The sequence below is a fragment of the Manacus candei genome, unplaced genomic scaffold (assembly GCF_025592945.1).
Source record: "Manacus candei isolate 608988 ecotype Guabito, Panama unplaced genomic scaffold, ASM2559294v1 h1tg000018l, whole genome shotgun sequence".
NCBI classification, from domain to species: domain Eukaryota; kingdom Metazoa; phylum Chordata; class Aves; order Passeriformes; family Pipridae; genus Manacus; species Manacus candei.
Genome location: NW_026138066.1, coordinates 5,225,509 through 5,503,096, shown reverse-complemented (window position 1 = coordinate 5,503,096; position 277,588 = coordinate 5,225,509). Strand labels below are relative to the sequence as shown.

At 46.5% G+C, this 277,588-nt stretch overlaps 12 protein-coding genes across 27 annotated transcripts; 5 read left to right on the top strand and 7 right to left on the bottom strand.

The window, feature by feature from the left end:
• Positions 1-4,921: 4,921 nt before the first annotated feature.
• On the bottom strand, positions 4,922-10,792 carry LOC127469839 (tumor necrosis factor receptor superfamily member 13C-like). The gene is made up of 4 exons (XM_051784653.1): positions 10,733-10,792; positions 7,535-7,673; positions 6,873-7,034; positions 4,922-5,235 (listed from the first exon to the last, which is right to left on the bottom strand). The coding sequence occupies exons 1-4, from the start codon at positions 10,790-10,792 to the stop codon at positions 4,922-4,924; spliced, it is 675 nt and encodes a 224-aa protein (XP_051640613.1).
• A 10,164-nt stretch (positions 10,793-20,956) lies between these two features.
• CENPM (centromere protein M) lies at positions 20,957-28,529 on the bottom strand. Its single transcript, XM_051784358.1, has 6 exons — positions 27,936-28,529; positions 27,610-27,689; positions 24,928-25,026; positions 23,810-23,889; positions 22,672-22,763; positions 20,957-21,949 (listed from the first exon to the last, which is right to left on the bottom strand). Exons 1-6 carry the CDS (start codon positions 27,990-27,992, stop codon positions 21,824-21,826), a joined length of 534 nt encoding a protein of 177 aa, XP_051640318.1. The 5' UTR covers positions 27,993-28,529; the 3' UTR covers positions 20,957-21,823.
• Positions 28,530-38,047: 9,518 nt separating this feature from the next.
• On the top strand, positions 38,048-39,846 carry SMIM45 (small integral membrane protein 45). Its single transcript, XM_051784647.1, has 2 exons — positions 38,048-38,396; positions 38,927-39,846. Exon 2 carries the CDS (start codon positions 38,929-38,931, stop codon positions 39,133-39,135), a length of 207 nt encoding a protein of 68 aa, XP_051640607.1. The 5' UTR covers positions 38,048-38,396; positions 38,927-38,928; the 3' UTR covers positions 39,136-39,846.
• A 3,099-nt stretch (positions 39,847-42,945) lies between these two features.
• On the top strand, positions 42,946-58,853 carry SEPTIN3 (septin 3). Of its 5 annotated transcripts, none has more exons than XM_051784153.1 (10): positions 42,946-43,504; positions 50,362-50,553; positions 50,803-50,931; positions 51,667-51,748; positions 52,116-52,253; positions 52,617-52,734; positions 53,154-53,249; positions 54,101-54,197; positions 54,688-54,739; positions 55,963-58,853. In XM_051784153.1, exons 1-10 carry the CDS (start codon positions 43,024-43,026, stop codon positions 56,096-56,098), a joined length of 1,521 nt encoding a protein of 506 aa, XP_051640113.1. In that variant the 5' UTR covers positions 42,946-43,023; the 3' UTR covers positions 56,099-58,853. The 5 variants fall into 5 exon arrangements, with proteins under 5 accessions (XP_051640113.1, XP_051640112.1, XP_051640117.1 ...); XM_051784152.1 differs by having other exon boundaries at positions 54,098-54,197; XM_051784157.1 differs by lacking the exon at positions 42,946-43,504 and adding an exon at positions 44,719-44,751 and having other exon boundaries at positions 54,098-54,197.
• Positions 58,854-59,430: 577 nt separating this feature from the next.
• On the top strand, positions 59,431-69,316 carry WBP2NL (WBP2 N-terminal like). Its single transcript, XM_051784168.1, has 8 exons — positions 59,431-59,574; positions 62,594-62,702; positions 63,241-63,376; positions 64,915-65,007; positions 65,755-65,964; positions 66,362-66,490; positions 66,816-66,892; positions 67,767-69,316. The coding sequence occupies exons 1-8, from the start codon at positions 59,516-59,518 to the stop codon at positions 67,812-67,814; spliced, it is 861 nt and encodes a 286-aa protein (XP_051640128.1). The 5' UTR covers positions 59,431-59,515; the 3' UTR covers positions 67,815-69,316.
• Positions 69,317-69,980: 664 nt separating this feature from the next.
• On the bottom strand, positions 69,981-75,124 carry NAGA (alpha-N-acetylgalactosaminidase). The gene is made up of 8 exons (XM_051784160.1): positions 74,958-75,124; positions 74,413-74,587; positions 74,092-74,269; positions 73,717-73,811; positions 72,894-73,055; positions 72,240-72,437; positions 71,879-72,022; positions 69,981-71,630 (listed from the first exon to the last, which is right to left on the bottom strand). Exons 1-8 carry the CDS (start codon positions 75,122-75,124, stop codon positions 71,448-71,450), a joined length of 1,302 nt encoding a protein of 433 aa, XP_051640120.1. The 3' UTR covers positions 69,981-71,447.
• A 63-nt stretch (positions 75,125-75,187) lies between these two features.
• PHETA2 (PH domain containing endocytic trafficking adaptor 2) lies at positions 75,188-82,302 on the top strand. 2 transcript variants are annotated; one of them, XM_051784159.1, is made up of 3 exons: positions 75,188-75,418; positions 76,753-76,849; positions 77,374-82,302. In XM_051784159.1, exons 1-3 carry the CDS (start codon positions 75,188-75,190, stop codon positions 78,192-78,194), a joined length of 1,149 nt encoding a protein of 382 aa, XP_051640119.1. In that variant the 3' UTR covers positions 78,195-82,302. The 2 variants fall into 2 exon arrangements, with proteins under 2 accessions (XP_051640119.1, XP_051640118.1); XM_051784158.1 differs by having other exon boundaries at positions 75,188-75,754.
• Positions 82,303-82,507: 205 nt separating this feature from the next.
• Positions 82,508-85,202, top strand: SMDT1 (single-pass membrane protein with aspartate rich tail 1). The gene is made up of 3 exons (XM_051784179.1): positions 82,508-82,718; positions 83,436-83,576; positions 84,929-85,202. The coding sequence occupies exons 1-2, from the start codon at positions 82,563-82,565 to the stop codon at positions 83,571-83,573; spliced, it is 294 nt and encodes a 97-aa protein (XP_051640139.1). The 5' UTR covers positions 82,508-82,562; the 3' UTR covers positions 83,574-83,576; positions 84,929-85,202.
• Positions 85,203-87,186: 1,984 nt separating this feature from the next.
• On the bottom strand, positions 87,187-88,718 carry NDUFA6 (NADH:ubiquinone oxidoreductase subunit A6). The gene is made up of 3 exons (XM_051784177.1): positions 88,545-88,718; positions 88,241-88,356; positions 87,187-87,380 (listed from the first exon to the last, which is right to left on the bottom strand). Exons 1-3 carry the CDS (start codon positions 88,669-88,671, stop codon positions 87,249-87,251), a joined length of 375 nt encoding a protein of 124 aa, XP_051640137.1. The 5' UTR covers positions 88,672-88,718; the 3' UTR covers positions 87,187-87,248.
• Positions 88,719-89,301: 583 nt separating this feature from the next.
• LOC127469591 (cytochrome P450 2D17) lies at positions 89,302-99,161 on the bottom strand. The gene is made up of 9 exons (XM_051784151.1): positions 98,861-99,161; positions 96,907-97,078; positions 96,008-96,160; positions 95,225-95,385; positions 94,925-95,098; positions 92,926-93,067; positions 92,107-92,294; positions 91,031-91,172; positions 89,302-90,902 (listed from the first exon to the last, which is right to left on the bottom strand). The coding sequence occupies exons 1-9, from the start codon at positions 99,071-99,073 to the stop codon at positions 90,724-90,726; spliced, it is 1,524 nt and encodes a 507-aa protein (XP_051640111.1). The 5' UTR covers positions 99,074-99,161; the 3' UTR covers positions 89,302-90,723.
• An 18,590-nt stretch (positions 99,162-117,751) lies between these two features.
• Positions 117,752-248,348, bottom strand: TCF20 (transcription factor 20). Of its 9 annotated transcripts, XR_007904020.1 has the most exons (8): positions 248,052-248,348; positions 235,997-236,107; positions 159,087-164,711; positions 133,295-133,388; positions 126,655-126,704; positions 123,576-123,703; positions 119,600-119,835; positions 117,752-118,535 (listed from the first exon to the last, which is right to left on the bottom strand). XR_007904020.1 is itself a non-coding variant. In XM_051784117.1 (7 exons), exons 3-6 carry the CDS (start codon positions 164,673-164,675, stop codon positions 123,620-123,622), a joined length of 5,817 nt encoding a protein of 1,938 aa, XP_051640077.1. In that variant the 5' UTR covers positions 164,676-164,711; positions 235,997-236,107; positions 248,052-248,348; the 3' UTR covers positions 117,752-119,835; positions 123,576-123,619. The 9 variants fall into 9 exon arrangements, 8 of the variants coding, with proteins under 8 accessions (XP_051640077.1, XP_051640082.1, XP_051640084.1 ...); XM_051784117.1 differs by having other exon boundaries at positions 117,752-119,835; XM_051784122.1 differs by lacking the exons at positions 235,997-236,107; positions 248,052-248,348 and adding exons at positions 180,431-181,061; positions 193,918-194,424 and having other exon boundaries at positions 117,752-119,835.
• A 9,549-nt stretch (positions 248,349-257,897) lies between these two features.
• NFAM1 (NFAT activating protein with ITAM motif 1) lies at positions 257,898-277,255 on the bottom strand. Of its 3 annotated transcripts, none has more exons than XM_051784169.1 (7): positions 276,945-277,253; positions 273,258-275,254; positions 270,827-271,165; positions 269,678-269,787; positions 267,035-267,133; positions 262,404-262,490; positions 257,898-259,838 (listed from the first exon to the last, which is right to left on the bottom strand). In XM_051784169.1, exons 2-7 carry the CDS (start codon positions 273,394-273,396, stop codon positions 259,779-259,781), a joined length of 834 nt encoding a protein of 277 aa, XP_051640129.1. In that variant the 5' UTR covers positions 273,397-275,254; positions 276,945-277,253; the 3' UTR covers positions 257,898-259,778. The 3 variants fall into 3 exon arrangements, with proteins under 3 accessions (XP_051640129.1, XP_051640130.1, XP_051640131.1); XM_051784170.1 differs by lacking the exon at positions 276,945-277,253 and adding an exon at positions 276,813-276,868 and having other exon boundaries at positions 273,258-275,258; XM_051784171.1 differs by lacking the exon at positions 273,258-275,254 and having other exon boundaries at positions 276,813-277,255.
• Positions 277,256-277,588: the final 333 nt, after the last annotated feature.

The following is a 277,588-nucleotide window of genomic DNA, read 5'->3' as shown; positions in this document are numbered from 1 at the left end:
ACGGCCAGCAAAGCGGGGAGCAGCGGGGGAGGCCCCAGGGGAGAGCATCAGCCCACAAAGGCAGTGAGGAAACCCCCTCTGTGACAGGCACCCAGGCAGGCACTGTGCCCCTTCCCACAGCTCCCTTGGCACCCTAAAATACCGGACATGGGGGGGAGCAGATGTTGTGTTTGAAAGTGACCAATGCCACATTTCAGCATCTCCCTGGCATGCCTGTGGACCAAAGCGATCCTGACATTAAGCAAAGGAAAGAGAGGCTGATAGAAGCTGAGGGGTATTTTTTCTCTTTTTTTTTGTTTTAATCTTTCCTTAAGTGCGAACACCATCTGTCTCCCCCAACTCTGTCAGCTCTTCCAGTCCCCAGGCAGCTTCGGTCTTCTTAATTACTGTCATTAGGCAGTGGGTAGCAATTAGGGAGGGATGCTGATGAGCAGCATCAGGAAGGCTGTGGTCCCCCGACAGCATCGTGCAGGGAGCTGGACGTCCCCTTTTCCCCAGTCCTGGGCTATTTCCAGCTGGGGAGCTTGCTGGGTGGCACAGTAGTTTCTTTTTTGGTACAGACTGACAGGGAGGGCATGGGGAAATGGGATGCTGGCTGGCAGGTTCATGTCCCATAGAATGCCCAGGGAGGCCTGACACCCTGGGAATGGGCTGCTCGAGGGAGCAGGGCGATGGTAAAGGTGCTCAGTGCTGTTTGGGAAAGGAGCAGCAGCTCTCTGTGCCTCTGGTTGCTCCACCACTCCATGCCTGCTCTGTCCACAGGTGTCCAGTCACCATTGACCATTTCTCCTGGGCAGCCCAGAGGCCATGGTGACCAGCTGCGTGGTTGGATAGTCAGACCCAGCTGTCACCCTTCTTTCTGGCCAATGTGGGGCTGGTCACTAGCCCGCTTGGCTCTCCCCGCTTCCCCTTGCTGCATTTGGGCGTTCGCCCTCCCACGCAGATCCCCTGTGGCACTGCAGCCGTGCAGGCCGGTGTGTGGTGTCAGTGCCACCTCGTGGCAGGCGGCCTGGGCCTGCTGACCTCTCTTCTTCACCCACAGCCTCCCACAGGTGTCCCCCGAGGATTGCAGGGGCACCCATATGTCCCTATGCCATGACTGGCACTTGGAAGTGAGTGATGGGAAAGGTTCCTGCGGGATAGGATGTCCTTCAAGCAGGTGATGGGGTGGCCACATAGCCCCAGTCTTCTCGCAGCCAGCTGGGGGATCGGAGGCTGCAGCCAGAGACAGATGGTCCCTGTTGGACGTTGGTCATCAGGGTATATTACTTCATGCATGGGATGAAATGGTGACCACCTTATCCTACCTGCCCTGCCTGCTGTCAAGGTCCACCACCCACAGAAACCCCATGGAGGGGCAAGTTGGGTCTGCGGAGCTCTGTGTGGGGTACTTTAAGCTGGAGTAGCTGGGCCTACAATCGGGAGGCTAAACTTGTTGGTGAAATGGTAATGGGAGTGGAGAGGAGAAAGTGAGGGAAGAAGGACCAGGTGATGAGGCTGGTGGAGAAAAGACGAGCACTTTGGAGACTGGGGAGCCTGTAGGCTTGAGGAGGGTTTGGCAGACAGGACTGGTGGCTGCAGAAGAAGACCCTTAGCCAAATGCCTCTCCTCTCCATGCCACCATGCACTGTTGGTCAGCTGGATCCTGCCCCTAGGGCCAGGGATGAAAACAAACCCCCATCCCTAGGGACACCAAGGCTTCTTTCTTTTACCACCAGCATCATTGTTGGGACCTGCAGGAACTCAAATATGTTTGTGACCTCTGCCATAGTGAGGTTAGTGGAGTTGAAATGTCTAGGGAGATAGCTGAGGTGATTTTGCAGTGAGGAGGGTTTTAGCCTCGACTCCTTCCTCCTGCCCAGGGATTTCTTCAGACTTTCCCCTGTCTCTCTGTGAAACCCCATGCCCCTGTGGCCAGGTAAAGCCTGGCTTCACCAGCCTTTCTAGGCAGTTGTGCAGGCAGTGGAGCGGGTGCCGGGCTGGGGAGGAAGCACAGTTCCTGCCTCACAGGGGGAAGTGAGAAACTGCTGTGGAAAGTCAAAGAAAGAAAGGTAACACCTCCCCTCTCCAAAAAAAAAAAAAAAAAAAAAAGACTTTCCCCATTCCTTGTTCTATCAGCCAGCTCCTGGCGTGGCCATGGGGAGATGCAGGTGGCCAGGCTTGTCTGGTTCCTGGCCATGCAAATGGCTGTGCACAGGGAACAAGCTGGTGATGCCAGTGCAGGGGGGAGCCTCTCCAACTCAAAGCCCTGTTGTACCCCAAGGACCACCATGTCAGAGACCCCTAAAGCCAGGGGAATGGGGACCTCATACAGACCTCTGATTATGCATTGACAATGGGTTCACTTTATTCTTTAATTTTTACAACCATATTTTTCATCTCTATTCCCTCAGCTCTCCATGCAGCCAAGGCAAACAGACCCTTGCCCTGTACATAAGGATAGAGAGGTGCACAGAGAAGGTTGCAAGTCTGGCCCGGTCAGACTCGGCAGGAAGGGAGCCACACCACCACTACCAGATCACCACAGCTGATATTTGGGCAGGCAGGCTGTGGGAAAGACACTGCACATGCCAAGGGGCACTCACTGGCTGAGAAATCCAATGTGGATTAAATTGCTACTCTGCAAACTGCAAATGCCAGGGACTTCCTATACGGGGAGATGCCTGGCATAAGTTCCAGCAGAAATGAGAGAAGACGTCCTTACCTGAATAAAAAGAGGGGCTTTTTCAATAGGATTTGTATGGGTGTTTCTTTTTCAAATCACCGCATTTTCTGGGGTGGGCAGCATATCCGCAGGGCTGGGCTGCAGCTGTCACTGGGTGGAAAGTGGAGGGTGGTCCTGATAGTTCTACTCCATTTCCCTCTCACCCCCATCTCCCATGAAACAGGTTTCTCTGCCTCCCACAAGTAGTCCTTATTCCAGTGCCAAAACATCCTCCAACCTGTCTTGGGCTCATTTCCCCACTCCAGATGCACAAAGGTTGCTTGAATTTACTTCACAGGGTTGGGTGCAGAGCCTGAAGATGAGGAGATGTCTGACTCATGCCTCTTCTGCAATGGGCAGCATGGCTATTGTGGATAACCAGGAGCCCAGACCTGGGGTCTCCACAGCTCCTGTCAGTGAGCCACAGATGCCTGGAGCCCCAAGAGACAGCCACTGGGCACATGGAATACCTCCTCCACCATTCTCAGCCCCAAGGCCGAGACAGGACCCATCTAATCCTGGGTCATGTGGAGCCTCAGCCGGATGAAGGCTCATCTCTGCTAGTATGTTTAGCTCTGGGAGAGGAGTTATGGTGAGGAATTTCGGCCTTGGCACTTATGGCTGTGCTTGTGGCACCTATTATGTGACTGGTTCCACAAGTCTGGTTCTGGTGCCATGGACAGGGGAGAACAGGGAGGGTCACCCGTCAACAGCACCATCTGTCCTGCAACCCCAGAATAGAACTCAGGCGTGGGCAGGGAGTCACCTTCCCATCATCAGAGGGACACCTCCTCTACACAGTGCCACCAGGTGACCCTATTGGGAACTATGGCACTCGGTGGCCCATTGGTGCTTGGTGGCAGTGCCCTCACACCTTGCTTGGCTGCCTCTGCCTCAGTGTCCAAAACTCCTGGACGAGGAAGCCACCTCACCTAAGGAACAGCAGGCCCAAGCTGTCACTGAGATGGCACTTCATGCAAGTAACACTGCCAAGGCACTTTTAATTGCCTAATCACCTCCTCCAGGTTCATCAGCACTGCTCACCCAACCCATTGACCTGTCTCTGTTCAACCAAGGGGATCAGCTGTTGTAATTACTCAGAAACAGCAACCCCACACTGTTTCGTTCCTGAAACAGAGCCCTTCCTGCGCAGTAAAGCCACTTGCAGGCGGGTGAAGAAAACCATTTACAGAGAAATGCCTGGGACCAGCAACACTGGCCAGATCTGGCACACAGGCAAAGCCTTGAGGACACTCGCATAAATTAATTCATCCTGCCTACGCTCACATCACACCCTGACTGGTTTTCTGCAGCGCAGAAACATCCATCCCAAGTGACACACAGTATTTCTACAGCAACAGTGAGCTGAAGTGACGGTTGTCTGGAGCTGTAATGACAAGTTCATGGAGCTCCTCTAGACTAGCTGTCTCTGTTGCCTGCCCTGGTCCTCCCTAACTTCAGGGATTGTAGGTCAGAGCAAGGACAGAATGTTTTTCCCCTCTTCACTGCTTGGGAAGATGGACTTTTTTCCCATCTCTGGGGTACCCAGCTGTTGGGGGGGTTCCTAGGAGTGCCAGTAGATGCCTGTCCCCATGTGAGAGTGCCCAGAGGGAGAAGAGACCTGGGTATCACACAGTGCAGAAGACAGGGTGGCAGGACTGTGAATAGAGTAGATGCTGGATGTGCCTTGCTCCTTATGGCCTCGAGTCTACTTTTATTGAGGTCAGCAGCAAAAATGGAGCTACTGTGGTGTGGCATTTGGTCCTAATGTAACTCCCTGCTTCCGTCTCCATCTTCCTTTTCTCCTGATGTTTCTGCTATTCCAGCTCCATGTTCTCATAAGTTGCCCATCCAACATCAGACCTATCCTGGCACAATTGCAGCCTTGCAAATGGCACAGCAGTCCCTGCCATGCTCCATCCTCACTGGTTGTGTCTCCTCTGCCTTCTCCTAACAGTTGAGCCATGGCAGTTGTCAGTAGTTCACTGCAATTCGGTGTGGTCCACTTTGGCTTCTTCCAGAACTTACAGGTGTAACTTGGGACTCAGCACAAACGGGAAAGTGGAAAAGGACAGTCATCTTACAAGGCTGATCTTGCTCAGGGCAAAACCTGGACCTCAGAGAGCTCATGCCCACAGAAGGCTTCGCTCGTCCCAGGAACAGGCTGTGGGTCTCCACGGGGAACAGCTGGAACACTCCAGCCCCATTTCCCCTCTCTCAGACTCGCTCCTCTCTGGCGCAGTTCTGGGTGGTTTTGGTGGTGACCAGGGCTGTGGCCCCCAGCTCAGTGGCAGGTAGTGGGAAGCTGTGGTTGCATTCCTCATGCCGGGGGTACACAGTGGAGAGCAGAATGATGTCACCATCAGCATTGCCCTGGCAGCATGGCCTCCTCTTTGCCCTAGCTTTCTCGGGTGGCCCCAGCATCTTCAGGCCCCCATCAAGGTGCAAGCATAGTTCTGGGTCCAGGGCACCATCTCCCTCTGGCATGGCAGGGTCTTGGCTGGGTAGGGGGCTGGCAGTGTCCATGTTTGCTGGGAGGGGACAAGAAAAGGGGGTTACTGGGCTCACAAAGTGGGGTCAGGCAGGTCCCAGGGAGAGGACCCTGTCCCTGGGGGGAAGATGGGGCTGGAACAGGAGGAGCCTGCAAGGTCCCCACCCCACCTCTCCTGCTGCAGGGTTGATATTGCTTACAACTGATGGGCTTTTTCCCCCCTAAAAGACAACAGGGAAGGGCAGAAACTTGCACTTCCACTTCAAGCCCTCTCATTAAACCCTGCCAGCAGCAGAGCAGCCCAGCCCATGGCGGCTCGCCCTCCCTGACTGCCTCCTGCTTAAAAATAGACTTGTTTACACACTTTGAATGCAGGCGTGTGCCTCCAGCCCCAAGCCTCCTGACACTTTCCACACATCCAGTGCCGCAGCAGTGGGCTTGCTGTGGTGCAGCCTTGGGGGGCAAAGGGGGCGAGGACCAGGGCATGCAGCAGGGGATTATCCAAGCAGTGCCTCCAACACTCTCCATCATAGCCAGATCTCTCTTGCCACTGGATTTCTCCCTCCTCTTTTGTTCTCGGTATTTTTCCTAGGCATGTGCGTCACGGGCTGTCGCATGGCAGAAAAGCCCCGGGTAATGTCCCCCTGGTCTGAGTCACCAACCAGCACTGCCAGAAGTGTGCAGGCAAGCCAGGGTACAAGGACCAGCTGCCCCTAGCCCTGCTGTCCCCCCATGGACACCAATCCGGATGTTGGGGCAGTGGTGGGTGCCAGCATCTCCCAGAGGCAGCCCGGAGATCGAGGGTCCCAGGGAGCCATACTTCATGAGGGTCCCAGGTAGCCATACCCCCTGCCTGGGAATGGGGAGGAGTGAAGCCAGGAAAGATCCTTTCTGAGAAGAGTGCCCAGGGCTGAGTCGGCACCAGTGCAGAGACCCTCAAGGGAGGAAACAGCCACCCCAACAAAACGGGCCATCGTGGGGCACTGTGGATTTACTATTCTGTGAGTACCTCTGCCAGGAAATGCTCAGCCTCATCCCTGGCCCCCGATCCCTATTTTTGATGTGCTGGATGACCCTGTGCAGTGCTGCAGTGTCCTGTCAATGGAGCTGGCTCTGACACCCCATTAGTGTCTTTGAGGTGCATGTTGGAGGACACTGGCCATCCCAAGCAGGAAAAACAAGCTGGGCAGTCAACACAGGACACCCATTGCAGTGCCACAGGGAGAGGCTGCTCCTGGAGCTGTCACCAGATGTCCACCACTGCCTCCACAACCCCCGCTCCATCCATGGCCCTCTGGCTACTGGGGGAGAGGGCTCTCATCAGTGAGCTCACAGAACTCCTCACCAGTGCTCTGTACATGTCCCCTGTGGAGAAGAGATGGTGCCAGCAGATGCTCTAAGCAAGTGAAGGCACCAGGGAGACCTGGCAAAGGGAGGGATGGCTCGGCAGTGTTGCCCTGGCAGTCAGGCACATGCATAGTTTCTCAGGGAACAGAACACCGTGCCTCAGGTGGTGACTCAGCTGCCCCAAAACGTCCTGGGATGCCTGTGAAGCTGATGTCGAGGCGGAAGAGCAAGCCTCGACAGGGATGTGCCTCAGGGAAGCTGGTAGCAAGTGATCCCAAATGCTCCTGGGTCCTCAGGGTACTGGGAGAGGGAGAAAAAAAGGTCCCCTACCTTTGGCCTCTTCATCTGCCGCTTTCCTCTTCCTCCTCCACTTTCCCACCTTACAGGCCAGGAAGCCACAGAGAGCAGCCAGAATCAGGATGAACACCACTGCCACCGGGACCCCGAAGATCAGGAAAGTGCTGGTCAGGGTGGGTGCCAGGGTGGGCTCTGCTGTGGGGTGAGATGCCAGCAGTGTCAGGAGGGGGAGAGCTGGGGGTGGAAAGGAGGACAGCAGTGTTTCCCACCCGACCGGTCAACCCTGGGGCTGTGGTGGCACGGAAGGACAGTGGCACCTCACTGCTACCCACCTGCAACGAAATGTGTCCCTGCTTGACGGGACCCTTATCCCATGCCCTGCCATTCCTGGAGGGTGGAAGATGAGGGCATCCTGTCTTCCTGCCTGTGACCAGGAAGGCTGTGACCCCCACACCAGGCTGGATCATCTAGCTTCTCCCTTTCCCTCCATGTCCCTTTCCCTGGAACTGGTTGCCTTCTTCCTCTCTCCTTCTCCTCCAGGTGAAGGCAGTGCTCCATCCTCTATTGCCACCTCCATAACCATCCTCAGGAGAAGGTGCCCTCCATCTACCCACCCTTGGGGTGTCCCCAGCCTCCTTCACCCACCGCCGCCCATCCCTGGGAAGATAGAACCCCAGCTGCCCTTGTCCCCTTACTTGTGTTGTCCTTGTACAACTCGGAGCACTTGATGCATGACTTGGTCAGGGTGTCGAAGCACTCGAAGGAGAGGCAGGAGGAGGCAATGGCAGCTTTTCCTGATGAGGACATGGCCGAGTGGGAGTGAGAGCCCAGCTCCTGAATGGCGCGGCAGTGACAGGGCCGCCCGAGTGTGAAATCGCGGCGCCCCGGGCCCAGTGGCAGAGGGAGATACAGTCTGTCAAGATGCGTCGTCTCCCTTGGGGCTCACAATCGCTGTACTTGGCCTGGGGCGGATCTTCACGGGGAGGAGGAGAGCAAGCGCTCAAGCCCTACCCCTGCCTGCCTGTGCAAACGTGCCCTCAAACTACCCCTCTCCTCCAAAATATGCTTCCGAAATCCTCACAGCCCCTCATGTGCCTCAGCTACGCAGCACCTTGTACCTGGTGATATGGTGCCCCTGCCTGACCTTCTTGATCCTTACTCTTCCCCTGCCCACAGGCACAATCCCCAGCCTGCACCCTCCCTTGATGTCAGTGAAAAGCACCCTCAGCTTCCTCCAGTGTCTACAGGAGGCTTTCCTGTGCCTGGATCTTTACAAGACCCCGTCCCAGGGCCACAGACTGGCTTGAATGGAAAATGCATAAAAGGACCAGAGAAGAACTAACATCTCCCCTTTTAAAAGCTCCCACTGCCCCCAGGACATGGCCTGTCAGGGACTGCTGTGTGGACAGGCCAACTGCTGTGTGTTCTCCACCCCTACTAATGATTGTGCTCTCCCCCACCTTGCTCTCCCCATCCTCTCCATCACAGACCTAGACCCGTGGCTCCTCAGCACCATGTCTCACTCTCCAGGGCTCAGATCTGGCTCTGCTCAGTAACTGCCCAGGGCATGGGCAAAGCAGGTCACACCAAACAAGTCTGGTCCCCAAACCATTGGAAGGGACTAAAAACACCCTTAATGGTCTCAGATGTTCCTAATCAGGAGTAGGAAAATGTCCTGCTGCCAGTACCTACACATCAAACCCCGATGCTTGAGATCTGTGGATTTCAGTGCTGTGGGTGGCTCTCCTCCATTGCTACCAAACAAAAGTCACATCCTCTTTTTCTTCGCTCTGTAGGAAAGAAAGGGGCCAGCCACAGTTGCTGGCTGGGTCTCAGCTGAAGGAAGTGTTCTGTCCTAGCCAAGAGATCCCTGATAGGGTTTTATTGCTGGAGTCACATTCTTCCAGCAGCTACAGCCTTTGGGCTCTTTCTAGTGATGCCTCTGCCACTCACTGTCCAGGACCAAGGCTGGGAGAAGAGGAGGAGAAAATCCAAAGGGTGCTCTGGCTCAAGCTGACAGAGTACCAGGTATCCCCACTGGGCAACTGAGGTCCTCTGAGACAGGCCAGAAAGCTTGGTCCCTGGATGTGCCTTCCCCTCTCCAGTGACTGCTGGGCAAGCTGAGCCCACAGCCTCCACATCCCACATCCTGAAGCCCCAGATGGGATGCAGTCACCAGCTCCCTACAGTAGATCTCAGCTCAAGTGCAGTTCTTCAGTATCCCATGCCCTGCACAGCAGGAGCTGCACCACAGCACATCTCCCTCCCTGACAGCAGCATCCCCAGAGGGTGGTTTGCACCAGAGCAGTGCTGAAGTGGCCCAAGCACAGTCTCAGCCCTCCCCACAGAGCGTGGTGGGGCTCCAGACAAGCCAAAGTCCCAACCAAAATCTGGTAGCTCCCCACCAGTTCACCGTTTGCCATGATTTCACTTCCAGCCGGTGTGCCCAGAGACTTGCTCCATCACCCCTGTGCCATGCCAGCAGGGATGGCTCTGCCAAGCCCAGGGTGCTGCGAGCTCCATAGAGGAGCTGTGAGAGCCCAGCCATCATCCTTGTGCCTGTGGCTCAGTTATTTCTGCTCCATCTTAGTCAAAATACAACTCCCCAAGCAAGTGGGGACACACCAAGCACTTTCCTCTCTCAGCATGGCTCCCAGCTCTGAAGCCACGAATGTCAGCTTGGCACCCTCTGCCTTGATACTTAAAGCCCTGAACAGGCTGCACTCACCCCTGCTCATACTTGCCGGGGGGACTGGGTCAAATAGTAGGACATCTCTCCATATACCACTTCAGCTGTCTCTCTGCCTGTTGTGCATCCCAAGCAAGGAGCAAGGCTAGGGTACAGACATGGGAGTTAGAGGGACATATGTCCAGCAGCAGGGCGCTGGACCCAGGGCAGCTCCAGGGGATGGAAACCTGTGATGCAGTGCCACAACCAACAGCAGGGAGAAAAAGAAAAGCCAACGCTTGCTCCAGTCCACATCTAAACTTCACAGTGGAGAGCCCTGGCAAGGAGAAGGCACCCAGAATCCGAACTGTCCCCAGAAGGTAGTTTGCAGGAGTGTAAGGGTAGGGACTGAGGCCTAGAAAACACCTTGCCTTGTGGGCTGGTGGGGCTGGAGCCATGCGTGGAGGCGGAAGATCCCCACAAAATCTCCAGTGCTGCTCTGTCAGGATACCTGCACCAAAACCACCTCCCTGCTCCAAAGGCTTTGCTGTTTCTCTTGGTCTGGGGTGTTTCCACCTGCTAGTCTCCTTTTCCTGAAGGGGTATGCTCCTCCATCATTCCCCTCCTGCCCTCCCCCATCAAATGCCCCCACTGTGCTTCCCCCATGTCAATCATCTCTCAGTGACCCCCAGCCCCTATTCCCATCGTTGGACTGTCACCCTGCCTCTCTTCCTCCCCTTTCTCCTCCCTGCTTGGCTTAAATTGCAGGGTGGGAAATGGTTCCCAACATTTGCTGTACCACGCTTACAGATTAACTCTGTCACCCCCCCAAATACGCTCACCAGGGAAAGCCCAAATCAAGTAACCTACACATTGCTTTTGATGTGGAGGGTGAAGTTTACAATAAAGTTCATTTGGCTCCCATTTCAGTACATGGAATGAAAACTTGAAGCTGCAAAGGCATGGTGGGGAGCCCACGAATGGCAGCCGTCATGTCCTCCTGTGAATAAAGTGCTCCCAGGTCCTGCTATGTGAAAGGATGTTGCAGCCTCATTGCTGCTATTGACCTTTCCCTGTTTCCCCCATTTTCTCAGCCCTCTTTATCATGCTCTACAGGTCTTCTGTGCCCTCTTGCCAGCCTGTCCACCTCCTCTGGGGCCACATGATAACACTTACTCATGGAGAAAATCAGTGCTGACTATCCCAGCAGCACTCACGTGTGTACCTGCTCACAAGCACGGCCCAGGCTCTGGGCATCGGCCACTCCACTCTTTGCCTCCCCCATCTTTGCCTCTCCTGCTCTTTGTAACTGTGGTTGATCATCTCTGGAATAGCAAAAGTTGAAGCTTGGTGACTAGTTTGAACTGTTTGCATCTCAGAGCTGAATATGCTTGATAGTCGCACAAATGCATAATTAAAGAGCAGAAAAAATGACTCACTGGATAAGGAAATGTGCTCCTCTTATCTTCTCTGCAGAGAAATGAAAGCCCCAGGAGCCTGGGTCTCTGGTTAACTAAGTGCTTTTATTAAACAAATAAACCAGAAAAGATATCAAACAAGCGATTTAAGAATTATGTCTTAATAGCAGACTTGGAGAGCTCGATTTCCAGTGCTGTTTGCTCCCATCCCACACAAGGAGGGCTGGCTTTGGCTGCTGGGATCCCTGAAGTGGGCATGGCAGTACTGGTGATCCAGGAGTGTGGAAGGATGGCAGTGTCCTGAGAGTGCTCGTGCACACATGAGCGACTAGACTCGTGTGAGCGGTTCCTCTGGTGTCAGGGGCGGGCGAAGTGACTCACGCACGCACTTGCAAAACCGTTCGTAGCAGAAAATATCCACCGAAAGTTCACCTTGTGCTCGTGCACACCGGAAACCCAAGGGTTTGTCTATCAGAAAAGCTGTGAGGTGTTTACTGAGCAGACCCACTTACCCCAGGACAAACCTCTGACAGGATGCACCCAATGCCTCGGGAACATCTCAGCACAGCCTGACATCTGCCCCACATCCAGATGGTGCCACAAGAATGCTTTGGTTGGAGCCAACCTCCAAAGCCCATTTGGCATCTCATCCACACACCCCTTCCCAACACCTCTGTGCTGGCTGGTGGGAAACATCCCTTTCTAAAAAGTCCCACTATGGTCTTAGGAGCAGGTTTCTCAGAGCTCCAGCATAAATCTCCTCTGGGTCCGCTGGGATGCCCCAGCATGGCCCAACCCCACTTTGCTCTGCCTTCTCAAAGCCAGCTGGGAAAGTGGCTGGGAAATCCAAGCAGATTTTAGGAAGAATGTGGGAAAGCAAAGGTTTCAAGACATTCATAATCACCCTAACACCTAGACCCTTTTGTAGGTGCTCCGCTTCTTATCAAGGGGTTTTGTGACACTGCTCAACCCCCAGCATGGGGAGTTTGGTGTGGGGAAGTGTCCCACTCTGCTGAATGTCATTTGTCTCCCTCCTCCTTGTTTACATGTCCCTGGAACTGTGCTTGTCCATGAGGCTAAGGAAAAATGGCCAGGTGTTCTTGGACCTTGTCCTTGAATACTCAAATTAGGCTTCTCAGTGAGCTAGCTGCCTGTTGAAGAACCTTCTGGGGTTACAGAGTGGTGGGTCAACACTGCCTGAGCTCAAACTCCCTCTGCCCACTACCCCTTCCTACTCCACAGAGCCCAAGGGGACACAGCAATGCAGAGGACATGGGGGAAACTTCACTTCCTTGATCCAGCCCTGGGGGAGCTGAGCCCTTGATCTCCCCTTCCAGGGGTGGTGGGGAGGAGCGAGGAGTGTTTCCAGGCAATGTGTTGGCTGCTCTTGTTGTTCTGCAGAGTGTGGTGGGACTCTTAGCAAGGCTTGGGTCCCTGACACCACCCCAGCTCTAGCAAGCCCGTCCATGTCATGAGCAACACGCTGTTAGCTGAGCCTGGCTCTTCTGCCTGGATATCCCTGTGAGCAAACAGTACACAAACCCCTTCCTGTTCTGCCTGCAGCAGGGATGCTACTCCCATCTTCATCCTGAGGAGAGGTGGGATCTTGCCCTGATCCCCTTGGGTGACTGGGGGGAGGCCAAGTGCCCCCCCCAGTTTTGCCTGTGGCTGGTCATAGGGAGTGTTCACGTGCTGTGGCAGGGCCAGGCAGCACCTCCAGCACCGAAACAGAAACCAGTCAGTGGCTGAGGGCGATGTGCTGCCAGAGTTCAAACCTCTGAACAGGTGGGTTCAGCCAGATCAGGCATCCCTACACTGGGGCAGAAATCTCCCCAGCACTGACAGTGGGGAGCCCCACCACTGCACTCTAAAGGCATGAATCTCCAGCAGATGACTTCAGAGCTAAAAATCAAAGCCTGCTGAAGGTGAGGAGCCCTCACACTTTGCAGCTTGCTCCAGCAGCAAAGGACAGGACATTGCTTCGGTCAGCCTGGAGGTCAAAACTAAGCTAACCAGCCCTGATTACACTTTGCACAGTGCTTCATTGTAATGAGTTGCTTGCAGGAGAGCTGCAGCTCCAGCTCACACATGGGAATAGTTTGGTGAATACATTTGAACAAGAAGGCAACCTGAGAAAATACAGAGAGTCTTGCATGAAATTCCACCACAGAATAAATGACATTTTTCCTGATTGTAATGATCTGTTGCAACTTAATCTACTGACTGTTGTACAACCACCCCCTTCCCCATACAGAAATAACACCCCATAGATGGCAGCCCAGCCCCAGCACCGCTCTCCACAGCCATGCTGCTGAGCACTGACACAGGAGCCTTCCTAATGGAGATACTCAAAACCAGCAGCATGCCTGGATAACTAAAAGCATGGCTCAAATGGGAAACAGAGTACACCTCCTCCCCCAAAACTCCGGTGGCACCTGTAGATTGCAACAATTTAAGCAGGAGTAAGGGTACAAGAGACTGTGTGGTTTCCAGTACCAACCCCCTGTTCTACAGACAGGTCCCTGTGAGTCCCTGGGGCTGCCCTGCAGCCTCCTGCCACCCTGGGCACAGGAAGAGGCAGTAGGTTCAAGACCAGCCTCCCTCACCTCCACCACTGAGAAGCTCCAACTGCTCCATTTGTGACCACTGGACAATTCCCCATGAGCAGCTGACCCTAGGGAGCAGTGGTATTTTGACTGTAGGCTGCTTGGTCCCTCAGCTGCCAAACTCCAGCTAGTTTCAGTCCCACAGCATTGAGAGGGACTGCAGTGCTGCAGGAGGAAGGAGCGGCACATGTTTATACATGAGTGAAGCCCCAATCCAGGATGAGAAGCAAGGAAGCACATTTCCTTTGAGCCAAGGCAGGCCCCACAGCCGGTCAGGTGCCTGCAGCAGCAACCTCTTCAATGCCATGCTGCCGGCTGCAGGGCTCGGGCTGACAGCCGCTCCTCTCCTCCCTTGCCAGCCAAAGCACTCAGATGTGTTTGATTAGGCTGCAGTGGCATCACCATGCTTGTCCCAGTACCTCCACAACATTCTCCAGCTTCCCATGGATCTTTAGGTACCAGCCTGGTGTAAAAAAGCCTGAGTGATTTTATTCGCACAGGCTTGAGTGCAGAATAATGAATTTCCATGAGCACATTAAGAATGCAATGTTAGGAGAGAACTGACAGGTGTATTTGGCCCCTGCCCCTCCTCTTCTGGCTGGCATCTGGGTGCGACATCTTGGCCATCCTGCCAAAGCCCAGAGAAGCAACAGGGGTGCAACACATGGGGTTGGGAGGGACATAAAGGGGAGGATGAGGAGCTGCTGCAGCTGCAGGACTGAGGAGGTGGAGAGTGACTGCCAGCAGCCCTGTATTCATCATCCCTGCAGATGGACTCCAAGAAATCTGTGGGCAAAGTCCATTGATTCCCTTTCAAAGGGACAGCCCTCCCCACAGCTTGCAGGCACTCCTTCTGTAACAGCCACACTGACTTCTGAGCCTTTGGGGCCTCGGCTCTGGCTGGAAGGATGTGTTGCACTGGCACAGGCTGTCACAGAAAGGGAGATGCTGTGGGAAGCGAATGGTTCTGCTAAGGCAGATGGACATAATCCCTCTTCCAAGATCCTCTTCCCCATTTCCTATCTCAGTGTAAGCACCTACAGGGGAGGTCTTGCCCTCTGCCCCAGCCCACAGGGAAGCTGGCTGTCCATCCCCATGGAACATCTGGCCAGCACAGGTCCCTGGCTCATACTTTTCTTCCCCTTCCATGCTGCACCCACAGCACTGCAGAGGGCTGGACCACCAGGGGATGCCGGCAGGCTTCTGAGGGACCATACAGCAACATAGCATCTCCCATCATCCAACCTAAAAATGCACATTAGAAGCTGAGGGCAGGAACAGCTTTATACCCCCTAATAATCTTGTCTCTAAGCTAGATAACTAGGACTGTAAATCCCTAGTGATAATCACAGCCACCATGCCTGCAAGCTCTCCCCCAGACCATTCATCTGGCTTGATGATGCTTTAAAGAGACATCTAATGAGGATAATCTGATTCAAATCCCCTCCTGCTTTTGGGCAGCAGAGCAATTCAAGCCCCCTCAAACTCCTTCTTCCTCCATGACTGTCTTTATTTCCTCTTCTTATATGAATCACTGTGGGGTTTCCTTTGCTTTTTGCATTACTATTTTAAATCTTTGATATGACCACTGCAATCAAGATTCAGTCCCCAAAGAACCTAATTAACATGAAATCAGACTCACTTTTACTCATCGCCTCATAATAGAATGGTGGCTTCTGCTTCAGCTCTCAGTTTGGGTGCAGGGAACATTGCAGCCTGCTTAAAAAATTCTCTCTTTACCTGATTCAATCAGAACCACTTACAGTAAATACACACACACACTTCAAGCTTGGCAAGAGAGTCAAGCTTTGGGAAGTGGGGAAGGTCTCAATCACACTCAGCTTTCAGTGCAGAGCAGATGGTGAACATTCCGACTATATAATTTATAGGACACCATCACTACGTATTAGTCCCATTCAGTGGCTGAGCTCAGCCAAAGCACAGCTCATGCACACTCAGAGGGGACTCACACAGGTGATGCTCCACGTGCAACCTGGGTAAGAGGGGAGACCCAGGTTTTGAAGAAAGCACACGCTTCGTGTTTCATCTCCTTCCTAACAGAGAGCAGAGGATGCAGTGCAGCAGTCCTCATTCTGGAGGGTTTTTCTCTTCCCCATGGGCCAGGCAAACACTTCCCAGCCTGCAAACTTGTGCTTGAACTACATCTGTATTATGCAACATCTGCGTGCAAGCAACTCCCCTTCCCAGGGAGCAACTCATGCAGCAGTACTATGGGTGCCAGGGCCAGGCGGTGGGTTTGTTTGTACTTCTTCAGGGCCACCGTGCCATGCTGGAACAGCCTGGCATGCAGCTTGCTGAGGGTCACAAAGCCCAAGAGGGATCTGCAGCACCACCGCAGCTCTATTGTGAGAGTGCCTAAGCCTCCCTGCTCTGCCTCTCACCCAGACACATACACGGGCGATGCCAGGGAGGCATGAAGGACCTATAGGTCAGAAGGAAGAATGGCTCAGGATGGCCAAGTTGGGTTGTAATGAAGAAAAAGGTAAAAAGGGAACATCAAGTAGTAAAAACATTCCCTGAAGAGTGAGGCAAAGGCAGCTCCAGCCCTGTCTCTAAGATCGTAGAGCTTTCAGTCCCCTGCATGGCTAAAAAGGAGCCCTGAAGATAAGTGGGCAAGACTGAGCCTTTACAGATACCTGGTGTGCAGGCACAGAGTGACATTGTGCTATCCCAGGGCTTCCCCAGCTCCAACGCCTTTGATCCTCTGCTGCTCAGGATAACAGCATGAGGCACTGAGTCACCCCTTAGTCCCATGGAGGAATGAGGATTAATTAGTTGATGCTGGTGCGTTGCATTGAAGAGAGATGTTCCACTGCTGCACGAGCCACAGATTGTTACGTACTGAGCTGAGCCAAATGCAGCCCTGGCTTCACATCTGTGATCTCTGGAAGAGCAAGAAAAAGAACAGCAGTGGGGCCCAAAAATTGAATGTGGGCAATGCCAACGCTGCTGTCAAACCTAGGAGAATGGCCAGCACAGAGGTTCAAGAGAGCTTTGAGCTGACCAGTGCAGACAACAATAGCGCTTCAAGGACTGCCAACCCTCAACAAACACACAAGGTGTTTCAACAACTCCAGCACAGGGTAGGAGCAAGGCAGGCTCAGTTGCAGCATGGCACCATCACCCTGTCACTGCAGGGTGAGCACAGAGCTGGGCCAGAGAACTTCCACAGTAAGACAGAAAAGGAAAATACTCCCCAGAAAACAGGGAAAGCCTCCTTAGCATGTTTAATGGTAGCTGGGATTTTTAGGTTTTTCCGGTGTGCCTGAGCACAGGTGCTTCAGCTGGCCCTGGCACTGCTTGTTGTAGTGTCAAGAGAGTGGTAGGATCCAGAGGATAGAGAAGCCCCTGCGCACCAGGGCCGAGTTTCCCAAGGGGAGGTGTTCTCTCTCATTGTTTTTGTCCTTGCCCCACCTCGGCGCTCCTTCCCGTGACGCAGAGAGCCCACGGGGCTCTTGCACCCTGCCCACAGCTGCACCTGGGCCGCGGCGAGGAGGCAGCCTGCACGTATGTAAAACATGGGCTCTCTTTCACACACCGCTGACTTCCCTCGGCAAAGGAGGCGGCGGGGGGGTGAGTGGAGGGAGGGGGAGGATGGGCACGGTGCCTTTCCTGGCTCCTCTCAAAATGCCCCACCACATGGTAAGCTCGAGGGGATGAGGGATGTCAGCATCGTGGCACGTGTCAGCTCTCACACAAGGAGCCTGTGGCAAAGGAAACGTGGCCCAGCATGGGCCAGGAGCCCACACGACTCAGCTGCCAAGGAGTCTGAGCAAGTCACATCACTCCGAAGTCCCCTGTGCCCGACCTCTCTCGCTCACCGGTTCTTCACAGCCAAGACAGCCCCTCCTGCACAGAGCTGACCCGAGGGGATGCCATCCTGCCTGGCATCGCTGTGCTGTATTAATATTTAACAATGAGGAAGAGATCCAGAGAATTTAATTTCTCCCACTGGCCAATTCAAGGATAATTGAATTGTGCAGGGAATTTCAGCATTTCAGAGGGTGGTTTCGTTCCAGTTCACAACAAAACCCAACCATGCCGCAGTGCCTTCTGAGAAGGATCACAGCTCAGTTTCAGGCAGCCTCCCTGCAGCAGAGTCAGGCATGTAAGCAGCACAAAACACAGCCAATCTCAGGAGGTGCCCAGCAGGTAGGTCCCACCAAACTCTCCCCCACAGAACTTAGGTAAAAGTCAAACTCTGCTGAATAAGAAAAAATGGTTACTTCTGAATGTTTCCACTCAATTCCAGATTTTCAACCCCAAAGCAATGTCAATTTGCCCTCATTACACCCCCTCGGTGGAGACAGCTCCTGCTATAGAGGCAGAGCAAGTGAGGCACAGTGAATTTTTGACACAAAGCGTGCCCAGGGTCATGCTAGAAGTCAGCCACAGAGGTGAAACGAACCCAGTGTTTCTGGCTCCCAGCTCTGGGCTGTGCCAGTTATTGCTTTCTCTTGCACATAAATCACTTTTCCCCACCAGTGAAGGACAGCTGGCCACTGAATGGAAAGTGGCAGTTGTTCAGCAGCCCACAGCAACATGCTGCACACCAGCTTAGGGTGGGAAGTGGAGAACACTCAGAGTACAGATAAGACTGCCAGGGGATCTGGGCCAGCTGAATGGAAACAGAGCAGCTGGAATCCAGCCAGAGCAAAGCCCAGTGCTCCTGGAAAATCAAGACAAGTTAAAAACCCCAAAGGAGGAAGCATTTCTCTTGCCTTTGCCAGGAGAGCAGGTACGTCTGCCACAGCTCTGCAGGTCAGCTCCAGGCAGCAGAGCAGGGGTCCTCTTGTCCATCACTGATGTGGACAGTGGTCACAATGAGAGCAGCTCTTACAGCTTGACCACAGCTGCTGACCACCACTTCTGATCTAACCCAGCCACTCCCTTCAAACAAAGGTCTTGGCAAGCAAAGACATTCAGTTTTAAACAGACCCCAAAGCAAATATTAGAGGTGGCCTTGAATCTAAACCTCTACCACCAATTTCAAGGTTTGGAAGGGACAAATAAATCCCCAGGGCTGGATTTATCTCTGATCTTTGTTCCAGGACAGAGAGATCTATTACCACGGGTGCCGTATCAGTACAGACTTTCTCTCCTGCTAGCATAGACTGAGCATATCATGTCTTATGCTTAAAAGTTGGTCTAATTTAACTGCTGGTGTGGCAAAGTGAGGGAAAAAAACCCCTTCCGTTGGAAAACCTGAAGTAGTCGAGAGCTATAATCCCAACAGACAATGCCAACCAAGCTGATTTGTGCTGAAATCTCTCACAGAGCACCTCCACAAGCCATTTGCCCAGCAGGCTGAGGATACAAAATCTTCTTCAAGTGACTGGACTGAAGGTAAAATCCTGTGGGTCAACCTATCATAGCAGAAGAGACTGTACGACAACCTCATTCAGTTCCATGCAAGAAAAATCAGTCATGACCAAAGTGCAACTGGTGTGAGGTTTTCTATACTAATTAAATCACTTTTACACTAATTTTGCTGACATAACTGACAAAGAGAAACACATCCACAAACTGAAACAGTCGAACCAGCAATGCTTATAGGTACTTTTGCCACAGAGGGGGATTTCTCTTTGAAAATCTCCAGAGGGATAGGGAACTGAGGCAAAAGAGAAAAGAGAAAGCAAGTAGCTCCAAAATGTTTCTGTAAGTTTAGATTTCAGTCAGCTTGGCAAGCTCTTTCGTGATGTTTGAACACAACAGAACCTGAGTCATTAGCCTTAATTCAGCTTCAGGCCTTCCATGCCTCTGATCCCAATCCAAGTACTACTTTCACAAGACCTTTATCAAATATTAGCCCTGGCTACCCCATGAAGATGAAAGATATCCTCAGGTGCCTTGTCTTCTCTGGAAGTAAGGGCAGTGTTATGGCCTGTCTAAACTAATAGCTGACAGTTCCTAGAGGTATTTACATAGTGGAAGATGTAGCTTTAGATGTGTCCCAACTACTTTGGGTTGTAAAACATGATGGACCTGAGACACAGTGTCATATTCTTAGACACGCTCCACTTCCCCTGCCAGTTCTAGTAAATACTTTCTCCTAAGAGTAAGAAAAATATTTGCCCCAAGGTGAAGCAAGATGCTGCTCTTAAGGAACTAGATTTTATTTTGTACCAGCTGAGATTCAGCCACCTGTAGGAAGTAAAACCAGCATCTTTCTTCTTTGAAAGTAGTAGAAGGAAAGAAATACCACATCTGAAACATAACAGTGGAAAAAAAATCTGTTTGAAGGTGCAGGAATGGACAGTAGCACGTGTGGGTTGCTACGAAGCATTCTGGGTGGACCAAATAAAGTTTCATTTTCACTAGTTAAGAAAACACAGCGAAATTACTCGAGGTCAAAGGGATTTTACCACAGTCCAATAGTTATTAGTCAACTGGAGAGTGACCTAGGAGATGGAAAAGTCTCCCTGTCTTACAGCAATTGTGGAGGACATGAAAGAGTGGCTCATTTCATGCCACATTCCTTCCTTCCCTCCCCCAGAGTGCACCTGCACATCAAGAGCAAATCGAAACCAGTCTATTATAAACCATGGTCTCCTTTATTTTGAGGGATCCAAATCAAGAGCAAGGCTGAGACAGCATAACCAACACAAAAACTTGTTTCTCAGCATGATTGCCCCTCTCTGGTGGCCAAGTCCTGGTTAGTACCTTCAGAATCACAAAGCTAGCTGAAAGTAGGGCATGCCCATTAAGCTTCCAATCTTCCTTACACAGCCACGACAGTTTGCACATGTCTTTCTCCTTTGGGTTTTAGCCAGAGTCCAGCCCCTTTGGGCATCATAACACAGCTGAATGGTTTAGCTTCTTTTGTTCCAGCTGAAAAACAACCTAGCCCTCCCCCGCCAGCAACAATACAACTGGAACTGGGATTTGTGTGTCCTCTGAGCAAGGATACAGGCTTTGTGCCTTGCTGAGCTGTCTTTGCAGAGACTGCCAACACTCACAGCTGATTAAGCCTGCAGTGCTGCTTTCTGCTTTTCCTGCTCACAGACAGATGTCAGAAACAAGCTAACTGAAACAGCGCACGCAGCTAGAGCTCTCCACCTAGGAACATTAAAGCAGACTATTAGGGATTAAATAAATTTAGCCAGAGCGGAGTTTAACACATTCTCTCTAGGTTTCATTTCTACCTGGCATGCAATTCTGGGTAAGAAAAACCCAGCATCTCAAGAAACACTGTATTCTGGCAGGTAGCTCAACTTGGTGTACCGGAAGAGCTGTATTTGGAAAGCTTTTGCCACCACCACGTGGCTGAAGCCACGAGTGCAGCACAACAAACTGGGAGTTTGAGCTGCCAGCAAGGTCCAGCCTTGCTGACAGGGAAAACCAGAGCAAGTGTTCACAGCTTTCAGTGCCCGTCCCACATACATAACAAAGAGCATACAACTATTAAATATTACTCATTTTATTAAATTAGAACTCTCAAACACTAGTGACTTGCAGTAAGAATAAGGCATGACTTACTGCTGCTAAGAACCTGTTAGTAAAGAGATTATACACAGCATGTGCCAAACATACAGACGTGTTTTCTATGTGCTGCTGTGGTCCAGTCTGCTGCATCTGAACTCTGCTCAGCCCTGGGGGCTGGGTTGCTGGGGCTATCCTGGGCTTGACAGGTGGAGTCTTTTTCTTCAAAGATCTAAATGAAAGCTAAAGTGCTAGATTATCTTCTTTAGTCCACTCCTCCTCAGTTAGTATCAGACATGGAAATACTGAGCCCTTTGATGCGCAGATGCTCACACAGCTGGATTATTAACTGCCAAGTGTGGTCTATCTAGAAGCTGCAGGCCAGCCTTCCTTCCTTATTCCTCTCTTGGTGGAGAGACAAAACCTGGTAGCAAGGTTTCACATTAGTCCAAGGTGCTGTATTTCAACTGGAAGGAAGCAGGAGTCTGCTGCCTCTTCCCTAGGACTTTGGAAATAGTAGCCTATTCTTCTGATATTCTCTCAGAAAAACATGTAGCTCCTGGCCACTGGCCAAGTGGATGAAACTCAAATTTGATCATGAAATGGCGTTCAGATGTAACAAAGGATAAGAATCCCCAATTCAAACTGCCCTTCCCACAGCACCTATACGCTATCCACTGAATAGGAATCAAGCTTTTCTTGAGAGATAAGCAACTAGGAACAGTTCTGGATGAGTGGTTGTGACAAGTCAGGCAAAAAGGCTCCCCAATGTGATTCCAACTGCAGCAGCTTGAATGCCTGAAGTGAAAAAAAATCTGACAAATGTGGCTGAATTATCACAACGAGAAGCTAATCATCAGCAGAGTTCCTCATCAGCAAGCTGAAGGATAAGGCAGAAAATCCCGGTACGAGACCAGCACAGATCTGTAATATTCGGAGAAGTCGTTGAGCAGTGGCAACTCGTACGCCTTCCAGCTGGAAACAAAATGGAGAAATTATTTAATCAATAGAAAAGAAGAAAAGCAGTCATAAAAGAAAGGACCAGAGCAGGCAATAAGTGGCTAGCTACAGAAAACCCCAAACAGGCCTATTTACACCCCTAACATCAAGGAAGGTACGGCATTGCCAGCTGAAAGCCCTGAAGGGCTTGCCAAAGGCACAGGTACCACCTGCTGGTGGGGAAGCAGTCTCTGAGGATGGAATAATGAGTATACAAAAGTGAAGTGTGCTACCGTTGGATGCCAAACTCACCCTCCAGCTTTTCAGACCAAGCAGGTAACTGGATAGAGTGGCATATCAGACGGCAAAACAGTCAGCGAAGCCACAAAGTCTGGCTAACAGGAAGTATGACATGGGCAAGCAAGTCATTGGCAAATAACAGCTCAGGGGCTCCCAGGAAGAAAAAACGCGGCAAGGAACAAGCATACCAAGGGTTTGCATACCAAGGATGACTTTTTTACTTTAGGCTTGGCTTCCTGAGTCCTTGAAGTAGCACAGTAAGGAGCAGGTTACTAGAAGGCTCATTTCAAGGACAGACTCCTGTACCTCTAGTGTTTTTGTAAAAACAGTCTGGTCTCTGACGCTTACGCAAGACAGTAGAGTATGTACCTGTATTTATTACTAATGTAATGATGTTCCTAAGGATCACAGAGCAGCGGAGTTCAGAAATCCCTCCAGACATCAAATAAGCACCTTACCTCCAGCTCACAGAATAGCACAGGACTGCAGTAGGCTTCTCCCAGTTTACAGACGGCATTCGTCTCAATGCTGCAACAATTCACCCTGCCAACTACAAAGAAGTTTTTCCACATTACAAGCCCCATAATCAGCAATCAGTGAAGAAAAGTACCAGGAAATTCCACAACTAAAAAATGATCCACAGCTAATTTTGAGAGCACCGTGGAAGGTAAGGCAACAGTGAGCAATACAAACAGAATGATAAATGACTTGAACTTGAATTAGCACGAAAGTATTTCATAATACTAACATCAGGAATAGTATTGCCACATTACTGTTAATGTAACATTAACAGTTGGAATAAGGGATCAATGCATCATCAGCACGGGCAGAATCTTCCACTTACTTATCAGAAATCCTGCTGGCACATGTAATATCACAGAGTGGTCTTGTCACCAAAGAAATTCACTTCATCAGGAGAGCCACAGGACAAGACAATGCTAAGACTCCTTTACTACCCCAGAACTAGGCCTCCTGATCCCCAAACTCCAGGGATACAGCACCTCTGTTTCAACACCGAGCAGTACAGTCTGGCCACTCCAGTGCCTCAGAGCTGAAGCAGGGAGGGTACACAGGAAAGCACCCTCTTTCTTTGAGGCAGGGAGATAGAAGGATTAGAGGCACAACAGGGCCAGACAGTACACAGCAGGAATACCAGTCTTGCATTAAAACTATACTTAATAGTTTTGTAGTTCATCCATTTAGATTCACTTTATTATCACAGTATCATATGCTCCTCACTGCTCATTAAGATTATCATTAAGGCAGATCTGCAAGAGCAGATAGAACAGACTTCTGCAGGGCCACAGGAAAAAAAGAATTGATAACACAAATCATATTCAGGGATTAGGGACAGAGAAGAGAGGTCTGACTGGCAGAATCAAAAATGAGGGAGGGAGTGAGCAAGAGAGAAGAGAACAATGTTTTATCTAAGAAAACAATAAAAAAAGGCAGCTGAGTTCAGACATAATTTAAACAAAGTTATTTACAAAGCCATTGGTTTCCTTTGGTTTATTTCAAGTTAAGTCACTGCCCTGTTTTAAGAAAACTAACAGCACGTGGTGCTGCTTGGAGAGAAGGAAGAGGTGCCATACGTACCTCCAGTGACAAGAAAGTACACTTTCCCCAGGAAGAAGGTGGCATCCACATGAGCTAGGGAAGCTTCGACATTCTTCAAGCTGTCAGAAAAGTACAGACAATCCAGTTGGACAGGGAGGTTAAACCAGTGCAGCATAAGGACAACAGGAATAACTTTCAGAAGCACAATTAGAAAACCAGTGATGTTAACATCTGCTGATCTGTGAGCTCGCAGAGCTCTGCTCTATGCTAAAAGCATGACATCAGAGACCTCTGTAATACCCACAGTTGTTGAACAATCCATAACATATCCTTTCTACTCAAGACTCAACAGTTAGTCTTTGTTTGAACAGTGTCCTCCATGACTTGCAGACAGTAAGCGTCCGAATTCATTAACATCCAATGAGATTCAGCACCACTTTGGCTCTTTTAGGAAGAGCTTGCCCACACATTTCTGCAGCACCATCTGTGCTGTAAGTATGCAGCTGGGCCTGTCATTTTTGGTAAATGAGAGCCCAGGATCATCAGTCACAAGTTAAGTAAGTAATAAAATGCTGACTTCTGTGCCTTAGGGGACACAAATATCTGGCCTGGGGACACAAATATAATTTCTACAAAGATAAGTACAAGATGACAGAAAAGGGATCAATCCCTGAAGACTTTTCTTTTTTGCCTAGAGACATCAATAGTGCTGATCCCAGGGGACCAGGAGGGTCCCCCTGTGAAAAGGGGACACAGACGCAGCAACTGGCTGGTTACTAGGTAGCACTGCCCAGTGCACATCAGTCATCTGCATATTACAGAACTTCACAGCACCACCATCATTTCCATCTACTTTTACAGACAGCATCTTTCTAAGGCTCAGTTCATACCATCACATATTCAGATCCAGAAATAAATTCTGCATTCTCTGCTACGGCAACTTAGTGCACAACAGGCATGTTATTGCACAGAACAGTTCAGTCCTAAGCCACTGCTGGAGGCCAGAAAGCCACTGTATACATTACTGAGCTCCTCCACCACAGCAAGTCTTGGGTTTGAAATTCACTATTCAGCAATTCCAAAACAGTAATGTAGATTCAGCCATTAATCCAAAAAAGAATATCAGTTCCCCTCTCATATTTTTGCCCTTCTTTTACCTGTATTTGCTCTTGATGTCAATCATAAACACGATCAGATCTATCCTGGGCCGAAGGTGATCCCTCTCTGAAGGTAAGGGGAGGGATGTAGCAATGTGACTGAAAGATAATAAATTTGCCAGTTTAACCAAATAGCTTGGCAAGACAGTATCCACTTATGCATAACCACACAACCCTTGAAGTTCACCGTGTAGCAAGTTACCAGGCAGCCTGCTAATTACTAAATACGTGGTAATTGAAGAGACAGTGATTTTTAAGTGGTACTCTCATATTGTAGGCACACTCATAGTTGCTGACAGCCACAGTGGTAATCACTAGACAAGGCTCGTTATAATGGGAAGCTTATTAGAGCATAACAAGACTCACGGAAACATTTTTGCTGCACAGATCTGTATGGCAAGTCATTTTCTTTAATTGTCACGAAGAGTCCTTTCTAACAAAGTGGACCCCAATGCTTTACTGGTATATTTTGCTGCCAACTTTCATTTAAAATGCATCAGTGCTTTCCTGTCACATTCCAGAGATTCTGCTCATATGTTCACGTGGGAGAGGTTACCTTTCCAAGCACAGAAAAACCTTAAACCAGAAACTTATCACTACTACAGCTTTACAGATGAAGTTATAACTCAGAAAGAGTTGCTATTATACCATTACCCCCCTTTTTAACCCTTTTACTGTGCAGAAGCTACTAGGTTAGTTTAGGTGTCCTCTTACACAATACTACCACTGCTGATACAGCTGTTGAAAGAAATACAGGGTGGGGACTTTTTGTGTCTCTTTCCACTAAAATAACCAAACACCAAACAACCACAAACAACTAACTAACAACAACAAAAAACAAACAAGGAAACCAACCAACCAAAAACCCAACAAAAAAGGTTTCAGCAGTGCATAACTGGACCTTCCACAGGGAAGAACATTATCAGCATCTCATTTTTGGAAGATCACCTTAAAGACAAATTGGACAAACAAAAATCCCAGAAGTTCAGTCACTCTCACAATCCACTTCCTCTCTGGAAGCCAAGAGAGAAACACTGATTCTGATCTTCTTGAGGAATATTACTTCTAGAAATTCAATCTTAAGGTCTTCACAGTTTTCACAGCAGCCACAAACCACAGTACACATTCCCTTCTATTAATCTTATGTAGTTTGTAGTTTTGTCTGCCAGTCTCCAAATAAAGCTGTTTGGTTTCTTACACGTAAGGAAGGTACAATTTAACAAAACCATTCTAAAACTGTCAGAAGAGATGAGCAAAGTGAGCTTGAAAGACACACTGCAACACAAACAAGCATATTAATTTAAGGTGAAATTTAGGGAGACACTGTGGTGAAAACATCAGATCTCATTCTCTGGAGGAAAAAAAAAAAGGAAACTGAAAAAAAGCACTGCTTTTTTTTTGGAATTCTGCTATATTTAAACCAAAATGACTAGATGATGTCAGCAGCCTCCAGATATGTGCTGCAGAAACCCTTTTTTTCCCCAGCAATAAGAGACACAAAAAAACCCAGCCCTGCAATTCTTCTCCCAAAAGCTGTACCTGGCAGGCAAAGTTGCCAGACAAGATACTATATTTCTTTGTAATATGTATAATCCCAAATTAATACAGTGGGGGGGAAAAACCCCAAAGTAATATAGTGGGGGGAAAAACCCAATACTACTGTAATGGACTTCGCTTTCGTAGTGATATTAACACAGGGACTTATCTTGCTCTGTAGTACAAGCACACGATTCTGTGCCTTCGGGCAGTTACCCAGCTGTAGTACCAGCAGCCATCTAGTTATGGCATTCCACAGCTCAGCAGAGGCTGCAGGTTCCACACAGAAAATGGGGTAATTCATTTGCTATTGGCACAAACATCCAAGATGCCATAATCAGAGCAGTGCAGTCGCCCTAATTAGCCAGTGGTGTAACTCCGCTCAGGTTGTTTTTACTGCATAGCCATGGATTACAGCAGCGAAATAACACAAACACCTTCTGAAGAGCTGACTAAACTCATTTGGTCTTGGCAAGAGAGCTGTCAAGGACATTTTATCATAAAAAGTTAGTTAATCAAGCTTTTAAGACAGCACTTGTCACACAGCTAAAGCTAAAATTTCAAGTGCATCTTAGCTTGAGGAGGAAAAGCACGTGTGTGCACACAACTTAGAAAATGGTTACAATGAGCACCAAAAGCACTGGACATCTTGTTTGGTTTTAAGTACTTGCAAGCATTGTACTTGTCCCATTCTGTCACAGGATGTTCAATTTCTGTATATGCCTTTCTCTCAGGTGGGGAAAAAATAAATATCTGTGTTCCTCTCATACCCTTCCAATTTAGTAATCAAACATCTGTGCAACATCTGAAGGGCAACGGTACGCGCATGGTGAACATGAACGTGGGAAGTGCTTCCACCCCCGTTTCCAAGCATGCCCAAACTGCCTGCCCTGAGGGCAGAAGGGTTTGCCCGCTGCATATATGGCCACATCTGGGCAGCGGTGCTCTCTAGCGTTCGCAAGAGAGAAGTTGCTCTCCGAACCGAGCGCCTTGCAGTTCCGACTACCGCCACGGGGGCGGAACCTGCATTTTTAACCAGTTTCTGTGCGTGTATTCCTGAAGCAGAAGCCTTCCGTGATTTCGGGTGATCTGGGCCCCGAATGAGCCCGGGGCTGCAGGCGGCGAGTCCCTCTCCCCACCGCTCACATGCTGATTTTGAAGTCCCTCTTCTCCTGGAGGATCGCCTCTGCCAGCTTCTGCTGGAGCTCCTCGTCCGAGCCCACCAGCTGCGGGCACAGATGGAGAGCGCGGTCAGGGACGGACCCCCGGCCAGGCGCCGCGGGGGCGGGGCCACACCGGGGGACATTTGCATATCGCAGCGGGGCAGCCAATCCCCGCGGAGGGGCCAGCCTGGCGCGCTGAGGCGCGGCCCGAGCCAGTGGAGCGCATGGAACGGGTGGGCTCGGACCGCAAGGCCTGGCCCAGGGAAGGGGAAGAGGGGGCGGGCTGCGGCGCGGCGCCGCCGGACCTACCAGGAGGGCGGCGGAGTTGAGCCCCGGGAGCTTGTCGAACGGCCGCAGCACCGCCATGTCCGCCGCAGACGGCACCGCCCGCCCGCCGGAATTCAAACGGCGGCCGCGCGCCGCGTCGCCTTGACGTAGGGCGGGGGCGGGAGGGGCGGAGCTAACGACGCGCTTGCGCGCTGGTGCCGGCGGGCAGGAGGCGGCGGCAGGGGGCGCTGCGGAGCTGGCCGGGAACCCACCCAGGGAATATCCTGCTGGATAGGGAGCCAGAGGGATCAGCTAGTCCAGCTCATGGCACTGCGCGGGACGGCCCGCAGAGTCACACCATGTGCCCAACAGCATTCTCCAAACGCTTCTTGAACTCTGCCAGGCTTGGTGCTGTGACCGCCTCCCTGCAGAGTCTGTTCCTGAGGAACCTTTTTCTAATAGCCGACCTAAACGTCTGCCAGCACACCTTCAGGCCATTCCCGCGGGTCCTATCGCTGATCGTCAGAGAAGAGATCAGTACCTGCCGCTCCACTTCTCCTCACGGGGAAGTCATAGACTGCAGGCGCAGCGCAGGCCCCGCCGAGCACTCGGATACCACATGCTGGGACTGACCACCAGAGATGGCTAATCACGGTAAAACTCTGCAAAGCAGCTGTATTTCTGTGGCATCCAGGTGTCCCAAGGGTCAGTCATGCCTGAGGCACCCATGGGTGGTGCCAGGCAATGCTGGAGAAATGCTGAGGGTTAGGATGGTGGCCTCACCTCGGCTGTCCAGGGGCATCATGGACAGCCTAAGCTTCTGAGGAGCAAAGCCCTTATTTCCAGGGCTGGGCTGTCCCCTGGTCCTTGCCATGAGCAGATGTCCATTTGTTTGGTCAAGGCTGAACAATATCAAAGGCAGTAAGATTCAACTGCCTCCTTACATTACAGTGAACTAATACATAGAATCATAGAACTGTTAAATCAAAAGGACCTCTAAGATCATCGAGTCCAAACAATGAACCAGCACTGCCATGTTCAAAACTAAACTGTGTCCCCAAGTGCCACATCTACACCTTTTCAAACACTTTTGGGATGATGACTCCACCAGTTCCTTGGGCAGCCTGTTCCAATCCCAGACCACCCTTTTTAGTGAAGAACTGCTTCCTGATGTCCATTGTAAACCTCTACTCTTGCAACTTGAGGCTATTTCCTCTCATCCTGCTGCTTGTTATTTGGGAGACCACCCCTCACCTCACTACAACCTTCTTTCAGGTGGTTGTAGAGAGCAATAAGGTCTCCCCTGAGCCTCCTTTTCTCCAGGCTAAACACCCCCAGTTCTCTCAGCCTCTCCTCATAGGACTTGTACTCCAGACCCTTCATCAGGTTCGTTGCCCTTTTCTGGACATGCTCCAGCACCTCAACATCCTTCTTGTAGTGAGGGGCCTAGAACTGAACACAGGATTTGAGGTATGGCCTCACCAGTGCCAGGTATGAGGGAAGAATGTTAACAAAGTTAATACACTCATCCTATAAAGACTGCTTGAAGGAAGGGAATTTCCCTAACACTGTATGGCAGCAGCACCTGGATTTGCTCACTGAATTGTTCTGTGCAAGGTTTTCTGGCAGCTCTAGCAGCGTCAGCCTCCATCCTGCCCCTTCCTGGGCACCTTCTCCGTCTCCTCCCTGGCTGGTCGGCCTCTGCCCAGCCCCATGCTCCCCTACCAGTGATACAGGCGAAGGAGCCCTTGCAGAAGCACTGCAGTTACAGAGGCTGAGCTTTTCTCACTCCAAGGTCAGAGCAGGAGGATGATGTGCACTGATGTAAAGCCCTCAGTGGTCCAATGTACCTCGGTGGCCTGTGGTCCACCTTGCTGCATCTCCTGTTCTTTGCTTCATCCCTGTGTTTGGCTACAAATTCTCAGTGTGAGAAAGGGGGTCCAGGACCCCGTCAGCTGCCTGCTGGTGCTGGCTCTCCCTGCCCCTTACACCAGGACACCTCCAAATGGCAGGAGACATGCTGGAGAGGGAAGAAGGCTGCAGGAGAATGAAGACATATCTCCCCTTCTGCAGCAAGCTGGAGAAGGGAGATGAAGGGGAGGGGGTGGGTTAATGTAAGCTGACATCACATGACTGCCGTGGCTTTTTTGATCTTGACAAAAGCAGACGGTTTCATTCGTTGCCAGCATGAGACAAATTACAGGTGAAGCAGAAGAGATTATAGGATATTTCTGGCTGTTTTTGAGTTTGGCAGGGGGAAGGGAGGATAAATCCAGGGTAGACATGTCCTAAAGATGGGAGGCAAGCAGATGCGATAAATAACAAGAGCCAGTTCCCAGGCTGGGGGGATGTAGAGCACAAAGGGGACAATGTTCCTTTCCGGCTGCTGAGAATGTGGAAAGATCTGGCACCCACCTAAAACATGTTTGTCCTCTTTCTGCCTCCTGCTACTCCCTGTTGCCTGCTCTCTGGCCACACAGAAGGACCTGGGTGGCTTCAGTGTCTGGTTGGGGACGTGCTCACTGTCCACTGTCGCTGCAGGCTTCCTCCTTCTCACAACACCCGTGTCTGTGGAGATTTAGTGGGTCTAGATGAGCTATCACTGATCCCACAATTATTCCTTGTCCCCAGCAGGTTTCTTGGCTGCTCCTTGGCAGACTTACCTCTGCAGAGATGACATCCACTTTCCCATGGAAACACAGAGATTCATCCTGCTCACTCCTCTGTGTGCATCTTCACTGTGCCCATTTGCCAGGGGGATGCCTTCCCCCTCAGCCCCTTACCAACAAAAGATCCTTGAGTACACAGACCACCTCAGAGTGACTTGGAGCAGGGCAGTGGAAATGCTGATGGTCCCTGCCTCAAAGTCTAGGCTTTGGCAGAGCCAGTTTCCTCCTGGGATGCAAAGCCATTGCCTAACAGCTGGCACAGTGAGCTAAGCCAGGCAGATTCACTTTGCTTTCCTCTGTCTTTGAAATGCAGCCAGGGATGCTCCACAGCAAGGCCTGCAGTGCAAGCTCAGCTCAGTGGGGAACCAGAGAGGAGAACAGGAGTCATCATCCTGCACCTTTGTTGGCTATTTACACATGGGCCGAGAGGTGTAAAACAGATCTAATGTCAAAGAGTAGCATTTAAAAACTGTTTTCATGGTAGAGGATGGTGTAAGGAGGTGGAGACTCGGGGTGGCAATGTGCCTGGATGAGACACAGTTGGTGTTGGAGGCTGGAGTGTATTTACATATTACTGTGTGACTGTGTCAGGCTGTTTCACTTCTCACCACCCCATTTCCAGTTTGCAAAGTGGGACTAATGAGTCTATCTCTGCTTCTGAGTGGTGCAGGAGAGATAAGACAGAGGTGTCTGTGCACTGGCCGCCAGTGAAAGCAGAAGGACAAGACCAAGGCAGGACATGGAAATGGAGAGCTCCTGATTTTACTTTGCGGGCTGATTTTGCTTTGGTAGCACAAAACCATTCCAAAAATAGGTAGAAGTGTATTGTACATGAAGATGCTGTCTTGCTGCCAACAAAGGCAATTAACGTCAGTGAGACTTGACCTGGCCATCACCAGTGCTCCCTGGGAGCAGGTTGCTCCTGGGGCAGTTGCTCCTGCAGCAGGACAGCACCAGCCACTACATAAAATACTATACAGCACACCTTGACCTTGTGTATCCGTGACCAGTTTGCTGTATGCCTCATCCAGTGGCTGCATCTCAGGATATCTCTCTTGGTTCTCCCTGAGCAGCCAGAGGAACGAAGGAGACAGGCTTTGGAGATGGTCTAGAGAAGAGCACTGCCCCAGCATGGTCCTAGTTATCTCAGCACCTGCTCCCAGACCTCCTGACAGTGGTGGCTTCATTCCAACCCCATTCAGCACAAGTTCTTGAGATGTAGCCTGGCCATGCATCACTGGCTCCAGGCTGACCTCTCTCAGTCCTTTCTGGGAAGCCTACAGGATACAAACTCATGTGTATTTGACTGGATTTGTTCTCTCACTAATAGACAAAGATTATATCATTTGCAGCAAGTGCAAATTATTAGAGAAACTAATGGCATTTCCACATATGTTGCTGGCAACTTCAGCTTCCTTTGGCAAAGACTCTTCCCAGGTATTGTTAGACCCAAAGCAAGTAATATTTTTCCATTCTGCTCTTTAACTTAACTTGCCATACACATTTCTTTAGCTTTTTGATCAACTCAGTTAAACTTCTCTTGTGGGTTTCCTTTTTTGAAGCTGCAGTAGCACCCAGAAGGGGGATTACTCTGCTTTCCCACCAGAGTATCCTTGTCTGATGCTCTGCCATGCATCCAGTGTGCCTTCTGCATCCTGCAGCAGCTCCCTCACCTCCAGCTGCTGAGCAGGGAAGCATTTCTGTGAGTCTTGCTGGAGTTTTGTCTTCTACTGTGGACCTTGGAAGAGGCAAGTTTAATAAACTCAATCTTCTCCCTTGGGAGAAGTACCTACCTTGGGAAAGTAATATTTGGGAAATTGGTGTTACCTTAGACAGGCATCAACCTGTGTTTGATCATCTTAGAAAATGCTGATAAAAGCATAAAGGACACTAAAGAACAGTGAAGAAACTTGTTAGGAAAGACTAGAATAACACTTAACCACACTTAACACTTAAATGTGTGCCTGGAGTTGCCCAACAGTCTCCTCTTTCTCCAGGCAGGGCTTTTGTCTGAGAAGGGTTTCATGATTTCTACTCTGGCTGCGTGGCCCTCTCAACCCCAACCCCATACTCACCTTCATCATGCAGGTGAATTTGTGGCTGCCCAGAGATATGGAGGGTAGTCATAAGTTCAGTGGCAAGCAAATGTTCTGGGGCAAATGGCTTTGAGGGGCTCATGTGTCCAAAGCCACTCAGGGGCCTCCTCCAAGGCAGGCAGAGGGGACTGAAAGCTTCCCAGGCACTGGGCAGAATGATATGCACATGCTTATGCCTGGAAGATCTGAGTGGCACACAGCAGCGTTATCCAGGTGAAAGCTGAAGTGCAGCTGAAGCGTTTCCATGCAGCTTGAGCTGTACTGGCACGTCGATGACTGGAGCTGTCTCGCCACTACAGCTCCTGTTGGAAACCAAGGGATGCGACAGCACCTGAGAGCCCTGTCACAGGCGGCAAGCAGCTGTGGTGGAGGCACGGGGTCTGCAAGTGTGTCCCAGCTCTGGCAGCACAAAGCCCAGTGCTTATTTATTCCTGCCTCCAAAGGTTTTTCAGACTCATCTGGGGGGGTTTCTGCTTGAAGCAAGAGAGGCTGCCATGTCACAACTTGTGCAAGCCCACCGCTGTGGTGGTGATTGCAGAAAGAGGTGATCCCCCCTCCTTGTTGTGCTCTCTGAGTGCATTTGTGGCAGGGAAGTGAGCTAGGGGAATAAATGACCCTGTGAGTCAGAACTCTTGCTGTTCTGGCGCTTTGGCTGCATGACCAGCATGCTAGTATTAAGCCTGAGCTTAAACCCAGGGAGAAGTTGCAAACTGATGGACACACTGGCTCTGGTGTCCCCCTGGGGTGACCTAGGATAGGGAGCTGGGACAGTTGGCTGGGGATGTTGCGGGGATCTTACACATTTTGGCTCAGTGTCCATGAGGATGCCTGGCCCAGCAGGCTCTACTGGTGGCCTGTGTCTTTGGCCACTGACTGGTTACCTGGAGAAATGAATAATCTACCTTGTGCCAGCCACCTCTGATGTCCCTCTATTTCTTTGCATATGTGGAAAGGGGTTTTCTTTCTGACCTCTCAAGTGGACTGCGTGTTTGCCTACCCTTAGCATTTGCTCTGGGGGCAAAATAAACAATATCCTTTCAGTGTTATTTCTTAAAAATCTATTTCTCTAAACCACATGTTTCTCTCCCAGTACAGTCAAAACTGTGAGGCTTATGTTTTCCTCCCCCTGCAGTGGGATTAGTGAAGCAATTACTGTGCTGATGGTGAAGGTGGGTATCATGACTGAGTTTCAATGAGGTTAAAATTAAGGCACAATTGCAGGCTCCGCTTTGGAGGTACATGGCAATCATCTGGAGTGCCCACCTTGCTGGAGTGAATGAGGAAGCAGCTAGCTAAACCTAATGGATCTGATCCTCTATGCAGATATTCTGCTAGGTATGGAGGGATTGCAGACCTATACTCAATGCTTCTAACTATTATGAAGTTATGTCAGGAAGATGTGGGGCTCAGGAGGAAAAAAGGAGGATGAAGAGGAAATCATGGAGCATGCCAGCCAGCTCCCACGGCTCTCAGCACAGCCCTGTCTCTGCACTGATGGATGACCAGGAGACAGACCCTTTGGGTGCATTACTCTTGGAGCCAGCAAGTGCACATGGGCTCTGTCACCATCCATAGGTTTGCCCAGGGAGGGGATGAAGCCATTTGTGCCTGAAATACAACCTAGTGGGAAGCCAAACCTCCTATCTCACAGCTCCTGGGGTGTAGCAGTGTAGTTGGCACAAAGCTGGGGCCCAGTTTGGTGGATACTATTAACCCTTCAGGCCTTTACAACCACTCCCTGTGGCACATCTGCAGGGCTTTAGTTGTCAGAGACTAAGTGGGCAAGGCTGGAGAGCACAGACAGGACACCAGGTAACTCTCAGGGCTTGAGACAGTTAGTTTTGATTTTGTTAAGACAAATTCATTAAACAGTTTATGGGTCATGGGGAAAATTTCCATGTGTACACAAAAAATCCCCCACAACCTACCCAACCCACAAACAATATCAAAAAAACAAAGTAGTTTCCTTGTTCCTATTTCTGGGCTGCTGAAAAGCTGAAAATGTTTTAACAAAACCTTTCCTGTCAGCAACAGCAATGACAGAATGAGGTGTGGATTCAGGAAACAAGGTATTTCACTGAAAGCAAAAATAATGGTTCAGATAGCAATGTTCTTCTGGGTTTTGATGTAGGATACTTTTGGTCAAAGTGTTGATTATTTTATTTTTACATGAAACCCCTAACAGGAGTACTAACCTCCCTGCCCCTTCTACCCTCTCTCTCTGCTTTCATCCTGCTTCTGACAAACCATCAGCCCCCAGACCCTGGGCTGGACACACTGGTAAATCCGTGGAGCCTTAACATCCCATCCATCTAAATCAGCCCAAGATCACGCACGTCTGCCCAGGCATTTCTCCTCCTCCAGGGCTGCAGCCCGGGCTGCGGATGATGCGGGAGGAGGGAGAGCATCCCGCGGTCACCTCCCCCGTGGCTCTGGCCCGGGTACCATGTGCGGGTGAGCTGGGGAGGCTGGTTGCCATAGCGACCGCTGCTAAAATGCTCCCCCTCCTCGCGCCGAGATGCAGTTGGTTGCAGACGGTCCCTCCTTGTGTGTAAGAGGGAGGCCGGCGATGAAGTACCCTGGGGAGGCTGGAGCGGGGCTGCCGCTGCCGAGGAGGCGGTGGGGGAAGCCCCTGGGAGCCCCAGTGGGCAATGAGGCTGCAGTGTTGGCTCCGTGTCCTCCCCACTGCACGCCACGGCTGCTCCCGCTATCCCTCCCTCCCTGCCTGCCTCCCGCCCATCCGCGCCTGTCGCCTCCCGCTGTCGCCCAGCTCTCCCGGAGCCGGGTCCCTTCTCCCTGGTATTGCCTGGCCGGGAAAGGAGCCTGACTCATCCCGGCCGGGCCCCTGCACATGCCAGAGGGAGCAGCCCCATCCTGTTGCCCTACGCCCGTGGAAAGGAGGTAGGTGGCAGGTGGCAGGAAGTAGGTGGCAGGTGGCAGGGCAGGTAGCGGGTGGTTGTCGGGAATGTGGTGCACGGGAGCAATGTCATCTCTGGGTCCCCAGTCATCAGCAGCTCCTTGCTTCAAGTTGCAACCTGCCCAGTCCTGAGGTCGGGGTGAGCACAGGGCTGGTAACACTGCAGCCTGGGTTGTGCTCCAACCATGCAGACGGGAGGGTTTTGTACCCAAAGTCACCTGTGTCTTGGCACCCTGCTCCCAGCCTCTCCCAAGTTTCTGCCCTGCCATTTGCAGTGTGCCCCCCAGGGCTCCCATCACAAGTGTACCCACGGCACCTTGGGGGGAGCGGAGGCGGCGTGGGGGATCCAGGGGTGACATTGAAGGCGAGCAGTGGAGTGTAACGTGGATTTATAAAGGGTCAGTCATCTTACTGACATGAGACACTCTTTCAGATGAAAGACCAAAGACTCTTTTGTGACTTTCAGGGGATGTGGATGCCCTACTGCAAAATGGGATGGTGAGATCAGCATCAGGATGCTGAGGTCCAGCAAGGGTTAAGGCACATTTAGTATCTGCAGAACTGCTCCAAAAAGCTGATGTCTTTGAATGGAACTCTCTCTTTTTAGCGTTTGCTGGCAAAATCTGCTCACCTACCTGACAAAAGCAAGTTGCTTCACCAGGCCAGCCCCGCAGAGGCTGGGGGGGTGCTCTGACACCTTGTCCAGCACTCAGCTTGGCCATGGCGAGGACCCTTTTTTGCAGGAGCAGGGATGGGTGAGCAGTGTGAGGCTGCAGCACGAGGTGAGGGCTGCATAGCAAGTAGACTGAAGAATAGGTTGCTGGCGAGGAGCTGGGAAATGCTGGCTCTGCTAGTAATGGAGGGAGGATGAATTGGGAAGTCTGTAGGGCTGCTTTTTATTCTGGTGTTTTTTTGGATGGCAGCTTCGCTCCCATGTTTTGAAAGCAGACGATCAGGGAAGGAAATGAGGCTATTGGCTTTCCAACCGACATCCCAGGGCTTCCAGCTGGAGATGGGTATCAACAGCTGAGGCACCTCTGGAGAAGGGGTTTGCAGCAGCCTTGGCCCCCTGGGCTGTTTGCAGCAGCAGCTGGGGATGCAGAGGGTGTGAGGGAGCTACTTCTGCAGAGCACTTAGGAAAGCCATGCTGAGGGGCTTCTGGCCAAACACGGAGCTCAGACCTGGCTCCTTTTGAGGAATTCCCTCCCTCATCCCTTAGGATGAGTTGAGTGAGGGAAGTCCCACAGCTCCCCACAACATGTCTGTGATGTTATTGCAAGCTGTGGTGGGAGCTTTCCTCACTGGTTACTTACCTGAGGAAGGCAGAGGCAGCCATGAAGAAGCAGGAGCAGCACTCACACTGCCTCTTTGCTCTGGTCAAATGGTGGCCAGTGCTGAGCCTTCTACTCCTGTTGCACTTGATCAGGTGGAGCAAGGGCCTGTAAAAAGGGAAATGTGAATCACTGAGAGGGAGATAGAAGAAGTCTTCCAGAACTTTAGTTCTGGATAGTTCTGTTAATGGCAGCACCACGTGTAGCAAAACTGAGGACTGCTGAAAATCAAAGAACAGAGGAGGAGGCAAAATCCATTGAGGTCCTCCCTGTCATGCAAGGAGAACAGAAAAATATCAACATCCATGCCAATCAGTGGGAGTAAATCAGGCATTTTCTCCAGTGTTGGTAGTTTCTTGCTTATGGTAGTAAGAATTGCAGCTTGTTTCAGATCTAATCCTGTGACAAAAAAGGTGTCACTCAGAGGGTAGAGATGAACCTCATGTTTCCTGTTACAGGCCTTCCTGTTGCAAGAGATGTCCAGCAAATAAATGCTGCTGGGCATATTGGAAACAACTGATGGCTGTGGCGTTAAAAAGGAAAAAAAAAGAAAAAAGCCCAGCCTTCATTGTGGGAGAAGGCAGCAGCATTACGGGGCAGGAGCAGAGAAGAGTATGAAGATACTCAGGGCTCTCCCCAGCCTCCACTTAACTGCCCCCATGCTAGGGAGGTGGGGATACATGGTTATTGACAGAGGGATGACTTGGGAGACAGTTGCAGGTGACAGCTTTCAGCTGTCTGGAAAAGCAAGAGTTTGACATGGGTGCAGCTCTGCCCTTACTCTGTCCCAGCTGAATTCAAGGGGCACTTCATCACCCCCACTGAGGGGTGAGGGTACAGAAAGCCTCCCTTCAGGACAGCATTTTTATGCCTGAGTCCACCGCTATGATTTCCAAAGCCTGAGGGTCCCTGGTTTAATCCACCAAAGCCTGGGACAAGCAGCACATTCACAGTACAAACCCCAGCAGCCCTGGTGCCCAGGGAGGCCATAGTTGTGCTTTTAGGGGGGTAAGCTTCTCAATCCCCCTTTCTGTCCCTGCACAAGCCACAGCTTGGCAGGTGTTTTGGTAGGGGCAAGCAGTGGAGAGTTGGAGAAACTGGGCACCTCTAGGGTTGCAATGTGGGTTGCTCCCTCCCTCCCTCAGGACAGGAATAAAGGATGGGCACAAACGTGATGTTATTTTAAATGGCCCCAAGTCAGGGTGTATGCCCTGAGCACAGCAGCAGCAGGGCCATAATGGTGGGGAGAGTGTACCAGAGCACTAGCAGGGTGTGGGGCTGGGACTCCATCTGTCCATCCTTCCAGAAATCTTCAGCCGTGACAGCTGGACAAGGAAATGTTTTGCTCCTTCCTGCTTGCTCATTTTTTGCACTGGGTCAACAGTAATCATGCGGTGTGTTGTTTTGTGTTCCCCAGGGCAACGCTGCTCCAGACTCACCTTGCTCCTGGGTGGTGAGGACCTCTTGGTAAGGCAGATCGGCCGTTCTCGGTAAGTGTCTCCCACTGCCCCATGGCTGATGTGGTGGAGGGATCTGAGCTCTGCTCACAGACTGGTGCTGAACCAAGCACTGCAAGGTCCCTGAGCCCTCACAAAGCAGGACACTAAATAGGGGTGCAGCAAGGGAGGGCTCAGTCCCAAGCCAGACCAGCTCAGACTGGGAATTTAAAGGGGTCATGGAGAGTCAGGAGAAGCAGATTTTCCCTCAAGCAGGAGATGAGAAGCAGCTACCCACTTTCAATCACTGGCCGCAGGGCTGAGGGCATGCAAGCTCAACCACCTCTATGGGCAGAAGCAGGACTCCTGCTCTTTGAGGTGCTCCCAGCAATGACCTCAAAAGCATTGACCTCTCCCAATGGATGAGGTGCCTTGGTGTGCATGAACTGGGTGCAGCAGGGCTGCAAGGAGGGGTGCAGAGAGGCTGTGCATTCCTGATGAGGCAGATGTCTTGTGATGAATCTTTGTGGAGGTGTTTTTTGGGTGCTCTCACTGTATGAACTTTCTCTCCTTTTCTCTGGCAGCCATGCCCCACTTCTTGGATTGGTTTGTGCCCGTGTATCTGATGATCTCCATTCTCATCCTGGTGGGCTTTGGAGCTTGCATCTACTACTTTGAGCCAGGACTCCAGGAAGCCCATAAGTGGCGAACACAGAGGCCAATCATGGAACGAGACCTTCGGAAGACACTGATGATTCGGGACAACCTGGCCTTTGGGGTGCCTGAGGTCTGACAAGCTGCCCATCGCATCCAGAAGAGTCTCTACGGGGTGGGCAGCAGATCACAAGCCTCAGTAGGGATGACAGTCTTGCCCTGGTGTAAGCGAGGCTGGTCATCACTTTGCGCTTTGCTGATCTGGGTCGTGTACTCACCACTCACCATTCTGCCCCTTTGCTTCTTAGTCAAGGTTTGTGTGACGCTGTAGACTTGGGCTTCCCATGTGCTCACAGCTCTTCACCCAGCCAAAGACAAAGACTTCTGCTCCTCCCCATGGCCAAGACTGATGAACCACTCAAATGAAACATCTCTTGTTAATCACATGAGTTTGAGCTGTCTGGCATCTCAACACAACCTTCAGTAGGAAAGTTCTCGACAGGGTAGCAGTCTTGCAAAGGGATACAGAACCTTTTACTCCTATTCACGAACTTAAATCTAACCCATTTTGTTTAAGTCCAGGGGGTCTTTTGGGGGAAGTAAATGGGATTTCAACACATCATTGCTTCAGCTGAGCTCTTCACAGTACCCATCCTTGGTGCTGGGATGGTAAGCTTGCTGAAGCTCTGTGCAGAGGGGCCAAGGGCTCAGCGAGCCCCAGAGACTGACTGCCTTTATCCCTGCTAAAGGCACACCACTTCTGTTTCTGTTTGGGAGGTGGAGAACATTCATCCATCCATCCATCCATTCCAGATGCACCATATTCAAATTAAAGGTCTTTACTAAAGAGGTTTATTCAAGTCCTGTGTCAAGCTGAGAATATTCTGCATCTCTCCATGAAGGGGTGCTGCCAGATTTATCACGTAAGCTTCTCCTGATCTGCCTGACCTTCTGTTCCTCTGTCGTGGAGTGAGATGGGATAGTCTGGGAGTCATCTCACACTTGTTCAGTACCCTGTGCTCCAGAGCCCTATGGCGTAGATAGGCTCTCCTTTAACTGTCACCCCAACAAAGCTGTGAAGCATCCCTGTATTTCTCTGCATGTCTCTGAGAAGGGACACTGAGCCTGCCATCTACATGGGCCCGTTATACCACCTCTGCTTTCTGGACCCAAGCTGTATAATGTAGGTCTGGCACAAAATCCCGTGTTTATAGACTTCCTACACTGTTCTGGGCCTGATTGGCCACCAAAGTGCTGGATGAAGTTGTGACACTAGGGCTAAGAGGGACATGCACACCTTCTCTCTCCCTGCCAGCCCAGTGCATTGCTCAGTGTGCACAGGGAGGTTTGGGAGAGCTCTGAGCCTGTGGCAGGAGGTTGTGTTACCTCTCCTCCCACCACAACACCCACCCTTTGGATGCAGTAGGTGCAGCAGTGCTACCTGTGCACACTCTGGCAACAGAGGGGTCCTGTGTGCCCCACTCCTGTATATCTCAGGTATGTTAGCCAGTGCCACCACCCCATGTGCACGTCTGTGCATCCTGTGCCATCCCCTGGGCCAGCCAGTATCTTGACGACGCACATCTCCACTGTCCTTCCATTGTGCTGGCTCTGTTCTCCTTTTGGCAGTAGAAATTCCTCAGGCCAGCTACCCAAATCTTCTACAGCTCCTGGATGGGCTCGTGTCACTCAGCCTCACTTGTAAACCCATCAATGGAAGTTTTATCCTCCATTCCCAAAGAAAGGAGCAGAGTTCATTGGCTGGTTAGAGTGAGTGATGTGGGGAAACGCACTGAGCGGGATTACTCCTGTGCCCAGTTTCACTTACCCTGTCAAGCAAAGGCTCAAAGCACAGGTGTGTTCTGAAACTTGGTCATTCTCTAGGGATGAAAGCTAATTTTTAGCTCTAAGGAATAGGTCAGGACATTCTACAAATATCCTGGGTTTTCCTGGAATATTTCATACACCAGATTGCAAATGCATTACCATTCTCCTCCACACCAAAACCAGGCACACTGGCAGGAGTTTTCTGGTTCTGTTTCAGACAGAGGACAAATCAAGAGTCCTTTCATTCAGCCAAATAACAGTGACTATGATGCAAGTAGCCTAACTGGGGAGTCTCACTCATCAGGGAAATGCAGTGAGTGGGATTACTCCTCTGCCTGAAGTTACACTCACTCTGGCAAGCAAAGACTCAAAGAGCAAGTGCAACTTGAAACAGGTAAATTTTTGTGCCTTGTTGACTTGGGGCTGTGAAAGAGAAATGCCATGGGGCTGGGCTGCATGGTCTGACATGCCACTCATGGCTGCATGGCCCCCCTCCCCTGCCCACTGGCACATCACAGCCATATTTCTAAGCACCAGCTTGGAAACCTGTTTCCTCACCTTGACTCCGTCATAGGTAGGACTGCCCTGCAAACAGACACAGCTGAGCTGTGGGGCAGCAATTAAAACCTCTATGCTGGAACTGAGAGGCTTGGAGCAGTCAGGGACAGGGTAAACCTCCCCTGTTGGAAGGGGAGCCTGCACCCACAGGGGTCCCCTCTCCCCTCCTCCGTGTCTTCCTCTGCGTGCTGTCCTGCCTGTTTTTGCTTACACTCTGCCCACAACTCAGTATAGAAACTGAGCAAAAGAAGACAACAAACAGGCAGGGGATGGACTAGAGAGAAACTAATTATTCATCTCCTCTGGCTTGTGTTTTGCATTGTTTATGATGCATTCGGCATTAGGCCAGGTGTTTTCCATGGCTATAAAAGACTTTATGGCAAATAATATCAAGCCTTCCCCAGTGGAATAAAAGCGTGTGACAAACTGTGTGGCTGACGCTTTATTTTCCTGTTGTTCCCTCCTGGAGCTGCCTCCTTCCAGCTCTGGACAGGCAGCAAGGACCAGTCCACAGTGAGGTTTCCTTTACAGCAGAGTAGGTCTTCATCTGCCTGGTTCCTGTGCCAGCTACAGCAGAGCTGTCTGGGAACAATTAAGCCAAAGGCAAATGCTGCCTGAAAACTGAGACTGTTTCTCCTCTCTGGGATCTGTATAGGCAGAGAGACCTCAGGGGAGAGGGAAATAGTCACAGATACTAAATTAAAATGCATAAAGCATCAGAGAAGATACTTAGTGCTGGAAATACTACACAATATCAGGTTGGTCTTTTCTAACTTTTCTGTCTCTTTGCCCTTAAAGAAGCAGAGAACTCAAACTGCCCTGAGCCCTGCTTTCCACCAGCATTCCCCACGGCTTGCTGTGGGTCACTGGACAGTGATTCCCCTTTCACTTCCCTCAGTTCTGGCCACCTGAAGGCAGGCAAGCATCTCCCCTGACATGCTGTGGGTGCTATGGGTGCCCATCTCTCCTTTTCTTTGCTCCCACTTGCCCACCAAACCATGTTAGTTCTCATTCTATCCCACCAAAACACCTTTCTCCTTTCTTCCTTGTGTTGCCCTTCAATGTCTTTTATAGTAAGGAAAGTATAGAGTAGCAAGCTGATCCCTGCAATAGGTGTTCTCTTGACCATGAAAATGCCCCAAAACTGGCAAAATTAAGAAACAATCAGAATAATGAAGAAGTAAAAGAAAATCGGAATAAGGGAAAGAAGCATCAACTTGGATGAACACCCAGCAAACGACCACTGAACTCCCACAGTGGGATATAAATTGTTGCACTGGAATATGCCGTTTGAGGGTGAATAAAATAGAGAGGAAGGGAAAACATTTCAAATATTCAGAAATTTTAATTAATTTTTTTTTAAGTAATATCTGCTGTCCTTCGGAGCAGGCAGCACAGGGCTGACATGGCAGGTATGCAGTGATAGTCCACCTCCCCCCATGGGACCAGGGCAGGGGGTCATGGTGCAGGGCTGCCCAGGGTGTGGGGCTGTTGGTGGCGTAGGTCAGGAAGGTGCTGGGATAGGGGCAGGAGCAGCCAGGGAACCCAGCGTGGGAGTGTGCCATGCAGGCCACAAGGGCCCCATTGTCGCAGCTGGAGGCGGGCTGGCTGGCTGGACAGGGCTGGAGGTGGGGGCTCAAGCATGTGGATGACGGCAGCTCCGGGGAGGTCTGCACCCCGAGACACCACATCTCTGACAGCGGGGAAGGCCTGGGCCCCCCAGCCCGGTCTGGCACTACCAGCTCCCCGCTCTCACACCTCTGCTTGCAGCCTGCTGCTGACCGCCATGGAGGAGGACATCGCCCTTCATCGCAGCTGCCTGCCTGCCCCAGGCAGCCCCACCAGCCCCAGATGCATCCTGGGTTCCCCACGGCAGCGGGACAGCCCCCTTGGTGCCACTGCCTCCACGAAGCGGAGCTGCCTTTCCGTCACCCTGCGCCGGGCTGGTGGGGGTGGCGGGGGGCCCCCATGGGAGCGGCTGCGAGGCCTTGCCCCTGTCACCCCCATCGCCCCTCGCCCTCGGCCCACAGCGGCCAAGGGGCCCCAGCAACATGGCAGCTCTGGAGGGGCCGAGGCCACCCTGGTGGCGAAGACGGGGGTGTTATGTGCCCCACCACGCTCCGGTGGGTCTCCGCTGACGGGAAGGGCTGGGCATGGGGGAGGGAGGCACCAAGGGGCCCCTTGGCATGGAGCCCAGCATGAGGCAGGACCCCTAGGAGAGGTGGGATGATGTGGGGGAGGATGGGGGCTTCCTTCCCTGGAAGTGATTTCCCCTTGACCCACAGTGGGAATATGGGTGGGCAATGGCAGGTGGGAGGAGCACCCGTGAGTTTGTGAGCCTGGCACCCAGCAGGGAAACAGGCAGCTGTGGTCGCCATGTCAGGAGATGTGAGTGCCAAGATGTCTGTCTGTCTGTCCGTCTGTCTGGAGGCAGCCAGCCTGTCAATGGCTCAGCCTAGCCTGGGTAACTGCTGGTGGTGGTTTCTAAATGTTCTAAACGTTCCAATAATCTGCAGCATGTGCAGTTTCCTTTTTGCCCCAGAGCGCTGCAAAAATAGGCCCTCCAAACCCGTGCTGAGTCTGCCAGGCATCCAACAGCCTGGCCTCCACCCAGGGAGCTGCCTCATAATGGAGGGACACATGGGGAGAGCCCTGAAAGGGTGCTGCTGTCATCTTACTGAGTAGAGGGTCAGAGTATTCCCAGATGTTGGTGCCCTAGCCCAGCATGGTGGGGCCATGGTGCCTGGTGGGGCTAGGGCTCACAAATGTAGGAGAAGGAAATGCAGGGGGAAGGGCATCCCCATCCAAAGGTGCAAGCAGCCAGAGGCATCTGCACAGCTCTCCAGGCACAGGCACATCCACTGGGCAGGTGGGCATTGCCAGGCACATATGCCTGCCAGGGCACATGGGGATGTGACCTGTGTCCCCCGACATGGCCCAAGGGGGACGACCTCTCCCTGCTCCCCGCCCGCAGGCACACACATGCACACCCGCATGCACACATGCATGTACACACACGTGAACAGAGGGGCCAGTGGGGGCCAGTGCCGGCTCTGCCTCTGTGCTGTGGGCTGGCAGCCAGGAATCACGGTGCCGGAGTAGAAAAGGTTTCTCACACCTCCACAAGCAGAGCTGAAGGGCAAATCACATTTGATGAATCAAAACAGTCCTAATTTCCTCCCTCCGGGAAAGCAAAAGGAGACCTTGCAATCCTCTGAACCCAAAAACTACCTAGGGACAAAGAGTGTCCTTTCTCAGTCCTGCTGGAGCTAAGCTGTGAAGGGTTAAATATGCCCCTCCCTAAGCAAGCAGAGATGCTGCAAACGCTGAGGAATTGGGAGGGAAAGGGGCAAGAAGAGGCCTGTGTGGGGTGGGTGTGCAAGGGGGGGCCCTCTGGGACATATGGGGGGGCCATCGGCAGTGGCCCCTTGAACTCCGCGGCCATGCTCCTCCCCAGGGCAGGGAGGACGGCAGGGGCCTGGAATAGATTCGGGGGGCCTGGGATGGAGCCAGGGGAGGGTGCGCGGGGGGGGAGATTTTGCGGAGATGTTTAATATTCAGGTCACATGACGATGGCAGCAGGAGCAGCACCAGCATCCCCGCTCTGCTGAAATAGCCACTGGAGAAGGAAGGGAAGGAGAGTGGGGGAGAACAGGACACAGGGAAGAAAGAGAAAGGTAAAAGCAAGCAGAGCCTTGTAGCCCACCGTACTACTTCATCAGCATCAGGCTAGAAAAGTGGGGGGAGATCCACCCCCTTGCGAGAGGATTCGGAGACAAAGGAAGCTTCATGTTCAAAGGTAGGATGCTCCGGGCTTGGCAGAGCTGGGCAGCGCCAGAGGGATGCCGCTGGGGCTTTTTGTGCAGGCATCCTACGCCATGCCCCCTCGTTTCCCAGCTCTGGGCACGGGGGAGGGATAACCCCGAAGGGCAGCAGGGGAAATCGGTCCCGGCTTTGACTTTCCTCTGTCTTTTTCCTTTTGGTGGCAGCAGTCTCGTATGAAGGAGAAGGAGCAGGGCTGGTTGTGGTGCTGATGGGGAGTAGCTGGCGCCAGGCACTGCTCTGAAAGAAACAGATAATCCCAGTTGGTCCAGGGCTGGGGAAAGCCCACAAGCTGCTCGGCTCCTGGCTTGTCCCTTGCCAGTGACAGGCAGTCGCTGCGGAGGCAGCGGGGGTGTCCTGTGCTGCTCCCTGGGCATCTGCGCAGGAGCCGGCAGGCATGAGGGCAGGGGGAGAGGCAGCTGCGGTGGTGTGGGTACCCTGGTCCAGGGGTGCTCAGCATCCTCTCGCCTGTGCCGCCCAGGTGTGAGCTGGGCCATGGGGTAAGGATTGCAGGGCTGGAGAGCAGCACTGAGGGCTGCTCGTTGGGGCTGGGGCTGAGGCGGCTGGGCTGGGGATGTGGCCAGTCCCTTCCCCTCCAGCTTCTGCATCTCCAGAGAGGCTTCGGCACACACTGCCCTAGATTTCGCTGCAGCCGGGCTCCTGCCCAAGCCCTTTGCAAAGTGCTGAGGGTAAGAAAGGTTGCTGCCGGGAAGGCTGTGGCAGCCCAGAGGGTTGATCTTCAAGCCAGGCAAAAAGACCTGTAAGAAGAATGACTCTGTTCTATACCTGGAGGTCAGGCAGTGCATCCGGCCATCACGGCTCAGCCACTGCCCTGCACAGCTGAAAGAAGTGCCCTGGGGTCATCATGGAAACTGAAGGGGAAAGATATTTTTCCAGTGGAGAGATGCTCAGTCCAGAACCTCTGCAAATCTGAAGCAAGGAGCAGGTCCTGATCCCTGCCAGCTCCAGGGAGGCTGTGCTACTCAAACAGCTGCTTGCTTTCCTTTGTAGGGACCTGGCATCATCACCAGTTGAGGGTCTGCTCCTGCCAGACGACTTCAGGTTCTGAACCCGTTCCTCCTCCCTGTTCCATGTCTGCAGGCAGTGGAACTGTGGGTCCAGAGCCACATGGGTGGAAGGGGCTGGGGTGAGATGAGTGTGTGGATCATCGCTTCCAGCGGGAGCGAGACAACCTTGTGCTGCATGGGAGGAGAGCTGCTGCGAGGCCATCCATGTGTTACGTGGGGGTTAAATAGCTTTTCTTTGCTGGAAGCTGGCTTGTGGTGAGCACTGTTTGCAGTCCTCCCTCCCTCTTGCCACTCAGACAAAGGATGGAAAGGCAGGGGGAGGGGATGCGACTGTATCTGGGTTATCAGAACATAATAGATGTTAGTCCCCACTACCTGAGCCCCTAAGGGACCTGTAGGGCCACCTCTGCCCCCAGACAGCTGCTGAGAACCTCAGAGGTAGACATGAAGGGTGAGCTGCAGTAGTGGTGTCTGCTGCCGGCCATGTATGCTGGCCTTCCAGGGAGAGGCTTTGGGGTGGGTCATGGGTGTCAGAAGCAGGAGCTAGCTGGGACTGTGGGGACCTCTCTGGGCAATTGGTGTGCTTCTGGTCCTGCCTGTCCTGGCCCCAGATGCTGCACTGCACTTCTCCTTGCTCCAGAGCTGAGTGGAGCATCTCCTGTGAGCCAGATAATATTCCCTGACAGTCCATCCCAGCCCAGGCTACCCCCTACGGGATCTGGGCAGCAGGGGTATTGCCAGCAACCACCCTCTTAAATGAGCTTCTGTTAGCATGTAGAACAAAGCAGCAAAGAAAAAAGGGGCCCTGCGAGCAGCAGATGTAAGTGGTTAACCTTGGCTACCCCTCTGTTCATTGTCAGCTGTACTGGCTGTAGTGCCCTATCATGTATTCATTACAGGGAACAGCTGGAAGGGCTATGGGATGTGCCCAGGACACATGATGCCACCCCTTGAGCAGCCACTCAGAGCGCTCAGGAGGCTTCCTAGCAGTATTAGCTTTAATGCATATAAAACAGCCACTCCCAGGAGAGCAGGAAGGCACATTTCTTGTCTCAGGGTGCCTCTTATGGCTCTGATCCCTGTTTTGCACACCCTGACCTCCCTAGCAGGTTGTTCCTCAGTTGGCTCCTTGGATTCATCTGTGGGAATCAAGAGGTGGAAAATCATGTGCAGAAAGCTGAACCCCTAGGTAATGTCTGCAAAATGGGGGCTTCCCTGACTGAGGCTGAATGGGAAGGCACCCCACACAGAGAGGAAGGCAAGTGACTGAGAGGATAAAGGGAGGTTGCTTACCCTGCCACCTTGGATGTCCAGGTATAAAATCCAGGAAATATATTTAAGGAGACTTCTGGAGATCTTTCCTCCTCATCTCAGGGTTTTCTATAGCTGCTCAGGAACCTGACTGAAATATCTGGCTCCAGCTGCAAAGGGATGGCCACATATCGTGATGTCCACAGCAGTCAGCAACATCTGCTGGCTCTGGGCAAAGCTTCCCTTGGTGAGATTGAGGGATGAGTTATGAACCTCTTAGTGAGCCTTGAGGCTGCCAGCAACTTCCCTCCTTCCTCATCCTTCCTGTGCAAGAATGAAGGTGGAAGGAATAAAGGAGAGGGCAACAGATTCCCTGAGGACAAGCTACTACCCAGGAAGCAAAGGGGTCACAGCCCACATGGCCCAGGTCCTCACCCATCCCATGCAGCTGGTCAGCTGGGCTTTCTTCTCACCTCGACCTGTTCCTATACCTCTCCAGGGTTTATTTGGCCCCACTTATTGCAGTAGCCAAGTGCCTCACTGGGGCCACAGCCCCTTGTCCCACATGCTCTCATCATTACCTGTCTCCCTCTTGTCCCTCTCTTTGGGATAGGTGGGAACCCAGCAGGGCTGTATGGGGTGTGTGCTGGTGGATGCGGCAGCAGGATGAGGGACATGGCACAACCATTAGACCATGATACAGGTGGTGTGGGGCAGCCTGGGAGAGAATGAGTGAAGGGCAGTGTGCAGGAGAGCTGGCTGGCCTGGCCCCCTATGCTGTACGAAAAATCTGGGCTTTCCTGGCTGGCACCAGCTTTGATAAAGCTGGAAAAAGACAACAGGAGCCTCAGGGAGTGCTTCATCAGCAAGAAAGGCACAGACTAGTTGTGATGGGTGTAAGAGAGGATTGCAGCTGAGAAGTGCTCGGCTCGGCAGGCTGCCTCCTCCAGCAGCTGCCCGGCAGTGTGAGGTGCTCCAAATTGCCAGCCTGGTTCAAGCCAACGATCCATCTTGTGCTCTGGTCCCCCCAGGGTGCTGCTCACTGCTTCAGGAGAGGATGATGATAGCTCAGGGTGCCCTTGCTCAGTGGGGAAGAGCAGTAGGAGGGCCATCCTCCTGCCGACCTTTTCTGTATGGGCAAGGTGGAACAGAGCTGGTACAAGAGCCTTCAGATGTTACCCACAGTGCTGTGCAGGAGTAGCTGTGCTATCATCCTCTCACACAGAGGAAAGATCCCTTCTCCCAGTTTAAAATCAAAGACTTCCAAAGCAGTGTAGAAGGAGCTGGGTGGAGGCACCCTTCTCCCTGACAAGGGTGGCCCTTCCACAAGGTCTTTCCTTAGCACATGATAGTAGGATATTACAGCTTATATAAAATGTAAGATCTTCACCATGTAGAGCAGCCCTGTGTCTGCACAGAAGCTCTGATGTGGGAATGCCAGGCAGGGTCCCCAGCTAGCCACGGAGCGTGCTGCAGCTTAACCTGTCCTTGAACAAAATCTCTCTGACCTCTCCCCACCCTGCCTCTGCCTGGCCTGGCTGAGCTGTCACAGGGACTGTGGATTGGTGCCATCAGTGTTCAGAGCCTGATGATCTCTGAGTCATGTTCCTCACCAAGAGGGGCATGTGTCACGCACCAAATGGCAGTCGCCTGCCTGGCTGCTCATGTCCTTCTCTGCAGCCAGTGGATTCTGCTGAAAGGAGAAAAAAACTCTGCTGAAATGATAGAAAGGGATAATTTAGTGTGAGATACTTCAACTGAAGTGGCATCCAAAACAAACAGAGTACTTACCAAGCAAAACCACACGCTGTCTCTGTCCTGGAAAAATATCCACTTAATGAGACAAAGTGTGGGGGAGTCAAGTAATTAGAGTTGGAGAGGCTCTAGTTTGCAGATGGATTGTATATGCAAGGTATTTGATTCCCATCCCCTTCATCCTCCTTTCTAGATTCATCCCTCATGCCTCCCTTCCTCAACAATTACAGCTTTTCTTCAATGCCCGGTCCTCTCCCAACCTCTGGCTTCCTCCCAGTGGCATGGAGCTGCTCACTAATGAGACAAGAGATGGAGATAAATGGGCAAGGCCTGCCCTAACCAATGTGTGCCATCACCCGAAAAAGAGTCAGAGAGGCTAGAACGCCCTCAGGGCCTTTCTTTTTGCCTGTTCGTTTTACATGGAAGAAGTGAGGAGGGAGAGGTGAGGAAGGAAAGATGCAGATAATAATTTTTTTGATCGTGATGATTAGTTTCTTGAACATGACAAAAAACACTGGTTTGTGGATGGGAGGCAAGCACAGAAATTATAGCTATGCTTTCACTTCCACCACTGCCTTCCTCTGAGGAACTCAGCCTGCACAGCACCAGCATGGCCAGTAATGCAGCTGCCTCTGGCAAGGGCCAAACTTACAAGTCCCCACAGTACATCCCAAACTCTGTTTCAATGCCAGGACTTGACACACAATAGTTCTTGAAAGTCTGTTCTACCGCAAATTTTATGGTAAACTTGGAGTGGCAAAACACTGGTGATCCTGTGGAGAACTGAGAGACAAAAATGAGGAGACACATACAGAGCTTTGGGCACTTGATTAGCAGCCCAGCCAGGCTTGCTGGGTCTGTTCCTGCTGTTTGGAAGTAGCCATCAATATGTGGAAGTAGCCATCAATGCATGCTCAATGAAGCCCGCTTCACCTCCTCGTCTGGAGTCGTGCATAGAAGTAGATGTTCCTCCATGAAGAGAGCCTTACCCCTAAAATCTTGCCATTCAGTCATCCTCAGTAGGCCTTGAAATTGCTCAAAGTTGCCCTCAGCCTCTGTGACAGGTCAGAAGGGACGTTGTTTTACACCTTGTTGATGATTTTTCAATCTTTCTTCCCATGCAGGACCAGTGGAGAACAAAAACGAAGCAGCCATGTCTGAGCTGGTCCCAGAGCCACGACAAAAACCAGTTGTACCGATGAAACCCATGGGCATCAACGCCAGCTTGCTGGGCTACATCGGTATTGACACCATCATTGAGCAGATGCGCAAGAAAACCATGAAGACAGGTTTCGACTTCAACATCATGGTTGTAGGTAGGCAGGGACCAGATGAGGAACTGGGAACCATGGCCAGGGACTGTCCTCTGAGGCCAGGTGGGAGAGCGAGCCCTGCGGGGAGGGCACAAGGGAGCAGACAGCATTTGCCCTGAGGGAAAGGAGAGCCTGCACAAGGCAAGGAGACACCTACAGCCCCTTCCCCTGCCAGCCTGGCTCCATCCCCTGGGCCTGCTGCCATCACCAGCCTGTGACAAATGTCACAAGCTTCCTCTCTGCAATCCTCAGGTCAGAGCGGACTGGGAAAATCAACGTTGGTGAACACGCTCTTCAAATCCCAGGTGAGCCGCAAATCTTCAGGCTGGAACCGTGAGGAGAAGATCCCCAAGACGGTGGAGATCAAAGCCATTGGGCATGGTAAGAGCCAGGCTGGTGTGGAAGCAACACTGATGCTTCAGCGCGGTCTTGGAGAGGGTCTCAGCAGTCTACGCAAATAGTTCTTTGGTATTAGGCAGCCATTTCTCCATGGAAAGCTAAAGGACAGTTTTAGATGGCCTCAGAGCCAGACAAGGCTTTTCTTAAACAGCAATGCCACTAATGCCAGAGCCTGAAGTGAGGGGTAGAAAAATAGTTATAGATTTTTCTCCTGCTAAGACATTAGTCTGCATGTGTCAATTAAGCCTTGCTGTAAGACATTCCCACCTGCAGACACTTAATCATCTATACAAGTTGCATTCATGGGTCCCATCCCAAGCCCAGCAGAGCACATCTCCTCATGGCAAAGCATCAGTACAGCTCCTACAGTAGTACAGGGTAACGAGCATCATCTCAGATTCAGGATGATGCATTAGAGGGGAGGAGAATTTGTGTAAGTAAGGTAGGTACTACCTTTGGGCCACAAACTGAGCACAAATCCGTTTTCCTGTGTCAGAGTGTTGTAAGGTGGCTTTGGTGCAGATGTTACCAAAATTTGGGGTTAGACATGCAAGTGGGGGTCATAACTGTTGAGGTATGACCCAGCCTTGTCTGGTCATACTTGCTGGGCAGGGACAAGGCCAGAGCCCTCTTGTTCCCTTGTAGGACACAGAATCATGTTTCATGACAAAACAGGTCTCCAGGGAGAAATATGATTGTTTGCAATTTCTCCTCCAGTCATTGAAGAAGGTGGTGTCAAAATGAAGCTTACAGTTATTGACACGCCAGGATTTGGGGACCAGATCAACAATGAGAACTGGTGAGTTTTACAAGGTCAAGGCCTTATGTCTCAGGAAGGTCTGGAATTAAGATAGTATATGAAGTGAGTCTCATCTACTGGGCCCTGGAAAGCATCTGGGATCCTACTGCACTCAGCGGGCTGGTAGTGGAGCCATGAGATTGTGAACCCCATGGGTCTGTGTGCATGCTTGGGGGTATGTACCCTTTACGTGGTGAATGGTTATTTCTGTGCCCAGCTACAGAAACTCTAAACATCTCTGCTGATAGCAAGATGCTTGAGGTGGATACTTTTTATGCCTGAGCCTGCTTTGCTGCTGTCAGAGCTGGGTAGGCAGAAACATGGAGATTTGTACCTGTCTATTCATCTCTCTCTCCCACTTTAACAGCTGGGAGCCTATTGAGAAATACATCAATGAGCAATATGAAAAATTTTTGAAAGAGGAGGTGAATATTGCAAGGAAGAAACGAATTCCAGACACGCGAGTGCACTGCTGCCTCTACTTCATCTCCCCTACAGGCCACTCGTATGTACACAGTCCCTCATTCTCCCTCAAGCCCTTGGTGTCTCTGTGCCAGATATATACCCTACACTGCTCCATTTCAGACATGGATCTGGGGATCCTGCCGGCAGAGCTGGCCACTGTTTAGCTTAACTTCAGGTGCTGTGGGGCTTGAAAGGGTCTAGGATAACAAGAGTAGGAGAAATGCCACTGTGTTTTTTGGGAGAGGGCAAGATGGATGGGAAGAAGGAGATGAGAGCATGGTGGCAGCAAGCAGAGTATGTACAAGGGAGGGTTCACTGATGCCCTAATGCTGAGAAAGTCACTAGGATGAAAGGCAATGAGGGTAAAGTGACCCCTTCCATGTTGTTCCCTCTTGGGCTGCAGCTTGCGGCCTTTGGACCTGGAGTTCATGAAACATCTCAGCAAGGTAGTGAACATCATCCCAGTTATTGCCAAGGCTGACACCATGACCTTGGAGGAAAAGACTGAATTCAAACAAAGAGTGAGTATCTCCTCTCCTGCACGGGATCTTTCCCTGCCCTGGCTTGGAGGTGGGAGAAATTAGTGGTGTCCTTCCTGGGATTGCAGTGCAGTCCAGCACTGGGTGGGTGGGTAAGTCCTCAAGATGCAGCTGTTTATAGCTCTGAGGGCATCTTTAGAGAAGGAAGAAATGTGTGCATTCCCGTGATATCTTCTGATACATTCTGTTACGGGAACTGGAGAGCCAGACATGTAACTGGGGTCAGGAAGAAAGACTCATCATTGCTGATGTGTGTCCTCACTTTGCTGTGCACTTCCTTGGGGCAACCCCTCCAACCCCTGCCCACTGGAAGGATGTCCCAGATGTGTTTGCTCGGCCATCTCAACTGCCTTCCCCTCAGGTTTGTGCTGCTTTATGCTCCAAAATGTCTCTCTGCTTAGGTGCGCAAAGAACTCGAAGTAAATGGGATCGAGTTTTATCCCCAGAAAGAATTTGATGAGGACTTGGAGGATAAAACAGAGAACGACAAAATCAGGGTATGAAACATTTTATTGTGGGAGGGGAAGGGGGAATGAGGAGGGCACCACATTTCATTCTGCACTCAGCACCATTGCCCTCACACATAGTAAATAAACTGCTTTTTAATCTCCATTCCTGTGGTAACTGCAGTCTCTTCCCAGGCCCAGGGATATCCATAAAGCTGCGTAAATCTATGAACATCTGCACAACCTTATGGATAGCAGGGTCTCCTGTACCCCATGCTCTGGAAACAGACAGTTTCTCCCTGTGCTTAGAGATATCTGGGTCCCCAATAGCCTCACCTAGTGTCCCACTTCCCAGTAAAGCTGCATCCCTACTCCATTTCTGGCCTTCCTTGGTACAGCCATTTCAGCCATTAAACTTGTTGAATTTTCCTGTGTCTTACTGGGGAAGATTATTTTGAGTCCTCTCCTTTTTCTCTTGTGAAGAACTACAAACTTGGTGAGAAATACTCACCTCAAACTATCCGTATGAACAGCCCTGGTCTGACAGACCCTCCCCTGGTAATACCAAGGTACTTCTTCTCTGGTCATCTCCCTCTTCATAAATGCTGGTGATGGATGCAGAAAAGCTCTGCCTCCTGCTCCAGAACCCTTGGCACTGCTGCAAGCTACCCCCTAGGCTTGGGGTGGTGCAAGGATACCTGGAAAGCAAGGGTCCAAAATGCTAGGGATAGCACTAATGGGTGAAGAGGACAGCCAGTAAAGTTTTGCTTGGGAGAATCTATTGCCTTGGAGAAGGCCTTGTGTTTGTTGAGCTGAGAGGAGGAAAGGTGGATGGGGAACAGTCGTGGTGCTGCTCTATGGAATGGGTTCAATAGGTCTTTCCATGTGTCTCTCCCCAGCAGGAAAGCATGCCCTTTGCAGTAGTGGGCAGCGACAAGGAGTACCAAGTGAATGGCAAAAGAGTCCTGGGCAGGAAAACACCTTGGGGAATCATTGAAGGTAAAAAAACAATTGCTTCTGGGAGCTGAAAGTATGTCTGTAGGTCACAGTAATAGACAACATCCAGATAACATGTCCCATGGATACCTTCCCATCCCATTTGTGATAAACTTTTTGAAACAAAACAGGAGGAGAATTCTCAAATAGCTGTGCCAGAAGGAAACTGCCATGGCCAATGCAGTGCCACTACCACCACATGGTAGAAGCTGGAGCCGCTCTGAACACCACAGTGTGTGAAACTAAGCTCCTGAGGTTGCCTTGGTTTTCAAATATTCAGTCACAAAATTCATGTGTGACTGCCCAGCATCTCTTCATGTCTCCTCAATGCTCGACAGTGTGGTGTTCAGACAACTGTTTGTCCTTTCTGAAGTATGCAGGTTCTACCCACCTGGAACCTGCCCCATAGCAGTGACTTTCCCATGCTCTGTAACCACAAAGGGGTTGTTGAAAAAAAAATCAAATGTAATGCAACTGCTTGCTTTCTTTTCAGTGGAAAACCTCTCTCACTGTGAATTTGCTCTACTTCGAGATTTTGTCATCAGGTAAGGCCATGATCATGCACTAGTTGATTAGCCATGAGTCTTCCTGAGATCCACTCAGAGTGAAATAGCCCCTATGGAAAGGAGAATGGAGTACATTTCAGGCAGTGGAAGCTTATGTGGGGTAGGGTTGGATTGAGTTAAGGGGTAGATACTCCAGTGCCTCTCTTAGAGACATGACCACTATGTCAAGTAGGTGCTAGTTTTCATGTATGGGCTGGACACCTGGAGAAAAACAGAGTACTACTACATCACCTATATCCCATTAAGGTTGTAAAACCTTCTATTTGTTGCTGGAAAGAGGTCAGTGATCAAGAGGTCACTACCCCCTTGTAGACCACGTGTCCTTCCAGGTTGAAGGATGTGCTGAAACATATAAACTGGAAGTGAAAAGCTCCATATTTCATTCAGCTTTCATTATCCTGTCTTATTTCTACTCTGTTTCATGAAGTTGCCTCAGTATAACTGATATTTGCCCCAGATTCTGTAGGAGAGCTGCAGATCCAGGGTCACCTCTATTCCCTATAAATAAAATAAGGTTTTAAAACAACACCAAAAATAAGGAAAATAAAGGAAACAAAGTTCAAATCCAGAGGCCTGTGGCTCATTCCACCTGTGGGTATGGGGGTATCAAGACACTTGGCCAGGTACAATGCTTTGACATCACCCTACTGCCCTCTTTTTGTTCTGCGATACCTTCAGCAGCAGAGATGCATTCCTCAAGTCTTCCCGTAAAAACAGCCTACCCAAAAGATCATCACAAAGCATATAGCAATCCAAGCCCACAGGCTTTCTATGAAGGTTAGAGATGATGCTCACAGCAGTGTTCTGCAGGTTATGGTCTGCAGTGGATACACCCTCCTGATGCTTCCTTGTCTCACCACTGCTTCCGATAAGTTCCTGTCTGCTCTGACACACCAGGATGGCCAGTAGCTGTCCTGGTGGCACGGGTGTGAGAGGGGCAGGGCACTGGCAAGCATAGCCAGGAAATTCAGCCTGTATCCTGCATCCTGCATGTGTGCCCTTGAATGTTGAGGCTCCAGCTCTCAGTTATGTATGATGGTACCCGTGCCAACCATGCCGAAAGAGGGGTATGATATTAGCAAGACTGACTGAAAAAATCTCCCATTTATCTCAGGGAATAAAATTATCATCAGAAAATTAATACTGACTGTGCTGATATTGGTTATCATACCCTGTTTCCCACCTCACTTTGTCCTCTGCAGGACCCACCTTCAGGACCTAAAAGAAGTGACCCACAACATCCACTATGAGACCTATAGGGCCAAACGGCTGAATGACAATGGAGGGCTGCCCCCCATGACTGTTGAGACAGAGGAAAATCATGAAAGTAACCTGTGAATGATCCTCCTCCCCGCTATCACCCAGTGTCTCTGGATATGACATCCCACCCCTGCTATCCTTGACTCTGCCATGGACCTGTCTCTGAAGCATGTGGCACATCCTCCGTGGGCGTGAGAGGATGCAAGTGTGAGTGTGTGCAGGCGTGCATGTGCCCACCTGTGTGCCGGAGAGGGACCAAGGGCATCTCCCCCACCCTTCCCAGAGTGTCCTCATTCTGTTTGTTTTTTGCACAGTGGACTGTCCGTCATCTTCCCTTCTCTCTTTTCTGTGTCTCAGCTGTGTGTCTTGCCTGGGGCAAACAGGGTTGGGGGGGAGGATTTCTGGGTGCATGGATATTGGAGGTGGGAGGTATGGGGCATGCTGTGGTCCTGTTTTTATCACTTGGAGACATGGTAAGGAGAGACTCCAGGAGAGATGGTGAAGTCAGTGCATGCAGTGCTTCCAAGAGACGTCAGCAGAGATTTCTCTTGGATGTTCCATGGGTGTAAAGGCAGCTGGTTGCTCTGAGGGCATGGTGGCCTGGCATTTTATCCCCATTTCTTGCTGTGGCTTCCCAAGGGGAAATGGCACCTTGGAAGTGGATAGGTAAGAGAAGACTGACACGTTTTATGGTTCAGAGCAAGTGATTAGTGGGAGGAGACAAATTAGTTCTTGGGCTGTAGCATCTATTTGAGAAGTATCAAAGTACTTGGGGAAAATATATGTATTTTCGAAAAGAAGCAAAACCCAGAGGAAAAGAACATGTGCCCATTGCAGAGGGTGCATTTGCCCTGCCCAGTGCTAAAGTCAAAAGCCATGCTTGTGTCACAGGCATTTGACTGTGCAGATCAGACCAAGCTGTCCTGGGGTCACCTCACCTCCTGGGGTCACCCCATCCCATTGCTGCAATCCCCCATTGCAGTGGTCTCTCCACCAGCAGTGAGCACACCCCAGGCAACCTTACTCTGACCTTTACCCAACATGGCCCCTCTGCTGTGAGTGCAGGAAAGATAGTGACACGGGGGATCCCTGCTGGGAGCTCCCACAGGGACAGCTCCACTCGGCACAGGGCCTTGAGGATCTTGAGAGGAGTGAGAAGAGCTATGGATTGAGAAGCACTGGGCCAGGGTGTCTCCCTGGGTCTTCACTGATAGTGGAGACGCAAGAGATACCTCTTCCTCATTGACATGGCTGCACTTGTTATTGCAGCAGTCTCAGGGCTGTTCTGTCCTCCTACTGTCCCGTGTCTTCCTCAACTCCTGTGCTTTTATTCTCATTCCCTTTTAGCCCTCCATAGCTTTCTTCCTTCCTTTCTTTCCCTATCTCACTTTCTCAGCTCTTTACCCTTTCTCTCTCTCCTTCATTTCTCCAAGAACTTGAATATTCCTCTTCTCCAGGCTGTTTCCTCCCTCTCCCAAGCTCTCATATCTTCTTAATAATGTGCTTTTGTGCCCTGTTGAGGAGCTGTCATTTTACCTTCCCCAGAGTAGAAAAAGGCACAGCTTTACTGAAGACTACATGCCTGTGTCTAGCTGGTGTGAGCTGTTTTCTGGATGTCCCTGAGTGAGGTGGAAAGTTGGGTCTGTCTTGGGCAGAAAGGAGGGGGGAGGGAGATCAGAGATGTTCTGAGTTTGGCAGTGTCTGCCTGTCTCTACACGTCACATGGCTGGCAGGGGTTGTCCCCTCCAGGAGACAACTTAAAATGCAGGGGCAGAATGCCATGGTGTGGGATGGCAGCACTGTGAGTAAGGGGGAGTGCGGTCGGTTTGGGATGGAGGCTGGAATGCTTGACGAGGGAGGGAGGAAGGAAGAGGGAACAGCAAATGAGCAGTGGAGGGGGACTCAAGTCAAGCCCGAGGCTGCTTGACAGAGTGGTACAGGGGCCAGGGCTGGAAACAGGGTGCTCCAAGCCTTAGCAAAGCTGTCTAAGAGTACATATCCATCTTGTGGCTTTCTCTGGTGCTGTCACTGCAAAGCAAAGGTCTCTTCACTCTCACTCTCACTTGTCCGTGCAAATCAGCCATGCTCAGCACCACTAGGATGTGGGGGCCATACCGGCTCCCTGTAGTGCTTTCACCACCCACATTCACAGCTCCCGGTGTTCCTGTATGCAGTGTGTGCACATAGCCATGCAGCCCCCTTCCCCCTGCACCAGGCCTCCTCAGGCCTGCAAGAAACAAGAGCCTTGTCACCAGCGCCAGCAGCCGTACCATGGACCCTGCAGAAACCATCCTGCCACGCTGCTCCCCATCCTGCCACACAACGAGCCACCCTCAGCCCAAGGCCATCAAAGACATCCTCATCAAAGACATCAGGGCTGTTTCTTCACAGCACCGAAGCACGAAGCCATGTTCTGTGTTCATCGCCCTGGGCTGCACTGTGGTAATTTCTAAGACTTTTGAGCCCAAACAAGAATTATGGCAGAGAGACAATGCTGCCCTGCTTAAAGCAAGCAAAGCAGGCTCACACAACAGAAGAGAGATATTTTCCTGTAATGTAGATTGCAAGGAAAAGGCAGTGTGTTTTGCCCTGTAGGTTTAGGAATTTTTATTTGTTTGTAATAAGGTGGTTTTTATGCTCTGCTCTGTAATTTCTTGTTAGATCATGGACTACTTCTAAAGGATCCGTAAAAGCTCGCTGACAAACGCAAGCTCAGGTATTCCTCACTGCCATCTGCCCATGCCAATATCCTACTGACAACTGTGTATCTACCAGGAAGTCTACAAATGACAAATTCAAAAAAAAATCCCACGTTGCACGACAACTGGAGATACTGTGGGGAAGAAGTCTCTGTCGATGGATAAGCTGGGAAAAGCCTGAATCGTGCGCCACCAGCTGAGTTCCAGGATGACCACAGCAAGCCAGCTGTTCCCCCGAAATATCCCCTGAACAATATCACGGAGGGATAGAGTCGAAACCTTATACCACAGGTGCCCACTCAGCGCGTCCAGAGACTCACAAACTCTCCACCACACACGCCGTTCGCCGGAAAAACTTGGCCAAGCACACGGCAAATCCTGGACAACTTCCACTGAGGCCAAGGCGACGGCGGACAGGCGCGGTTACGCTGAGCAGAGCGAGCGAGCAGAGCGAGCAGGGCTGCGCCAAGGCATCAGCGCCCGCGACTCGCTACGTGCGGCCCGTCGTGGGGCGGCCGCGGCGCGCAGAGCCGGGGGCCGGCAGTGCCACCGCTCTCCCGGCGGCCACTAAACCGGCCCGGCCACTAAACCGGCCCGGCCATTAAACCGGCCCGGCCATTAAACCAGCCCGGCACCGCCTCATCCGCCTCCTCTGCCCGCCTTATTTCCGTCTCGCGCCCGCCACGCGCCCGTCGCGCCACGGGGGGCGGGGCCAGCGGGACAGCGTTTGGGGGCGGGTCAGCCGGGAGTGACGTCACAGCCGCCCCGGGCGAGGGGCGGGGCTGGCCGGGCGAAGATGGCGCTGAACAGGAACCACTCGCAGGAGGGCGGTGTCGTCATCCCCAATGCCGAGAGGTACCGCGGGGCCAGGGGGTCCTCTTCGCCCCGTGTCCTCACAGCAGGGTCGGGCGAGGCCGGACCGGCGGGGCCCGAGGGTGGGAGGCTCCTGCTGGCGCAGCCCCTGTCCCCTGCCTGCCCGCACAGGCCCGGCGCGGCCTGGGGTCTGCGTTGTTAAAGGGCTCCTGGCAGGGTGGGAGCGGGCTGGGGCGGGCAGTGCGGGGAGCACACCTGGCTGGGGTCCGCAGAGCTGCCCCGTATTCGCCGCGGGAGCTCGGTGGTCCTTAGTGCTGCTCCAGCGGGCGTCGTACGTGAAGAGTGAGCTGCCATCGCTGTAAAACTCAGGGAATTGGGGTTTTTTTTAAGGTCATGCAGTTAGTGAAGTCAGAGAGGCAGAGACTACTTAAGGTAGGAGTCTCGATCCCTTGAGTTAGAAGTAAGAAACCCTTGTTCCTTCTCTGTGCGGAGGAGCGCCTCTCCATGGAAGCACAGCCAGGTGCTCGACGCCTGCCCTCGCTCCAGGTGGGGACTGGCAGACCGGCTCAACGGGCTGGGGCTCCGGCTTGGTTGTGTTCGGGTGCTCCCAGCATCCTGGCAAGACACATCTAGAAACTGGAGGCCCAGTAAAGGATCGAAGTAAAAGATCAAAGGAGTTCTTTTGGAGCCGGTGGTCAGTAGGAAAAATACACTCCAAAAGTATGCTCCAAGTAGTGTTGAGTTTGTAGCTGCCTCCTAATACTTCAGTCAAGGAAGTCCTTTGACGTGTAGAGCTCATGCTGGTTTAAAGGAGATCTCTCTGTCCTTTGAATCATGGGCTGCATCAAAAGCAGTGTGGCTAGCAGGTCAAGGGAGGTGATTCTGCCCTTCTGCTCCACTCTGGTGTGACCCTGTGTGGAGTACTGCATCCATCTGTGGAGTCCCCAACATAAGAAGGACATGGAACTGTTGGAGCAAGTCCAAACGAGGCCACAAAGTTGATAAGAGGAATGGAGCACCTCCCCTGTGAAGACAGGCTGAGAAAGTCGGGGCTGTTCAGCCTGGAGAAGGTTTTGTGGAGACCTGGCAACAGCCTTTCATTATCTGAAGGGGCCTACAGGGAAGCTGGAGAGCAACTCTTCGTTAGGAACTGTAGTGATAGGACAAGGAGTAATGAATTCAATTTGAAAGAGGGGAAATTTAGGCTAAACAATGGGAAGAAATTGTTTTTCTGTGAGGGTGATGAGACACTGGAACAGGGAGGTTGTCGATGACCCAAGCCTGGCAGTTTTCAAAGCCAGATTGGATAAGGCCTTGAGCAACCTGGTCTAGTGGGAGGTGTCTCTGCCCATGGCAGTAGGGTTGGGACTAGGTGACCTTTAAGGTCCCTTCCAACCCTTAACATTCTGTGATTTTATGATCTCAGGCCATTCTTCAAGGTACTGCTTAGTCACAGGTGGGGGCAGTCCACAGGGTGTGCAGCCCTCCCGTGACAGCCCTGGACAGGCATGACAGTGCAAACCAGTTCAGCAGCCTAATTACTCCCAGTGGTGGTGGCTGCATGTTATTTGCTTGTGTGAATAGCTGTGAAGGAGTAAACATGACAATGACTACATAGAAATTCTTCCCAGTGAGGCAAACTGATGTGAAATGCTGCTAAGGGACATGGCTGAGGAAGTGTTCTGGTAGGATCAAAGCTGTCAAGAAGCTGGTTTTATTTAACTTAGAAGAAATGTTTCCCCCTTTGCATTTTGGAAATGGGAAGAGCTCTTCTGCCTCATCAGTCTTTCCCTTCCAGCCAATCTGAGAATCTGCATCTAGCTCAATTATGAAGTAATGTCCCAGTGGAATTTCTTGGTGAAGTTGTTTATTTCTCATTAAAGCTAGACTTTTTAATGTCTTCATTCTCAAGTAGGTGCATTTTTCAGATACATCTACAATGTATCAGATACATCTCTTCCCTAAAGAGCAAACAACCTGAAACTACAGGGCTTTTGGTTGTTCTCCTATATGGTGGCCCTGCAGACTCCTCCTTTCCCCAAATAATTGTGCAGTTTCATGACTTTATTTGAATTCTACAATATGCTGATCAGAATAAGGATTACTTCAGATGCAACCTGTTCCAGGCTTGTGCTAGTTTAGGGTTTTGTGATTTTGTTTTTTCATGCTCTTGAACCATAAAACACCTCAGCATCTTCTGCCACTGTAACATGCTGACAGTTTATCACCCCCGAGGCTCTTTGGTTTATTCTGCAAATTTTCTTACTGTGCGGTATGTTCAGGATCTGCCCCCTAGATTCAGTGACATACTTTTCCAAGATAACTCTTTAATTTTTTTTTTCTGAAAAGATACTTAATTTTCCAGGCACCTCCATACCCCCAACCCTGCAGTGTTCACAGTTCTCATCTGGCTTTGTGTCATTAGCAAACTCTGCTAATGTTCCCATAGATATCCAACAATAATATCCTTATTGCTGACATTACTGGCTCATTGTTTTGTTCCTTAGCGTGGTACTGTTTATTACAAGTACTTACTTAAGTCATGTGAAGCAGGGTCAGCAGAGGGGGTGTTAGTAAAGCCACTTCCTCAGTTTGCACAGTCGGTGCAGTGTTACAGCAGTGCTGTTTTCCAGTGCAGTGGCCTGGATTTGAGCATGGACTGCGGAGAGAGGATTGCTGTGCGATTACACCTTGGCATCAAGGGGATGGTTTCTGACAACTCAACCCTTTCTATTCCCTGATCTTTGGGCTGAGGCTTTTTATGTGCAGAGCAGAATTCCTCTGCCTGAATTTCTCAGTTTTTTTGAGACAGAAAGAGAAACTTATTTAAAGCTTCCTTTTGTGGAGGAGGAGCAGGGCTTGTCACAGGTGAGAGGATGAATTCTTCCACTCCACATAAATCATCCCTCTCTGTTCAAAGTCAAAATGACAGGGCCCACAGCAGAACTTTTGGGATAATATTTAGAGTTTTGGTGTGCTATTCCCCTCCCTGTGTGATGAGGGTGTGTGTCAGAGCTGTTGCTGAGTTTTTCTCTCCAATCTGTCTGATTTTCTCCTGTAGTGTTCTCAAACAGTGTAAAGATGTGGAGCTCTCCTTCAGTGACGTGACAGGCAAGCCTGAAGTCTTCAAGGGCACCAAGAAAGGGATGCTGTATCTCACCCCTTACAGGGTAAGTCTGATGCCACCAGGACTGTTTCTTTCTCAGGGGATCTTGTGAACTTTAGACCAGAAACCTAGTTGGTGGTAGAGGTGATTTTTGTTGTGGAAGGAACCACTGACAGCACTAGGTAGGAAAAGGGAAGGTGGAGATAGGATAGTGCATGCCTGTGTTACAATCCCAATTCCCTACAAAGGCACATGCAGTCCTGGAAATCACTGTCTAGAGAATATATTTCATATAATGTGTCATTTAGTATTACTTTTTTTGAAAACTCTCATAACTTATCCTTCAAAAGCAGAACAATAAAACTATGTAACTGTGTGTGTGTGTTTTAAGTGGTTTATTATTTTGGAACATACATGCTTCAGGCAAGTGAACAATGTGCCATCAGATCCATGGGGGTTCTGCTGTATTGAAGCTGTGAAATAACACGATGCATATTCATACTAGGACTTAAGTTACCCTCATTTTGGATGCTGATATGACTAGAACTCCACAATCATCCACTATATCAAGTAATTCAGAAGTGCTCCCTCCTGTCTTGCAGGTGATCTTTGTGTCGAAGGGCAAGGATCCTATGCAGTCTTTCATGATGCCATTTTATTTGGTGAAAGGATGCTCAATTGAGCAGCCTGTTTTCTCTGCCAATTACATCAAAGGACAGATTCAGGCCGAGGCAGGAGGTAAGTGCCCGTGCTTTGTAGACTGAACTCTTCCCAAGTGTCACAAGAACTTTTTTGCTGAACACCAGACAGATGGCTTACATGCACAGGCAACACAGGGGAGCTGTGGCAGTGTAGCTCGTGTGATATCGGCTGAGATGACTCCCGTCTCCTGAGCTTTAAGGCACTGCTATTGTGTTACTTTCTGCCCCCAAACTAGGAACTGACTTTCACAGGATGACTTTTGTTTGATTGTGTAACTTCTGTCTTGCTGTAGATACCGTGTTTACCCAGTTTCCTCCTGTGCTTGTTTTTCTCCTGTCTTTGACCTGGAAGTGTGGCTAAATGACAAAGTCATGCTATTGATAGACAGAATTAGCAACCACTTTTGTTTTCAGGAGGTCAGCAGCCACTTACCAACTTGAGCATCTGGGGAGCTGCTGTCCATCTTTGATTTAGCTTTGATCCCAATTTGAGTGCAAAACTGTGTTAAGACTTACACTGGTGTTCATGACCAAACATGTGGAATTGCAAACAATAAACAGGGATTGAAAAGAAGGCTTCTGGTTTAAATTTCTTCCCTCTCCAGCCCTGGAATTAGTTTACGTGCATTTTCATGGCATCTGGAGAGCTTATACTTTTTGCTTTCTGTTCATAACAAGGTTTTAAAGTGATTGGGTTGTCTGAGGAATGTGGATCAGACCACTTTCTTGTGCTGAAGTCATACTAAGACAGTGCTTTGAAAGAGGTGAATCTCCAAAGGGATGACTTTATCCATGATGGATTATTTTGTTATATTTCTATACTTTATTTCTGTTTTGTCCCCAAGAGACTATCTCTCTTTTTACTAACTTCATTGTTAGACAAGGAAGATAAATCTTATTTTATGAAATCTTTTATTTAAATGACATCTTTTACTTAAATGACCCCTTTTTCTTTTCTAAAAACACCAAAAAACAAAGCACCCCCTGGAAAAAAAAAACAAACAACAAACCAAAAAGCCCTGGCAAAACAAAGCAGTCTTACTTATCTTGCAATACATCACCTACTTGAATTTTTTTTCTGAAAAATTATTATACCTCAGCATTTAATAACCTGTCTGAGGTTCTATGTGTCAAAGAGTTTAAAAATGTTACATTTGATTTAAATCCTAGCTTGAGTTGCAGATCCTAGTCTGTAGTCCACTGAGGTCAGCAATAAAACTTCATCTGAGGGCTTTCGATTAAAATCCTCAGTGAAATAAATATTCTATCTTTACACTGTGTTCATTATTAGGGTCTATTAAATCTTTCAGGAAAGAACAAAACAGCCTAGTATCTAGAGTAGGCTGCTTCTACATGACTATAACTTTTAAAGGGTGAAGAAATAACTTAGGGAAGTTGAGATACTATTTTGGGGGACATCTGCTAGCAGTGCCGTGACTTTACCTGGTAATAGGATGCAAAATAGTTTTGAAATAAAAAAGAAAAAAATAATTGGAGTATTAACAATTTTGCTGTCTTGGCTGCTACTGAGGAGGTTAGTAGTCTGTTTCAGTTCTAATTCTCTCTCTCTCCTAGGTGGCTGGGAAGGGCAGGGGACATTTAAACTGACTTTCAACAGTGGAGGAGCCATTGAGTTTGGACAGCTGATGTTCAAAGCTGCTTCTAGTGGTAAGGGATTTTCAGAACCTGTTGTTCCCCCCGGTCAGCTGAGCTAGTAAACAAATAGTGCTCTTTCTGAACTTCATAGAATGAGGGGTACCCAATACCCTCTTCCACAGCAAACTATTTTTTCTCTTTTCAGGGGAACTTTTGTTTTCCCTTCCAGTCTTTTTTCTTTAGTTCATCTTAGTGCTTTGTGCAGTCAAAATATTCTGGGGTTTGTGCTTCTGGGGTAGACCACCTTTTTCTGCAGAACCTTATTCCTCCTGGAAAAAAAAGTTGAAATATGTGATGGTGAAAAATTGATTCCCTTATCCATCCTCAGCTCAGTAAGATGGGGGAAGTTAATGTGCACATTTGGAGAGGGGAAAAATAGTTTTTAGAAAAATAATTTCTATTTAAAAGTTTCAAATGGGAGGAAAAGTACCTTTTTTCTGATACAGTTTTTTTTTAAGAAATGTACATTTTTAAATGTACATTTTTTTCAGAAAGAAGGTTTAAAAAGAAGGAAAAACCACTTTACTGATGCTTACTTTAGCGTGGTCTTTTCTTCAAGCAGTGGGAGGTCTTATGGTGGGACTGGTAGCTATGAGATAATATTTTTGCAGCTGTTCCCTTTAACACCCTGTGACTAATGCTTTTCAAGCACACTACTATACCAGGACTATATAGTGAATCTAGATGAAGGGAAACCTTTTATTCTGTGCATTTAGTTGTAAGGAAAGATGTCTGGCTTACTAAACATGTGCTCCTTAGCTTCCAGTGGCGTTCCTCTCCAGAACCCCGGCTATGGCTATACACCTGTTCCTGGAGGTTATGCACCTGCCCCCGGGGGTTATTCACCTGTGCCAGGAGGCTATGCTGCCCCTCCACCACCAAACGGACCATATCCTTATGCACCACCTCCAATGAATGCCTATGGACCTGCTCCACAGCCCATGGGATATCCATATGCCCAGACTCCAGGTTTGGAAGCTGTGTAATGATGACTCTGTTTGATATTAGCTGTAAAGAAATGACAATGGTACAGTGAGGATTACTGTAGTTTTGCCTCCATCAAGGATCCTTGTCCTTGAAAAAATCTGTCTCATACTGTTGATCACACCCATGTGTTGCTATAGTTCCAGCTATATGAAAATGTGGTTCGTAAGTTGTGCTGCTGCTTGTTAGAATTATTGACTGCTGACATGACAGGCATTAGCAAATTGTAAAATCCCTGCTGTCTGCATCCCTGCTAAGCCCGCCTAGCTTCCCTCTGGACACTGCTCTTCTCCAGAGCTAATGTGCTGCCAGCCTGTGAGCTCTCTTCCCCTCTGTCCCATTGCCACAGTCCAAAGCATCAGTCTGATGTTGTCTTTTTCAGGTATTTACCCGCCACTTCCAAACATGAACCCTGCATATGTGCCACCTCCACCACCCTACTCCGGGCCATCTCCTGCGGGACCTTCAGCCCCCTCAGCTCCCCCATCCTGGGTGAGCCCTGGCATGCCAGGTAAATGGGACTGGGGGCTGACCAGGGTTTGGTTGCAAAAGGGCGCATGGGGCCTTGGGCTGAGGGTGTCATGGGCACAGCATGGGGAACCTGTTGTTGCAGGAGCTCAGAGTCATCTGTGGGGAGCTGCTCAGCCCTGCAGCTGACTACAGCTTGAGGTCAGCCCTAGCCAGCTGTCCTGAGCTGCTCTGAATTTTAACCCAGCTTGGTGCATTTCCTGTCAACTCTTTGGGCCTTTCTTGCCTCCTTGGAAGAGCTATGGCCAGGGAGGAGGCTCTGGGACCACTGCCTAAGATATTTAAGGTGGCTTTCCTTTTTTTTTCAGGAAGCAGTAAGGCCATGGAAGCTGCTTCCAGTGCATATTACAATCCTGCCAACCCACACAACGTGTACATGCCCATGGTGAGTACTGTGCCTGGTCTGTAGCTGCTCCCTCCTCTGTCAGTGGCAGAGACAGTGGTTTGCTTTCATAACAATTTGCTTTCATACCTTCATGTTGAACATGCACAGAAAGTATGCATTTTTCTGGGAGGGAGGCATGGATGTTGGTCCCACGAGGAAGGCTTGTTAAATTTTCAGTCAGGAAAGGAGGAAGGCTTTAAGATTTGTCAGTAACAGCCATTTGTTACCTGTCTTATTCCTAAAGGCATAGCAGAGAACAGAGAACATGCAGAGCTCTCTGCATCCACTGGGCGTGAAAGTGGGGAGAGTTAAAGAAAAACAGGTCACTTAAGGATGAGAGCATGTGGATTTCTCTTTCATTTTTTTTCTGGGCTGTATGGAGATGAGAAGGTCTCTTACTGTTTTGTTGGTGGAGCCAGTAGTTGGCTGTAGCCTACACCTGGTACATGACAGTCCACCGGTGCCCTTCACTGCCTTGTGTGGGTCTGGCTGGCTGGAGGGTGATGGAGCAGCAAAGCTGGCCCTCAGCCCAGGAGCTTTCTATCTGCTGGGTCAGAGCTATGAGCCTCAACAAGGACAAAGCCCTGGAAGAGGAGGGAGGATGATGGTTAAAGCAGATTAAATGGTTCATTTACAGTAGACCACTTGTTACCTGATTTTGAGGGGACCTTCCCTAGAAACATTATGAGAGACAGTGTATATCATGGAGCATAGCTGACACTAGAGAGGAATGGTGTGATGAAATGACAGCTTAAACTGTAGCACCTGGCTCTATCTGTAGCTCATTGCAGAGCAGTCATTTCTTGTGAGCCAAGCCTGGAAGAGCTTGTCATAAAACAAGCAGGGTAGTTGACTCTACTGTATCTCCTTCCAGGATCAGCCACCTCCTTATACACCTCCCGAGGATAAGAAGAACAACTAACAGAAGGAAATTGCAATCAGCCTCCCACACTCTCTCTCCCTGAAGACAACTTGGCTGTTAGTACCCCTCGAGTTAACATATCTTTGGATCTCTGTTTCTATATGATAGATGTAGTGCTGGGCAGCTGAGCACCTGCCCTCCTTAAACATTAAGTCAATGGCAATACAAGGCAGAACAACAGCACTTTCCTGCTTATTTGCTTTATCTCATGGGGTCAAAGCACTAACCTTTTGCTCTGCCATTGGCTTGAGGAGAGAGATAGACTTATTAAACCACCAGTATATCACATGACTAATCTAGGACTAAAATGTGAAGGCTCTGGGATCTTGGAGTAAAACAACTTGGAGTGCCAAACTTTTTACTTCTGAAGCACCATCCAAGAGGAAAGGTGTAGAGAGCCATGAGGTTCCTTGCATAGATTCTTGGGTGTCCCAGAAAGGTGTTAAATTTCTTAAAATTCTAGCACAATTCAGCGTGAGATGGGACTCTGGAAATCCTGTATTGTGCTGGAAGTGTACAATTCGTGTCCTGGACTAACAGTCATGAGGTGATGACCTGGGAAGTGCATTCTAAGAGACACTGAAGCATTTGGCTATGCAAGAGGGAAGGGGTTGGGCACCAACCAGCCTGCCTTTGTAGCCATTGAGTAGAAAAGCAAACAAAGGTGTGCCACAGGCCAATGAGCTGATAGACTGGCAGGCATTCGGATCAGTCTTCCCTTCCCTGTCCTAGAAGCAGGCCCCATATCTGTGCAATGATCCTGTGTCAAGCAACTGTTCTTCAAGCGTAATGGAGTCAAGTGCTGCACAGGAGGCTGCCTGCCTTGGAGCAAAATATGTTACGTTAGGAAGATGACCTGGCAGTAGCCTTGTCAGCAGACAGGTTTCTCAGCCCTGGCTCCCTCTGCTGAGCAAGCTTGCACTGTGTGCTACCTCCACAGGGGAAAACTGGCCCTCATCTTTTCCTTTAGGCCCACATCTGAGCAACGTGGGCAGGTGGGCACTGTAATCCCAGAGTGGGATTGCTTAGGAGTGCAGTGTCCTCTCAGCTGGGAACCGCTGTCTGAGGTGGGTGTTACTATCGCTCAGCTCTCTCGCAGAAACTCTGGCTGCTCAGCCACAATCTTTCCTTTTTCCTTAGGACATAGTGCCATTAAACCTGCTCTGAAGAGAGTCTCTAGTCTGGTAGAGACCCTTGTGATCCTTTACTTATGGGGTGATTGTACTCCTTCCTACAGCCCCCTACCTTCACAGTGAGGGGGAAGGAGTGTTTTGCCTCTTACTTCCCTGTGTGCCAGGGCTCTCCTGTAAGTCAGGTTTGCACAATTTCAAGCAGTTCCACATAGGGGGGAAGTAAATTTCCTTATCTATAAACACTTTTTAGGTCTGAGTTAGAGATATTCTAATAACTCTGTATTTAAAAAAAAAATCAACCATGAATGTTTGTAACTTTTTGAATTGCACTTTAATACAGGAGTGTTGATACCTTTAGTTGCCTGTTCACTGTTGTGTGTGTGTTGTGTTGACCAGAGGGCTGGAATGGGTTCGGTTGGTGGCGTTCTCTCAGGTCAGCTGTGAGCCAGTCCTTCTCTCCCCCTGGTACATGCCTACGCTGGATCTGGAATCAAGTAACTGGAGAGAGGGAAAAGGTGGGGCTTATCCCCTTGCTGCCTGGGAAGGGCGGAAAGCTGGTTGGTGCCTTTGCTCTCATCCAGGTATCCAGAACTGGCACATGTTCATGCCCTCCAGGCAGGCACAACACTGCATTTAGCAGGGCTGTGTCACCACACTGCTACTCACTACAGCTGTATTTGTTGCACCTTTTCTCTTAACATTTGCTGCCACAGGGAAGGCCTGTCTTTAAGAGGAGCTCCTCACTAGCAATCTTTTTCCAGTAAGGGAAAAATAAATATATGATAAAGGAAAATGGCACTTAGCTGTGGACTGTAAAATCTGTTTCCCCTTGTGCCAAGCAGTGCCATTGCCCTGCTGAACATGATGTTACTACTGGAAAGACATTTCCCACTCTGCATCAGTCCAATTTCTGACAGGAAAGCAGTTCTATTTCTTAGCATAGTTCCTGTTTTGAGGTAATGGCCCTGTAATCCTGCATTAACCACGCAGTTATAGCTAGCAACACTAAACAAACATGAGACAGAGTCTGTGATCTGCTTCCCTTTATTTCAATTTATTTGCCTCAATCACTTCCCATGAACAAAGCCAGCTCCTTGTTTGTTAGCAAGTCCTTCCTTAATAGCACTGCAATCACTGTGTTCAGTATCTTGATGCTGCACTCAGAGAAAGTTTCTGGAAGTGGCCAGAATCAGCCGTTTGGTCCTGCAGGAACCAGAGTGGGCAGATGATGAGGAACCCTTCGGAGAGATGAACAAAACCAGAACTTTTTTTGCCTAATCTAAAATGTGGTATTTCCCCAGTCTGAGGCTTAATCTTGTGTCAGTGCCCTGGGCTGCAATCTTCACGAATGCTGCACCCCTCTCTGTGGGAGATGGGGTAGGCCATGTCATACCTAAACTCTTCCATAGGATGTGTGCTGTATGAAGGTGAAGCAGTTTTGAGGGCTTTGGAGTCTGTCCCACCACTCACTTCCAGTTTATTAGTGCAGGCTCCTCCTCAGGATGGAGCTGTGGATGTAGCTGCCCTTGGGAGAAGGAGGAGCCTTTCCCTGAGAAACTCTGAGTGTTAAACCTACTGGAGGACCTGAGCTGCCTCCTAGCAGGAATGTCCTTCTAGAAAGAACAGGATGCAACTTGCAGCTTGGAGGCACTGGTGACCACCTCAACTTGAGTACTGGCATCTTCCCCACACCACTTCTACACAACATGCTACGGCTCTTCAGTTTTTGGTGCTGTACCACAGCATGGCTGCTGGGATCATGCATGGAAGTTTTTGCTCTTCTCTGCTGTAAACTGCTGCCAGAGAGGCTTTAATACAATGCTAGCATGGATGCTAGGCTGCAGTAGTGCTGGCCTCTAGGATCCTGGCAGCAGGATCAGGCCTGCAAGTAAAGCCTCTCTGCAGAGCACCATCTTGCCTCCAGAAGTTCTTGGTAGTGGTGGGGGTAGATGGGAGGGATGCAGCCCTATTGACAACTCCTTACTCTAAGCCAAGCTGATTATAGCAAAAGAAAGGTGACCGGGTTTGATCCTTGAGATTAACGCCATTGCACATTTGGGCCTGGGGAGGAGAGGGGTGAAGGGAGAAGGGGGTGTTGCAACCCTAGGAGATAGTAAAGCATCCAAAGCCCTTCTACAGGTACAATTCAAACAGCCTCTGCAATGGTCAGTGATACCCCGCTCAAAGCAGGGAAGTTCTCAGGTGTCAGAGCTGACAAACTCCAACAGTGGCTGGACTCTGCTTATATGGCATCTTCCACAGGAGGATCTCAAAGGGCTTTGCAGTCACTGAGGAATTATGCTCTGCACACCCTTAGGAGGCGGGTAACAAGAATTCCTGACTTACACAGACTGAGCAGACATCATCAAGCTGGTATTAAGGAATGGTGTCAGCAGTGCTGGGGACACCAGCGAAAGGCACTTGTTCAGTGAAGAGCCATGTGTCCCAGGGTCTCCCAGCTCATCCTGGCACTGGCCCACGCCCCACCCACTGCACCTCATCACAGGAGGATGGGGCGGAGACCCTCGCCACGGGCTTGCTCTCTGACCACATGCCAGGGTTGCACCGGGAGTGCCGTGGGACGGAGATACCACATCACCACCCCTGAGGGGTTAATAACAACTGAGAAGTTGTCTCCTGTCTTTAAGCCACTGATGATCTTCCCGCTGTACACGTCTTGTACCTGGAAGAGAGAGATTTCCACAGACCTTTTATCTTGGGGTTCAGCTGTGGTCACTGACATAGCATAGCAGGACAGGGCACAGTAGTGGGCAAGAGGAGGGTGACCCAGTGGGCAGCTGCCCCTTCATCCTGGATGCATAGAGTGTGAGTCCTCTCTCCCACTCCTCCCAGAATGCATAGAGAGCTGGGAAGAGGGGGATCCAGGTGCCATAGGGCTGCCCTGCTATGCAGTGTGTCAGTGGGCCTCACCTCATACACAGCATCCTCAGGGAAGTGGAGCTTGGCGAGGCTGGTGGTGTAGAGGAAGGGCATATCTGTCCTTCGGCTGAAGAAGACGAGGGCGCTGGCAGCCTGGGACAGTGGGCGCAGAAACACCTCGATGAGGGTTTTCTCCTAGGAGTGAGGATAGGTGGGTGAGGCAGAGCTGCTGGGACCAGCACTGGCCCATAACCTGTCTCACCTTGCCCTGTGGGGCTGCTACGCCAGCAGGCCCCCAGCTTTCACAGTTCTCCTGCTCTTGTTTCTCTGCATCACTTCCCTCTCCCTCCTTACTGTGATGCTCTGTGCTGCTCCTGTCTGCTCTCCCAAACGTATCTGCCTTGTTCCTAACCTTGACAATCCTGCGCCCCTGAATTCCCAGGGGGTCCTGGTTGATCTGGATCATCAGGCGGTTCTGCAGGATCTCCTTAGCACTTGGGGAGATGGTGCGGAGATCCGTGGACATGAGGAGAGGAGCTGCCATCACTGTCCACAAGGCCATTTGAGAGCGTGACTGCTCGTAGCTAAGGCCAAAATTTCCAATGATGAGCTGGAAGGGAGACAGTGAAAAGATGTGAGAGGCAGAAAAAGGTTAGAAATTTGTCTGTCACCCTTGCTGATGCTGCTTCCTCCTGGGAGGGAGCTTGCCAGGGAAACCTCACACACACTTCTGCTTCCTCTTGAGCAGTCCACCACCAGGAGATCCCACCTCTGCCAACAGCACACATTCAAATGCACTCACTAACACCCTTCATTTCACCAGTACTCCCCCTCAGTCCGTGCAGGGAAGAAAAGAACACGTGGATGACTTGTAAACTCAAACAGTGAAGGGTTCATTGCAACCATGTGGTTTTCCCAGAGCTTAGCCAAGGGCAACACCAGCTTTGCCTCTTTGCAGCAACAAGACTCCTGCTCTTGGCACTTGTCCTTTGCCCTGCCCATAGAAGAGGATCTCTGGAAATCCTCATCCCCAGACAGAGTCAGAGCACCCACCACCCAGCCGCACCATGTCCGGGTCATTCCAGTGACCGGGGCCAGCTGCTGGCTGCAGCACATCCTGGTTTGTGAAGAACCAGTCCAGGATGGAAAGTACACTGTCCCAGGAGTCCTGGATGTCATCATAGTTACGCCACAAATTGCAGACCTCTGCCAGGATGGTGTAGTTCACCTGAGGAGAAGAACGGGGTCAGGCAGCAGGGAAAAGGGAACTGGTCTGCAAGGTGAGGGAGAAGAGGCAGCCCAAACTGCTGAGAGCTGCACTGTCCAGAAAGTGTGTCAAAGACAGAGGGATCTGGAGAAGGGCAACATCATGTAGGGAGGGAGGACAAAGTCATGTCCCAGTATGACTGGGCACATGCCAGTATGATAGGATGTCTGGCAAAGCAACCACAGAGGCCTTGGGGAAATATGATCAGCTATCAGCTACAAGAGTGAGGGCAGCTTGGGATTGACTCAAAAGTGAAAGAGGAAGTACATGAATGCAACCAATTCTCAAGAAAGATATATTAGGAGGAATATCCTGTTTCAAGCACTGAAACCAGACAGGACCTGTCTCACAAGAACAGACCGTCGGGAGCAACTCCACACCAGCTGAGTAGGGTGGAGATGGCATACCCCAGGGCCTTCTTCCCACAAACTCCCCTCACCTAGCCACGCTGGGAACCCCAAACATTCCCAGATGCCTGGCAGGGAGGCTACATCCCCTCTGCAGCACCACCCAGGGGCAGAGTGATAAGCAGGGTGTAGCACCTGGCTCCTGTGGCTCCAACAAGAGCTCCCCCAGCACACAGGGGACACAGGAAACTGCCACTGGATAGGACAACCCTCACCTTGGGGGGGAGCCCTCCCTGGTATGCTGGCCAGCTGCAGGAATAGACGATGGGGCGGCCTGTGGCGTTCAAAGCCCTTGCCATTTCTGGGTAGCCTTAGGGAGAGAAGATGACAACTGATGAAGAGGGTGGCTGGCAGCAGCCTGCATCCCAACAGCAGCCTGTATTGCAGCCCACCCAGCAAGGGGAAACCCAGGCCAGCATGGCTTTCTGCCTTACACCAGCTCCAGGGCACCCAAACTCCCTCCGCTTTGCCCAGGAGTTGCAATAGGAGACAGAAGGAAAGAACCACTTGGCCAAATGTTTCTGCAGATGGCCAGCTGCCCCAACCAAAGCAGCAAGGGAAGAAGTACCAGATGGCCCATGAGCTTTTACCCTTTGCTTGCTCTTGTTCTGATGAGTAGCACCCATCCAGCTTTAGCATATCCACACCCCACTCTGCAAAGGTCTGGGCATCCTGCTTCACATCGTCCAGTGTGGTGCCCGGGTAGCCCCCACAGGTGAGGCTGCCCAGGTCGCCGTAAATGCCCAGCTTTAGGCCCTTGGCATGGACCTGTAAGGAGAGGAGAGCTGCAAGGAGTGGATGCGGGGATCCAAGGTGTCTTCCAAGTGCCAGGGTCCTCCACCCCCTCCCAGATCTCCCACCGTGGTGGCATGGAGACCCAGAAATCCCCACAAACCCCAGCAGGTACTCACATAGTCAGCCAGAGCCCTAATTCCACTAGGAAATCTCTCAGGATCGGGAACCAGCCGTCCTGCCGCGTCCCGCTGCTTGGCAGACCAGCAGTCGTCAATGTTGATGTACTGGTATCCCAGCACCCTCCATCCATCCTCTGCCAGCCGGTCTGCCATCTCAAAGAAGAGCTTCTCGCTGTGGGTTGAGGGGACATGGCAGGCTGAGACCCTGCAACCCCTGTGCCCCACTAGCTGTGGTAGGCAAAGGGATTTGGGGTTAGCTGGGGACTCTGGAGGGTTGATCGCTGCTGGGCTGGTCTAGGCCATAGGAAGGGCTCCTGTTTAAACCCCGTCAGGGTCCCGTTCGTTGACCTCACCGAGGGAAAGTGTTTCCCGACATGTCGCAAAGCCTGGCCACATCCTTCAGCTCCGGGGGCTCTCCAGCCCAGCACCGGGCGCCTGAGTCCCCGCCTCCCACGCACATACACCCGGGATCCCAGGGACACAAACGCTGCCAGAGCTGTCGCAGGTCTGATGTCCGACCCGACCCTCACCGCCCCGCTGACCTGATGCAGTTGTGGGGATCCGCCCGGCAGTCCACGTTGCAGCGGAACCTCTCCCAGGCCAGCCAGCCCATGGGGGGAGTGCGCGCCAGCCCGTTCTCCAGGGCCACGGAGGGCAGCGCCAGGGCTAGGGCCACGGCCACGGCCAGGGCCACCCCGCTCGGCACCATCGTGCCCACCGCTGCCGCCGGGGCACAGAAAGACTCTTCCGTTCCCGGCCCGGCCCCGCTCACATGATGCCGCCCACATCACCTGACTGCCTGCCCCCGCCTCCCGCCCGGCCCGGGGCCACCGGGACCCGCCGGCATGGCACAGCACCGTCCTGCGCCCCACAGCCGGGGCATCCCGTTCATATCGCCCCCCCCCCGCACTGCTGCACCCTGTCAATATCGCACCCCGTCCGTACTGCACCCCACTGCTTGCTGCAACGCGCAGCTGCTGCCCACCAGCACCGCGCCCAGCCGGTACTGCACCCCATTGCCATCGCACCCCATCGCTGGCACCCTATCACCGCCGCACCCCGCGGCTGCTGCATCCCAATAGTTACACTGGGAGTGGGAGGTTTATGTCCCCCCGAGGTTGGGACCCCGCAGGAGTGTCGGGAGGAGCGAAGGGGTGCGGGAGGACGCGGCTCCGGGCAGGCTGCGGTGCCCCCCGCCCCCCGCTCCTGCTGCCGCGGCCGCCGGTGGGGCGGTGCTGCCGGCGCGGCGGGACGGCCCCAGCGGCCGCAGGAGCCCTCCCCCGCCCGCGGCCGGGGCTGGGCTGCCCCGCACCGCACCGCCGAGCAGGAGCGGCCGGAGGTGAGCCAGCCACGGGACGGGCCGGGACCGGGAGCCGTTGTCCCGCTGTCGGGACAAGCTGGGCAAGGGACCGCTGGGCAAGGGCCAGTTGGCGGCGGGGCCGGGACCGAGCGGCGGCGGGGCGGGCGCGGGGCCGCGGGGGTGGGAGGCACACGGCGAACACACACACGGAGGGGCACACACGCACACAAAGACACGCCGCCCGATTGCACAGGCGTGCGCCCGCACACAAAGACAGAGCCCAGCACTGCACACTGCGACCCCCGCAGCCCCCTCGCATCAGGGCTGGTGAGGGCCGCCCCGGCTGCCCCGCAGCCAGAGTGTGCCGGGCTGGAGGTTCCCCAGGGTGCCGCGCCGAGGATAGAGCAACCCCGGGGAACCGCCTTTCCTTGTGTCTGATCGGGGTCTTGTGCATTTTCATACCGGGATCCGTGCCCCCAGATCCTCAGCCCTGCCCCGCAAGCCCTGATGGGGGAGAAGGGCTCCGGGAGGGATTCTGGAGGTTGCTCAGCGGTAGGGAGCTCCCCACGACCGGATCTGACCAGGGAGTGGTGGCTATGGTTTGTTTTCTGCATATTTCTGTGTGTGGAGTTTTAGCGGTCGGACATCCTTTTGCAGTTGTACAATCCACAAAGGCTGTACTGGCTCTGTCCTTTGAGGCTCTGTCCTCTTCTACATGCCGAACCGCCTGCCATAGGGCCTCTGCAAATGGGACAGTGACAGCTTCTACAAAGCCTCTTTTTTTTTTTTTAATAAAACCAAAACAAAGCCTCAGGAGCCAGAAAACAAACCCACAGGAGCACTGGCCTGAGCTGGGATGGAGTTCAGGCTTTGAAGCTAATGCATGTGCCCCCAGTTTTGCCACCATGGCTTCCAGAGCTGCCTGCCTGCGCTGAGGACTCTGGCTTTCTGGGGTGGGAGTGGTGCAGCTCTTAGCTCTTTTGGTCCAAACTGTTCTGGTTCATGACTCCCTCTCTGCCACCTTTTCTTCAACAAAGGATGGGGCTCATCACAGTGACGCTTTGGAGACCCTCAACGAGGGAGCAGCCCAACCAAGGAAGACAGCAAGGGAGTGCAGTCTGACCCACACAGCTGGTATGGCACCTTGCACCCCACTGCTGGTGAACCTGCCAGGGCTGAGCATTCTGCTGCCGGGAGGGCTGTTGGGAGTGGGTGGTCCTGCATGGAGACAGGGAGTGGGGAGAGGGTGCTGAAATGGAAGTTTCAGACCCCTTGGGTCTGAAACATTCTCCTTTTCCTGCCCTCTAATAGAGAGCAAAATGAATGCCTTGCAGACACAGAGGCCAATTTCTTTGATGTGCCCCATAAAAAAACCAGCAAAGTAGGATACTCACGGAATAAGAAATTAAACAGCGATGTTGGCATTCCCAGAGAAGGCAGGTGTCTTGGTGGTGGGGCTCTGATGATGACCTCCTCTTTGCAGCAGTGAGGAACCAGCCTGCCCTTTGTAGGGGTGCCTGCTGGATTAGATGCTGTCCTGCATTGCTGGCTGCTGGAGTCCTGCTTTTCCCTAGGGGCAGGATCAGGCCTCTTCTGGTGGGGCCAATGACATGTTCCACACACTGAGACAACTTCCCCCTCTCTTCCTCTGCTCCTAGGCAGGGTGATGAAGCTGAATGAGCGAAGCGTGGCCCACTATGCCACCTGTGACTCACCCGCTGACCATGCCGGCTTCCTGCGCAAGCGGGTGGAACGGCACCACCACCATGCCCACCACTACAGCACCTCCTACCAGCGCCGCTGGTTTGTCCTCAAGGGCAATCTCCTCTTCTACTTCGAGGAGCGGGAGAGCCGTGAGCCCATGGGGCTGGTGGTCCTGGAGGGCTGCACCGTGGAGCTGTGTGAGGCTGCTGAGGAGTTCGCCTTTGCCATCCGCTTTGACGATGCTGGCGCCAGGGCTTATGTGCTGGTGGCTGACGGGCAGGCTACCATGGAGGCCTGGGTGAAGGCACTTTCGCGGGCCAGCTTCGACTACATGCGGCTGGTGGTAAAGGAGCTGGAGAAGCAGCTGGAGGAGGCCTGCAAGAGCTTGGCCGCTTGCCGCAAGTCTCCACGGAGGTCCTCCTCCTCTGGCAGGAAGAGGCATCTCTCCAACCCGGCCTTGCTGCCTCTCCAGGAGAAGCCTTCCATCCTGGAGAACGGTTACTCCACATGGGGTAGTGGTGGTTGTATCCCCGGTGGGGCTGCCTGCCCTGACCATGATGGGGGGCAAGCAAAGCCCCCGCCCCTGCCTCCTCGCCGGCGCTCAGCCACTGGCAGCGCCACAGGGTCCCCAGCGCCCAGCCTCTCACCAGCCATGCTGGAGAGCCCAGTGTCACCAGACACGATCTGTTTCTCCAAGCTGCACAACTGGTATGGGCAGGAGATCGTGGTGCTGAGACGACAGTGGCAGGAGAGGCAGAAGAGGGGACACCTGTGACTGAGGGCGCAGGACGCAAGTCACCAGCCAGCTGATGCCTGTCAGCCTGTCTCCCACATGGGAAGAGCAGAGCAAGGGACTCAGTGGCTGAGTGTGCAGTGTGTGTATGCTTCAGAGGGTGTGTGGGAGGGATCCGAGTCTTCCCCAAACTTCGTGTTTCACTTCCATGAGGCTTTGTACAGCCGGAGTGTGTAATAGCAGGAGAGCCACCTCTGAACTCTCCTCTGCTGGTGATACGAGGTGTGGAGGGGGCCCAAATCAGCATGTATGCAACAAACCTCAGCCGAAAGGCTTGGCCCCTTGCCGTCTTGGCGGGCATGCTTCATCACCCACCTCTCATTCATCGCTTTTTTTTGGTTTTGTTTCTCAGTGTGGAAGTTTGCATGGGTCAGCGTTTATTATTATCTGTGGTCTTGCGCCAAAGTCCTTCTGCTTTTGTTCTTTTGCTGCAGATAAGGCTGGGCTCTTATAAAGTGCCTCCAATGGGCCACTGGCCCTGGTGTGTTCCTCCAGCCTTGTGCCTCTCTCACCACAGGACATGTGTGAGCCACTGCAGCTGTGGCTGGCCCAGGAGCTGGGGCTCTTGCGTTGTCTTTTCTTTTTACTTTTCTTTACTTCTTTACTGACCCTTCTTCCAGCTAAATTCTTCAGGATGTGGATATCACGGGCTTGCATCTGTCTCTTTGTGTGCTCATGCTCAGCAACAGGGCTGAAATGGAGACACAGAGAGTGGCCTGAGGCAACAGCGAGGACCAGGAGCTCCCCGGGGCTTATCTGGACTCTGTCAAATGGTAATCAAGCCTGTTACTATTTTGGGCTCCAGCTTTCCCTGTTCCAAAACAGGGATGCTAAAGCCTCTTCACCTAGCCAAGAGTAAATTTCTCAGCCTTTGTTCAGACCACAGCTCCTGCAAAGTGCCATATAGGGCTCAGTCAGCTCATTAGGCTGCTTGCCCAAGAGGGTGTCCAGAGCCACACCCTTGCTGGGCTGCTCGTTGTGGCTCTGCGCAACTCCTGGCAGTGCTGCACAGTCAGAGGAGAGGCTTTGGAGGAGCAGGGAAGAGGAGAGAGCTGGTCTCGGGAGGAAAAGTGAAGGTGTGGGAGTGATTTACAGGTAGCAGTGACTGTGTGTTAGTGGTGTCTGGGCTTGCCTCTCTAGCATCGAAGCCATATCGCTGCTTTCTACCAAGCCAGCACTTGGCCTGCCTGTACTTCCCTCTGACTTCGTCTCAGCATTGCTTGGCTGATTCCTGTAGCACATCCCATCTTCCCAGCGGGCTGGGAGGGCTGCAGGGAGGCATGCCTGTCACCTCACTGCAGAAACAGACTTGTCCATCAGTAGGTCAGAAACCTTGGCCACAAGGCAGACGGTACAAGTAGGTGGATGCCAAGTCCAGGGACTAGAACACCCTGGAGTTGGGGTTTATAAATCTGCCTTATCCTCTTGGCAAGGGCTGTTTTTCAAATTAAAAAATATATGTGAAGTAGTCATGTGCTTCCTATCTAAAAATGGAAAAACCTGGTTTTATTGCCCTGTTTTATTAAGGAGCCTTGCTGGGAAAGCAAAAGGCCATTCCAGGTCATGACTGGCTGGAACCTATTTTGCTTTTTTGGAGTTAAATGCACTCAACTTTATACTTTGCAATAGCCAGCAGAGAATGCCAGTGCAGAAATCAAATTAATTCCAGTAACTCTTGGTGCCTTTGAAAATATAAATCTCTGGTAGTTTTGGATGATGAGCTTCCAGCCTCCTGCCTAATTATGGCTCAATGGTGTATTAGAGGAAATCTTAAATCAGATCTTAGCAATATGACTTCAGGCAGTGACAGTGTAACCTCCACTTACAAGTGATGCTATCCAGTCCTCTCCAGTTTGTGCCTGTATTTCTTCACAGTAAGGATCTTCAGGTTTGGGAGGATTATTTTTGTTCTGTTTTGAAATGAAAATAGTTCAGAAAAAGCAGGGGTGGCCATGGGTCAGGCCCCAGGCTCTGTCAGCAGCCCAGCTGGTTGGACAGAGGGGTCAGTTCTGCCTCCCTACCTGCAGCTTGAAGAGTTCAGTTCTGCAGCATTCCTGGCTGTGAACCCATTCCCTTCCCCATGCCAGGGCAGCAGCATCAGGGAATCACACTACCTAGTGCCTCTTTGCTCTGAGCGTGGGTATTTTGGGGCCAAGGTCAAATTTGTCAAGCATTTTCCTGTGGTTATTTTTTTAAAATGTAATACAGAGGGAAAAATATTTCCGATGTCTCAGACTTACATAAGGCAGTTTGATGGTAAAGATTTAACTTCTGAAACCAGTCAAAATGTAGTGGCAGTTCCTACAAGAGATCCAAGAATTGGGAACGACTTAAAAAAGAAAATAAATTAACAAAGCCAGTTCTGTCAGAACTGGGACTGAAACAGTATTATTTATTTAAGGGCAGTTTCACTTTTAAGAAGCTGAGTTTGTTTTAATAAGCCAGGATTGTACTCATAACACTACTAAAGAGCTTATATTTAATGCTTTAATCTGTCCCATTCAAATGGCACAATTTCCACGCTACCTACCTTTGCGTTAGCACATATCCCAGCTAAATCCTAAATCCTGCAAATGAGGCGCTGCGCTCTGCTTTCTGTCTAATCGCATTTGGAGTGATTTTGTGTTTTATTCTGCAGCACTGACAAGAAAATGGCTGAATCCTGATCCTCATTTGTGCTCAGCCCAGCTGTCCATGGGCCTTTGCTAGGTTTCCAAAGTGCTGTGTGACTTTGGATGCACTTGATCGGGGCTTCCTCACTGTTCCGCTCTCATAGCAAGGTTGGCCCTTTTCTGAGTAAAAAGAGCCATAATTGGAGTCATGCCCAAATTTATATGGGAATATGGGGGGTTTTTAATGACTGTTGCTGCTTGCTTCATTAGGCAGGAAGCATCTGGGTGCCCCTCTGCCTCCTCAGAGATGGAGACTATCAAACCAGCCCAGCTGAGAATTGGTTGTGCTGGTAGAGTCTTTGAAGCAGCTCACAGGCTGGAGGATGGGATTTCAGGTTCCTGAAGTTGCACATGCAGCTGGCTAATGGAGCATCCTGTCTGTCTGCAGGCAGACATCATTACAGGAAAGGCAGAGAGTTTTCACTGCACATCATCCCTGGCAGCAAAATAAGACTAATTGCCACACATGGGTTTTTCTCCAGCCATTCAGGTTTGGACTGTTTCATCTCCTGCTTCCACTTTCCCTTATTAATTTTTAAAAATAGAGAATGTCTAGGCTGCACAAAACAGGTTCCTTGGCATAGGGGGAGCTGAATGCTAAAGCTGAATGGGTACTTTTCTTAAGGTACTGAATTTAAGATCCTTTTCTAAGAGTTTTCTTTAGCGTAATAATGCAAAAGCAATGAGAGAAAAATGCTAAAATTTAAAAGAAGACTGAAAGACGGAGGGCAATTCTATCATGGCCTTTGTAAGCTATGGCGAGAAGGGCTCCCAATCCTGCTAAAATACTTGACGAAATCCTTAAATTTTTTTTCTGAGGCTGGCATTTAAGATTTAAGCCTGTGATATTATTTCTGCACATCTTTTTTGTTAAACTGTGTTGATGTTTTCCACTGAATCCAGGTCCTAGCGGCAAGAGTAACCTGAAGTTTTCCCCGTGGCCACTGCTAGCCATTTGGTGGACAATCCTGACCGGGATCAGACATTTTCTGTTACAGTAGCTACTGCATTAATTGGGGGAAGGAGGGAGGAGGCGGGGAGTGACCCCTCCATCTTAACCTCTCTCGACTGCCTTTGCAGAGAAGCTTAAAGAATCCCCACTGAAATGCACGTGGAGTTCCCGTGTCCGGGGCACCTCGGCACTACCAATTGCGTCCTATCCGCACAATTACCAGGCAACACTACGAGCAACCCGCGGGGACGCTCCCGCCTTCCCAAGGGCTTCTATTTTAGGTAGGACGGCGTGTTTTATTTTTTAGGAGACGGTTTTGCATGCGCCTTTGTTTTACACGCGGAACTTGTATTATACATTTCATTACTTTGTTAGCGTTTGTTTTACACGCGAAACTTGTATTACGAATCTCATTTACGTTGTTCAGCGTTTGTATTTTATGCTAAATAAACCGGTTTGATTTGTAGCCCGTGAGCCCCTCCGGGAGTGTCTGCAGGGCCTGGGCATTCCCGCCCGGCGCGGTTTTCCCCGGTGGAGCCCTCTCGGAAGGGGTGGGAAGCTGCCCGCTTCCTTCCCTCCTCCCGGCCACCGGGGACCCCCCCGCCCGGGAAAGGGGGCGCGGCCCCGCCTCGCGCACGCGCAGCGCCTCTCTCGCCGCCTCTTCTCAAGCCTCGCGAGATCCCGGGTGACGCCCGGGCTCGGCCGCGGCTCGGGGCAGGCGGGACGATGGCGGCGGCAGCCGGCCGGCTCTTGGCGGCGACGGCGGCTCGCTCGGGGCGGGCGGGCTGGAGCGGGCCGCGCGGCGCCTCGGCCGTCTCGCTGGTGCCCTCCCGAAGCGCCACCGTCACCCGCAGCGGCGCCATTTTGCCCAAGCCGGTTAAGGTGAGTGAGGGGCGAGCGGGTGGGGGCGGCAACGGACGGCAGCGGTAGCCAATCGGTGCGGGCGCAGCTGCTGTGGGCGGGGCTGGACGGTGAGTGACAGAGCCTGGGCCAATGAGGAGAGCGACTGTAGGCGGGGCGGGCACACGGAAGCTCGGCACCGGGAGGGTGATGGGGGCGGCCCCGCGTTCCCCGAGCGGGCCGGCGCTGGCCCGGACCGTGTCCCCCCGTGTTCCCCCGAGAGGGGCGGCGCTGGCCCGGACCGTGTCCCCCCGTGTTCCCCCGAGAGGGGCGGCGCTGGCCCGGACCGTGTCCCCCCGTGTTCCCCCGAGAGGGGCGGCGCTGGCCCGGACCGTGTCCCCCCGTGTTCCCCCGAGAGGGGCGGCGCTGGCCTGGCTGTGCTCGGTGGGCAGTAAGGCGGAAATCAACACCCGCCTGCGTCCACCCTCTGCCACCGGCGACCGCTCCCCTTGCTAAGCCACGGGTGTTCCCTGCCCCGGACTCCCCGCGGGTTCCAGCTCCCCGGGGTTGGAATGTTTAAAATACTATAGTACTCTAATAAAGCGCGATGCGGTGACGGGGGTTGGCACTAAGGACGGCAGAGCGTTCCTCCCGCCGCTTCCCGGGCCCTCTGCGGGCCGGCGGAGCCGGGAGCGTGCCGGTTCAGCCGAAGTGCCACTTGCTGGTAAAGATCCACCTTTTCCAATCGACTCCTTGCAGACGCCCTTCGGCCTCCTCAGAGTGTTCAGCGTCGTGATCCCTTTCCTGTATGTTGGTACTCAGATCAGTAAGAACTTCGCAGCCTTACTTGAAGAACATGATATCTTTGTCCCAGAGGATGATGATGACGATGATTAAAGGGTATGTCACTAACTGCACCGTCAATCTAATTATTTGTGCTTCCCGTTTGGCTTGGGGCAGGGAGGAGAATCTCAGATAAGGAAATACAGACAGCAACAGCTCGAAAGGTACATCTGCAGTTAAACACACGGACACGGATTTGCCTTTGGCTATGAACTTTTTTGTTCTTTTATACCAGAGTAGGCCAGACTGGTATCTGTGAAATCTTCACACCATACATTCACTAGAAATCAGAGTAAACTGATGGAGTTTTAGATCTTGTCAGTTGAATCAGAAATAAACTGTAGTCAGTGAGGCTCTATACTGCAGACAGAACAGAGAGACTTCAGCATTACTACATTATGCATGCAAAGAAGGGCAACAGAGCTGGTGAAGCAGCTGGAGCACAAGTCTTATAAGGAGCAGCTAAGGGAGATGGGGGTGTTTAGCCTGGAGAAAAGGAGGCTCAGGGGCCACCTTATTGATCTCTACAACTACCTGACAGGAGGTTGTAAAAAGGTGGGTGTTAGTCTGTTCTCCCAAGTAACAAGTAATAGGACAAGAGGAAATGGCATTAGGTTGTGCCGGGGGAGGTTTAGATTGGATATTAGGAAACATTTCTTCACTGAAAGGTTTCTACAGCATTGGAACAGGCTGCCCAGGGAAGTGGTTGTGTCACACTCCCTCGCGGTATTTAAATGATGTGTAGATGTGGCACTTAGGGATGTGGTATAGCAGTGGACATGGCAGTGCTGGGCTAACAATTGGACTCAATGAACTTGAAGGTCTTTTCCAACCTAAATGATTCTTTGATTTTGTTCTACTTGTTTACCTGTTTAAAAGCTTTTTGCTAACTCACAGAATGACTATTTTAAAAGAGAGTCACTTATTGTCTGAAACTCTGATATAGGTGAACAATTTAAGAGAATTCCAGAACCCATCAGAACAAACTGTCTGATGGGTGTAACAACATTGATTTCTGAGTAGTTGGATCATTCAGACTCATTGGAGAAAGAAAGAGTCAAAATAATTCACCTCTGTCTGCACTATGCTACACTTTCTACCATTTTATGTTATTCTGTTTGGCTTGCCCTTTTGTAAAGATTTGACTTTGGGTGTATTTGATTCTTTATAGAACAAAGAAACTGTTTTAAAGATGTTATTGTAAACAGTGTTGCTTTGTAATCGTTTTGGTGGATGTACTCCACTTGATAAGGGTGTTTTCCAGCATGCACTGTGCAGCTAAAAACAAAGACTTAAAAGATTGTAAACACTGCAGTAGCCAGTTGGAAACCTCCTTTACCTAAACCCCACCTTGTGTGGTTTTGGGAGGAGTGTTTCTGAAGAGTAACAGCTTGTTATTCTATTTGCAGCACAGTAACAGAAGAACAGAAGGGAGAAAGCCATTGACAAAGCAATGATTCCAACGTCTGTCACCTGTTTTGTCCTTCCTAAACGGGACAGGGGGCTTTTCCCCCTTTTGCCAGTGAGCATCCTGTGCATGAGGGAAATCTGTAGATCAGGGTTGAAGGAAGAGCACTGCATCCTTGCAGCCCTTGCACACGCTCACCTCATCAAAGACTGCTTGGATGCCTTGAATTAGCAATATGGAAAACACTTAATTAAAGATCAAGAGATTGAGATGTATGACTTTGGTCTTGTGTTTTTATTCATGTGGTGGGGGAAAAAATGTGCCTGTGTACTAGCATTTGTCTTAACCTTTCTCCTCTGTCTGTCTGTTCCAGTAAGGAGGCTCTCCTGATATTTATTTCCTCTTGTGAGTCCTCTCTGTGAACCCTTTTCCCCAGGGGAAGCAGCAGCCCCACAACACAGCCCCATTAAAGAATGAAGTGCACATCAGCAATGGCACTGCAGTTCAGCAACCTGGCAGGTGATGGGACCGTGTCATTAATATCACCTCACTGAAGATTAAATACAGTATTATCATCACAGAGTTAAAAGTTTGCGTACCTTTGATAAAAGGCTAAGATCACAAATGGCAAACTAACTTGCTGATGTCTTTTATGGCATTTAATCTCTGAACACTGAAAAAAACATCTAAATACTGGCTCCATGTACCTAATATTTCCTAGGTAGTTCGGTACTTCCTTCTGAATGACCCCTAATATATTTGTTGTCTTAACTGTGTATAAACCTCAAGTCCTCTTTTCATAGAAGTGTTTACTATTGCATTTAAATCCTAGCATAATAGACTTAAAAGATCTTCTCTGCTGCTAGGGCACATGAAGAGCATCTTTAGTCACATCAGACCAGCTGTTTTCTCAAATTGAAACCTAGAAAGGTTAGTCAATTATTTATTTTTCTTAAGCCAGTGTCTCTCTTGTGGTTTCTGGTCATTAGCTCTGGCCTTGTATCTTGACTGCCCACTTTCTCCTTCTTTATTCATGTCACTGTTAAAAAGTTTCACTTAATGTCGCACACGTTGTCACAGTGTATAGTTCAAACAGCCACACTTGCTCCCTTCTTCTTTGGCACAGCTTTGGATGTTTGCTCTGTAACTCTCCAGCATAGTTACAGAGAGAAAAGGGAGCCTGCAATCTGAGTAACCCCAACAGCTGTAGCTGAAGGGAGATGTCAGGTTCTTGAGTCACTTGGTATCTGAGTTGCCCCCTCCTTCCCCAAGCCACCTGAGAAGTGGTTGTTCCAGTTCATCTGCTCTTGGGAGCCAAACATGTACCCACTCCTATCTTCTGTGCTGCCAAATTCCTTATCGCTGCTTTCTCCCATGGTCTCTTCTGGCCCCTCCTGACTCTCTCAACCCTGTCCTTAAAAACACGCCACCCCTGAAGCCCCAAGGTACACTTACATACACATCCCTGAGGAGTGCTGTGTTACAGTCCTCTTATGGGGAAGAAAGCCCCAGTATTTAGGCAGGATAAAACCAAGTTTGACTGTACTACAAAGATCCGATGCTGGTCACACCTGGGGGAGATCTAGCACTGAGTTACCTCCTGAAAATCTGTTCTGACTGGTGACAGAACAAATTCTCCTTACCCTTCTCAAAAGGGAGCTAGTAATTCCTGATTCAATTAAGAAGGTGATGGTAGGACACCATCTCCTGCTAGGCATCAGAAGTTCTTACAGAGCTTTCCTATTCTAGATAACAGTACAACCCCCCATTTTTCCAGGTAATTTCATTTTACAGCAGGGAAATGGACTCTGCTGATGTCTTTATGCACAAAGGGATTTATATGCCTAGTGGATTTCATGTATTCTCTGAGGAGGTAAACAGACCCTAGTGTCCAAGGGAAAAACAGCAGGTCAACAAAGTCACAGCATGAAACTGCAAGACACTACATGAATACAGATGGTCTCAAGCACAAGAGTATTTCTGTGACTACACTGGCTGTTCTGAAGACCTGCTCTTTCCTCCACAGAGCTAACACGTACAGACAGGGCTGCAGGCCAAGCACAAAGCCCCACAGCTAGGTTGTGTTGTGGTTATTCAGCAGACACCCCAGGGCAGATGATAGGACAAACGCTGCCCACTGAAAATACATATTGGCAAAACTGTGAAATCACAGCTCTTCAAACATCATAATCACTTACATACACTCTGGATTCAGCTAGGCCTTAGACTCCTAATATGTTACACAATCTCTCTGTATGGTTTTTTTCTATTGTACAGAACTTTATTTGTAATATAAGGCAGGAAGACACAGAGTCAATCTCTCAGGGATCGTGGCCCGCATAGAATTTGGACAGAAAGTCTTTAGGTCGCGGGGTTTCCGTCTCATGGAAATACCTCATGACGTGAGTCCTCTGCTTCCATACATGAATGGTTTCTTGAAGCTCCATTTTCCCCTGAGCACAGACAGAAGAATTTTAGACCAGTTCTCAGTTAGAGCCCAAGTCTAACCTTACAGCAGCATGAAAGTTATTTCAATGCACTGAGAAACACCTAAGTAAAAAACAGCTGCATCAGCAGTTCTGTACTCCTACAGACTGCTTGTATCACCTACACTGTGACACAAAGATACTGTTTCTGCCTTGTGACTTGACATCTCTGCAGCATAGCTTCCCAGCCCTGTGAAACAGGCAAAGGATCTTGCCTCCTTCTTAAAAGCTGCATTGTTTCTCTCATGACCAGCACCTCCCATAAAATTCTACATAACATTTTCAAGTACCTCTATTGAATTTGTTTGAATAGCAGCACATTACCTGTAAAACTAAGCAGAACTACTCCCAAGTGCTTAGCACCAGTATTAGTGCCACAGAGATATTAAACTTAACTTCTTCATGACTCCACTCTATTGTACTGGTTTTGTAGGATGGCAGCACAGAGTAAAATGAGACTGCCTGGAATTGTCATCAACCGTACTACCTAGGATTTTATTTCCAGATTTTTCTCATCATGTAAAGACAAAGTAACTGTCTTGAAATGCATGAAATATAACAGGTGAGCATGGCAGTCCTTGGTTGGAAGCTTTCTAACACATTAGAACTGCAGAGGTCAGTTACTGTGGCTCATTTAAAGATCTGCAAACCAGAACCAGTGCCCTGAGTGACAGAAATCTGTATTCAAGCCACTGGGACTTACGTGCATTAAGAATCTGTTCCTCTGCTTGCTAAAGCAGCATGATCCCCGATCAACAGGTTTGCTGACATAGGTAAACCAATACGACTGCAAGAGACAACCCCTCCATAACCCAAGCTGTTTGTACCTTAATAACCAGCATGTCTATCACCCGTGGATCCCTAATGTGGGCGTTCTTCATGAACATCTCCCGCACCTTGTTACGCCCCTGTTTCACCGTGATGTCCAGCTGGTACAGGTGTACTACAAGAAACACAACACCCACTGCGGTCATCCACATCGCTTCGCGTTTTTCCCACCGGCGGCGTTCAACTCAACCCTCCAAAACGCTACCCGGCCGCTCGTTCATGCGCAGCCCGCCGGTTTCACCAATGTCATTAAGGCCGTTCCGACCTTGAGCACGCGCGGCAAGCTCCGCGCCCCTCACCCACCCGCGTTGGGCACCTCGCGGTACCACGCCCGGTACAGCTCCCTGACGCGCCGCTTCGCCTCGCCCAGGTCCCGGCTGAAGATGGGCTTCACCGCGGCCGACAGCGCTCCCTTGCCCGCCACCGCCATCTTGCTGCCGCCACCGCCCTGCTACCGCCCTCGGGAACGCCCACGGCGCGGCAGAGCTCCTATTGGTCGGCTGTACTGCCACTCCGCCCGGCCAGCCGACGATCTCCCATCGGATTGGTCGGAGGAAACGCCAATCAGCGCTGTTTGCGAGGGGAGGGCCAGGCCGGATGGGCGGGGCTGCACCGTGTCCCGCCTCCCGGGGCTGTGGGGCCCGACCCCTCAGAGCCGGCGCCTCCCTCAGGGCCGCGCTGGGGCTGTGTTATGGAATTATGTATTTGTTGCCTTTGACCCCAGACGTCACACCGGCTGTTTTCTGTCAGTGCACTATTGCGTGTTAGAAAGACAGTCCTATACAGCTATACGTACGTTTTTATCCAAGTACACGAGTGCTGGGATCCTCACTGAAGTTAAGTTCATGCCAACCTTCTCTTTAAACGCACTCGTGTGTGCTGGTCACTATAAACCCAAAAGCGTTCAGTACAGTGTCATTGAACTGACTAGAAAAATAACGCTGAAAGGATCTTTAAAGGCACAGTTGCGGTGCTAGGGGTAAGGAGAGAAATGCCAAGTGAGCGTCTGAGGCTGGGGCACAGCGGGACCGAGGCAACCACAAAGAGGAGAGATGAGAAAGAAGATTTCACATCACTTTTATTCTTTCAGATTTTTTTTGAGATTAAAAGCATGAAATACAAATCTTAGCATGGAGTACTAATCTTAACAACTACATTAATAAGGATTCGCATAGTTCAGTAGCTTTCATAGCTTCCAAAATTACCATTAGAAAGATAGATATAAAGGTGTCCACACACTCAGTTTCAGGTATTTATTTTTTTTTTTTAGTGGTGGTTATACACCGAATCTCCTTTATGTTATGGTCCTTTCAGCCATGTGGTTAAAAGGCAACTACTACTAATCTAAATATCAACATATTTTAACACCGTGCAAAACAATTTGTCAGGAATATTGCAGGAAGAAAAAGAAAGGTAGTTCTGAAGTCTATGGCCATACAGTTTCAAACAGTATAACTCCATCCCTTTGTGAGTTCCAAACCTGCCCAAGAGCTGACTTTAAGTAATGCTAAAAAAAACCCAAAATAGTTATCAGGAGCTAGTTAGAGGAAATGATAAATCTAAACACTGGGATTTCTCTTGAAATGTACTTACAGAAATTGCTGTATTTCACAAATGACCTGCTTCTGTGGCTGACACATCATATGGATTATTTATGTATTCCTTGGTATTTACTCCTACTGGAGGATTAGCGCGACATAGGGGTTGTCAGGATTAAAACTTACTTTCTTTGGGACTATAAATGAAAACAATGCAATATCTGTGCAATAGATAGGAGTATGTAATAAACAGGAAGGAACAAAGGAGACGTGTGTTGGATGGTAAATTTTTTCAGGAGCACTGCTCTGAAACTGCATTTAAATGTCACTTTGTTGGAGCTGAAGCTCTCGCCCTGCCCACCAGCAGCATCAGCCAAATCAGCTGACCATCCCTTGTTTTTTCAGGAACCAAGCCAGAGCTGGGCTCCCCTGGGCACCAGGCAGAGGCACACACTGCTGCACGCAGGAAAGGCAGAGCATGGCTGGACAGGCAGTGGGGCTAACAGTAGTACCTTACAGGTTTTTCCTAGTCGTTTTTTGCTTCCAGAATCAGCAATACCTCAGGGTTGTCTTTTACCCAGGATATCCTTGTATTTCTGTAAAGTAACTCAGGGCTAATAATTCTTTCAGAAGCTGTGTGTTCAGTGAACTGCTTCTGCAACTGATGAAAGCCCAAAGTACAGCAGAGCTGGCTGATTAGGCAAAAATGTCCTTACAAACTTGATTGCCATTACTAACTTCATATAGCTGTTTGATTCAAGATCCAGAACCAGAATTAAGATAAATGAGATATTGGGCTAGATCCTCACTTTACACAGCTGTGGACATTTTTTTGACTTGAGAGGTCTTAAGTGGAGCCCAGCATGAGCCTGCCTAGACCTGCAATGTTTCTGATAAAGTTTGCATTGCTGGTGCTCTGTGAGTTAAAGGAGAGTGGTGTGCACTTATCTTGGGACAGCTTGCAACAGGTATGGGTGTGGGGAGTTTGTGAGAGCAAAGTGACCATCCTCCCGTGGCCTGAGCTGGTCCTCAGGGAGCACAAAGGTAAATTTCTGCAGGAGAGTGGTAAAGAAAAGAAAGAGCTCCATTCTGGCCAGCTGTTCTCCCAGGCAGACACGGCGACCTGCAAGAGAGGGAGTAGAAAGTGTCCATCAAAAAGGGCATTAATCCATGCTGGAATCACTGTGGGGGGAGCAGATCACCCGCCTGCTGTGCCTCTGACTTGCAGCTGGATACTCCCCTCAGATTTACCTGCTGAGAAGGGCAGGAAGGCATCTGGTTTCACAAACTGCCCGTTTACATCCAGGAAGTGTTCAGGGTAAAACTCATTTGGTTTCTCCCAGACTGTCTCATCCTTCAGCACAGAAGACAAGTTGGTGATGATTGTCGTCCCCTGCACTCCACCACAAGAGGAAACAACTTATGTGAGAACAGCAGCATTATCTTGGCACAATGGATCAGTGCTGGTCCCTGTGTCTCCCATCTAATAGCAACCACCATTCAGTGCCTCAGCATAAGGCACGCATCTCCACTTCTGCATCTTATTTAAAGCAGAGGTAAAGCAGGGCACTTTTCCAGTGATATAGGGTGCCTACCCCACACTCTGAAGTATCTGAACTTTTGCAGTTTGTGTCCTTACAGAGGCTGTTGAATGCAAATGCCAATTTCATGGTTACACAGTGGAAACAGCCTCTGCTTCTCAGATCCTCCTGGACTTGTTTTATAGCTGCAGAGAAGAAGCTGACTGACAGACTTCAAAGCCCAGCTTTCGCAGGGGCCGTGGAAAATTGCAAAGCTTTCCTGTTTCACATGTCAACATTCTAAGCCAGAGGAGATACTGCAAGGGTACCAAAAAAAAAAAAATAATCCCAGACTTGAATTCTGCCAGTGCTGCCAGGGCAGCTGCCTGTCACAGTGGAAGTGGTCTGAATGTCAGTGGCATTTGAATAGCTTCAGAGGTTAGAATTTTAAATTCTACCATCTTAGGCAAGCCAGTAAGCTGGTGCTGTGTGCCTCCAAAGAGCCTGTTAGGCTTTTAGGCTCCTTCCAACACAGGCAGTGAATGTCACGGCTCATGGAGAGGAAGGGAAACCTTTGCACTGAGCTGCCACTGCAGTTGGGTTCCCATATAACCAGTGTAAACCTAGAGCACAGATATGACCCTCTGCCTGGATTTAGCATGTTAAAATGTCCTACTTCAGTGCTCGCCAGTGACTGTAATTGGGTCTGGAAGTACAACACTGCAGAGTTGCATGGGGTCACCCCCACCCCATGCCTGGTGTCTGCACAAGGAGAGGATGTTGTATTGCTTATCTGGTCACGGTCACCTTGGGAATAAAGAAGCCTTGCAACTCGGTGTCCCGGTACGTCATGTGAGGTAGTCCAACAGGAATAATATCCCCACAGCGTTGCACTTCATGGATCACAGCATTAGTGTAAGGCATGCTCACTTGGTCCTTCATGGTGGGGGGTCTCTCTCTGCCAATCACCTTATCAATCTCTGCTTGGACCTTACCTGGAGGCAGAACAGATAAGGAATTAGAGGACACTTAGACAGAAGGGGCTGGCACAAGCTGAAGGAAGATTGGCAGCATGAGATTGTAGGCACTGGGTGAGAGCGGGACAAGCAATTAGTGAAAGAAACAGGAACTAGATGGGGAGGCATTTTTCAGTTGCTCGGTGACATCTGTATAACTATTCTTTGAGCATAATGTCTTTAAAAGGTCCCGCCCCTTACCCCTACCTTACCCCTCCACTATGCAGCTGGAAGGGTACCTGGCCATGCAGCATTAGAGAATTTGAACCGATCAGCATCTACTCCAAATACTGGAAAGAGGGTATGCTGACCACTGCCAGTCCCCAGCCTTCAAAACGAAGGCGAGAGCGAACTTGCCTTTCCAATTTGTCTTTTTTTTCAGGGCTTCACCTCTGCCAGAACAGCTGTTTGGGAAGTGTTTCTCCTGGCTTCTGCTAGACCAACAATCACCAAAGCTGTTCCTTTTTTCAGGAACCAAGCCAGAGCTGGGCTCTCCTGGGCACCAGGCAGAGGCAAAACCCCCAAATCATGGAGAGAAGGTATTCAGCCTCCTTGCAGAAAAATGCAGGTTGAAGGGAAGAGGCCACACCTCTGTCTGTTTCTGACTTACTCTGTATTTCTGGGTGGAGAAGCATATACAGCAAGGCCCACCGAAGAGTGGTGGTGGTGGTCTCAGAACCAGCTCCAAACAAGTCTCCAGCCACCAGACGAAGGTTGTTATAGTGGAAACCATTCTCTTCAGCTGCCTTACCCTGTGGAGAGAAAACAAGTGGGAAATTGGAGCTGGGGTATTTGCTAGCAGAGAATACCATTGTCCAAAGAAGTACTGAGAAGCACTAGATCCATTTTTCAGTGGGACAGTAGAGCACAACACAGGCAATGGTCTGAGCATGAGTGATGTACTTCGCAACCCTGTTATCTGCTGTATTTGAAGGTCCTCAACCACCTCCCATATCCTGAGAGATGAAAGCTACACCTGCCTTCAGGACAGGAGTGAACACTTTGTGCTCTCATCTCAAACAGACAGCAGGCCCCTGCTGCTAGCCATAACATCCTCCCCCAGAGGAGTGGGAACACAGTTATCCAGGTTTGGTCAGATCATAAAACCCACACAGCAGAGAGGAGGCTGCATTAATGTGGCTAATGCAAAATTAACATTATTTTAAGGGAGTTATCCCTAGCTATGCATTACAGATTCTCTCTGCTTCTGCCCTGATATTTTCTTACAATTAAAAACAAACAAACAAACAAAAAAAACCCCCAAAAAAACCAAACAAAAAAACCAAAAAAAAAAACCAAAAAAAAACCAAAAAAATGAGGGTATTATTGCTGCCTATTAAGTCTGCAACACCACTTTCAGCAAAACTGGTCTCTCATCCAAATGCTAATTGAGCTCAAATTTGTTAGCATATGAGATATGACAAGCTCTCTGCATGAGTTCATCTTCTTGTCTTTTCTAATCCTCTTTATACTCTCCCTTCCTAGGGACTAGCTTCTGTTAAGTTATTCAGTATATTTTGATGCTGTTGTAATATGGATAGCAATTAATAAGGCATTTAAGACTCAACTGTTATTTCAACAAAAGATTTCATGCAAGGGAGCTCTGGGACTGACCTGACCAAAGTTAACTCAGGAGAGGGATTTATCAGACTGGCTTATCAGGGGATCCTAGTGAAAAGAAGAGAGCTGTGACAAGAGGCAGCACGGTCAGGCTCATATCCACCCCCAGATAGTACTGCTCAGTGCAGAGTAACATAGGTCATGTTGCTCTGCCTGTGCAAGCTGGGGGGCCCAATGCATGGGGGAGGTGACTGACACCCCTGGCACGGCAGGGTTTGTTATGCAGAGCAGCAGTGTAGCCTGAGCACTCAGATGGTGGAAGTGATTCGCAAGCAGAATTTGCTAATACTGCTCATCTGACAATCAAAATTTAGTGAATCCATGTGCAGAAACATGGGGTGGACGGATGGGCTGATGCAAGTACCTTTGATTTTATACTGACTTTGTGCCTCACTGAATTGAAGGAAAGACTCCTTTTAATTTTAGTGAAGTTCAGATTTAGGCCTTCCTCTGATATGTCGGGAACTAGTTCTTAGCAAGCAATTCAAAGACACATATCCGTCTTTTCAAGTCATAACTTGGTTTAAAGGCAGGCTACAGACTGGGCAATGACACCAAAAAGCCAGTCTGTTGCTGCAGTTTTGTAACTGATTATGAGACATCAGTCATCAAGGCACTGACATGACAAGGAATCTTGCATGTTAACTTGTTCTCTGGTGCAAACTTAGAAATATTAGTGAATTCTCAATCACTGCCTTTTAAAAGCCTTCAAAATGGTGTAGGCTGGAAAGAAGGAAGTTGCTAGACTCTGAGGGGAATGTGAAGGTAGAAAATGGCAACAAGAACATCAGCAGACAATATGACGTCTCAAGACAGTAAAGGAAGTTACAGCATGAAGAACATCTTTCTTATCAAGATATAACATGGAATGAAAAAGTAGGAAATTAGTTGGTAAGAGATTTTAAACAACTCTATGAAGAAAGTCAGCTTCTATGAACAAGCTTAAACAGGCAGAGGAACTGCCCCTGGACCTGCTGGTGTCACCCTACCTTCTCCATTTCCTTTAAAAATGCATCCGTGAGATCTCGGGTGTAAGCAGGGTTCCAGGTCTCCCTGTGCTTATCTATGAGCACATCAACGAAGTCCATGAAAGCCTTTTGGCTTTGAAAGATTTTCTGTGCCAGTCCAGGGATGCGCACCAAAATGGGCACCACGTTAAGAAGCTGGGGTGTGAGAACCAGAAAGAGAGAGAAAGAGAGAGAAGATATTATGTGATGCAAAAAGGAAAAATGATGAAAACACAATGCTCTCAATCAACAGAGGGCAGCTTCTTACAGCTGTCAGTCTACCTGAGGAAGGAATCCAGTTTCTTCATTCAGGGAATTTTCAAAGAAATGCAAGAGTTTGTGGAATGTCTCATCACTGTAGTCGAAACGTTCTCCAAAGACCATGGTGCAGATCATATTGCAGACTGCTTTATTTACAGGAACATGAACATCAAAAGAACGACCTGAAAATGGAAATGGAGACCAAGCAATGAAGCTCAGCCACACCAAGCTGTTGGACCTCAGCTGTCAGCAGCAAGAATACACAAATGCCTCCTCGATGCCTTCAAGAGAAAAAGCCCTCAAACCACTCAAAGTACAAATGCATAATACTAAGTGAAGATCATCTCATCTCTTACTAATATTTGGTTGATCTGTGTTTAAAGGAGAAAACTCCCCAGAAAAGCTGAGTTGCAGCCTTGTTCTGTGACTTGACAGGTAACATGTTGTGTCTAGATGACAGGTGATGTGCTGTGAACTCTGAGCTGCACTTCTGTTGCATGTGATAACGTCAGTATGTTCCACTAAACTTCATAAAGGTAACAGTTAACCAGCTCTGGGAATAATTCTATTTTACCTCTCTATTTCTAATTTCCTATTTGTTTTCTCTTTCAAATGGATTAGTGTTACAGTAGCCACACTGTGTAAAGTAGAAGTGGCTCCAAAGAGTTCATATAGACTAGAAACACTGCATTTTCTTGGGAAGAGAGCACTGCATGCAAACAAGAGTGGCTTTAGTAATACTTCTCTTTGCATCGCTGTATTGCCTTTTTCCGTGATTTCCCCATCCTTGTGGATGTGACAAACCTTCTTTAGCCTTGAATGCTGAACAAAGAAATCCAGCTTCCTCTACCACTCGCTCTTCCAAGGATTTCTTTCCCATCCCAAAGTTCCTCAAAGTAGAGAGCGTGAATTTCCTTAGCTCCTTCCAGCTGTGCCCGTATCTTGCAAAAACAATACCTGGAATTATGGATGAGCAAGAAATGTCAGGATATGTCACTTGTGCATCAAGAAAAGTTTGCTAGACAATAGCAATTGTGAGTTTGGAGGTACAGGTCTGTGTGGATAAATGAGTCTGATCTTATACAGCTTCTTCATACAGCAATTCTGAATATGGATTACTGCACCTTCTAATGCCTGTGCATGGCTAGCAAAGGTGGAGGGGGGATTCAATGGGAGCAACAAGGGCTGCTAAGGATAAAGGAATCACCCCTCCAAACCATTCAGCATTGCACCCTTAGCTTGGGTGAACTGGGTAGCAGCTTGTGCAACCACACAGGAGCTGAGGATGAGATGTGGGCAGAATGCTGGATAATACTCTCTCAGATGAAAGTTTCCATATTTTTTTGACAGCAACTTGCATATAGCGCTGTTATGTGCAAGTTGTTGTTGCATAAGCATGTTGTTTTACATAAGCACGGTAAGCACTAATCACTGGGTGTGTCAGGAGCTGGCAAGAAAGTTGTACCACAGGTAGTGCCCTAACACTGCTGCAGTGGTGTGTGCTCACACCTGGAGCTGTACTACAACCACTAAGGGGAGCCCCCATCTCATCAAATCCGATTTTGTCACCACCAGAGAGTGGTAGATGTACAAGGAGATTGATCCTGGGGACATGAGAAGGTGGCACCATGCTAAGAAAATCTTCCATTTCAATCCTACTTGTGCTAGTACCAGCAAGGAATGCCTATTTTCAAGGGACTTGCCTTCAGATTTCTTTCCGTAGCCCAAGTGTTCATATATTGGCAAGTATGGCCGATCAGCAAAGTCCTCTGACTTGTGGACAAGGGCTTCCTTCACTGCTTTATATCCATTCAGCACTACCACGTTGGTCCAGCAGTTCTGGAGATTGTAGATGTTTCCAAACTTCTTCTGAAGCTGCCAAGATAAAAAAGTATGTCCCTGAAAATGAGCTGAATGTAACATCAGAAATATCACCATATCCTTTCTTAGGGCCTTTACTATTTTGTGATTTTTTTTGAGGTGCTTTTATTCAGAAATCTTCAGCTGATCTTTGACCTTTGTCTTTGTAGTGCAACAGCTCAGTGCCAAACAGCAGCTGGAGCAGGGATCAATGCTCCATGAGTGGAAAAATTTAGAGTACACCTATCCTGGTGTACAAACTGTTGCCATGAACATTGTGCAAGTATTTTGGATTTTGTCAAGGACCTTTTTGGGGATTTTCAAAGGCTGCAAGTTCAACAATTAATTATTTCCTAATATTTGTATTTGCTTTGATCTGAAAGACTAGGTAAGTTTTTAGTCTACTTCTGCTGAAGGAAATATTAATGATTAGGTGATATGTAATTTTTTAAAAAATATGCATTTATTCCTAAAGATCTACTCAGAGCCAGGTTTCCAGAAACATGATAGGAAAAGGGAGTTCCACACTGGAGTTTCAGGTCAACTTTCTCCCTAAAAGGAGTGTACACATCCAGTATGACTGGTGACTGGTGCACACCCTACATCTGCTGTGATCTGTAAGAGACATCATGCTGACAGCAGGATGGGAGCACAGGTAATCCTGTCAGCCATGCACTCACCGTGGGATCTGACCTTGGAGCTGTCTCCTCCAGGTAGACAAGCCCTTTAACTGGACTTAGACTCCTAGGAAGGCAGGTCAAAGCTCCCCCGCTAGTCAGGAACACTGAACAAAGCACTCAGGAGCATGTTGTCCAAAGACATGCAATAGTAGTGATGCCCCACAGTTTAATTTTTCTTTTTTTTGGTAGTTTTTTTTTTGTTGTTGTTGTTGTTTTGGTTGGGGGGGGGTTATTTTTTGGTTTTGGTTTGGGTTTTTTTTGTTTAAAAACTAGGAGTCTTCATTTCTGCACTGTAGCATTGCAAGGAGTCAAAGTACTTATTTGCAGTAGGGTTGAAAAGTGAATTAGCACTTCACTGGCACTAGAAATACATAATTAAAAGTGATTACTGGTCAAGATTGTGGTTAGCATGTCCCTGACGTGATATGATTTGAAAATGGTACGCTTTTGGACTACACGCAAGCAAATAATACAAATGCTATATTTAGTTTCTCCGTTTGGCAGGTTTTGGACAGACAGCTGAACAGCACTGTCCTAGAAAAGAGGGCTTTAGAGTTTGCAAGCTGAAGCACAAAACCCCCATGGTTTATCTGCTGCAAGCTGTGCTGTGCTTTTCCTTTGAGAAAAGCTAAGCCCTGACTTTGAATAGGAATGCTACCGAGATTTTGGGCATTGCTGCTGGGGCAAATCCCACACGCTGATCTCTTTAACTGAAACTGTCACATCCCTGTCACATGCATGCTTCAGTAACTCACATGAAAGTTTGCCATTCCGCAGCCTCATTCTCAGCCCAGATATTTGTCTTCCCTTGTTTGTACATCTCCCTGTTCCTTTGCCCCCAAATCTGCCCACATGGTAGGTTGGTGGCCAGCTCTACAGCATCACCTATCATTGGGGGCTCACGCAGAGGTGGGGAGATGGAGGTTGGTGAGGTGGTGTGTGATTATTGTTAATCTGTGAGGGCCAAGTCAGAGTCCTTAGGCAGTGACTTGCTTCATCCTGGACTTTGGAGAGGGCATTGCCTTTCAGCTTTGTGCAAGATTAGGTCGTGCCAGGGTGTACCCCACCCCTCCTGGTCGTGTGAGAGGGGCACTTCATTGTGGGGGCTGCCACTCACCTGTTTGAAGGAGTGGGCAGGGTTGTGGAAGTCAACAGAGAGCATGGTCCCGATGAATGGCAGAGACACTGGGCCTGGTGGGTAATGGCTCCACTTCTTCCTGCGCTTCATGAAGTCAAGCAGTAAAGTAAAGACTGTAAGAAAAACTCCCAGTACAGAGATGTTGCTCCAGAGGGATGACAGCTGGGACCCCAGCCACAGGAACAATGCCATTTCGTAGCCTGTCTACTCCTTTGTCTTCCTCTTTGGACACAAGACTCCTGCTTCCTTTTGCCTTCTCTTCTCTTCCGTTTCTGACCTTTTAATATGGCACTTGGCTCGAACTCGAAGCTCCTCCTCTGCTCAGCTCAGCCCTAGGGGAGTGGTATAAGGGTCATCCCTCCTCCTTCTCCTCCTCCTCCTCCAAAGCTTTTTTGTCACTGCCAAAGGAAGCAGCTCCTGCCAATAGTGCTGTCCGTGGGAGAGAACTCGGTGAGGTCCAGCTGTTTGGGCACCCTCTCCCACAGCCAAGATGGGATCACAGTTCACAACATGCAACCAGTCTTGCTGCATTCTCATGGGGCAATTTGGAAAGAGCTTATTTAATTCTGTGTCACCTTCTTGCTAGTACAGGCAAGTCAAGGGAGAGGCAGCTTCTAAACACAGATCACCCAGGTTTCTGTTTGCAGAGCTGAGGATTGGTTCCATTGGACCTTGAGAAAGCTCAGGTTAGGTCAAACATTCACTTACAGAAATCACTTGTCACAGAAATTAGCCTAAAACAGTGACCTGAGACTTTAAAAATCATTTATGTTTCTGGGATTAACAGTCTTTATCCAACTCCAAAAGTCAGTCAGCATGATGAGCTTGTCTTTTGTAGTACACAGATCAGCTACGAAGGGAGAAAGCAATATATTATAAGGAGCCTCAAATTTCCAGCCTTTGCGGCAGCAGTAATGCAAACACAATTATGGAGTTAGTCAAAGTATTTCCTAAAGCAGCAGAGCTGTGCGCTCCTGGCATCTCTGCCATTGGAGATCAATAAACCTTGCTCTTAGGACAGTTAGTTCTAGATAAAAAGAAGCAGTAAAGCCATCACAGCTTGATCTGTTATCTCAGTGTGATCAGAGGAAAACTCTTAATGGAGAAATTGCTGCAGCAGCAATGGAGAGCTCAGAATGCCAAGTTATGCACCTGCAGAGGCTGTGCAGGCAGCTCTGCTGTGCACCCAGGGCCTCAAGATGCCCCTTTCCCTGGGAGGCACCTCAGCACTCATTATTTGTGTGCTGAGGTCACCTCGCTGGAGTCTACAGCACAATCCTGTTTTGAAAGTATCATGACTCAGGGTTCACCTCAAGTAGCTGTAAACAAACATAGGTGGCACAGGAAACAATGGAGGGAACTACCAGCCCCCACACAACTGAAGAATTGTGATTTCTTTTGTGTTACAGAGACATGCTGGGACAGTTCACATGCCTGGAAAGCTGCCACAGGTGGACATAGTCTCTTCAGGAAGGACAGGCTGGAAATGGTGAGGAGTGTGTTGTGCAGAGGAGGGCCCAGAGCTTTGCCGTGGGACAGTTGATGGGCCAGTCGAGTGCCTATGGGCAAGGAGAAGGTGGCAAAGCTCCACAGGCAGTGTTGTGCCAGGCACTCACTACAGACTTCTTGATCGAGGAGAGAAAGTTAATAGAGCCATCTCACATGATCGCAGCCACAGCACTAACTCATGGTGTGCTTTAACTGGAGGAGCTGCAAGGTCAGGCACAATCCAGGTGGTTTCTGGAGCATGCTGAAGACAATTTCTTGACACAGGTGATTGATGGGACAACTGGAGGAGATGCTGTACTGGGTTTGCTGCTCAAGAAAAAGGAAGAATTGGTCCAGGACGTGATGGTCAAGGATAAGTTTGCCTGCAACGACCATGAAACTGTGAACTACTAAATCTTGCAAGAAGTCAGGAGGAAAAATAGCCTTCAGGAGAGCAGATTTCATCTCATTCAGTGATCCATTTGACAGGATACCAGAGGGAGTTGCCCTGGAGAGTAAAAGGGCCTAGGGGAGCTGGTAGTTCTTCACAGGCAGTTTTCTCAAAGCGCGAGAGCAGTGCATGTCAGTTATTACCTTGACACTGTCGAAGCCTTTAACACCATTTTCCACAGTATGCTTATAGCTAAATCAGTGAGATACAGACTGGCAAAGTAGATGATAAAGTGGGTGGATGATTGTTAGACTATGGGACTCAAAGAGTTGGGATCAGCAGTACAGAGTCCAGCTGGTGGATGATCACTAGTGACATCCATAGGTATCTATACTGAGGCTGATAAAGTTTAAAATATTAACAACATGGCTGATGGGACAGAGATCACTCTTGGCAAGTACAGCCTGGGAGAACTAACAAGAGCTGAAGTATGTTTGCAGAGTAGCCTGGGAGTTTGTTGGCTTTTGAGTACCCAAAATGTTTCAAACAGCTCTATTGTGAGATCTCAGGAGACAGAGCTGTGACAGTCCTCTACTCAGTGGACTGGCTTGAGCAGGAGATGGCTGAATGCTAAAAGGTGATCAAGGACTTCCTCCCACACTGATTTTCATGACCCATGCACTCAGATGACAAAAGATGGGAAATGTGGTCCAAAGAACATCAGGGGACATCTCCTGATCACCCCATCAGTAAAAGGAAGTTACGTTGCCTGTTTCACTTTATTTTGAGCTCCACCTTTATGAAATTCAGCTGAAAAATATCCGTCTGGGTCCTTTCCATTCTTCTTACCTTGACCAGAGCCAAAGGCTGTTGGACTCCCATCACTTACCTGCGGGCTCTAAGAAGGATTGTTGATTGGAATTCAGGAATAGAACATCACCCTCAAAGGCCATCAGAAGAGGAACTCTCCAGCTGCTCTGATTCCTGTGGCTCAACCTTGACATAAGGCAACAAAGCTGGAACCTGAAGAAGGCACCAGCTTAAGAAAAAAAATATTACAAAGACACACACCTCCCAGTTTACACCTTTCCAAAAGGTCTCTGGGTAAATGATCTTTATCCCTTTCAGGCTGCAGGATAGACAGCTTCTTCTGCTTAGGGCTAGTACCAAGGACTGCCATTTCTGCAAAGGACTGGAGCAACTGTTATAGCTTTGGTAATTTCAAAAGAACAATTTTCAAAGCAACCAAAAAACGATAGACAACAAATCTTTTTCTGAGAGAGAGAAAGAGAAAAGGGTAATTATCCTTCTGAAGAATGAAAGATGTTCATTTGCATTTCTTTTCATGAAGTAATATTTTGAGCAATTTTCAAGTCACGGAAAAAATCCTCCTAATCCATACATATTAATTTTAGCTAGCTGTTGCCCTGCTGTGCTGGGTGCATGTCTTTGACTGTGAGGAGTCAATTAAGAGACGAGCTAAGTGAAATTACAGAAGTTGCGTGCAGACATCACCATTCTTTGGCTGGAGAACCTGCATTACAAACAAAAAGGCAGCTTTGAGAAAAAACTTATTGCAGAACAAAGCATCAAGAAGTAAGGTAAAGCAAGAGTTGCCTTTTTTTTAATGCAATTTTAACTGAGCCTTTTTGTCCATGTAGTCCATAAGATCATTTTTAATGATGATGTCGTGTTATATGTCCTCTTTGAAGGACCTTCTCTTTATTCAGTGCACAGAATAGATGATCTCTTGCTAATCTTGTTTTAATTACACTATTTGACTTCAAAGCCTGTTTTGCCACCTGCTGTTCACACCCTGTCCATAAGGGTGTTTAGATGGGCTTTTCCACAGTGATCATCAAGTGACTGCATGGGTTTGGAGTAGACAGAGCAGACAGTCTTTTGTACCCACAGGATTCCTCGCAGGTGCTGCCAGTGGAGGCAAATGACCTTCTAAGTGTTTGTACCAAATAGGAAAAGCCTAGAAGCTGCCACACATAGGACCCGTGCCCAGCTCCCAGCTGGGGTTGCAAGTGGCTTCTGCAGATCTTCCTGCAGAATCACAGCTTTGGCACACTGGACATGAAGGTCACAGATTAGTGCCTGTTTATGAAAACTGCTGTTTCAGTAATTACCCAGCATCACATACTCATTTCTTCATAGAAGTGGGGTGAAAATCTTTCAGTGTCCAAAGAAACACCCTTCCCTTCTTCTTGCTTCAATACTGAAGCCAGCCAGGAAGCACTGCACAGATAGCATGAATATTTCCTTGAGCTTCCAGAAGATTTTCATCAAATCCCAGCAGGTTGACTGCTTTCCCCCTAACACCACTAGATAGACTCAAACCTCAGCAATGTTTCATTCTGGAGGAGCAAAGCCTCTTGGAACAGCATTGGTCAGCGTGAAGCCTGCTGATTTCATTCCCTGGCTGTCCATCTCTCACCCTACAGCAGAGCTGGTCTGATGAAGACCCCAGAAACCTTTCCTCTTTGGTGGCCTCATCTGAGCCCAGAAAACATGGCCTCCCACTCAGTTCCAGACTTTTTTGGTCTTTCCTCCACCTCCTTTTTTCTGCCCACCATCTGTTTTGCCTTCACTTGGACAGCCTCTCCTCCTGACCGTTTCAGTGCTGGAAGGGGCAAGAGGTGCACAGAGGAGACCAGCTTCACACTTGTCATTTACCCTTGCCAGCCTCTGGCAGCCAGCAACAACCTCCACCTGCTTTGTTCAGACATCTTGGGGGAATTTTAGATGAAAAACTGAGAACTCTATCAAGCACACGCAAACTGGGTTTTCTAGTGCTTGTAACGTAGCCAAGTTTGAGCACAGTTTTAGAGAGCTGGTGCAATGTGTCTTCCTAACACAAAGCTGCCTCCTGCCAAATTTTGCATGTAATGCTTCAAAGCATTAAACTGAGAACGGAAAATATCACCAGAAATTTTTCTAATGGGTTAGGAGAAGGTCAGATAAACAATGGATTTCTAAGAATGATGTCAGCCATTAGAAAGGGATCAAAAAATTTTTGGCTGAATGTTTCCAAACAAATTTAGCCTGAGGCACAACCTCGGCTCAGGAAATTTTAGTCTCTGCTGGTTCCTTGTGATTTTCTTGGCCTTCAGAGGGGGAGGTTTAAACATTGGGTACTTCTGCATCCTTAAGATGGACTGTGCTAACAGCTTGTTCATAATAAAGCAGTCAGAAGAACTGAAATAGCCAAGTCTTTCATAGTTACTGTTACTATGACTTACTGCCAACCTTCCCACATTGCAAAGAAATCTGTTCTTCAGGCTTTTCTTCCTTAAATTCCCATGGCTTCCTACCTTTTTTCCTATATCAGTCACAGCAGTTCACTTATCACCAAATGGAATTGTAGTTGGACTTTGCTTCCTTCATCCATCCCTTCCCATGCTATCCCATCCCCATACACGTCTCTTGCTCTTGAAGAGCAATGACTCTGAACTTGGTACTGAAAGCAGGGCAGGTCTTGGGCCCCGTCTTTCCACCCCGAGAGACAACTCTGTGCTGGTGCCGTAAGATGTTGAGGAGCCAGGCTCTAGCAACCACTGTGAGCAGTTGGGCAGCGTGACCTGAGCAGTTGCTGCAGGTGTTAACATCTGGATGAATAAAGCAGCCACAGAGATGAAGTCGTTCCCAGACAAGCCGCAGACAGTAAGGTCTGAAGAATGGAAATTGTAAGAGCAGAATGGCTTTATTATGACTTGATATTTCACAGAATTGAGATGATAGAGGACTGAGCTCACACCTATATGTAACGCTGCCCGGTGAGGGTTTTGCCAGTTCAGCAAGTGACTGGCCATGGACACTAACCCCAGCATCCTCATCATGTTAACTGGGGTTAAAGCAGAAATCAAAACAAGCTAGCTTGGTTTTAGTCACTACATTCAAGTTCAGGTTCTCCTACAGGCCTTAATTCCTCAGGCTAAAATGTTCCCACTGTTACCTTAACCCGAGCTGGCCAAACAGAGTTCAGCACATGCAATTTCTAACCCCAGCATGGAGAGGTAACGAACCAAGGTGCTGTTTGGCACAAGCTGTGGTACCAGCACTGGTCTAAAATGCCTCCTGAAGATTCTGTTAAACCTCTGTGATGTGGCTGAGCTCTGGGAAGATGCCTGCTCGTTCAGAAAATGACTGGCAGCAGTCTTGACTCACACTCTCTCGTGAAACTGTCAGAAAAATATGGCTTACGCCCCCAATACCACAGGCTGTTGATTTGTCTCAGCTGCTGGTTTTGCTTATTAAGCTTCTTGGGAGCTGTGAATATATTGCTTTTCTTTTCATTTTTGGTTCAGTACTGATACCTTGGGGTTTTGCTTTGCTGTAATGAGAGCATCCAGGGGAATTTTGGACACAGCTCCTGGCTAAAATCCTGTTATTAATTTTTTTTCATAAGAGATGCATTTAAATCCATATGGGGAAATTCATTCTACTTTCCTGAAGTGTGAGATCAGCTTGACACCTTTGAAAATAATAGTGTGATTAAATCCGGGTTTTGGAAGCCAGACAGACAAAAGCATCTTGGTTTAGTTTCTGCCATTGATTTGCCCTGTGAGTTAGAGACAAGCACTCAGCTGGCTGCTGGCTCCGTTTCCTCGCTTGCAAAATGTGTTTAATGGAGCTGTTTACCCAGTTGTGATAACGAATCTACAAATCTTGGTGCAAAGGACATTAATGAGCACCGATACCATAATTATTACAAAGCAAAGAGGGGGTTGCCAAAGATCTCAGAATAGATATTAAAATAGATAAAGAGCTAATTTGAAGACTCGCTTTTGTTCCAGGAAGTGTCTAGCTATGATCTTTTTCTTCTGGCAGAGGGAGTATTTCACAGAGAGCATTTTGCTGCTGTTTCCATGCATTGGAAGGACAGTCAGGATGCTGTTTTTTCATAGTTAGGTACTCAATTCAGTTATTTATGAATCAAAATAAAAAGGGAAGCTAATCTGACTAAAATGAGAATTGCATTTTTCTGATGTGCTTATGGCTCTCAGGAGTAGACAGAAAAACCTTGGGTGATGTCTCCTCATAGGCAAGTCAGATTTCTCTCTTTTTTCACTCTAAGCTCATTAGCCTGTTTCTGATGGCTGCCGAACATCCCTGGCTTCCTAGGAAAGCATTCAGAACAGCGTGTGCTCAGCACATCTCAGAAAGGGGAGATGAAGGGAGGCATTACTTCTGAAGCATACTTGCTGTTAAAATTTCCTTACAGTCTGTGGAGGTAGAAGTGACTATCTCTCTTCACATCACCTTCCTGCTGGCTTGGTGGCTGTGATTGCTCCAATGGTAAGAGTAAAAATATTCCTGTTCTGGGAAAGTGGTGCATTATCTACTTTGTTATTTAAGTGTGTGCTCAGAGTGATGCCACAGCAGTTTTTTGGTGCATGCTGTTAGCTCCTGCCTCATTCAAGTTACACAGACATTTTCAATACTGTGAGCATGTGCTGTCACTCGGCTCAGGACCCCTTTTCTCTCCTTCTGCCACCACATTTGCACAGCTGTTTAGCATGGAGAAACTTTTGTTAGCTGACCTGTTACTGTATGACAAGGTGTGCAGATGTGAGCCTCTCAAACCCGGTCTTTTTGTGTGTTTGCCTTAAGGCCAGGTCTGGCAGACACAGCAGGTTCTACAGAAAGAGTAGAACCATGCCTAGTCTGGGGCCCTGCTGTATCTGTCTCTACAGAGTGACGATAGCAGGTATCTGCTCCTTGTGAGGTTAAGACTAAACTGCAAGGGAACTAAAGCACAGGGCATCAAACATAGTACCCACCCGAGTGAACTGAGCCCAGGCACTTTTGCCCACCTGGGTTCAGACTGCCAGTGCAAGGCAGGCAGCCCACTCTCCGTGGTACTAGCAAAAAAGTTGCAGGCAGAAGTGACACTGAAGCTTTTCTGGGTTTAAAAGACAGTGAATGCAGGTTCAGTGTACTTTCATGAACCTGGATGTTTTCTGTAGCTATTTATTAACCTCACACAGCCCCAGGACGGGCATTTGCTGCTGCATGGCTGAACAGATGCAGGTGGTGGGAGGTACCTGCACGTTGGGCATGTCATGGGCACGTGTGAGTCACATGGCAGGGACAACACTGGGAACATGGTTCCCACTGCCACAGTAAAAGTGACATGAGTCCAGCTGGCACCCCACAAACAGAGAGCTTTCCATCCCTGCAGTGGGCTGTCAGCAGGCTGCCAACGGATCCTCCTCCAACCACTAAAAATGATGTGGCTTCTCCCGGCAGTCTGCAAAAACCAAAAGACACCTCTAGCTTTGTTCACTAACAAATCCCAACAATCTCAACACTCCCGTCTTACTCACAGGCACCTGAGGAGCTCTGAGGAGCAGGAATTAACGACAAGATGGAGAAAAAATACTGGCTGATAGAGAAATCCAAGGAGAGGAGGGAAGAAGTGGTAAAGACAGCACAGTCTGAACAGCAGACTGTCACTGGCAATGGCACATGTAGTAACAGGCCAGACCTAACGGCACAGGAAGATGTGGCTGCTGCTCCCTGGGTACAAATTGACAATTTTTCTGTCAAGCAATTAATGATCTCCTGAATTCTGCCCTTTGCTCAGCAGCCCATTAAGGCAGTAGAACATGATGAGCGGAAGAACTTACAGCAATTCTGTTAAGAAACTATAAATAACTTTAACACTAAAAATAAAATGCACATTTGTCCCAGCGCTTTTTGTCTAAATTATATTAATGCACTAAACTGAAAATACTCAAACATATAATTTTGATGATCTAAACCCTCTGTTAATCATTTCTGAGAGCATAATGTGCTTGTTGTTAGAGCACAGAGTTTATTATTTTGCTATTTTCATAAATAACGCAGCATCAAGCTCTTGTTAGCAATTTTTCATGATTTTATCTTCACTTTTTCTGTCAGTATAAACAATGGTTTGAATACAAGTCAGTGTTTAGAAGTTTTTCTCAGTGTGCTGGAAACAGAAGATTGTTGTGCGTCACTATGACAGTGAAATGGGTTGTTTATATTTGATTTCTGTGTGATGCTCCTAATGATAGTTCATGCTTCACAAATCTGAATGTGCACTGGAAATCAGAATGTGTATTTTAATTTTTTTTATGAATAGGAAACCCACAAATAACTTTTGGGTTGAAATAGTGGCTGAGTCATGCTTACAGTTCGATTAATAACAGTGGTAGCATATGGAGTGAAATAGAAATCAGAAATAATGAAAGTGCAGGCAAGATCTTACTACAGAGTGTTTAGCTGCTTGGTTACCCTTGGAGCTCTATCCCAAATGATCTGTAGGTTACTTTTGCCAATAGTACTTGCTACACTCTCATAGCAAACATACATAACAAGCTTATTTCTCTGTGCTCATTTGTAATTGTGGTTTTGCGTCATCAACAAAAATACCCCCACTCTTTTACCCAGGAGGTATCCATGAGCAGTGATCTTGCCACAGGAAGGAAGAAGGATCAGAAGTGATGGCTGCAAGGGAAACTGAAAAGGAAAGTATTTTCTTTGTGGTTTTTAAGCTGACTGAATGGATTCTGAAAGACATCACACTGCCATGCTGCGGGTGGTGAGTGGCAGAAAAATAAATGTGGGAAGCACCGGGGCCTGCTCCGCTCCTTATCATGGCAAAACACCAAGCTCCTCGATATAACCAACCTCCCCACCTGCAGAGAAGCAGCAGCTCCCTAAACCTGCTGACTCCCAGGTCCCCAGGGGATGGCTCTGTGGCGCCTGCAGCTCAGAGCAAGGTGTTGCTAAGCACCAAAACATGCAGGGCTGAGCTAGCCATGAAAAATGAATGCTTTTGTGGTAACAGTACTTTAAAACTTTATGTTGGGTTGCTTAAAAAAACCCATGAAAACCTGGAAATTTTCAAAGCCACACCACAGATGGAGATGACAAATCTTAATTTTCCCATGGACTGAATACAGGCACTATGTATGTGAGTTAGCACTTTTCTGCAGCTCCCTTCTCATTTGTGTTACTCCAGATAAGACAAATTGACTCATATCCAGAAAGAGAGAAAGTCTAAAACAAGTCCTCAATTATTTATTTACTTTATTAGTCCTTATTGCCTATTCCAAAGTCCAGAGCTTTTTGAATTGTCTTCACTCTGTTTTGAACTACGACCTAATTTCTGGGGTGGCCTTTGCACTCAGGACTAAAAATTCAGGAACTATTTCTAATTTTCCCTGTTTTCCTGTGCAAGTCTCATAAATTTGATAGTGAAGGGCACCTCCTGTGCTGACAACTTTGTGGCAGATGGATCCCACCACCCACACGGACCTGTGGAAACAGAATCCACATGGATCTGTACAAGCACACCTTGCTGCTTGTGGTGCCGGAGGGAAGAGGGGTAGAGGAAAAAGCTGCCAACCCAGCCAAGCTGACTTCTGTGGTCTCTGCTGTGAGCCTGAGAGCTGCCATTGATCACACTGTCTTCTCCTGGCTGGTTGCTCTGGGGAAGTGTCTACAGACCCTCAGGGCAGTACCCACTCTCAGTGTCACACAGTGCACAAATTTTCAGCTGGGAGCACAACAGGCACGGAAAGGCTGCAGATCACACACTAAGCCAATGAACAACAAAATTTGCCACCAAAAAGCATTCGGAGAGCAAATGCGATGTGCGAACTCATTCACGTCTCTTATTTGTTGCTGAGAGCTGGTGAAAACCAGCATCAAGCCCTACCTCTCAACAGGGGGAGCAGGCAGGCAGACATGCTGCCACCCCTGCCAGAAAGGGGTGCTGTAAAAACCTCCTCTGACAGAGAAACTTTCATCTTCTGCCTCCTCTGCTCTGACTCTGCCCTGCAGATTACAAAGGGTGGTTTCTCATCAGCCTAAAAAATCAGGAGATGCACACAAAAACTTGGCTGAAACCCCGCTATACTTTCCTATGAAAGCTAGTGGAGCAACCACAAGGCTCAGCGAGCGCAGGGGAACGGCTTTATGTCATCCTTCAGATGCTACGGACGGCCTTTGGCCAGTCCCAGCTCCGCAACCTCTGTCCCCCCGGAGTTACTGCCCGGGCTTTGCTGGAGCGTGAATCCAGAGCCTTAAGGTGGCAGCACCAGACAGCCCTCAGGGCTCTGCCCCGGAGAGCGGCTCCGGGCGGGCCGGGGGTCGGCACGGACAGAAACAGCAGGGCTGGGAGGCGGCAGCGGCTGAGGGGTGGGCAGGTGAGCAGGCACAGGAAGGTGCGGAGAGATCGGGCTGTGAGAAGGAAAGGCACCCAACAGGACAGAGTGGATTTTGCACCGCGTAGGATTAGGTGAGGTGGGCTGAGACCTGCGGTTTCTACGCAAGGCTGAGATGGTTCACCAGCCTGAGCGTGCCCGTGCTGGCAGGGATGGAAGCCACTGCCATCTGACATGCTCCGCGATGTGCATGGCCTGGGGATTCGGTCCCGCCTCCCTCAAGCGGGCTAGGCTTGACCAGAGTCAGGCTGAAGACCTCTGGTCTCCAGAGCGTCAACCAAATGTCAGGTTTGCTGGAAAGCAGGAAAAAAGGCAAGCAGAGAACTAGCAGGAAGTTTAATTTAGAAGAAATAAGGCCTTGAAGACAGAGGCTCTGGTACCTCTCCCAAAGGCTTCACGAAGGCAGTGATCTGCACTCCTCTTTCCTCCTGGCTGTGGAGGGGGGATCGCGGCTCAGTTCCCTGCAGGAACAGGGTCCAGAATAACCACCTGCTGCCACCGCAACTCCCTGAGCTACTCTGGACAGCTCTGCAGGTGTGCTGGATTTCAGGATTAAAACCACTGCTAAGTACACAGCCTGACTGCCCTAATGTGTCATACCACCATGAACTGCTGCATTTACAGGCAGGGTGGAGTCAGATTCATCACCGAATGGCATGGCAGGGCAACAGGCAAGTCAAAAGCCGCAGCAATGGGAATTGAGACTAGATACAAGGAGGAATTGCTGCTCCAGGAGAACAGCTCAGTAGTACAGGAATGGGATCCCAGAAAGGGTGCGGAGTACTCACCCTGAAGGTTTTCAAAACTTGACTATCCAAAGCCTTGAACAACCTGTTATAGTTCAGAGGCTGGCCTTCACAGAGCCACCACATTGGATGAGAGACCTGGTGCCTTCCAGTCTATTCTGAATCAGGATTTCCAGAGAGCTTTAAAACATGAATGTGGATGATAGGTAAAAATTTGATGCGTGTCATTTTTGTAAGAGTCTCGGCTGATCACAGACACAATTTGAATTCTTATTTAACTCTTTGATCTAGAGTAGGTATGCCGTTGCAGACATTGGAGAAGATTTCCTCTGTTTTGGAAAAGAAAAAAACAAAGTTGAAAGAGTCTGGAATAAATTTACTGAGTCTAAAAAAAAACCGAAAAAAATCCAAGAGAGAGAAAAAGGCAGAATTTCAGGACTTCAGACCTGCCCAGATGATAAAGGACATGTGATAGACCAAAAACCCAACTGAAGAAGTTGCTGAAGTGTAAGAGCACTGCAATAGCCATGACCAAGGCAGGAACCTCTGTGTGAACCTTTTTGTGCTGCCTGAGGAACAGAGACCAGCTACAGATGCCCTTGATCCTACCTCAGGAGGAGAGAGAGGGCTCCTGCATCCCAAATCCTTTGGGCAGCAACTCCAAAATACAACCTTTGAGTGACTCCAAGATGAATTAAGACTAACAGGATGAGTTATCTGCAAGCAACACAGACATGCGACACACAGATTACCTGTAAGCAATGTAGAAGATGGAGAAATGCAATGACAGTCTTACAAAGACACCTGCAGTCAAGGGAAATGAGGATGGAAGTGTCTCCACTTCTTCCTACCTGTTTATGTACTGTCATGTGCTCTTTGAATCTGAGTTGGCGCAAGGCTTTTCAGAACGACTGGGGATCTTGTCTGCTCTGGCAATTACAACAGTCTGAGGTGCACAGGCTGCAGCAGAAATCAAGCTAAAACACTCGCTGTCAATTGAAGCAGAAGTGAAAACAACAGGGAAATACAGGAGTTGGCGGTTTGTCTGTCCTACAACAGGAGTTGCTGTGTTGCGTGGCTGTGAGAAGCTCATTTCAAAGATAAGCACTTAGGAAGTCACAGCCTGAAGGTACAAAGCCTGCTTACTGCATGGAAGGATTTGCTTCATGAACGCTGCCTGTCTGCCAGACAGAGGCACAGTGCCTTGTGGGAGCCTCTGAATTGTGACATTTTAGTTGCTGAAACTCTGACCCTGAACTCCTGACAGACCTTGGCTGCGGTTTTTACCACTCCCACCCAAGGTCACACAAGCTGGTCAATGCACATTTTTTTCTCAGCTATTGAACCCTTGTACTCTTGTATTTCTGGACATATGTATACGCTTACAAATCAAAAAGGTAAGTGCATATGTTCTTAAAAACTGCAAATTGGTATATCTTTAATGCACCTAGTGAAGGAAAGGGTAGGCCAAGGGGCTGTGGCAAACAGCCAGATGAAAAGGCTGCTCAGGCAAGCCCCAGACTTGTTCTTTCTCTTGCACTGTGAAGGACAAGAAAAAGTTCCACCAGACCCTGCATAGAACAGTTGACTGCAGATTGAGAAAGGTTGTTTAGGTTCTTGATCAGCTACTCCCAAGGTCCAAGTAACTCCAATAAATGCTAAAAATAAGGGGCAAATCTCTCTATTTTGTCAGAAATGGTAAATACAGGTTGCCGAGATTTCTGGTGTTTGTCTCAGGCAGCTCTTTCAGACAGCTCCAATGAAACCCTAGAAAATGAACATCAGCTTTTGCGTTCCACAGTTTCTGTGGGGTGCTACTGAAAACCAACACAAGGCATGTCTGAGGAAGGACCAGCCAAACCAGGTGACCTGGCCAACATCCCCTTCTGAAGCACAACTAAGACCATCATCTATTTGGAACAACCATTTGGATGCAAAATGGTTGTTCTATGTTAAAGAGTTGATTTCAGGGCCTGTTGCTGTGCAGTCTAATAAATGGCACACAGTATGTTTGGTATGGTACCTTCCTGGACTGTTCTTCCAAAACTCACACACATCTACTTCACACAGAAGAGATCATCAGGAACAGCCACCTTCACCAGTGAGGACTACAGGCCTTCAAGTGCCTTTCCGCTGGTCTCAGGTCTCCTCTCGTGTCTTAGCATAACTAAAGGGAGCCCCAAGAACACACCTTCCCTGACTTCCACTGACCTGTTATTTCTCCATGGCTCTTTTCACACTTGTAAAAGGTTTCTCACCTCTCCTTGTCTTTGAGAGGAACTTTGGACCATAAAGCTGCAGTGCTCAACTTCAGGCTGAATCCATCAAATGTGGGTGGTGAGCAGTGTTCGAGGCCAATGGGCCACACTCCAAAGCAGAATTTGTCCCAGTTACTGGCAGTCTACAGTCACTGTTGTCAATTATTAGGGATCGGAATTAGTGTTTCTCCTTCTAATTTGTACATCTTTCGATCTGTTCATCTTCTAGAGTGCAATAATTCCGCGCAGTTAAAAAGATGCACCTTCTTCACCTCTTCTTCTGAAGCAACAGACCACAAACTCGATGTTTGCTAAGTCCACCTTTCACATTTGTCATGAGGAATGTTTACACTTCTGCTCTACCAGCATATTTTTCAAATCTTTTGTGTTCCTGTGGCAACATGCTGCTGCTGTTTTTAATAAAAACGAGTGGTACAGCTGGAGTAGGCACCAAGGACTGCACCCATCAGTATCATCTCTTTAAGGCTGCCAATGCTCACTTGCATCTCTCACAGCTCTGAAAACTTCTCCTGGTAGACTTTCCTGTCCTGTGCAGCCAAGAACATTTCCTACTCGGAGCAGAACTGAACACAACTCTGGAAATCTGCTTAGAGACTACAAAATTGGGCTATTCTGTATGGCCTCTGGTTTTGGTAGCTGCAGAAGTCTTCATCAGCAGCACTAGAGAAACTTTGCTTATTTTCTTGCAGAGAGCAGCTCTTTGGTTTCATTCCCAAATGGACACTTAGATTTTTGCCATCTATCACCTGTACAGGTAACAATTCCTCTTCAAAAGTTTTAGCCACAGCAGCACACCAGGTGAACACACATACTGCAACATCCAGTGACCTCCTCATCTTGGGCTTCCAAAGCAGCAAAGATTTTACAAAACCCAGAAGTGCTACATTAAATTGGTCTTTGTTCTGCTTATACAAACTGTGCTTTCTTGCCTCTCTGAGATCCATTTCCACCTGCCAATTCTTAATTTCATAGTACAACACTGAACAATAATCTGTTTTTTTTTTTTTCTGTATTTCCTCTGACTACAAATGGGAACCAAGAGATCTGTCTTACTTGTAAGGTACTTCAACTCCAGGTGACGAAAAAGTGCACAAGAAGAAGTAGATACTGTTATGCTCCATAGTACAAGTCAAATATCTATTCATGGTAATTCCAACAGTCCCCAAAATAATGTCCTCAAAATAATCTACAATTTATAAGAATCTAATGATTCCACTTCTCTTCTGAGAGGGCAATCCAGCTCAGGTGTGCAGGAACTCAGGTGAAAGTCTAATTAAGTTTTCCTAATACAAATGCTATAAAATGTAGACTTCTATTTTTTAATAAAACCATGAAATGCAGTAACCTTTCTTTGATAAACTGGCTTCAGCTCAGGGGACTCACACAACGCAGATTTATCCTTAGACCACCTATTTATCTTTACTGTAAATGCCTCCCAGTTCTTTCCCTGACAATTTCTCTGCCATTCTTTGCTGCTCCCCACTAAAAGATGTGGCACTGAAAATAAGCAATTTCAGTAAAACTCAGGAAACCATTGCCATGATTATACATCAAAGCCAGGGAACACTGACCTCCAAACCCACTGCAAACTTGAGTTTGGCTGTTAGCAGGTGTGGCTACAGCCCCAAAACCCCTCATGCAATGCAGGTGGTATTTGCAGATGACCTGGCTGTGCTCACGTTCAGTAGCACGTGCAGGTTTTATCACACAGAGGAGAACACACCAAGCCGAATCCTGATCCCCAGCTAGAGCAGAACATTTTCTTCACAGGAGAGTTGCTATGAGCTGGAAGACTATTTTTCTTGTTCAAATTATTTGCATGGGAGGTAAGTCTCTCTAGAGCTGCTAAGAAATACCAGCATTTCTAAACCTGGCCAGGTAAGGTCAAAACCTTGAAACCATAGTGTTAAAACTGAGTTAAGCAATAAATTACAAAAACCCTCTAGAGGATGAAGAGGAAAGGGAAGCAATCTTGGCTCCTGGTATAGCCCCGTGAAAGAAACCAGCAAACAAGCAAAGCTTCCCTTCTAATTCAGGCTCCCTTCTGTAGAAGCACTAACTGGGATATGGGTCCCACTTAAGAAATTAAATCCTACAAAAAGATTCTTTAAGCAGCACCCTCTTCATGCATCAGCTGGTGACAGAGCTGAGCTTTTGGATCCCACTAAAAGTACAGAGCAAAATATTAAACACTCACATGCAGAGACAATGACAGCAATTTCAATGACCTTTGCGCTCAAAAGGAAAACCTAATTCTCTCCTTCAAAGCTCTACATAATAATTTTTAGCTGAATAGCACAGCTCAGTTTGGGAGCTGATGGTGCAGGTATCATATGGAATGAATTTTTCAGTGATGTGCATTAGCCAAGCTCTCTTCAGTGTGCAGCAATGCCAGAGAGAATAACCACAGTGTTCCTGGTCTCCCACAATTTTCTAATAATCACCTTTGCCCTCTACCTTTACTGACTAAATTCTCTGACTCACAATATGCTCCAGGAGCTCTATCTTTTAAAAAACCCGAAACAAAAAACCAAACCCAAGAGTAAACATGTTTGTTAGAATCTCATCCTATTTCACAACAGGGATTTCTAACCCAAAACTAAGATTGAAACTGCACTTTCGGCATCTCATAACAAAGTCAGTAAAGCCACATCTTTGTGTTTTCTAGATCTGTAACTGAACCTGGATTGCCTGTCCTCTTTCTGTTCTTTTCCACATAACTTTTAATCGCTTAAAAAAAAAATCCAGAGCAACGATGATTTATTCATCCTCAACCATCCAGATACCCTGTTCCACTTCCAAAGATCTGATATTTCCACTCAATTTTCTAAATTTTTACATAGAGGACTGCTTCTTCCAATCATTTTGGTAAGTCAAGGATCTAATCAGACAAACCCATACTGTGTCCCTCTACCAAGTATTTCTACCATATCCAGGACAGCCACTGCACTCAAGACAGCACAGGTAGTTTCCTGATTGTAATGACATGATTAATAGGCACGCTAATTTAGAAAGTTTACATCCAACTCAGCCCCAAAATGTTCACCCTGTAAATGGTAAATGTACCAGTTTAAGGTATTATTTCCTCACATACATTCTTATGTACATTACAGTTCACACTGCACATTAAACAGTCCAAATACCAGAGCTGTCATTTAATTGCCCACATCTCAACAAAGTACCTTTTTTTAAATGCATGTCCTACTGAAAACATATTTCTTTACCTTGGCATTAGCTGGACTCTGTGAACTAGATGTGCAACATTCTTCAGCAGATGCTCTGCCCTGACCCCCTCAATGTTTTTTGTTTCAACACCATTTCACATCATCACTTTGCTTTGCTCTAAGCATTTCAGAAGGTTCAAGAATATCACAACCCCAGGTAAAATCCCCTTTGTACCTACGTGGTACAGATTAGTGGGATGGTCATCACCTTCTGCAGTGGCAGCTGAGACTGTTTTCTCCTGTGCTGCACAATCCAGAAGTCTATGCCTTGGACTTCCAAGTGTGGAATTCAACATGCAATAAAAATCCATGACAATTGTATCAATCAGCAGCTCCTGGTATCGGGATATGCTTGCTGTACATATTCCAGGGGCTCCGTCAGCTCCTGCAGGAGGAGTCCCTTTATCCTTATCACATCAACAAACATCCTTTGCATGTAGAATCCATTGCATATCCTTTATGGGAAAACGCGATCTTTTCCTTTGACCCTGTTCAGCACTGGTGACTTACTCTGGTTAGCCACTGGAGCTTCCTTTTTAAATGACAACCACACACTTCGGAAACGCTGCTAAATCCCCACATACAATTGCCACCACACTGGTGTAAGTCTCCTTCCTTTCAAGAGATCCTGATGGGAGTCAGACAGCATGGAGAAACACTTTGAAAATGAGCCACCTTATCCAAACTCTCATTAGGTCACTCACTCCTCATCCAAACAGGTAATTCCCAAGTGGCTGGCAGGCCGCTCATTTTCGTTTATACACAATCTGCTTCAATGTTCTGCTGCAGGTCATTTCTGCTCCACAAATTCTAAATTACAAAGACTTCCAACCCTTTTCTTTCTTTCAGGTTTAGGGTATCCGTGAGATCAAGATGTTAATTGCTTTTGCAGGATGGAGTAGGTAAACGTTCTGTACAACAGCTGCTTTCAGAATCCACTCAGCACTTTATTATTTTCTCAGCCAAAAGAAATTTTTATTTCCAACTGGATTTATGACTGTTCTGGATCATTTCCAGGTTCTCCCAAGAAGCCATTACACGTTGTTTAAATTCCTTCTGGCTTGGTTTTAGAATTGTGGTAGCTCTGCTTTCTGTAAAAACTTGGCCAACAAAGGTGACCAACATGCACGACTCCCTCCCTGCTAGAGAGCACCCCCACCTCTGACCACAGCTGAGTTTGAAGGGGTTTTAAACACTCCCCACTGAGAAATACTTCCCATGGAGTCAACTGTGGTACTATTTCTTTATTTGTTCTACACGACTCCCACTACTTTCCAACCACGGTGCACAAGGAAATATTGAATCTCCACAACTGCCACAGGCTCCCACATGGAAAACCTCCAAGGCTCCCTCCCAGCTACCCAAAAACCATCTGCCTCTGCTGCGTGACACCACCCTGAAGAGCCAAAAGCGTCAAATTCAGCAGTTGCAGCACACGCTGGGCCGCTGTCACAGTGCTAGAGATGACTCTTCACCGACATAAATCAATGCAATAAGTTTGTTTTTTTTTAAATAGGTAGAATAGAACAGACACTATGAAAAAAAAACCAATTTTTATTCAGTTGAAAAGAAGTCATTTACTCAATCACATTAACTATGCTAAAAATGATTTTTTTTCTGACTACACCAGCAGTTAAATATTTTCAGCACCAATTCAGGACACATTAGTGACATTTATCACAACAGGTCTATTTCTCAATGTAAAGGACATACTAACTTCAGTAGCTGCTACTAGGAAAGGAGTAAGCAGAAGACTGCCTTTCTTCCCAAATACTCATGAGTGAAAGTAGCAACTTCTAGAAATAAATAACTGCCAAATTATCTCCCAAATCTTTAAATCGATCTTTTAAAAATAGAGTTAAAATAGATATCTTAATATGAGCTATCATAGATTTTATTTGTATGTGCTGAATACTCCAAAATGCGAGTAGTTGAGCAAGCATCCAGTACATAACTTTTAAAATAGTTCTTCCCTCCCCACAATATCAACCCCATTTTTTATCCATGTCATGCTGGTTAGATCCCTATCTCTAGTGACTTCCCAGTAAACACCACGCTGTTTGATATCGCTAGGATATGCTACCATTCTATGAGTGAAAGAAGTCAGTGACCTGGTGAAATACCACCAACTCACATGAACAGAAAATTCATCCAGTCATTGGCTCGTTATCTCTGAACATCAAACAAATCCTAAGCTTTAGTTTTTCAAAGCCTTTGTGGTCTTCCTCTTGCTGGGCCAGTTCAGAAGGTCATCACTGAAGGCAGAACCGATGAAGGCAAAGAAACCAAAAAGCAGCAGATAGTACTGTCTCTCTCTGTCCTTTTAAACAAATCAAGTTCGCACAAAACAAAAGGAGACAAGGTTAAAATGAAGTTTATTAGTTTTTTTGGCTTTTTTAAGCTTTTTTTATATAAAACTGTTTGTGAAACAGCTATTTTTATTCCCATGGCAGAGTGACCCCTGAAAGATGCACTAACCCCTTTCTTAAGGCCTTAACAAGAAAAAATTATGATTTGTTTTTGTTTTGTTCCTTAAACCCAAATGTTTTAAAATTACATAATTTACAAAAAAAACCCCACCCCAAATAACCATATAGTGTAGGCTGTTACACTGACATTCCCTCTTCCTTCCTTAGGAAAAGCAAATACATAAAATAAAAAGAAGGGCCAAGTGGATTTTCCCCAATCAGTTTGAAGATACATTGACTCCACCAACATTCAGACTTCCTTTTGTTCCCCAATCTGGCAGGTAAACCATGACTTCCTCTCACCTGCCTTTCAAACTGAAGGTAGCTTCTTGGAATGATTTGGGGGTGCACTTTGTTGTCATAAAGGAGAGATACTCCCTTGCCCCGAGTGGGACAGCTGTTCCCACACAAATGAGGTGTATGGGATCAAACAGGCAGCAGCCTCTTACTTCATGAGTCTCACGACCCAAGGGTCTTCAGATGTTTTTCAAGCTTACGCCGTTAACAGTGTTTCTCAAAACACTGCCCCTCAGAAACTGAAACCCCATCACCTGCAACCATCCAAGCCTTCCTCCCACACCCCGCAATCATCAGTATTTTATTTGCCTTTTAAAATGGAATTTCATTGAATGTTGTGAGAAAGAAAGCAAGAGGAACAGAGACAAGTCCTGTTTGGAGTGCTCCCAGTTCTGCTGTTCTTTCCCACAAAATGTTAGACTCAATGAGCCTTGCTTTAATTTTGGGTTTAATATTTACTTAAGCTATAGGTTTCTTTTTTAATTTATATGGGGTTTTGTTAATCAAAAGCATCAAAAGGGATATAGCGCACCTTTCATTTAAAACAAAGTCTTTCAAGACTAAAAAATAGATCTTTATATATATATATATTTATCCCTCCCTCTTTAATTCCCCCCACCTGTTTCCTTTTTCCCCCTCCCCTTCCCACTGTCACTATGGAGATTGTGTCCATGGAAACAGCTGGTTCAGACTCCTTGGTCAGATTCTGTGATGTCATCAGTCTTGAGTGTGATGTAAGAATTTATGAAGGAAGTGCTGGCATTGGCAGGCACGTCGAGAGGGGGCATGGCTGCACAGTGGGAGAGATTCCATTCAGTCACGAATGTCCACCGCTTTTTATCTCAACAGCCTAACCTGAAAAACAAAGTGAAAATAATATTGGAATGGTTCCTTGCCTCTGCCTGCCAGCAGGCCCCCCCCGGCTTTGAAAAAACCCACTCAGCACCTACCACAGCAGCAACACCGAGAGCTCTTTAGTTTTGTGGACTGAAAACGGATGGAAGCACAATGGTGAGGAGTTCATAAAAGCAAATCCATGGATAAAAAGCATTAGTTTAACAATCAGTAAAAGATTAAACAAGCCCAGTTATGGAGCAGGTCCAGGATGACAGGATGATCCGTGCCACGACTCCGACAGAGCCACTACCGCCAGCGGCCAGACAGGAGCTCGCTCACCTCGCGCTCGCTCCTCACGCTGACGGTGAGAACGGGAAACAGAGGGGCCAAGTGTTCCAATGTGATGACAGCTTCTGGGATGCCATGTTGCCCCTCAGGGACTGGACCCAAGTGTTTTCATATACAAGTCACCCCACTACCGTGCAACAGTGCTTTCCGGTGAACATGTAGCAGACAGTGAAACCAGTATCAAAATTACAGGAGTCCAGTCGCAGGAACCAAATCTGGGAAATGGCTACATTTCACCAGCTAAAGGTAAAGCTGTGGTTTAACTAATTGGAGGGCAGGTAATATTTCTTTATGTTGCTTTTTTGTTCTAATTGTCATGTTATGGTGGTGGCAGCAGTTCACAGAAGGACTAAGCTTGTGATGTCTTTCAACACAAATGTGGAAATGTCCAAGTGTTTGGCACACGTTCTCCCTGTCCACAAATTCTCTGAGGTGAGAAAACGAACTTCAGGAGTTTGCTAGGTTGGTGGAAGCTCAGTTCAAAAGAGAAACCACAATTTCATTTCTCTACGCTATGGTTCTCAATCTGCACAGAGAGAAAGCAAAGCTTGAAATAATATATTCCTTTTTTCCCTTCTCCCAACAATTTATTTATTTAGTAAGGTTACTTACTTTGATATGACTTAGATAAATCCCTTCCTACCAGCTAGTGAGCTTGGGAAAAGGAAAAAATTTGCAACATAAGTGATGCATATGGAAAGCAGTTAACTGAATTAGAGGTGTGCCTGGGAACCAAGTAACACCCATGTTCATTCATAGCTGGCAATTAAGCTCCAGGAACCCTAACTAAGTGTGATACAGAAGTCAGTGCTGCTCTCATCATCAGCACATCAATTAGATTACATCCCAGCAAGCCTAACACTTGGCTGAAAATATCCCCCACCCAGGGGTGCCAGGCTGAGAGTGAAGAGAGAGTCAGGCGAATACGTACAAAAACCAGACGGGCAAAGCTGTGGAGCTACAGCTGAAGAGGAAAGGGGGGAGGTTCCTAGAGAGTTCAGGCAGCTGACCTTTGTGGTGTTCATTACTGTGCAACTGCGAGCCCTTGCTGAAGGAGTGTCAAGGCCGTGTTGCTGTCTCTGGCTCCTGTACAACTGCAGCATGCCCATGCCTGGAATTGGTCCAGAGCATTAGGCACTGGCTCAGGGAAGAAACAGGCTCAACACAGAGAGAGTCCTTCCTCGTTCCTGGACAAGATCCAGAGCACCAGACTTTCTCTCACAGTCACTCTCCAGATCTGGACTTGATCCAAATGTTCTAGAGGCAACTGGCTCAGGGAGAGAGAAGCAACAGAGACAGAATACACTGACTTGCCTGGATGTTATCCAACATGCAGGATTTTTCTTAACTTGCTGGGCTCAGGAGTGAACCAGGACTCAAACAGCCCAATAATCTCACTGAGAGACCATTCTATCTTACACTAAGGCCAGCAGAAGGGCAGTTCTTTAATTATCACAGTAACACAACAAATATTTTTTAATGTAATTGGATCTTTTAGATTTGCTTGGGGTTTATATTTTGTAATGCAAGGTCAGGTTGAATAACTTAATTTTTAAGACATTCTCAACATCAAAAGGAGGTGGCATAATAGGACCTTCAGATAAGAGCTACTTGAGGCAAAAGTGGATTTGGAAAGAAATGATACTTTAGAGAGATGTCTAGAAAACACAGTGAACATGGTACAGAGATTCCACAGCCTGCAAGGTCTTAAGCCAATACATTCCTATCATATATAAAAAAAGAGTTAGCACTGGAAAATAATGCAGGAAACAAAGCTGTGTAAAAGGTCTCTGGGACACTGTTCACCAGTGCCTTAAAGGAACGGCCCAAAAATCATCACTGATAAGATTTTCCTAGTGTTAAACAGTTGTAACAGGCACCTTTGTCTGTGAGACCACTGTCCTGTTTTAACATCATGAATTACCTTGCCTGTTACATTTTAAGGAAAAGAGAAAAGCTTAAAGAAATCCCAATGACCTTTACCATGGAAGGAAAAAGCTACTCAAACACTGAATACTGTTAAATACTGTTTGCATGGTAACTGTTAAAACAACACTCCAAAGCCAAGAAAGAAGGCTGTTAAAAATGAAAAACCACAGAACGTAGCAGAGCTAAACCAAGTCAGCAGTCAGTCTACAAAGTGTTTATATGAAACACTATCTGTCTTCTGCTACTGCACTAAAACGCCAGAATTTTCCAATTAATCTCTCATCTTTCACAGAAAACATCATTAAAAGTATTTCACAATCACGTAACTCTAAAAACAGGAAATATTTTAAGGTAGGGGATGTGACTGGGAAGCAAGAGAATGGCAGTGAGGGAAGAGGATTATCATCATCAGCTCCAAGCACTGACATGAAAGAGCAGCTTCACCTGCATGATTGCATGAAAAGGACTGAGAAGCAACTATCTTGAGTAAGAAATGCAACTAAGCAGTGAAATGAAGGCAAGAGACCTTCTTGGGCTGCAGTTTCATAGAAAGGGTGCCAACAAATATTAATTTGAAACCAAATACTTACTTCACTTTATTCTACTCTTGCCTTTGAACAACCGTGCACTTGCCATTGAATACAAAATAAGAAATCCCAACCCCATGCTGTTCCTTGGGTGCTACTCCCTCCTTGTGCCAGTGTATTTTCCCAGCCATACATGAACCAGATTGGGAAAATGACCCAGCTCAGACGCTAACATGACAAAAAGCAGTTTCAGACAAACTGAGCTCCCCATCAAGTTCACACATGGCTGTATGAACGCTGGGATTAGACAAAGGAGGAGGCAGGAAGGAAGTGCAGTGGGGCACTTGGGGCACATTACAAAGTTACAAAATTGTGAGCACTTCTGGATATAGTTCCACCTTCTCTGACCCAGGTCTGTTCACAAAACGGAGAAAAACACAGGGCTAACAGAAATGCAGTGGGCTCCCGCTAAGACTAATTTAGTTATCCCTGTATCTACATTTCTAAAAACAGGGGAATCCTTGATTACAATAATCCTGAACTCATCAATATTTTAATTATTCCTTACATACTTACAATCTAAGATACTTCAAGGAGTTTATTTATTTATAGGGAAGCTTACTATTAACTACTCTGAGACTTGCAAAAACACCCCTTCAGATCCTCAGGGACACGATACAAAAGGAGATTTCTGACACTGGTTTAGCTGAGAGAGTAATCAGGCAGTTGTAACAGCTAACAAGCTTTGCCTTTCACTGCTTAACAGAAGGAACTGCTGCAGAAATACAAAAAAGTGAAGTCACTAGCCTGAACCGAACGGTAGCAGGAGGAAAAAAATCATTACAAATTTTCTGAATGTACACAAAAGCACCTTGATTTCTCATAGAAATGGGGAAGGCACTGGAAAGAGCCCCAGAAGGCAGCAGCGGAAACTGGAAACTCTCCCCAACTCACCTGTGCTTGCTTTTATATCCATTCCCAGGAGTACACTTCCCCCCTCACCCCCGCTCCGACTGCTCTGTGCTGAGGCTGCCTTTCACCATCTTGTTCTGCAAGGAGGGAAGAGAGCAAGGAAGGGGGGGCTGACGAACCAGCAAGCCAAACAGAGGAGGAAAAAGAAAATGAGGGAGCAACGGAAGACAGGGGTAGGGAAAGTGAACATACAGAAAGTGAGAGAGAGAAAGAGAAGTCAGTATTGGAACCAGACACAGATTTTTCAGACAGAGTTTTCCCTGAGACAAAAGCAGGCAATTCCGCAAAAGTAAAGAGTTTGAGATATGAAAGCCTGGGTTATTTTAAGAAACACAGAATTTAACATAAAAGGATAGAACGAGCTGAGAAGCATCACTTTAAAATCGGTCCAGAGATGGCTTAAGATAATCTAAGACTGCAGAGCCACCAAAAGGTGAGGTATCCCATACCCTTTATAGACTACTCAGTGCCTCGGCATCCTCCTCTGCTCTGTTGCAACCACATTTGCTGCAAAGCAGACACAGAGCCAGTTGGATTTGTGAGAGGAAGCTAACCCTTCAGAAGATGATTAGTTTTCAGACAGCGTTTTCCCTGTGATAAAAGCTGATATTTTGCATAAGTAGCACATTCAGGACATGGTTGGTTGAAGCATCAATGCTGACAGAAGGAAATGGGAAAGCTCACTGGGGAGCACAGGGGAAGGCAGGACCAGTCCCTCTGGACTTAGCTTGCTTATGCCTGAAGTGTCAAGCGCAGTTAATGAGGCGAGAAGCACCTTTGCTCTCCAGGAGCCGCTTATTATGATGAAGTGTATTTACCGATGTGAGGCATGGACTGCAAAAGGGCAAGAAGCACAGCACTGGGGGACTTACTCAGCGCTAGTGGATTTATCAAGTTAGCTCTTCCACCCATTAACTACAGAAGGGTGAGGTATTAAACAGATACTAATTAGCTAATAATGCTAAGCTGGTGTTACCTAACAGCATGGCTTTCAATGGTCTTAAAGTCTTTCTTCCTCTCAATTGCTCAGGTTTATATAATGCAAAAAAAAAAAATTGATGCCATTTGTTCTCCAGTCATTCTAGGTTTTCAACCTTCCCGTTCCTGCCTTGTCACTGTCTGGAACTCCCCTTTCCAGCCACTACAATGGGAGGAGCAGAGTGATCCTATATTCTGCACTACAGAAGAATTTGAAACAAACCAGTAATGATTAGTGAAACACATGGTGGGGGCAGAGTCACAGCCAAGCAAAGACAACTCTGCTTGAATTCAAACAAATGATTTGTGTCTTTACTAAGCAAAAGCCAACAAACTTCAGTGACAAAGAGAGGCTGCTGGTATTGAATTTCTGGTTTTGATGCAACAAAGAAAACAATCTGCGGTGGGACAGTTTTGAACAAATTTCAAAATTGTATTGCCTCATGAAGTACCTTTATGAACTTAACTGGTAGTTTTCCCCCTCTCACCCCCCCTCAGATTATTTTAGAAACCCATATGCCTTCTCAAAAACTTCTCTGGGAGGCTGGATTCTTTGTCTGAAACTGAAACAGTTGTTTCCTTTCACGGAAGGGAGCACCATCACTGCAAGTGCTCATGTACAACAGCAATGACTTGAGCCATCCATGTAACACTGTTTCCCTGTAATAATCAGGCAATGGGCAGCAAAAATAAAAAAGCCTTCAAAACCTCAGCCTTCTGTCACGGTTTAAACCCCAGCTGGCAACTAAGTACCAGGAAGAAAATAACCAGCCAAAACCAGGACACTCTTCAACTATCTTTAGCCAAATATCCAAAGTTGGGCAAAGGGCTGCATTCCACAGTAAGGGGAACTCATCCTTTCCGTTTTTGTTTGGCAAGATCTGCAGGTTCTTGTAGCATTTAATGCATCAATTTAAGCTTGCTGTACATTGTCAACATTATTCCACAATTGTGCAGAATAATTAATTTTCTTTTATATGATGAAAAGTAGGCCAATTCTGGATAACACCCTGAATGTGCACTGAATCTTCCAGCACGTTTTAAATACGTGTGTATAAATACATCATTTTGTGGTAGAACACCCAGAAAGGAATACAAGACTGATTCTTGCATGTTTACAAAAGACAGATTAACGATAATCTGTGAAGACAAAAGACCACCAGATGTCAGTCTAGTTCTAGGCAGAGAAGAGATCGGCAGATGAGAACTAAATGGAGACTAACTCCCACTAGAAAGCAACATAATTCTTCCCTATTATGGTTTATTTTCCAGCACAAGCCATCCCCACTCTTGCACAATTCCTGTTGTATCCAACTGGCCACAAGAACTGGATACTTCTGAGCATTTAAAATTGGAAGACTGGTATCCACATCCTCCCTTACAGGCTGGGAGGGGCATTCCCAGCACTGTATCCCGTTACTTATGAGTACAAGAGAGTATGTACTGTCTACCTTGTCTCCTCTTTCCATACAGACAGCTCTTAGCACCACAGTGTTTGCAGGCTCCAGGGACACTTAGTTAAGGATACCCAAACCCTGGGCAGAAGCAGCATATGGGTCTTCTGAGCCAAAGATCTACAGAACAACCCAACAGATTTATTGAAGGCTGAGTGGTAGGACTCAGTCTAAAAGCTACCACTACACTAGAAGATAGTGTTTCCCACAACCAGGAGGACTTTTCCATAAGCCATTTTTATTCCTTCTTGCATCCTCAGTAAATTCAAGGAGAGAAACCACAGACAGTTCAATGTAGCACTCAAACAGAAACAGTGAGCCAATGTACTGATTCTATCACAGAATTCAGGAAATGAAGCTGAGCTTGCTAGAGTCATCAAGGATCTAAAGAACAACTGAACAGATGGGACAAAAATTTTATCTTCTTAAACTCTGTATTCTTCTTGAGTTGATGTCTGCCCCCAGCAAACACATACCACAAGCACACATCACAGAGGAATTACACTAGAATTACACATTAGAAGCATATCTGACTGCAGATGTTATCCAGGTATAAAATTACTAATCCAAATTTAAAAACCAGAAGAAGGTAGCAAAAAAACAAGTCTAATTCAGGAGAGGATTCTTACCTTGTGCTTGGGGCACCTCACTGAGAAATTCTCTTCGTTTAGTAAACAATCTAAAGGAGGAGAAGACAGAAATTTATTACTTTTTAAATGAAAACCAACTTGAATAATACATCACGTGTTAATCTTGCCTCACAGGTATAAATTTTTCATTCAAAGATCTCTTATAGGAATACTATGTTATTAGAAGGTTCATCCCTTCCACCCCCAAAGTTTTAGCAAACAAAATTACTCAACACCCCAAGTGACAATGTTGCCCAGATTACCAAGCATTCCTGGTTTTCCTGATGCTCTGTATGCAGTAAGAATCATAACAGCAAATCTACAAATCCTGTGCCCCAATCCCATTCAGCTTTTCCAAACTTCCTTGCTTCAGCACAATGAAGATAGACACATTCATCCAACTTGAACAGAGGATGCTTGTTTTTCATAGCAAAATCATTGCCTTTCATCCTTACCCCAAGGCCCTGCCAACATCAGGGGAAGAAGGGGTGTGTGTCTCTAGATATGGGTGTATACAGCTTATCTGCAATCCCAAATCCTGGTCATCAGTTTACACTGTGACACTGTCTGGTAGTCAGGTCACTCGTGCTGCTCTTGGATCTGCTTCCATGACTCATATATGTGAAGCTTCTATGATCTACAAAATAGTTTAATTAATGATTTAAACCTATTGCAAAAAGTGGGGCGCCTATGGAGGACTGCTTATTTAGGAACAAATTAAGCAATACTGCCATTTGAAAAGCATTTCTTTAGCAGCACTGCCAGTCTAAGAGTTGTTTCTCCTCTCATACTCTCTCCCAGACTACACCTCTGAGGGATGAGTCGGCTTCCAGAACTCCAGGCGAGGGAAAAAGCAGCACTCCCCTCAGAGCGTTCAGCTGCCTCCCCTGGGCACCTTGAACTGCAGGGTCACCTCTCAACCTGCCCAAATGTCTGACATTGTTCTGTTCCAGCCACCTCCCCCACCGGAGGCAGGCTGACCCAGCACTACCACCACACCAGTAGGGCCAAGCACCACCACCCCCTCAGTGCGACCAACACCGATCGGGAGAATTCAGCAAGGTGCTCATGACCTCCTGTCAGCTCCAACCTACCCCAACAGCTCACAAGTGAAGAAGCACAATGGTAAATAAAATGTGCTAATTTAAAATGCTCTTAAGTATGTAGCATAACCAGTGCTACCTGCTGTTTCAATCTGCTGGAAGAGTTTAGCAGACAGCAGGAGACTGGAACTAAAGCTTGAGGGAAAAGCTTTCTAGATACCCAGGCTTTGGCAGAGCATCCCTCTGCTATGAAATGCCTGTGTTTCAACACGAATGCCTCTGGCCTGAATCAAAGGGAAACAGCATGCAATGGGCTAAGTTACTTGAGAGATTTTAGGAAAGGGGAGTAAAACCCTCAGTCCTGCCACAGATAATTTCAAATGCAGCATTAGCAAATCACAGGAAATAAATAAAATGTTTTCTCATTATAAGGGCAGGAATCGTACATTTAGTCTACAGCATGAATTATCACTGCATAATACAGCAATCATCAAAAATATACAAAGCAATCATAAAAACATACACAGTATGTTAGAACAGGATGGAGTTTTCTTCTTTCTTGGAAACTCAACATTGGTAATGAATGCAGTTCTCTAGCTAGTACATCAGAAAGGAAGATTGTACAAGGATCAGAAAGAACTGCCAGAAACCTTGTACCTCATGCCTGATCTGTGATGGAGCTCAATTTCTTACTAAGATCAGCATTTTTGTTGCAAATACTAATAGCAGATCCAATTAATAGCAATTTTTTTTGTTTCTATTAAAGGACAACTATGAAAAATTTCATCAGTACACTGTAGAAAATCATCTGAATACCAATAAGGCAGAAATTGTTCATCATTACAAAGCTGGCCTGGATTCTGGTTAGCAGTTCCAAGTATTTTATATCACAGATTACAATTCATCATGAAGTCAGCAGACGCATAGCTATGATCAGCTCATTGTGGCAGAAAGGGAAAAGAACTGAGACTTGTCCTTGTTTGCACAGATTTTTCTCCATAAAGTAGTCAGGGAAAACCTAAAACATTTTTAATAGAAGCAATTATTCTTCTGTAAGCTTCATACCTTGTCTCATCCTCTCTGTTCTGCCTGTTACTCATCTTTAATGTTACTTGGGAAGACACAGGATTTCTATCCTCTGAAATTCCATTTCATTTTGCTTTTCCTAATTTACAGTCAAAAATCTTTTTTAAGTGGAACTGCCTACGATACATGTTGTGGGGACAAGTGTGCTACAACCATCAGGATCTGACTCCAGGTGGAGAGGAACAAGCAGAGGGAGAGGATATAAAATTTCAGAAAACAAAGATCCTGTTTCCATGGAGATATCCCTAGGACTAAGTTATCTTGAGACATCAGAGGCTCTTCATAAATTTGGACAGACAAAAGCCAAATACAGACAACGTTAACCACAGTTATCTCCATACAAAAATTACTTAAGTGGCACTACTGATCTTGATTTTTATGCAAATGGATGAGAAATATTCAGCTCTCTTGCACCCTATACTGCCAGAGATTATTTTCTATGAAAGGAGATTAAAAGAAAGGCTGAATTAGGCTATATAAAAACATCCATATGTACAAACTGGCAACTTATGAAGCCACGTGCCTTGCATAGCAGTCAATTAGCAACAGTGGTGCAAAGCCTGGCTCCTCACCAGGGTGGGATTGGAAATGGACCATTGGCACAGAAGCCAGAGCCCAGGTCACACCACGGGGCCAGCCTTCGGTGCTGCAAGAAACTGGAGTCATTTTGACCTATTCCATCCTCCAGTCCTTTCCCAAAAACCTGCTGCCTTTCAAATGAGGCACAGTAACTGACAGGGGACTAACTTCTAACTCACACAGATGCAAGGGTAGAAACATGCTTCAGCTCACGCTGCAACTTCCTCGGAATACGACGTGAATACTTCATCTCAGTGAAGGCATGGTCACTTCCAGGGATGCTACACGAACTCAAACACCAAGTGTGTATGACTCCATATAACCTAAAAAACACTCCAGCAAGTGTTTTCTGCCCCCTTTTTTTTTTAAGATACAAAACCAGTCATACATATTCTGAAAGCCTGAAAGCCCTTGTAAGTGTCAACACAAGCTTCTGAGGATTCAGAACAGATCTGTGACAAATCCTAAATAAAGCAAGGTGGCACCATCCTTCAAAAGCAGGATGGTTGACTTCAAATGAAACTACCACTGAGCTCAAGGAACTTCAGAAATACCCATATCTGATTCACTACAGGAAAGACAGTAGCACTGCATAACGAATAAAAAGGGTTTATAGTCAGATAGCAGGCTGGGGAAAGAAAATAATGCTGATTTGTTTCTCAAGGAAGCCTGAATTTTCTGCTTGGCCATAAATGAAAATCAAGTCTTATTCCATATAGCTTGTTTATATCTTTTACACAGATTTATTGGAAGAGTGTCTATACATTAAGATGGCTTGATTACACCCACAGATAAAAACAACTGCAAACAAGGTCTTTTACTGTCACACCATCAGGCTGAAATTTTGAACGCTGAGAATCTACTTCAAGCTGGGGCTCTTTTATTTGTTTTGGTTGAAAACTTCAGCTAAAGCAGCCCAATGATTTCCTTAAAACTTTTTCTTGGAAAAAAGTTATACTGCCCATGTTAAACATCCCAGGAATTTTTCTCTGAAAAGCTCTACCACATCCTGCTCTTCAGTAGGACCTGAATTTTAGCTAAAGCATGCCCTTGCCAGCTACCACAAAATTAGCAAATATAAACTTCTTGAAAGGAGAAAGGGGGATTTTCATGTGCACATCCTCAGGAGAGGCTTCTTAGATTTTAGCTAGGTCCTTCAAAAATTCCACGAAGTATACTTCTGTTTGGGGGTGAGGTCTTTCCTGTAAATGAGCCTCAGCCTCAGACTTCAGCACCAGACCCAAAAGCAGTGAAGCTGTCAGGGGACATTTCTAAGGATCAAGTGACCTGAAGGAAGAAAGTGACCATTTCAAAACTGCACAATGGGGAGCACTAGTCCAGAAAGCAGAAGTGAAAACATTACTGAGAAAGGCAATCAAACTGCAGAAAGAATGAAGGCTAGTATGGTAAGGAGACCCATGTTACCAGAAGTCAGGAGTGAGGAACTATGGATGAGTGCCAGCAGGAGGCTAAGACCAAATGAGGACTGATTCAGCCAGAAGAATGGAGACTAAGAACTATTGGGATAAGGCATAGAAAGGTGAAATAGAGAAGATAAAGGACAATATACAAGAACAAACCAGGACTAGCAGAGTTTGGTGTAACAAGGAGCTAAGTTAGGAGAACCAAACAGGAATAAGAAAGCCCAGAGAGGAAAAACAGCTAGGAGCAAGAAAGGAGAAGAGGAGGTGATGTAAGAGCAGAGAGTAAGAAGCCAAGCTAGAAAACTGGACAAAGGAAAAGTCAGAAAGGAGTAGGATGAATTGGGTCTTACGAAGACACTGGAATAAGAAATTTGTGAAGAGGAGCCTGAGACCAACTAGATAAAAGGCCTGTGGCTGATATGAAGAACTAGAGGGGAGAACATATCAGACATGCAGACTGAAGAAACAGAAAGGAAAATGTATTAAAAAAACCCCGAAGAAGTCTTTGTTCTCACTAAATCATACTCTTCCTGGGGTGAAACCAGGGACTCACCAGTTTTACCAACTCCTCTGCTATTTTTTAAATATGTTTGTGAAACTCACATTCCAAGTATCCCATCTCCATGCAGCTCTTGCAATTTATTACTGCTGTATTACTCAAAGCAGGGAAATTAGCTTGCAATTGTGCTCTCTGACAGATGGCCACATGATAATGTGATGTCTCATAACAAAATTGAAAGAAAATGAAGTAAGCATAGCCTTGGAACTTGAACACAAAAAGCTACTCCAAAAAAATCTCAAAGGTTGCAAAGTCAAGAAAGAAGTGAAAAAAATCCAAATTTAATCTAGCTCATTTCTACATATTATATAGTAGACAAATTCTATTACATTTAATATGGACTAAATAGTGTAATTATATGCTAGGTTTTGTACACAACACTGCCTCTTCCATGCATGACACAGAACTGCTCTTGGAAATCAGTCATGATTGTACAGTGTATTTGTCATCTGGAGGATCCTACCTCATTTGCTTAAGTGGAGTAGAGTTAATGAGGAAGATATATCTGAAGAAAAAGGACAATATATTCCTTTTGATACCTGTGTTTAGAATGCAGAAAATGCTACATACTGTATCTAGTAAAGCAAGCACCCCAAACTATTGGGAACATTCACTATAATTTATTTTGGCTTTTTCATGGTATTAAAAAGGGCAGGTCACAAAGCAGAAACAAATACATACTAAACACAATTTATGAATGCAAATCCACCTGACGATTGTGTGTCTGCAACATATGGTACATAAAAAAGTTTGTTAGTGTTCATGAAACTCTTAGGCATGACAAACACAGAAAATTTCCTGGTTCTACTTTCAGAACTGAGAAGGAATCATATGCAGTAAGTATGATACAGCATCAGCAAGGACAACCATGTTCATGAATAAGTACCCTTCATCCTACAGGGTGAGGTAGGGCCTTATGGAAACAGTGATTACTATCTTATAAGATACATTCATAAGAACCCAAAATGACACTTCCATAGACACCCTTATTTCTGGCATTTTTTTTGAGTGTGTGGTTTTTGCAACCTGAATTATCATTCTTTCGCATCTTATTCCATGTAAAGTCAAGGATTCTCCATTTATACTGTGGTACTAGTAGTATTCCACCATAATACTAACTTCATAAAGCATTTCTGTTACTGTAAAATGCAGATCTCCAAAAGGATGGGATTTCATGGTGAGAGGTACAACACAGTCATCCAGAAATGAGCATACCTACTTCAAATAGTCTAACATTTGAAAAACAGCATAAAATGGGTGGTGAACAAGTGGGCTGCTCTGGAACTGGAATAACAAACAGGAAGCTTGCAATTATTTGCCAGTCAAGAGCTGTAATCTTGAATGTTACTCCCTGTTATCAGAGTAAGTTTTGTATGACAGGAGAAGTGAGTTAGAGGGGACTGAAATACTGGGGTATTATTTATTCTGAGTTGGTATCTTTTTTAACCCAAGAATCAAGTTTATCTCCATGAAAAACTGTCACCCACCAACTCGCAAGCCCAGGCTCATAGCTGCAGACAATGGTCTGGATGCTATTAGCTTGTTTAATGATGAAAATTGGACCTACTCAAGAGACTGGCTGAATTGCTTCTTAGGAAGGAGAACTTTCTGGTAACTTGCACCCTTTTAACACAGGGTTTCTATTTTTTGCAAGAAAAGAGTGATCAGTTCTCACACTGCAGTCAAATTTCAGTCACTGTAGCTGCATTCCCCCAAACCAGGCTTTTCCTGCACTTTCAGCTAGATTCTTTTTCATTACAAGTTCCATCTTGTCCCAGTGCATTCCCGTAGGCTGTTTATCTGATGCCGTTTCTCACCATTTATATTACTTTATCTTCACAGTAGGGTGAAAAACAGAAAGGGAATAAATTTGTGAAGTACCCCAGATTACTTAGTGTCATATGATTTGGATAAACACGAAATACAGTTAACATGTCATTTGTTCCTACCTGCATCGATGGCACAAGGGTAATGGTATCGGAAGGAGCAGCCTTTGTTGTAGCAGCCTAAGGTGGCTCCTGGTTCCTGGCAATGGGAACATTTCTGAAAGGGAAACCAAGAAATGGCAATGAAGATTGCAATCATCTTTCTGAATACCTGTATTTTCCTGGGAATCAACCACATTCCAGCAAAAGTTTTGTGACTAATCACAGTGTTAGACTCTATCTTTCCACACCATACAAATAAAGGCCTTTCAAATAGGTAACAATATAACCTCTTTCAAACTACAAACTTTTCAGTTGTTCTAATCATGTAAGAGATATGAAATGCTCAGCCATTCAGAAAGAACTTGAAACACTTCTCAAAGCTGTTTTACTGGCCCACATTTCAGTACCTGACAATGACATCAGTGTTAAAATTGGAGGAAAAAGAGCTTTTTTGGATCTGCAGCAGCTTTAAAATGAGAACTGGCATGACAAATAATGATTTATAAGACACCATTAGTATAAAAGTAATTTGGTTACATCATTTTCATTATCAGTAGCAGCTGAAGATGATCAAGGCCAAGTTGAACACTTTTTCACAGGTGATCAGAAAAGGTTTATCTGGAGCAGGAAGATGCCATGATGGGAAAACACTTCATCATCACAGAAATGGCACATCTCCAAAAGAAGCACTTGCAGTGCTACAAGGATGCTCATACAATTATTGTCAAAGTAGCTCAGACTCATCTGATGACCACATTCAATTTTCATTAGTTAAATCCCATTAGCTCAACTAGTCAGTGATGTATTTAACCATAATATCAGACAGATGGAAATGCAGCAGAATGAAAGCCATTTACTTCATCTTGAATGACTTAAGGAATGACCTAAGGAAGTAAGCCTAGAGTGCATCTCATTCAGACAGCAATTTTATTTCTTGAATGTACATAGTAACTGATTTCTGTTAACTAATCTAAGATTCTGATGAAAACTGATTTCTGACAGGTTGACATTTTTCCTTTCTAAAAAGATACAGCCACATCTGGCAGAATTCACCAAATGCTAAGAGCCTACTACTATTTAAAAATTAAAATGCAAATAAATTACTGGCAGAAAAAGAAAAGACAACCTACAATAACTTTTGAGTCATACTTAAGAAACATGGGAATTTTGTTTATTCTAGTGAACAAGGCCTCATATAACTGGTACAGTTCACCTTGAGTTTAGGCTGTGAGAAGCTGCCTTCGGTCACTGACTGCACACAGTGAGCTGATGACATGATCTACAAACACTTTTCCTATTGGAAAAGCTGGTGTCAAACTACATGTGTTCTATTAGGGCTATCAGCAAGCTACACCTGTAGAGCACACGGAACAGATGTGCTCGACCCAGCAGTGCACCTGGCACCGGACAAAGCACGGGTTTCTCACCACACGGGGAGGCTCATCTGCCAAGGTGGCCACATCCACTAGAACACACTCCTTCACATCTCTGATCAGCATACATCTTGCAGTGGGGATCTGGAGAATAGATGTGGCCAAAGCTAACAGCCACAGCACAGTTCCTCACTCTGCATAGCAAACAAGGGTTTGATTACAGTATTTCCAAAACCACTGAGAATATCTGACAGGAATATCTTCCTAGTATTCTGTGCTACGCAGAGATGACTATAGTTTGTATTTAAATGACTGAGTGAAGATGAAAGCAAAACTAGCTCCAGCCATAAACCAGGTGGCCCTCTTCAAATCAAAGCAGATGCAACTAACAGAAAAGCTTGTGAGACGTCAGTTCTTGTGACATCTACAACTGCAGGCTTGAATAACGCCTTCTCTTTTCGGGTATGCCAAAGCATCCGGAGCCTGATCTTCAGCACTCCCTACTAAACTGTGTCTATCTTCTAAGCACTGAATGTGTATCATGACAAACTATTGCAGTACTTACGATGTAAGGGAAGTGTCCCAAAGGCCTAGAAAAAGAGACATGCAAGCAGCTTATTTTTGCCTGTCAGAACATGAACGTTAGTTTCCAAAGATAAAAAAAAAAGTCTAAACCAATATTGAAATGCACACCAACATATACGGACTGCTAGCCAAACTGCAATGTAATTCACTCTCCCAAGGGAGTAAAAACAAGTTTTATCCATAGAGAATGTTTTTTCCTGGCTACAAAGTCAACTCTAGAAGGGTATTATGTACTGGCAATAGTCCAAGATTCACCTATGCCAAGTACTCAAGAAGTGCAGCTTGAGGAGTTCTGAACCAGAGCTCTTTACCTGTATGCTTTATTCTTGCTTTTAGATATGGCTGACTGAGATTAATCATTCTAAGAGGACAGAACCCAAATTGACTATTCTTTTTGAATGCAGATATGAATTTCTAGTTTTGTTCCTAAGAGGCATTCTGTCCTCCCCACTTTATCTCATCTTTTTAACCACACCGTTGCAACAGAAGGTCATTCTTCCCCAGAACACTGTGTCCTGTACAGAGCACTCAATTAGAGCATAGGAACTACAGCAGCAGAGATTAAACAGCAGCTGTATAAAATATTTCTTAACACTAAAAAGGCATGTCTTAAGAGTGCGTTGTGTGACACAACTGAAAACAAGACCCCTAGCAAAATTTTTTGTACTTTTCCAAAAGTTAATTTATTCTTTGAACTTCTCCTTTGCTGCATCTAGCATGGTTCATGTTGCTATTCTGAAACTTACAGCAAAAACATGACAGGCATTTTGCCGAATTTTCAACAGAGAATGGGTACGGAATGCTTTCAAATTGGTTGTAGTTAGAGTGATTAGACAGTGAAAGTGGGTAGGTAAGAAGCCAGGGTATGAGCACCAAGCCTTTCCCCTTTTTTTCAGTCTGGCAGACCAATTGAGATTTTCACCAAGGTTACCTGCAGCTACACACCCACAATAGCAATTCCCCAGAGGACTACTGTGCCACTGACGGCTCAAGGCAGAGATCATCTGCTGCTGCTGGCTCCCCTGCTGCTGAACAAGTCTCCATTCTGGCAGATGCTTCTGCTTTTCACAAGCCACTGACAGTCTAATGGCCCCATTTCTTCTACCTCCCGGGACCCTCGACCATCTGCTGCTTTCCGGGGAAGCTGAGGGAACCACATACACAATAACTACTCTTTTCTTTTGAGTTGTTCCTTCTTGACACACCACAGAGTGACTGCACAAAGCAGACACACTACAAAGCTGCATGGTTCTAAAACATCTTATGAATCTATCACCTAATCTTTGAAAGACACTATCATCATGTAATGCCACATGGTTTCCAAATACACCCAGGTGTTTCCATAAAGACAGAATAAAGTGCTTAAAAAATTCTGGATGGTCTCAGTCTTCTTTTACAAGACATTACTGCTGTGCTTTAAAAGGTAAAAAGATGCACAGTTCCTACTGGTACTTTCTGTGGTTTTGGTTAGAACCCTTATCTTATGAATTTATGTACACTACAACTAGTAAACATTCTAAAAACAAAATAAAACCACAGAACTTCCTACAGGAAATGTGTGAATTGGGCATAATGACCACTAATCGTTCTCTTTGGTCCATGAGCATATTTTCACCCAAACTCCACCATCCAACAGCCATTTGCCAGCAGATGGTAGCAGCCTGCTTGTCACTTGTAAAGGAATTATAGCATTCTTAGCCAGGGAAACAGCACTCAAGCTCTCAAGGGAAGAGAAATTCCTTTTGCTCAGTAAGCAGCCTGCTTAACCTCCCCTGCTTGAAAGAGCTGAAGGCTGGTACTTGGAGTGTGCTCCCAACGGGAGGTGCCAATGGATAGTAATCATTGCCAGGCATCTAATCAACTCCTGGCCTAAATTAAAAAAAAAAAAAAAAAAAAAAAAAAAGGAAAAAAGAGACCACACAGCGAAGATTGATTCAGAGGTCCTATCTCCACAATTCATCTCTGGCCACAAGGCACATATATCTCACTTAGAATAGGCTGGAGAGACTGAAAAGTGCCATTTAGAAAAGACACTCCATCCCTTGAACTAAATTATCAATAGTATTAGAGCCAGATACATTGTCTCTACCTCTCCACGCCATTAGCAGCCCATTTCTTCTTTGCTACAGCTCATCATTCTCTGTCTACCAAAATGAAGTAACACCCAACCTGGAAGTGTGAAGAGCTGAGGGACAGCTACCACAGCAGCAGCAGAGTGGCTCTGATTCATTTAATATGCTCACTATTTACCAGATATATTTCTTTTGCTTTAAGGTTGGCTTTTTCCCCCTTGAAAATTGTATTCTTTCACTACTAAAAAGAGTAGACTCAAAATTCTGATACCACACTGCTGTACATAAATAAATAGGAGTCTGTTTCTTGAGTACATTTTTTTGCTTTCCTCAGATTTGTTCCCAACTCCACATAGGTGTTAAAACAAACATGCCCTGAGCTACCTACCTACCAACCTATCTTCTTCCTCCCAACCAAGCACAAGTCTTAGGCTTGTGAAAGAAGTGCCCCAAGCTGCTCAACTAAAACACTCACCTCCTCGCTTTGGCTCTGCACTGACAGGGATAATACTGGAGTACTGGTATCCTACTGGTGGGAGGAGCCGCCAGACAAGCCCTTCCAACATATTCTGGGCATCCACAGGAACAGTTGCTTAGAAGCAGAAATTAATTGCTTCTGCCTAACACTAATATAAGGTGTTTTCAGACAACTCCACTATCTTTCTTGCTGAACAATTAGCAAGCCAGTTTAAGCAAGGACATTCACGACAGATGCAACTGTATCATATTTTCTGCTGTCTATAATCCAAAGAGCCTTTTCTTGCTGATGGGTTTCTTCTTTTACTTTGCTCACCTGCGCCCCACACCCAGACCTCACTCTGATCTCCTCTCTTCCGATGACCAGTTTTTCCTTTGCTCTTTGTTTTCTTTTTCCTTTCCTTTGTTTTCCTTTTCCTTTGCTTTGTTTTCCAGGCATCTCCTTGTTTTTTCCCCTTCTTGCATACCAGTGTCAACAGTGCATAAGTGGAATAAAATGGAAAGCAACAACTGAAGGTTACTAACAAAGAAAGGCGAGCAAAAAATAAAATATATGTGGCATTAATTAATATAGGTACAAATCTTTGCTTTACATGTTATATGCATTTTTCACACTCTCTCCTTCGTCTGTTTAAATGGTAAGCTTTTAGGAAAATAATTGCTTCTGTATAATTGCACTGCACAAATGCAGATGTAAGATAATGAGGATTTCAGAGTCAGCTGCAATATTAGGAAGGAGGGCCTTCTGACTATTTCTGATTAAACAGTTGGCAGGCTCGGCAGAGGCTTGGATTTAATATTCAGGCAAAAGGGCAACAGAAGCAGCAGGCAGCCGCATTCTCTTTCCTGGAAAGCGGGATGCAGAGAGAGAACTTACTCCAATAAGCTACAAGAAAAGCTAAAAAAATATTTGTACTGCTTGCTATGGGAGAAAGGAGTAAGTGATTTTGGAACACTGCTGCAAAAAGGGACTGAGATGAATAAAGCGGGGGGGGCAGATATTTTTAGGAAACAGGAGAGGAGAAGAGCACTTTCACTCTGATGTGCAGATTCTGGTTAATGAAAAAATTGGCTTATGTGAGTGGGGCTAGAGATAACAACTAGTACTGAAGGATACAGAATTATTAGTTTCCATTTCCTGACAAACAATTTTAAGTTATCAAAAAAACAGGCAGAGAATATCAGTAAAATGAACCCCACAATTATAAAGGTAAAAACCTTTAAACTGGCATTATAAAAAGGTATCTCTTCCCAAAGACAATATACTCCTGAAGCAAGCAAATCAAGTACATAATACAGAAAACTAGTCTTGAAGTAAAATTGGGCAGCTATCTTCAAGTCAAAAAATGAAGGACAAATTTAGATTCCAAGATTTCAGCAAACAGACAAATCAATGATCTGGAAGATGCCATACTAATAAAGCTGCATTAGGAAACACAGTAAAAAGTCAGAACTGCAGTGCTGCACAGGCTGCTCAAGCACAAAGAGAAGCTGCAGCTCAAAATGGATGGCATGGAAAAAAAAACCACAACAAGAAATTTAAGAGCTGGAAAATGTCTTAAAAATGGAAAATCCTATTCAATACATACAAAACTGATTAAACTACCAAAGAAGCACTTGAAATTAAGAACAGAGCATTTTATTTCCCTCAACTAGAAGGAAAAATAGAAAGTAAGAACAGAAATGTTTTGTTTTAACAAGGAATGGTTTGCGAGCAATAATTGTAAGGTCCTATGCAGACACTTAATCTATTCAACTGCAACTTAAAGAGACTCTTGAAAGGAGGGGTGAACAATAAGGTGTGAAAACTTGTGAAGGTTGTAAAATTATCCAGGGTAGTCAGATCTCAAACTAATAGTAAAAAGCTGCAAAACCATCTCACAATCTGGATAGCTGTACGACAGAATGGAGATGAAAATTAACGTTAAGTGCAAAGTGATATATGTGGAGAAAATATTTTCACCTATATATACACATGATGACAGACTATAAATTAGCTTTTACTATTCATAGCAAGGTATTAGTAGTCATCCTGGACAGAAACATCATGCAATCCCTGCAACCACAAAACAAAAAAAACACATCCAGAATATAAGCAGTTATTAAAAAAAGAAATCCATAATGAAACCAAAATCTTCATTATGTCTACCTGTTACTCTTGTAGTTTCCTGACATCTTAATGTTGTGCATAGTTCTGATTACTCTATTAATAAAAGAACACAACTGATTAGAAAAAAATGAACAGACAGACCACAGAGATAACTAACTAGGAACATAAAGAGCTTCCATTTGAAAAAAGTCTAAGTATTTTGGAAAAGAGGTAACTGAAAGGCAATTGAGACCTACAAAATCAAATACGATGTGCATAAGGGAATGATTCTTAGCCATTTCCAAGAAGGATGAGCAGGTTTAAATGTAAAATAAATATGCTTTTTTCACTCAACTAGTAACTGAACTGCAGAAGTCACTGTCCAAGAATGCTGCACTGGCAAAAAGATAAGCAAGTTCAAAAACAAGTTCATGAAGGGTAGGGATACTTCTGCCTGGTAAACACAGGGATACTAAAGCAACGACTCTGAAGCTGTGACTGCAAAAGGAGGGAGAAAATCTGCATTATCATTCTGCACATGCCTGGTTTACTACAGATCTCCGAATGTATGTAGTGGTGAAGAGGCAGGACACCACAACAAAACATACTTTGGCACCTGTCTGGAATGGTAGTTCTTCTGAAGACCACAAGATTGTAAAATTCCACAATGAACAACAGAAAACCCATGTGATTATTAAAAAGAACGCAAGCACACAAAAATTACTGTTAGGTTACAAGTTTTTAAGACTCTTCAGTCTTACCTCCAAAACATGAAGGTTGAGTTAAATTGTAACACTATATAAAAGGGCTGAAATTCAATCTAAGTGATAAATTCATGTTCAGTACTCCTTACAAGCCTGTTTTGTTCACTTGGTGGAATGATTAAAGGCTTAAATGTGCATGAACATATGAGACTGGTGAAAAGCTGAGTAAGACTTAAAGGGGGATGAACCCTCCCTGCCTCTCAAACAATGGAAGGAGAAAAAAACCCAAATGAAATAAAGACTGAGTGTAACTGAACCAGAATTGATATTAGATCCTTCAAGAGTAAACTGATGGTTAACTAAAACAGATTTAGCAAAATAACAAAACCAGTAATTTTAAATGGTGCTGAAAAAGTATGTTAATGTCAGTTAAGCAGGCTAAGTACACACCTATGTAGCCATTTCATATTTTAAAAAATATTAAAATAATACATAGACTACCAAGTCCGAGAAGCCAAGAAATTTGTAAATCTTATTTCCTTTGATGACAAACAGCTACCCTGAATGAGAGAAACATTTCAGAAAAGCACTGTTAAGTACAGAGATTTGAGTTTGTTAAAGTATGCAAGTCTAGCAGAAAAAATTATACAGTTTATGTTATCTTGACTATTCATTTGGGGAATTAAACATGCAACAATAAATGCAATTTAGTTACAAAAAGGTCTGAAAGATAGAAAAGCAGACTTAAAAGAGGAAGAAGAAATTCAAATTTTCAAGCAGTGATTATATGAAAAGGAGTCACAGAGTTGAGGGAAGAGCACAGTAAGCAAGAGAGAGCATTTACTCCAGTTGGATTTTCTGGCAGCACTAGATTTCTTTCCCGGCCATCTTGGATACTGATTACAGGAAATACCCAAAGATATGGTGAATTTCTTTTTAGTGCAAGGCCTACCAAGTACACTACAAAACAACAGCACACAGTTACTTTAAAACAAAGCAACATCCTCACCGAAAGGGAAGAGGTTCTGGATAAATTAAGTAATTACCAGAAGCCCCCCCCCATCCCCATAAAGCAATAGCTTTGAATATCAATGTCTGGAATGCCACAAAAATGGAAAAAAACTGATGTAAACAAGAAAATGCAATAAACTCAAGGAATTTGTTTTCAAGAGGCAAAACTGCATGACAGAATCAGTTTTTCTCTAATCAAAGAAAAAAGAGATGATGCTTAGTATTTACTAAAAGGCTCAAAGGAAAAAAAAAAAGGACTGGCTTGTTAAGGACATAATAATCACTGTGTTATTAGGAGCAGTGAATTCAACGGAAATGAAACCTTTATAAAGGCTTAAAAATAAGGAAATGCTTTTGATCAAAGAAAACTGTAAATGGGAAATATTTTGACAAGATATTACATATTGACACAACCTGACAGGAGAAAGGGTACAGCACAAATCCACCCCTGCCAATGACTCAGAGACTTGTAACACTGGACAGAAATACATAATTTTCATTACCGGTAATAATCTGTGCAAGCCCTCACATAAATAGAGCCCCACTGTGCAAGACACTTTGGAAACACAGAACAAAGCGTTGGTGGATGCAAAGGGATGAAACAGGAATGGTGAGACTGAGCCAGCAGCATTGGGCAGAGTCCATCACAGCAGCAGGCAAAGCATATCCAATTATTCAGCACAAATCCCAGACAAGAAGGGCTTTGAAGAAATGCGTGAAGAAAAACAAACGTAAACGTGCAGGGTTTTGAAAGTGAAGCACTTCACTTAGGAAATTATAAAATTAGCCAGGGTGCACTGATTGGAAGAGGATCTTAAGTTCTTGAAACTGAAAGAAGAAAAAGCAGTAGGATAAGGGCAGATAAAATAATGACAAGTAACTTCTATTTGAGGCATAAGAAAAGAGAAGGTTGGCAGATGAATGTGAAAGAAGTAGGTATGTGAAAATGACAGTTTAGCTCATCTTACTGGAAAATAAACAACTTGTCTCTCTAGAAAACGGATAGCAAACAAAAATACTATTCAATACCATTAGAGAAAGAGCAAGAAGAGGACAGCGCCTCCAGAAAACCGCTGAAGCAGCAGTTGGCAGCAGAGCTATAATGAGAAGTAACAAAGTGTACACCAGTATTCCTGAGGTCACTGGTGGCTGTTGCTACCACTGAGGAAAAGCAGACAAAAATAAGCAACAACAGCAGGTGAATGAATGCAAGAGAAGAGGTAAAGGCAATGCTTGTGGAAGGAGAAATGCCTGTGAGTCAGGACACCTCTTTTTAGTGATAAGCTATCAAGTCACATATCAGTGTTTTAAAAAGAACAACAAACAAGCTCATGAACCATAGCAATAAATAATCAATCACAGTAGAGGAAAACTAAAGAAATTATTAAAACCTATTGATGAAATGTCCTCAGATATAGAGGTGCTCTATGTAAAATAATGTCTGCTGGCCAAAAATCTGGATGGGTTTAGACAAGAATATGTTCCTTCACTCTTCACTAATCATCAGGAAAAAACCCTACAAACCATAATGATATATGTGCTACTTAAACTGCCCGTTGCAATAATAGGTACTTTCATGAATTGTAAACTGAATTTATTCAAGAATATGTAGGATTTGTAGGCTTGCCAGACACACAACACAGGAAAACATTGTATGAGCTAGCAGCACTTTAGAAGAGGCAGAAAATATAAATAGCAGCAGTCCAAGATTGGATGGCATTCCAGCTGGATATTACAAAGCAGCTGAGGTAGTCAGTAGTCTCCTTAAAGGACAGACTTAATGTGGTTCTCCTAGGGGAAGAACTTCCTCCAGCTAAGGATTAGATGTGGTTCTCCCCAGATCTGAAGGGAAAGAGGACTAATGAAGATCTTCTGGGCTCAGAACACTGCTGAATCATGGTAAAGGCAAAAACATTATCCATTTGCAAGCCACCCCTTCAGTTTTATGAATCTAGATCAATCTATACTAAGAAAAAAGGACTAGGATGAGCCATAGATTGCTAGAAATAAGTCACTGTGAAAGATCTAAGAGACATTTCAATCTTTTTTCACCTGAGGCAGAAATAGAAGGATATAGGTATTTTTGTTTTGTTTTTCTTTTACTCTGCATAAACACACCCTCTTTGCACTCCTTATTCCTTCATCTTCTGGAGGCTCTAGCCCAAAAGCAGAAGTGGAAGTCAGCACTAAAGTCTTCTTTGTTAGACAGCTTCAGAACAGACAATTCTTCTTTTGGCATTATCCTTGAAGCTATTTGTCCAGGAAACTGAATTTATTGGTAACTATTCACAACTCCTGTTCCCCAGGAAAGGGGAAAGTTTCTGCCTCTGAAAGTTTCTGCTTAAAAGAACAGTACCATGTGGCATCACTAAAGAATCCTTACGTTCCCCAATGATAACATATGACACTTCAAGGGAGGAATAGTTAAAGTATAGGAGTTAAGACTGCATTAAAACCTTGTAAAAGAGTTTTATGTACCTATAATGTGAGTATTGGATTTTTCTAATCTAAATGATTTCCTAAAATGAACATTAAAAAATAAAATAATGTTGGTTTTCTGGAAAGCACCAGTTATGAATTGTGTCAACCTTGAAATTTTAGTGATTCAATTTAATGTGAAGAGTTAGTCCTCCAGAAAACACTTAACAATATAAGGAATTTACATATGGTACCAGTACATTGCTGTTAGTAGCTTCATCATTTTAACTTTCTACAAGAAAAGGGAAAGCTAACAGCAAAAGAATATGTAACAAAACATTTTTATTATTTTTTTTGACCCAAATCTAAGTGATACATGAACAAACTTTAAATTTAGCTTCCCCCCATTACATCTATGCAACTAAAACACGAAACCTCATATCAGCTCCCTAATATTCCAATTTAACCGAGAACAACTGACAACTTAAACATACACTGTACTTTCAGTTTTCAAAGCACCCTACAAATGTCACAAAATAAGTGGTCTTAAAGCCTGCTTTACAGAATAACTAAATGACTTGTCAAAGGCCATGCAGTCAATTTTTGACAGCACAAGCGCAAAGTCTGAAAAGTTCACAGCTCTCAAATCTGAACTCAAGTACATGAACTTGCCTTTCCCTCCCATGCCCACCCACCTTTTTTACTTTCCTTTGAAGTTTCACATTGAGCAGCAGTATCCTTTAGAGAAAGTCCCCATTTCAGAGAGTCATGCCAAGACACCCTCCTCCTCCTTCCCCTCCCCTAGCAGTATGTCTTTTATGAAGCTGGTCAGTCGCCTTTAATCGTCAGTAACTTTCTGAAACTTAGCAAGCATGAGTTCTCAGTAAGAGTAAAGGAGTTGGAGGCGCAAGAAAAGCTGCAATTAACAGCAGTCTAGTGCAAAGTAACAACAAAACCATTTTGTGAAATGAGTAGCCATGGGAAAGAGACATACAGCAGAGTTTGGTCTCCTAAGCACAAAAACATGCAAGAAGCTAGAAATGGAGGGGAGGGAAGTCATTAGTAAGTGAAGACCGTTCAACCAGTTTTTAACATTAACCTTTAGTATTTTCTCAAACAAAAAGAAAGCTTACTACACAAGACACAATCAGCTGGTTGAGATAAGACCTAAGTGTATTTATGCTACAATCAGTTGTGCAGCCAGGCCTCAGGAACACACACACAATCTATTTTTACCACTGGTAGCTCAGGTGGTGACAAATAGTGCAGCTGCAGCTCGCAGAGCCCTGAGTGGGCTGTGTGCCTCAGAACCATCTGTGTGCCTTGAGCAGGGCTGGCCAAGTCCTTGAGTTTTATGACAAGTCCTACACTGCTGTGTCTCCTCTTACCAACAGTTCAGCAAGTCTGAAGATAGATTAAGTAGATCTACACCATTGAAGTCACACCCTGAGCACTGTCAGAATTTCTCAAAAGAAACTGTAGCTACTCTACTCCCTTTAACTGAAGGGAAATGTCTGCTTCAGGCTACTCCAGCTGGCAAATTAGGCCAGCAGAGGGGAGGGCGCATCCAGTCCCTAGTGCTTCTAAACTGTGAGATAATCACAATAATAAAGAAAAACCCCTACCTTTTCATATGCCTAGACAACTAGATGGATGTACTTGCCATCAATAATAAATACATACATTTGAGAACCATCTTAGACAAACTTTTTTTGAATTTGTTACTTTGAATACTTAGTAATATCATTCTGGAAAAACTTTCTACCTGAAGCCATGATCTTGACCAGGCCACTCACTTTCAAATAATTTTCAGACATCAGTTCATTCTTGCACAACCTGCTGCCCCCTTCTACGCCCAGCATTTCTCTGTATCTGTACTGACACGGAAACTCAAGAGAGCTAGAGTCCAGCCAAAAAATTAGCTTGATAAAAATGGAAACTGGGAGGTGGGGGGGAATTTTCTTGGCCAGATCAGCTACCTAACTTGGTTCGGTCACAGAGCACTATTGCTGTCACAGGAGAGGTGTGGATGAGAAGAATGGCTTCTAACAACCCTAATTTAGCCTACATGAAATTATCACCCTATTTCACCTTCACAACAGATTCCTCAGTGAATCAGAAGTGGTTTACATGGGACACTTTTTGCTCTTTTAACAGCAAAGGAGCCTTGGCCTTTTGCTATACTCCTACTTCCCTCTACCCTCATCCATTTCACTTCCCCCAGCCCTTCCCTGCACTCATCTTTCTCCTAATTTACCCCACTGTGGCACAAAGCCATCAAGGACTGCTATCACAGTAAAAATGGGAATTTTACCAATTCAGGGGGGAACTCTGAAACAAGAGTTTTAGTTGTGGCAAGGAAAGGGACAAGACTATGAAAAACAGCATTACTGCAAGAGCAACTCAAAACTTCAAAGGCCCTTTTTAGGAAGAGGATTATGTTTGGTAACTCTCTACACATGGGCTAACCCACAGCCACTCTCTGTGCCCTATGTCCAGGCTGTTCTGTTCTATTTCCCACTCTCGTCCCTCCTTCTGGCTTAATGCTGCAGCAGGAACAAGCTGATGAGGTCAACTAACATCAGAATTCTCATTCCCATTTTCCCTAAACAGCTCTGTGCCCACATCTCCAGCTACAGACCTTCTCCCTCAACATGGCTCAAGCCACTTAAGCTTGTCCATAGCTTTAGCAATACAAGACTACTGTTAAATGCTAATTACTTACTAATGAAAACTAATCACCATGCAATTAAACTTTAATCACTAAGCAGCTGGCTGGGATCCAATCTTTAACAATGAAGGTTCATTAATAACTTTTTGCCAAAGTGCTCTGTCCATGAAGACTATCCTATACACAGAGTCCAGCTAAGTGTATGCAATTGTTTGAAAAATATTTCCTTTGACAACAAAGAAAAACCACTCAGAGCCCAACAGGGTAAGAGTAGCATAGTTTAGATTAGCTAAAAAAAGATGGGTTTAAGATTCAGGAAACTCAAACTCCTTTCCTGGCTTCTTCCATAACCTCAGGCAAAATATGCTTCACAGAGAGAACCTCTCTTCTCCATTTCTTGTCTCTGCAGAGCAACATTCTTTCAGGAAAAAAAAACTAGTTATAATCTTGCTGTAGTTTCTAAAATTATTACATGAATGCTCATCATACTTCAGTTTTATTTTTACTCATCTTTCTAAATCTAGGGAAATTAATCTACCCTCTTTCAGAACTTATTTCTCTAATTAAAAAATATATTGAGGTTATATAACTAGGTTTATAACGGACAGACAGATGAAAATTTATTTTTGAAAAGAAAAAAGTTTAAAATCTGCTTTCTATAAAGCCACAAAGATGATCAGAGAACAGGAGCATCTCTCCTGTGAAGACAGACAGAGAGCTGGGGTTGTTCAGCCTGGAGAAGAGAAGGTTCCAGGGAGACCTTACAGCCCCTTCCAGTACCTAAAACGGACTTATAAAAAATGATGGAGAGCGACTTTCTACATGGGCAGGTAGTGACGGAACAAGAGGGAACAGCTTTAAACTAAAGAAGGGAGACTTAGATTAGATGTTGGAAAGAAATTCTTTACTGTGAGGGTGAGGCACTGGAACGCTGTCCAGAGAAAGTGTGGATGATCCATTTGTGGAAGAATTCCAGACCAGGCTGGATGTGGCTTCAAGCAACCTGGTCTATTGGGAGGTGTCCCTGCCCATGGCAGGGGGGTTGGAACGAGGTGATCTTTAAGGTCTCTTCCACTCCAAACTATCCTATGATTCCATGATTTTAAGGAATTCTCACACCACCATCACTAAGTGTCCCAGTTTTGCCTGTGTCATTCCTACCCCGGTCTGGCTACTGCACAAGGCATTATGTTTAGACAGCTTTTTATGAACTCGGTTTGCATGGCAGTGTTTGGGGAGCTTTCCTTTATTATGAATGGTAGCACACTACTATTATAGTTGACGTATTATTTTTACTTATTCACTGATCAAAGGATTCAGGGTAATGCTTATTTTAAGAGTGAAATGGAAAAACTGTGAAGTTTTTTTATTTAAAAAGGTCTTACAAAAGACAGAACACAATTCTAATAACCCATATTATATAAAAGAAAGTCATGAATTCTTACCTTCAGAAATTAACCTCTTATCAAACTGAATATGAAAGATGAAAGATAAAAAAAAGGAAATAACTTTTTTTTTCCCCAAAAATCAGGAAAAATATTTTTAAGTCTGCATTTTTGCCTAGTTGTAATCCAATATAAATAATTTTAAACTCAGTGGCATGGAGCAGAATAAATTTACTTGTTAGTAGCATTATTCTAATGAAGGTAAGGGAATACAGCTCAAGTGACAAACATCTGGAATTAGTCTAAGAAAATTGGTTCAGCTTAAGTTAGCAAAACAAAATACCAATAGCACAACAATTCTCCTCCAAAATTTTGGGGAATCTTAACAACCTTTTAGCAGCACAGCTTAGAAAGATTCAAGCTAAAATGACATATAAATGGATTGCACCCACTCGCTATTGAGAATTTAGCAAGAGTTTGGCACCTCTACAATAACAGGCAATTTAAATCTTACAAAAAAAGATTGTGCTTGAGGATGGCCAGTCAAAAAACTCTAAAGCTTTGTTTAGAAATCTCCTGCACAGAGAAGGCCCCATTCACATTTGGAAGAGCTTCTTTGAAATTAAGTTATTTAAATGTATTTTTAAATGAGAACTGTACACAGATTATGAGGATCCCTCATGCTTTACAGAAAGGCCACAACTGTGGGACGAGCAAGCTGCTTTTTACATACAAGTTTCCAGTGCTCCTGGCTACAACTAATAGAAGTGGGTAAACATTTAATTCTTTCCCAACGCCCTATTGTCAGTAAATCTATTTTCTGCTTTCTTCACTCCACATGCAAGACAAGTAGTAAAATATAAAACCACATACAAGCACAGACAAAATGCTTATACTTTGGGATACACCAATGACAAAGGAGTCTGCTAGTAAAGATGAGCAGAAATTACTTCCCTGCCTACACTTCATCTTCTCTCTTGTTTCCATACAAAAGGGTCGATACTGGAGTCTTTCCTCTTACTAGTATCACCTTTATGGTTGAGACCTCAACTAAGATGTGCTAAAATGTGTTTCTTGTCACCTACAATCCATGATCACCAATACACTGCACCAGATTTGCCTGACTTCTATTCACAACAAAGTCAACGAAAACCAACTTCATTTTACAAATGTAATTCCTGCCTTCCAATCATTTAAGACATTGAAATATTTGCATCAGAAATGTACATGTGGATTCCACCTGCTCACTTTGTTAGCATTTAAGGTTCGGGATACCAATCCACAGAGCTCCTGTGAGCTACCAATTGCTGTAGCATTAGTGATTCACACTTCTAGGTCCCCACCAGAGGAAGGCAGTGAACAGAGATACAACCAGGTTCTCATCTCTGTGGCAGCACACTCTTATAGACCAGGAGTCATGACAGCACAGAGCTTCAGTAGCGCAGCAGATGGTAATGCCTTTCTGAGAAAACCAAATCTGAAGTTCATTATTCAGCCTGTCTTTCAGAATTTCTTCTCCACCCATAATTTCATGCTTCCTTATTTTTGTAACACTGCAGAAGAATATTAAAGATGCTGCCATTTCCTGAGGAATGAAAACGAACACACTAGTGTGTGCATTTCCAGCTCAGACTATCAGGTATTTGGGCACACTCTGTCAGTGAAAAACAGGAATTCAGCCAGTTTAGGGCCAATTGTAAAAAGTGCCTCAAGATTCTGTGGCAGTTCTCATCTGAGTGGTTAAAGCATACTAACTGCTGTTGCCAGACACAAAAACAAGCAGACAACTCTCTCAAAACGCCTCTTTTTCTAACCACTGCTAACAGGCAGATTTTAAATTCATTACTGGTTTCCCTGCCCCCACAGTGAAAACTTAATATGCTGCAGTGTCACCTCTTCCTACTCTGGAATTGTCTCCCTACTAGTACAGATCTGGGTGTAAGAAACACAGGTGTTCCTTCCTGTGTTTGTCAGCCATGTCAGCCTTGAAGCAGCAGGTTATTTCGGCTGAGCCCTTACCCGATACAGAACTTAGGGGTTTTTTGCAGGTGGCAGGGGAAAGAAAAAAAAAGAAAAAAATACCATGTTCTGCACATTTTTCTTCTTTAAAAAGAGGGATGACGAATAAAAGCTTGACATTCATCTCCCAGCACTATCCAACAGTAGTACTATAGGCCTAAAACACTTTCAAGTGTTGGTGTCACCTGGGCACAATTTTGTGTGGCAGCTTAACTTGCACTAATGGTTATAATTACCACGGAAAGGCCCTCTCAGATGTAGCAAACATGGTTCAGAGGGTAAGCGGAGTCAGACGGCTGATCTGGCACAAAGATCCCCCACCCCAAGCTAGTCTTCTGATGGATTAGCTGGCTAAAAATCAACCCACTGTGCAAATGCACAGTTGGTAGATCTAGCACAAGTGAAACAGTGGAAACAAGCAGCTTGCAAAGAGGATAAAGTAGGATCACTCCTCATGACAGCAACTCCCTCCTGGTCTGGCTTAGGGATAACAAAATCCACCTGTGCCAAATGAGGCATTCAGAATAAACTGACACCTTTATCCTCGTATGGTGCTACACTACGCAGGTTTCTGGGGCTAGAAACTGTTTTGCTTTGTTTTGCCAAAGGTAGCTAACCTTCCACAATTTTCCCAGTTCACACTGATTCCCTGGCTTAGGCATTTGATTAGCTACGCAGCTAGGAACCATTTATAAGCAATTACTTACAGAGCGTGGGAGCATTCTCGTTAGGTTTTGATTTCCCAAATTTGAGAATATAAATAGCTTAATTCCTACTAATCCCTCTAGGCACCTTTCTTTACCCAATTTGCAGCTAGGGTCCAGAATGGTAGAGGCAAACAAAAGAAAATGGTTCTGTGAAAGCAACAGAGTAAACAAAATATTATAGAAAGGCAATCCTTATTTTCTCTATGGCACAGAATTCCACAGATAAGACTCCTGACAGTTGACCTGCCACCGTATCTTAAGTGGTAAAGAACAACCTTCCTGTGTGAAATCAGCTGTTCTCTGTGAGATGTGGATAGCATATGCAAACCTACAACTAACTAAGATGCACTCAACATGAGCCAGAAGGCTGCCACTGCAGGGATACATGCATTTAGGTTCTCAACTCCTGTAAGACCATACATGTTTTTTAAGAACTTTCACCAAGGTCAGACCTTCAAAACAGGCTTGGTAACAGTCCTAAAGTAGACAGATTGCTCCACTTCAGGTAAGCAGGGGCCTTTGCAAGATAGTTCATGAAGAGCTGGATGGACAAAGTTCCAGATTGGTGAGAGAAAGCTCAGAATCTCCTTCTGTTATACTGTAGTCACAGGAAGATTTTACCCTTCACCATTTGCTACTCTGAAGTTCACCTGACTGAAACCCAAGACGATGTTTTCAAAAAGCAACAAAGGAAACAGGTCCCAAGGACTTCTCTCCATGTAAAAGGATTAAAAGATTTCTCAAGCTGTGAATGATGCAGAGGTTGAAGAGAAAAGCATTACATTTTTTAGACCTTTTAAAAGAGATCTTTAAAAGTGGGATAAACAAGCTTTTTTTTCACAGAGCACTCTTAGCAGGAACAAGAGCTACATTTACCTTCAGCAAGGTCAATTCTGACAAGGGTGCTGGAGGAGAAGAAAAAAATCCAAACAAACAAGAAACCCCCCAAAAAACACCAACCAGAATACGTGTACTAGGCCAGAGTCTCTGCCTTGGATAAAAACCATGTTTTATAAAAAAAAAAAAAATTAAGGAACAGCACACCACCTCCTAGTGAACAGCTTTTTAGAAAACAACAGCAGAACTATCTTGGATTCAGCCTAACACAAAGAATGTTCTCTGCATTGTTCTTCACTTACAGCTTCTTATATTTAATACTGAGAATAAAGACCCATCAATTCTTTTGAACACTAAATCTGCTGACAACTACCAAAGTGTCCCCATAATTTTGCCAGTTTCAAAGCTAACCAATATTCCAACTTCCACAAAAGTGAGCTCCTCATCAGTAGAAAATCAAGGAGAAAATAAACAAGATAGGAAACTGTCTGGCCACCTTCAGCAGCTGAAAGAAAGCATTTTATAGGAAACAGGATCACCCAGGCCTAGGGATACAGCTTTTTTTCAGTTCAAGATTTCATTATTAGCCTTGGAACAAAAAATGTCTAACTCCAAGGCAGCCAGTTAGCACCCCTACTATGGTTTAACAAACTATAAACATCTGCTGGGGTATCTCATTTAAGCCTCAAAATAAGGAGAAGGATGAAGTCATTCTGCATCTGAAGCAGCTCAATTAATCTGATCAGCTATTCACATTCTCAGAACCAAAAAGCCTTTTGGAAAGGCTAGAGTAAAAGGAACACCTTTTGGCCTTCAAGAAAGGTAGATTCTAGCACTTTGGAAACTACTTGGATTGCTGCTTAGAAGATAACACGCTCCCAACAGTTTTCAGTCCAAGGTGAAAAGAGACTACGAGGAAAGCTCAAAGATCAGGAGAGCCACTTCACAGTTTGGTAATACCTTCTCATCCCAAATTCTTCTAGAGCATCTGGTACAATTTCATCTTTGAGCAACTTCACATATGTTCTAATCCTTTCTTGAGACTGACTATGGGGCTGTTCTCAAAAATACTGCAGTAAGACACAGACATTATTCAAAAAAGAAACAGAAAACAATTTAGCAAGAAAAATTATTTTCTGATTCTGGAAAGCAAATGAGAAACAAGTCTTTTGGTAAAAAGGCTATAATGAGTGAGAAGAAACAGGTGAGCTTGTATGAGAAGAAACACAGGACGGGTTACTTATGTCACTACCTCTACGTCAATGGCCTGTAACCAGAAGTTCAAGTTTCCTATTTCCATACTAAAATGTTGTGTAAACAACAGCAGTAGAGCCAGATCTCTAAAGAAAATATTTCAACTCAATGGTACAGTTTAAATTTGGTGCATATTTACCCTTTGTGGATACTACAGACAGTTTACATAATTTTTAGTTATGGCAGTATTTAATTTGCACAGAATGAGTTATGTACATGAATTATTCACTTCCAGGCTCATGACCCCTCATATGCCATACACTACTGTCCTTCCTTACCCATAGACCAAATCTAAGGGCTAGACTCCTGTATGCTGGTGCACACATAGGTCTACACTCTCCTGCTACCAAGTAGCTACACAGTTTGCACATCTGCTTTTCCACGACACAGTATCAAACTGCATGTCTGAGGGAAAAAAAAGAAAATGCACTGGCAAAGCACGGAAGAGGAAAAGAAAAAGCATATGCAGCAAGCATAAGAAATCAGCTGTGTGAGCCAGAAGGCTTTCCTCAGGCAGTGGGTCAAGAGTCTTGGGCTCAAGAGAGCCTTTCCACTGCCTGGGGATGGCTTCCAGCAGGTACAGCTTGGAATATCCTGATGGCCATCCTGATGCTGCACGTAACCCTTGTCTAACTGAAAGGGGGAGGATATGCTGCTTCCAGAGGAGAACCCAGCACAACAGTTTGCTACAATAGGATAAAAAAGTTAAGGAGAAAATAATGCTAGCAGAAAACCTTTTCCATTATTTGTCACAGAGGTAGATGGATTACTCTTACGGATGTAATGCATGAGACATAACAGAGAGCTTTAAACGCTGTGATTGGGGATGGAGACAGTATCAAGCTCGTCTCTTGCAAGGTGTGGGATGAGATGCAAAGGTTACAGGACAGGATGCTAATGAGGGTGCTCTGCCAGTGACTGAAATGCATTGGCCACACTGGATCACACTTGCAGTCTTACAGAGATGAGTCAGGGACTCCTGAGGTAACAGAAGCCAACAGGGAAACAGCAGGGAAATAGCTCAAAGGAATTAAGGGGTGTTTCTCTAGAAAGGTGAAACTTGGTGGAACAAATCCCGTGACTGGAGTGCGAATATCAATGGCTATGGGCTGTTCAGAAGAGACAGGAAAGGAAGAGGTGGAGGGGTTGCCCTCTACATGAAGAGGAGAACTAACTGTGAAGAGCTGTCTCTGAACAACAGCCATGAGCATATTGAAAGCCTGTGGGTAAAAATCAGAGACTGAGGCAACAAAGGGAACCTCGTGGTTGGAGTCTACTTCAGGCCACCTGATCAAGGGGAGCCTATTGACAAAGCCTCCCTGCTCCAACTCCAGGAGACATCGTGCTTGCAGGCTATTCCTGCTGGGGGACTTCCACCACGCGGACATCTGCTGGAAAAGTAGCACAGCAAGCTGTAGGCAATGCAGGAGACTCCTGGAATGCATGGAGGATAACTTCTTGAGCCAGGTGATAGAGTCCTACCAGACAGGACGCGGTATCGGATTTGATGGTCAACAATGGAAGCAAACTAACTGAGGGTGTCAAGATCGGAGGCAGCCTGGGCTGCAGTGATTGTGCACTGGTGGAGTTTGCAGTCCCGGGGGACTGAAGGAGTAAAGTTAGGCCCCTGAACTTCAGGAAAGCAAACTTCCAGCTTTTCAAGGAGATAGTCAATAGGATCCCTTGGGAGACTGCCCTCAGGGACAAGGGAGTGAAAATGAGCTGTCAGATCTTTAAGGAGGTCTTTCATAGAGTACAAGAACTAGCAATCCCCAGCAGCAAGAAATCAGGCAAGGAAGGCAAGAAACTGGCGTGGCTGAGTAGGGAACTGCTGGTTGTACCCCCTCTGATAACCAATCCTGGTGAACAGATAACAACAGACGAGGAGAAGGCTAAGGTGCTTAAGTTTTTTGCCTCGGTCTTCAATGGCAACCTCCCTTCCCACACCCCTTGAGTGGATGGATGACAAGATGAGGACTGGGGGAGCAAAGTCCCTCCTACTCTGTAAGAGAAGACCAGGTTCATGACCACCTGAGGAATCTGACTGTGCAGAACCTCTATGGGACCTGGTTCAGATGCATCCCAGATTCCTGAGAGAATTTGCTGATGCAGTTGCCAAGCTACTCTCCATGATATTTGAAAAGTCATAGCAGTCAGGTGAAGTCCCAGGTGACTGGCAAAAGGGAACACATCTTTAAAAAGGGTAAAAAGGGGGACTCGGGGAACTACCAACCTGTCAGCCTCCCCTCTGCACCTGGGAAGATGATGGAACAGATCCTCCTAGAAGCTATGCTAAGGCACATGGAGGACAGGGCGGTGATTCGGGACAGCCAGCACAGCTCCACAAGGGAAAATCCTGCCTGACCAGCCTAGGGGCTTTCTATGATGGAGCGATTACATCAGTGGATAAGGGAAGGGCTACAGAAGTAATTTCTCTGGACTTCTGCAAAGCCTTTGACACATTCCCCCACAACACCCTTCTCTCTAAACTGGAGAGAGATGGATTCAGTGGGTGGACTCTTAGGTGGATTAGGAATTGGTTGGATGGTCACATCCAAAGGATAATGGTCCATGGCTCAGAGTCCCAATGGGCAGCAGTGACCAGTGGTGTCCCTCAGGGGTCTGTACTGGGACCAGTGTTATTTAATATCTTCATTAGTGACAGAGGGATCGAGTGCACCCTCAGCAAGTTTGCAGATGACACCAAGCTGAGTGGTGCAGTGACACACCTGAAGGATGGGATGCCATCCAGAGGGATCTGGGCAAGCTCAGAAAGTGGGCCCACCTGGGTGGGGGAAACCCCACTATTGATGAAGACTCTGGGATGAACAGATCGAGAGCAGCCCAAGGACTTGGGGGTGGATGAGAGGCTGGACATGACCCAGCAATGTGAGCTCACAGCCCAGAAAGCCAAGTGTATCCTGGGCTGCACCAGAAGCAGCCTGGGCAGCAGGTCAGGGGAGGGGGTTCTGCCTCTCTACTCTGCTCTGGTGAGATCCCACCTGCAGTGCTGCATCCAGCTCTGGGGTCCCAGCACAGGAAGGACGTGGACCTGTTGGAGCAAGTCCAGAGGAGGCCACCAAAATGATTAAAGGGATGGAGCACCTCTGCTATGAGGAAAGGCTGAGAAAATTGGAATTGTACAGCCTGGAAAAGAGAAGGCTTTGGAGTGACCTAATTGTGGCCTTCCAGTACCTGAAGGGAGCCTACAAGAAAGATGGAGAGAGTTTTTACAAGAGCATGTAGTGACAGGACAAGGGGTTTCAAATTGAAAGAGGTTTAGATTAGACATTAGGAAGAAATTCTTTACTGTGATGGTGGTGAGGCACCAGAGTAGTTGTGGATGCTCCATCTCTGGAAAGTATTCAAGGCCAGGTTGGATAGAGCTCTGAGCAACCTGCTCTAGTGGGAGGTGTCCCTGCCCACAGCAAGGGGGTTGATCTTTAAGGTCCCTTCCAACTCAAGCCATTTTTTGATTCTATAACAAAACAAAGTGCATACACAAGATAATGGTCTCTAACTCTGAAAGTTCAGTCTTATAACTAGGTTAAAAATGGACATAGACAGAACAATGGAGAACGTTAAAAGGCTACATATTACTTCTCATACACAAAAAGTAAGAAGGGTTAGGAAGAAATAATTTTAAAATCAAATGAGATTGTGAATTTGAGTGACATGAAAATCAGAAAAAGATGGCAGACAATGGATGAAGTATGATGTAGGTTAAAAGCCATATTTTAAAGTGAGAGTCTGAGAACTCCCTACGAATTAAATAACAATTTTTAAGTTTGTGCCAGAAGAATGTGAATCTGGAGCATAAACAGAAGCTGTACAAGGCTCTGGAAGAAAGTGGTTGAATTACCAAAAGCCACTCAAAAGCATGGCATTTCAAGATAAAGAGAAGGAAAGAACAAGCAAAACTTCAGTGAACCCCACAGAAAAAGCCTGAAGTAACGAACAACACCTTCAGCAAAACACAGTGGAAAGCAAGGAGGTAATCAAAAGAAGACACAGATGGAAAACAAAAGTGGAACAACACTCCAAAAGCAGCATAGCTGATAGTGACAGTGTAGTTGACAGAAAAAAGGAAAATGAAGTACTGGATCTGAACCTTAGCTGGGAAGACATCACTGTAAACACTGATTACAATTGTAGTAGAGCACAATTGAAGCCACGGTGGAGGACAAGAGCTCTGGACAATGGACTCAAAGAATTTTGAGATGAAAAAAGAGAAAGGAAATTAAGAGGCAGTTGCAAAAGCAAGAGGCTACAGGCATTTTGTACACTTCTTTTTTGAAAAAAAAAAAGAGAAACATGTCTACAGGTATTGTGAGGGAAAAGAAAAGACGGGAGTTGAGCAAGTGATTAAAGGGCAGAGGTAGAGAAAAAGAACACAAAGTTCAAGGAAAATAAGGAGATGCTCTTGTATGGTACCATAAGGGTTAAGAGGAAGAAAAAATATTCTTCTTGTGAGAAGATGATTGCAACAGTTGGAAGAAAGTGATAAAGGGTAGGTCAAAATGTATTCAATCATAAAGTCATCAAGATCCCATGCAGAGAAAGAAGTAGATGTCAAACAACATGCAAAACCCATATAAAAATGTGGATAACGGGCTACTATTTAACAAGTTGGATTAGAGCCTCTCAGCCCAGTATGTTTCTGCTGGGCTTATGTCCTTTGCAGGTACAGGAACACAAGAAGGATCTCGGAAGGGCAACTCAAGCAGTTCAAGAACCTGCAGACAAGGCATTTGCTATTGGGAAAACTAGAATCATAAATGAAAGACATACCCTAAAAACAGTAAAAAGAGAAAATCAGGCTGGAGAGATCCAAATTCAAAATACTGGTGAACTACAAGACATATGAAAGCACGGCCACACTGCAAGTAGAATGCAAATGGTGGTGGAGATTCTGAAAGAAGCCTTGCAATTACCAGAGATAAGAAATTCAGCAGTTGGATCAGAACAAGCACGCAGACATGGCTCGATGAAAACCAAATGAAATTAACTGACTATGTTTAATGAGAGGCTAGAAACAAGAATACAAGCCAAATCAAGTTAGGGCAAAGAAGCATGTAATTACTGTCAAAGAACATTCAGAACAAGCCAGGAATCAAACTTGAAGAGGAAAAAACTCATGGGGAGGAAGCAAGCATGCTGTATGTAACAAGATAGAGGAAAGAAGATAAAAACTGGATCCTAACACTGTTCAGAAAAGGAAGAATCTCAAGGCCACAGGAAAAAGTAGTCCCCCGTCTCTTCCATGGTCTGACCCAGGACAGAGCACAATACGGAAAAGATAACCATAAATAAAAGGATGAAGGATACTGATGATGGCAACGCAAGCCACCCAACTGTGGTTTTAAAGCATCAGCTTCTGCCTCAGGAAATCGAGAACAGTGAGTGGCTCCATCCACAACTAGGTGGTTGTGAACAAAGTTCTTTCTTTGTGCCTGCTTAAATTTTACCTACATCTTCTTACTCACTGTATACTCACTCTGGTCAGTTATCGGCATCGTTCATGATATAATCGATACTGAATTCATCCCACCCACATTTCACCTTACTTTGTAAGGGCTGTAAATTCTCCTGCAGTTGTGTAATATGTATTACAGGTGCAGAGTAACTGACATTGGAAGGGACCCCTGCTGAAAGCAGAGCCAACTTTGAAGCTAGATCCAACTTCAGATGTAAAGTGTTGCTTAGGGCCTTGCCTAGTCAAATCTGTGCATCTCCAAAACCAGGAAATTCCACATCTTTTCTGTCATTTCTCCTCCCTCAAACCAACGTCTGACCACTGAAACTTTTTGCCTAACTGAACTGGAATTTTCTTTGCTGCAATTTGTTTCTGCTGCCACTTGTCCTTTCAGTGTACAACTCCAAGAAGAGCCCTAGAGAATATTAAATATCTACCAGGATAGAATAAGGAGTGGAAAAAAGATCACTGTAGCCACGAAAAAGCCTTTGGACATGCAGAACTCTCACTAGGTAATGAGTATCCAGCTTTCTGATGTCCAAAAAAATCTGTCTGATGAGGTGTGCCAGAGATCTAAAGGAAGCCATCAAAAGGACATCACTAGAGATTTATTTAGGATAAAAAAAATGATTGTTTCGGACATGAGAGAAGAGCAAGGAAAAATGGTATTCCAAATGGTGTATATACATTGCAAATGAAAGAAAATAATTTTGTATAGCAAGGTCAGGTACTCACCATCTCTCTTGCAATCTCCACAGCTTCCTGCAGCCCATAGAGCCTGCCACAGACCAGGTAGATCCCATTGGCCCAGAGAATACAACCCTCGTGGACCCAAAATTCATTGCTGTCAAGAGGTAGTTCAGGAATTTGTAACTCCAGCTCAGTGCCACCTTCTGAAGTGGGCATAGAGGGTTTTGAGTCCAAAGGAGTCTTTTCACCGCCACTGCCACCGTCAGTGGTTGCTTTTTTACAAGAAGCTCCCCTTGAAAGTGACCGAGAGGCTCCGCTACAGTCCTCAGAGCGGTGCCGCCTCTTAAAGCGGGGATGAGCAGCGAGGCTTCTTTGTTCCTTCTGTTGTTGCTGTTCCTCCTCCTCTTCCGTATCTGTCTTGGAACCATTAGAAGCACTTTTGTGCCGTACCTTGACCTTGCTCTGCATTTCTGTGGCCCTCTTTGGAGGCGGGTTCTTGGGCAAGGTAGCTGCGTAATCCTGGGGGTAGAAAGGACCAAAGAGGTCACCCATGTTACGATAGCTGGCCCATTTGCCACACAGGCAGCAAACCAGATGCCCTAAGACAGAAGACTCTGTTACTACAGGGCCTTGCAGCATGAAAGTTGAGGTGGGCAGCACTTTGCTCTCCGCATTGCTAGGAGGGGGTGTTGAAGACCTCTGTCCTTTCCGACCCCTCACCAATTTGTTCTGCTCCTCTTCCTCCGCATTTATGATTGTGCACACAGCGCCTAATTCACACTTGTTTACCACATGAATATAAGGGAAAAAGGACTTATTCTTGGAGTCAGTTTTATCTACAGACTGGGTAGCGTATTTAAGCTTGATCTCTGGTTCTTGAGGCTCCACAATGGGAGCAGCTCGTCTGGGCTTCCGCTTCCGTGGCTGTGCTGCAGGTTTTCGCCTCTCCCTCCTTTGCCTCTTGGGCTTTGGCTCACCAGCACTCCCCCCCTCTGCAGACTGTGCCGGTACTGGTGGGGGTGGGGGGGGTGGGGGCAGCTGCTGCTGCTGCTGTTGCTGCTTCTTCTGCTTGTTCACGCTCCCAATTGGCCTCCCCTTTTTCTTTCCAGAGGGGAAATATCCCTTTGGAGGGAAACCATCTGGCTTGGGTGAAATGTTTGTCACATCTCCGTCTTTTTCCTCAGACTTTGGATTTGGTTCAGAAATAAACACACTGGAAGGGGAAATTGCTTTTGGGTCAGAAAAGGTCAGAGTTCCAGCTCCACTTACAGATCCATCAGACCTTCCTTGACCACCTGACTTCTGAGAAGGTGGTGGTGCTGCACTGGATCCCGCTCCTTCTTTACCAACACTCGCAGCTTCAGGGACCTCTTTTTTGTTTTTATCATCCTCACTGCTTTGCCACTCTTCTGAAGATCTTGGAAGAGTTTTTTCACCAGCTGTATCCTGGCTTGCAGGCCCCACTTGATCTGACATCTCTCCTTTTCTCTTCTCAGCCTCTGGTCCATGTCCAGCCGCATTTCCTCCTTCAGGTCCACTCTTAAGGGACAGGATGTCATCAAGAGTGACAGTATCTGGACCAGTTTCAGCACTGTTGGTAGAAACACTTCTCCTAATATTGGGAGATGTAATTTTTTGAACAATAGCTTCCAGTTTTAATCCTCGCCCCTTTCTTGGGGGCAGTATTTTGGTCTTAGCTGGACTTGTGAGGGAAACAGCAGGACAATTCCTATTATCAGGACTTGGCAGGTCCTTGAAGGAATCTCCCTTTGCAACTGACTTGCCAGTATCTTGGCTTTGAGATGAATGGGCATAGGAGTTGTATGTTTTATCAGCTCCTTCTTTTGCTGAAGGCATCAGTCGCCCTTTATCTTCACTGCCACTGTTCTTCATATCATGTGGCTGTCTTTTGGTAGGGATAGGTGAGATGAAAGAACGGACTCTCCTCCTCATAATTAATGGATTTTGAGGAGACTGGTCTTCCTGGCCAGGGAGCCTGAGCATAGCATTGCTAGGCTTGGGCAAATCTGCAGATTCGTCTCGTCGATGCCCATCGCTTTCTTGAGGGCAAAATCTTTTTTGGTTGGCTGCTCCAAGAGGGCCGCTGCTTTTGGCAGGAGAAGTTTGCCGAGAGAGGTCCCAACCAGATTCGTGATGCTGCAACTTCTGGTTGCCGTGTTTCAGTTCGGTGCATTTGCTCTGAGTACCATCACTCCCCATAACACAGCGCCCAGGTTCCTGGCTTCCCGTGTCGTGGTAGGAGCTACCTTGAAGGTACATCATTCCATCCTTGTCATTTTTTAAAGGACTCCTTACTCTTTCCAGAAACTGCTGTTGTCTTGGGCTCTTCCTTGCCCCTTCCTGCCTGTGCTGAGCTGCAGCAATCACACCCTGAGCAGTGCTGCTTGCCCAATCTTTGTATTCTTCTTGCTGTTGCTGGTATATCTGTCTCTTGTAATGATATTGGGAATTCAAACTCTGGTTGGGGTCACCAAAAGCATGAGGCCTAGCATTTGCATGATATGCTGAAGCCAGAGAAGGGCCTTCTGAATTCTGAGGGTAAACAGAATGTAAGGAACCCCTGCTAACTCTTTCAGACAGTGTCATGTGTGGGTTCATGTGATGCAGATCTGTCCCTGGGCCTCTGCTTCTGCCTGGTGACATTTTCAGCTTATCAGCAAGATCCTGATATTGAGAGGGTGATTTACCCCTTCCAGTTCTGCCAGGTGCTCGTCTCATGTGTGTCGATCTGCTGTCCTGCTGGGGAATGTAATCTGGAGCAGCATCGGAGACTGCAGCTCCAGGGCTGGCATTGCCTCGGAAAGATTCATGCTTGATGCCAGCAGGATGACAGTGGTCTCCTGTTTTTTTATTATTGAGACTAGCAGAGCTCTTTGACTGTTCAAAATCTTCTTCCTTTATTTGCCCACTGTGAGCTTTCATCTTTGTTTCCATGGATACTAAACCACCAGGGAGTATTACTGACTGGCTCAAGCCAGGGGCAAGACGTTCGCTCCTTCCGCTCCTGGCCTCAGGACCCATGTGCCCCATGGGGTGAGGGCCAGGATCTCTTACAAGTTGCCTTAATGGAGATATGTCACAGATCACTGATCTCCTCTCTGAGAGTGCCCCCCCTTCATGGGCAGAAGACTGAGACTCCACATCGAACTTTCTAGCAATAGGGTAATCAGCTAAATTTATCTGCTTCATGTCTGGAGCTGCACTGCCAGACTTCCTGTCCCAGGGACCCCAGTGAGGGCCCTCCAGGAGAGACCCCATGCTTTTGTTTAAGAGGCCTCTATTGGTCAATTCATTGGTTTGACTAATTAAAACATTGGGCCTCATGGCTCCCTCCAAACTCCCAGCCATCCCAGAATGCTCCTGTGTGTTCCTAGAATACCTTCTGTCTGGATGATGGTGGTACCCCTGTAAAACCTCCTGTAGGAGGCTAGGAAACTTCTCATTCCGGCCTTTGCGCTCACTGTGCCCTGGAAAATCCCCCTTTTCCTGACCAGAAGGATACTGTGGAAAGCCACCAATATTTCTCTGTATACCAGCTGCTATATTATCCTTGTAGCTGTATCTTAAACTGCCAGGAGACTTGGAAGATTCTGTTCTTGCAGGAAAATTTGGCCCAACAACTGCATGACCAGGCTGGCTGTTCCCCTCCCCATTATGGTTAGTGTTATCTCCACTTTTGCTCCCTTTACTTCCTACTTGAGTTTCTGGCTGTGTCCCTGCATGCCCGGCTTCCTTTGTTCCACTAGCACTAGCTGGTGCCTGAGTGGCTGTGGAAGTATCATCTTGTGGAGGTTTATCTTGTCCACTTGACTTTTCTACTCTTCCTGTCATGGCTTCCCGGGAGACAATCACCCCAACTGCCTTTTCATTCACTTTTGGGGCATTTTCCACAGCCACCACAGCTTCCTTCCCATCAGGGGAGGCCACATCTTCCCTAGCTGCAGGGCTGCTGCTGAGTTTTGATGGCTCATTCTGAGAGCCTTGTGCTGGTGAGGAGTTGGGTCTCTCTAAATTACCCCCTTTGTAAGTGGTGTCTGAGCTGGTGCTCTGGCCACTCAGCTGTCTCACCCTTTCCCCGTGATCCTCTGAACTACTAGAACAGCCACCGTCAAGGGACTCTGCCATGGGAGACTTGAGTTGCTCCTCTGCCTGGGAGGAGCCTTCTGAGTTGGTGCAGCTGTCGGCCTTCTTTGAAGAGGATGATCTTTTGGAACTTTTTTTCTGAGGTGCCAAGGCATCTGAGAGCAACATGTGCTGGACTGTGTTGGGCAGATTGGCCACTTGAGAACTCAGAGCACTCAGGCTGCTCAGCCCTGGATCTGTAAGCCTTTTTTCCTGCAGTCCTTCCAGCCCAAACCCCTTGAATCCACCTGCATGAGCATTGGGGCTTGGCATCATAGATGGTGTAGGACTAAGCTGAGGCATCATCTGCAGGATTCGGTTTCTAGAACCCATGGACATGTTGCCTTGCCCACACTGGAGATTTTCTCCACCTGGCATGAGTGGAGAAGGGGTAGAGCTGCAGCTTGGAGACTGAACCACAGATGCAGCAGGAGATGGATTAGAGATTGGACTGAAGTTTTGGTGGAACTGCATCGGTGACCTTACAGGAACTTCAGTCTGGCTGTACTGTCCTACTTGGCTTTGAAGAGAGAGCTTGGTGGCAGCGTTTGAATACTGCATTACGTGCTGAGGTGGGTGCTGTTGCTGCTGCCCCTGCTGCCCACTTTGGGGCAGCTTAGACTGCTCAAAGCTTTTCATCGGTTGAGTCTGAAAGCTGTAGTTTGACTGGGTCCCATAGGCCTGTGCATTGGAACCCACAGCATGGCCTTCATACTGCGACCCAGAATTCACGTTGTAGCTTCCGTCGTAATTCTGTCCTGACTGGCCAAAACGCTGTGGGGAGGGGAAAGAGGAGGAGGAGGATGACGAAGGTGGTTGATAGTGTTGGCTGAACTGACCCACTCGTAACTGGTAGCCAGAAGCAGAGGAAGGCAAGGTGGATGGACGCTGCATTGGCTGCAAGTGTGAGGTGCTAGAAGCAGACTGGCTGGAAGCCTGGGGCAAAGGCTGATGAGACTGATAGATCTGCTGTCTCAGCTGCTGCACCTGCTGCTGCTGGCTAGAAGCCTGCTGCTGATACTGGGCACTCCCCGGAGAAAAAGGACCAGTATAATCTTGTTGGTAGTGGGATACACCCCCAAGGGTTGAATGCTGTGTTTGAAACTGGCCCACGTGTCCCTCATTCCCATACTGACTCCCAAAGCTACTCCCTTGAGGGGGCCCATAGCTCTGTACTGGTCCAGAAGGCCTGCGCTGAGGTGGCTGCTGCCCTCCTGACACCACTGGATCTTTGTTGGCAGCCATATAGTAAAACTCTCCTGCTTCTTTTCTGAAACCTTGGTAGCTCTGATGGCCAGAGCTCTCACCAGGCATCGCTGTAGAGGCTCCTGTTGCTCCACGACGTCCACTACCAGCACCTCCTCCAAAGCTCTGGAACATCTGGGCCTGCTGGCGAGGGCTGAACTCTTCCAGTCGGGATGAACCGTGCACTTCCTGCGGGTAGCTCTGCTGGTTTCCGTGATAACTACTTTGCTCCCGAAAGGACTGCATGCTGTTCAGCAGCAGAGCAGCAGCTCAAAAGCCCTCCTAAATGGGGAGAAAAAGAGAGGGGAAAAAAAAGGTATAAGATCTACATTTCCCAGTCACACCAGTGTCTCTGCTCAATTTCACTGTTTAACAGTAATTAAAATTTAGTATTTGTCTCCTACTTTCTGGTACATCAATGTTCAACCCCTCTTCTTGCAATCTGCCAACATTCTAGGTAGTGCAAGTAAGAGGAATCACTAATTTTCAAAAAAATACAGGCCAGTAGCCTATTACCAGTTGGAGTGCATTTTCAGCATTAATTAATATTTCCCTAAAGTCATTTACTAACTGAGTGTGTTTATGTGCCCCTGAAGAGAGAAACTTCTGACAAATTTGCAAAGCAAAGGAGAGCAATCCTTACCCTCCGGCTATTCACTATGGCTAATACTGGAAGTAATCAAGTGCTTTGCCACCATGTTTAAAGATGCAACGAGAACCCTGCAACACTCTCAAACAACACTTGGATTTACCACAGGAATGATATCCAAGGCCCATGTTTCATGCTGGGAAAGATCTCTATTAGCAAACACTCAAGATACACCCAAGCTCAAACTAAGACATCCCGATGAAAGGAGCTATGGGAACCTGTGAAAGAACTGGCACCAGCATACTCAGTGCTCAGTTCCCGAGTACTCCAGTGACAATCTTAGGTGAAAACCAACACAGCAAGAGAACATACTGCATTTCCCACCCCATCTTCTTTGCTTTAAAAGATAGAAAGTTGGAACAAGTCCACTCTGTTAGAGTAAAATAGTCTACAACTTCATCCCTTAGGATTTTACATTACCTTGAATGAAACTTTACTGAAAACATTTGTCAGTCAGAATATATATTTTGGAATATCACGTATGATCATCTACATTTACATTATCAACTCGTAAGTAAACGCACTCCAGGAAGGCTCTCCTATGTATTTCAATCTATTATGCAGTGTGTGGAATCATGACTCACCCTCAAGGACCAGACCACAGCTGCAAAATTCTTTGGGGACTCTGGCTAGTCCCTCTATAAAAGCCCGACACATCACTAGATGCATTAAGAAAAGTATGGTAATGAACAAGAATATACATGTACACTGCCATTAATAAATAAGCAAACAAAAAAACAAATAAAATGAATTAGCATTTTACAAAAGCATTTCATTTCTCAGACACCTTGTGGTTTTCTCTTCCTGAAAACAAAACGGATAAAGCCACCTGGAGAGACTTCTTCCTTTAAATTAATCTTAAGACAATGCTCACACTTCTTCAGGAAACAGAACCCTGACTCCTCAGATTGGACACTTCCTGAAGACTTGCCTGCATTATATTTTCTCATTTAGCCATGTTTTGTGCTTGCCACAGTCAACTGAACCCACTGAGAATTAAAGCCTAGCTTTGCACTTAAGCTTTCTTCAAGTAGATCACCAGAGTCACAAGAATACAGGCATACAAATGAGGTGCAGGCAATGTCTGGCATCATGCTCTACTCCCATATGCCTCTCAAGCTTATTTTTTTTTCTTCACATATATGTTATCTATAGAAGGCTCTAACTCTACCACTAGGATCTTTCATCTGGGTTTCTACTATCTGTGCATGCAGGCTACAGAACACACAGGCACAAAACTACACCACTACACTGCATGTCTCCGCAGCCCCCCTGTTCTAACTCAAAGGCATCTTTGTGTTGCAGCCTCAGTTCATGCAGCTTGATGTACACAATAATATTATGAGAACCAAAAGGGAACTGTCAAATTGTTAATACTTCAAATTCTGTCTCTCCCCTTCTAGGAAGTCAACTTTACTGCTGTTTTAATCTTGTATTTTAAGTGTCATATTGTAAGAGAGACAGATCTGCTGTTCTGCTGAACTTCCACTTTTTTAGCATTTTAAAGACTATATACATCACATGAATAACACTTCTATGAAGTGTTCTATGCCACACTGTGCCAATCTGTCCAGTTTGGGCTTATTATGGATAAACCCCTCCTTTTTCTGAATCACTCCTTTTGATGTTTCATCAGTTTGAAGCTCCAGCCTATTGGGATAGGACTAAAATTGGGATACCTAAGATACCTAATGCAAGCTTCTTTCTTCCTTTTTGTATGACTTGCTGTTAAGGTGAGAAATGAGGGGAGAAGAAAAGGCAGAAAAGAACGCTTACACAGAAATAGAAGAAAGTTATCAAGCTAAAGGTAAAAGAACATCTACTGTAACTGGCAGATGTTAGAAAGCAGCTTCTCCAGATAAACAGTTTGGAGCTCTGCAATCAGCAACATTCACGTGCTGCGGAGGCTGCGTGCACGCCCTGGCTATCATGTGCTTTGCATCCTCTTTTCATGAAAGCAACATTGCCATCCTCTCACAGGCTCAGTCTCCCACATAATCTAAGACTCAATTTTAAATATGACTTTAATAAAGCTTACTTTGCATAGTCTGAACAAGATCTCACGAACCCTCTTTTGCATTACATCATACAAAAATTTTAATCACTGATGATATTCATTCTTCTATAACACTACTAAAAGGTTTGAAAACATGTTAGTTTGGAAATGTAGCAGCTAATGATGCTAGAAAACATTCTTAAGACTTCCTCACTACTAAAAAAGGATAATTTTAATTATATAATAAACAGAAACAGCACAAGATGCTGTAAAATACCTTCAGGAACAAGGACACGGTAAAGGTCAACCTAAGGCACAAATTCTTATCCTCCAGTATCTCATGAGTCATGTAACATTTATTTAGTCCAGAAGTTATATAGGCTAACTCAAAACAGAGAGAATATATTTTTCTCCTTCAATTTTATTTTTTTTTTCCGATCCTGGAATTTACCCTGACAAACAAATACAAAGTTTTCATCAGGACAACGCTTGTTTGGAACATCTCACAAGGAGCTTAACTTGAGTAACATAATCAGCACAGTTGCTGCCAAAAAGAAAAGAGAAAACACATTTCATTAATAACAGGAGTAAAAAAAGATAGGAGATGCGTCAATCCATGACATCATCGATAACTTAAGGCATATAGCACATTTCCTGTCATTAAGGTACTATAAATACAGGACTATTACAATTATTATTGCAATAATCTTTCTTAACAGTAACAGCCCTGTAAAGTGCTTAGACCTAAGTGCTACGTTCGCAGCAAAACCATGAAGGTAATCTCACGGGCAAGCCTTGTTAATAAAATACATTCAGACAGATGAGGCCTTCCAAATCTACCCAGATGCACAGGAAAAAAAAAACAAACTTATTTTATTGACTTTTTACTGGAAGCCTTTAAAGAAAATATTTTCAGCTGGTACATACTGCTCCATACGCAGGAACGATACATCAGCTGCTGACTAGAGACTGCAACACAATCATATAAAAACCCCATAATGGTGGTACACATCTATAATCCCAACCCCAACAGAAAGGACAAAGTCCTACCTCCAAAAAAGCACCCTATTAACAGCCACAAATTACACACTTTCACAGTACTTTCCAACACACACACAACATCCAAAGCCTTCCTCATTTATTCAAAGGGAAGGTAAGATTCTGGCACAGCTTTCACTACTCCAGTATCACACCTACACTCTCTCTACACATGCATCCAGCTCTCTCAGTAAAGCTGCATGATTCTGAAGTATTTATAGCCTGTAGCTGTAGAGTCATCTAAGCATATCCATCTAGAGATTACAGACTACATTCACGAGGCTAAGCAGTTTCACTCTGCTCCAACACATTTGTTTCTTCCCCAATAGTCCAGTAATCAAAATTTGCCTTCAACTTGGCAGGAACAAAGGAAGCATATTACAAGCTTGTGTGGCTGATAAAGAAATAGCCTCACTTACAGAATCACTGCACATAAGTCTCAAATAGAGAAAAGCAATAGGTCCTCTTATCCATATCTCAGATTTATTTGTGAAACTTCTGAAGTTATTTCAGGTAGTCTTTCAACTCACCGTCTCCACGTTAACCTAATTTTAAGCACATCTACAATGCAGATTTTGTTTCTTAATCATTTGAAAAAGCCTTACAGTACTTTCTTAACATAGGAGTTCCTCAAAATATGGAGCTACTGCATTGTGACCCCTCTGTGAGCAAGATTACCAAATATTAGTCAACAGTATGTAAACATCTTTCAATAGTTCCTCCATGAATATCAGAATGCCCCAACCACTGCTGATTAACAGAATTCATCAGTACTCCCACTCCAAGATTACTACGTGAAATGATTTTCTGCAATATACTGTGATACACTTTTTTTAAAGATACATAAATCATAGTCCTGATTATCAAAGACTGGACAAATACAGGACAGCTGCCCACATCTTCTCATTTAACATAGTAATGCATCACTACAGAGAGCTCATAAGAAGTGAGCTAAAAACCAAAATAGTGTGGGGATATGCCTAATTCTTAACAATAAGTCTACAAAGGAACAAATGAAGCCACCACCAGCTCATTCTCTAGGACATAAGTGAGGTCTTTCCGCTTCGTTAAATTTTCTTTAGATTTGGGTTGACTACTGCGATCCATCTGTGCAGAGAAGTCTCAGGCAGCAGTCAAATGCAATATATCTCCAGTGATCTGTCAAAAGCCTCTCACTTCCTCGCATGCCTATCGGGGAAGATAATGCAGTTACAGGCAGGTGACAAACGGTAAGACAGTATTTTCCATAGTCAAAAATGTACATGAGCAAGTTGGGAGGTTATAGAGTGTCCAAGGTTCTGATTAAAATAGACTTACTTGCTAAATCCTGTGCAAATAACAGATGTACATAAATCTGCAACCGTTTCTAGTCACAACTCACACAAAATGCAAAAATTACCATTTTTGTCCTTCCCCACTGTATCTTCTTAAACTAGCAGAAAACACGCACATAACCAAAAAAACCCCCACCAAGCCAGAACCTGAATATGAACAATTCAGGGGCGTATTTTGTGAGTAAACAATGCCCACGTTCTGAATTAAGCCAGAAATACAGGAATAAAGGATTTCTATGTACTGAGTACCATTTCCATCGTCAAGGCTAAGCTGCTAACCCTCATTGCTGCAGATACACAGTTATTACTTCCACACCTGAGCAATGGCTTGGAATAGACCGACCTTGTTTCAGTTTTGGAGGAACATTACTCTGTCTGCTGCCTTTAAGAGAAGGCAAATCAGCCACAAATGGCATAAGTAGATGAATTTAAGGATCAAACCTATGACTGCATTTAACAAAGCAAGAGATGTAACTTATTTCTTCTACATTTGATGCCTTTTTAAAAGGGAAACTATTTAAAACGGGTTTTCAACATTAGGTGTGAAATAGAAGTAAACTAAGACAGTAAGCACTTCAAAAGGACACCAGTTTGTCCAAGCAGTATCACTCACTGCTCACCTCTTTCAAAAAGTCGTGTTTCTGATATTGTCTCATTCACCACTGCACTTCCAGAGAAAACTGCAGTCAGATCTGCCTCTCACCAAGCCACTATGATTTATTCTATCAAAGAAACCTTACTACACCACTCAAAGTTGAAACAGTATGCAACAAATTGTCACTGAGAGTGCCAGACCCTATTGAAATAGCTAACCTGAAGTAGACAAAGTATCTTGAAAAGTATATAAAAAATAAATTAAACCCAGAATGCTGTGTTACTGGAGACTGAATTTTATAATTCTAAAAAATCACAGCATGCATCAAAAACACCCATATGTAGTTGTTACACATGCTTAAGTGTCTAATAATAACAACATGTATTAGCAATGTGTCTTCCAAATCAGTGCTAATACTGGTCTTGACCAAAAAAAAAAAAAACCCACAGCTTAATTTTGTCCTTCCTAGTGAAACTCTTCACCAAAGAATTCCTCACACGAGTTACAGCTTGGCCAAATGGATTGTAACTAGTTTCCATCATCTCAGAGACACTGTGCTTTCTTTACCAAACTATCTGTACAGCTTTTAAGAAAGTCAGTATGCATGAGCTTAAATCCGAACAATTAAAGTTCTCGCAGAACGGGTGAGGAACAGATGAGCGTGGCAGAAGGAGCACAGTGAGCTTTGTCAGTTGAGGGAGGGGAATGCTCTGGGGATTACTGTGCTACATAAGATCCTACATTCACTTCTTTTTTTCATATATTTCCCTAGGTGACCACAGAAAATTTTAGTAAGCCTGAGTCAGTGCATCTTCCTATCTCACAGGGGAGATGTAAGCAGACATATTCAGAGCACTCAACTGCTATAATAAAAGGTATCACATAAACAAACAACAACAAAAAATAATCAAATGTTGCATGTGGCTATTACTTGGCTGCTGATTTCTTCCCCCACCCCTAAAATATTTTTAAAAAACCACTTGGATAGCACCAAATTAAAAATACACAATCAGATTTTTTTGTATTTGCAAGTCTCCCTTACTCACTAAGTGAATAAAACTAAAATACCATCTCTAGTTTAGTTCTGCATTTTGAATGACATGTACTGTTAAAGTCATATTCCTAACCATGAAGAAAGAAGTTTGACAAGATAAACTTCTGTTGTAAGCCAGTATTAAAGTTCTAGTGCTATGAAAACATGTATTTCTAGAAATATAACTAATGAACAAAGTTCAGCAGAATTTTGGCTAATTGTATATATCTGATTTTATTATTATGCCATTGGTTCTCAGTCTCAATCAACAGCACAGATGCACTTAAATAGCTTTCAAAACTCCAACAACCACTTGCTGAAAGTTATCCATCTACATTTTTAACAGACACTGCTGTTTTACCAAGAACTTATGCAAATCAGTCAGATTCTATTTTATGTCAAAGATTAAAACAACAGTTCTGGTTTCACATACAGAGTGAGTCCTCTATAGTCCAGCTTAAGAGGTCCAGCCTCTCTATGGTGTTAACACAGCCATTCAGGCTGCCAAGTCAGATCAGTGAACTGATATGGTCGAGAAAATTCTGCCAGGGAGAACAGCCACTTCTGACCTGACAGATCCATTCACTGTATCATTACACAAACATCTGTACCAGCAAAACGGACACAGCAGGAACTGCTTAAGTGGCATGGCTACTGAAGGGCACTTGAAATCAGAAGTTCATATTTAAAAGGCTCTTCATCTTTACACAGTAGTCAAACAACCCTTCCCAACATCAAAATGAAATAATACTGAAACTTCAGCTCCTCATTTTTTTTCTCCAAGCTGCAAATCAGCTGATTGCACATCCTAACCCACTTCATTAGTCCTCTGAAAAGTTTCACAACTCATTATGTGCCTCTTATTGGAAATTCACCTGTGTCCATTCCTCCAATGTCTCCAAACAGCTAAACATCATGTCTGCTTTGGCAATACAGCAAAATCTGAGCAACCACTTCAAGGACAACTTCTGATCTGCTCTTCACCTCCTCAGACATGCGAGACTGGAGGTTCAGCAAAGACATCACAACTCTCACTAAACCTTCACCTTTTAGTTACAAAACTGAAGACAGTGAAAAGGAGAAGTCAATTATTATTTGCAAGAGGAAAGCAGAAAAGTGTGAGCAGGTTTCCAGGTTCTATCTGCCCAAGTTCCCACTTTCAGTGCAGAAATTTAGCCAGTACCAAAAATACTCAGAACTATACAGCAGTTAAACACACACCCCCCAAAAAAAACAACTCCACCTAAAAAAACCCTAACACATAACTTTTAAGCAACTTTTATAATTTATTCATAAAGTTGCTATGTAGCAACCCCTGCCTTTAAAGTCCTAAATGCATTATATCTTCAAACTATGACAAGTTGCTAAGATGAATACGTGTAAGGGTCATATTAAACATTACCTGTAATACACGTCCTTCTTTTCTATTCAATGTAGCCTATACAATTAAATTTTTTTATTCTTTTTTTGCAATGCCTGGTGTAATGAACCTGTAACTAAGACTCCCAGGAACTCCTCAAGGCAGATGAAGTACATTGACACAAAATCTCTATCAGTTACATGCAAGTATTATTACAATACAGGCTATGCACTGTATATAAGATATATATCCATTGATTAGGATATAACTATTGTCAAGGATAATACCACCTAGTTACATTATAGGAAATAACATTAAAAACAGGTAGAAATATAATCTTGATGTACTTAAACTAACAAATTAAAGAATTACTGTCCATTTGCAGAAAAGCTGTACTCAAAAATTTATGTCCTCCAAAGCTCTTACAGACAGTTTTTGTTCCTTTAAGATAACACAAGGAATTTAGCTTTAGCACTTTCAATTTTCACTAGCCAAGGTTATCATTCTTCCTATGAATTCAGCACTTCATCTCCCTAAATCAACGCAGATTTAAGAGCAATTTGGGTGTGGAAGGTCTGCAAATACTACTGCTGTGGCACACTTAAGAACAGAATAGTCAAGGCCATATCATGTTTACTGATAAAAGAGTTTGAGAAAAGGCTTCTCTCTAACATAGGAACTGGTTGAACTGCCCTCAAAAAAAAAAAAATTCCAAGCATTTGTAAGATTTTCACACTAGAGGAACAACAACTTTTCCTTCAGTAACACTTCTGCTTGTCTCCTACAACCTATGTCCTCTAAATGTCACTTTGCTCATTTCTCCATACTTTAGATTCCACAGCATCTGCCTCATGATGAAGCCAAAAGCTGAAGCAGACCCATTCCTCCAGTAAGTGTTGTCTCCTGAGACTAACGGGGAGAGACTAAGACTACAGCCACAGTTACATGGATTCAGGAGAAACAATTCTGATTAATACAAAATAGCTTCATAAATTTAAGAAAGTCAACAGAGAGATTACTTCAGAGGCAGGACTATTTGAAGGAGTTCTTCCCCCTTCCTATCTATCTGCCCATCCCCACCCCTGCAGGTTTTCTTTGAATTTTTCAGATTGGACCAGTTTCCTGAACCATCCCATGATGCATTTCCTCTGCAGTTACACTGGCATAACCAAGAGACAGATGACAGAGAGGAGGCAGCATACTGCAGTGTTGGAGTAAACAGTTAAGAACTCCTGAGGTTTATACTTAGCCTTGGCCTAAAGCACTTTTATTGGTTCCCTCTCACCAGCTCCCCCACTGAGTCAATGAAAACCTTCCAGAAGCAATCTTTCCACATCAACTTTATGCATATAAAGTGATTAAACTTCTAACACATCTCAGTTAAACGTCTGAAATTCTATGGTATAAACTCAAGCCACTGTAACCAACAAACAAGACACTGTACCTTGTCACTCTGAATCGCACACACTTAACTCCAGGCTTCTGAGTCCTGCTGCCACAGCCAAAGGCAGGGGGAATGACAGCGGCACTCAGACCACGCCACAGGCACAAAATTAACTTAAATGTGCATAAGCAGTTCAGAGAAATTAACAACCTACAACTAGAGATCTCATAACCAGGGTTTAAAGCTTTCTCCTTCCCCAAAGGATTTCTCTATCACCACAGTGATAGTGTCAGGCAGCCTTTGAGGCTGGAGAGCTGACGGACAAAGCTTCCACAGCATGTATTCCATCTCGTATCCTAGAGCATATATCCTGAGGGAAGTCAGCAATAGAAAGCAACGAGGAGGGATGAATCCAGCACCAGAGAAGAAAGAACACCTCTGTAAATACAGATTAGTGGAGGATAACAAAGACACTGCACTCTGAGCATAATTTTTGGAAATGCTAGAGTTACTATTTCAAAATAAGACAGAGGGAGCTTAGATGGTCCACTACTCTGAGAGTCAGCCCCATTGGTCTCTTAAGAGTTCCTGCAGCCATTCATTCTGTATCCAGGGAGGAGAGAAAAAACAAACCCAGAAGACTCTACTTTTTCTTTCTGCACCCTGCCTCCCCTCATGAGCGGGTTAAATAAAGAGGGACAATTAACATTAACCATACAGGATGGATTACATAGAATCATTTCATAATGCTAATGTACTCCTAGAGTTCTATCACAGGAGAAGAAAGGCAAGATGTTCTTTTCTCCCTTGCTCTAAAACATACCAACTTTCTAAGAAAAACTGAAATTTGCTACCTTGTTTCAGCTAGAAAGATGCAATAAAGTGACTTCCACCTTGAGAATTTTTCCTGATTTAATTCTTTAAGTCTTGTTAATCAACTGAGCTAAAGGATCTTACTCCGCTTATTTCAGAAGGCCAATGAACACACAGAGCCAATCATGACAAACTTCATGAGTAAACACAGACCAACAAAGTCTTTATAAACACTACAGTTCTATGGACAAACAAGTAAGTTTATTTCCCAAATCCTCCTCCCATCCACTTTTAGGGAGATCCTAAAAGGAAGCTGTTTCTCATTGAGCTAAGAGATTTGCTTTCTCTGGTGAGCTTGACCCAGGTTCACTCAAGTTTTCTTTTTCCACCAACTCTGACAGGGTTTTGACTAGGCTATAGAGTATACATATAATTAACCTCTTCTCCTCCCCTTGCTATTTTCAGCAGCTGTATTATATATATACCCCCCTTTGGTTTTCCACAAATTCCATCTTTCAAACATGTAACAAGCTGTATTTCTGTAAGCCAAAAAGACAAGGAAACAAACAAAACGAACACATGACAAGTTAAATTTCTGTATCATAATCGCAGGATACTACCATCATTCAAAAAAAAGCATGTACTCAACTGAGCAATTCCCAAGAAAGAACACAGTTTTGTCTCTGAAAACTGGAATATGAGAAGGTATCTAAAGACATCCAGATGAGGTGCAAGATATCAAATGTAGAAAAGTACCCAAAGCAAAATGAAAAAAGACCAGCAGGCAAGAGTCACCACCCTGCTCCCCAAACCGCAGTAAACTTGATGTTGACTGAAGTCAGAAGTGTAGAGATGGAGGACACCACACTGCAGCGGACACCCCCACCTCATCCCCAAAACTAATGCCCTACCACAGCTGGCAATCAAATGATTCTGCAGCAGAGTTCTCTTTATGCACTCTCACAGTAAATGGGATGAGATGTTTCTCCATGGAAATGCAGTGATTTGGATGGAGGGGGGTAAGGATAGCACAGATCAGTTTTTTCATGCAAAATAAACAGCGTCACTTTGGAGAATTCTAAATTATGCTCCTGCTACTTCCACTCTCCAACAGTACAGAAGAGAACCTGCCACTCACTCAGCAACGCCCTGCAATACAATCTGCTACCTCCTTCTGTAACAATTTTCCTCATTTCATTTACTGCCTGCTAAGTATCTATTACATTTATCTGTATCTATTATACTTAGCAAGACCTATCTAAAAGACCATTTTTATGTAGCAATATGCACAAGGTACAGTCAGGACCAAGAACCTCAGAAAATCAGATGTACACAACATTTCATGCAAATATGTTGGAGAAGGAGAAGAAGGGAAACCTCTCCACCCTCATACACATGAAATGAAACAGGGAAAACCTGCAGCAGCAAACCAAAATTTACACCATATGACAGAACACCGTTAACTACATTCTTTTTTCTTCAAATGCAAAATGAGAAACAAGAGGGAAAGACACTGTTATATGGAATCACAGAATCATTTAGGTTGGAAAAGACATTTAAGATTATCAAGTCCAACCCCTACCCATCCACTGCCAAGGCCACCACGAAAGCATGTCCCTAAGCACGTCCCTAAGCATGACATCTACATGTCTATACCTCCAGGAACAGTGACTGTCATTTCACTGGGCAACCTGTCCAAATGTTTGACAACTTCTTCAGTGAAGAAATATTTCTTAATATCCACTTTAAACCTCCCCTGTAGCAATTTGAGTCCGTTTCCTCTTGTCTTATTGCTTGTTACTCCACTTGGAAGAAGAAACAGAACCCCACCTTGCTACAGCCTCCTTTCAGGTAGCTGTAGAGAGTGAAATGGTCTCTCCCGAGCCTCCTTTTCTCCAGGCTAAACACTCCCAAGTCCCTGAGCTGCTCCTCATAAGACTTTTGCTCCAGACCCTTCACCAGCTCCACTGCCCTTCTCTGGACACGTTCCAACACCTCCATGTCTTTCTTCTAGTGAGGGGCCCAAAACTGAACACAGGATTCAAGGTGTGGCCTCACCAGTGTACAGGGCTGGCTACACTGTATTTGACACAAGCCAGGAGGATGTCATTGGCCTTCTAGGCACACAGCCGGCTCATGTTCAGCTGCTGTCAACCAGTGCCCCCCGGATCCTTTTCCACTGGAATGCTTTCCAGCCACTGCGCTCCAAGCCTGTAGTGCTGCATGCGGCTGTTGTGACCCAAGTGCAGGATCTGGCACTTGGCCTTGTAGAACCTCATATCACTGGCCTTGGTCCTTCAATCCAGGCTGTACAAAACCCTCTGCAGAGCTTCTTACCCTCCAGCAGATCAACACTCCCACCCAGCTTAGTGTTGTCTGCAAACTGACTGAGGGTACATCCCATCGATCCCCTTACCCAGATCATCGATAAAGACATTAAACGGGGCTGGCACAGCACTGAGCCCTGGGGAACACCACCTGTGACCGACCACCACCCGGATGTAACTCCATTCCCCACCACTCTCCAGACTGACCATCCAGTAAGTTTTTTTAACCCACAAACAGGGCACCCATTGAAGCCAGGAGCAGCCAGTTTCTCCAGGGGTGAAACAGTATCAAAAGCTTTGCTAAGGTCCAGGAAGAAAATATCCACATTTTCCCTCATTCACTAAGCAGGTCACCCTGTCATAGGAGATCAGGTTGGTCAAGCAGGACCTGCCTTTCCTAAACCCATGCTGACTGGGCCTGACTGCCTGGTTGTCCCATACATGCCATGTAATGACACTCAAGATCTGTTCCAAACCTTCCCCAGCATGGAAGTCAGGCTGACAAGCCTGTAGTTCCCTGGATCCTCCTTCCAGCCCTTCTTGCAAACGGGCATCACATTTGCCAACTTCCAGTCAAATGGGACTTCCCTGGGTAGCCAGCACTGCTGGTAAATGATGGGAAGAGGCCTGGTGAGCTCTTCTGCCAGCTCAATCAGTACCCTTGGGTAGATCCCATCTGGCCCTACAGACTTGAGTGTTTTTAAGTGGTGTAGCATGTTGCTAACCATTCCCCCTTGGATTATGGGGGCTTCATTCCTCTCCCCACCCCTGTCTTCCAGCTCAGGGGGATGGATATCTGGAGAACAACTGGTCTTACTGTTAAAGACTAAGCCAAAAAGGCATTAAGCATCTCCATCTTTCCTCATCCTTTGTCACTGTGTTTCCCCCCCACATTCAATAAAAGATGGAGATTCCCCTTGGCTCTCCTTTTGTTGCTACTGTATTTATAAAAACATTTTTAATTGTCTTTCATGGCAGATTAAATAGCCAGGTTAAGTTGCAGTTGGGTTTTGATCCTTCTAATTTTCTCTCTGTGTAATCTCACAACATCCTTGCAGTCCTTCTGAGTTGCCTGCCCCTTCTTCCTAAGGTCATAACTCCATGAGTTTTTTCTCCACAAGTACCAGCCAAAGCTCTGTTTAGCCAGACCAGTCTTCTGCCCTGCTGGTTCATCTTTCAGCACATGGGGACAGTTCGCTCCTGCATCTTTAAGATTTCCGTCTTGAAGAATGTCCAGCCTTCCTTGGACTCTTTTGCCCTTCAGGAGTGCCTCCCAAGGGACTCTGTCAACCAGGCTCCTAAACAAGCCAGAGTCTCTGCTCTCTGGAAGTCCAAGGTGGCAGTTCTGCTGAGTCCCCTCCCTTACTTCTCCAAGAACTCAAAACTATCATTTTGTGATTGCTGTGCCCAGGATGGCCTCCAACCATCACACCACCCACCAGTGCTTCTCTGTTCACAGACAACAGGTCCAGCAGCTGCCTTCCCTAGTTGTCTCCCTCACCAGCTGTGTCAGATGTTATTTGCCCCACACTCCAGGAACCTCCTAGACTGTTTCTGCCCTGTTGTTTTGTATTTCCAGCAGACAGCATAATGCTGATCACACGGCATTCCCTACATTTATCATATAACCATTTGTGTTAATTTTAAAAAGTCGCATATAGCACTCCCATTATTCCAGAACGTCTACTCATAGAAAACACTGCTGGACTAATCAAATCTCATGGAAATTCAAGTGTATCCAGGCATTTGACCACAGGTAACAGCAAAGTGAAGATACCGTATTGGAGGCTGTTTAACAACATTTCATGATGGTGTACGATGGTTTATTCCTGTTCTGGCAAATGTGACAGTGCATATTTTTCTTTCAGCTAATAAGTTTTAGGTATGTTTTTAACAGTCATTAATGATGCTGTATATGGACACAAGCCATTCAGCCAGCTCTGCTAATACCAAGTCTTCAGATCAGTTAAAAGCTATCAACAACAGTTTGCAGCACATAATACAGGAAGAATGATATGAACAATACTTCCAATAAACTGTTCTATGGCTTCTAGCATAGTGGCTCCCCATACAATTTCTAGATACATACTGAGCTCTTATCAGAGCTCATCAGAGGGTTCTGTTTATGATTTGCAATTTACTAGCAATTAGATGACTGAGTTCATATCAGTAAAATACTACAAAATAAATCATCATATTCCAGCACTGAATACACAATGATTCCGTACAGTTATTGGTATGAACACAGATATCCTGCGTGCTTGCAGTGAAGAGGTGGGGGGGAAAGTAATTTTCCTAGCTTTTTTGTATTTGTTGCCTCACAATGCAGGCAAGAAATAATAGGTTTCTTAAATGGAGAGCAGATCAAATCTCAAAGGGACTCAAGTCAGGGTTCTCCCACAAAGAACCTGGTAACATTTCTTCTACTCTTCTAATATCATCACAGGTTACAAACACAAAGAACGCTGGAAAAACCACCTGCGTATTCAGTCTCCAGGCTGAGCTGATAAGAAGATGGTTGCACTTTTATCTACCAATTCTTAACTCTGTTCTTGAGGAATCACTGGGTAAGAGGCAGGAAAAACCAGAAATCTTACTGCAACATGACTGCTCTTTTGTATCCAGGTGAAAACTGAAAGTTTGACTGCTTGTGCTGTGGTTCACAAGCGCAGCACAAACAAGTTCAATAGGTAAAATTCAGTTCTCACATTTTTTGTCTTCAAAGGCAAATAGGCAGCATATCACAAGACTCTAGAACACCTAGAGCTGATCTTATCCTCCAGCAAGGCTAAACAGAATCCACTTTTGATTACATGTCAGCCTTAACTTTCAAGTCTTTGGATGTAGCTTTTTATTTTTCCCCTCTCCTTTTTTTAAAGAGAAAGGAAACGCATGTACATGCATAATGAAGAACATATTTTGCTTTTCCAAGTGTCCCCAAACAAATCAATACCTATCTTAGTGGTAATCAGTAGTGGAAAGGCTCAGCTGAACTAACCAAGGAGTGGTGTAGGTAGACACTAGTGTGACACTGATGTACCAGCAGTGCTGTACACAGCTAAGACATCTCCCATTTTTCCAGTTCAGTCAAGACTAAAGTCTACTCAAAACCTGTAAGGAAGGAGACACGAGTCATGGGAATAACTGAACCAACTTTTGTTTCTTTTTTTTTTTTTAATAAGAAAAGTTTGATAGAAACAGAATTGCACATCAAGATTCCACTACAGGAACAGCCTCTTCTGCATAATTTTAGACAAGTATAAACCTCTGCTTACACTATGTTTGTGTTCTCTATCAGTAACACTAAACAGCTTCTACAATTAAGAAAATTCTGCATAGCATATCAACACTATTAAAAGGGGTTTTAAATACTTAAGACAGCCTTTATTTTTTATTTCAAAAGTCCAAAAGCTAAACCAGAAAGCAAAACATTATTTTGAGAGCAATCTCACCAAGAGTCAATAAAAACCACCTTTTGCTATCAGAGAGCAGTTTAATTTCTTGAATGGGAAGAGTTGGTTGGTCTCAGTCCAGTCTTCATCAACAAATCAGCACATTAGTTGGCTCTTCAAGACAGGAAAGATTATGTACAACAATTTCTGGAGGCCAACCACAAGATTAAGTAACACAAATTCTCACACGGCCAGTTACGGTACACACTGAAGCCTGAGACGCCAGCACTGCCAAAAACGTTACTAAATCTTTTGAAGTTAAAAAATCTCAGGTTCCCAAAACATTAGCCTAATACCCTTCATAAGTACAAAACATAACTGAACAGAGTATTAAAAAATAAACGTATCTTTTAATTAAAAAGCTATCCCACCCAAACAGAGATCTGCCATACCCTGTGTCAAAAGGCAAGATATGCACAGCCAGCTATAAACTCTTAAATACACCCTTATCTAAAATTACAGGGAATCCAAGCAAGCAGCATAAAACTGCTCCAGCTTATTACATATTATGCCCTCACTCCAGAGAGAAACCTGCCAAGCTGGTAGACTAGCAACAGGAACTGTGCAATACAGCTCCTACGGAGGGACCCTTCCAAGAGCGGCACTGCTGCCATTTTGCTGTGCTTCATGGGTGGTTTAGTTAAACATGACCTAAAAAGGAAGGGAGAGACGGACTATGCAATGATTTTCTTTTTAACTTTGTACCAAGAGCCCAAAAGGTCATCTTTGCACACATTTCCACGGGAAGTCGGAAAGGGGGAAAATCTCAAACCCTACACATTTCGCTTTGTCCCACAGGCTTTATACATGTACGAATTATAGGCAAAAACCATACTAAGAAGTAAAAAGCATCTTTTTACTTACACCTTTTTAAGTCTTTAAATTTAATCTGAGTATCCCTTAAAATACAGTAAATAGGTTAATACCTCCCCATTTCTTCCACTAAAGATTAAGGAAGCCTCTTCTGACAATAAAAGGTCTCCTTTAAAATACACAAATAAGTTTTCTGTTTCATTTGAAAAACCTTTAGTTGTTATTTATGCATTACAGAAACAGATTTTCTCCTTTAACAAAAATTCATTTCCAGCCTTTTTAATGGAGCATTAGTAACAAAGAAAAGGAACAACAACAAAAACAAAATTCCTGACCTCCTGTTAAAGTTGCTAATAACAAATCTGCTCCTATTTCTTTTCACATAGGGAACCATGATTAACCTGCTCCAGGCTGCAAAGGTATATTAAACTATACATTTCAGCAAAAATGCATGTTTCATCAATCCCAAAGCCTCTGAAACCTGATTTAGTGGTCAAAGCTCAAAATCGTGTCAAAACACATAAAATTCTAGTAGAAAGGATGCTAAGAGACTTAAAGCTAAGTAGTCTGAAGAATACCAAACCTGTAAGAAGATCTAAAGACCTCCCACCAGATGTTTAAGTCTAATATTACAAAGTCCAAAAGCTATCCCAAAACTATAAGCATTAAAAGAGTAGAGTAGCAAGTCATATATTTTATATAAAAGGTGTTGTCATACTCCCACTCAGAAGGCATAGTAGCTTGCCTGCTAATTTAACCAGAACATTCAAAAATATCCATTTCATGTACCAACAATTTACAGAAATGAGGCAATACTATTCTCCTCTCCTTGTAATATTAACAAAGTTTAAGAGACAGATGACTAAACTAATAAATATCTCTTTCCTTTTTTTAATAGTAATTCTTTCTGCAGCATGTTAATGCAGCTGCCTTTTTATATGCCAACTGAATCTAATGCAGAGACAACCGATGAAATAATACAGCTTCAAACAACTCAATTTAAAGTGAACAAATAAATATGAAACTCTATTTAAAGATGTAGATTTAAGGGAAAAAAAAAAACCAAAACACTTCAGCCAAATGGAACTTCATAAACAACAATACTAAAAACTATTTATCACATACACTTAACCAAATGGACTTGGTTATGCTACGTGATACTCATCTCTAAGCCTCAAAAAACAAAGTTATCTTACCAAAAAGCAGCCTAAACAACAGATGAAAGAAATCAGCTCTTCTTGAATTAAGTTCAGCCAACGTGCTACAAACCTAAGGCTGCTGTATCTCCATCATCCAGTCACTTTATTGTTCTACAAAGTCTGGGTATAGAGGTGATCCAACTGCTCCATGCACACCTACTGGTCAGGAAGCATGTTAAAAATCAAACGCTCCAAAGAATTACCCATGGACGCATCAACAGATGGCAACAAGCGACACAGACGTGAATAGCTTTCAAAATGCTAACCCAAACACAGAAAGCTCTGAAACTCAATCCCCTCACAGGTGTACCTCTTATTTTTCTTTTGTTTTCAAAGGAGGACTTAACCCAAACTGGAATGGTAAAGGAAATAATGCTGCAGTTTAATCAATCTGCCTGCCCTTTTAATGTAGGGGGAACGTTATGGAAAAGACAGTATACACAAGAAATAAAGGATTCTGGTGGTGCCAAATCTACTCACATAGACAATCGCTTGTTGATTCACACGCAAACGTGCTCTTATTTGCAACTTAATAACAGAGTCCCAGAGCCATTACACAGCTCTGATACATAGGTTAAAACACTTGGGTTACATAACTTTCTCTTAAGTCTTCCCCCAAGGTAAGGAAAAATAACTTCCAACTGCAGTCCTAAACACAACTTGTAGCAAAGTAAGCAGCATTAACAAAAGACAATCTGATCCTCTGGGTAGCCCAAACACAGTTATATCCTGATTATCTCTTCAGATGAACAACGCTGCACTGAGCCTCCACAAAGCAGAAAAGCGCTGCGAACCTTAAACATTCCCAAAACAGCCCGTCCACCTACTGCAACTGGAGCACATGGTGCATCCATCCCCTCCAACAGTTTTAATCGTTTATCCCTTGAGCAGAAGCACCAATTCCCACAAAAACTTCACAATTCTTGCACAAGACCACTCTTCCGGGGCAGGAAAACAGGTGGGCACCTCACCACACAACACGAGGGCCTCTCTGAACACACGTAAACAAACAGTTTTTTCTTTAAAGAAAAAGGGGGAGGTGAAGAAGGATAAACTTCCCAAGAGCCCTTTCACAAGCCCTCCTCGTACCCTGCGCTCACCCAACTCACGGATGAGCCCTCACATGCCCAGGGAGCCCCGGCCTCCCCCGCCAGGAGCCGCGCTCCCTTCCGAGGCCTCCCGCACACACCGACCCAGCCCGTGCGAGCGCGGTCACCCCTTACCTGAGACCCCCCCCCCCCCCCGCCGCCGTGCTCGGCGCCCCCGCCGCGGCGGGCGGGGCGGGGGCGGCTCAGCAGCGGGGGCAGCGGGCCCGGGTGTGGGTGCGGGGGCCGGGCGGGGGCGCGGGGGCGTCCGGCCCCATCGTGCTCCCTCACCCGCACCTCACACACACAGGAAATAACACGGGGTCACCTGACCCCCGCCAGCCAATGGCGGCGCCCGATGGCGGTGCCAGCGCGCGCGCCAGCGGGAACGGCGGCGCGAGGCGGCGGGTCCGGGCCGGGCGCGGGAGGGATGGGAGCGCGAGGGAGGGGAGGGGGAGCGACGCGTGCGCGCGCGCCCCCGCGTGCAGGGACGTGCCTGCGCGCGCGGCGGCGGCGGGCGCGAGAAAGCCGCCGCCCCTCCCACCACCACGCGCCCGCTTAAAGGGGCCGCGCGCCACACTTTCCCCCCCTCCCCCTTCCCGCGCGCCGGGAGCACGTGGGCGAGGCGCGCCTGGCGCGCGTGCCGCCCGCCCCCGCCCCTGCGGCGGCACCGGGACACGCCCGGCCCGGCCCGGCCGCGCTCCGCCTGCGCGGGGAGGCACCGCTCCCCTCTCCTCATCAGCACTGCCCTCCCGCCCCCAAGCTAGTTCAGGAACAGGCTCTGGTCCGTTTGTTCGCTTCTCCCCGCACGGCAGCGGTGGCCGGGCTCGGAGGGCTCCTGCCAGGGGGCTGGGAAGCCGCTCCACCGGCGCGGAGCCCTAGAGCACCCTCCGAGCCGGCGGTCAGGCCGCACACCCGGGCTCGGCGGCCCCCGAACCAGAGGTGCCTCAGCGGAGCCGCGGGGAGCTCTGTACACAACATGGAGGCGGCGGGGCCCGGGCTCTCCTGCCCCCGCAGTGCCCCGCCAGCCCCGCACCGCCCGGGCCACCGCCAGCCCTCCCTCCGAGCGCCCTCCCGGCCTTGCTTTTGGGAGCCTGGTGGGTCCAGCTGCACTTCCTTGCTGGGGAAACGATTAAGCCTTTTTCAGATTCATTACTTTTTGGGGTTAAGGGTGAGGGGGCAAGGAGACTGGTGGAGGGGGCAGCTTAAGAGCAAAGATGCAGCACCTGTCAAATCATCACCTCCTTCACTTAAGCCTGCATGCCAGCAAAGGAAGCTCTATATGACACTACAGTTTCCTCCATCTGCCACTGAGAGCATTTCACGTGAAAATGCAGGAGGAGGCTGGCAGCCTGTGAAGCTCCAAGTGCTGGGCAGGGAAAGCTCAAGCATCATTTAAAACTCGCTTTGCGAGGAACTTTACTGAGCAGATACGGACAGTTTCAATAAGTGCTTTGTTTCCCAGATCCTCAGCAAGCGGTATTCTGAGAGAAGGCCCCTGCTCATAGCTCATCCAAAAAGCAATGAACTGCTGAGGACTGTTGTAAGCACAGCCAGTTGACAACTTCACTGATGGCTCCTCCACAGGTGACTTGCTTTTTATGAAAAATAAATACGAACCACCGCATCTTGTACCATGTGTTATCTGTCAAAAATAATTCGGAGGCTGGCTGGAATTCCATCTAGATAGGGCTGCAATGATGCCAGTAGTCTGGGGAAAACAACCAGAGCAGACAACAATTACACGTGCTTCTACCATGTGTCTTTCAAGTTAAGAATTCGTGGATGTCAGGGACTCCGAGCTGCTGGCCAGGCAATTGTGCATCAGGATTATCCAGGAAAGACTTGCCTGCTCCTTTTTGGACTCAACAGGCAATGGCTCCTTTCAGAGGGAAGTCTACTGCTGTTATCTATGCCTTATCTCCTTCCGATGAAATTACTGTGACGCGCTCCACAGCAGCTCCCTGGGAATTGCAGTTGGAGCACACAGGCACTGCCCTGTTGCTCCCGCAGCGCAGCACACCCCTGCTCTCCTTAACACTGGCCGCCCATTTGCATGTAGTATTTAAGGCTCGGTGCTTCGCTCGCGGGAGGCGGAGGTCATCGCTTCCTTTGCCTGGAGAAGAGGCTCCGACAGCACATTCCCTGTGACAAGCCGCGAGGTTGCTGTAGTAGGAAACAGCTTTAATCTTGTTGACTGCCATGGCATGCGAAGAGCTTGGTTAGAGCAGCATTCCCCCTGGGGATCCCGGACTGTGATAAAAGCTGTAATGGGGTGGGGGAACTCGATAAGGTTTTTATAATTTGATTTTCCATTATCTGTTTTCTGATTTTGAAGTGAAGCATCAATTGAGGTCGATCCTTTATGTAGATTTATAAGGTAGGAGTGCTTGGAGTGCTCCAACTTAAGTTAAACTTAAACTTACCTTAAGGTAAAATCCTTTGGTATATACAAAACCGCGAGAGCACAGCTTATCTAGATAAGCTTGTTATTTTTCACTTAATGTCCAAAATGAAGTTGCAGCATAAATAGCAAAAGTTTTGTAAAATGCTCAAAAAAGTGCTATAAAACTACAAGGACAGTGAACATTCATTAATTGAAATATTTTTCAAAGGACCAAAAATAAGTGAATTAGCATACTTAAATACCTAGATCTCTAGCCTGGTGCACAGCAGCATTCCACATCTCCACTAATGATTATTTTATAGGCGTTACAGGGGAAATACAGCACAAGTTGCTCAATATTTACAAGCTCAAAAGTACACGGCTGATTTTAAAGGATGAAATGAAGTTTTAAAAGAAATCGTGCTATAAATTACAGGCAAATTCATACTATTGTCAGCTGTTGCAGTACAGTAGACATCACTGGTAATAGAGAGGGTCAATAAAAGTGCAGAATGAAAACAAAGCTATCAAAACTGTATTAGTTAAATATCACGCAAGCATAGACGCCATATCCTTTGCAGCTTTCAAAGTGATCCATCAGGCTTCAATATACAGCCCCACTGAGCTTAATGGATAATTTCATTCTCTCAGAAACTAATTTTTGGCTGTCTGCAGACTTCGGATGAAAAACCACTGTCATTAGTACACCTTGTTCACATCACCAAGTTTTTCTTAGCCACTGAACGTTTCATTTTCTTTTCAGAAGGAAAAAATTCAACCTTCTGACTTGGCCATTCAGTGACAACTTGACCACCATCAGTTACAAAAAAAAAAAATTATAAATAAAACATTATTAGGACAAATGAAGAAAGTAACCCCATCATACTACCAGGGCTTCAATTCTGCAAACACACTATCAAGAGTGGGAATCCAACACTCATGCAAGCTTTTCTGCTTCAGGGTAAAGTCATCAGTAGCATCTATAAGCTCTTAAAGCAACTTATAAGTAAATCACCCTTCAATTCTGAAAAGAAAAAAAAAACCAGAGATTTAAGGCCAAAAATGATTACTTACAAAAAAAAAAAAAACAAACCTTAAAGCATCAATTTTACAATCAACACAACGAACTAAACAGGTTTGCACGTAATTTCCAGCAAATACATTCCATCATCAGAGAGTAAGTGCTGTAAATTTAGCCGATGCACTACACTACAGTCAAAAGAAAGACTGAAGTCTCTGCTTTTAGTGCAAGAAAATCAGCTCAGCCATAATTGTACAGAGCCACTATGGTACTACCACAACAGAAATCTTCCAAATCCTGCCCATTTCCTCCCAGAAACCCTTCCTGCCACCTCCTAATCAGAATGCTTTTGAGGACAGAGGCACAGACAAGGCAGAGACAGGCAGGAAAAGGGCCTCAAGACTTGGCACCCTCCTCTATGGTGGGTGGGAGATTCTGAGCAAAATAAAGCCCCCTAAGTAGCCCTCAGGGTTAGTGCCATTGCTCCTACCAGTGCTGCTGTCAGTGCACACATGCAAGCAATGTTGACACTCCTACTGCACATGAATTCTGCAATGGCTAAAAGCAAATGTTTTTCCCTGTTATGCCTTAAAGTAAGTGAGGCTTACCTTGCACAGCCCCTTCTCCCCACTCTCCCAGATCCCAGGGAAAAAAGGTCTTTCTGACCCCGAGAGGACTGACAAATGGAGATGGAGAGTCTCCCTCTGTCTTTGAGGTCACCACTTCTGATCTAGCCGTAATTCAGTAATTACTCAGTTCGTATGGCTCTCCAGAAGCATACATTAGCAGCTTGGAGGGGAAACAGAAGTATGACACCATTCCTGACCTCAGCCACCTCTCATCTCCACAAACCCTCTGAGCTCCCTCTGCCTGGAAGGGGGGAGGACAGTAAGTGATGCAGCGAACAAATTTGCAGGTAGTGTATGTGGGAAAGGCTCTGAGCGCCCCAGTGTTTGCTAGAGGAAAGATGATTTCTGAATGCAGCTGGTGGGGTCCTCTGAGAGATTTCTTCTGCTTTACAAAAGGTTTCATTGCTAATGAAAAGCACTGAACCAGCAGCACCAGGAAGGTGAAGTGTCCGCCGAGTCAGGCATGCAGATTTCACAGACGTGGCACCTGTCCCTTCAAGATATTACCCTTATCCTAAGCCCTTCCCCTGTTACACAATTTCATGTCATGCACAGGCTCACCACTGCACTTTTATGGCTTTCATCTAGAGGCCTTTAGATGCTACGGGAATGGGCACTGAAGACAGAGAATACAAAACACGACAGCAAGATCAGGCACCTACAGGTCACGCAACCAGGGACTGAAACTTATATTCACGGTGGGACAACTACATCTTTAAGCAAGTGTAAAGCAAGGGCAGCTCGCCTGTTTCTCTTTCTCCAAGAAAGACATCAGCATGGCTGCATTCATTAACATTTCCTACCTCTCTTCCTACCTAGCCCCAGGATTTCCCATACCTTCCTCCTATTTCTTTTATACTTCCTTCAGACAAAAAGTGTTATATCTGACCCTACACAAGGGAGAAGAGAAGCAGTACCAGATGTCTCCCAAGGAACTGCGACAAAGACAGGGAGGGCTCTCATTCATTCACCGATATTGAACTTTTCTCCTTAAGACTGCCAAAGGATCTGTGTGCTTGCTGGAAAGTATTTTGGACAAGCACAGATTCTCAACATACTGACTGTCATGTTTTGGTTGCATCACTTGGAAGCGGCTCTCCTCCAGACACTAGAACCATCTCCATAAGCCAAGGTGTTAAGTCCTACCACTCCATTCCTGCAACAGAGCAACAACTGGATTGAAAGACTTTGGAGCATCTCAAAGGAAGGAAAATCATAGCAGGAGAAAAATTAACACACCCATATGAGAGACAATTCTGCTCTGTCTTTGAATACTGCAGCACTTCTGTCCTCTCATCTTCCCGTTACAAAGAGCTGATTCATGAAAATAGGATCTTTGTACCTTAAGACCTGCTCTGCTTCTTCTGCTTCTTCCTTTTACCTCCTGCCAAAAAGCTGCTTCTGGCAGAACAGAATTAGTTGCTGTGGAAGTGATTGTGATGCTGTGGACAAAAGAATCTGACTGCAGCAGAAAAAGCTAGAAACAACAGCAGCTGAACTTTTGAGGAAAAGCTGATTGCATTTCCATGCAGATGCCCAAAGTAATGAAGGTGGAAATAAAAACAGAAAGCCATACAAATATGATTCCCCAGCAAGACTGTCTCCGACAAGGCAGAAAAGACCATCAATAAATCTTCATTATCTGAATTGCTAAGCATATCTAAATAAAAGTAGAAATTCAAATATTAGAACTGCCTTGCCTGAACATGTTTTACAGAAAGGGATTTTTGTTTTCTTTTACTTCTGGTGGCCTTTTACAGAGGTTTCATTTGCTGGGGTGTTTTTTTATTGCCCACAGGGAAGTGGGAATTTCTGGGCTTAACAAGCCTAAATCCCCATGACATATAGTTCCAAATTTTTAGAAGCAACTAAGATTTTCATTCTTACTTTGCTCCCTGTTGGCTTCCTCCCTGATGCATGCAATAGCTGTTTGGAATCTCAGCTGTGACAACAGAAGAGGAAAAAAAGGTCCCTGAAGAAATGGCGTTAGTTCTTCCAGTCACCTTGCTGCTACCGTGCTTCATAATTCAAGCACATGAAACAGCAAATAAGAAGGGCTTGCAGCAGCAAGAGGCAAAAGCAGAAGGCATCAGACTGGACAAAAACCAAGAAAGTCTTCTATGTTCATCTGGTAAGAAGGCTGTATTTCTATTGGGTAGTAGAAACCTAAGGGTCCACTAAAGATAGACGTTGCATGAAATCTCATTAACTTCTTGTCATATAAACCAACTTCTGCTTTTTTTGGTCACATATAGTGACGTTCTCTGGTCCTGATTCATCTGAGAAGATTGGTTTATTAAAAATATTTTTAAAGTTCCACCACAGTTTACTTATATCTCCTATTGCTGATAGAACATGAGGAAAAACCCTACTTCAAACACAACCACTTTAATTACTTTGGATCTCATTAAAATATATTCAATGCTCAAACACCATAATTCTACATTTCAAAAGATGTTCATGTCTTATTTTAGTGCCCTGAATTACTTTAAAGTCACACTCAAATCCAAGTCGGGATAGGGCACATGAGAACATACAGAACTTACAACTTTAAACACAACGTATTCAACTATTTATGAGCACTACTGACACATTTGGGGTGGGGGAAAGTAGTGTATTTTCATTCATATCACCTAACCTAAGTGATGAAAATGCTTTAAAAGCTATTAGGTAACAGAGAGCTGCCCTGGGTTAAGCAAGTAGTATTTAATTTTGTAAAGACTGGACAGACCTATCTTTAGAGAGTCCAAGCCATGCAGAAAAATCTTAAGTAACTTGCTTCTGTTTCAGGATTCCAGGACATTTGCCCAGAGAGGTGATTAGGACGGAGGGCCCCCCCTTTAACTTTTCTGTAAACGTGCTCTGACTAATTAGACCTAAACAAAATACTGTTGGTTTCATCAGGGCTCTGAAAATAAGGTCAGCACTACTTCTTAGAACATCACCAGTGAGCACAGAAGCAAGAACAGGTGCCTCAGCAAGCATAGTTCATGTCAACCTACCAACTCAATGTGTTTCCACTGGTTTTAGCAATTTTTAGAAACAGCCCAAACCCACAGATAAGAACACAAGCCATCCCAACATGAACGCTTTCACTGAGGAGCAGCAGCACTGGGCAGAGGGGGGCTGCAGTCCTCCCCCTGATAACCCTGGCTGAACCCAGGTCTAATGAAGGGACACTGGTTACATTGGTGGAGAGAAAGCATTTCACCGGGGTGAAGCCTCACATCCCCTGGGGAACCTGCCCACAGCCCAGGGATCCCCCCATCAGGGCCAAGCCTCTCCACAGCAGGGAGCATGGCATGAGAGAAGGGATGACTACTCTTTGAAACTAGCAACTGTTACAGTGTGATTCATGCCACAGGCTGAAGATCAAGGTGTCGGCTTACGCCTAATATTGACGAAAAAGGGTAGTCACTCTATTTATAATCAGCTAGCATTTATCTCATCTCGAGAAACAGTAATTCAGCAGCTAGCCTTAAGTGATATGTAGGGGATTTCCTTAACAATCCTTTTCATTGAGACAGAAGTTTAAAAAAAAAAAAAAAGAAAGAATGAAAAAAGCAGTGGTGGTTATAAGAAAGGGAATATTTTAACAGAAACAGGGAGGGGGGTTGGGCAGAGAGGGCAACTAATTAACGCTTTCAGCTCGTTCCCCTTCACCACTGCCTGGAAATTCTTTTCTGATATATGCATTGCCTGCCTAGGGCTTTTTAAGAGACCCTTGCACATCCTCACTGATTACTTCCCCTACTCGGGGAGACAAACTGTCCTTTACCCTAAATGCTTTTATCCTCTTGATGAGGTCTCTTACCCAGCTGGATCCTGCTTCTTTCTCCCACTACAATCTCTGAGCCTGAGAGAAGACACCTGGGGACCTTCCACTTTGCTTAGGAAAGGGATTTAATCCTTTCATATCCTAGCATGGGGCTGAAGTGATGCATGCCTCCCCCCTGCCTGAACACCAGTGGTTACAGTCCTGGGCGATGGATGTCCCCATGTCCCCAGACGAAGAGAAATCAAAGGAAAGGGTTTTCTCCACTGTTTTCTGCTCTTTCAGGAGTCATTTAAAAGCAGGTGTAGATAAAGAACTGAGGAAAGCCCCATAGGGGACAATCCTGCCATACCCAGACAAAATAATGAGGCTTAAAATCTCTTCTGTATCTAATCTTAGCTAAATCACATCCCTGATGTCCTCTGCCCTCAGTTTCACAGGGTGCATTTTCCTCCTCGCCCCCCACCTTCCAGACTCATAGGCAGTGTCCCTCCAGTCCCACTCAGACACCCCCACTTCTGCCCTCCCTGGGGCCAGAGGTCCAAAGGAGGAAACCTCAATGGCTCTTTTGACTTAAACCTCCAAGGGGAATGCAGGGTGATTCCAGGTTTCATTTCCCAGACAAGCCAACAGACAGTACTCAGTGCAGACAAGGATTTTTATCTTCAAAGTCCTTTACAAACTTACTTCCCCTCTGAGAGAAGAAAGAAGGGGGAAAAATCCCTAAGCATCACCATTGTGATGGAACAGAGATGCAAATAACCCTAAAAGTTCTTTCATGCCGGAGCAGAGGCAGAGGAGTCCTGCGGTGCAGCAGTGCTTTGGGTTTGGGGTTGTTTGTGGCGGCGTTTTTGGCTTTTACACCAAAGCCCTGGATTTGAATCCTATTTCACATCACTACGGGTAGGACAGAGGCTCTTAAGTTGTGGCCAACAGCTCCCTTCTCCGAGGGTCGTGGAGCTGGGAGTCTGAGAAGCAGGCGGCAGTACGTGGGTGTCTTCCAAGAATACACTTGCCTGTTCAGACTGCAAAAGTGCTGCACAATTAATTATACATCTGTGCTACAAAAGATCAGGTTTATAACTGCAGGGGGTGCTATTCATCAGCCTTGAAACGTATTGGCAGAGGACAGCCAGGGTCCAGTAGCTGAAATAAAGAAATAAATAACTACAAAAGCAGGATGTGCTCTGGGTCTTTAGGAGTGAAGTGCAGCAGAGGGACCCAAGTGACCCGGGAGTGGAGAGGAGCTTGGTGCTGCAGACGGGATGCGGTGCTTTTCCCAGGAGCTTCGCGAACCGGAGCAGCAGAGAAGCCCCGGTCATCGGGGCGAGGTGCATAGGCAGAGAGGTGGCAGCAAGGAGCCTGACACCTGCATGCACTTTTCCTTCCTCAGCCCTCCCCTTTCATGGAGGCAAGAAAACATCACGTTCCCAGCAGCGAGAGTCCAGTCTGAAGTGGCTTCACCGCAGAGCAAATTGAGAAGGACCCCCTCTCCCTCATTCCTTTCTTTTGAAGCCCTCCTTTCCTGGAGCGGGTGTTTCGCAAGTACAAATACACTACAACGTCAGGCATCCTTCCACTGTCACTCTCCACTATCCTTCCTCCTCCAGATGCACACACTAACACAAAATGACGGCTTCCTCAACAGACTGAATGAGCAAAGCTCTCGCACCGATCCTTAATTGTCTACGCTTTACTCTTTTGCTCCAGTCATATTATATCACAAAACTCAAAGCCACCCACCCACTGCCCCCGTCTTTGTCCAAAATTTAAAGTGAATGGCAAATTGGACACAGCGAAAAAAAACTGCTGAAGAAGAAAGGAGGGGCAAGCTAACCCCCCATTTCCCTCCTCCCCCCCCTTTTTTTTTTCTTTTTCTTTTCCCCCCCCCCTTTTTTTTAGGTTGCTCTTTGCTGGTGCACCCACATTGCTATTGTGCAGTTGTCAGCTAAAAAAACAACCATCACCAAAACGCCCCCCTCCCCAAAAGAAGATATTAAAGAAGAAATCATATCTCACAGCCCTTGAGAATGTGACCCTGAGGCCTTGCCCTTCTCCCTCCTGATGTACCCACACATCACGGTGGAATGGCAGGCCCCTCCCCATCCACCCCCGTGCTACTCTGAACCTGCGGAGCGAGAAAAAAATAAACACACACATCCAAAACAAAATAAATTAAAAAAAAATCAACAAGGCTTACAGGGCGAGGGGGGGGAAGCCACCCCCCCACACACACACGCATATGCATAAACCCCATAACCCATTTATGTCGGTCTGGGAGCAGGAGCCAGACTGCAGCGAGCAGCCAACAGCTGGGGCCTTTGAAAAGGGACAAGGCGAGCGGCTCCCCGTGCCCAGCCACGCCGGGCTCCAGCTGCCCCCCGCCGCCCCCGGACCTCATCGCCCACCCTCCCAGCCACCCGCGGGCACCCCGGGTGGGCACGGCGGCGTCGCGGGGGCGGGTGACACGCACAGGGCGCCGCAGACACACGGCCGCCACCGCGCCGCGCGTGGTCGGCGAGAGGTGGCCTCTGCAGGGCAATTTTCCACTCTCAACTTTCAGGGAGAGGGAGAGAGAGATAAAGCCCATTTACTGTACCTTTCTGGCATCTTTCTCAGCTTTCCCTGCTGCTTCTCCCCACCCCCTTCCGATTTATCTCAGCTACTGGTTTTATAAACCGAGAGGGTGGAGGGCGGGGGGGGGGGGGGGGGGGGAGGGAAGAGGAGGGGGCTTTTTTTTCTCTTCTCTAAGCCCCGTCTGCACCTTCTGCTTGAGCCCGCCGGTGAAGTCACAAGACCGAGTCTCTGACATCACACAGAGCCCACAAACGCCGGATTGTGACTTCACTGCAGGATAGAACAGGGAGGAATAGGAGAGGGGAGGGGAAAAGGCTCTTATTCAAACACATATCTGCAGTAGTAACAAAGGGAACTCAGGAAATGGCTGGCCAAGAAAATGGCTTTTTTTTTCTTTTATAAAATATACTCTCTTTTTTTGTTGTGATTTTTTTGTGTGTGGGTTGTTGTTTTTTTTTTCCAAAATAAACTTTGTGACCACAATGGAAATACGTTTTAAAGGTGGTCTGAGCAGGACAGACAGCAAGTGCCAGCCAAGGCACCATCCTCCAATGGAGCACAGGCTCCCACAGCCCTCCGGCACCTTGGCCACCTGCCATGGCCTCTGGACCTGCTGATGCTGGAGCAGAATGAGGTGCTGGGGTGAAAATCAAGGGGTGGCAGTGGCCACAGGAGAAGCTCTAGGGGGTATGGTGGAGGGGGATTGCACGGTAGGGACCAAAACAGGCAGATGCTTCGGGTTGTGCCGGAGACACGCTGGGAAGGCAGCGCTGAGAGCCACCGGGCAAGCAGGACTGCACAGAGTGACCAGAGCTCCATGGCAGAGGTCTGGGAACCGTGGGCCAGGCAGAGGTAATGCTAACCAGTGTGCACTTGGGGGGGTTTTCCCCATCTGAGGATCCGAAACCACTACTAAGCTACGATTCGAGTAAAAGGGGTATTAAAGGTCAGAATTAAGGTAACAGTGTGAGGCCTAAGCATGGCAATAGGGTGAGGTTTTCGATTCCCTAGTGTATTTTTAGGTTTTAGGTGCCCTGGGGAGGGGAAGATAGGCTGGGGTAGATAAAAGAAAGGCCAGGAGGCTTTGATGTACTCCCAATACAAGGCAATCCTCAGTTGTTGCTCTAGGAGCAAAAGCTGATGATATAAGACTTCTATGGTCATATCTGAAATAAAGCCTAAAAGAAAAAAAAAAGGCTCATTAAGTAGCTATTGGCTTAATGTGACCTGGAAAGTTGTAAGATGTGGGACTTTTTTTGTTTATTCAGCTGGTGCATTTGTTTAACATCAATTTCTCAAAATTTAACACAACCTCAAACATGTCAGTAAATAAGCCCCAAAAATAAAAATCTGTTATTTGTGTTTAAAATGGGATATTTTCTTTCACCTTTTGAAGCAAGGCAGCTCAAACACTTGCACTGTGCTAGTCATACCTGAAGGCCAGGAATTTAGAAGAATAAGCCAAGGGCACAGCCACAGCCAAGTGAAATAAAGAAAAAAAATTAAATAATTAAACAGTGCTAATTGCAGACAACATTATATTTATGAAGTTATTGGAACTGCAGACCCAAAAAGGAGACAGCTTGTGATCCTCACAGTGTGTTCACTCCTCTCTCCAACCTTCATCCCTGCCCTCATTGAGACCTGCAAAGCAATTCCCATCACTGTGCCGACCTGGAAGGGAGGAGAAAACAGCACTGCCACCATAGCCTGCCCTTCCCACAACCTGCCAGTGCGGCGGGAGGGAAATCTGTACGTGGAGCGAGCGAGAAGCGAAGAGGAAGCGATCCAGATCCCTGCTATGAACCAGCTGGCAAGTACATTCCCAGCTTGCTGCTGCTGGACGGTGGAAGCGCCCCATGAGTGCCTGAGGTGCCCCAGAGGGCTGGCAGCAGCACTGGAAGCCCAAAACACTTGTTGGAAACTTTTGTACCCCGGTGGCTCTATGCGCTTCCAGCATAAAATCCAGGCGGCCAGAAGATGCTCTTCCAGGTGGGAGCTCCTCCATGGCCAAAGCCTCAGTTCCCACATCAACTCTGAATACCAGTGCCTTGGGGCATCATCCCAGCCTTGGCAGAGCCACAGCATCAAAGAAGATTTCCCCTGTTGTTTTATGGCTTCTCTGTGCCAGTAGAGCAACAAACCAGGCTGCAATGGAAGGAATAAACTCTCCTGCCTCTGCTTGTGAGAGGGAGGGAAAAGGTATGAATTGCAAGCAGCGAGAACCCCATCCAATCTCATATCCTTCAGCAAGTCTTGCTACTTGTTTGGCCACAACTTTACTACCATTTTTATACTGACTCCTTTCATCTTTTTCATCTATTTTTTTCCACCCTGCTGACTGCGTGAGAGAAAACCTCCACGCTTATCCCACTCCTTCTCTCTCGGGGAATCTCTCTCAACCTGCCTGTGGGCAGGGAGACAACATGGCTGCACACGTGCCATGCAAGGTGAGGAGGGGAATGGGGGAGAGAGGAAGGCATGGGCATTTATTGGGAAGCAGAAAAAAGAAGTGGGGAAGTGGAAGGAATCTAACACATGCACGCTGACTAGCATGGGCTTGCTCCAACTTGGCCCATGATGCAATTACCTGACTTGGAGGCTGGCCAAGTCTCCCAGGTTAAGTCCCTCTGCACTTGTGTGAAGTGCTGTCAGAGCTGCTGGGACCATGAATACTCAGGGCTCTGGTAGCATGTCTCATCCAAAAAGGAAAAAGGGAAAAAAAAAAATAAAGAACAGAGACAGGGCAGGGACTGAATGGGCTTATTTTCACACAACTGCAATTGTTTTGTTGATGCGGAAAGGTAATTAAAAAAAGTTCTGATTTCAAACGTGCCACAGAATTCCCAGAGCCCGGAGGCTGCTGCTTAGAGGCAGATTAATCACACTGAATTCTCCATCTAGATATTGCATGCACTCCAAACTCCCACCGCTAATAGCTCTAATATTCTCCTCAGCGTGTGCATGCTGCTGGTGTTATGTTCCAGGAATATTAATTCCCCAACTCAAGCTCCTTTTGCTTGCGCATGTACCCTAAAGGCTTGCTGCCGGGCACTGGGAGATTATGGAAAAGAGAAAACAGGGCTAGAGGAGAACCGGGGTGCAAAGGTACTGGCTAGAACTCCTCAAGGAAAGTCGTTAATGTTCTTTGGATAAGCAAGCCATCCAAATAAAATCTACCTGAAGGCCAAGTTCTTTAAACAAAGACAGCCAACTACACACGCACAAGATGGTTGAAATTAAAATGAGCTCCCAGTGCTGGCTTTGTGCTACCCGCTACCGCTACCCTGAGACTTGCTCAAAATCTCAGTCATGTTAATTGTGAGCTCTGAACTAGCTGTTTTGTTTGTGTCTTCTGCTGGTGTCTTCCCCCAGCCCCTTTTACCCCTAGGCAAGGCTGCATGTGTCTAAACTCTTGCTGTCACACGGCAGTAATGGTGAAAATATGGCAGGTTGTAGTGCAAGTATCCAAAGAGCAGGTAGGGCTTTACACAGCAAGCCCCTTCTACCCTTAGCAAAACTGACAGTCTAGAGAGTTCATGGTCCAGCTCAAGACATCCCCAAGATCTTATTCCACATGGAAAGCAGAAAAAGGGAGGACGAAGGCAGGAGAGAAACATGTAATTTTTATTTGCATTCAAGTAACTGCCATTCCTGGTAAGCAGTTCAGTGCGTGATCTATATATATGGCCAAAAGGCCAGCTGGAAGCTTTAAAACCAATGCATGCTTGAAAAGTACATTTAAGATGCCTATGATGTCATTTCCAAAGCTGCTAAGTGCCCAAAGCTCCCAGCACTGCTCAGCAAAGTCTGCAGGTAGTCGCCAGGTTAAAACACAGTTCCCTGAAATTGGCCACACCAGGACTCTGGAAACTACCACGCAGAAGAGACCTCAAAATGGATGGCACTGGTCATGCTTCAGTTCAGTAGGATTACTTGCTTGACAAGACGCTATCAGGGGCATGATTTTCTTTGTCAAGCAGTCAAAATATGTATCTCCGTGTAATGTAAATCAGTATGTCAGTGCTGGAAAATCAAAGGGACTTTTGCCCCTTTTGTTGCAGGCATTTCTGATAAGCACACCAGTACAACACCTGAGTCATAGGTTAAATTGGATTTATAGACCAGCCCATCAGCTGTTTTCATAGCTCAGAACACCTTACCTAGTCTCTGGACTAAAACCTGTAACACCACAGGTGCATGAGCATAGGTGGTGGCCCTTTCCACAATCAGGACAGGTCAAAGAGAAAAGGCACACTTTTATGGCTAAATACTTTACAGGGGCCTGTTGGTGCTGGGAGGGAAAAGCATCAGAACATTTTTGAAGCTTCCTTTCTTTGCTATCTATACAATGCAGGTCTACAATCGTATGTGTGCCTTGAACTCTCATCCCATTCCTTAAACTTGGCTCCCGCTGCAGGGAGGGAAAGGATGCACTGCCTGTGTAAGGCCCTTGGGGCTTAACTCTGCTGTAGTGGGCAGGGAGAGGCATGGGCTTCCTTCACTGTGATAAACCAAGGCATTGGCATCACTCTGTGTAGCTTAGGTGCAAATCTGTGATCCTCTTTCTCTCTTTGTGCACAAAGAATGAAGCTGATAGCGAAGCTGACACCTAAATCCTCACTATTGCACATCTGAGATAACCCTGGTTGTTTTTGTTTTTCAAACTCAAATATATAAGGGAGAAAGACAGAAGGATTTCAACCCTTGTCAAACCCTGTCGCCAGCCCCCTGAGTTACAGATCTATGAACTCTTACATGGGATAAGGGCTCTTTGCTTTTATCTCCCTATGCAGCATGTGTCCTCAGCCCTTTGCAAACAGATGTTTTGCCCTCCAAAAGAGAAAAGAGGGGGAAAAAAGAGAGACAGCATGAGCACAGGAGAGAGAGAGAGAGAGAGAGGGAGAAAGCATGAGCAAGAATGCTGTCTGCAGATGTCAATCAGGACTTCAGCCTAGGTCTAACCTGCCAGTCCTGCAAAACGAGGATACATGAATTTTCTAGTTGGATAGTCAGTGTTATCAAACAAGAAAATTGTGAGGTTTAGATTGTAATGCAGTCTCACATTCAGTAAAAAGGCCTTGCTACATGGAGATGATGTGGGACTGAGGAACCTATTCCTAGCACCTTAAGAATTAAAATTTCACTACAAATAACCCAAATGAAATGGTCAAAAATAGTACAGCATTTCAGACCGGTTTTGTAGAGCATGGTAATATTGGCAAGGGGGAAGTGATTGTAGGTAGAATACTGTCAGGTTTGGGGAAAGGTTTCTCTGCATTTTAAAAAATTATATGAAGGAAAATATTCTTGGGAATGAAAAGTCTAATGATTACATGTATACAGAGAGTGTCATCTCTATCTTGGCGTTTAGCAGAAATCAACTCCCCCACACCAACACCCTCCCCTCCAGCCACCCACCCTGATATTCTTCTTCACCACTTCCCACCCATTAACCCAGTACCTGCAGTGCAGTGTTCAAGTGGGACTGGCGGAGCTGCTGCCGCTGTCATCTCCTCGGAGCTGGCAGTCACCTGCCAATCTCGCCCCCACTTCCTCCTCCCTCCTGCTCCCCCCCACCCCTCGTCAGTGCAGCTTTCCCTGGGGATAGATCACTCTCCCCCCTCTCCAGCAGCCTGACAAATAACTACTGTTAACTCAATAATATCCCCCTCCAAGGTTTTTTAATTACCAGCCGTCCACAGGGCGCGAGACTCGCGCGTACGGCGAGAAACGGGCCAGGGAGGGAGGGTAGCAACAGGGCGTCGGAGAGTTTGGGCTGATGTGGGCTTCATGCAGAGAGACTGGCTCCTTGTGCTCCATCCACATGGCACGGCTGGCACAGGCGACCTGCAAACCCCCACGGGATGCTGCCGCCCTGGCCGGGAGCACGGGCACGCATAATGTGCCGCTGTACTTGGGGGGGGTGGGATTTGGTCCTGCAAGGGCTGGTGCGGAAAGCTGCTCCTGCAGGACAAGGGCAGACTCTGCTACACCAGCTGAGGAAGCATCATCCAGGACAGCATTCGTTTATACGGCATTTTAAACGGGAAACAGAAAAAAAAGGGGAGGAGGGGAGAGAGGGAAAAAATTCAGGTGCATTTCTGTTTGTACAGCTTTACCAAATACATCTATCTTTACACATATGAAAAGGCCTTTTTTTTTTTTTTTGCAATATAATAGTCTTATTTTGCCTTTTTTGTAGTGAAAATTCATTGGTCTGTGGCTTGAGGTTTTTTCTTAGCCTTTTATTAAATGGACATAGTATACTGAACTTTTAGACAACCCCTCCACCTAGTATTTGTTTGTTCACACCCATTTACACTCTCTTGATTTTTAACAGGTCTGAATAAGGCTTATTTTTTTAAATAATCAGTTAATGAAGTTTTATCTGAATAGTCATAAGCCTATTAGTGCTCAAGTTGTGCATCCAATCCCCCTCCCCCCCAGAGGTTAAACAAGACCAGAAATCCTTTTGTATTTAAAATAACACGCTGGGAAGAAAAGAAGCAAAGAAGGATAAAAAAGCCCAAGCCCCCCATTAGGTCCCTTTTAAATCAAAAGGAGACGCTGGAAAAGGGGCATAAGCAAGGCACTTCCCCCCTTCCCCCCCTTCATTCTTCTCCTCCCTCCTTTGTAGGTCACCTTTACTATGAAGACATTGATGCTTCAAGTCTTCATTTGCTTAAATCAAGAGAGTAAGTTCAACACCCCAGTCAGGTAAGCACTGCACCCCAGGCGGGCAATAAAGGGGAAGGGGCATCCATCACAGCAGCAGAGAGGGAGACACCCTGCATGGGGCAAGGACTGGATCCTGAACACATGTGTGGGGCAAGGGGGGGGGGTCTTCCCTGGGAAAGGGCAGGCGCTTTCGGGAGAGGACAAGTTTGATGGCATGGCACTGAAAATGTGGGGCTCGAGTGGAAGGGGAGCAGGCGGATATGCTGTGCTGAGGAATGGCCCGACTTGCTGGCCTCTGCACCCTGGAAAGGGCTGAGGGCGGCAGTCAAGGGGGACAGCATGGCAGCCTTGGCCTAGGAACCCTTTGGCAGCCGCCCTTCCACCCCGGGGGAGCATCCTGGCAGACGAGAGAACCCCCGCTCCCCTGAAATAAACAGCAGCCTTCCCAATGCTTCATTAAACTAACACAGCTTCCCGCCATTGCCCCGGCAACCGACACAGGCCTCCTGTTTGCCAGCTGGGGGAATTAAAGGCAGCCTGGCAGCCAGCCCCTGGCTGCTCTGAAAGCTCCCTTTACACAGCCAGAAAGCATCCCCGGGCAGGGGAGGGGACCAGGTGGCCCCGAAGGTGCCAACTGAGACAGGGAGTCCTGCCCACCCCCATTCGCACAAGCAGCAGTCCTCAGGGAGCCAAGGACCCCACCACTGCCACCAGCACTGATGCTGGAGGGCAACACAAACCTGGAAGGCTCGCCAAAATGATCCACGAACTGGAAAAGGACTGGAAAGGGACCCTGGATGGTCCAATAGTGCAAAGGTGAATGCTGCTCCCCAACACGGCATCACCTCTGTCCAAATGCGATCAATAGCTCACATTAATTAGCAACACACTCCTCTTGCAGCCCATCCGCCAGATGAGTGAGCAAATTACATCCTCTTGTCCCTGGTTTACATCCTTTCATCCCTCGTTTTCCTCCTTTCTCTTAAATCACACACACTGCGAGGTAAGCCTTAGCATGAGCCCCCTGCTCCCATCAGCCCCTTGGTGGGTGCAGAAGGCGCAACAGACCACAAGCTGCCTCATTCTCTGCTGCTCGCCTTTAGAGAAAGCCTCAGGAAGAGTTTCGAATGGAAACATCTATGTTGTACTGGCCTCAAGCACTTGGATGCCCTCCTGCCCTTCTACCTGCTCTCAGTCCATCCATTCAAAACAGGTAGATGGTCCCTTCAGGCAAGGCAGAGACATCCCTCCACATGTCCTAAGCAAAGGAGCTTGTTACGCTGCTCATATCCCAAAATTAGACCTGCTGGGCTGGTGCAAAATGCCAGCTGCTTCCAGCACCTTCCTCCCACCACCATCCCAGGCCACCGACACCCCAAAGGAAGCTCAGCAAATTGGTGAGGAGAAGAAAACACCTCACTTCACAACAGTAACGAATAAAGGAGCACTATTCACTCGCTTGGGCATCCACATCTGTTTTGTCCTGTTTTCCATGACTACTGGCTGTGAGCAGAGGTCTCATAGGGAGGAGCATTAAGTATTTATTCCAGCTCTTGGTTTTGTCAGCTTCTGATGCCACCAGTGTGTTTTGATTCTGCTTGAAAAACTGCATTGCTTTTTAATCCACGGATCCCAAAACAACCCTGCAAAGGTACCTCCAACCTCATCAGCAGTACCCTAGCCTTCCATAGCTCTGCAGCACACGTTTCATAACAAACGTAACTCTGTCTGGAGAGACCCATTCCAGTCCTGCCTCTGAACAGTTTGCATGCTCTACTCCTTTCTTATTTTGTGACGATATTTAGCTTTGTGAAATACTACTCAGCTACATTTAGAACAATTAAGAAAAAAAAAAAAGGTGGAGGAAAATAAAGAAATTAGCACATTCCAGATTCTGGCCACAGCTCTGCACTGCATGAGGAAGTGGTACGTGGAAAATGCGGAGCTGTTTATAAGCATTAAATAACACTCTCTAGCCATCTTGCAGGGACAAATGTAAAAGAAGTGCGTCCAAGCAACCCTACAAAAATTAGCCCAGAGATCCCACCTCAGTGACAGAAGACAGCGCTATAGTTAATGGCATCTGAGCAAATCTTGAGCAGAGGGAAATAAGAGGCAGGAAAATACAATCAAACACCTTCCTTCAGTGCAAACCTCCCAGTACGAAGTGTTACAGACTGTCAAAGGCAGTCTTTGAGGTTAACAGGAAAAAGTACAAACACTTTGACATCATCCACTCTAAGTCATAGTGGGAAGAATACTGCCTTAGCTTTGATGGGGGATGCAGAGAAAAGGAGACACTTTCAGATACTTGCAGGAGAAACTGCAAGAGTAGTATGTGCATGCAGACCACTGCAGGTAATGACCATTAGACTGGGAAGCCTGGTTAAAAGTTGCAGGCCTGCCAGTGGTCCTGATTTAGCCATGTGACCTCACAAAAAATCACAAACGCACACAAAAGCAGGTTTCTATTTCTTAAGTTTTTCTTTACAGCAATAAAACTCAAATCCTGAGACTTAAAACCAAATTCTTTTCCCAAAAGAGAAACCAAATTATGTTTAAATTCCCCCAGCCCCCCCTCTGCCCAGGTAGTGCCAGGGTGTCACTGGAGAGGAGTGTCACCTCTCCAATTAGGAAGCACTTGCAGCCTGCTGTTGCGAAACCCACTTTTATTTTTTCCATGCTCCTCACAAATTAAACCTTCAGTCAGGTCTGCCACTCCTCCCACCTGGACTAGCGCAACTCCCTGCCTTCACATTTTTTTCACTCTTCTCCAGATCCAGAAGATTTAAGTTTCTTAAGTCTCAGAGCTCCCAGCAGATGCGGGTGGGTAAGGAGCCCTCTCTTGGCTTAGGCGAAACACGGTCCCCCTCTGACTGCCCTCCTCTGGGGCTGGATTTCCGAGCAGAAGAGATTGCTGTCAATGAGCCAAAGGCGCGCAGGGGTAGGGGAGGTGCTGGTCTCCGTGTGCGCACCACGTCCTCCTTCCTCGCTGCTGCCATACATGATTAATCATCCCTGAGACACGCCTGCTGCTTCCCTCTGGCTCTCCAACAACCACAACAGCGGCGGCAGCAGCAGTTGAGAGCACAGAGACCTCCTCAGGTTCCCGGCCCCAGCCCAGCGAGCGTTTCCCAGCGGGGACCTCTGATCCTCGCACACATCCCTCTCGCACATGCCGGTCCTGCCTCACGGCCTCGCAATTAATCGCTCCCCTCCCCCCATTTTCAAACTCGGCTCATCTCCCACTCCTCCCCCACCCCTCGTCCATCTGTGTCTAATTGCATTTCATCTGTAGTCATTCTCTGGAAAACTCACCGGGAAGGTGTCCAGGAGACCAGCACAAGCTTAAACACGCGCTTGACACGGGGAGCCGGGGGAGGCTCGCTGCTCTGCTGGGATGGATCAGGGGCCCGAGGGAGCTGATCCCCTCTGCAGCCCACCTCCCTCCTGCCAGCTCCCAGCCCGGGCAGGGGATGGGGTTCCTGCCAGCGGGCAGGGGGCTGGCAGCTGGAGAGAGGCGGCAGACAGCCAGGAAGGGCCGGTGAGAGCCAGCGGGGCAGAGGTGAGACTGCTCAGGTGCTCCACCGCGGGAAGCGCTTGCTCCCTCCTTCCTCCGCCGAGCATGTCGGCCCCCGGTGGGCTCTGCCGAGGCCACAGTGGGGTAGAAGCAGGGTCCTGCAGCCAGTGTGATCTGGGGGCTCCCCTTGCTTCTGCTCTCCAGGACGCTGCCCCCATCCCACACAGGCACTCTCCACTTGCATTACCGATGCTCCTGCCTCGACCAGGGCACTCTTAAGGCCGACACGTCCCAGCTGTGTCTGGTGCAGCGTGTGCAGCCCTACTGGTCTCACAGCTCCTCAGTTCCACCCCATCACCGTGCTGCCCCTCTGATCCTGCGTGGCCTCCTGTATAATCCAAATGTTATCCAAGGGCTTGTTCACCCTTTCCTGCGAAAGGATCAACAAGCAGGGCTCTGAGCAGACGGCACAGCAGGCACTGCACACCAGCTCACACCGTAGCCACTATTACTTGACACTGCTGGAGCAAGCAGCTCAAGTCTTAACTGCATATGAAAAATGCCCCCACAAAATAGTCGAGAACAGCTGGGGAGCCATAAACTCACACCCCTGCTTACTGCATGCCAACTTCCCTGCATCAGCAAGTGTTAAGCGCACAGTGGTTTTACACTTAAAGCAAGGTTTCCTCCTGGAGAGGTGGGCCATGAATGTGGGCTATTTAAGGTTTTAGACCTCAGATAGAAGATCTTGCAGCCCAGGGGCTAGGCACAAACTACAAGTTCATCTTCTGTAGGCTGGAGCCACCTGACTTCACAGATCGCTGCTGGGTAACGTCAAGGTATGGGCTAATGTGTGGCTGCCCAAAAGGGCAGCTTGGTTCTCAACAAGGGAAAGGCTCTCCACCTTTTCTGCAAAGAGTCAGTCTTCCAGCTGTGGGAGGGTAGGGACTAAACTACTAACCCATATAACCCCCCCCCTTAAGCCTTGTCCATTTGCTGCCAAAACTTTGAATACAGGAATTCGCAGCTCTAACGAAGGTGACAGAATTACTTAGGTAGACCAGCGACAGACCCAGACAAATCTTTTCCCATTTCTTTTCGCCATCAGCTCTGCAAGCAGATCTGCTTCTATCCAGGTGAGCAGTGAGGGCAGGGATTACAACCAGCTAACTCCCAGGCTTTTCCTTTCACTTGCCTTCCATTGACAATGGCTACCCACCAAAATCAGTTCAAGAGCTGCAAGCACAGAAATAAGCAGTTGAGTTACCATGACTAACAAGTTACCATTTGCCAGCCGAGTCACAGCAACACTGAACCAAGCAACATCCTGATGGTATAAGCAAACATTTTACTACCTACTGCAATGAAGAAGGATCACAGAGTGAAACTACTATAGCCCAGATGACAATTTATAAACTCATTGTGGTAAATCAACTTGCTGGCAATCATCTGTTCATACATTTTTCTCTGCCAGTATCATACTGATTGAAATCTTTTGGTTCCACCAAATGCCACAAGCCAAGTGCATTCCTGAAGTACAATTGCAATGCTGTTTGTGGTGAAGATGCAAAGAAACAACTACATTTTTATCCTTTTAAGCTCCTTCTCAAGACAATTATTCTAATGAAAAATGCCACATCAAAGCTGCTCATCTCCAGAAGCCAATTCAACACAAAAATATGTAAATGTATCTTGAAATAAGCACAAAAATCATCCTGCCTTCTCTCTCATTCTTCCTGGGTATTGGACACCGAACTGAGAATTCCAGAAGTCTGGGTTCAGTTCCCAGTTTTAATGCAGACTTTCTGCACCATCTCAAACCACGCACAACACAGTTCTTTATAAAGCTATAAAATGGGGACGCTACTAGTTTTAACACAAAGCAAGGTAAAATACATGCATTGATGCTTGTAAAAAGCTATATACAAAAGACAAGAGTTGCATAAATGACTATATATAAATATACACATCAGATTTACCACTGCCCCAGAACTCTGACTCTGTAAGATAGTCTATAGAAAAGGGTATTTTCCTGATGCTTTCCCATTTAAAGAAAACGAGTACCTGTGAGAGAACAGACAGCACTCCATCTGCAGATAAAATTTTATCTGCTTTCAGTGCTAGTTCAGAGCCAGCACATGCTGGGAGTAAACAAAATCCATTACAAGACAACAATTTGTGACAAATGAGAGCAACACATGAACCGAGGACCACTGAACAGGTTCCCCCATACGCAGCAACGTGATGGAAACCACCATCACCCTTCTGAACTCTTGCAGAGGTCAATTGGGCAGGACACAGAAACTTACCTGTTCTCCCACTGCTAGCGGCACTCTGCTCCATGTCAACACACATCCTCCACGCTGGCAGAGGAAGTTTTCACTGGCATTGTCTGAACTGTATCGTTACAGTGCAATGACTGACAACCCTGTCTCATCAGCACAGAATTCTCCTTATCAGAGAAAGGATGCACAAAAGGGAAAGAGAATTACGTACACACAAGCAGTGTTTCTCCAATGCTCAGCATAAAAATCTAATCAAAATTGTACCAGAATGGTGATGTGAAAAGCACCCTGCCAAGTCAGTAATAAATATAAAATTCATATCTTACATTTCCACAATGTATCACCTCTCATTCTGCAGTACTTTATGCATTGTTGGGACTCGGATGAATCCCCAAATCAGAACAGATTTGTACAGGAATCTAACATTTTTGTTGGCTTCACATTCATTCAAATTACAGCCTTAAGCGAGAGTAGGATAACAGGCACTTAAAATGGCCCCTTGAATGCGGCAGCAGCCATTTTAAATGGGGCCAAACTCCTTCCAGCCGCCAGACTCATTTCCTGAAGATCATCCTCCACCCACCCTCCGTCCTTCTCATTCCCTGAGCCCTGTACTCGGTCCTGTTTCCCTTCCCATCCACTCTGTGGCAGAGAGAAGACAAAGTGGTATTTTTAGGGTGCATAAACAGCAGGTTATCCCCAGTAGGCCCCATTGATGATATCCTAACTCCAAACACAAACCATCTAATTTTGGAGATTGCAGCCACTGGGACCTTGGCAAGCCTCAGCATAGAAGACAATAAACCCCTATCTTCTGGGCTTTCACCCTTCCCAAGCAATACCACTGCACAGGTATTGTGCACAGCATGTGCAGAGATCAAGAACTCTGCAAGAGTTGAGCAGTCAGCAGTAGTAACAGTTTTTCCTTTTTCTGAAGACCGTGTGAATTGGGAGAGAAGTAGAGGTGACAAGGAGTGAAAAGTCATAGTCCACCTCCCTGCCCCCGCCTTCCCCCCCCCCCAGTGGCTCGTTATCTTCACACCCATCACCAAATCCTTCCTGACAGATGCATTTGCCAAGGACTCTGATGGGAACACTGAGCAGTGCCATTCCTTCTCATCCTATCAAGAGGGCTATACAACGAAACTGTGTCCATATTAGCCCCAAAGTTTTCACCTGCATAAACGGCAGGAGGTGTCAGAAACCCTGAGGAACGCAACAAGTGTTAATAGCAGTATGTACCTTAAGACAGAAATGCTGATTGTACTCCTTCAAGCATCATGCAATAGATGATTACTGCATGTCTAAGCAGAGAAAGCATCTTCTAAACGCTCAGCTAACACTAAGGTGTCTAAACAAATGCCAGGTTTTCATGACTGCTCAAAAGCCTTCAGCAATGGGTGTTCAGTTTTAAATTCTGGAGTTTCTTCTAAGAGCCACAGATGATCTCAAACTCCTCTGCCTCATCACTAGTGGTAGCACAGCTAACTAGGGATGGCAGCAGGGAAATTCATTGCAAGGTTTTCCTTTTGTCAGTAAGGCTTTGAAGATCTTACTCACATCTATCTACTTCTTGGGGCACTGCCTACAAACCAAGTTGGAAGGAAAAACCCCTTGGAAGCCACAATAATATGAATGGTTTAAAGTAGTCCACCCAAAGAAGGAAAAAGGGGCTACTAATACTTGCTTCCAAAAGGAATTACAGTATATAGGTAGGAGTCTTCTGTAGTTCCAAGTACATATCTGTTTCTACACTGATGAAATCAGGACAGTTATTTCACCTCTGGAAGCAGAAACACTGCTGCAGCATATGCAAGAATCAGCTCCTGACATTAAAAAACCCCTAAACCATTCCACAATGTCATTTAGCTTTACAACAGGACGATAAACTATGCATCATTTGTCTTCCTTTTTCTAGTATAGATAAGGCCCTAGAACAGCATCACCCAAACTGTGGTGCACGGGTCACTACTGGCCTGTGAAGCATAGCAGGCGGTCCATGCAGGCACTATCTGCAAACTACACTCTGCAAGCCACAGAACCCAGTAAACTGCCTATCCATTGCCCTGTGTCATTTTTCTCATTATAAACACTGAATGTTTTTATGCGTATATGACAGGTAAGCATTTAAATCTAAAACACTACCCAGAGTGCATCTGTTTTGACCAAAGGCAAGAGACAGTATGAGACCCTTCCTCAGAGAAGCAGCTATCACAACTGAAACTTCAGATGTGTTTGCTACTCAGAGCCGCTGCAATGACACAGGCATAGGAGATGTAGGAGTCTCCTGGAGAAGACTTGTAACAAAGCTACTTCTGTGTACAGGTGGGCACTGCTGGAGGCAAATAGCTCCACTTGCTGCATGTGCTTGCAGTACTAGTAGCCTCAAATTATTTTGGCTGCAACCATACCAGAAACCTGCTCAGAAAAAAAACATTACAAAATAGAAGGTTGCAGAAGAGAAACAAGTGCATTATCAAGAACTAGAAATAATTTACAAACACAAGGACTAACTATGAGAGCTTGCTAAGCAATGGCCAATGAGCCGGGAACTGAACTGTCTACAAACCTCTGAGAGGCACAAATTAAAAAGGGGATCATCCAACGCTACTTCCTCAGATCCAGTGGAAACCAAGAAAAGAAACACACAGGCTCATTGCTGCATGAGGAAAAGAGGACAAAATCACCTTAACAGGAGACATATGGTCTCGTCTTCTCAGGAAAACGCTGGAAATACAATCACTTGGGACAGCTAAAACTAAACTGAATGCAAACACCAGAAAACACGTGGAAGGAAGTACCACATCTACTATGTTTTGGTCATGCGTAGAGCTAGGTAATCAGATCAGTAGGGTGGGTTTTTTTGGTGTTGCTGGCTAAATGATATTCAATTCCACAGCTGAACAAGAAACTTACTCTTCACATCCACCTTGCCTGTGTCTACCCAGGCTCCAGTATGGGTCAGTTCCTGTCACAGAGAAGTGTGACACTCCTATACCTTCAGTACAGTGCAAGAGGCTTCAGGCAGAACCTCCATTCTCCACTCTACCAGGATAATCAAATAACCATGCTTAATCAGGCTGGTTGTTTGTTTTGCTTAAAATGTATTTACTTCAACAAGTAATTAATATTTTAAGTAGACAAAGCCTTTGTTAAAGATTCACCATGTTCACCCCTTCAATTAACGTTTTAAACATTCACATTCATAGATTCATTTATACCTCCCACTTGTCCTTCAGCAATGCCAGAAAAGATCAGAGTTTAAATTCCTGGCATCTCAAAGATAAAAAAGAAAGGGAAAATAAAACCAAATCCTCCAGAAAATAACCAAAAAAGAAGACCAAACCTACCATGTCTTTTATCCATCTCCAGAAAGAAGAAAGGGTGTCCAAGCTGTTTAGAACTCTCTCCCCTCTCACATGTAATACTGCAACCGTAAGATGAATTAGAGGAGCAGCTTGGGCAACTGGGGTATCACCGGGCACTGGAGAAGACCCAAGTCCCCCAACGTGGATGTGGGGCCGGAAGCTTCACTCTGTAGCTCTGCACCCCAATGCAGCCAACACAGAGGGGAGGTGTGGGATGGGGGGATCTGGCCTCCCTTAGTACCTTCAGGAGGGCTCAGACATTTCTGCTGTGTGCGCTGTGAACTCGATGTACCCTGGCGATGGACAGGTGCCCCCAGGGTACCTGGGACATTTGCATATGTTAATTGCAATGTCAAGGTGTTTGTGCCTGCCGAACTCACTTCTTCAGGGAAAAACGGTGGCGGGATTCAACTCTACCTGTGCCGTGCTGGTGACGTCACAGGCAGCTATTTCCAGCCCAGTTGCCATGGAAACCACCAGGCCTCAGCACCAGTTAGCAGTTCAATATATAATTTACTTATTCTTTTTCACCTAAGTGATTAGGACTCAAAATATAGAAGCATCTCACAGACCCTCAAATCCTCTGATCGTTTCATAGGAATTTCTTGCAGGCAAAAACCAGCCTGAAATAGTGAGCTGTGCGCTCTCCAGAGGGAAAAAAACCCCAGGCAAATAAAAGCCTAAACAAGATTTTTAAAAAAACCCACAATCCTCTTCCCTGCTGTCCCCTGCCCTCCCAAGTTTCAAGGGAAACAAATGCTGTGACTCCTGGAAGATTTCATAGTACCACCAGTGTCTGAAGGAGGTTAGCTGACAGCAAAGGAGGAGATAAAAGCCTAACATGGGAGCTGCTACATCTGGCAGCACCTTTGGTCTATCCTGCCTGGGACGTCACATCCCACTGTGTCCTGCAAGGTACCCGTCCCACTCTGTGCTGGTGGTGATGGGTGGCAGCAGGACCCCCAGCAAGTCTCTCTTGGCTCCTACAGGTGACCACCATGCATTAAGTCTCTCCTTATTAATCTTAGTGGGAGCAGTTATGGGTGCTGATAGTCAGTGCAATACCAACCACAGCCCTGGGGAAGGCAGCCGCCCCATCTCCACCCCTTCCTACAATGCAGGATTGCAGTGGTTGCCCATATTTTCCAAAACTTTTTTAACTAGTGCTGCGGTCAGAGGTGAGGTGATTTCTCTGCTTTTCCACTGCCTAATTAGTCACTGCAGAAGCTTATGCGAGACCCAAGGTTATGCTTCAGTTTCAACATACTGGTTTGTTGAGAGAAAATACAAATATTTTTACTGGGAGAATTTTCAAATGATTCATCTATCTTCAGGTAGTTTCAAAGTATCAGTCTTAATGTTTCTTATTGTGCTTCATTATGTTTTGAAGTGGTATTTTTCAAAACGCCAAGTTTTAAACATTAATTTTGAGAACCAGCTGCTTTGTGGCTGAATCATACAGTCTGGCAGAACAATAGGAACAGCAGCACGCCCCAGCCCCCCCGTTTCAACCCAGCATGGACCATCCTCCTCTTATTTGCCACTAAGTCACCACAAACCATCCCTACTGCACCCCTTCTCCTCGCCACTGCTTCCTCACATGCAGGCCTGGCAGTAGGGAAAAAAGGACAACCACCGCCAAGAACCAACCAAACAAAACCAGAGGTGTTTTTTGGCACAGTTTTAAACCAGGCACATTACTCACTAAGCAGTAAAAGAAGAAAAAAAATATCCACAGACAAAAAACTTTCCATTGCTACTTTTTGTTGATGTTCTTAAATGCTTTACATGTTAGAAGTTCTCTACGACACAGGACAACAGTTTGAAAGCCACCAGGACAAACTGGCAGGGGACTGTGCCAAGCCATTAATACAAGAGTTCCAGCGGCTATTTTCTAGGGAACAGAGGGTGCTATCAGATACCAGTAAGACCTCAAAGAGGTCTTCTTACTCCAGATGATTTAACACAATAATTTAGGATGGTCGGATTCTTTAAAAAAAATAAAAAAAGAAAGCATCATTTTGCCCCAAGTTTAGAAACATGAGGATAACATCTCAGAAGTAAAAATCAGATAAAGGTAATCTATAAAGCTAATTGACCTGAATGATTTTCCTTATTCCCTTTTCTTTCTTCCAACTCTTTAACTCAACCCATCTTTCTCCAAATCACTGCTTTCCTTTGTGCTCTGCTTCCTTTCCCGTTTGCATAATCCTACCCAATACGCACAGCTCAATACCAGCTTCCTGCTGGTACCCCTTGGTCTGAACTTCCCTTTTTTTCTGTCAATTCTGCCTCTTCATGCTCTTCACCCTAATTCTGCTGGGTCACCGGGTGCATCCCTCCTTCTCTATCATTAAGCTGTGGTCCATGCTCTACCAATATCAACAATATCTACCAATATCAACAATATCTACCAATATCAACAATATTAAACAACTGTAAAACCTTTGAGAGTTTACCAAGAGCTACTCTGATTTCAAAGATAATGGAAATAAAAGATAAATTTATAAGTGACCACATGGCAAGTCAGTAATATTGTACAGAATAAAATGCGGGATCAGACTGATCTGTACTTGGGTCACTTCGTAGTCAGAACTGGATCGCACCACTGACAAACTGAAACAGATTTACGATGAGTCTAAACCAGAAACAGCCACTGAAAAAAATAACATTGTTTGGCTGTACATTGAAACTATGATTAAAAAGATGATTAAATGTTTCTATTTTGAACAAAAAAAAACCCAACCCAAACAACAAAGAATGTCTTTAAAACCCTTTTTGCTCCAGCAGCTCATTTCACACAGGGAACATGGCAAGAAAAACATGTTGCAGCAACTTTAGCTATGGGAAGACGACTGATATTTTGGATTGAGCTGACAGCTGACTTAGGAGTCATCACTAGGGCTAACATCTTCCTTCTCCATGCAGCCTCCAGTGGTCTGGCATGTCTCAAAACTTGAAAGGAAAAAAAAATGCTGCTGATTTCATAGGGAAGTAGCCTATGAAGAGCCAGTTTGGAGGATGAAGTCAACTACATATGGTTCTATTTATTTGGTTGGTTTGGGGTGGGGAGAGGGAGTCAGTGGCAAATTCTCAGCCCTAACAACCAGCTCACAATAAAAGATTATGAAGTCAAGAGTTCCTCAAGGAAAAGAAACACTCTTAAAGTTTGTATTTATTACATAAATGCCAACATATTTGCAAGATTCCAAAACTCGGGCAGCATCCAGCTTGAATGATTAAAGAGCGTTTCTCCTTGAGGATTTGATTCCAGCTCAGATAAACTGTAATCCAAAACTGCCTTTGGATAGCACAGCGTACACAAAACCTCCCTCTGTATATGGAGGTGATACAAAACAGGTACACTAGGCAGGTCATGTCCTAACGCATACTTAGACCTCTGTGCCACAAACCAAACACAGCTGAATTTGCATGCATGACCAAAGCTTTCTGCATTTTTCTTTTAGTGGAGGGAAGAAAAATATACCCCTAGGAAACAAAAATACCCCTTCTCTGTGCTTTATGAATGGGAATTGACATAGAAAAAGGCAGGAAATGAGGTAAGGTTGCTTTTTCCTCTCATTCTCCATATTGTGACCACGACGCATACGTGCATTTCTACATTAAAGAATATAACCACATACTCATATATGGCTGCATCTCATCCAAGCACTGGTCACTTGGGAAAACTTTGAAATTCAAGAATTCTGCGAGTGTGATCCTACAACCATTACCAATTGGGAGCTAACATACATTTCTTTTTTTGTTCATCATAAAGCTTTGAATTATAATTTGCTCATTAGCCTAATAAATATCTCATCCTTGTGTGGCCCATAACAGCAGAAAGAGCAGTTATTATAGCAGTTCCCCACTGCAGCAGGGGAGCTCGCCTGACCTCAGCATCCCTCAGCACCTTAAGCAAACATGGATCCCGTATAGCCGTGAATCCTCATGCAGCTTTCCTGCTAACCCAGACATAGGAAAGCAAGAGGTGTGACTCTTCTCTCTCCAGGGTGTGTACAGTCTCTTCTCCAGTCACAGGAGAAAAATCCCATCCCCAAAGGTTTTCTCCATCTGCTTCGGGTAAGAGAAAATTAACAGTCTGTGGCACAGGGGCAACGTGTGCTGTAAAAAAGGTTCACTAGCTCATGTGCTTTGGTTGTGCTGAGCATTTCAGTTGTGACCAACATAATTTCCTGTCATTCCACTTTTCCCAAGTTGCCTCTACATCTGTCCTGAATCTGTTTGAAACTCCTATTTATACTTGGGTAAGAAAATCAAGAGATATTAACAGTTAACAGATTTTTATTTATCTTTTAAAGGTTTCTCAGTGCATATAAAAATGATCCCAAAATAGTGAGTCTGATTTGGAGATTTTTTTGTTGTTGTTGTTGTTAGATTGAGGGTTTGGGGTTTTTTGGTGGTTGGTTTAGGGGTTTTTTGGGTGTGGGTTTTTTGGTTTTGTTTTTTGGTTGATTTTCTTTTTTGTTGTTGGGGTTCTTGGGGGGGTGCCTTTTTCTTGTTGTTGTTTGGTTTTTAAAAAAAGAAAAGAAAGCTGAGATTGTGATTCTGATTCTGATTCTGTTGAAACCTCCCTTGGCCCATTCCCAAAACATATGTCTGATGAGAAGAATGATGACTCTCCCAAATGTACTAAATTAAATAGGGCAATTTTGGGACCTCCTCCAAGATCTTTCTCCATCTGTCCATCTCCTGCCCAGCAATTCATAGTGTTCCCCAAATCTCGAACTCCAATGCATTCTTCAGCCCTGGCATTGACACTTGACTTTGTCCCACATTAACGTAGTCACATCCCACCTCAGAGCAACACCTTTGCTCCTCCCGGAGTTGTCTCCTCTCACAGACTGACACCAGGGAAATTCTCCAGTTTTCCATTCCCAAAGCCAGGTGGTTCCCGAGGCACAAAGGGGTAGAACCCATTGCTTGCAAAAGGAAGAGGGGCAATCCTATGGCACAGATTTTTGTCTTCTGCTGCAAAACCAGGCATCAATCCCAACAGTAAAGGTATCAAGTTCTTCCTCTTTTCTACACCAGCTCACATGAGCTCCACTTGTCCCATTTCTCTTTGGAGTTCCTTTACAAGCAGGGCTCAATCTTCTAGCACCATGACCAGAACTAATTCAGCCCTGCTGAAATCCCATCATTTGCCTGCACTAAACATGGAAAGAACTATCACTGATCTTAGACTCCAGACTACCAATGTACACAAAAGAGTTAAGTACAGATTTGCATATACCTCTTCTGAGGTGGGAGAAAGACTCTCCTGCCTGCAGCAGGTGAGAGACAGACCTGCAATTTTCCTGGGAATCGGGCTTTCTCCCTTAGCCTTCTGATTTACGGCGCAATCAATAGATTTCTGCCCACTGCTGCCACCCCCTTTAGTTTCAGAATTGATGGGCGGCAGCGCTCCAGCGCTATTGTGTTACAGACAAACTGCGAAATGCCACCGAGGTAAGTGCTCGGCTGAGTCACACAGTCAGCACAACACAACCCGGCCAGGCAGCACGTTGGAAGGCTCCGCATGGACCTGGCCGTGCTAGGGAAACCCGCTCCCTCCTGTCAGCAGACCTCAGCAATGCCATTTCTTGCCCCACAGAGGTTCTGACAGCAGAAATTATTCTTAGGTCTCTCTCGTTCTTGTGCATGCATACACACACACACACGCACATTTCATCGTATCACTTCTCATCCTGCAATATCCCCATCACACCCTCATAAAGCTGGGAAATAATATTAAATGGGGATAACAGGAGAGGGCAAAGGGTAGAGGCAGACAAGTTAGCTAAATGAGCTGAAAACAAGTTGTTGGATAACACATTGAGACAGTCCAAGTCCTTACTTCTGCTGAGAGGGGCAAAGAAGCTCCTCCTGCCTCTTTCCTCCTTCTTCAGCATATTTCCCTGAGTAGATCTGGCTGAAAAATGATGTCTTTACTCAGTTAGTTTACCAGAGCATACTTGCAGCAGTAATAAGGAACGTGGGAGGCAACTGGGCCCATTCCATTTGGCAGCTGTGCTGATCTGTATCTACTTCGGCCCACCACAAAGCCATGCCCTTATAAACTACCTGAAACCTGCAACCCAAACCCCAGCACTGCCCCATTTCCAAGCCATAGATTTCAACTCCAAACAGTGAACAGTAGAGAGTAAGTGCAAGCCTCCTTTCATTCAGGTTCTTCCATCTGCTTCCCTACCCCCAGCTCAGTCAGAAGGGGTTCAAGCTTATTCCTGCCTTCCTCATCAGACGCCCACAGCCAGAGTTTACAAAGGGAAGCCCTCCAGCACATCCTTTTCTGGAAATGCAGAGAAGCTAAACAATGTCATCAGCAGAGGCAGGCTTGGGTTTGAAGTACAGTTTGTCGAGTCCTCTACCAGGCACCTTCCCTCCAGTGGGATGGCATTATCTTCTCTCCTCTCCCGGAGCTGCACGTGTTCTAAGCGATACTGCAGCCATGGCACTGCCAAGGACTGCTTAATACCAACCTGCAGCTTGAGAAGCGATAATTTAGTGCATCATATCAATAAGTACCTGGTTCATAACTTGACACCCAATCCTTCCCTTTCACCTTCCAACACCTTTTGAAGGCATTTTCCAGGAAAAACTTATCGTGCGCCAGCTTCCCAAGTCAAACAGATATAAGAATGCCTTAATTATGCTGCAGCAGATAACACACCTTTTTAAAGCTTTAACAAAACAAAACAAAACAAGCCTCTATTCCCTCTCCACACAGAAGGGCTCGAAGGCACAGCTGGATCTTGGCTGCTGGTGACAAAGCTGGTTTCCAAAGTCACTTCCCCTCTTGCTGTCCCCAGATGTGACTGGGAACCAGCACTGTTTTGAAAAAGAAAGCCAGTAAAAAAACCTCTCTTCCCACCACCCCACCCTGTCAGGAGAAAAGGCTTTGCTCTAGCTCGGAGGACAGCCTTTACGCTGGCAGGCTAGGGGATATTCTGGGCAGCCAGACAACACCACATTCCTTTCCCTGTGAAACTTGTATGAAATGCTGCGTCTTAGACAGACACTTATTACTGTTTAACACTTTCCAAAAGAGAAAAAAACCACATTTAATCAATATTCCCAACTGGCTCAAATGCTTACATCTACAACGGAAGGAGAAAAGAAATGCTAAGACGGACAAGAGAGGGAAAAGAGAGTGTTTTCAGATTAAATGAGAAACATGAGAGAGAAATGACAAAACAGATATGGTCAGCAAGTTCCTTCCACAGTCATGCAGCTGTACAGGAGCTTTTTTGTACCAGAGGACAGATTTTATAGCAAGGCAGAGAAGAAGCTACTCTCTCCAAAGGAGTGCAAGGTAGGGGGTGAAGAGAAGGGAAGGTAAAGGGAAGCTCAAGCTGTTCCAACAACTGTAATGATGTGAGTGGGACCAGTGGCAATAAGCTATAAAACATGTGAGCTGGAAGTATGGATAAGTATGAACAGAGGGATCCCTCATTTTCATCTCCAGTGCCTGCAGTTCTGGCAGGAAGCTCTCTGGACACTTGGACATGGAGGACAAATGAAGTTTCTTAAATGCAGGAACCACCCAAGAGGAGGTCTTGCCAAATCAGTCTCCGCAGCCACAGGATAGAAGCACGTGGAGTTGCTTTGACAGCCCAGAAGAAAAGCTGGCCAGTATCTTACTGCAATTAGATTTTCTAAACCAGTGCAGACCCATGCATTTTGATACACCCATACAAAAGCCAACTGACAGAGACATAAAGAAGCAGCTTCTCTCTCAGGGTCATTGCTCCAAACTACCCACAGTGGAGTAGTTCTTCGCTTTCCGAGAACACTTGGTCTCAGCTCCGGCATCACAGCCAGCTCCGATGTCCGAGGCAGCGTATCAGACTGAATGGTCAGTGGTCCAAGCAGCGTGGTGGGGTGTCTCTGGCACCTCACTGTTCCACGGGCACAAAGCAAACCACGCAGCAACACAGGAGCCCTGAACCCCAGTCCTTCCAGCAGAATGCCATGGTAAGCGGCTTGGAAGAACCATTGAGTGTAGACACGATTTATCCAGCCAATGCCTCAATTTCATCCATCATTCATGTTTATCTCATGTAACCAAAATAATAATGAAAAATCCTGTTCTGTGGTATTTGACAGCAAAGTTTGTGCTACCCTAGTGCATCAACCTGCAACCAAGGTCTCAGATGCAAGAGTCCAACGAAAAATAGGAATAACCTGCAAATATCAGGAAAGTAGATGCCCCTCACCAGTAAGGATTAAAAATCAGAGTCCTCTGGGGCAGAAACAGGGTTTACAACAAAAATTTGGGGGAGGGGGCTAAGAAAGAGAAGTGAAATGTAAGGCTACATCTAACATAAAGCTCTTCTAGGGAAAGGAGGTAAACAGCAGAAGGACATTTCTGCTGAGCAAAACCCAACATGGCCCATCTTCACCTGAACGGCCCACCCATGGGGTCTGATCAACAAAAGCACATGTTCCACTGGTGAGGGACAGGCCAGACAGGCAAAGGCAGATGAAACAGAGGGTCTCTGTGAGGTCTCTGTGACCTCCGCTCTCCCAAGGCACAAGCTGAAGTCATTGCTCCAAAAAGCTAACAGAAAAGTGAGAAGTTTGGGGGGGGGGAAGAGATCAGACTCTGTATTTGAGACTCTCAGAGCTGAAAGGGAATAAAAAGCTGGCTGAAGCCTAGCAATCTGCTCTGCTAAAAAAACCTATGTGCAGACACAGAAACAATGCTGATTTTACATTAGAAACCAGGAAACGAGGCGGAAGGAGATTGCAGGACAGCGCTGTGTTTCTACATTAGGGTTTTTAAGTACACTGCAGGATTTCTGTCTCAGAGTACTCATTGAGTTACATCAGACTGTAATGGCCTGTTGATTTTGAGAGATGATGGCAGCGCTGCTGATGCAGGGGGAGAGGAGATGGAAGGAAAGAGAAGATGTGATGTATCAGCCAGCGTGCGCACACATTTCAGATGATTACCCCTGTACTCCTGTGTGAGAAAGACACGGCAGATTCACAGTGGGACCAGGACCAGGAGGGGACCGTGCATGGGACCCTGTTAGTAATCTAGGCAGACACGGCAGGCGGTTTTGGTCCATCCCTGATTCCCACTTCATTCCTCCAGGGCAGCAGATGCCAAAAGCAACATTTTTGCAGGGGAGTCCCATCCAGGGCTGGCAGGGCCAGAGCCACATGGCATGGCACAGCAAGCATAATGGAGGAGGTGAATCTCGTGTGTTCAAGGCGTGCAACGTGTTCCTGAGATGGATTCAGTCTCACTCTGCCAGGCTGACAACTTTGCTTGCCTGCCTTTCTCTCTCTCCTGTATTTCACAGAAAGATGGTATCCTTTCCTTTTCCTTTATTTGCTCCTGGGCAAAAGCAATCAAGAACAAAGGATGAAAGAAAAATGCAGGGGGGGTGGGGGGAGTGAGGCGGGGGAGGGACATTTGAGAGTTAGGGAGCAATCTTTAGCAGGGAGAAGATAATTTAAAAAAAAAAAAAAAGAAGAAGAAAGAAGGAGATGCAGAGGCTTGGAAAAAAACACAATATGCAAATGAGGCAGAACAAAAATCAGAGCTGGGAAAAAAATAAAATCACACCAAACCCATTCATTTCTCCATAAGCTCTCTGTCTCTCAGACAAGGGGGTGCCATTGGGGTGAGGGGTTCCTAAAGCATTCTACCACCCTCCAACTCCAGCAAACTCCCATGGCTCACCACAAGCAGGCAATCTACCCTCTGGGGCACATCAAAGGAAGGGAAGAGTGAAGCATCTCTGGAGCAGTGAAAATCCTTGTTTTTTCTCTGAGGTAGGGAGCTGTGGGGCAAACAGAACCAGCCAGGTGCTTCTAACATGATGTTTGTCAAACAATCTGATTTCAAGCTTCACTGGAGTAGTCCCTCAGCAGCTGCTTTAATCTATTGCAGCACTTCTCCCCCACAGCAGGCTACATTCCTCCTGTGCCTCCTCCGCTCTTCCACCAGGACAGAGGTTCCCCAGGAGCAAAGACCTCCACCTCAGCTCGCAGCAGGTTGCTTCACAGACTAAATCATCTCAGGCCACACCACAAGCTAAGGAGGATCAGGCTTGAACTGGAGGTTTCCAAGGGGCATCCAGCTGCACAAGGAAAGGGGGATTTTGCTGCAGCAGATGACATACTGTTATCAGCGCAGAGCCCTCACACTGCTCAGAGGTGGGTGTCAGCAAAGGTGGCCTCTTCCGTCCAGATCGTGGAGTAAATAACTCATCCATCAGCTTGTTCATTAGTGACACCGTAGCTGGTGGTGTTACAACACACCACAGTGCAGTCACCCTTCTACTCGTCATCGTTTATTTCTTCTTCTTCCAACGTATGGCAAAACATCAGTGCGTGCTCCTCAGTTAGGAACCGTGAGAGGTGTAAAAGGGAACTAGGAAGTAGCAGGATTCCTGGTTTTTAAACCTAGTCTGGGGCTGACTCACCTGAAATACCACTTTTTAGCACCCATAGGGCTCTCCTTTCACGTAAACAGCAGCCCCATCTTTCTGTTCTTCTTCCTGCCCACATTTCTATTTGAAACATTATTCATTTGTCCAGTTCTGCCTGCAAACACTTGATGCCAGGGACTATAAGCCATGGCTCAGTCTTTACAAAACAAAGTATTTTTAAACAAGTTTATCAATATCAGAAAAATGGATTATTATTTTTACTTACTACCAAGGAACATCACTTAACTCAGTAAATACTAACTACCTAGAAGCACAAGTCACAGTTGTGTTGCAAGGGCTAGTTAAAAAACTATTTCAAAAAGTTGACAAATTCCACACCAGGGGTGTCTAAGCACCAGGTGGGGTGCGTGAAAGCAAAGGCTAAGCCTTGTACTGTATTTTACAAAGGACGGTGGATATCAAGGTAAAGCAGACATGAGAAGCTGTGTGGGTATTGAGGGCAGTCAGATGTCTACAGGGAAAACAGCAAAAGAACAAAAAGGCAGCAGTGAGGGGGCAGGGAGAAGAGGACAACAAGTTTTAGCAGAGATTTTTGCCACACACTGGTAACTGCAATCACCTGCAAAGGTCTCTCCCACCTCCAGTGACCTGAGTGGCTGTAGGCACTGGCTGTATTTCCAAGGAGCTCCCTTGCTCCCAAGTGTGACTTCCCCACCCCACAGGGAGGCAGAGCAAGAAGACGTATGATGTCTCAGTTCACATCTAAGCCAGGTCTGTGTCCCCATCAGTAAGAACTGCCACCACAACTGACACTAATTGGTTCTCTTGTTGTCGTGCTGCAGAGGTGACAAGGACCACATGGGCACCGACAAGAAGCCTCCCCTCTCTGGTCCCCTCAGGTCACGGGTAGGTACCCTGGCAGAAGCAGTGTGCATGGCTGGTATTGCCATGATGTGTGATGCCTGCTCAGTGAATAAAGAGCATCACTATCTGGAGCTGTCGAGCCTGCGTCACTCACTGCAAGAAGCAGGGGGGGGAAGACAACTACCAGCTTAAACCAGATTTTACTGGTAGGAGCATCACCAGAATTCAGGCTCTCGGGGACTTTACAAGGGAACCTAAAATATTACCAGCTGCAGTTGCAGCCTCCATATCCTCCTCCAGCCTGGAAAAACAACAATTAGTACATGTGTGCATTAGTGCATGCGTGTGTTTGCATGTGCCTGCAGTGCAAACACATACAATAAACAGAGCAAGAAGAAAGAGACTGTTGTTTGAAGCTCAAAAAAGCTATTTGTAAAAATCTGTGTGCAAGTTAGAACTGAAAAAAGGCAAGAATTATTTTCACCTTTCGGGGGGGGGAAGGGGGCAGGGAATTAAGCACACACACACCCCAAGCAATGCCCAGGAAGAATTATGCCGCTCGTGATAAATGCAGTTTTCTGGTTCTGTGAAAAATCTGACATAATGAAAGTACCTTGAATGCAATTACTGGCACTTGTTTAGCATGGCAGGGCATTGCACTGCCACTGGGCTCGCTCCTCTCTGCTCCCAATTAGCATGCCAAGTACTCCAGCCACACACATGGGCTCACGGGTCAGGGATTGGCGCAGAGGAGCAGCAAACAGCTACCTGCCCTCCAATGAGGGAGCGAGCAATGTGCTGGAAAGCTCCAGCTTCCTTCATTTTACATCCTCCCATCCCTATCACACTCTTTTCCTCCACTCCTCCAGGGTCTCTGGAGGCAGTGATAAAAACCGCAAACTCTCCCCCTCCTCTCTCAGCTGGTCTCATTCACGGCTCATGGCAGACCCGGTTTCCTCTGGGGACTCACTAATGAAGACGGCCAACGTTAATCTCTTTCCCCCTCCCTGACGGGTCGATTTATAGTTCCACGGAGAGTCCTGGATTGCAGCCAGAGGGCTTGACACATTCTTCTTGTTCCAAGACGGAAGGGGGGGAAGAGACAGGCTTGCGCGCGCACACACACGCTGAAGATACACACACACACAATTATGATTTGGATTTAGCTGGAAGATGCAGCTGGAAAACCTGTTTACCTGTTCTGAAACGGCTGCTGAAGAGAAAAGTAACCAACAGCACTTTTGTATATATATGTACACTCCAAACATCTTTGTGTTTCCATAGCACCTCTTTCAGCCCAAAGACCCCAAATCACAGGGATCACTCCCTCATCACCAGGATGAAATAAAGCATCAGTTGTGTGCCAGCAGCATTACCCGTGAGTCATTAGGAGAGGAAGCAAATGATAAGTTCTCCAGGATAAACGGCAGGGGGAGGGAAAGGGGAAATTTTAGACAGGCAGAAAGTAATGAACTGGAATTTGGCCAGGACACTGAGGTTATTGTCCTCTCATCTCGTGAAAAGTGCAGTGGGATCTTTAACGATTGATCGAGGCCTCGGCTCTACCTCTCATCCCTAAGAGGTTCCAGCACTAGTTGCAGCTTCTCCAAGAGCGATGCTGGTGCACAGGTTCAGGAGTGGCTCAGAGAGAAATGCACCCCTCTGGTACCCCCACCTGCTTTTCTACCACAATGCATGGCACTGCCTGTACTGGAACTTCTCAGACCTGTCATTCCCACAGCTGCACCTTCAAAGGAACTGGAGAGGAGGAGAGACTGATATTTTTTTACCACTGAGCTATAAGAGAGCATCCCTTCCCCCTGTGGCAGCCTCACTTGGCGCTATTTGTTTAGTTCACTCCCCGTCCGCACGCGGGACTCGCCCGCGCTGACAGCACAGCTCTGCTAATAGGGTCAGTCAGTGAGCTACTGCTGCAGAGCCACAAGGGAGCACAAAACACTGGCTTTATTCCTGTAAGACCTATACATTACCTCCTCACCCCTGCCCCCTCAGGAACCAAGTGGTGGATTTAAAAGGAGCACTGTCAAGTCATTTAGGGCCATTATTTTGCACTAGAAGAAATGGCCTTTACAAAGCTCAATGGAAGCACGGTCTCATTCCATCTTTAAGTAATCTTGAAGGTTTCAATTGCAGGGCTGTAAACCACAATGCAAAAAAGCACAGACAAATAGATCAGATCAGATATGAGACTGCCCAGACGCAGAGTTCCCCTTGCCAAGCTGACTGCAGAGCAAAAATAGAAATGAACACTGCACATAATTATAGTATTTTACATTTCCACTGCACTTTCCATCCTGACAGATCCCCAAATGCACACACATGTGCATGCATGTGCATACAGAGAGGCAGGACATTGGGAAAATTCACTTGCTTGTAAAAAAACCCAAGGAATTGTGGTCCAGTGGTAACAGCTTGTACTGAACCAAAGCCTTCATTAACACAAACACACACACACACACACAAGCTCATAGAAAATCATAATGTGAAACAAGTCTAAGCCAAGCCACAGCAATCTGTAGATCAGCAACTCCAGCACTTCTGCTGCTGCTCAGCATTTCCCCCCAAAACAGAAGATTAGAAACTGATCTTTTATTAGCTCTTGCCCTCTGTTTCCCAGCGAACCCCAAGGTGCCAATTCCACTTTGCTACCACAGGGCAGGGGCAGCTCTGCAGCTGTTGATCCACAGTCTTCCCTTCTCCCGCTGTCAAGCACTTTGCAGCCTGTAAGCAGGCACATCCTCCAGCCCTACAGGCTGCAACAGCCCCATTCTGCAGACAGCAGAGCATCTGAACAGGGGAACCAAAGCCAGGGACAGTGCCCAAACCACAGCGCTCCTCTTTCCCTCCTGAACAAAAGAGCCCCTGTCAAGTACAAGGGCCCCTTCTCTCCTTTGTGCCACCCAAGGTGCTCTGAGCAAGGATGAAAAGAAAATGGCCACGAAAGAGCGCTGGAAGATAAAGCAGGAGCAGAGATGTGATGCTCTGGCAGAAACCTTCAACTTTCTCAGTAGGCTGGGAGGCAGGGGAGAGAACAGGCACTAGCTCACGCCTCAGCCTGGGAGGCTGGGTAACTCCCTTCTTTTTCCCACATGTCTGTGGCAAGTCAGTTTTGTCTTCCACATATTAAATATCTCACAGCAGTTTTAAACTCCCATCTGAGCACACAGGCATTTCGATGCTGATATGTGGCCAAGCACATGAAGAATGGGAGTAGGAAGTTCAAGAGGAGACAGAGAAGGCAGCAGCTCTGAAGCACTACAAAACCAAACTGATAGGTCAGGAGGGAAGGAAACAGTCTGAGGTTACAAAATGATACAACAGCTGGCTCGACAGAGCTGCGATTTTTTTTTAATGAAAACCAGGAATCTCACCAACAATACAATGTAATCGAGTGCAGTATGCAACTACCCCTTCAGGAAAGAACCTCCCAGCTAGTAGTCTTAGTCCTTACACTAGCACGAGGCCAATATCTGCCTTTGATGCCTCTCACAGAAGAAGCTGTTCACTCAGCAACATGCTGCATCGTGTCTGAGGCTCGGCGAATGATTGGCCCATGCCCATCTCAGCAGATATTTTGGGGAAGAAAGAGATTTTGTCAAGGACACTGCAGCAACACCCTCCCTTATACTTAAGGAAACAGTCATGGGATTGCTAATGTCCAAAGAGGACTCCAGGTTTTAATAAGGTCACTCTGAAAGAGCCCCACCTAATAAGCTGCATGGAAGTCAATTTATCGACCTCAGCACATGAAGTTGTGGTTGCAGGGTGTGTAGGTAATTCATACCTAATGCTCAAGGCCATCCCCTCTGGCTACAAATGGGAGACCAATGCAATTTCTTAAATTTCATTTAGTTTAATAGTCCAGTGCATTATTCAGGAATGCAAGGAAGAGCCTTCTCAAAACAGGATTTTTATTTTGACAATGTCACTTTAACAACAAATAGCTGGCTGCTCAGTTCCCTTAGCAGGAGACAGCAGGTGCTCAGCTGGCTGATTTAGCAGCAGCCACAACTGCCACCACGAGCTGCTGGGTGCAGTTCACAGGCTGCAATTCTCAACTCCCCCAACAGGACTGCAAATTCCCAAGGAGGGGGAAGGGCTAACAGGAGCGAAAGAAAAGGCAAGGGGGCAAGCTTGGGGTGAAGCATTATTAAATTAATGAACAAACCTCACTGCCACATCACTGGGACACCCTCACTGGAGTCCCATGGGCACCTATGTCAGCTGCCTTCCCCCAGCCCTGCGTGCGCACCTTCTCAAATAAGGAATTAAACTCCTTTCCTCCCTTCTACCCCACCAGGAAATAACATGCCCACTTTTTACCTGCAAGCAACATCAGCAAGATACTCCACAGTCTCCTGAGACCTTCCCCAATAGGTTCCTTTTATGAAAACAAACCAGTGTCCTCAGTAAACAACTAGAAAGCAAGAAGACCGTGTCATACAGCCTTGTGCCTACAGAAAATCAGGGCTATGGAAATACCTCTTACCAGAGGGTATGGTACAGCGAGAGGCTTGTGGCATGAGATTGTTAGAGATGACCTTAAAATAATCTTTAAAATTAAAAATAGACAGGTGCATGTGACTTTGTGATTTGGTTTTTGTTGTTGTGGGAGAATTTTATTTTTTAAAACATACCACATAAAAATGGCAAGACAAAAATTCTGGCCATTTCCTTTACCTCCCCCATCTTGCACATCTAGCAATGAAAGTTTTTTCCAGGCTGAAATACTATGACAATCAGTGGACCAAGAAAATTATATCTCCTAAGCAGTGAGAAACTGAAAGCTGTGATGTTAAAAGAGAATGGGATTTTACTCAGTCCACATTAAATGCTGTATGGTCTTCACTTGCTTTTGCTACTGTCTATACCAAGACCTGTATTTATTGAGTTATTTTAAGCTGCAGACAGCCAGAGGAATCAAAACTCTCTTATCTACAATTAAAGCACAGAAACATCCGTTACACCTCAGCAGCAGTTCTCTAACTAAGGCCTCCAAAAAATTAAAACACAGAGCACACATTACTCTTTATTGCAGCCTTAGACAGATCAGGCTTGATGACAGTACCACTTTTTAAATCCATTATGGCAGGGTGAATCGGGGAGACAAACTGGTACAACCCCAGTGTAAAATAAACATTCCCTTTGGGTCATCTGTAAAATTAAACTAGACTCAACGCTAAAGAGCACGCTTAAGGAGAGAAACATGAACCTTCCAATTTTTTTACAAGCATACTATCAGTGGAAGAGGCTTGAGTAAAGATAACAATATATGAGTGTATTGGCTGACTGTTATTGTTGGCTACTCAAGCAAAGTAGGGCTTCAACAACCCAGAATTTACAGGACCAAGAGCCTAGTGGGTCCCTGGTTTTTATTTTGAGCCAATTCACATTCACTTATGCTGTTGGATAAGTCATGATGCCATCAGCAACATCGGCCCAGCTGGAAAACTGGGTTAAGAAAGCAGTGGACGCTCATCGAAAAGTAGGGCTTGCCTGCACAGGGACACACAGGAGAGACATGCAGAAGCACTTTAAGAAGACAGGTAAAATGACTTTAAATGCCTGTATAGACAGATTTATACAGAATGCAAATGTACCCCCGATTTGCCTGCTCCATTACTAAACCTATTTTTACTAAATCAGCTGAAAGTTAATTTAAGTCTAAATAAGGGTATGGTCAGATCAGCCAAGCAATCCAGTCAGTGCAGGGCTAACAAGTTGCTGTCCTTTCAGACAGATATCAGTAACTCACCATATGTTCTTCCAGCCTTCTGCAACGCAAAGAACCTTACAGTATCCTAAGAGAAATCTCCCACAAACTGTTCTTATGTGACTTAAAAATCAGAGGGGACAGTTTGGCTGGGAGTCAGCAATCTGGTACGTTGGCAGGGGCGGGCTACAAAGGATATCCCAAGAGTTGCCAGTCTAGCACTGTTTCTTGGCTCCAAAATTAAATATACAGTCAAACTTTTAATTTTCCCCAAAAAATACAGAAATGGAGCCTTGACCCTGCTGGGATGCTGCCTCAGGAACACCCAGTGATGTTGCCACCAAGAAGGAGAATTCATCTGCAGCAGGATGTTTTCCAGCACTGCAGTCACTTCACAGAAACAAGAAGCCAGGCAAGGGCTGTTGCCAACTTTCACACACACTACTCCAGGACTGGGCAGTGACTCAAGAAAACAACTTCCCAGCCTCATCCCAGCAGTGACCCCGGCCATGCACCTGCCTCAAGAGATACTGGCATGCCTTTATGGCTTTGATGAGAGCACGCCTCTCATGCATTGGCTTCCTTACTGGGAGGAGGCCCCACAAGCTACATGGGCTCAACACTGGGTGGACAGATCTCCGCGAGTGGACATGGAGAGATAAGCTTGTCACTGAATACAGGGGAAATACAGAGCTGGCACAGTAGCTGTTTCCTGAGAAACAACAAGTTGCTGGCAGCAAGGAAAACCCTGGTTTGGTGTCTACCTGATTTTCAGTCCTTCCTGCCCCAGGGTTACATTGCCCTTGACTGGCATTTTCTAAGAATGAGAATACAAGGACAGAAGAGATATCACTGCTCCCCCAACCCTCCTGCAATCAGGAGTCAGCTGGGGGTGGGCTCAATCCATTGTACCTGACCATAACCCTTCCAGCCAACCTGCCAATGTGTCATGAGGGCCATCCTCTCCTGGCTGTTCCATCTAATTGGCACACACCAAGTGCCAGGACTCCTCGGTGTTTGCTCTCTCCCCCTCTCTCCAGGGCTATGCAGCATTAATGTTTCACTAGCAGCTCCCGCTCTCCTCACAGCTCTATCAAGCACATCTCTGCTCTGACCTGCCGCCCCAGCCACTGGGCTCCTGACCCCCAGAACCTACACCTGCCCTAGCCTGGCTGCCCCTCAGTCCCAGAAGTGCTCTGCATGCCTTTGGAACAGGAAAGCAGCAAAACCCCTCACTGCCACGGGGAGCCAGCTCGGACCACCAGCCTCGTCCTGCCTGCAGCTTAACCAGCACATTAAGGCTGGAAGGGGAAAATGCCCAGCATCCCCCCTGCATTCCCCCCAGCTCCCTCCCTTCCCCAGCTTGCCACCATAGTGTAAACCCTTTTGTTTCTCACCAGAAATACAGCAATTATTTCAGAAAAATCTCTCCCCTCATCACTGGTAGAAAAACCACAGTCTGAGACAGTAGCTCTCTTGATGATCGCAGACAGTGGAATATTCCAGAAAAAGAGGAAGATTTGGGAAGGGGGAGGGGAGGAGGTATCTGGGATCCAATCTTCCTCTCCCTGCCAGCCCCCTCCATCTCTAGCAGATTTCATTTGTATCATGAGGATTTCTGTGAAATTTTCATCCAACCCTCCCTCTCTCCCATTTCAACTCCCAGCTAAGCTCAGTCAAAGGTGCACAAGAATAACATGCTGCTAACCTTTTCTCACAGGCTGGACAAGTAAGTCCTCAGTTAGCCACATGGAAGCCATTAAAAATATATTAACATACCCAGCAGGGTCTGTCACTTTTTCTTTTCTCCCCTCCCCCCCCCCTTTTCTTAAACATAGAGAAGGAAGAAATCTTGCCACAGTAACAAGAGGTTTTCATCAAGTCTCATTACCTCAAGCACAGCCGCGCACCACAGCCCCCACAGAGAACAGCCTTCGGTTCCCGCTGTCATTAAAGGAACGAAGATCTTAAACAAAAATTAAACCCAGGACAGCATGGAGTTGGGAGCACACGAATGGATCAGGCAGGGAAGGGTGCAAGAAAGCTGAGGGGAAGAGCAGGAGCAGAACCACCAGACAGGGCTCCACTCTTGCAGCTTGGGTGGGATGGGGCAGGTTAAATGTATCCCACAGAGCAGGGCAGAGGCAAGCATTTACAACATTTTGAGCCAGCATCCAAAGGTATGCTATATTTCACAGACTTAGTGACACAGCAATGTCCTGGAACATTAATAAAGGCTCGGGGTAAAACCAGACCAGCAATTACGATAAGCAAGCAGCTTTTTCTCAGTCTGCAATGCTGCACGACAAGGATGATTTTGCACACTCTGACACATGTCCATTTTACTCTAGGAGGTCCTCATCCCTTCCAAACAGCATGATGGCCCATGTCTCCCAGAACAGCTGCACAGCACATCTTAACCTGCAGCAGCTGCTCTAAGCCTGAAGCAGGTGGCTGCTGGTGTTTAATAACTTGGGAGGAGGGTTTGAAGGGTGGGAGGCAGCAAGTCTACATTTGAACAAGGGATTTCTATACCATTGTTAGTCAAAGGGCTATCAAGTCAAAGCGCCCTTAAACTGTAGTTTCTCAAGTATTTCTTTGGGCAAATCACTGGGTTAAGCAGATTTCCTCTCCACCCTGGCTACTTTAATCCAGATCAATTCCCTGATCCAGTTCAATGTGCAGCAGCACGTTCAGCTGCACTGACACAGCTGAACAAGCAGCTCAGGAGCAGCAGCAGGAACTGCTGAAAACAACACTCGTAAAACTGCACCCTCGGATTCAACAGGCATGACGCTTAGTCCCAGGGGAGCAAGATGCTGCATGCAAACCCTGTGAAAACAAAGGGAAGAGGGATACTTCATGCATGGCTAACAGGAAAGAGATGCGCTGAGCCAAAGAGGACACAAAAAAATCCAAAAATTTGGTGACACTGTGGCCATGTTTTACGCACCTCTAGATTCCCATAAATGGGAACGGAGGAAAGCAAAAAGGTCTCCCTTGTGAGGCAGACAGTACAGTCAGGAAAGGCAGAGCTATGCAGAAGAGCCAACAATGGTAAAGCACCAATGAAGGGTGGACAAAGACCTCTGAGGAGTAAGGAGGATAAGAACCCACTGCTGGTGAGGAGCAGGAACTGCATGGAGACACCACAGAAATAACTCCCTGGCAGAGCAGTGAGAAGAAGGGAACTGGGACATGAACTGGATGATACAGAGGCAGGATGAGAATGTAGAGGGTCCACCCTGGGCACAGAGGAGGGGAACAGGAGAAACAGTAAGAAAGATACTTCAGGTCTCTGGTGTCACAATCATTCCAGTTGTGAATAGTTTAATGGGTCATTATCCAAACATTTCATACACCCTCTGGTTCTGGAGTAATTACATCCATTCTTTAAAAAGATGTCACATAACATGGTCTACTGATATTACAGAAGCAAATAGGAGAGTAAGCAAAACGTCTGACTGTACTAGAACCAGATTGGAAAATAGCACCAATTTCATAATGATATGATACAAGTCAGTGATATATTTGCCTCTGCAGCACTGAAACCTGCTCTACTCATCCCACCTTGGAAAGCAAATACAAGAAAGTGAGGAGGTTCAGCAACTGGCAACAAAGAGACCTGGAAAACAGCAAATGCTTACATGAAGTCCATATGTGCAAAACAACAGCTATGTGCTGGGTAGGGGGAAAAAAGTCTTCTAGTGCAACCATGCTATACTGCATGCCAGGGCTGTGACAGAGTGGGTGTGCGCTGTTCTCCCCAGGAAACCTGTCCATCCGCTCACAGCCAGCAACCACAACCCAGCCATAACTGCCACCAGCCATGGAAGAGTCACTCCTTGAGGAGCTATAGCAAGGCAGACTCTTCACCCACACCTGCCAGATTGAATACACTGCACAGAGTCTTCACTGCTGAGCCCTATGGTTGGTATTTCTACAGTCTCACACATAAGCAGTTTGGCTGGGTTGCTCTTCCTTGCTTCTTCAATATAGAGAGCACAAACTTTGTCATATAAAAGAAATCAAGAACCCTGCTTTAAACTGATTGCAGGAAGATACTGGAGTCTTATCCACAATCCTGGGTTTGACAGCCACGTAATTAGGTCAGGGGATAGCTGTGCTGTAACAGATTCCTTGGACTTGGCTCTATCCAAGGTAGAGACACACACGAATGCTGCTTCAGCGTGTATTTGCTCGCTTGCCAGCAGCCTGGATTCTTGAAAACATACTCTGTGTGACTAGCCCATCTCAGATCAAAACTCATGCCCTTGATGTGGGCTCCCAGATCTCAACTTCTGCAACAGCCTCCAAGAGCAGCACTAAGGACAGCAGAGTTTGAGCCAAGGTACAGCTGCCTATAGCTGAAACAGGCCTATAATAAACGCCAGAGAAGGGGGAGCAGGCTCTAGGCAGCACATGCAAGGGAGGCACTTGTATTGATGCAGGCTCAGGTCATCCCAGGGACCAGGAGTCTGACACCCATGGTTAAAGCATAATCAAGAAACGTTTCCCGACAGTGAAGTCTATTAGGCTGTGGAACAGGCTCCCATGGGAAGTGGGGGAAGCCTCATCCCACTGTCTCTGTAAGGAGTGATGGGCCAGACAGTAGAGAATCGAGCCCCAAGACTTGATGAGATGGCCTGATGGGGTCAGTCCCATAAGACGCCTCAGGAGTAACACAGACAAGAAATTTCCTCTGCCCCTCCTGCAATATCTCCCCAGTTCTGCCGACGCTGCTGCTTGCAAGGCAGCACCACGAACTAGATCACTGTAGCCTGGGCCTTTTCACATATTTGGAGGGACGGGGCTTCTGATCCACAGCAGGTCACTGATGTAAGTTACAGCACAGTCCTACCAAGGCTTGCATCCACATAACCAATGGGATGATGGCAGTACAGGACAGGAATGGGAGGTGAGGAAATAGGAATTTCTTAGGCCATGCGACAGGTATCTTTATACTAACCCTGTGCACATGAAATCACGCAAAGAAAGGCAGTGGAGGATGCAACTCGGGTGGAGGAAGGGCATTTACTAAATTATGACTTAGTATGATCAGACTTGTGTAATTAGACATGGCCTAACATATATGAAAATTATCTTAATTTACAGCAAAGAATGTCCCTGTGGATAATATATATGGTACCAAGTAAGTTTCTGACACACTGGACTGGCACTAACTTAAGTATTGGAGGTCTGAAAGACTGTCTCAGTTTTTAATTTATGTAACATTTAATTGCGTCCCTTACACATTTCCTCCTTATATTTTTTGAATGGGGAAAGATCAGCTTGGTTTTGAACTGTGCAGATCGACAGAAAGGCTTATTTTACCCCATTTAAAGCTATCAGATGCCTATCTCCCTTTTGGTTTGGGTTTTGGTATGGGTTTTGGGTTGCTTTTTCTTTTTGTTTGGGGATGTGGGGAAAGGAGGTGTTAAGAATATAACAAAGTTCAAAATTAATGTCTCAACTTGTAACACACTTTCCCCTCCCACAACACTGGTTACAGAAGCTACCCACGGCTGACACTACTCATGAAGCTCCATATGGTTCTGCTTCCCTTCACTTTTCCTCAGCCTGACAAACTTTGGCACTGCTCAGGTTTTCCTGGTCCTTGGGAAACAGGAAGGATTACAACAATTCCAGCTTCTCCTTCCTTTGCTTTTACAAAGCTCCCATGGTGCCATCTATGAAAAACCTACTGTAATGGCAAAGCATAAAGGCAAACTTGTCTGAATGTCACTGGTGCTGCAGGATTTTTCACACTGCATTCAATATTGGTACCAATGACTTAGATTGCATTAGTTGAAGGACTTCAGTAACATCAGGGTCCCTTGTCCTCAGCACAACTTACACATACAGCAACAAATGTCCGTGCCTAACAGGCTAGTAAAGTTATTTTATTTATGGTAGAAAGGCTTCAAAATGGAGCATCATTTTAAAGCACCCATGAGTTGACAACAGTTTGTACAATTATCACAAACCACTCAAAAAAAGCTTCCAGTACACCTGGGAAGTAACCATGTACACAGTAGGTACTCTGTATGCACCATAACTCAGCAAATGCTTTTTGCAGCTCCCTTCTACACTCAGTCATGAAGGATATAGATCATTACAGCCTCCAGCTATAGAGCTTCAGCTCACAGAGTAGCAGCTCACACTTTTAGCTCTGGAGATCCCCAGTTCAATCTGCTGCATGTCAGCCAAGAGGGCAGCTGTCATATAATTACAGCCACAACTTTGCATGTGAAAAAGTAGGGAGAGTGAACAGAGATCTTATTATAGACTTCTGGTTGCAACCTGCTGAACAGCTCCCTATTTAAAGTAACTCCTTGTAAAGAGGAGGGAGAGGGGGTAAAGAAAAAAAAAAGGAGAAAGAGGAAAGAGAATCTTCCAACTCATCTACCCAATTCTCTCTGTTTTGCAGAAGAAACTAGTGCGGCTTTGCAGTCCTTTGATACAAATACATGTGTATACTAGATGAAGCACACAAGTGCAGAGCCAGGAGTAAGGCTCCTGGCTTATCAGTCCAAAAAAGAGAAAAAGGAAAAAAAAATTCTCATTGCTGCAACTGAGATGTCTGAAGTCCAACAAGGTATCTTAGTTTCTTTCTGAACTATAACCATTCATCAGCAGCCAAGCCATTTAGCTATGCAATTCAAGTATTAACATTTAAGTTCAAGAAATCTTAACTCAGTTACATCCTGTTTTCTTGAAACTGTGCATACAAGTTCTCAGGAAGACTTAACAAAACAGAGAATCTGGGAAGAGAGTATGTTTGAAATACAAAGGTACAAATCATGGCAAAAAAATCACCCTCAAATTAAAAGTTCTTTTAGTGAGTGAAACACAAAACAATTAGACCAAGTTTCTTCTTATCCGTTAATCTCTCTGCAGATCCTTCTGCACACACAGAGTCATTTTTGAGACAAACTTTTTTCCAAGCCAAGATAGTCAAAAACTGAATTTGAAATAATATAATCCAGTTTTAAAGAAACAGTTTTCCCCCAACAACTATTCTAGAAATGTCTTTCCTCAGTAAAGCTATTTCAAGCTTAAGATATAGATTAAGTCCTTGTAGAATATTCTCTCCTCGACAGTCCCATCCATCCATCCATCCATGACCCAGCAGCACAGAACCTGAAGGTCTCCTACTCCCTGAGGTGAATCAACCACTTTGGACCATGAGCAGCAAATGGAAGCAAACTCTCCAACTTCCTGCAAACTACTTACCTGCTTGCTAAATACCATTTAAATAGACCAATCTGACTCAAACTGCTCAGTACCTGCCTGCAAGAACAAAGACTTGCTGAAACACGTCAACTAGTTCATGCACGCTACACCGCTGCCCCTCCAAAACTCCCTGGAACACAGTGCCGTGCTTCCAACAGGATTTGAAGAAGTACCTAATCGACAGACAAGCTGGAAGGTGTTCACATAACTGCTAACACCAAGCGCAAACCTGCAACTCTGAATTCCAGAATTCACCAGCAGTTTGTATTTAAACCAGTTGAATTCTCTGGTGACACCCTCTCATCAGCCTTGTTTCTGAAGACTAGTTTTCATTTGGCTCAAAGAGTCTTCTGCTTCTCCCCTCAAGCAAGACCTAGTCAGGAAACACACAAACTAGCTGACCATCTCCCTCCATTTAGAAGAGGGTGAGGGAGAGAATCAAGGACAGGAAGCCCCATTTTGAGGAAAGTTATGCACAGCTGTGGCAGCACAGATACATTTGGGGCTGATTATACACACGCAGCAACGCCTTGGCTGGGTTCATCCCACAGGAGGGACTGATAAAAAGTTCACCTCTCCCTCACCTACTGCAATCAGGCAAAGCTCACAAACATCTGAACCACACTTGTTACGGATGTCCAACAAAAGCAGTACAACCCTGTGCAGAGATGACTGAAATGAGACATTGGTGTGCTGTGTTCTGGTATTACTTCTGTAAATTTAGCACTGCTGAAAGGTTCCAGATAAACTTTCTCTGGAGACCCAAATCCTCTGCCTACCTTGAGAACATATGCAGAGAAGACAGCAGCAAAACTTATACTTGCTTTTCTCATCTCTTCCAGCCTGTTGAGGCTGAAATGACTGACAAAGGTCCAAAATAAGGGACACACACAAATTATTAATACTGCACTAGTAGTCTTGCTGTTGCTGCGACAGTCTAAAGACTTAACAGAGGCAGGCTCTGCAGGGAAATACTACTTTACTTCAAAATCATTCATTCAGGAAACTTACATACTAAGGAGAACAGAATCATTCTGCAGCATGCTCTGTCAAACCCTCAGCTTTAAAACCCTTCATTTCTAAAACAAAAGCGATTTTAACAAGAACAGGAAATTTACATGAAGCATAAGGAGCTTCAAATTTCAAGTGAGCAAGGCTGGAACGGCATTACTTCCGGACACAAATCCTAACGCGCATCTTCTCATGCCTGACCTGGAAAGTCCATCCCACTTCTGGGAGCCAGGTAAGTGTTCTGTCTTTGCAGCCTCTCTGCTGAGACAGCCAAGAGCCAATCCTACTGAGAGGATAACAGGTAGCTGTGCTCTAGCAAGTGGAGGGGAGCCAAAAAGCCACTTCAGTTTGCTTCTCGGGCTTCAACCTGTGCTTTACACCCGTGCAAGGCTCCAGATTCACATTCTCACCAACCTTTTATTTCATTCCAGGTCTCATGCTATACCTGCTGCCAGGTATAGAGAGTAGCCCCATGCCCATAAGCAATACACAAAGCGTTGCAGCTTCCTACTGATCTATTCACTTCCTCTCCCTTTTTGCAAGGGGAACAGTTTATGCAGGGGTATTAGTCTGTTTTACATTAATTTCAAGAACTGGGACAAACGACTTGAACTTTGACATTTCTGAAAAAAAATAAGTTATTTTCATCTTTATTACTAATCAGAATAGATTTACTTTTCATTTAAAACAGAAAATTTCCCTCCAAAAATATCTGAAGTGGTTACTGAAATGTTTTCTTTACCAAAGCCCTGCAAAGCCTCAAGATTATTAACAACATTTTGAATATGAAGAGGTACAACCTTGCCCCATATCCACAAAAGAAGAAAAGGCGGTCAATTTTTCACAGAATAAAGTAATTCATTTTGAAAACTAACACCTTCTATTAAAAAAAAAAGTTCTTGCATTTAAAAACAAAAAAAGGTTTCCAATAACTCTAAATACTGACAGGGGCAAAGAAAAAGCAAACCCTACCCCCAGCTGGATGGCATTCCTCTCTTTGGGTGCAATGTAGTAACATTTGATTGATGCATCTGATCCATTCCAAAACTCCAGGCGTTGTTTTAATCATCAATGGGTAGAATCCTATTAATTTTCAGGGAAAAAAACAAAGAAAAAATAGAAAAACAGAGTAGAATATGGAGGCAGGACACGCGTTTGTCTAGCAGGTCTAACTGATTTAGCCAGACCCACAATAATCAACATATTAAAGATTGAGTTCACGACATAAACTCACATCTATCAGTATAAGCCCCTTCCTCCCCTCCACCCTCTTTCTGCCATCTCGGCTCAATCCAATCTCCCAACATAACCTGGAACACTAGTCCCACACCAGAGGAAATTAAATAGGAATAGGGAAAGGAGTGGGAAGATATAAACCAGGCTCAATAGGGGTGGCATGAAGAGCCCATTCGCATGCAACCAAGAGCCTGCACAGGCCCTTGCTATGGCAGAAAACAGGAGATCAAGCATGCACGAGGAGATGGCAGGAGAGCAGATGTGAGGAGAAGGTTCAAGTGGTCCCTGAGCTCAGGGTGGTAAGAAATGGCAGCAGAGCACAGCAGCGAGCCCCAGCGTGCACAACGAGCTCAGCCTTCAGCAGCAGCACTGCACCAGGTGACCTGCTAGCTCCTGGTGTCTGCTGTGATTGGCATTTTCAGTACTGATGTGCATGGTACAAGAAATATAGTGTGAACCTTCCACATCAAATAAGGCTGCGCAGTCCATCCATACATTTATTTGGCTATCAGCCAAACTCAGATCCACCAACACCAACCACTTTTGCTTTGAAATAAGCCTTCACTTACAGTTGCACTGAACAGTTGCTGCTCTGTCACTTCAGCACTGATGAGCACTGCAAGCCCTATGGACCCACCAACGCAAGAGGTGGCACAATTTCAAGAGGAATTTACCCGTTCCAGAAGCAGCCAGAAGGTGAGCATCATCAGTGTGACCCTTCAGCTGGCCAGCTGACACATCAGCCCATATCCCATTCGGTAGGCCTAGAGCCAGGTATCTCCCCACTAGAAGTGGAAACCTGGCTGAATGGTCAGCAGGATATCAGGCAGCTGACCGGCTGCCTGTTTGGGAACATGAGCTGCACAAAGGACACATCAGTGTTGTTCTTTGGTTGTTCCTTATATCTGTTCTGTGTTCCCAAGTCTCAGGATGATTAGCAGCCGAGAAGTGCTGGGTGAGAAAAAGTAGAAAAGGCAAGAACAAGCTGATGTACTGCAAAGGGAAGGTAGCAGCAGTCTGAAGATGGGATCTTACAGCAGGAAAACTGGTTGCTACAGTGTAGAACAGAATCTGGGGAAAACAGGAGGGGTCTGTTCACAGAAAGAAGGCAAGCAAAGGCATGCTACCACAGGGAATGGGAAAGGCCTGTAGCCCAGGGCTGATAAATCAGATATTGCTGCCAAAGTCTTACACCAGCCCCTGAAGCCTCTAGCACTGACCGGGGCTCTCAGCAACAAGCAGGATCTGCCACAAGTGTGCCCACCCCGGAGCCTCAGGTGGTCACTTAAAGTATCTCAGGTCCAGACCGTTAAGGGCCCTGAAGATAAGGACACAGACCTTGAATTCAACATGACACAGTCACATGGAATTCACACAATGGGAAGGATACGCTCCCCGTGACAAGGACCACACAGCTGCAGCCCGTGCCTCCCTCAGGCTCCTCAGAGCAAGCGGCTGCACTCCCAGCCAGTCTGCCTTTGTAACCAACCCCCCTGTCCCGCCAGGAGGGCCTGAACCCTGGACCATCAGCAGTGAAAGCACAAACCTCCACCTCACGCTCTAAATAATTAAACTCTGTGGGAGCAGCAACAGACTCATAAAACTCTTACACAGACCAAGCCAGTCATTAATGGGGGTCAAAGATGAGCGCTCTATTTTTTTTAAGTGTGCTTTGATGCGTGGGGAGAGTGGTGAGAGGAGATCTTCATTACCCTTCTCTGGTAGATGATGAATTTTTCCTTTCCTGGCTATCAACACCTCCTACTTCCACCCGAACCCCATACTGCTGACAATCATCCAGCCAGCCAGGGACAATTAGAAGGTGTGTTTGGATGACATCTGTGCTAGCCAGTCACCTGCAGGTAGGGAAGCAAGAGGCCTCACTGAGCAAAGCCAGGCTCTACCAGAGGCTCAGCCGGTGCTTATTACGAAGTTTGGGTTTCCCCAGGGCCAGTGTGATGCTTAAAGTCATGCAAACCACAGCCTCACACACCGTCTCCCCTACAGCAAGGCATGGAGCAGAGCACAAGCCAGTAAAATCTGTCAGGATTATTAGCTTGGGCTCAGAGCCAGAGCTGGGAACTGCCACAAGGGTAGGGAGGCTGCCTGCAGCCTTGCAGGTCAGCAGGAAGGAAGTGGAAGTCCCCTGACAGGCAAGGAGAAGGAGCAGTCAGGAAAGGCAAGACACAGTTGAGAAAAGGTCACAGAAACACTAGTCTGACCCACCCCTTCTAGCCTTAAAATACATATATACACACACACACACGTGAGCTGCTTGCTACTGTGCTTTGTTCAGACATTTTAAGGAGAGGTCTGCTCTTCCCATTCTATTTGCATTCCCCCGATCCATAACAGCTTTGGAAATGTTTCTGTAGACTTTCCATCAATTAAAGTCTTGGGTGGAGAGAGGAGAAAGCAGGCTCTTTTGGGGAAGAGATCACCACATCAACACAGAAAACTCCCCCAGCAGCAGGCAGGGATGTTGGATGCTCTATTGTCAGTTCCATTTGCAGCCTGCACCAGCCTAGCTTCTGCCAGCCTAGCTTCTGCTCTCTCTGCTGCATTTGCTTTGTGTGGAGGAGAGGCCACAGGCTGGAAGTGGCTCCAGGATCTCTGCTATTGTGCCAAAAAAGTGACTGGTGTAGCAAGGCCAGCTTTTATTTATTGTTTATAAGTAGTAGTGATAGATGCCCCTTTTTTCAGGTCACTAGAAACCTTCTTCCAACAAACCCCAATACTTGCACGTTCAGAGGGAAGTTAGGAACTTCACACGGAACACCAGCACTCACTCATCTTTCTCAGCATGGCAAAAGCAGCAGTTGTTACTTCCCTTATTCTTGGAAATAAGGGGAAAAATAGCTAGGACTCTTGAGCCTTGGCACCTCTTCCCTCCCACCCTTTGGCTACCAGAGCTACAGTTACTATTCAGGGCAGAAGTGCTTGACAGAGCACACATTCCAGGGGGCTGAGCCATCCCACGTGGCCAGGCTCAAAATGGCAGACAGCGATGAATAGGATAATTAGAAAGTACAACAGAAACCACAACATAAAAACAAGCAGCTTCTATTACAAGAAACAGTTCTATGGCATGGTTAGATCCATCACCCCATATGCTGGGTCGTGGTGGTGCCTCAGGAGCCTGCTGCTATTATCTGTTTGCAATCACATTTCAGCCCATCTTTCTGCTTAATGCATGAAAAGCAAAGCTAATCAGATTCGCTCTCTCTTTCTGCTTAATGTCTCCAGTTCCCAAGCATGCTTTCTACTGCTTCAATTCATGTTCAGCTAACACTAGCCAGGAGCATGCAGTGGAAAAAAAAACAAAACAAAACAAAACAAAAAAACCAACAACTTGGAATTACCTATTAATTTTTAGTCCTTCTTTCCACCTATTATGTCTAAAATTCCTTCTACACTTGAGCTTTGCAAACAAAAGTCAGGAAATTCCCATTTCCCTCTCTACGCCACACCCGGCTCACATCTGAGTTCCCTTCTTCAAGCTGCTCCTCCAGTGGTATCTGGGCAATTAATTATAGGACAGACCTATCAGGCTTCCCTCTCACTCTCTGGGATAGCTTTTTAAAATATTTCCTGGCTAGGAACCTCCAGATTAGGATGTCTTCTGTTGGCACTGCAATAGCCTCTCTTTGTTAATCTATCTGAAATGACCATCACATGCTCTCCTACTCCCTCTCCCCCCAGTACTATTTAATTACTGCAGTCCTACATGGGAACTCTCATGCCCTCAGCATTTCCAGTCTAAGGACAAACAGGACCCTGAAATGGCTACTTTTTTCACTGCATTCCTTCACGCTCCAAAGGGCAGCTGGAGCGTTGCTGGAGTCCACTTCAATACCTGGATCTTCGCTTAGAGCAACCAACACGAAAGCAGAGAAGCTGCCCCCAGACTGGTCAGATTGCATGAAAATTCAGCAAAGAGATCCAGGAAAAGACTGGCTTACAGGAACAGCCCTCATCATGAGCCAGGTTATGCAGCAAAGGAGGAGAGTCACCCATTATAAGCACAGTTGAAGATTTGCCAGAAGAACAACACACACAAAAAAATCAGCAAGTATTTACAGGAGAAGAAAAAGAGATGTAGGTGGAAGACTGAAGTGCCAGGATACATATCTCTATCTAGGAGGACTGAAAAAAAGGGAAACTGCAGAGATGAAACCCCAGACAGCCCGTGCATCTGTACACATTCCCCAGCTAATACCCACTGCATCAATCAGAACAATGGCAGCTCCAGAGAAGACCCCGATTATCCAGCTCCTTCACTAACATCTTCCCCAGAGGCTGCACGCATGTGCAAGGGGATGGAAGAAAAACACACTTCTCAATGAGATTACTTACAGCATTTTCTATATTGCTCCATCTCTTATAAATGTATCTTAAAAAAAAATACTGCAGCTGGCTTATAAATGTGTCAGATTAAAAAAAATATATATCCTTGAAAACAAAGACACTTTGTGCTCAGCATATCCAGTGGCATCATTATTTAATATCAATGCACTGATTCTTTCCTTTATTCACTCCATCCTTGGAACACAAACCCCCTGTAACAGCCACCCAGTGTATAATCTTACCATGCAAAGCAACACAACCCTACAATAATCTTTCTCTTGCCATAATGTCTTTGAATACCAACAAGAAGAATTTAGGTTTAAATGCTTAAAAAACCCAACCCAACCAACTGCAGTACAGCATGAAACAAATCTCTAACACTCTCAAGTTGGAGCAAATTCCCTCGTCCCTCCCTGTGACTCTCTTATTTGAAAATGGCTGCACAAACATTTCTAATTTGCGTACCATACCGATTGCAACCTGCCCCTCCTGACAGGTACAGCTGCTGGGTCAGTCCACACATGCACAGGCTCACTGCATCCTGCTGCCTCTGGCACTGCTCTTCACTGACATCATCTTCACCTTCATGCTGTATAAAATTCACCAGACAGGCATGATACCTGCCTCTTCAGCCATAAGGCAATTCCTGTAGGCCAACAGACACCTCTGTCTAGTCTCCCAAATGCACACTCTGATGTGCAGTGTGCCCCTGCTAAGCAGACTCTTGGGCACGTGTCTCCCTGGACACACATCTTCCCCACAGGCAGCAAGGGCTAATGCAGATACACCGATCCATCAACGGCAAGGCTGAGGCAGAAGCGCTACCCATGCCAGTCAGCAGAAGCGAAGTTGCCTTGGCCAGTTCCCCTGGCGTCTGAGCTTCATCACATCCCTGGCTTCACTGCACCCCTGGAGCACGATAGTGCCATTCTACAGTACCACAGCAGTGTCTCACAAGGCTTTCCCAATTTCTGCTAGTGCCTGAAAATTAGTTAGGCCATAGCGCCTGGAGCAAATGCAAGTCACGGTTTGGAGATAAAGAGACTTCCTCCTGGTGCTGTGGTACCCAACTCCAGGCCTGGCTCAACACGGTATGCAGAAAATTCTCCAGACATTTCCCTACCCTTGTCATTTATCCCAGACCACCTGATCCCATCAGCTCCAGGGCCTCAGTCTAAACAGCTGCCATCGCCGGGTTTGGGGAAGAACTTTCACAAACTCAGCAGGCCGTTTCCTTTTGCCCCCTCATAAGGAAGGATTATGGCTATTATTTTTTGAGCCCTTTAATAATAATATATGAGCCTAATAATAATAATAATAATTCTTAGGCTCATAGCAACGGGCTCTCAGGAACTACAGTCTGTCTTTTATTGTAGAGGTAGTGAAACTCAACCTTTTCCCTTTTTTTCCCCTTTTGAAAATACTGCTTGGGAATGAAGTCAGCATCTGGAGGCACATGAGTATATCCTAGGGGAAAAGAGGAGGCGTGGAGGGAAAGGGAGGGATCTGAAAACGAAGGCTGAGGGCAAGGCTTCACATTACAACTGAACCAGGCTAATAGGTCACTGCTGCCAAAAAAAGGTGGGGGGGCATTTTCACCTTTCTTTCATTCCTTACCTTTCACTGCTGGCAAAACAAATATCGCCCCTCCTGCATGGCAGCTCTGATACGAGCCTGAACCTGGTGAGCAGGTTCAACTCTCTGTCCCAGGAGAGAATAATTCACTTTTTTTATGGTTTTGGGCAAGTCAGCTATCTGAAAGCTGAGCAAGCTGGATCCATTTAGCACCAGAATAGGCACAAGGCAAGGAATATAGCCAGAGCCAGGAGTAAGGCTGCTCACCCCTTAGGGTGAGCAAGTGGTTACATTGGTTCAGCCACAGCAAGAAAATCCCTCTTTACCCATGTGAAACTGCAGTTTCATCCAACAAAAATACTGGTCAGCACAAAACAAGGGGCCTAGCTGAAAAAAACTGCAATAGAGGTGTTTGCTAAAAACCTTAAACCAGGTAGTTTTAACTATTATTAAGCTCTCCTTACCAAGGCATTTATGAACTGGATGATGAAGGTAGCCATGTAGATAAAGAACAATACTAAAACTGAGCAGACCCAAACCAGACAGAAATATGAGAGGTACTGCAGGATTTCCAATAATAATTCTCCCTATTTCTAAATTGGACTCTGTTACTATCAAACAAGATGGCTGCCTTCATCACTATGCTAAAAAATTGTCTGTTTTCATTACAAACTTAACAATTAGTTTCAGGGTGCATTTTTCTTTCCCCATTAGCTTCTACATCATCAGATGAACAAAAATAATGCATTTTTTTTGATTAAAAAAAACAAGCCCATATTACTCCACTGTCTTTATTTCTCTCCACCTCCTCTGCTCAATTACTAGAAGCAATTTACAGACAATAAATGTAACTTCACAGCTGCCTGTATGAAGTATTCCCTCCATTTTATAGATGAGGTTACAGGCTATACAGAAATTAATATCAGCGAGGTCTACTTCAAAGCTGGATAAGCAAGAGGAACAGATGCACTCTTAAAGAATACAGATCATGCCTGTACCCTAGTAAAACCAGTAATAAAGAATTAAGAATGTTGCCAGTTGGCTATAAATTCTTTGAATGTATCTGCTTAAATACAGTAACAAACAAAAGCTTGCTTTGAGGTTTTGCTTGGTTTTATTCTGTTTCTATTAGGAACAACATTATGAGATTTCAGATGTGCCTTCGCAGACCAAACATGCTCAGCTTCACTAGTAAACACATGCTTAACTGCTAACTTCATGGACTCGGAGAAGGTCTTCCCAGCTGGTGCACGATCACCTGGAATCTTCAGCCAGAAACTCTGTACATAATTTCAATCGATGAAGATAAGCAAGCCAGGAGAGAATCTAATATTTTCTGACGTAGCCTCATGGGCTTTGGCAGGGCTAGGAGGAGCAAGAACCTACGTCTGTTGTTAGAATTGCCAGCTGTGACTATGAAAAAGCACTAGGAGTAGCAACACTAAGGGGAAAAAAAAAATCCAAAGGTGCAGTTTTGTGCAGGCACTCTTCTGATGATAACTGCTCCTTGAGGCTTAATAAAAATGCACAGCCAACTTGTCTTCTTCCACACATTAGCAGAACCCAGAAATAGCACTTGAGTCTAGTTATACAACTTCTCCTAGGAAGCAACCACCACCGGCATGCAGGTACTCCAAAGGCTGAGTCATCTGAACAGTCCCTTCAAGGGAAAGTAATCCTATTAAGAATTGGGGTGTTGGTATTGAAGGCAAAAAGGAGTGTTAATTTTGGCACTCCTTAATTACACGGGTTCCACTCCGTCCATTTACTACCAAACCTAACACCTGCAGGTTAGTAAATTCACGACGCTCCTCCATTCACCCCCAAGGTCCTCTCCTGACCCTATCCCTCTCTTTAGCCAGCAACTGCCTGTCATTGCTCATATGCTTCCTTATCCCTGACTAACACAAACTAGTATTTGTACAACCACAGAGCTTGGAAAACAGGCCTTCATTTCTAGCCTGCATACAAATGCCAGGCATGCTTAAACCAACAGGGCGTTGTGGTTCCTGTGCTGTGACCAGCTTAAAACCGAAAGCCGTATCGTGCACGCATCAAAAAATAGGTAGGCTTCAAGATGGACCAAAAACACAACACCAAAGGATTTGGACTTGTAAAATCTCACATGGGGAGAGCTGATAAAGCATAATCACTTTTCTAGCAGAACTGGCATTCTCTGCATTTTCACTGCAGCAAGTGCCGATGTTTGTGCCCACTGTGCCCTTTACTCAAGCCTGAAATGGTGTCACACTCAGCAGATGTAGCTGCTGCAGAAAGTGCCTGCCCAGCAGAGTCCATGCACAGAGCACACAACCCATGCTCCCCTTTCCACTCAAGGTCTGGGGTGTTCATGCCGACCATCAAGCCTCAAAATCTCCCAACAGCTGCACAACATCAGCAGGAGGAGAGGAGACATAATGGGCTGAGGTTTTAACTGGCACCCCAATGTAATCGGCAATGCTACAGGAGTCCAGAACTCGACTCTTACCAGGATCCCAGTCCAGCAGCCCCCATCCGCTCCACTTGAGGACAGGCCACAGCACTCCTCCCTCTCCTAAACTCTTCCAAAGGGGATGGACTGGGAAAGAAACCAGTGGCTGGGAATTTTATTTTTGAGGTTGGTAGATCTGTCGTGGAGACTAATCCACTGATATTTTTCTAATATAAGGAACGTATAAGATGCCTGGAATTTGATATCTGCTCTTTAATTAAATTGAAATAAGTAAATCACAGCCTGTTGCCATGGAGAATGAACAGACACAGCCTCTTGACTCCAGGGCAGGATCAAGCAGGAGAGGCAGACAAGGCTGTGAAATTAAAAACACCTATTTTAAAGCAAATGGTCTTGATAATTAGCAAAAAATGTGGCATAGGGAAATAATATAACCATATGGCAGGAAGTGGTTTTCAAGGTGAACTACAAAGCTGTTTTAAATAAATGAATAAACTGCTGGAGCTGCTGGGTCACCCACAGAACCATATACGCAGGATTAAATGTGATTTGAAAAATACACCAAAAAATAGCAATTAGCTCTTCTTTAACTTTCCTGCCTATAGCCTGTACCTGTGTCTGTTCCTATTTTTTAAGGATTTATTTCAAGTGATTAATGTTTGCACCTATTTGCAGCTACCAGAAAGCCACCAAACTCACACGTTTTTTCAAAAGCCTTGAGGTTCACCCTGAAGCGAGAACTAAGTTTATGGGATATAAAACCTTTTATCTTTTACTCAGTGTCATTACACAATCCTGGTCAGGTCATCAGACACTAATAATCTTTCCTGAATCTGGGCATCCTTATTATGGACTTCCATGACAAAGTGACTTTGGAGGGAATTTGCCCTCCAAACACCATGTGCCCCATCCTGTGCTACACCTCTGAAAAAGCACAGCTCGGAGAGCCAAAAGGTAACACCAGTCTGTCAGTGGGAGGCAGCGCATCCAAGCCTGGCTGGTGGACAAGAGCCCTGCACGCTCCCTTCCCAGTTTACTCAGAGCACAGGGCATCAAAATATTCCACTCCTTATAAAATACTTCTGCTCTGCTCAGATCGGAAAGGGCCACAGCAAGGAGATTCCCTCATTACCTCTTTGAGCCCAGCCAGGACAAATCTGAGCAAGACTGTCTAACAATTTCCATTGAGCATGTGGCCAAAGTGCATCAAATTCAAATAGCTTAAAATACTTGAAATGAATTGTACCTGATGATTCAGTTTCAAAAATGCACTGCACATTTTTTTGAAGGGAAGGGACAAATTAACTTTTGCTTTAAGCCTCCCATCCACTCTACAGAAAAAGCCAACCTTTTTTTCATATTTCATGAAGACACAAGTTGTCAGCCATAATTATTACTGTTCTACAGATGCTAATGACCAAAATGAAACAAACTATCAGCGTCCCAGTCCAGACCCTGGTAACACAGCTGGTTACATTAAAAACCAGTCACATTCACAGCCCTCAGCAGCAGAACTTGATCTGGCTATTGACAAGTTGCCCTCTGTTTTCCACCATGACCAAGAAACATCCGCAAAGGGAGGGGAGTTGGGACAGAAATCTTGGGAAAAGAAGGAGTTGTGGAAAAATGCACAATAAAAATCAGAATTCTCTACTTTTGCAGTTTTGCCCAGTTTTGGAACATTTGCTGCTTTAACTGAAGTCACACTACGTAAGATTTTTCACCTTCATTAAAAATAAACTCCAGGTCCAAGTCTACATGAAGACAGGTATAAACTTGCAGATCTGGTTCACCCTGAAGGACACCAACAAGGACCCCAATGCCACTCCTTAAAAATGCTCGGGAGGGGGCAGCACACATGAGCTAACTCACAGTGTTTGAACAGTCAAGGCTCATAGCAGTATCTGCTCAACCTCTTCACTCACGTACTCCCTCTCTTTCCAAACCCTGCAGTGAGAGGAGCTGTGAAACACCTCAGGACATAATAGCTGCACTGGAAGGTGCTACACACTCTTGGCTTCCACGCTCCCCACCACCTTCCCTGGCATGCCATCAGTTTCCTACTGCTTGAACCACAGTCCTGCATCACCACCTGAACATAAATGGCTTTGCCAGAAACTGTTTCTGCCCTCACAGGCACCTGGCAACAGGTGGCTTGTTCCTCCTGACCTCCTAGCTCTACTTATGTTTAATTCTGACTTAAAGAAAAGATATTTAACACAATTATCAAGGCTGGCCAAGCATCTCCCTCTGAAAGGGAACTGCGGTTTCTTCTCTGTCCTCACAAGCCAAGATAACCGTGCAGAGGGAGGCTCCTTCCCCAAGAATACTCCCAGTTGGACAGAACAAGGGTTAAGGGGCACCTCCAGAGTCAAGGGCTACCTCATTAAAACTCAAGCCCAGTGGCCACTTGGCATATGAAGGAAGACGCTGACCATGCCCAGGAGCAGACTACTTTCATATCACAGCATAGAGAGTCGCAAGCCAAAAATAAAATAAAAATAAAAAATAAAAAACCACCATCCCTCACACATAACACTGTTCCCTTCAGCAGCACTGAACCATACACACCCAGAAGGGAGAGCACTTGCCGTGCCAAGCACCCTCCCCAGGCTGTCCACAGGCCCCATTCCCACCATTGTTGGCGCCCCAGCTCCCTGCAAGCTCCTCCTGCACCCCTAGCCCACCTCCCCGCGACCCCCTTCTCCCACCCACAAACTTCTCCTGACCTACATGCCCCCAGCACTCTTTCAAGCCTCACACTCTCCACATCCACAGGCAGTAAAACCCGGGGGGAGGGCTTCCCAAACAAGCAGCCTTGCTGGGGTATTTCTCAGCCGTCGGTGTGGCTGCCGGGCCTCCCAGCGGGAGTTTCCAGCCGTAAACCTCGGCGGCTGGAGGAGCGTGTGCCACACGTGCGCACCCCCGCCACTGTCAACAACTTCCAGCCACGGCCCCAGTGGGCAAGTCCCGGTGGGCGACGGGCTGCCTGCCACCGCCAGCAGTAATCTGGCTTGGGAAAGGCAACTCGTAAGCAGGACGGCGCTTTAGCAAAAATAAAGATCGCCTTAATATTATCCTTAACAGCCAGAAAGGTCACTACGTGGGGGTCCATAAGGGGGGGAGGGAAGGGGGATGGGTGAGGGGAGAGAAAGGAGAGGGGTGGCAATGCACACCCCCCCCGGCTTTAACTGTTTGATCGCCGTAAAATATGAAGTAACATGAAGGAACTGGAGATTAACGAGCAGGACAGGAACCCACGCGCGGGGACTACCCAAAGCCCCCGCCCGCCCTTCACACGCGGGAAGGCGGCGGAGGGACGCGATGGGGGGCGGGTTCCCCTCCCCGGGGGGGTGGAAAAGAAATAACAGCGAAGGCCGCACACGCCGGGGTCACACACACCCCACCGCCGCTTACCTGTGCGGGCCGGCGGCCCTCAGGGTCCCATGGCAGCCCCGCCCCGCCCCGCCCCGTCCCGCCCCGTCCCGCGGCGGGCACAGGAGCTCCGGAGTCTTTGTTGCGTGGAGGGGACCGGGAACGGGAGCGAGTCCTGTCAGCTCATGTGACACGGCGGGCTCGGTCTCCGCTGCTCCTCCTCGCTGCTCTCCCCTGCCCTGTGCCCTGCCCGCCCTCCGCCGGCGCTCGGCGCAGGCCCCGCAGCCGGGCGCGGGTCTCAGGCCCGACTGGCTGCTGGCGGAGCGGCGGCGGCGGCGGGGGAGGAGGAGCCGGCGGCGGGGCGGGCTCCGCGGCGGGGCCGGGCGCGGAGGAGGGCGAGGAGCGCTCGGGCAGCTCCCAGCGCTGCCTGCCTGGAGCGGGGGGTGGCGGGGTAGGGCGGGCGGTGCCCGGGCCCTGCGCCCCGTCCTGTCCTCCCCCCCTCCCGCCAGACTCCCGCTCCGGGGGAGATAACACGGACCCCTGAGCACGGGATTTATTCCCTCCTGAGGCTGCTGGTGGTGCACTTGGGGCCCTGATGCACAGGCCTGGGCCTGCCGCAGCAGTCAGGAAAGTAAATAAAAACGTAATTATATGCTATCTAGTTGGAGCTCGCAATGAAAGAGAGGAAAACCCCTCGTTTTCTCTAGAAGAGATCTGAGAAATAGCAGTACGGAGTCAGATCAGCATCCTGCCTCCCAGAGTGCTGAACAGACTAACCCTAGTAGTCAGCTGCCCAAGATGACCTGGTGATCTTGTGGTCAGGCACTTCCCTGCTGGGGAAACAGCTAGGGTCTCCGTATTTAACAGCTCCCAAAGGATTTTGCTTAATAACACATTCAGTATTTTTGTTTTTGAACCATGTGAAGTTTTTGTGTCTGCTACATCGTGCAGCATCCAGCTTTCTTCTTCAGACAGCATTTAGTCATCTCCTTTTATTTGCCAAACTCTAAGCAAGGGGCAGAGAGATCACCTTCCTGTAGCTTTTTTATACCCCAATATGCTATTTTTCTTCACAATCCAAGTCTGAAAAACGTACCACCACCAAGCCAGGCCTTGTATAGGACACAGGCGACATTCTATCAGAAATGCAGACGGCTCAGAAAACCTCAGACTCCTTCATGAAATAGAACCACAAATTCAATGAGCAGCTTCCCTGCTGCTCTACTCAGTCCCAAGATTGCTCCTACACTGGCATCAGCTTCCTACACACCATAACTGACATTAAAAAACGTCACCCTGCAAGCCAGCACACACACAAGAACCTACGGAGCACCCAACTTCCTCTATAAAGCAGATGCAATAAGACCAGCAGCCATCCACAACACACCAAGAAGCTGTGAGATTCAGCCAGCTCTGCAGATATTGTTGCACCTGCTCTGAGCGGAACATTGGTGATTTGCTTTATCCACCAAGGGTCACTCTTCCATAAAATAGATATGAATTTACTGCAATAAAGATATGACAGCAACAACGGCAATTTTGGAAAATCACTTTTCAAGGAATCAAGGTTTGTTTGGTATTTGTCTAGTGCTACCAAAATTAACAGGGACTGGCACATTAGCTTTCTGACCACATTAGCTTTCTGCCAGTCTGTTTTTCTGCTTATTATTTTATTTTTATCTCTACTGTAGCATTCCCTCCTTCAACCACGTGCTCCTGATAGTGATAATATTCCACGCTAAAATCCACACATAAAAAAATCTCTTAAACTACTGTCCCTGAAAGGTTGGGTTTTTTCCTGTGTCTCTTCTCCTAACCTTCAGGCTCTCCCGTTCACAACTCATTACAGGAAGCAAATCCGCAGATGAAAACTTAAGAAATAGAATCAGATACCACCAGAGCATCAAACATGAAATATGCCAGCACTGCTTCACAGACAGCATCAATGCCCTTCCTCCCATAGCAAAATGCTGCAATTCTTTGTTCCTGCATGTACTCTTCCTGAATCTCTAAAGTTCATCACTTCATCCAGCACATGAGATACCCTTACAGAAACCATGTGAATAAAACTGAATAATTGCTGCCTTAGAACGAGCGCATACAGTCAGACAGTAAAGGACATAGAGGGGTATTTGTCAGACAGCAACAACTTGAATCCATCAATCCTTTACCCCAAAGGAGACCTACAAAACCTTCCCAAAAGCTAAAGCTCAGCATTAAAACTTATAATCCCTCGATACTAAAGCTCATGGATTTAACAGAGTTGTTGCCTCCCTAGCTGGTTACAGCCTCCCTGCTGACTTCTCCCTTTGTCACCAACACAAACAACTCTTTTTCACTTGTGCTCCATCAGAGAGACAGCAGCCTGTCAGTCACTGCTCACACCCCTTTCCGCTTCATAGGTGCTCCTTTTTTTTCTCAAGTGGTCCAGTTGATTAATATGATTAGATTAAACTAAGAGCAATTGTATCTAACCTGTAGTTAGCTTGAATATTGCTGCTTTCTGTCAGATCTGATAGAGACCCTGAGCCCAAAAGCTTGTTTGCTTTTTCTAGCTCTATCAGTTGATCTAATACAAGATATTACCTTTCACCACAAACCTTGCTTCCCTAGGATCTTTAGACCACCACGGCTACCATACCACTTCTAATGTCTTGCCTGCCTTAACCGATTCTTCCATATTCTCTTATCTATGAAGTAGAATATGGTAAAATGTATTCCCTTCTGTATCAGTTCTTATATTATTTTCCTAAACGTAATATCCAAGTACTTTCTAGGACTGCATTAGCTGATCTGACTACCATCTGTCACATGAACACTTTGTTTTTCTTTTTCTTTTTCTTGTTCTCTCCCTAGGAAGAAAATTATGTATGGAGCAAAGTGTTTTGGCTTCATGAGGGTTTTCTTCCCCTTTCCTCTATTCATGTTGCTCTGCATTTACACCAGAGAAAATGAGGACAATGGCAGTTACTGTGATAGACCTTATTTCCCAGGGAAGCTAATTTCACTGTTGAGCCACCCATAGAAATAGTCTCCAGCACAAAGCAACATTTTACTATGTCATTCCCCAGCAAAGAAAAGCTAATCCATATTCTTGACATTTAGGACAGAAATTTCCTAAGGAAAGAACAGCGTTTTCCTTTCTCCAGAAAAAAAAGAGTTTCAACATGTGATCCTCAGTATGCGACGTTCAAACAGATTGTTGCAGATTATTAACATACAGGCCAGCGCTCTATACAGTTATAAATAGGAAAATCTGGAAACCAAAAAGAGTAACACGCCTTTTAATTGCACTGAGGCAGATTATCATGGGACAGCTTGGAAGGGAAATGGAGACAGACTATTTCATGTTAAAAAAAAATAGAGAGAATTTACTTATGTGTAAGGAATCACACTGCTGTTCCTCAAAGAGGAACCCTGAATGATCCCACGTGTCTACAAAGGCAGTAGGTACAACATACGAGCTACTGAAAGACAGAAACTGAGGTGAAGAGAGGAATCATCTGTGCTCAAGCACTGAAAGCAGAAATACCAGAAGACCTTGGGGAGACAGTAGACAGCAGATTTAATATGTTTTTGCAATGTGATATGGCAGCAAAAATCATGCAGTTAATTTAATTTGGGGTTGTAAAGGCAGAGACCTCTTCTCAGAGATATAGGCAATAGTCCCATTTTTTAATATAGTGGTGAGACCGCAGTTCGAAGACATGTTCAGTTCTGGACAACATGGTGCTAGGTACATGTCAACAACTTGGAGGGAAATAAAAAAAAAGAGGAACATAAAATGATAAAAAAGCTGGAAGGGATTACAGCATGTGTAGGTTGGCCAAATAACAACTGTGAAGAGCATCATGGGAATTGCATATGAGAACTTCAGGGGTGCAGAAGCACCAGGGAGCAGGAAAGACTGTTTAGGGTTGTCTGAGTGAGTAGAAATGATATAAATGTAAATTAAATTAAGCAAAGAAAACATTAATCTACAAGACTGCAAGACAGCATCCCAGAGGAGCTCTCATCACCTGATTCACACAGGACTATGGAGCAAAGCACACAAGAAACCACTAAAGAAACCCTGACTGCAGGAAGGGTTTAAATGAGGACAATATGCCTTTGGGACTGTTTAACTGTCCACTGACTGGGACATCTGCAGAGCAATAGGTCTCAGCCCAGGACATGGTAGAAATTTCCCTTCTCCACACTATTACTGGAGACACTTGTAGACCAAAATAACCATGCGGGAAACCTTGGAGGGAGTCTTGTATTCAGAGGGGTTGGGAGGGGGAGGTGTACAGTCAGAATTTTTCCTTTTTATCACTATGATTTTCTGGTTTATCATCTGGAAGGAACAGCAGTGATGTCACTCCTTGTGTTTTAATATACATTCCCTTGGATTACACAGATCTTTGAGAAGACAAGCGCTTACCTCTTCCAAGAAGCCTGTGGCATCCAGATACAGCAGTTAATTGGAAAGAAAAAATTCAGAGGCTGTAATATTCCATAAATAGAGGGATGAGACTAAGATAAGATCTACCATAGGAAAGACAACTTGAGTACCACTAACACCTTTACATTACACTGTGCCATCATATATTCTGACCTGTCTGTCATACAGAAAAGGAGACCTGACAGTATAATATGTTGCTCCCACGTAAGAGCTGATACACCATGTTGCTGCTCAGCCTGGATGTGCCACAGACATGTTGCTGGGAGGGGAAAGGAAAAAAAAAAAAGCCCTAACAAGTTTATAGATGTTCTTTAGGGAGTTCGAATGTCCTTTCTGATTTGGTCTATATTTTTTTTAACAACACCCCTTAGGGGAGGCATGTGCTGTGATCATTATCAGTCCAACCATACACAAAGCACACAAGGGTATAGTCCCCCATAACTGTTGAACTTAAATTGCCTTTCTCTACTTAGAAATGTCATGATCTTCATGAAGGAAACCTTTCTGCTTATTTATTTAAACAAAAAACATGGCCTAACGTGCAAATATAAGTGTACCAACATTTGAGTTTGAGATAGTCTTGTAAGGAATTGCTGAAGCATATGCTAAAATTAATTCATCACCTCCCCTACTTTCTCACAAATCTCTGACTGTTTCACTTGCACTTTGCTTAATGGTCCATCTTCCTCAGGACAACATGTTACAAACCTCTCTGTAATTTCATGCTCTTACCTTGCAGGCTATGCTTAAAGAGAAGAAAAGAAAAAAAAAGAAAAAGGAAGCACTTTCTCCTTTCTTTTAAATGTAGCTCTTTTCTAAGTGCTAGGACAGGCACTGTCAGCTCTGAAAATTCATGATTAATCAAGCAATTAAGAATTGCTATCTAGTGACTTATCATGACTGGAAATGAGAGATGCTGCATTCATTTTAGCTCTGCAAGAACCCAAAATAGCTAACCTGATTTTTATGGGCAGCAAGATTATTTTAAATCTTTTGGGAAGGAGAAGGAGAAGAGTTACAATTCCTTCTATTAAACTGTTTCCTTCAGAACACCCATCTGCGTTTTGCACATTCCTTAGCCAAGGGCGGGTCTGTACAGAGGGCCATGCTGGAAGAGCTGCTGTACTTCGGATTCACACCCTGCCTTGACCTGAATGAGTCTGGAAGCATTCAGAAATCCCCAGAGCAGGAGCCGAGATGAAGTTTTGCTTTCTCTTCCCATGTGCCAGCACAGCGCTGCTTGAATAAACAACCCAACCGAGCAGAAATTACATCACCTTCAAACTGTGGTTTCTTTTAAACATTGAAAAGAATGGTAAGCATTTCCATTCATGTAATTATCAGCATTATCACCTCTCCTCACACCTCCTTCTCCAGATCTAATTGGTGCAATGGTAGGGACTTCCTGCCTCCCCTCCTTGCGAGTGGAGAGAGCCTTTGCAACTCAGCTGCAGCCATTTGCTTTCCTCTCCACAAGTTCAGTAACTTCTTCGGGAATCAGAAAGACTTTATGGGGTGAATGAGCAACAATTCAGCACACTCCCTCTCTAAACATTTCTTTGGGGAACTGCAGCATACATATTTTGGCTTTCTATGGTAATTTGGCTCTCATGAGCTTTACCTAGTGCCAAAATGGTAGATGCATCCGTAAAAGAGAGGAGTAACTTCTCCAGCAGCTCTGCTACCTCAGCAAACAAACTGCAGCCAGACAGACGTGAGTCTGATTGATACCTGCATGAGAAATCAAAAATGAAAAGCAAAGTGCTGCAGAAACCGGTGCTGGTGACTCAGGAAGAAACTTTTTTCCCCCTAAACTAAAAGGAGCTCAGCAGCTCCTACCTTCCCAGCTACTGGCTCCTACCTGGACAACCTGGTGCAAATAAGAACATAGGAACCTGAATTCTGTTCCCAACCTCAACTTTGACCGTCTGCAATTTTTGAAAAGTCATTAAGTTCCTGAGTCTCCATTTTTTCCATATATGAAGCTGAAATGACATACTGAGCCTTGCAAGAACTTCTGCAACCTTTGATTTTAATGGCACGTGTCAGTGCCAAAAGCACCATTACGGACATTACAGTGCTAATTCTCTCACAAGGGAGGGAAGCTCCCTGTGCTACGAGTATTTTGGGTACAATTATTACCCCTGGAAGTGCTCAGATATCACGGCACAAAATTGTAGGCAGACGAATCTTTCAGATGGGATAGAAACCAGAGGCCCTGACAGGTTATTAAAAGACATAACGTTTTGAAGAAGCCCATATGCTAGCTTTTTCATGTTCACCCTGTTCCAATTTGGATAATTACATTCTGACTCCTTAAGGCAGGGTGGCTGACCTGCCTGGCCCTACCAGCTGTATATCCAAATCTTCACGTGGCCCAGACCGATACAACACAACCCACATATTTCAAAAAGGGGAAGGAAAAGAGGAGCTCCAGGAGAGGTTCATCGGTTAGTGAAGAGAAGCCTCCCTCCTGGAACAGGAGCCCTCCCAATCCTGCCAAAACAGTCCTTGCCTCAGAAGCTGACAGCTTGTCCTGCTGTATCACTTTTCCTGGGAACCTGCCTGGTGTTGTCAAAGCACCATCACCCTTTGTCCCCAGATAGCTCTACCATTGCAGCACTGATGCTGTGAACCTTGAAGATCCACAGCTCATAACACAGTCCAGCAGTTTACAGGACTGGGTAGTATTAGGGAAGGACCTAGTAACATACCAGTTACTAATAGTAACCTGCATTTCTATTTTATCATTAACAAAGAAAAACATTTCATCCCTCACAGTAAGCGGAAACTGGCTTGCCCTAAAATCAAGCAATAGAAGATCCTGGATTCACATTCTCCTCTTCCCTTGGAGATCACCGATGCTGCTCCTTTTTATTTATAAACTCTCAATGATAACTTCACTGTGCATAGCAAATCTTGACCACCACAGAATCCCAAAACACAGAAAGAGTGGTGTCTGAGCCTTCATCAGCTTCCTGACATAGTAAAGAAGAGAAGCAGCAAATGGTGCAAAGGTTTTTTTCATAATGGACACAACATAAATTTTTCCAAACCCAAGATAAGATGCCATTTCCAAACAGTTAAAGAAGGTGGTGGCAGCTCCAAGCAGCCCCAAACATCTGGCCAATTTTGCATTTCAGACACCAGTCTGACCAAATGATGGTGTCAGCAGCCACTCTCCTGTCCCTTGCATGGGCAGCCCTGTGCCAAGACAGCAGACATTGATATCTGATGAGGCAATTGCTCCAGACTTCATGGATGCAAAGGAGGGGCATCTGTCCTGTCCTCATCTCTTCACAGGTGCTGGTGGCACCTGAGTTATGGTGCAGAGCTGTGAGGAGTGTCAGAGTCACCAGCCCCAGAGGTTGAAGACAGTCACAGCTGGGGATGTTCTGCATGGCTGTAGCTGTGCACCCCTGGGAGCCTGTGGTCTGGGGGTTACCAGGGAAGCTGGCAGGGGATGTGGGCACGCAGGGGACAGGAAAGAGAGCAGAGAGGACCTAGGGCACCATCTGGTGGCTTTACTCACTGCCTTCCCTAAATCCCTGTCTCACAGGGTCATAATATCGCATGGCCAAGGGCTGAAGAAACATCAGGTCTTTCCAAGAGACAGCCCAGCTGGAAAAAGAGACTCCGGCCCTTGGCCCAGACTTGCACACCCTTAGGGCACTGCTGGCTGAGACAGCGGTGCAAACCAGAGCAGTAATAACCATTTCTCCTGGGTGCTGTTCAGTCAAGCATCTACCTTGACAAAGAATCAGCCCTAGCTGGGTATTTAGAGTTGATTTGCAATAGTGACATCCCTGAGAAGGCTGAAGAAGAGAAGACAGAAGTGATGAAGGAGAACACCTTGGACATACATTTCATTGGCGTTATCCACCACAGTAAGGTCTTGTTTACAGATAAAGGCAAAATATAGTTTGCATGTGTCATACGACAAAACGGTACCCATGCAAGAGCTTGTCCTCGGCAGAAAAGGATCAAACCAACAAACCAACGAACCGTTCAAATGCACCCTGGTTTTCCCCTTCTCAAATTAGGATCTGCTGTAAAGCATTATGAAGGAGTCGATTTAAAGGGAATAGATGACATCAGTGTCACCAACACCCTTTGCAGCAATGCCAGATAACACTGAGGATGATCACAGTGAGAGACTGCATCTCTCGGGACCAAAGGCTCCCGCCTGGTGAAGAGGGTAAAGGATCCTAGTGCTAATATGGGACCTCCTTTAGAAGAAGGGAAGCAGTGCATTTCCACCTCGCACCACTGTTTACTTTGATAACGAGTCTCCACTTCCCTGGAATCCTGTCAGTAGAAAAGGATAATTCAACACCTGGGAATCAAAGATTATACCACTATAACAAGAGAGCCTGCTCTGTGCATAACAACACCATTCTGGGAGAAGCAAGTGGATCTGAGACCCTTATGGACACAGTTTTTAAGACAAATCGATTCTCAGCATTCAGATTAAAGCAAAATGTGTAGGGTGAACACAACAAGCCAGTCACTGCTTCTCCCCTTTGTGGAGCTGGGGGAGCCGATCCTTAATTCCCCTTTTTTTCCCCCCCAATTGCTCAACATTCAAAAGAAGCAACTTGTTTCCTCTTGCTAATAATATGCATTTTCTGCACTTATTCTCATGGGCCATAGAGCCAGGTAAGACAAAAAGACCAAATGATGACAAAAAGACTAAATGACTGCCTTGTTCCTGAACAAATCTCTGCTACAAAGTAGCTATAACAATATTATATAAATTATGTTTCCTAGTCTCTCCTACCTGTGCCTGCAGGCATTTCCTCATACCTCCTTGAAATACCTCCATACCATTTAGAAACATCCCTGCTCCCACAGCCTTCTGCTGTATGCCTTTCTCTCTCACACGCTCTGTCGCTGCTGTGCTGCCCATGGCGCACGAGTCTAAAGAAGTGATTTTAGATTGTGGCTACACAGATTTAAACTTCCTTTCTCTCACAAAGCAGCTTTCTACCCTTCCTTGCAGGGCCAACCCAAAAGCCATTGAAATCAACACAGCGACTCCCCCTCCCTCCCCCCTTTTCCCCCCACCCTGATTTTGACAAGTTTTGGCACACAGCCCAAATCCCCACACTTGCCAGTGTTTCTTGGAAATTTTTACTTTTTCACTTAATTGATCAGAACCTGGTGTGATTCTTCCAGGACTTTAGCACTGACTGTTCTAGAATAGCATTTTCCATTCCAAATACTGTTCTTTCTCTCATGTTTCATTTTAAACAGCTTCAGCTATTTAATATATAGAATTGTTCAGGCATAAATGTAAGAAACATGCTATTTAAAAAGGTAACAGAAAGACAAGACAAATCAACTCACTGCAAAGCAAGATCATTGCCAGGAAATTTCCAGCAGCACACAGTATTTTTAGCATTTATAAAATTTAAAAAACAAAACACAAAACCTAAGCATCATTATTTTGAAAGTTTTTACTTTTCATCTAATCCACCAGCTTCTGCTGAATATTTTATTGCCATATTGCAATATATTTATAATTCATTTCATCATTTCTTCAAATTTGTTAAGGAAAGGAATTGTTATATCTGTAAACTCTTCTGTGAACACAAATGTTTCCTGTTCAGATTAGTAAAATCTAAAACTTTTTATTTAAAAAATATTTATTTATAATTGTTGCAATCTCTTAACAAATGATAAACAGATCTAATAAGCCATGCTGTCTATTCATTGCTCTTTCTGAAATGAATTCCTCAGCACTGGGAAGAGAAAAAGCATTTTTCTGTGGTTAAAGAAAGTCCAAATTGCATGTTTGAAATCTCTTCTAATAAAAAGAGCAAAGCAATAAGCGGATTATCTCTTTAAACATAGTATAGGAAGGTTGGAGGCCCCGGAGACATTTTCCACAGCCTCTATCTCTGATACATAGCAACATTATCTTCAACTAGAGAGGGTCCTATGACCCTGGAGCTCAATTTTAATTTGATCTTCTTCTTTAAAGAGGTTTCTACGATTCCTCTCAAGTTATGCTGCATATTCTTATTTTGGGTTGGTTTGTTTGGTTGTTATTTTGTTGTTGTTTTTTAATCTGAGATAAAACAGCCTTGGCTTTTTTGATCCGCTGGTTTGATCGTGTTATATGGATATTTAATGTAACCTCTTCTCTATCAGAACTAGAATATGCATCAGCAGAAATGGTAGGCAAGTTCCAGCTGACAGGGGAGAGAAGAACTTGGATAGAAAATTCACTTCTAAGGCCTCACTTCTCCTCCCTCCAGTTATTTCAGAACTGGTCTCCCTGGCCAAATAACATATGGGGACAGGGTAAAGGAGCCTTATACCCTTGTACACCAGCCAGCTGAAACAAAGGCAAACCTATTGGTTCTGGTGGGCCAGAGGTACCGTGTCTGCTCCCACAGAGGCTCAAAATCCCAAGCGATTGCCAAGAAGAGCAGGAAACTGGGGAACTTGGCTTGAACTTCTCTGGGCTGGAACCTGGCCCCAGACCTGCCTGGCTCATGTGGCCCCAGCAAGGGAGTTTCCTGAGGTTCCCACCTCCTTGTTCCTCTTTCTTGTTCTGGAATGGGCACTGTCACTGAGACATGTTGTCAGGCAGGGATATTTTCTGTTTTCCTTTTCTCCACCTTTATCTCTGTCAGTGCATCCAGTCCTCACCATAAACTGCTTATATTGCTGAAGAGGAAGCATTTACTTGGAGGCACTGATTTGAGTCGCCTGAGTATGGTCACAGCAGGCATCTGTGACTACTTGATGGGATTAGCAGATTATGAGAAAGCATGTTTCACTGTGGGGTTCCTGAGAAAGGAAAAATGGGCAGGTAGATGCTTGGATCTGGTTAAACTATGCATGTAGGCCTGAAGGCCTCCTCGGGAAAGCCACAAGCACAGGATCAGGTAGACTGCTGCAGGTTAGGATCTGAACTTCAAGCCAGCAAGTAGGGAGATCTCTGGATTGTCCTATCATTTGCAGAGGATCGAGAGTTAAGTATTTCAGCCCGGGCAGGTGAGACAAACCTTCACATACTGCCCATTCCCAAGATAAGTGCTTGAAAAAAGCAGCTTTTCTTTTGCATCAAACAGCTTTGCCGCAAAATAGCTTTGCTGCATCAGTGCAGACTGAGCCCCCAGGGATTTTAACAGATGCATTCTGTTGTTAATGAAGGGCAGTTTAGAAGGAGCCAGGGGTTCACAAGTCCCTCGTGCTTGTGCTCTGAAGTTACTGTAGATCTCTGCATGTATCTGCATCTCATCGGGGATGTAAGAGTAGCTCTGCCACACAGAAAGATGTCTGGTCCACACCGGGTCAGATATCTTTCCCTGTTAGATATTCTCATACAGTGTATCAGAGGATTCTTCTAGAGTTGCTTGCTTCTGAGGTGTCTGCAGAATGATGAAAAGGAGAAAAAAGAAATGGAGGAAAATCATTCAAAAGATGATGAATTAATTCTTAATAAGCAGGCACTGACGTTTGTTCTGCTAGAAATGGCTGTAAGTGATCTGCTGAAACAGAAGCCACTATAGTGAGAAATGTTGCTCCGCCAGAGACAAACGTGACTAATCCAGCCCAAGGGATAAAGATGCCTCCTTTACGAGTCACTCTTCCCCAAAAAAACTGTCAGACTGGGAGGGGAGGGAAAATTGGACTCAGTAAAAAAATAAATCACTTTGGATTCTGTGAAGGAGGAATTCCCTGACCTCCTCAATCCTGTTTCTTCAACAGTTGAGTCTATTCCTCACGACCGTTCCTCGTGTAGACAAGGCGCTGACAGACTGATATTTTAAGTGCTGTGTGGCACAGGCCTGCTGTAAGCAAGGTTACACAGCAAGCAGCTGAAATGCCACCGGCTGAACTGAGCTCTACCTACACTAGCATTTTCTCTGTTGCCACCACTAAAGGGAAACACTACAAAAGTGCTGAGAGGAGGCACCTCCAAAGCATGTGGGATTAACCCCTTGCTACCCAAACTGGCCAGCGGTCCATGCAAATGCTCTTGTTTCACAGGGGTTCTCTGCCCCGCTTCCCTTTACAGCTCCCCCTCTATGTGCAGCATCCCACAGCAAAGGCTAGGCTGGACCCTCTGCAGCAGAGTCAGACACTGTTCAGCAATCTCAGCTCCCACTCACAGGCCAAACCCACTGACCCACAAGTCTCACTCTTAGGGAAAATACCCTAAAAGCCAGCTGGAGGACGAGTGTCCCAGGCGGTGACAGCCCACGATGACTCAGGGAAGCTGATCAAGGTGCTTGCAACCATAGTGGAAAGTGCAGTCAAATTCTCCTTTGCTGAGATCATAAGGCCCTGCCACTCACACTTCCCTTCCTTCAGACCAGCACACGAACTGAGGACACTTGGTAACTCTCACTTGGTGTGAGAGCTCATCTCATCCCCTCTCCTTGCTTTCTTCTCCTCTCTTTCTCCCATCTCTGCTTTGACCTTTACCCCACCCTGGCCAAGACTACCAGTGCCAGACCTGCTCACATAGAAATGCTCCTTTGCTCTTGCTTTGTTGCTTTGCTGCTGCTCTGTTTTACAGACCCTCTGTCCCTCTAAGCAGCAGCTGAATGGTGTGGGCCACACACAAACAACTCAGCACAGCTCAGACAGCTCCCTGGTAGGGAGAAACCTCACACATCCTGTATCTTGCCACCCAGACTGAATAATTTCGAAAGGGGTAGCTGGTAAAGGTATACAGAAGAATAAACAGGACCAGGAAGAGGGACCCTATCCAACTAATTAAAAATGCAGCAAGAACACAAACCCAGGGATTCTTGTCTTTTCCAGTGCATCATGTAAGACAAGCCTATATAAAACAATCCTTTCTCCTCAGTAATCAGAGACCTGCCACTGTTTTTGCTACCACCAACCACAGTGGTGCCACAGCAGTAACTGCAGGCAGCCAGTGGCTGTGGGACCAGACCATGTGGCAAGTAGCAGAAACAAAAAGAGGTCGCTTGATTTTAGACCACCGTTTCCTCAAAGGTGGGAGTTGTGAAAATGCCTCAGACACTGGAATGAGATGCACTCATGAACCAGGGGGATGGTGAAACCAGGGGAATTATCCCCAATAAGACAGAAGTGGGAGGAAGCAGGAGACATTTTTCAGGAACATTTTCTAACATTAGAAGTGCATATATATTTTTTAAGCAGATAAGAAGTCTGGAGAAGAAAAGAAAAACAGAGTTCTGAGGACAGGAAGGAAGTGTTCCCTGGTGTGCCTGATGCAAGTTTTGTCCATATGAAACAGCTGACACCTGCCAAAGGCAGGGTAGAAGGCTGTGTGGACTCCTGGTCTGCTTCATGTGGCCCCCACAACTGATTTGCACCTGCATATTCCTAGTTGCATCTGTTTTCACAATGAGTGAATTTAGTACAAGCCCAAAACATAGGCACATTGCCTTTTCCTGAGCCCCAGAGCTCACAGAGATTGGATCAACCCAGCCTCTGCTCAGACCATCTTAGCTTCTGCTACCATGAAATGGCTCTCAGGTGCCTAATGCTGGTGAGAGGAAAGCTGCGTCCAGTGTCTGCTGCTGGTGCACAGATCCCTTTACCCCAGAGGACTTCACAACTGTCAAAACAATCTGGAAGGGGCAATAGTGGGGACCAGCATCTGCCCAACTCTCCATGAATGTCCATCCTGTTCAGAGGAGCAGTGATGCCAAACCCCTCAATGCCTTTCAGCATATGTCATACAGCAAAGCATCTGCTCAAAACTGTGAGTGCCAAAACTGGTCAGGCTGCAGGAGCAAGGGTTCTCCTGGAAGAGGGAAGATAGGCTACATGTGCAGCCCAGCTGGCGATTGCATGCCACATCCTGTTTTCCCCTTTTGGTGGGACTGGAGACACACTTATTGCCTGCCAGGTCATGGCAATTCTATGGGATTTCTTTCTCCATGTGCTCAGTGCATATGGGAACTTTCCAAGAATAGGGCCCTAGCTCTTACCTTTCTTGGAGGATTTTTTTTGAGTGAAGGGTTCTTTGTATTGTTCTCGAGGACAGAATAGATATCAATTTGCCGCACATCCAGGCTCTGCACAGGGGAAAAAAGAAGAAAATAGGGATCAAATAAATTATTTAGGTTTAAGACTACTAATTACGCACTGGGTCGTTCCCCATCTCACGCCTGATACTTTTTAGAAACCCCTGCCATCTCCAAAATTTTGAAGTTCCTTACCTGAACTTGGGCAAACAGAAAATCCTTTCCCTCTGAAATCCCTACAGTGCAACTGCATCATCTTCTTTTTTTCAGGCTCACAGAGACAGGCTTTGATGTTACCTACCCTGTGTAAGGCAGTGGAGAAGAATGCCAATGCCCCTGCCTCCCTCTGCTCCAAATTGTCGCAGAATGGAGAATAAAGACCCCTCTGCCACATGGGATGATGATGTGCACCATGGGGACAAGGCTAAGGGGTAGTGTTCTGCATCACTCAGGACTGTTTAGGTGCCTGACACCCACAAGCCCTTGTTCGTGGTTATTCTAGGCACACAAAGGTGAGAAAAGGGGAGAGGCTGGGGGTCCTGAAGCACAGGTGCTGTTGAAAATGAGAAACCCTGCATTGACAAAATTCCTATTTATTGTCTGGGTTTGTTTTTTTTTTCCAAGCCAGAACTCTCCTTTCTTTTTAGAGTGAGCAAAGAATAGTAAAAAAACTCCATATGCTCCCAGGCCCTCAAACATAACCGTGGTCCCACACAGCTACACAGAGAAACACACAGGCGCCCTACATGCATATGCACTCGCTGTCCCCCAGGTAATCATGTCACAGGAGATGCATGTCAGTTTGAGTGATATTCCAGATCTGCCTGAAGGATCAAACATAACAATCGGGAGGACTTTTCCATGTGTTTTTCAAGGATGACAGCAGGTTGCCAAGGTGGCTGTTTCTCTGGCAACAGGAAGATGGGAGGAGCTCCGGCTGCAAGAGGGGCAGATGGTATTAGTGGAGAGACTGCAAAGGGAGCGAGGCGCCCTGAAACACAGAGAGGAGGATGAGCAAAACACAGAGGGTTGATTCAGGGGCTGCTGATCACCTGAACCCTCATCATTTCATCTGGAGTTTAAAACACTCAGCATCTTTCAGGATCATGGCCAGCATAACAGTGGTTTGAACAGGACTAGATGATACAGGAGCAACATTTGGGAGGGGGCCTTGGAATAAACAGGCACTCAGACATGAGGGGGCCACAGTGAATGGAGCACCACACGTCTCTGCCATTCCCATGCCTTCTCTCAGAACAGTCAAATTATTTCACCTCTCTGCTTCCTACTCCCAAAACCCCACTTGCCCACACAGAGATTTCGCATGTGCCCATGTGCACACAGAAAATCCAATTTCCCCATCTTCATTTTCAATTCTCTTTGTGATGCTCACAGTGAGGACTTGTCCTGCGTGCTCCACTTCTAGTAGCCTGGCTCTGTGTCCCCTTGGCAGGACAGGCAGACTCTTTCACTGCTCCAGTCTGAAGCCACTTGCAAGCAAAAAGGATCCTTTTGGTATATAACCTCCGAAAAAGACTCCCTGCCTCCACAAGCCTTCTTCCCATGAAGGCTGTTTGACACTGCTAGCTGGCCAGTTGGAAAGCTGGTGTCTCCAACTACCATTTGCAGTTAATTACTTTTACTTGGTCACTGACCACCTGCTACTGTCACAGTGGAGGCACACAGGCTACTTTCCTCCCTGCTGACAGATTCCTTCCCATCCCCAAGCAGCCTCCTGTCTTCCTCACACCTGGAAAAGCTCCTGTGCTCTGGAACCTGACTGCACCTGCACCACAGGAGTTCTGTTTGCTGCTCAAAAAAGCTTGTTTGAAGTGTAAAGCAGATGAAGCAAGGCCCTCAGATTGTTATTTCCAAGCTGCTCGTTAACTAGGCAGCTAAGCTGGAAATCAGAGGATATACAGGTTTGGGTCTAGTGCAGTGAGGTAGAGCAGCTCCAGGGTTGCAGGATGACAGAGAGGTCAAGGAACACCTGGTAGTATAGAGAGAACAAAGTGGTTTCCCAGCTGCCCCCTCATGACCAGGGCATACACCCACTCCCAGGGACCACAAAGTAAATAGTGGCATCTGAAGAGCCACTGGGGAAGGCATTTGCTCCCAGGGCTGTTCAGCAGCAGAGCTTTGCAAAAGGCATGGTAGGACCCTTCCCACACCAGAGATGAGCCTTGCTGCCATGTAGGATAACAGAGAGTACTTAATGAGCTGCACCAGCCAGTTCCGAGACCTTACTTTGATGTCCAGTGCTGCCTGCTCTTGCTTCTGCTCCCAGCTCCAGGCCTGCAAGGACACTGTGGTTCCTTGACTTGACTTTTTTTCAGACTCTGACCTGTTGCTTCCCCACAGATAGCACAGCTGGCACGTGATGGCCTCCTGTCCAGTCCCCTAATCTCTGACCTCTTTATCTTATCACTGGGAGTTACTTCTCACTTGTCCTTCCTTTTTCCTTGCCTTAGTTTACCCCAGTGCTGACCACAGATTTCTTCCCTCCTCATGAATTAAGAACCGAGTTGAACACCCAGTTTAACACCAATAGATTTTCACAACACACCTAGTTTCAAATGCAGTTTGCAGGTCTGAGTTTACACTATGCAGAGTTCCCACAAAATTTAGCAGTGGGGCACCAGAGTCATCTTTCAAAGGAAATCAGGTTTGTCGACTTTCTATTCCCCTCACCTCTCCTGAGGGCCCATCTAACACAGGTTTCCACCCCAGGGTTCTTGCCCTCTATACCCCATTACACCTCACAGGGCTGTGCTCCCCCCTCCTCACCTCGCAGCCCTTCTTTCACCATGTGTCTGCTGCGGGGAGTTGCTGCTTCATGCCTGAACGAGTCGCCCCGCAGCAGCTGCTCCACAATACAGGACCCTCCAAGTGGGCGGGCTCATGTTCCCCAGCGCACAGGAGATGGTCCCAGGCTGCTTGCAGCCCTGCCAAAGAGCCACCTGCCCTGCACACCGGGCTGGCCAGGAGCCCTGCACAGCTGGTGTGTGGTTAACAGCCCAGGGGAAGGCCGGCTGGGCCAGGTCCATAGGGCTCCTGAAGCACTGGGGCCCAGCCAGCTCCTGGGATTGCCTGTGCCTAAGGCTGGCTCTGCTGGCTTGCTATATTAGCCCTAGTGGAGCCTGAACAGAACAACATGATGAAACATGTAATTAAGATGGAGCTAAGGATGCATGACGAGGCCGACTGAGCGAGAAATGGATTTGATTTTTTTTTTGTCTCCTTGCAGAAATCATCCACTTCAGCAGGAAACTACCCATTCGGATTTTTATAAGCCCGAATTAAAAAGAAATTACTTGATACAAATGAAAAGGTTTATGACCTGCAACCTCCTTTACCCAAAGCATTGCTTTTTGCCCAGAACAAACGTATCACATACAATACATAGTACTCTCTTTTAAACAACTACTCCAAAAATTAAAAGGCCACAAAATGGTGCCCCTTCCTCCCCCCCACAAAGTGAGAAGGAGAAGGGGCAGGCCTACCCTCTTTTGTATCTGCCCCCAATCAGGTCTCCTGCTTCCTTGGCAGAGCTTTGCTCCTCTCTGTAGTACATCCTCCAGAACTTCACTTTGTTTAGTTTAAATGATTAATGCAGAAGAGCTTACAGGTTTTCCTTGGAGAGACTTTTCTAGTCCTTACAGACCTCACAGACAAAAAGGCTTCCTAATATTCAGGTAACATCCTTCTCTACTCACTTTCATTTTATTTCTCCTTGTTCATCCCACAGATCACAAGGAAAAAAACCAAACCCTTCCCTTCTTAGTGGAGCAGCCCTCCCATGGCAGTAAAAGGCAAAAAAGGAATCCATTTTAAATGGAGCTGGATGGGTTGTAAATGGGATTAGGAGTCATGGTTACCTGAGATAGCTGAGGTCTAGGCCTGGCATTTCAGGGGAGCCACTTCAATTCTATTACTTATGACGCTGCAGCTACTGGGCTCGAGGAGTGGGAAGAGTTGGCATTCCCCAGTTTGGGAAATGGAAAAGGATGCAATGAAAAGGAAAATGCTTCAAAAAAGAGACTCCTTTTATTTTCTTCCTGCCCTATTCCCCCTGCTAGCTAGTCAGCCTGCTCAGGACTGCAATGGTCTGTGACACTGGCATCAGTGTAGGTACCATAGCAGGAACTCCAAACAGCTGGGGTTGTCTAGGGGAACATGTCTCTCTGCCCCCAGCTATCATTCTCCAGCTGGGAAGGGCATGTCCTTGAGACACTCTGCAGTACAAAGAGGGGCTGAAATACCCTCTTTCTTCCTGACTTGTGGAGACTCTTCTACCTCTTCCACCAGGAACCCTCTGTGGCCCCACACTTGCTGTAGAGGAAAGGGTGCTGCCCAGCAGGGCATGGGGCAAGGCTTGGGCACTGGGGAGACCATGACTGGGACCAGGATGGAGACACACAACATGCACAGTCTTGAGAGGAGCTGAGCAGGGCAAGGTCACCAGTACCAGGCTGGTATGCAGGTATTGCTCATGTTTCATATCATGATACTGGCATTGTTTTTACCATGGCAGGGAAAGGAATAGTTGTACCACGATGCAGACAGAAGGGATGGAGGGTGATTCTGGTACTCACATCATAGACAGGAGGTGGTGGTGGTGGGCTGGCTGAAGGGAGCTGAGTTTCCACCTTCTGTCTCAGGATATTTAGCTGGCTCCTTCTAGGGCACAACACCTGCTCGGGACAAGACATCAAATGACACATTTGGAGAAAACACAATCTCCCCAAAGCTGAAATGAACACCAATGTCGTATCAAAGCCAGCTGCTTGCACATCTCCTGAATGCTTCCACAGCAAAGAGTGCTGGCAGTGTCTGCACAACACATGCTGGTCACTCTCCTCACCACAGGGTAACATGTAGGAGTCCCATGACTTACACTGGAGCAGTAGAAAGGAGAACTGGGCTCTGTGTGTACATATAAAGCACTTTCACCACTGAAACTTTGCTGGGCGAAGGGTGTAAGTATTTTACAGCACAGAACAATGCTGTAGGACAAGGAATAAAGTAGGGCCATCTTCATAGTGCACAAGGGAATTCCAGAGAGGCAAAATGCAATGACTTTTGTCAGGACTTGGCCGGGAAGCTTCTGCTAATACGCAGGGCCTAGGGAAGAGCACCAGACAAGCATTAGTGATGACATATAGTCAGTGATACACTAATGTGCAAGTCCAGCATGGGGTTGAAGGAAGAAGGTGCCTTCCTCTGAAATGTTTCTTGCATCAGATGAGTTCTCCTTGAACGTGTTCCATTCACACATAGAGAAACTCAGCAAGCAAGGGAGGAGGCAGAAAAGGAAGAAGGCTTTGCTTTGTTCTAATTCAGAAAGAAGTGGGATGATTATATTCACATCACATGAAAACTATGAACTGCTTTCCAGTCCATTAGTAACTAAGGAGGATGCTAAATAGCTTTTCTTAAAGATAAACATTTTTAAACCAGCAGGTCTGAGCAAGCTGTGGTGAGAAATATGGGCTGTGTTCTGCAGGAGGGCAAATATAATGACTGCACAATCTCTTCAGGCCCCAAGGACAGCCCATGAGTCTAAGACAGGCCCACCTCAAAACCTAGAGATGCCAATTGGCGAGTCGTGACACTGCCCTCCCCTCCTCATCCCCACAGAGACACTGTCTAGGCAAACAGAGATGGGGGCCTGTCTCCAGCCGACTTGCTCTGCCTCTTACATTCCTTCCCCTGTATCAGGCTGCCGGCAAGGCAAGTCTCAGGAGATTAGCAGGTCTGCCAACTGCTGCCATTCTGCTTTCAACCTCATGATCTCTGACTGTGTGTGCTGAAGCCTGATGCTCCTTGGAGTCAAAGGACTGTACAAGCAGCACAGCCTCCACATAAAAATGCATGCAGAGAGTCTGCTGTTGTGGTAGCAGAGAGCAGCCTGAACAAGTAAATATGGGGCATACTCTACCCAGAAAACAGCAATCCCCAAGCTCCGTTTTAAAAGACATCAGGTATTTTTAAGCCAGCCTTGAGATCTCTGGAAGAATGCAGAGGATGCAGTTTGAACACTTGAGGGTGGCAGTACTAGGAGCTGAAGGTTTTTCCCAAACAACAGAGATTCAAGTATCATGACTCCAGACACTTTTCCTCAGAGCCCCAGTCTCATCCAGATCTTTTGCCCTGCTTTTGGCTTTTCTTCTCCTTCTCTCTAAATCCTTTCTTCCCCACACCTGGTTTCCCCTTTGCCCTCAGTTACTCATCCCAGCTTCCACTTCCTTACCCAGCTTATCCCAGCCTGGTCTGCTAACCCAAGGGGCCCTGTCAGTCCAGTCTTAACACCCTCCTCCGAGAACCAGTGCTTCTTTGCTCCAGATTCCAGTCCCAGTTTCCGCCCTCAGGCTCATTCTTCAGAATGAGCTTCACAGAATCATTGCTGTTGAAAGGTGTCTCTGGAGATTGTCTAGTCTAAACTTCCTCTGCTCAAAGCAGAGTCATCTAAAGCTTGTTGCTCCTCAGGCCCTTGTCCCTCTCTTTTTTTCCCCAGTTAGTTGTAATTTCCACACATGCTTCCTTGGGATCCTTGTCATGACCTTTCCCTCTCTCTCTGCCTCTTAATGTTTCTCTGCCAAACTCATGCCCAAAGCTTTGGTCCCCAGCCCCTCCACACTGCAGATTTTTTTTCTTCTATGGTGCACAAGCTCAGGAATGCAGCTGCAGAATTCCTGAACCAGAGTAACCTCCATCTTGAAAGAGGATTAGAAACAGGGAAAGTCATGCCCTCCTCCTGCCACCAGGGTTGCAACAGATTTGCTTGGGTGCACAGGACATTACCTGTCTGACTGGCAGGTAAGGCCCCCTCACAGGGGTTTTAGACAACTGAACTGCTAAACTGACGAGAGCCACAACTGAGTATGCACAAACTGCAATTTTCCAAAATTCCATCACAAAGCTACATCTCCTTGAATGTTCTCAGGGCCAGCACACTGCTAGTGTGCCTTGCTGCCCTGTGTCAAACCCTTGTTCTAAAGCAGAGTATGCTGGAGTCAAAACAATTACCAGAATTTCTTTAATTATTGACTCCTTTTGTCTTTCCTGTAATATTTTTATTCTCAGAAAAACTGAACTTAAGAAAATAAACCAAGGCAGACACCCAGCATGGAAAATCTCGGGACAGGGATTTCCAATCCAGCCAAGTTAAAAGCAAATGGAATTAATTCCTAGAATGGGTCATGTCAGGTATTGGGTTTTATTTGGTTATAACTTGCCTTTCTTTTCCACAGAAGCAGAGCTGTTGCGATGATGCTCAATGCAGCAAGAAGAACAGTAAGGGTAACAAGGATTTCCCACCCATGAGAGGTATCTATGTACCCTGTACCTGTAAGAAAGAAGGAAAAAGGTTTACAGTGTGAGTGGAAGTTACAATCCTGCTGTGTTTTTAGCCCTGGAAAAAGCCTTGAGAGAACTAAAATACAGGACTGCAGAGCATGGTGGCAGAGATGCACACAACCTTCAAAACCCACTCCGATTGAACAGAAAGCAGAGTGAAGCTGCAGAATCACACAGAAGAGGCAGGTTATAAGCAGCTCCATGTCATATAGTGCATTAGATGGAGGTGATACAACTATGAGAGCCAAGAAATGTGGCAGATAGAGGCTGGCAAAGGTCTTGTGACAGGAGCAGAAAGACAAAGGGTGGAAAGCACACAGGCCACACAAACTAGGAGGGTGGGTACTGTAGGCATCCTCTGACCAGCGCAGCAAAGCTATTTCATTGCAGCTCTTGCATTTACACTAACAAATTCTTCATATCCAGCATTCAGAAATGCAAATCCAGCCAGTCAGCAGCATGCTCGTCCTTATCACTTTTCTTTAACATTCCTCTTATGTTGCATGAAGCTTTCCCTTGCTTTCCGGTCTGCCCATTAACAGACCAACCAAACCCTTGCATCACATGGAAAACAGGGAGGGATGTTAGTCAGTCCCTAACCTGTTTGTGAGCCCCTAGCAGTGAGCACCGAACCTGTACATCTCATTACAGTGAGCACCCTAAGGACTGACCTTATCAGCTGCCTCTGCCATAGTGCTGAAGGCCAAACCACACTATCTCTTCAACATTGGCACTTAAAAGCACCATCTGACCCAGTGCCAAGGCTCCCTGGATAGATCCTGACTCCCAGGAGGCTGTGGCAGGGCAGATAAAAAATACTGCATCTTCACGTTCCCCATAGGGAACAGTAGCACGGGTCACCTGTGCAAGGCACATTCAACCCCAATGGCAGTAAGTACTGGGCATGAATCATTATTCCCACCTGATTTCATGTTTGGGCAGACGAAAAGAAGAGCAAAGACCATATTTTCACAGCCAGATCCAGCTGATTTTTAACCTCCTGCCCTTCCTTCTGGTTGTTCACTTACCTCTAGCAAGGACAAACACTCCCTTTCCCACTTTCTGGATGTCATTCCATTTGACCTCGCAGTAGTATGTGCCAGTAGAAGAGGTCTTTTCAAGCGGCACAATTCTGTGGTCGTAAGGTATGGCAGCAGTCTTATTCTCTTCTCCAGAAGGAATGGGTAAGTTTTCTGACCTATTATAGATGGATGTCTTCTGGCCCAGTGAATTAATCCAGTAATAGCAGATTGAAAATTTGGTGTATTTCGGCATGTAAGGAAAGATGACTTTACAGGGGATGGATATTTCTTCCTTGAGCAGCGCAACCTGGATTGGAGGTTTCTGCTGTACATCAACATTTTCCCCTGTAAGGGTAATAAGTGTTAGCAGTTACCTAACATCACTTTCAGTCAGGAGAAGACAGCTGTCCCAAAGACAGGATCACACGGAAAGTAACCATATGCCAAGAAGCACGCCCAGTGTTGGCCCTTGTCAGAAACTGAGTGATTCAGAGCATGTGCCCTGTGTGATCTGCCACATCTCTTAGGTAATTGCTGTCTGATTTCTGATAGCCTGCTGCATTCACAGGCTTCCCCTTTTCTCTTGTGAGCTCCTCTGTACAACGCCAGCACACAGAGAGACAGGAAATGAAGCAGGAAGTGAACTGATTTTGCAGTGGTGTGAGACTGTATTTATAGTGGGTGAGTAGAAAGCGATTTTCCAAGACAAATGCTAGCTAGACATCTCCTGGAACTCTTGAGTTACAAGCTTCTGCCTGGGCATCTACGTGTGGCCACGTGATGACTCTGTGGCAGTGAAGGTGTTGTACGTCAGCGGGTGTTACCAGTGGCACTGTGTATTTCTGAAAAACAAGTGGGGAAGGAAATTGCATATTCCGTACAGGGGCCAGCACCGGGGCCATGAGAAATAAGCCACAGCTTAATCACTCCAAAGTTTTGTTGCTGTAAAAGGGCAGCAAAGTACAAGCCTTGATGCCAGATATGGGAACTATCTGCAGAGGACTGCAGATCTTAAGTATCTATATGTGACAGTATCTTAAGCAGAGAGATGGAAGATCACACCCTTCATGTGCTTCCTCCTAACACATACAGGGCAGTTTAAAGTGATTTATCACTGCAATTCAGTAGACAATGACGTCAGGAGTTACAAGAGAGAATGAATAAGCACAGAAGTGGAACCACACCACAGTTCACTCCCTGTTTTGTTTAATAAAAAGTAAAAAAACCTTAGAGTGAGCCACAGGCTGGTAAGGAGCCTGGGGTACAGGATTTCTTTGGCTTCCCGGCCAAATCTGGGTTTAACATCAGGCAGTCTCTAGATCTACTTGTTTGGCAGTTGACATGATACCATATATAAAGCAATTTAAGAGGAGGCTGTTTAAGAAAGAGAACTAGAAACTTACACACAAGCCTTCTTACGAAATGAAGGATTCTTTCAGAGATGTGAAAACAGAAGAGGGAAAAAAGGGCAGAGAGAGAAAGTAGGGGATGGGCAGGCTTTTCATTCATGCTTTTGATGGGATTCCCTGGAGTTCTGCATCTATGAACAGGCTCATAACAAGGTATTAGAGCTGTCCCAGAGCACAGCCAGGCTTGCTTTCCTGTCATCATGCACTAACACTGCATCACAACAGCAGCATCACCCCTGCACAGCGGGATCTGGCATTGGAAAAGAAAACTCAGACTTCGTGCTGCTTAATGCCGAGCACTGAGGAAGGGGTGGGGGGGCAACAATGGAGGGAGGGCATGGCCACTGCCCAGAAAGGACTGTTGGGAAGTAACATCCATTAAGGAAAATTCTCTACAGATCACATAGCCAGGGACAACAGCCTGAGAGTAAGGAAGAGCTTAGCTTACATCACTAGAAAAAGGTTCTTGGTCGTAAAAGCAACCAAGATATAGTACAGTCCTCAGTGACATGCTCATTCTTTGTGAACACACAGTCCTGTGTACACTAGGAACAGTATTATGGAAAGAAATCACAGAAAATCCTGCAGACACTGTGGGAGTGATAACCCAAGTGGTTTCTTCTGGGCCATATTTTTCAAAATCATTCATCATCCTTCTCCTCATCTCTACCCAGCAGAACACACATGAATATAGTTTCTGTACAAGACATGGCTAAGGACTGCTGTAACAAAGCAGAGGAGAGATCTATCTTCTTACAGTATCCCAGGAGCCATGAGCTTGAGAAGAACATGCCAAGGAAAAAGCCAAACCATTTTATTTAGGTTATCTAACCCTTCTCCCATGTTTCCCCTTTCTTGAGGATTTGCTCTCTCAGCTTTGAAATGCTTAAAAGACAGAAATAGCAGCAGCGTGCAAATTCCTAGAGGGGATCTCTGGAAATTAGCAAAAGATAGCAGCTGGAAATGCTCTAATATGAAAAAAACATGAGAGTAAACAAAAGGAATTTAAAAAAAAAATATTTGTTTACCTCCACACTGAAGCAACCAAAGAAAGAGGAAGATGACTTTTAGATTAGAGGCCATGATAGGTGTCAAAGGCTGTAAGAAAACAACAAGACAGGAAGATCCAAAAGGCAAAAGAGATGGGGATTTGTCAGGTATTTCCATGCCTGGGCAGCTGGTTGATCCCCTCCCCTTTGTGAAGGGACAGGCAGGATGTACACACACTGCTTTTGGCAAGCAGTTCCTGGCAGATGCAAGCTCTTCTGCTTTTCAGTCAGACTCCTCCCCGCACCAGGGTTAATATTTCTGTACTACCACGATGGTGTTACACCTACCAGCGGGTGTCCAAACATTAGACCATAAGCACTTTAACACACAAGCTTTGTCTCCCGATGACCGTAAAATATCGCCCACATTTAAAGCAAATTTTGTCACCCTCCAAACTGATATGAACACTCGAGTGTGGGATCCCTGTTTTGTCTTCAGTGCAAAAAACCAGTACCCACATCAGCAGTCAGTACAGAGAAATGGCTCCACTGTACTCCTGACTCCACAAAACATCCCTCCACAGCCAACTCCTCCACCAGGTCCCTTCAGAGGAAGGCACTCATATTCACAAAGTGAGAACAACCAGACAGCAAATTCATCCCTAACAGCTGGGATGCTTCAAATCCACACCATGCTGGCTCTGAATCAGCTTCGCAATGCAGGCAAGCTTTAAGTAATCTATTGTAGTCAAACCTAAGGAGAGCCCTTTGAAGAAGAAAACTCTCTTTTTGTGGGAGGCTCCTGCCGCCTATACTCACGAAGAGTCTTTGATTTCAACAAAAGCTTGTTTTTAGCTAAGACATCTGCAATGCAACAGCTGAGCAGCATCTGACTCATAAACTCCCCCCCCCCCAATGTCTGAGAGATCTTCACTTCTCTCTAGGCAGCTTCCTCCTTTCGCACTTCTTGTGAGACATTTGCACTATCCACAAGAAAGCACATTGCTGCAACTTCAAGGGTGCCTGCTCCCACGGGGTGCTGTGCTGTGGAGACTGGTGGGGGATGGCCATGGGGGAAAAGACCTAAGGCAGCAGATGAGCCTGTAAACTGCACTATCAAAAGCATCTATCAAAAGTCATCAAAAGCACTATCACTTGTTTTGTCCATCCAGAGTTTGTAGGAGTGAGGTCTGCTCCAAACAACCTTTGGTTTACAGCATTTTTCCTCCTGTTCAGCCTGGGACAGGTCCTCAAGAGGAAGGGGTCTTGTAACAGGGGGAGGTGTGCAGCCGTGGCCACTGTGGCCCCCTGACCCCAGGGATGGCTCCAATACCTTGGTGAGAGCCCTGACAGATGGGGAGAGGAGCAAGTGGCTTTGTGTGGCTCTGCAAGGCTGGTGCAGTAGCTGCACTCCTCCAGGGAAGGTTTAGCTCAGATTAGCCAAAACCAACTCCTCTCCCCAAGACATGCTGATGTGAGCTGGACGGGGCTGGTCTCAGCTGGAAATTGCTCCTCACAGGTCTTAACGCTGAGCAGCAAGGACAATCAAGAGTGGTAACAAGACACTTGGGGCCCAATTGGTATTTCATATATGGAGGCACAGATCAGGCAGCTGTGGCTCTGGGGGGCTCTGGGGTCACAACAGTGCTCAGCAGCATTTCTCAGGCCTGAAGAGCATCTTAAGGTAGTTAGAGCAGGGAGGGAGAAGGAAGCAAAGGCTCACTACCTTCCTGTAGAAGAACTCGGATGAACAGTGAGGGCTTCTTCGGCTCTTATATCACACTCATCCCCATGGTAGCACACAGCTTTGCAATTTTCAGCATTGATGTATTTCTAGAGGACAGAACATGCTGCTCCTGTCAGTGATGTGTTTTAACTGTTATCAGCATTTATCTGCTTCAGGAATTCAGAGTGATAAGTGGATTAAGTGTGGTAGGTTTGTAGAGCTGCCAGGTCAACATCGTCCTCCTGTCCTTTCTCTTCTTTTCCTATAAACAACCCTGTTGCCACTCGAAATGCCAAGTCTAGAAATATCGCTGTCTGGAATTAAAAAAAAAAAAAAAAAAAGATCTAGCATTTCAAAAGAGATCACACATAAGACTCAGCTGTGGGATTAAAGGCACAGCCAGGCCAGAAATACATTCACTGCTGGGATTTGCTATGGTAGAGCTCACTGAAAAGAAATGGCTTTGAAACGACTACCCAGCAGCTATTAACTGCGAGACAGGATGACATTCTGTTCCTTAGAGCCTAAAGGGAGCCTGAATCTTTGAATGTTAAATTCTAATTCAATTTGGTCTGGGGATTCTGGACGGAGTTTTAACCCTGGAGACACAAATGGGAGGAAGATGAGGAAAAGCCGGGGAGTTGTGTGTTTCTATTACCAGCCTGTAGTGGGGCTGAACTGATCGCCCTGAAACTTAGGTGGAACTAACCAGCATACCTGTGCCAAAGGAAATAAATTACAAAGCTCCATAGCAATAGGTCATTGTATGACCTTCACTCATGCATTATACAGTACACTGCTGCATGTGAGCCGGTCCCTGCAGCATGACGAGGAGGGAACTGCCTGGCCAGCTATAACCCCGCTGCAGCACTGACTGGCCAGGATCCGTATGGCTTGGTCTTCCCTTTAATGCAGTGAATGCTGACACTTCCTGAGACTAAATACAGGATTAGGCTAGGTTCAAGCCACAGTTTCTGCTTGTAGGTGGAAAAGTGTCTATTAATTTCACTCAAGGACTGTTAAAAGCCTCCAATGGTGGCCAACGTTCCCAACCATGAGGAAAGGCACATTGTTCTGGTACGCGAAAACAGCAACACGTTTGGGCAAGTGCTGCACCTACCATAAGTGCCTGCTCACAGCTGTGTCCAATGTACACCCACAAGTAAAGGCACACACACACACATGTGCCCACACATGCCCCCACAGCCAACTCCAGGGAAAGTATTAATTCAAACAAAAAGGCTGCTGCTAGCCAAGGCAAAAGCAACGCTGCAGAGACCACAACAAAGCCTCTTTATTGCTGAAGCATTTAACACCACAACCATCCAAAAGAGAAACACCGCTTGGCGCAGAGAAGTGCTGCAGCAACTCAACAAGCCTGATTGCACAGAGCATTTCATTCCCCAGCACGGCAGCTCCGGATTTGCTGCCTTGTCAGAGACCAGCTCAATCCCCCATTGCTGGAAAGCCAGCCAACGGCAACACGCACACCTCTGAGGATTCACAATCTCTTTGACTCCTCTAACCCCAGACTCCAAGGCGTACAGTTTCCCTCTGTCTGGCAGCAGGAGCGACAGCAGAGCCAGTGCAAGCGGGGCCGTACCTCTGCCAGCATTTTTACCACTGTTGTGTGCTGAGTGCCTCTCAGCAGGGCTGGATGATGCCGATGCAAAAGCTGCCAATGCCCTCGCTATGTTTCTACCCATCGAACTGCTTTAGGTAAGAGAACAATCAGGAACTTGATGGGAAAACAGAAGAATAAAGGTGTTGACACTACCGTGGGGAAGGGAGGGGGCACTTCTCTAATTCCCTTTCATCAGCAAAACGAGTCTGCCTCAGAAATCACCCACTACTCTTTCTCTGTTCACCTGCTGGAAAGATTCCCGGGGCTAAATTACCACAGGCCTGACACACTCTGGGGGCCATGCCTCAGCCTCGTGGGGCTCCCTACGGTTCTCCTTCATGGGCTTCCTGCGCGTCAAGCTGGGGCGAGCAGAAACTCGCCTGGAGGCACACCTTTGTCTTCTCAGGCTGACACCTTCCAGGAGAACATCCACCTTACCGTGCCTGGGGCTCACATAGGACCAGGGCAGAGAGACCATGTTAGCTCTGCCTGAGTCAGTGGGTTAAGGCTTCCCCCGGGCAGTCCACCCGCACCGGGCGGGGCAGCTGAGCCCCTGAGGCGGGGGGACACTGAGCGCCGGGGGCCACCGAGCCCCAGACCGGCCGTGCCGCGGTGACGGGCAGGGCCTGAGGGGCGGTGGCGGCGGCGGACACCGCCCCGCGCCCTCACCCACAAGATGGCGCCGCCGCCCCGGCCGCCCCCTCCTTCCCTCCCTCCTTCCCTCCCTCCCGCACCCACCCACCCCGCTCTCAGGGCACCGGGGCAGCCACTGTGTTTCGCACCTGGCAGCCGCCACCCCGAAGTGAACGAGTACAACTAGGATCCATTTAAGGCAAATTTAATGGTAATTAACCGTAATCAACAGCTTGAGGAACAACTTTTACTCAGCAAGCTGCAGATACCGCGGTTGCAGTTCGCCCGTCAGGCAGGAGCGGCTGAAGACGGGGTGCGGAAAAGGAAAATGAACCTCACTGCCGTGGGTGTAACCCATCCTCGCTGTCTCCTGCCCTCCTCTCCCCT

Excerpts from the sequence above, each read along its gene's own strand:
- LOC127469839 (XM_051784653.1), bottom strand. The coding sequence starts at position 10,792 with ATGGGGGAGGCAAAGAGTGGAGTGGCCGATGCCCAGAGCCTGGGCCGT. Across the intron at positions 7,674-10,732 it reads TGGGCCGTGCTTGTGAGCAG|GAGCTGGGCTCTCACTCCCA; the intron begins GTACACACGTGA and ends CGCGCCATTCAG. Across the intron at positions 7,035-7,534 it reads GTTGTACAAGGACAACACAA|CAGAGCCCACCCTGGCACCC; the intron begins GTAAGGGGACAA and ends CTCACCCCACAG.
- SMDT1 (XM_051784179.1), top strand. The coding sequence starts at position 82,563 with ATGGCGGCGGCAGCCGGCCGGCTCTTGGCGGCGACGGCGGCTCGCTCG. Across the intron at positions 82,719-83,435 it reads TTTTGCCCAAGCCGGTTAAG|ACGCCCTTCGGCCTCCTCAG; the intron begins GTGAGTGAGGGG and ends GACTCCTTGCAG.
- TCF20 (XM_051784117.1), bottom strand. The coding sequence starts at position 164,675 with ATGCAGTCCTTTCGGGAGCAAAGTAGTTATCACGGAAACCAGCAGAGC. Across the intron at positions 133,389-159,086 it reads TGGAGATTGCAAGAGAGATG|AAATGTTCCCATTGCCAGGA; the intron begins GTGAGTACCTGA and ends TTTCCCTTTCAG. Across the intron at positions 126,705-133,294 it reads CCCTTGTGCCATCGATGCAG|ATTGTTTACTAAACGAAGAG; the intron begins GTAGGAACAAAT and ends CTCCTCCTTTAG.
- CENPM (XM_051784358.1), bottom strand. The coding sequence starts at position 27,992 with ATGGCGGTGCTGCGGCCGTTCGACAAGCTCCCGGGGCTCAACTCCGCC. Across the intron at positions 27,690-27,935 it reads TCAACTCCGCCGCCCTCCTG|CTGGTGGGCTCGGACGAGGA; the intron begins GTAGGTCCGGCG and ends CTGTGCCCGCAG. Across the intron at positions 25,027-27,609 it reads AGGGACTTCAAAATCAGCAT|TCACATTGCTACATCCCTCC; the intron begins GTGAGCGGTGGG and ends ATTATCTTTCAG.
- WBP2NL (XM_051784168.1), top strand. The coding sequence starts at position 59,516 with ATGGCGCTGAACAGGAACCACTCGCAGGAGGGCGGTGTCGTCATCCCC. Across the intron at positions 63,377-64,914 it reads GATTCAGGCCGAGGCAGGAG|GTGGCTGGGAAGGGCAGGGG; the intron begins GTAAGTGCCCGT and ends TCTCTCTCCTAG. Across the intron at positions 66,491-66,815 it reads GGTGAGCCCTGGCATGCCAG|GAAGCAGTAAGGCCATGGAA; the intron begins GTAAATGGGACT and ends TTTTTTTTTCAG.
- NDUFA6 (XM_051784177.1), bottom strand. The coding sequence starts at position 88,671 with ATGGCGGTGGCGGGCAAGGGAGCGCTGTCGGCCGCGGTGAAGCCCATC. Across the intron at positions 88,357-88,544 it reads CCGCGAGGTGCCCAACGCGG|TACACCTGTACCAGCTGGAC; the intron begins GTGGGTGAGGGG and ends TGTTTCTTGTAG. Across the intron at positions 87,381-88,240 it reads TAGACATGCTGGTTATTAAG|GGGAAAATGGAGCTTCAAGA; the intron begins GTACAAACAGCT and ends GTCTGTGCTCAG.
- SEPTIN3 (XM_051784152.1), top strand. The coding sequence starts at position 43,024 with ATGTGGATGACGGCAGCTCCGGGGAGGTCTGCACCCCGAGACACCACA. Across the intron at positions 50,932-51,666 it reads GATCAAAGCCATTGGGCATG|TCATTGAAGAAGGTGGTGTC; the intron begins GTAAGAGCCAGG and ends TTTCTCCTCCAG. Across the intron at positions 54,740-55,962 it reads CTTCGAGATTTTGTCATCAG|GACCCACCTTCAGGACCTAA; the intron begins GTAAGGCCATGA and ends TGTCCTCTGCAG.
- NFAM1 (XM_051784169.1), bottom strand. The coding sequence starts at position 273,396 with ATGGAAATACCTGACAAATCCCCATCTCTTTTGCCTTTTGGATCTTCC. Across the intron at positions 267,134-269,677 it reads TGCTTCTGTGGAAAAGAAAG|GTGTTGTGCCCTAGAAGGAG; the intron begins GCAAGTTATAAC and ends TGTCCCGAGCAG. Across the intron at positions 259,839-262,403 it reads AAAAAAATCCTCCAAGAAAG|ACACCTCAGAAGCAAGCAAC; the intron begins GTAAGAGCTAGG and ends ATCATTCTGCAG.
- NAGA (XM_051784160.1), bottom strand. The coding sequence starts at position 75,124 with ATGGTGCCGAGCGGGGTGGCCCTGGCCGTGGCCGTGGCCCTAGCCCTG. Across the intron at positions 73,812-74,091 it reads AGAACAAGAGCAAGCAAAGG|GCTACCCAGAAATGGCAAGG; the intron begins GTAAAAGCTCAT and ends TCTCTCCCTAAG. Across the intron at positions 72,023-72,239 it reads AGGGGCGCAGGATTGTCAAG|GAGAAAACCCTCATCGAGGT; the intron begins GTTAGGAACAAG and ends CCTCACTCCTAG.
- PHETA2 (XM_051784158.1), top strand. The coding sequence starts at position 75,188 with ATGATGCCGCCCACATCACCTGACTGCCTGCCCCCGCCTCCCGCCCGG. Across the intron at positions 75,755-76,752 it reads CCGAGCAGGAGCGGCCGGAG|GATGGGGCTCATCACAGTGA; the intron begins GTGAGCCAGCCA and ends TCTTCAACAAAG. Across the intron at positions 76,850-77,373 it reads CAGTCTGACCCACACAGCTG|GCAGGGTGATGAAGCTGAAT; the intron begins GTATGGCACCTT and ends CTCTGCTCCTAG.
- SMIM45 (XM_051784647.1), top strand. The coding sequence starts at position 38,929 with ATGCCCCACTTCTTGGATTGGTTTGTGCCCGTGTATCTGATGATCTCC.
- LOC127469591 (XM_051784151.1), bottom strand. The coding sequence starts at position 99,073 with ATGGCATTGTTCCTGTGGCTGGGGTCCCAGCTGTCATCCCTCTGGAGC. Across the intron at positions 95,099-95,224 it reads AAACTGGATTCCTTCCTCAG|CTTCTTAACGTGGTGCCCAT; the intron begins GTAGACTGACAG and ends CTCACACCCCAG. Across the intron at positions 93,068-94,924 it reads TTTTAAAGGAAATGGAGAAG|GGTAAGGCAGCTGAAGAGAA; the intron begins GTAGGGTGACAC and ends TTCTCTCCACAG.